The sequence below is a fragment of the Rhagoletis zephyria genome, unplaced genomic scaffold, assembly GCF_001687245.7.
Source record: "Rhagoletis zephyria isolate East Lansing unplaced genomic scaffold, Rhagoletis_zephyria_1.1 Rzeph_scaffold_00035, whole genome shotgun sequence".
NCBI lineage: Eukaryota > Metazoa > Arthropoda > Insecta > Diptera > Tephritidae > Rhagoletis > Rhagoletis zephyria.
In genome coordinates, this window is record NW_016157119.1 from 264,769 (window position 1) to 499,054 (window position 234,286).

At 34.8% G+C, this 234,286-nt stretch overlaps 10 protein-coding genes across 26 annotated transcripts; 4 read left to right on the plus strand and 6 right to left on the minus strand.

Annotated features, from left to right (window-relative positions):
• The first annotated feature begins 55,360 nt into the window (after nucleotides 1-55,360).
• Nucleotides 55,361-56,849, plus strand: LOC108365158 (carboxypeptidase B). The gene is made up of 3 exons (XM_017619123.1): nucleotides 55,361-55,495; nucleotides 55,575-56,462; nucleotides 56,534-56,849. The coding sequence occupies exons 1-3, from the start codon at nucleotides 55,419-55,421 to the stop codon at nucleotides 56,829-56,831; spliced, it is 1,263 nt and encodes a 420-aa protein (XP_017474612.1). The 5' UTR covers nucleotides 55,361-55,418; the 3' UTR covers nucleotides 56,832-56,849.
• A 4,368-nt stretch (nucleotides 56,850-61,217) lies between these two features.
• LOC108365149 (carboxypeptidase B-like) lies at nucleotides 61,218-62,737 on the minus strand. Its single transcript, XM_017619113.1, has 3 exons — nucleotides 62,642-62,737; nucleotides 61,664-62,575; nucleotides 61,218-61,593 (listed from the first exon to the last, which is right to left on the minus strand). The coding sequence occupies exons 1-3, from the start codon at nucleotides 62,716-62,718 to the stop codon at nucleotides 61,275-61,277; spliced, it is 1,308 nt and encodes a 435-aa protein (XP_017474602.1). The 5' UTR covers nucleotides 62,719-62,737; the 3' UTR covers nucleotides 61,218-61,274.
• Nucleotides 62,738-67,727: 4,990 nt separating this feature from the next.
• LOC108365167 (carboxypeptidase B) lies at nucleotides 67,728-81,575 on the minus strand. The gene is made up of 8 exons (XM_017619135.1): nucleotides 81,524-81,575; nucleotides 79,136-79,357; nucleotides 69,994-70,200; nucleotides 69,818-69,929; nucleotides 69,430-69,741; nucleotides 68,440-68,550; nucleotides 68,216-68,370; nucleotides 67,728-68,062 (listed from the first exon to the last, which is right to left on the minus strand). Exons 2-8 carry the CDS (start codon nucleotides 79,228-79,230, stop codon nucleotides 67,771-67,773), a joined length of 1,284 nt encoding a protein of 427 aa, XP_017474624.1. The 5' UTR covers nucleotides 79,231-79,357; nucleotides 81,524-81,575; the 3' UTR covers nucleotides 67,728-67,770.
• Nucleotides 81,576-99,751: 18,176 nt separating this feature from the next.
• On the plus strand, nucleotides 99,752-102,757 carry LOC108364941 (carboxypeptidase B). The gene is made up of 3 exons (XM_017618829.1): nucleotides 99,752-100,575; nucleotides 102,119-102,223; nucleotides 102,307-102,757. The coding sequence occupies exons 1-3, from the start codon at nucleotides 99,752-99,754 to the stop codon at nucleotides 102,701-102,703; spliced, it is 1,326 nt and encodes a 441-aa protein (XP_017474318.1). The 3' UTR covers nucleotides 102,704-102,757.
• A 243-nt stretch (nucleotides 102,758-103,000) lies between these two features.
• On the minus strand, nucleotides 103,001-109,330 carry smid (nuclear valosin-containing protein-like smid). Its single transcript, XM_017618812.1, has 11 exons — nucleotides 109,157-109,330; nucleotides 108,878-109,001; nucleotides 108,702-108,790; nucleotides 108,451-108,625; nucleotides 108,186-108,386; nucleotides 107,695-108,110; nucleotides 107,123-107,628; nucleotides 105,464-106,355; nucleotides 105,073-105,402; nucleotides 103,506-103,724; nucleotides 103,001-103,430 (listed from the first exon to the last, which is right to left on the minus strand). Exons 1-11 carry the CDS (start codon nucleotides 109,211-109,213, stop codon nucleotides 103,350-103,352), a joined length of 3,090 nt encoding a protein of 1,029 aa, XP_017474301.1. The 5' UTR covers nucleotides 109,214-109,330; the 3' UTR covers nucleotides 103,001-103,349.
• A 2,195-nt stretch (nucleotides 109,331-111,525) lies between these two features.
• On the plus strand, nucleotides 111,526-113,476 carry LOC108364933 (uncharacterized). Its single transcript, XM_017618819.1, has one exon. The coding sequence runs from the start codon at nucleotides 111,821-111,823 to the stop codon at nucleotides 113,414-113,416; it is 1,596 nt and encodes a 531-aa protein (XP_017474308.1). The 5' UTR covers nucleotides 111,526-111,820; the 3' UTR covers nucleotides 113,417-113,476.
• A 3,353-nt stretch (nucleotides 113,477-116,829) lies between these two features.
• Nucleotides 116,830-119,058, plus strand: LOC108364950 (uncharacterized). Its single transcript, XM_017618839.1, has 2 exons — nucleotides 116,830-117,159; nucleotides 117,212-119,058. Exon 2 carries the CDS (start codon nucleotides 117,406-117,408, stop codon nucleotides 118,996-118,998), a length of 1,593 nt encoding a protein of 530 aa, XP_017474328.1. The 5' UTR covers nucleotides 116,830-117,159; nucleotides 117,212-117,405; the 3' UTR covers nucleotides 118,999-119,058.
• Nucleotides 119,059-119,160: 102 nt separating this feature from the next.
• On the minus strand, nucleotides 119,161-120,208 carry LOC108364890 (uncharacterized; the record flags this gene model as incomplete). Its single annotated transcript, XM_017618763.1, has 2 exons — nucleotides 119,161-119,933; nucleotides 120,004-120,208. Coding segments are annotated over 2 exons (489 nt in total), but the record flags the coding sequence as incomplete, so codon positions are not given.
• Nucleotides 120,209-124,605: 4,397 nt separating this feature from the next.
• On the minus strand, nucleotides 124,606-129,365 carry LOC108364956 (uncharacterized). The gene is made up of 5 exons (XM_017618844.1): nucleotides 129,028-129,365; nucleotides 127,479-127,614; nucleotides 127,077-127,390; nucleotides 124,882-125,051; nucleotides 124,606-124,825 (listed from the first exon to the last, which is right to left on the minus strand). The coding sequence occupies exons 1-5, from the start codon at nucleotides 129,190-129,192 to the stop codon at nucleotides 124,705-124,707; spliced, it is 906 nt and encodes a 301-aa protein (XP_017474333.1). The 5' UTR covers nucleotides 129,193-129,365; the 3' UTR covers nucleotides 124,606-124,704.
• A 13,132-nt stretch (nucleotides 129,366-142,497) lies between these two features.
• On the minus strand, nucleotides 142,498-230,682 carry Mbs (Myosin binding subunit). Of its 17 annotated transcripts, XM_017618896.1 has the most exons (23): nucleotides 230,186-230,682; nucleotides 228,096-228,495; nucleotides 227,198-227,856; nucleotides 203,997-204,109; nucleotides 203,557-203,857; nucleotides 203,226-203,485; nucleotides 203,057-203,151; nucleotides 202,298-202,453; nucleotides 201,649-201,771; nucleotides 201,460-201,553; nucleotides 199,144-199,455; nucleotides 198,689-198,838; nucleotides 198,154-198,462; nucleotides 194,721-194,898; nucleotides 187,309-188,946; nucleotides 183,753-183,888; nucleotides 183,390-183,659; nucleotides 183,192-183,295; nucleotides 181,849-181,911; nucleotides 162,046-162,191; nucleotides 160,555-160,645; nucleotides 159,424-159,510; nucleotides 154,167-155,046 (listed from the first exon to the last, which is right to left on the minus strand). In XM_017618896.1, the coding sequence occupies exons 3-23, from the start codon at nucleotides 227,450-227,452 to the stop codon at nucleotides 154,927-154,929; spliced, it is 5,001 nt and encodes a 1,666-aa protein (XP_017474385.1). In that variant the 5' UTR covers nucleotides 227,453-227,856; nucleotides 228,096-228,495; nucleotides 230,186-230,682; the 3' UTR covers nucleotides 154,167-154,926. The 17 variants fall into 17 exon arrangements, with proteins under 17 accessions (XP_017474421.1, XP_017474428.1, XP_017474385.1 ...); XM_017618932.1 differs by lacking the exon at nucleotides 154,167-155,046 and adding an exon at nucleotides 142,498-143,246 and having other exon boundaries at nucleotides 227,198-228,495; XM_017618910.1 differs by lacking the exon at nucleotides 228,096-228,495 and having other exon boundaries at nucleotides 230,205-230,682.
• Between the last annotated feature and the right edge of the window lie 3,604 nt (nucleotides 230,683-234,286).

Consider the following 234,286-nt stretch of genomic DNA (forward strand, 5'->3'; position numbering starts at 1 on the left):
AGCAAAACTGAACTAATGCATTTATGGAAAATAAAATTTAATATGCCTACGATTTTATTATACGGCCTGATTATTTTATGTCAAGCATTTGAGAACTGAGGTGCAAAATGCTCGGGGTAATTTTATGACCAAATTTAAAAAATTTAGATTTTATTGTGAATTTCGGCAGAGTACCATTCGCTAACAATGTTAGTTCCGCAACTTTTTTTTTAAGAGGAGAAAGTTTCTTTTCTTTTTTGAAGTTATTGCAAATGCGTATTTTTCTATACAAGTTGCAGAAGGTGGGCAATCCGATCATGCACTTCAAATGGTCGCTTTCGCACTTCACTGCACAGTCACATTTAATTAACTTTTCTAAAATATCAATAATACTATTGTCTCAGGTTAAGTAATCTTGAAGTTATGAGACTATTTTCGAAAATTTACCATATACATTTTTGAGTAATGCCTGAAATTCTTCTTAGTGAGCTTTCATGGCCACGCGGTTTTTAACGTTCATTTTTTTGACTAATTTAATTTAAAAAATTTTTTAAATAAAAACAATTTTAGGGTTTGGCATTGTTTGTATCGTTGCTCAGACCAATATATTTTTCCTTTACCGCTAGGTAGCGCGGAAATCAGCTTTCCAAAAACTCTAGATGATAGCGCCATCTAGCGGAAATTCATTTATTTCTTCGTCAATTTCTTTTTTCATTATATGCACTTTGGCACACTCTAAAAATTGCATGTAAAACTACTACTGAATAGTGTTTTATTTTCAAGCGGAATCTGTGTAAAAATGCGAAGAAGATGTTCAAGATTTGGTTTTGAACATGAGATGTTTAAAATATTCACACAAATATAAACATCAAATTTTTAAAATTTCAAAAATTTGTAAAGTAAAAATACATTTTTACTAATAATAAACACTAAGGCTGCGTTTCACCAGATTCAATTAAATGAAAATTACTTTAATTTTCGAATTTTTGGTTTCACCAGACAAATTTTAATTTGTTTTTAATTTTGATTTAAGTGACCTAGCTCTTCACTTGAATAAAAATTAAATCAGAATAACCACACTCAGAGATGTTACACGTTTAATCAGCTGATCAATATACACCAGCGATGGGCAGAAAGAGCTTTTACTCTGCACGCGTTTATGCACATTGTCTAGAAAGCTTAAAAGAGCTTTGCACGCGGGTAAGACGGTGCTCATCGCCGATATACACACACCACAATTTTGTGTATCTGCAGCTTACTTGTATACCAGCCCTGCTCTTACAACACAGCGTGCCAAAGCTTTCAAAAGCACTCAGTACAAATGAAAGCTTTCGCTGGCCAAGTCTGTTTTTTTTTACCCACCTAAATATAGATCTTATTGAAACTGAAAATAATTTAAGTGAGAATTAAATAAAAAATTTAATTAAAGGTAATTTATTTACTCAATTGTGCCGCTGTTAGAAACTAGCGTTATGTGAACAAACTTAAGCAAAAATTTCCTCGAAAACAAAAATAAAAATTGTGTAAACAGTGAAAAAACTGCTCCTATAATAACCCCTGTAAATATTTATGTCTTTTAACCATAACGGGAAGATATTTAAATAATGACACAATTTTTGTATTTCTTTTGGTATCCATCAATAGAAAAACATGCATAATTCGATCAGGCGAGATTATTTTATGCTTATCTGAGCCATATCTTTAGTGAAAATTTAATAATAATTAAGAATATTACCACTCCTTTTAATGACATGACATGCAATTAACCATAAATGCCCAGAAAAAAAACAGTATTTATCTCTCCATAAAAAAACAAAAATTCGTAAAATTCGCGTGTCTGCAAGAAATTAAAAGACAAGTCACCCAAAGTGCGCTCGCTTAAGCAAATACATACATACGAAAATAACTCAAAGCAAAGGCTCAAAATAAAACCTTAAATTTAAGTTTCACTACGCAGATTTTAATTCGAGTAGATAATGCCGAAAACTAATTTGTAAAATACCTTAAAGCAGATATTGCTCTTGAGAACTATTTACCTTCATATCTAAGTAAGTATGTATACATACCCATTGAAAACATATCTACATTAATGCATACATAAATAGCCAGGTAACTCAGCTAAAATCGTTTAAAGAATAAACGAAAATAGTAGATGACTCGGTAAACGGAAATGGAACAGTCAGACTAGGGCGAGCCACAAAGTTACAAAGCTAAACAGCTGGGCAACACCCTCCATTGTGTTTTTGTTGTTCTTGTTGTGTTGTATTTTTTTCACCCTACCATTATTATGCACCTAATTTGTTGTTTTCATTTGTCTTACGTGATATGTACTATTGTATTTTGTTTCGTAAAGGAGGAACAACTGATAATCACCATCGCGTGCCAACAAAATTAAGGAGTGGATGTGATTTTTATCATTTTTGGTGCATATGTATGTATGAAAAAAGCGATAGAGAAAAATGACCGTTACACGCCAAAATGTACGCTATGAGTACTATGTATGTACGTTTGTATGTGTATTGGCATGGCAAAAGGTTCTTAGGTCAAGCCCTGTTTTGTTTTGTTTTGTTTAATGGATCCACGTTAATGTGCGGAAAGTTGTTGTTAAAGTGCTAAATGTGAAAAGCTAACGAAATTACGACCGCTCCCAGTTGGATGAGGGAATATTTTTGAAGAAGCGTTTTCTTGGAATGGTAGAATCGCATGTACATATGTGCATGTATGTATGTAAACAAATTGCCAAATAATCAAGTGTGCGCAGAAAGACGGAAGCATTCCCGAGTGGGCGATTGCCTCTAAAACAGTTAAGGTCGCACATTGATTTCAGATAGAAAACCTGCTTTTTTCTAATCTGCATAAATTAGCAACAAAAACAATTATTCATTCTCGAAAGAAGCGGCATTGGCTAAACGCCACTAAAATTATTAAAAATTAAAGTTGTGGATATGTAGAACAACAAAATAATAGAGAAAACTCATTTTCAACAATAATCACTTGGACCTTTGGAATTTGGCAATGGGATTTCGACAATGGGACTTAATTCCTATTTTTATTAATTTAGCAACATTTTTAAACAAAATTTAGTCAAAGAAAATTTATGGCATATAAGCATACACTAAAAACTATAAAATTTCACAGAGATCGCTATTTCAGCTCTTAATCTTGGTAGAGGTCTTGTCTGATCCACACCGCCACAGCTTTTGCATAGCTCAGCTCTAAACATCTGGGCACGCACTTCATGAAGAGCTTTGAGTAGCTCTCTGGGACTGACATCGGTCACCTGTGAAACTTCAACCTTAACGCAGAGCATTTTTTCACAGATTAAACAGCTTTCTGATTATACCTCTTGCCTAGGCCAACCTAATCTAACTTAATCTACGAACTGGGTACTTTACAGCTCACTTTTCAGATACACGTTTTTTTTTTGTTTCTGTGCGCTGAATGAATACATCCGGAACATATGTATGTGTGACGGCATGGGAAGTGAAGTGAAGACCGTAATTCATAGATCGTATCAGTGATGGGCATACCTAAATACTTTTGTACTTAAAGTACCATTTTGGGTACTAAATACACAAATACTTAGTGTTTTGAGATGACTAAATACCCAAGTACTATTTACTTAGGTATTTAGGTGGAGCTAAATACTCAAGTTCTATTTACTTAGGTATTTAGGTGGAGCTAAATACTCAAGTTCTATTTACTTAGGTATTTAGGTGGAGCTAAATACTCAAGTTCTATTTACTTAGGTATTTAGGTGGAGCTAAATACTCAAGTTCTATTTACTTAGGTATTTAGGTGGAGCTAAATACTCAAGTTCTATTTACTTAGGTATTTAGGTGGAGCTAAATACTCAAGTTCTATTTACTTAGGTATTTAGGTGGAGCTAAATACTCAAGTTCTATTTACTTAGGTATTTAGGTGGAGCTAAATACTCAAGTTCTATTTACTTAGGTATTTAGGTGGAGCTAAATACTCAAGTTCTATTTACTTAGGTATTTAGGTGGAGCTAAATACTCAAGTTCTATTTACTTAGGTATTTAGGTGGAGCTAAATACTCAAGTTCTATTTACTTAGGTATTTAGGTGGAGCTAAATACTCAAGTTCTATTTACTTAGGTATTTAGGTGGAGCTAAATACTCAAGTTCTATTTACTTAGGTATTTAGGTGGAGCTAAATACTCAAGTTCTATTTACTTAGGTATTTAGGTGGAGCTAAATACTCAAGTTCTATTTACTTAGGTATTTAGGTGGAGCTAAATACTCAAGTTCTATTTACTTAGGTATTTAGGTGGAGCTAAATACTCAAGTTCTATTTACTTAGGTATTTAGGTGGAGCTAAATACTCAAGTTCTATTTACTTAGGTATTTAGGTGGAGCTAAATACTCAAGTTCTATTTACTTAGGTATTTAGGTGGAGCTAAATACTCAAGTTCTATTTACTTAGGTATTTAGGTGGAGCTAAATACTCAAGTTTTTCTTACTTTAATATCTAATAGCTCCTAAATACCTAAATACTTTTGTACTTAGTACTTAATACTTAGTAAATACAATTTTGCCCATCACTGGATCGTATTAGCAAAATTTATTTATTTATTTAAATGTGCAGTACTGGGACCCGTGGGACCCACGGTACTTATTTAAAAATGGCCAGAAACGTACAACAAAACAAAACTGAATAGCCAGAAGCAGCCAAATCTTTTGAAATGGAGAAAGTAGAATATTCAACCAACGGACACTGTCGTTCACTGTAATGTAATTCACTGGAGCCATAATTTTTTACTCAATTTGATTACATTTTTTTACTGAAAGTTTATAACATTTGCAAGAGCCTAGTTGAGCCGGATTTTTGAGTTTTTATTAGATTATATTAATTGTTTTAGTGCAAATGCGGAAAAAGTGTATTTTGAAGAAAATCGATTCTCCTGTTCCAGTTAATAAATGTTGCATAATTAAAACTATTTGAAAACAATTGTTAGGTTCCCCAAAATTATTTCACAAAAAAAAATTGAAATTTATAAAAATATTTTCAACAAAATTAAAATTTGTTTTTTTGTTAAAAAAAAATTTGTTATGCAGTTTTATAGATCATTAAATTTAAGTACAATAAAGTGCAAGTTGCAAGTGGCTAAGGGTTCGCGTTGATTTTTAATAATATTACCAACGCCTTTATTTCCCATTTAGCATGCAGATTTGCTCGAAATTTACTTAAAATCAACGCGACCTCTTAGCCACTTCCAACTTGCACCTTTCTATACTAAAATTTAATGATCTATAAAACTGACTACCCAGCATTTTTCTAAAAACTCGAGGAAAAATGTAGTTTTGATGAAAATTTTTTTATAACATTTCAAATTTTTCTCATGAATTTTATTTTAGTTTTGGGGAATCCTACAATTGTTTTCAACTAGTGCGCATTGTGTAATATTTATTATCTGGAACAGGAGAATTGATTTTCTTCGAAGTTGTTATTTGTTTAATAAAAATTCAAAAATCAGACTCAACTGGTCTCTTGCTAGTTTTATAAGCTTTCATTATAAAAAAAAAATCATTAAATTTGTTGAAAAATTAAGGCTCTAGCGAATTATGAACACTAAATTCCAGTTTTGAACCACTGTGCGGCGTTCACTGGAGCTTCCAAAACTGTACTGGTCATATCTGTCATTAAAGCTGGAGTTCTAACTGATCGTTTTTGGAATTCATGCATTGGGGCTCGACATCAACTGAAGATGCTATTACAGCAGCTGTATGGGGGACGATTTGGGGGAATCATCTCAGTTTTCGTGAACTTAAGGTTTAAACGCCTTGGACCTCACTTCTACTTCACGACCGGGGAGGTTTCAGAATTGAGATTATTCGTTTGCCGCTTTCTGTCTATCAACAACCCTTAGACCAGCAGTCTGTCGAAACCTATTTACAAAAGCAACAGCGGTCGCTCGTCAGCAGGACATTTGCCGCTTAGGAGGCTGTCTCGGATAAGGCCAGTTCTACAAAGTTCTATAGACCACGGGCAATAGGCAAAATCACACAAAAAATGTGAAATTTAAATTTCCCTTCTAAACTGAAATGTTAAGAAATTCGCGTACAACAATTACAACAAATTTTAACAACTACTCAACCACTATTATTAAATTTAACCTTCCAGCGTGAAAAGCATTCCATGCCTACTATTTTGCAATTTTCGCCAAAATTACCACTTTCAAGCGCTTGACGTTTTCGCAAAATAAATTTGGCTATTTTTCTGCCGGCAAGCACTTATTTACTACCACAACATACAAACAACTAGTCTTAGCTGTAAAATTCACAATCTTCCGACAACTCCAATACCAAGGGCAACTAAAAAAAAAGAGGAAAATTATGCAAACATTTTTTTTGCAAATGGGCGATAAATGAAATTTTGTCTGCCTGTCTGCAGCACAGCGTCTAGAAAGTGCACGTTAACGACTTTGAGAATTGCAAGAAAATTACCCGCTAATGTTCATATATATGTATGTATCTATATATTTACATCAAATTTATAGTTTATACATAAAAACTCTTCTACACAACAAGAAAAAAATTTTGCAAAGTAACCCTATTTAGAAACATTTTTTTTTTTTTTGTTTTAAGTGAACTCTATGCAATCCACTTGGCAGCAATGTAAAGTCGCCACAAATTCGAAAACACGAGTAAGCGAAGAATAAGAAGAAGAAAAGAGCATTAAAATAAACCTTGAAATCATTTTTTTTTTCGAGAATGTAGTTGTTGCATATTTATACACGTTCAGCATTTTCATTTTGTCCGCAACAAATTTTCACTCTTCCACACGTACATACATACCTGCATACATACAGCAACAAACAATTTTATTAGCCATTTGAACGAATTTTGTAGTGTGGTGGCCTCCTAAAACGGTTTATGATGATCCTTTGCTTATTATTTTATGGCATGCAACCTCTTATTTCTCTTTTTTTTCAACCATTACCGTCTTATCCCATTTACTTACTATGTACTTATTTTACTTCCTATAGCTGTACGTTTTTCTTTCCTTTTTTTCTTCCATTTAGTACTTTCTTCATATTCACTTTGTAGTTGTTGTACTAGTGGTGTCTTTATTTTATTTTTTTATTTTTTTTTTAGGTTTTTGCTATGTCTGTTATAATATTATTATTATTGTTATGGCTGCTGTTAAATGGCAACATTAAGGAAATTCTTTTACAAATTTGTGATTCAGTGTCGCGGTTTTTTCATACTCGCTTAGATCCTTATGTTGTTGTATTTATATTTACATATATTTGTATCTGAACACAAAATTAGTTACCGTCAAGGCCACTGGCAGTATTTTTGAACAAACGAGACAAAGCTTTTCAGCCTTTGTGCATTTTTTGGAGACCCAATTCGAATACGAGCTTGTAGAAGTTTTATTTATTTACTAGCAAATGCCCGGCGTGCTTCGCTGCGCCTTAAACGTATTCCCGGGCTGTTTGATACCCGTTTTTTATTATTTCATTTCTTTTGTCAATTTAATTGCATAAAATATTTCAAACAAGTGGCAACCCTGATCAAAAATATTTTGGCCAGTAAACTTTTCTACGCATTTTCTCAAATGAAATTAAATTAAATTTTTCAAACAGGTGGCAACTTTCAACAAAATTATTTCGGGCTATTAGCCTACACTTTTTTTTTCTTTTGACAGCTATATTGCGATATTTCCTTTATCTTGTCAATTTACTTAAACTGCAATTTTCAAACAGGTGGCAACTCTGTAATATTTTTTTCTTTTTATATTTTAATCCAGACATTCCATGCATTAGTTTTCGAGTGATGCGCGTACAAACATACAGACAGACAGATAAACAAGAATTCTAAAAATTGTTTATTTGGCTTCTGTTGCTTTAATAAATGCCCCCATATTAATTTTTCTTGAATACCTAAAATGCACAGACATCGGCCTGTTACATTTTTATTATATTTATTTCTGCCTCGCCCCACGTTTTGCCAAAGACTTGTTTACATTGCTAAAATACTGCCAATGCTTTGGAGGTCTTGTGTTCCACTTCGGGAGAAGTCTGAATTGTAACTCCTTTAAATGTGAGGGCAATGAGACCAAGCAACCTTCACCTTCTAGTGAAGAGCTCAATCCTAGTTTTGGTTGGGTTAGCGGTAAGGCCCTTTTCATTACAGCACGTATAACCTAAACCGTTATTTTACTCTGGCATCATTGGACTAATTTTATCACCAGAAATTTCACTTGTTCCCTTTCAGATCAAAATTTAAACGAAACCTACATACTTAAATTCTTGAATGATTTCTTAGGAGCTACTTTTACCTTCCAAGGCTTTTTGGGCAGCCTGGTCGTTTTGTGGTGGAAATCTTTAAAGATCAGTATACGCCTCTACCTGTTAGTCAGTGAGCTTTGATCTGTGCGCGTCCATATAAAAGCCAAAGAGAATTCTGAGCATCTTTTCCCGCTGAATATATTTGGATCGTGACAACAGACAATCAAAAGATTCGCCACTCAGCTCTCCCTACGGCTCGCAGAGGACCGTTTTAAGTAGACTCTCATTCCGATCAATGGAGCCACATTCACATCATTCCCTATGGTCCGCACCGCTGAGGAAGTAAATGGATTTAAGCGGAAAGAAAAGGCGCTCCCTATAAGGTCACGCTGTTTATCCTAATCTTAATCATCATTTCAATAACTGCTTAAATACAACCCTAGATCCTTATACAAGCAAAGTAGCTTCTACGTACAGCTCACTTTAAAACACCTCAAATAAGCTTTAAGCAATTTATGTTTTCTCACCTATTTAAATACAGTTTGCAACCAGCGCGTTTCACATTTCGCTAAGCCACAAAGTGACCGCAGCTACGACAACCTGCAAAGGTTTTCATAGAGACTAAATCCAAGTGCTGAGCTAAACGAGCAATACCCCCATGGATATATGTTTGTATGTACATATGGTAAAAACTCAGACACAATAAAAAGCTTACTTTGTATGTTGGTCCATATGTGGAGGTACATACATATATACATACATACATACATACATACATAAGTAGTTGTTTTTGTCGCATAATTAACCCAATTAGAAGGTGAAATGTCATTCTTAACGTAAATTTATGCGAATTTTTTAATTACAGTGGCGACATAAAATTGCTTGAAAAAAAATCGCAAAATTAAAAGTGTAAAAAGCAGTAAACAAACCGCTAACAACACTTACTGTGACGGTAATAGAACAGCTGAGGCGACGATGTGGATTAGTCTGTGACTGTGTTGGTTACACGCTAAATTCTCGCTTAAAAACCATAACAAACAGCAACATAATAAAGTTACCTGGTTACCTTTACAAGTGTGCTAGAGATGAGCGGGAGACTACGGGATTTGAATAAATCATGGGCGGTGGACGGGATTTGAAAGCATTTTATGTAAAATTCGGTACTACGGGATAGCAAGTTACCGACTCGCAATACCGGTTGATAAAAAAGAAAACCATAGGTTGAGTCCACCAACGTTCCCACCATTTTAAACGAGCCCTATAAGTACCAAGAAAATGTCAGTGGAATTCAAACCTGCATTTGATTAGTTGAAGGTTTGCCATTTCACAATATTGGAACCATTTAGGACCAAACATCGCGTACAAACTTTGAAACTATTCTACTAAACTGTGAATCATCGATCGTGGCATTTTTGAGCATTTCAAAGGAAATCTTCTTCGGTGGTGACGTTCGACGAACTTGCCGAATCTGGGGTACTGAGCAATCGCAAGGCTCTATTTGGTGCCACTCATTTCCATCTATACCGATAGCTCAAAGATGTAAAAAGGAGTCGGCTCGGGTCTGTACTCCAGGTACAGATAAGGAAATCATAGTGTCTACCTGGTAACTGCAGCGTGTGTCAGGCGGAGATCTCTGCGATAGAGAAGGAGGCGGCTTGTATCATAGGGAATAGTAGGTCACTGTCAGGTGGCGTCACTATATTCGTTGACAGCCAAGCAACATAGAAAATATCAAGTTCCCAGGTAGTAAAGTCAAAAGTAGTTCGGAAATGTTGTGCATTTCTGGCTTCACTGAGTCACGTCAAAGCCTCTCTCTGCCGGGTTGCTGGTTACACCAATATCGAAGGAAGCGAAATAGCCGATGAGACACAAGAAGCGGATAACCTCCCTCCTAACACCGATTTACGTTTTACTAAAGGGAAGCCGTAACAAGTGACCTATGGATCAATCGCAACGACTTTGAGATCTCAAAGTCCTTATGGCCGAGACTCAACAAGAGTGGTACTGAAGAGTTATTGAAGCTAAATAAACCACTTTTAAAACGGCACATCCTTACCGCTAATTTGAGTCAAAGTCTGACCACATAACTAGCCATCCAATCAGATTTGTTCCAAATCAGAGATTACGACCATAAAGCGTGGACAGTCTCGAATATTCTATTTCGTACACATCTCTAACATAAAAGCATATGTCAAACGTAGAAGCCAGCTCCTCTGGGCATATGTGTCCACTTTAAAGCTTTGCCACATACACCTGTACACCTGTGCGACGTGTGCAACCTGTGTGACTCAAGTACTACACAGCTGGATGCCGCCACAGCAGTGGCTACTAACTGACATAGAGTATGCGGCATAAATCTTTTTCATGCTTAGTTGCAAACTTGCCTTTTTCCTATTGTTGTTGTTGTTTAAAGCATTTCTTGTTGCTGGTTTTTGGTTTCGTATTTTTCCTCGCTCGCACCTCACCTTTTGCACTTTTTGCACCTGTTTACCTTTTATTGTGCTTTTCTGACTTTTGTTGCACTGCACCGGTGACCACAAACAGCCAAACAACAGGCGTCAAACGGCGTCAACAACAATAACAACAACAGGAAATACTTTAGCTGCAGAAGCAGCAGCAGCAGGCAAGCAAGCAAGCAAACAAATCTCTACGCGCAGGGGCAGCTACATAGCTGCACTACCAGCACCGCTGTTTTGGCTTACCATTCGGAGTTTGGGATCGCATGGCATAATGTTAAACATTTTGTTTAGTGTCAGGAACTTCCGTTTCCGTTTGCCAGAGACGTTTTGTGCCTTGGCTCCTTTGCTACGCTTAAGCTCAGGGGACATTAATACCAATACACACTCATACATACATGCGTGTTTTTTTTTGGGGTTTCGCAGTCGGTTGTTGGTACACACATACATACATACCTATGTAGTTATATACATACATACATATTCGTGTTTCAAATGTGTTGAATGTAAATTAAACTATCTTCAAAGTGAATTGCCCCAGCCGACGAATGGCAGCCCATGCAAATTCTTGGTTAGACCAGCACGAACATTTCAATGTGACGTGTGCCAGGCACTGAGATTTTTAAAATGGCAAACGCCAACTGGGTATGGCTATCAGTGGACGGACACTCCAGGACAGGAGAAATATATATTTACATCTACAAGCATACATCCATGCATACATACATACACATACCAGACGACCCATTCCACAACTCGGCCAACGCCAACTATGCCAAAATACTACAGTACGCTCGTCCGTCGACCGCAAATGACGGCTGTTGCGTTGGGAAAACTTTGCAACTACTACTTGGCTACTATCATAAAATTGTGTAATAAGAAAAGGTAAGGAAGGTGCCGTTAGTTGACTAGCCATCTTCATCCACCTACATACATACATATTTATATATGTAGCTGACATTGAGGCACTCTTTCTGTCCCTTTAAACGTTTCTATCCTTCTACGCTTTGCAAATCTTATAAATAAGTATCTTTAGTTGTTTGTGCATGTGTGTCTGCATATGTGTGCGTGGCAATCCTAGCACTTTATTGCGGTTAAATTTATAATTTATTCATTATGGGTCAAGATTATTACCATTTTGTCTGTCATCCAAGTGATAAATGCCTACGGCTGCGTCTTTATTGCGTTGAGTGGTTGGCAAGATGCTCGCTTGATTGCATGAAATTTTTAGTAGTAATTAATTAAAGAAGTTTTGTGCATAAGTTTTGATGACATAGTTAATCAGCTTTTTAAGGAATTTGCGATTGCCTGCAAGTACCATTCGCACTTATCCCATTAAAATAACTTTTTTTAAGTTTTCTTGCGTGTGTGCACCTTAAAGTCTAAGCAAAATTCAAATTAGGCTCAGTATCTCAAATGCGTTTTAAAGAAAACAGACTGTAAGTAACATGGTTCATTTATAAGAGGCTAAATAATCAGCACTTTTCAGGAAAAAAAATTTCGTGTGTGGATCCCAGGCGCCTCTGTAACGAAATTTCTTCCTATTTCCCATATTACCATATTTGTATATTAGGGCGGGTCAATTTTTTTTTTACTATGCGCGTATAGGATAGGTGGATTCTACGTGTAATTCTAAGCAAATTTGCCGAAGAAACCATGGGTCTAAACTCAACTTGTAGTTTGCCAAATTGCAAACATAGGTTTCAAATAAAATGTAAAAATGTTCACTGTTGCGCCCTCTGGTGGAAGTTTTAAGAAAAAGATAAGTACAGGATTCCTCATACCAAGAATCCCTTATAGCACATTTGTATACAAAATTTAAACAATTCTGTACGACACTACAGCAAAATGCCAAGAAACCTACTTTCGCAATTTGGCAAACTCCAAATTAATTTTAGGCCCATATACAAATTCTTGCTTAAAAATATTTTCTCGAAAGTATCTTCTCAGGTGCCTTAAGAAACGAATTCTCTTAAAGCGATTGAATTCACGCTTCGAAATTATCAAATAAAAACTGTCAACATGAAAAATAATTGTACTTTGTGACACTTAACATAAAACATTAATGTTATACGACAAAAAATATTTATGTCAAGTCCGGTAATTTGACGATAACTGTAATTAATCATAGAGCACAAAACTCATTACAGCGGCTAACTTGTAATTGTAGGTACATATTTATGTACTTTTGTAAATATTTTCGAGCATTAAAGTTATTGCTGAAGAATGTAAGCAGATGTCATAGAAGAAAGCTGGGCGAAAAAATATTCCTGAACTAAAGTACAATTTTGAACAAATGTATGTATGAAAATGTGAGTAGATAAACATTGTAGCGGTAGTAAATTGAAATTTAATTATCAATAATACATATATGTGTATAATTTATTAGAGGTACATATAATTATATGTAATTATATCATTATAATGATTTCAACTTCAATTTATAAAAACTAAATATGGCACTTGTTAAACTTAAATTGAATTTATTTAATAGGGAAACTGACTGAAAAAAAATCATTTTTCACTTAAATTGCTTTCATAAAACGGGCAGTTAAACCCAGCTGAATGTATGGTCCCAATATCATCATCAATATTTTTATAGATATGCTAATTAACGTATTGGTCATGTGTCGGAACTCGATAAATCGAACTATTGCAAGCCCAAGCATACAACCGATTCTTCAGATACGATATTCGCTGAGCTTACTTACATATTTTAAATACTCTTAACATTTTTGCTATAACATTTTCTATATTCATATCAACGTAGTTCTTGCTCGCTCTCACTAACCCCAACAACTTAACATACAAATTACAACAACGTCTGACTTTGAATCATTATTTCTTCATTTCTTTGTCAAAAAGCAAATACGAGTACGAGTATAAAATTTTCTGAGTAAATATTTAATTACATTTCCCCGAGAAGTAATTAATTTTGTCTCGCTCACAGCGAGTGTTGGTGACATTTGCTATTAACAAAAAAACAAAAAATAAAAAAACAACAAAAATACATTTTTTGCCCTGAAAACACATAAGAAAAGGTAGGGGGGGGAATGTACGAATGCGGCACATAGATAAATATGTGTACAGATGTATATACACACATAAATATTAATCTATGTAATTATGTGGATTTAGACTTGACTTAAGATTTCCTTAGAAAGATTGATGTAGAAGCTGTCGCATTGTTGAAGAGAAGGTAACTACATATATTCCACCCCTTGGTCATTCCACGGCCCTTCCAGGAAAGGGATTAAGACGCTAGATAGGAAATTCTTTGAAAAAAGCGGGGCTTTGACTATTAAAAATCTCACAGACTTTATTCAGTGGCCTTGGGTGTAAGTGTGTTCTGCATGGGCGACCTAATCTAAGCTGCAACATAATGGTTTGGACCTTAAATCAATGAACGTGAACGAAAAATCACACTGAAGATAGCACAACGCCGAAACCGGTTTGTCTCCAAACCAAATTTTGACAAGGGATGACGCAAATTCGTTTCAAAATACATCGAAAACCTACCGTGTCTGAAATAACAACAACCATAAAGGACTTAAACTAAGTCTTAAAGAGAAATCGATATCATTATGCATACATTTTTCGATTTTACTATCGATTTACAAATGTGAGCATTTGGTCTTATAGAAGAAAAGGTGAAAGATGAAAATGAAAGCAATGAGAAATACTTAAGGTAATTGATTAAAATTGTTTTATAAGAATCGAAACAAACCTAGTTATCAAGTTACCGAAATTTATCGAATCATCGAAGTTTATAGTTATCGAAATTTATCGAATCATTCAAATTGATCAATAATTATTGAGTTGTCGAGATTTAAAGAGACACTGAAACTCAGTTGTCGAAATTTACCGAGAGTTAACGATTTATACAAATTTTTTGGATTATCGAAATTCTTAAGTTATTGGAATTTATTATTATAGTTAACAAATTTATCGAGTTATCGTAATGTATCAAATTCTTTCGACTTTTCGAGTTATCGATAATTATTGATTTACCGAAATTTTCCAGTTTATCGAATCGAAATTTTTGGAATTTTCAAAGTATATCGAGTCATCGAAATTTCTCGGGTTAATTTGTTGAATTCTATTGAGTTACCTGAGTGGAACGAGTTATCGAAATTTTTCGATAGTTATCGAAATTTATGGAGCTATAAAAATTTATCGAGTTAACGAATTTTGTAGAGTTATCCAAATTTTATTGATTTATCGATTTATATCGAGATATACCAATTTATGAGTTATCGAAATTCATCGAAACGCACAGTTATAAGCTGGTAGTCACGTTTTAGATTCAAAGCGGGAGATTTTTCGGTAAGTTATTTTCACCTTATACGTTAAAGAACGTGCTTAGTTTGAAAAGTCTCCAAGGCTCTTAAAAACTATAAAAACTAGAATTTTGACAGTAACTAGCACTCGTAGTATATATGTAACTGCCGACATATTTATCAACAAAACTGCATCATAGACTTGATTTATTAAGATATAGATTGACATATTCATTATCATAATTATCGATATCATTAGTTTAATTGTGCACTCTGCGGTCCAGGCAAAAGAATAACGATAAGTAGATAAAAAAAAAATTGTCCTTTGCAGTCCAGTTTTCCAGCGAATTTGTGCCTCCAACAAAAAGTTGCGAAAGCAAACAAAACTCTGCGTAATTTCAGTGATTTCTTATTTAAATGTGAAAATTGACATTTTGATTTGTGAGCGCTGACAGTTGGTAAATAACAATAGAGCTGCTGCCGAAAGTTAAGCGTGAAAAACAGTGTTGTCGACAGCTAAACGGCTGAACAACAGAACAATGTTACATAGAAAAATAACAACAACAACAACAGCAAACGTAAAAGTTTAATGTTGTTGACGTTAGGTGTGCATAATAGAGTATTTGACGAGCGACAGCTGGAAAACTTGTGTAAATTGTGAGTTATGTTTGGACGTTATAGTTGGACGTTTAGCAAGTGCACACACAAACATACTGTACATACATTAACCGAAAAATTTAACTTTCTTTCGCCGTAAATTGACCAATCAAAACCACACCCGCTATTTTGCAATGCAGGCGAGCTAAACTTAATTGCAAATTATGTTGTAAGGAAAAAAACTTGGCAAATTCTTAGAGCCACAAAGCAATTATAGTAGTACCAGCAGCAACAATAACAACAACAACTTGCATGCGTCAATTACTTCTATTATGCAAGTAAATGTCTTTCACACACACACACACAAAGGTGGCAAAGGAGGCCAAAGCGATTTCGGTATTTTCAGCATTTACGATCTGTTTATGTTGTCCGGCAGTTAAAGCATTGCCATTGTGGCAAGCAGAAATGTAGCATTAATGTCAGTTGAATGTGAGTGAGTGTCAGCGGCAAGTTACGAGTAAACATGCCAAACTACGTAGGTACGAGGCTTGAGAAAGAGTCCTTGCCAGTTGACTTCCTCCTTACTTGGTGATGGCATTAATACTTAAATAGTTGTCATACATAATTAAACAGCGAGTAATGTCATGAAATCAGCGGAAAATAAACATGCTGACACGAAATGTGCCCATGGACTAGGCAATGAGCGCAATTTCACTAAATGACGGCAGCAACTTTGCGCCGAATCAGAATGTCGTTAATTGTTGGTAAATAAAAAGCAACTAATAAATAAATAACGTTGGAAAATAGTTGCAGTCCATTTCTTCATAGTTTATTTATCTGTTTTTATTTTGTTAAAGAATTAATCGACAATATATTACTATGCTAGGATGGGCCCAGCCTTTTTGTTATCTAATGTAGTCGTAAATATCGTTATTTTTAATGCACAAAGGCCCTAACCAACAGTTTTTTTTTTAATTGCTTTTTTCACAGATTTTGGTAGGCTGTATTAAAATACACCTGCATTAAAAATTTTAAAGTTTTAGTACCAAAATCAACCGAGTTACATGACAGTTTCTAAAAAAGCCCTGCCCCTGCCTGTTTTGATACTCTTTTTATAATGTTTTTTGCTTCTCCTGTAAAATAATAAAATTGTTGTTCTATATCAATGAATACCCCTGTCCGTCATTATCGCCGACGATATTACAGTCTCTCTTACTGGCTAGAATGGTAACTAAATGTTCTCTGTGTTAAGCTAAGAGAAGCGCTTGGTGCCAGAAGATTCAGGTGCCAATAGAGACCCGCGTTACTCTGGCACATTTATGGTCTGGATACTATAGCAGGTGCCCCACACGACGCCAACACCTCAACACAAGCCCTAGGGATGTCGGAAAAACATCGATACATCGAAAATATCGATGTTTTGCTTCGATGCATCGAAAATTTTCCACTCGATGTATAAATAGTCGATGTATCGATGCATCGATGTATCGATGTTTTTTGAAAACTGACATCTACGGTACATTGAACCGTCATTCCAGTTTTTCAATTGTTAAAAAAAAGAAGTGACTTTGGCCAAAAAATTTAAATGGTTTGCAAGAATTCCCGTTAGAAACATAATTAGCTCAGTTGCAGTAATTTATTTCAAATTTTCTACAACTTTGCTAATAACATATTTTGTTGCGAAACATTATCTGAAAAATCCTATGCAAATCGATGCATCGATGTATGCCCTTCGTACATTTCGATGCATCGAATCAAAGAAAAACATCGAAGTATTTTTGCCACTGACATCCCTAATACGCCCTCTTAAACCAACTTAACTATATAACACCCATTTCTAGGCAGGGTTATGTAAAACGCTACAACAACAACAGCATTAATATTCTAAAAAAGCCATTCGATCTATGGGGCCACCTCATGGCTTGCCAGCCTAACCTAAACCAAGCAATATCTCCAAATAAATAATTACAATAAAAAATTGGAAGCATACTTTATGTCCAGAAACTATTTTATATAATGTTTATATTATAAACATATGTATAGAAAGAATTTGCCATTCCGAACGGTCAATATATATACTTCCCCAAGCTAACTCAATTCTAAATCGATCATTTCATTTAAATCTACTTGCTATTCACCTTAATTTTTTTGTGTGCTTTATTTGCTTCTAAATACCGAGGCTATGTATCTATTCTCAAAAACTCCCATGAATAAGTTTAAGCGGAAAATTTCCCTTCTCCTGCTGCGGCACATATTGCGCCTACTCATATAAATGAAATCAGTTTTATTGCCTGCGGCTTGGTCAAATCAACAAAGAATGATATAAATTTAATGCAATACGGGTGCGCTTATTCCTATGGGATTGACCGGAGTTCTAGAATTATGTTGCTAAGAATATGTATGTACATTAGGGTGGGCAAAAAAAGGATTTTAATGCTCTCACTCCCAAGAATTGCTCTACACCAAAAAAATATAGCCTTGCTTTTTTTATTTTAATATAAAAAAAAACATTTTTTTGTAGAAATGGTGTAGAAAATTCTTTAAAATCAATATTTTTCGTGCGAAAAATTCTTTCTTTTCAGGAGACTTCCAGAAATAGAAGCTAATTATTTACGACGATTTTTTATGGATCCCCCCATTGCATTTTTGTGGGATTTTTGGGACTAATAAATATAGTTAATATTCTTCTTCTTCTTATTTGGCGCTGTAACCGCCTAAGCGATTTTGGCCGAGTCCAAAACAGCACGCCAGTCATTTCTCTTCTGTGCTAACTGACGCCAATTGAAAATGCCAAGTGAAGCCAAGTCCTTCTCCACCTGGTCTTTCCAACGCAGAGGAGGCCTTCCTCTTCCTCTGTTACCAGCATCGCGGCCCGCGTTGAATATTTTCAGAGCAGGAGCGTTTCTGTCCATCCGAACGACATGGCCAAGCCAGCGGAGCCGCTGAATTTTAATTCGCTGCACTATGTCTATATCGTTGTAAAGCTCATACAGCTCATCGTTAAATCGTCTGCGATATTCGCCATCACCAACGCGTAAAGGTCCGTAAATCTTTCGCAGAATCTTTCTCTCGAAAACTCCAAGAGCCGCCTCATCAGATGCTTTCATTGTCCATGCTTCCGCGCCATACACCAGCACAGGCATGATGAGTGACTTATAGAGTGTGATCTTTGTACGACGAGAGAGGACTTTACTTCTCAATTGCCTACTCAGCCCAAAGTAGCACTTGTTGGCAAGAGTGATTCTCCGTTGGATTTCAAGGCTGACATTATTATTGGTGTTAATGCTGGTTCCCAAATAAACGAAGTCGTCTACTTTTTCAAACTTGTAACTGTCAACAGTGACGTGGGTGCCAAGACGCGTATGCTCTGACTGTTTGTGTGCTGACAGGAGATACTTCGTTTTGTCCTCGTTCACCACCAGACCCATTCGCTTTGCTTCTCTATCCAATCCCGAGAAGGCAGAACAGACGTAGCCCTTGTTTTTACCGATAATATCGATGTCGTCGGCATACGCCAGCAATTGTACGCTCTTATAAAGTATTGTGCCTGAGCGGTTCAGTTCTGCGGCTCTTATTATCTTCTCCAACATAAGATTAAAGAAATCACACGAAAGGGGGTCCCCTTGTCTGAAACCTCGTTTGGTATCAAACGGCTCGGAGAGGTCCTTCCCTATTCTGACGGAGCTGGTGGTATTGCTCAACGTCATTTTACACAGCCGTATTAGTTTCGCGGGGATACCAAATTCAGACATCGCGGCATAAAGGCAACTTCTCTTCGTGCTGTCGAAAGCGGCTTTGAAATCGACAAATAGATGGTGTGTGTCGATCCTATTCTCGCGGGTCTTTTCCAAGATTTGGCGTATTGTGAATACCTGATCTATGGTGGATTTTCCAGGCCTAAAGCCACACTGATAAGGTCCAATCAGCTCGTTGACGGTGGGCTTCAGTCTTTCGCACAATACGCTCGATAAGACCTTGTAACCTATGCTTAGAAGGCTAATTCCGCGGTAGTTGGCGCGTATGGCGGGGTCGCCTTTCTTGTGGATTGGGCAGAGCACACTTAAATTCCAGTCGTCGGGCATGCGTTCATCTGACCATATTCTGCATACGAGCTGATGCATGCACCTCATCAGCTCCTCGCCGCCGTACTTGAATAGCTCGGCTGGCAGGCCGTCAGCTCCAGCAGCTTTGTTGTTTTTCAGCCGCGTAATCGCTATTCGTACCTCGTCATAGTCAGGCGGTGGGACAGCTACTCCATCATCATCGACTGGGGACTCGGGTTCGTTAATATTAAAAAATTAATTAATTTCCAGAAAAATTGTTTTCTGCCGTACAAAATACATTACATACTTTCAGCGACTTCTAAATAAAATTTTTTTTATTTTAAAATAAAAAACACGCGTATATTTTGTCGGTAAAATTCTGACTTAATTTTTTTTGCACCACCCTAATGTACATTTACACCTTTATATTGAGTAACACTTGTGAATAAAACGCTTGTCGGTCGGTCATTGGAGCTTCGCATGTGCGCCAGCAATAAAAGTGCCCACATTTAATGGCAAGAAGTCAGCAAATAGATAGCTAGTAGGAATAACAACAACAAAGACAGGATAATAATGAAAACCAGATATGTATGAAGGAATGAATAAGTAAATGCATGCAAAGTAAATTGGTGGCATAGCTCATGAGCAGCAAAGGCGCAAGGATACTTAAGAAAATTAAGGAGCGCATACGCATATGCACAGATATACATACATACATATACATATTTGTACCTAGATATAGGTTGAAGTTGCATAGTTTAGTAGCGGAGAGCATTGAGTGAAGCAACTAAGTAATCAAATTAAAATGTAGCCAAGCAAATGGAGTCGTACTATACCTATACATACATACTATATAAGTGCATATATAATTTTGAATTAAAACCGCAAGTATGCAATATGTGTGTGTGCAAATAAAATGTGCAAACTATGTTGATTTGCTGTTTTCCCACCAGTCCATCGCTTACAACATTTTGTCCATTTCACCTGAAAATGCTCAAAAAGAGGTGTAGTCGCTGCATTTCGCTGCACTTCACCAATAGTTCGCAGATAACTAAAATACATATTGCTTTTCGCATAATTTAGCAATAAAAGGCTGACTAAGGTGAAACGCCTTGGCATATGCAATGAAAAAAGATATATATATCTAAAACAACAGAAAAATACATTCTCGTTACGCAGCTTGTATTTACTTTGCATGCCATTGGCGCATAAATACGTGAAAAGCTACAAATGTGCAAAAAACTACAAACAACACTAACAACCATATAAAGCACCGTCTAGCAGAAGCCACTACTTCCTTGGCAATATCCATTAATACATACGGGTACTTACTTTCTGTTACTCTGCTACTCCGCCTATCGAGTATGTAGCTAAACCAAATGTAATTACCAGCAATCGCCTTTTAAGCCGCTTTGTTGCCATTGATGCAGACAATGGCAACCGACAAATAGCAAAAACAACAACAAGACGCAATAAACAAACTCCAACACAATTGCATATATCCTGTGTCTGTGGTGAAACGGAAGTGAAAATGTTTTTACAGTCAGTGCTGTAGCACAGCTGATACGAATGCGGCGCCAATTCGCACACTGGCACACACAAACACACATGTGAGTATGTGTGAACCCAGTTAACCAAAACAAAAATATTATAAATTTTTAGTCAGTACAGCTAGTGGCTAATAGAGCGCCTAAAGGTAGGCGACCGGCAGTGCTCCAACACCACTGCTACATACAAAGATGTTATTTCATTCGCCTTAATAGGAATTGTGTGTAATTCACCACCGGTTTATAAAATTGTTGCTGCGATTTTTACAGATTATTTACTAATTTAATTTTTCCACTGAAACCAGTGTTGGTGACGCGGAGTCACAAAGTCTAGTATGCATTTCGCATACCATTTAAGTTAAAAGTTTTAACTACGTCTATCGTAATCCGAAGGGATGTATGCCTCTTATTTTAATCGATATAATGTGTGTTGGTACTAGGGTTCGAAATTTCAGACTTTGGTATCGATACTGAGTACTCATTCTGGCATCGAGCTCATGGTATCAGGGAAAAAGTATCGATACTACTCAGTATCGGACTCATTAAAATACGTATTTGGGATACTAAAATTATTTTATTCTTCAATCTTATATCTAGTTATTTCCTGAAATTAAAACAATAGAAATTTAAAATATTTGATTTTTATTTCACTGCAAAACTTACTTTCACGTTAGAACTAATTTTAACGTTAAATGTATATACATACATACACACATATATACTTGTATATATATATACTTTCAGGAATTTCAAATTTTATTAAAAAAAATTTGTAAATTTTTTGGGTTGCATTTTTGTATCCTATTCAATTTTAGTATAATAATGTGGAAGTTTGAATTTAAAGTCAACGGTAGAAGGCTACACGTAAACTTGAATAGGTTACAAAACTGCATACCCAAAAAGTTTCTAAAAATTCTGCATTTTCGTGAACTTTGCGTAAAGTTTTATGGCCTTATTCATAAAAAAATAAAAAAGGTATATAAACTGAAAAATGTATAAAAATGTCATTTTACTAAGCTCTTTAAACCTACTTTATTTTTTATGTATAAGGCCATTAAACTTTTACTTATTTGGTTTATGTTATGCAACAGACTACACGCAATTTCAGTTTATTTTAAGTGATTGACAAAATTGAATGCTAGTAATCCATATAAGCAAAGAAAATTGGGTTGCTAATGGAAGAAAAAATTTAAAAAGTGTGTTTTTAATAAGTATTCGATACTACGAGTACTTTGCAAAGTATCGAGTAAAATCACCAAATAAGGTATCGAGTATTAAAGTACTCATTTTTATACCCTCAGTATCGATACTTACTCAATATCCTAGTTAGTACACTGCTATCTATCTACGCAAGTCCTCTCGAACGGTGAAGCTCGCATTGAAAATTTCTGTTATAGTTTTTCTCCCACTCACTTCTTTTTATACTTTCTCGTACTCGCTTCAGGTTCTTTAATTATATTTAACAAAAATACAAAATGAAACAAGATGTCGACTCTGTTCTTTCCGCTTCTCAAGAACTACTATATATACATAACTATTACCTACACCAGTAGTTCCTGTGGTAAATTTATGCACATCTAAATCACTTATAACCCAACTGGGATCCTTTACGAATCAGGCCTCTTTGCAATAGATATTCCTGCGAACGCATTCCTTTAGACAACCACCGCAATAGTATACGGGTCAATCCATGTCAAATCGTCCAATGGTTTGAATCGACCATTTTTGATTTGGATGAATTTTTGGTGCGAACTTTTCTTTTATCAACGAAGTTCCGTCAAGCAAAAAAATAACAAAAAAACGTTTCCAAATTTCAAAATATAAAAATTTGCCGCATTTTGCAAGTTTGTTTTATCTCAAAAACTATCATAGTTACAAAAATCGTTTTGGCCTCGTTTTAAAGGTAATATCACCTAATTGTTTATAAAAAAATATATTAAAAAAATAATAAAAAATACGGAATTTTAAAGTCTAAAAAATCGTTAAAGCAAAAACTAATATAAATTTTGGGCTTAAATTTTCTTATACAATATCGCTAACTGATCTTAAAAGATCCTAAAATTTTCAAAAAGGATTTTTTTAAGATATAATTTTTCAAAAAGTGAAAAAAATGTATTGCTTGCTTTGCCTTAAAAATAAAATTAAATTAAATAAAAATCTTTTAGATAACTTTATTTAGATATTGCAAAAAAATCTAAATTTCTAAATTCAAAAATGCATGGTTCATAATATTTTTAGATCAGTTCCGGGTACTGTATAAAAAGTTAGTCAAAAATGTTTTTGCTTTTGCGATTTAGTTACTTTCCAAATTCTATAATTTTTGTAGTTTTCGAATTTTTTTATATAAGTTTTTCTATATAGCCACAACTATTTTTGTAACTATAATAATTTTTGAGGGATTCAAAATATCCCGGAAATTGTCAAATTTAGAATAACTTTCGAAAAAAGTACACTTTTTTTCAAAATTTAGTTTTTAATTCAAAATGACAGACAATGCCACACAACATCGATTTTTCGTCTCTCCTGAATGATTTCAAAAAATGAACTTGGCACCTTTTCACCTTTAGGTAACGATTTGCTTATTCAGCTACTTTTGTTCGCTTGGTAGCCACGAGCAACTGTTTGCCACTGCATGTTTTTTGACTTATGGCAACTTTCTTAACTGCGTATGCAAAAGCTGTAACCAAGCAAAAAAGCACGACGGGTTCAACAAAACGGCAAATTGTAACTTTTCCGCAGGCGAAGTTTAAGAAAAAGTTCGCGCTTAAATTGAGGTTAAATGAAAAAGTTTTCATGCAGAATTTTAATTACCCTTAATCAACAATTGACTTTAAAAAATGAAAATTTATTGCACTGAAAATGATGAGTAACTATCATTAAAGTAGGCAAAAAAATGGAATCAAAATTTTTAAGTCTCAAATTCTTTAGCAAAGGCTTACATAAGCCCTCACATGAGACGTCCTACTATTGAGAGTACCATTTCTGCACCAAACGCAAAAGTTCGCTTAATTTAAAATAATTTGTTCCCTGGTGTATGCATTTGATGCCTGTAACATTTCGTTTCTGCTTACTGCTGCTGCTGCTGCCTTTTGCACATTCATCTACTCTTAATCACATGCCAAGCATATTGAAAGCAAAATAATCACTTGATATACGGCACAGCCATATCATGGCGAGACATTTCCACAGCCCACTTGCTGCTTCACCCATCCCATCACATATGTATGTACATACGAATTGCACGCTTGTATATACGTAAGTGCAAATGGTTGTGTGAAAACCGCAAATTTTAATTCCCTTATCAGCAACGAAACTGACAAGTGTCGGTTTAATGCAATTTTACACCATATTTAACATCATTCAATGCCAGTCACTGCAAGGCGGCAACTTGAGGCGCCTGGACTCTTGAGGGAGCTACTACTTTGTGGGCATACGTTGGCATGCAGATTATTTGGTGGTAGTGATTTGGATGTATGTTTGCATGAGTAAACTATATTTTAATGAATGTAAGGAAGGAAGAAATTCATATAATACTTCTGAAAGCTTATCAGGAGTGTGGAAAAAGTGCGACCCAAAGCGCAAAGTGAAATTCCAATAGGTGGCAAAAATGCCAAAATTTGGGTATCTTAATGGGTTTCATTAAATTGATATCATTAAATTAGATATATAAATAAATGCTTGAGGAATATGGAAATATGATCGTTAAGTTGCAAAATGGTTATCGCTGCACATAAATCACTCTTGAAGACGGGGCCGCGAAAGTAATTTTGGTACATACCTTGTCAAATTCCAAAAAAAAAAACAATTTACATATATAAAATAAAATAAAAAACGAGTGATTTTTTAGGGACTTCAGCAATCTTTCTTAAAAATAATTATGTTCCAAAAAAAACTTTTCTTAACTTCTCTTGCTTCAAACCCATATTCAGGTACTACATTTAACTTGTTATTTTAATTAATTTTGAATTTCTAAACAGGTGGCAACCCTTTTCAAACATCTTTTAAAAAATAAGTTTTCTAAACCCTTTTGTTTGACACCCATATTGAAACATTTCATCAACTTGTTAATTATATTGATTTTGTTTATCTAAACAGCAACCCTCCTCACATGTTTTTAGAAATAAAGTTTTTTCAAACATCTCTCGTTGGACTCCAATATTCAAATATTTCGTTGGACTTGTTAATTAAATTGATCTTTAATTTTTAACAGGTGGCAACCCTCTTTAAAAAATACAATTTTAATTTCAGATTCTTAATCAGCACCATTCAAAACCACTATACATACATATAGATATTTTCATGTCCATTTAAGTTCAACATATTTTTGTGACATTTCAACCACCACGCCAGACTGTGCAGCGCCCGCTGAGCTGACTTAATGCCCATGCCTGTCCAGAAGTAGACCACGCTAGGTCAGGAAAGCACCAAGATTTTCTATATCCGCGAGCACTTCCTGAAGGGTTCCCTGTCTTTCCAGTTCATCAGCCATGCAGTTGCCAACGATTTTGTGATGCGGTCGATAAGGAGGTCAAATAGTCCTTCAACGTTCTCGAACGCGCCATCAGAGCTCTGTCGTAATAGATATTCATATCCTTAAAAGATGTCACACTGAAGAGCAACCAATCCGAAACCACCTTTGTGTCGGCTACCTCTGCTGGCCTTTATTCACAAAGGACACCTCCACCTATCTTCCCAAGATTGAGCACTGCATACAGACTGTTGGCATACATTTTCGCTAGGAGTATGCTTGGAAAGGTTCCAAGGCGCACCGAAAACTTCATTCGGAGGCCATTTACGCCTACTTCAAAACCCAAAGGTGTCTTTGTCACAGTTTTTATTGCGTTTATCGTGAAGCTCTCTTAACATTAGCCAATATGATTTTGGAATGTCCAATCGGACTTCGTGGGACGTCTTTGCCGATCGCAAATAATGCGTTCGCGAATTTTACGCGAGATGTCATGCAGGAGCCTTGTAGCCTTTGTCCTTCCACTAGGATACACATTATCCGCGAATAAAGCTGTCCACTTCCTTATGGCTAATTTAAGCGCGATGTTTGGTATTCCGTCCGGTGCTAATACTCTCGTCCTGTGACCTTAAAAATCTCTGAGCTTAAATTTAGCCATCAGGGTTTTGGGCGCGAAGCCCCATGGGTCCTCCACATTTGCATCCACCAGCTTTGTCTTAAATTACGATGGGTTGCTCTGCTTCATACTTTTCTACTGTGTTTATACTGTCTCGCGTAGAGAGCGAGCGAGCTCTCTGTGTCCTTCTTCTTGCTTGGTCACATTTCTTCCTATCTTGGCGACTTTTTCATCCCCCCAGTATACCCGAGCTCAAGAACGTTTCCGAAAAGTCTAAACTTAGTTCCATTACAGTTGGATCACAATTATTTTGTGACAGTTTTTGCTAAAAATTCGATGTGGCTTTCCAAAAAAAGTGCTGGTTTTCTAAATTTCAATAAAAACTTAAGCGTTTATTTTTCTCAACACCATTTGCGTTATGTAGATTACTAATTGGCCTTCCTGGCTGATAGAAAAGTAACGGAAAGTATTCAACTAGGTACCGCAAGTGGATGCGAGAAGGATTTGGCAAAAAGTGGCATTTTAAACACCGCAGTCCATTTCGGACCCATCGGTCTCGAGAGAGATTACCTTAAAATTTTTATTTTATACATTCCCTTCTGAATTGAACAACGCTGCGTACACAAGTCGAATTTCTGATTTCCTAAAAATCATTTTAGTGCCAATAAATGCGAACAAAGCAGACTTATGTAAGAAAAAAAGTATGATAAGAAGGTACTTTTTTAATACACATTAAACTATATAGAATGCGTAAAAAATTTAACGTACTAACTAACATAAAAACACACATCCATGCCTACAAGCTCATGAGTGAATTGAAGAATCATATTAAATAGAATTAAAGAGGAAAATCCAAAGGCAAATAAATAAATAAATGAAATTAAGCGAACACACACACACATATACAGTCGTCACACCCGCAACTATGAGGCAACTGGCAAAAGACGCAGCAAATTTAATTGGATTTGAGTGTTTACCTGCTGCCCGAGGGTTGGGGACGAAGGCAAGAAGGCCAAATGAAAAGGCGCATAAGTAGGACAAGGCAGGGCGACCGCACCTTAGAAAAGCGTCTGTACGTATGTATGTATGTAGATGTTTAACAATAAATGTGTTCATGCTGATAAACACAGACACAGGCATATACACAAACCTACGGTGTTGTATAGGAGAAGAGCTTGTACGAGAGAGTATGTATGTATGTGCAACGAACGATACAATGCGGCAGCAAAAATTCATAGCATGGCAAACTTAATCCGGATTTTATTTGTACATGATGAAAGCGGCAGCGAAAAGCGGAAAACATTTGCGGAAAATCAACAGCAACAACAACAACGACAACGACAACAACAACAACTACAACAACTAAACAATAGCATTAAGCATTGCTGGAGCGCGCAAATAAGTTGATATGCTTTTAGTTGTTAAGTTTATACATACCGGCATACATACATACATATGTATTGTGTTTTTGTTGTCGTCGTCGTCGTCAACACAGTTAATGCAACGGTGCTGCAGTGTCATTCGCGTGACTCCAGCGCAGCGAAGGCAACCAAATGCAATGCGGCTAAGTCGATCCCGAACGCGTTGACAAATCCAGCAAATGTTAAACTTCCGCCACCATCATCGCCAACTTGCGACCGCTGACTGGCAACTGACAAGCGCCTACTTTCAACCGCAACACACTAGATTACCTATCACCCTTGTCATTCGTAATTTCTGCTCATTTCGTTTGGTAAACCAACTAGTATTTTCCAGGTTTTAATTACAATTGAAATAAATAAATTTCGTATTAAAATCGTTTAATTTCAATTGCCCTTACGCTTTTGACGACACGCTTAAGGTTTTGCGCGTAGCGGGTAAAAGAAGAAAGGCAAAGGTTTTTCGTAAAACAATTGGCAATTCTGGCAACTATTTTGAAAACTCTTTGCTGTCTTTGGAAAGACTAATTAATATATTTGCAAACGAAAGGACTTAGCGTTATGCTGTTCGCCTCTTAGCAATGCATTTTTTTTTTATTAAATTCAATTAAAAATATACCTACATATATATGTATATCTTTCTTCTTAAAACTATAAAAACCAATAGATAAAAGCAAATTACTTTAAAAAAGAAAAAATAAAATAAAATAAATGTAAAGCAAAAATAAATAAACATTTTTTTAATGAAATGAGATTAAAAAAAATACTTTAAAAAACAATAAAATTCTAAAAATTAAATAAAAAACAGAAGAAAAAATTACTCGAAAATTTAATGTAAATTTAAAAATAAATTTTTATTTTTAAGCCAAATCTGGGTGTTAAATGAAGCAACAATATCTAAAAAAATCAAAAAAATATGTTAAACAATAAAAGGTAATAAATAAAATTAGATTAAATTAAAAATAGAAAAAATAAACTAAACTGAAAATATAGCAAAAATAAATAAAAATATTATAAAAATTAAAACGAAATTAAAAAAAATATCTTTCTAAAAAGAAAATATCTAAAAATTAAAGGAAAATTTAATTAGAAAAAAAATTAAATCAAAAAAGAAAAAAATAGTAGATACTTAAAAACTAAATGAAATTAAAAATATATATTTTTATTTTTAAAACAAAATCTAGAAATTTTAATTAAAAAAGACAAAAAAAAATAAATAAATAAATTGAGATCCTGAAAATTGTATGTAATAAAAAATTATATATTTTTATTTTTAAAGAAAATTAACGGAAAAATATATTAAAAAGTTTAAATCTGTCAGTAAAAAATGTTTCCTCTCCGATACAGAATTGCGCTATAAATGTAAACTTATACTAGAATAACAAAAGTCTTTCGAACTATCTTAGTCAGAATTGGCCTGTTAAGGCATTCCGAATAAAGTAGATTCTGATCTTTTGGACTCAACTCTGAAAGCAAAAAGTCTCCAAAAAGCCATAATCTGACCAATTTATTTAATAAAGCAAAATCTTTCACTCAATTGCTTGTTCGACATTTTCTTTTCCTAACAAAGTATCTATTGAGGTGAGATATAGTCGTTCTTCTGAGTATTCATTTACAGCTCCTCGCCTATACTTAATCCCTATCCTTGGCGTAAGCTGCTGTAGCGACTTTCAATACTGATTAAACAAGAAACTCTTCTTCGAGCAGTGGATATGTATCTTCTAATATCTCCTTGCCGCTGCGGAGAAGTGATTGCAGTGAGTAGCTACACGGCTGGCAATTGAGCGAGACAGGAGAAGAGGAGAGATGAGTGAAAAGTGCGGAGGGAGAAGGGACGTCTATTCAAAAGAAAGAAACGAGAAGCAAAACGGCGTGAGTTCGGAGAGCTTGAGATGTTGGCAGACAAGAATTCGGCTCGAAAATTTCATCTGAAAATATGGCAGCAATCAAATGGTTTCAAGAATGGGAGCGCACGGAATTTAAGTGTGCTCAGCCCATCCGAGAAGAATCTGCCTCGGGATCAGGGGAAGACATATCGAGCATATTGTGTGAAAGACTAAAGGTCGCCATCAACGAACCGATTTAGCCTTATCAAAGTGATCCTTTTACTCTGCTTGTTCTAATTCTTTGGCGTTGAAACGGCCTGAGCCATGAGCTCTGAGGATGAGCTGTTTGAGCTGAAAGTATTCAATGCGGTAACCGTTGGTGGTAGCAGAAGAAGGCTTCGTTCGCGATGGATAGACAAGATGAAGTATGGCTTGGGCTTCTGACAATTCTGTATATCTCGTTAAGAGAATATATAGAAATATTATAGTAAAAAGAAACTGATTCAAACCATCACACAGAAATTGATACAAACCAGCTACATTTCGCCCAATATCACTCGGTAAAAAGCATGCAACCCATTACACACAGCAGTCACACTTATAAGCATGTATGTGTGTATTTGTAATATCAATACGCAGGCATTTGTTTTGACCTCAGTGTAACTACACCACAACGCTTATTTTGATTGAATTTGTGTGTAAAATTGTTGTTATCTGGTGCAAGTAACCAGCCGCCAGCCATTGAACTATTTAACCAGTCACGCAGCCAAGTGAACAACCTTACAAATAGTCAATATGTAATCCGACCAACGAACCTATAAACCCATCAGCCGAAAACCCTTAACCACATAAATAATCAGTCGTACCAGTAGCAGCCAACCCAGCTGTTCGGCGGCCCATCCGTCAGTTAACATTAGCAAAAGCTGCTGGCTGGCTGACTTCGCTTCGTTATTCAATTAGGCACTTTGCCTACCACATATACGGGTACTACAACACAACAACAACAACAGCAACAGCAACGTTGACTGACACCAACCAGAACTGTAATACATAGCAATGGTAGCATTGGCAGTGGCAGCTTCACATAATTTTGATTGATGGTCCAATAATTGCGGTGATTTATCATATTTGCATGCAGTGTCAAATTTGCAGCAATATTTTAAGCTTTAAATCACTTGGAATTTTCCACTCGTACGACTACAAGCTGAATTGCTCACTTGCACGCTTCGCCATGAGTTGCTTGGAATTTTGTGTTTTCATTTTCAAGTGGTTGTCCGATCTATGACCGAAAGGGTTGATACTCGTACTTTAAGTTGACATTGGCATTAGGCGAAAGGGTTGTTTGGAAGGTCATCGTTTGTGTGTGTGTGTGGAGGGTGCTTGTCAAAGTGGAAAATCGATATTGATTGAAAACTTGGCTATAAGCAAATTTTTTTTATCAAAACTTTTAGTCTGCATCTTACTGTTCTTTTTTAATGGGCTTTCATCGGATGTTGTCTTTGCCCATGTTTCTGCGCCATGCACCAGCATGGGAATAGAGTGTAATTTTTGTACGATGAGATAGGATATAACTTACCAATCGAATATTCAGTCCAGTGTAGAAATTGTTGGAAAGAGTGAGTCCCCATCTTCAACCTTGTAATTGATAAGTTTTCGATTGGGGCTTCGGGTTCATCTTCTCCACAAATTTACGTGCTTTTACTACTCAGTAGGGTGGAAAAGTTTTCTCACCATAATGTAAGTACGTTCTGGACATCGCCCACCACGTCGCCATAGTTGTTCTTACCGGAGTTCGCCCTGATATTGAATCTTTCCGTAAGTCGGTTTGTTGCAGAGGCCAGGTATGAGATTCAAGTAGCGAATATACTGGCCGTCTGTTATAATTACAGCTTTTCGACACAGAGGTGTGTACGTATCTTGGCTTTAACCAGATAGTGGCCGGGTTGGTGTTTATCCCTCGATGCTTTTCATCTATCATAAAATGATAAATTTTGTTTTTCGTTTTTCAATCCGGAAACAGCGATTTAGCTTGAAGGATCTTCTTTTGCTGGAACCTTGTCCTACAGACTACCCAGTTTCAGACCCCGGACATTTAGTCGTGGAGCCTGGATGCTCTGACGGTGGTACCAAAGATGGCTTCCGCGCCAACCTTGACATTGAAGTCGACAAGAAGCCTTTGATTTGTTCCCCGGGTAAATGAAAGTATTCGAAGACAAAGTCTCTTCAACATCACAAATCCAACATCGAATTTGTGCTTAAGGAGGCGTCTGGGATAGCGGTGATGCGATTCTTTAACTTCCATTGGACATCAACTGACCGAGCAAAGGCAACTTCCTCTTTAGAGGTCCGGTTATTTTGGTTGAATGCCATCAAATTACAGTCCTTTGAATGTTCGCAGTTAAAGTTAAAAATTGCACGTCCGTACATACATACATGGCGCATGAGCAACATTCACATCTCGTCTAAATTCCTCATACGCCATGTAAAACGTATGATTTAAACTTTTCCTTGATAAATGGTAGATCCAATATGAATCTGACATTATGAATTCTTAAAATCTAAAAATAAAAATATAGAGTTGCCACCTGTTTGAAAATTGTAGTTTAGGTAATTTGATAAGATAAAGTAAATATTTCAATATGGCTGTGAAAAGAAAGAGGTTTAAGAGGGCTTACAGGTGAAAATATTTTTTGCGTAAGGTTGCCACCTGTATGAAAATTTTAATTTGATTTAATTGATACGATAAATTAAATATTGCGATATTTACTGCCAAAAATATTTTTGAGAAAGGTTGCCACCTATTTGAATTTTATTCCATTATTAAATTGATAAAATCAACGCAATATTACCATACGCGTATCAAACTAAAGCAGTTTAGGAAATTTCACTGCCGAAAATATTTTTTTTCCAGGTTGCCACCTAATTGCAAAAATTTTATTCCATTAAAGTAACAAGATAAGTTAAGCACTGAATTAGAAAGTGTACGATATGTAGAAACGAGTTATAAGAGTATAAATTTAATTTCCAGTATTAAATATCTTCCAAAATATATTAACTAAAAAAAAAATAAAAGTATGTTTCATAAATTAAAAATGTGTTTGAAAATCTCACTGCATATATACATACAAAAATTGTATGGGCTATAAAACTGCATACCCAAAAATATTCTAAAGATTCAGATTAAAAAATTTTAAAATTTTGTGAAAATTTTTCGAATTTTTCTTAAGTTTGTAAGAAGTGTAAAACTTTGATTTACATATATGGTTTTGGTTAAAGCACGAACAATTTTTTTATTATAATTTTTCAGTTTCAGTTCAAAATGTTGCAATTCATATTCAGAAATGCCATTTCAAATTAAGAATTTCCAGTTAAAATTCAGAAAGTTGCAATTTCAATACATAATTTCCATTTTAAATTCAGAAAGTCGCAATTAAATTTCAGAAAGTTAAAATTTATAGGAAATTTTTCTGAATTTGAATCAAAATTTTGTGAAAGTGAAGTAAAAGTTTCTAAATTTAAAATGGAAATTATGAATTGAAACTTTCAGAATTAAAAAAAATTTATTTATAATTTTCTGAATTCGAAATGGATATTCGGAACTTGTATTGTAACTTTCTGATTTGAATTGCAACTTTCTGAATTAAAAAATGGAAAAGGTGTTGATAAATATTGTGTACATAAAAAAAATCAACATGTGAACGCTTATTTGAGTCATTGCATATATATATATGTATAACTACTATGGCTTGTATTTTGCTCCAAACAGTGATGCAAATATTTAACCAAAATGTTTTCAAAGGAAATACATTATTCAAGCAAATAACTTAACTAGTTGTCTTCCGCTAGAAAATTGTTCTCCTTCTCAAGCTGCATTGTGTTTTATATACCTACTGAGCAGCAGTGTTTTCTCCTATGCATTCATACATATGTAGCTCTAATTGTGTCTGCATAGACGCTTTTTGTCTTTGCTAGATTTCTCTTAATGATTTCAAACGAAAAGCGGAGATATGCAAAGCTTTCAACTAGATTTATTTCAAATCTACTACCGATTCGGCCACACCAAACTTATATACAAAGGAAATGAACACATCGCAGCGCGTTTTTTCACACAAACAAATTTTCCTTTAGCTCGCCGTTTTTTTACATTTCCACTATGTGGATTTTTAGTAGGTAATATGTTAGGCTGCCCATCCGCTGGCTTGTCTTTCAGCCAGTTTGTTGGCGCTTAATAGACTACACAATATTTATTTGAATGTACGGCTATGCTGTTTTAAATATTTTCCTTTCTCTGCATATACTCGTGCTACATACATACACACATACATATTTAAATACATACAAAACTTTAGCGCATAGCCAGTATATGCAACACATAGTTCATGTTAGATGGCTGCTAGGTTGTAAATTCCTTGAAATATATATTTTTTCCATTTTGTTTGCTTTTTTGCACATTTTCAATTTTTTCACCACAAAATAACGCTTCCGCTTTAGTCTCCCATCTTTTCTAGTCCCGCTTACATACAAGTATATATTTCTCGTTTATTATGCTATTTCTTGTTGTTACCGTCGTTGTTTTTGTACAGCTTTTTAGCCATAATGAATGCAATTTTCAAGTTCTCTGCTCTCATTATCGCCACATCAGGAAGCGAAATACTCGCATGCAGGAGTACTTCAACGCGAAACGCTTCGCATATCAACCCTTTCGTAAATCTTTCCTTTTGAATATTTTTGTGTTCTTCCTCTTCCTACAGTGTGGAATAAGGAAATATGCAAATGCTGATTGTTGTAGTGTTGCTAAAATAGCATAAATCGCACAGTTGGAGGAAATGGAAAATATTCGGACATTTGTTAAAATTGGTATCTGGAGTCCAAGATTGTAGCAGGGGCTTACATTGCGGTGATAATCGCAAGTCTACGAAGTTGTAGTTTGGTGGGATGATCTTAAGAAACAGGTTAACACCTGGAAAACGCAGTTAGTTCACCAGCTGGCTTCTTTACAGAGAACGTGAGCAGCGAAGACTACAGCCAACAACACGCTGCTAAACTTTCCTCCAACGAAGCAGTGGTTAGTTATATACATATTACGCTTAAAGCTTAGAAGAAAGGTCTCACCCACATATCGGTATCTGCGTAACTTGGCCGACCCAAGAATTTCCTACAGCCGACAACATCTCATCAAATGGCACTACCAACAAAAATTTCGTGAGCCGACTCCTCCTAAAAGCCTAAAGGGAAGAATAAAGAAGTTTCTCACGGAACGGGAATAACCGTAAACCCCATGCGATATCTCTAGCTATTCTATAAGTGGAACCTAACTTGTATGTAGGTAGAATCTGTAACCAGTTAGCGACAAGAAAAAGACCAATGATGAAATTGCAATCTTCGGAGACTTTTTTGGAGTTTCTCAATCTCAGTTATTTATACCTCCCTTTTGAAACCCTTAAAGTATTCTTATCATTCGAATTCTTTAGGCTGTTTTTTTTCCTTTGATAACAACGTAGAAGGCAGATCATAGACCATAGTAAAGACTGCTAAAAGCAGATGGATAAATCTCTCTTGCCCAGAGTGTCGCCGTCTTCTGTCCACATCCGACAAATAAAGAAGAGATCATATGCCAACTTTCTCAAGGGTCCTTTAACATTAGGAAAAATAACACCGCTAGTTTCAGAGTTTTCCATTTCAATGCAAGCTTTTCAGTCATTCAGCGTTCTATTCAGTTATATTACGGCTTGAGCGCCAAAAATACAACGCCCTACATTGCTATGGTCTCGTTAGGTGCGGCTATTGAACCCACATTCAGATTTAAAATGTTAAGGTTGCAAGTGCAGAAACCCTTTTAAATTTAATTTGCAATCGTGTAGTATATTTTTAAGGGATTAGTAGACAATCTGTACCACTGTTGCTTTGCTCTGTGAGTGCGAAACGATTAGACACTAACGTGGGACAATATTTCAACATGAACTGTGCTCTTCCGACGGCTGAAGGCGCAACTAAACCGTGCAGATTTTGTTTGAAGTAGTGCGAGACACACACACACACACACATGTAGTATTTATACAAGCAGCAGGGAAAAGCGAAAAAAATCACGCGTTCAAAGCACTTCACATACTTTTGGGCGCGCAAGAACACTAAAGCAAATACAAATTTGTTGCTGCGGCTTACAAACCGATTGTTTTTACAAGCGCTGCCTATAGGTTCTTATAACAATGCTACAAATACTACAACTGCTATAGTTGTTGTTATTGATGTAGATTTTTGCTTTTGTTTTTGGTTTGCATTCTCTTCGCTTCGCGCTGATAAATGCAAGGCAAACTCGTCCCAAACTCGCACAAAAACAAAGTATGCAACACTTTAATTTAACTGTCGGAAGTGTGCGAAAAAGTAGAGACATTGCGAGTAACTAAACAGAAAAAAAAACAAAAATACAAATAAAAAACGAAAGACTCAAAGGCAACTAAGAACTTTACAACTGCAGCCTTAATCGCTTCGGAAGCCTTTAGCGCGCGGCAACGCACAGAACAAAGGCGAAAACACTGTTGCAATTTGTTGCTGATGAAAATAAATTTTGCGCCATCAACCGAATCGTAGACGGTAGCAAAAGTGAACTAAGGCAATAATAACAGCAGTCAGTAGAAGCAGCAGCGGCAGCAGCAGCAGCAACAACAATAATGAATGCGTTACAGAAACATACAAACGCAATGACAACAAAAAAAAATGGTAACCGCCAAGATCACACAGCCCCCCACCTTGCCGTTACTTTTATTATTTACACCTAGCGCAAGTATATCAATCGTCATCTGTACTTCCCACCGATTGCTCTACATTACACCAACAGGCGCATAGACACGCAGTCGAATATATGCACCAATGTATATACACGCATACGTATGTATGTATACGCTTACTTACCTCACTCATTCCGCTTGCATGACTTTTACTCCTTAATCCTTTGGCATGTTCATTATTTTTATCTATCACAATGAATGAATGACTGAATGAAAAATAATGAATGAATGTAACTGGCAAAATGTGTTGCAATACTTTGGAAGTACAACAAACTCAACAAAAAGAAATCACCGCAATGCAAATAAAGCAGGGCAAAAAAGGATTATGGATGATAAATATGGAATTTTTGTAGTGAGTTTTCAGCCGCATGGAAGTACACACACACATACATATGTAATTCGTCTGTGCAAGTGTGCGTTAAATAAAATTTCCATATTGATGTCCAAGATTTTGCTGATGTGTGCCTACTAATAATGGTGCGTTTGACGCCTGCAAATGGCAGATCAAATTATGGAAATTATGAATGATTTTCATTCACACATTTCTTGAACTTAAAATTTAATTTATTTTGCACTTTTTTTTAAACAAAATTTAAAGCAAAAGATGTGTGGACATAAGGGTGCATCGCCAAAAAAATTTTGCGTTTTTTCCAGCGGCATTATAAAAATTATTATCTTTTTAAAACTTCCGCGAAAATATTTTGTAAATAAATAAAGGATTTACATGAGCTAGGTCGAAATGAAAATACCTCAAAAATCTTATTATTTTGTTACAGTTGATAAAATGTAAATTTTAATATTTTTCCGAAATACAATAAAGTTTATATTTCCGATGGAAAAATAGCACGGTTTTTTTTTTTGGCATTGAGAGTGATGCATCCTAATATGAAATTTAAAAAAAATACTAATTCCCTCAAAAAATCATAGATATAAAAATATAATTTTTAGATACAGTGGCGAAAATATAAATTGGAAAAAGACATTTTAGCATTCTTTGGCGATTATTTAATGTTTGTTATTTTTTTTAGAAAGTATAGCTCGTTATATAACAAAGACCATGTATGTCACAGTTTCAAACTTTATACAAAAATTTGCGAAATTCGACAAAATTTTGTCAAAATTTTGAGCTCTTTGATTAAATTTCTCAGAAACATAATGAGTATGCAGTTTTGTAGCTCATTCAATTCAAAGTGAAAATTATAAGTAGCTCGGACTTACCATAGATTTTCAGTAAATTTTTTTTTTATTCTTGTGGAAGATGTTGCTCATTTTGAACATATTTTGATTGGAGGAATATGCGCGAACCAAAAATTTCCGCAAATCAACGGTAAGACTAAGCTACTTCGATTTCGCACAATCGATTTATACAGCAATTTAATGGGCTACATACTCAAAAAAAAAACTACAAAATGTGATTAAAATTTTCATAAACTTTTGTTAAAATTCATAGAATTTTTATAAATGTTCTACAAAGTTTGAAATTTTTATTTACATGATTTTTTTAGATAGTAAATTACATTTTCATAAAAAAATAATAAACATATTTTAAACAAAGAAAAGTAGCCAAAACTTGCTAAAATTTCCTTTCGCTATTTACTTTCTCATCATTTTTCAAGTTTTTTCTTTATTTTAAATAAAACTGTATTAAAAGCTGTTATGTCTTTTATTCTAAACACTATATTGTAAGTTCGGATTCGATGCTTTAGAAATGTCTCGTTTTTCGGCCACAGAAATCTGGTCACCTTACTTTTATGCCGATGATCTTAAAATTTATTCTGAAATAAGATGCTTACTGAGATTAAATAAATTATAGATTTAGGAGTGTATTTTGATAATAGATTGAACTACACTATGCATTTGAATTACGTTATTATATATTCATTATCCATGCTCAACTTTTCTGACCCGATTCCATTCTACGATTCACCTTGCAGATAGCAGAACTCTGTTGTCAGTTTCGTTTATTTTTTGGATCTTGTCTACGGCAAGATTAATTGTCCTTGTCTTCTTCAGCGAATCAATGTTTCATGTTGGTCTTAACAGGACAGTCTACGGTGCTAATGCTCCGATGAATAGAACTCTGTCTGAACTTAACTTCTTGTCAATTTTTTTGTATTAAGATGTATCTAATTTTAAATCTGTGCTACAATTAAAATTAAAAAAAATTTATTTTTTTACTGAGTAATACTTGATTTGATGTTTATTTAGTGCCTAAGTCTCAAGTGTATGTTGTTAAAATAAGGCATAAATAAACAAATAAATGAAGAAGATTAGGAATCAATTGATTACTTTCCGTGTCGTCGATTTTCAGGCCTACAAATCAAGCACCTAAATGAAACTGTTGGAGTTAGTTTCGCAGCGAAAGCGGCTTTGAAATTGGCGAATTGTTTGCGTCGACCCTTTTCCCGCGAGTGTAAGGATAAGACTAAATTCGCGGCAATTGCTTTTGTAATCAAATCGCTACGCAAATTACCACATAACCAAATATAACGAAAAAATACCAAAAATTAACAACTAATGCCGAAACGTAAGTACTTACTTTACTCTAAGATTCATATATATATATTACTGTAAATACAAATCGGTGTAATAACCTAAAACTGTAGTGTAACACAAACAAAAAGGAAAAGTACCGAATGGTCATTAAATAAATCGCACCAATTAATTTTTTTAACAAAAACAGAAACAAATTTATATTATAATTATATACAAACATACATAGTTGCAACAAAGGCTTCATAACAAAATTCTAAATAACACACAACTCAATCGCACTTAACTCAAACCGCCTAGGCTTTCCAATAGAGGCCGTTCAGCGTTACCATCTTCGGCACCACCAGCTTCTTCTTCTATTCGCTCAAAGCGTTGGTTATTTGTGAGATCACCGCCAATCCACATTAATGATGCCACTACCTCCTTTATGGGTATCACTTTTGTTGACATCACTGCCGGCAGCACTTTTACTCCCACTGGGCGCTTTCTCAGCAACATCTACTTCATCCGAGTCATTGTCATCGTCATGGGATTTTGGAGCAGCACGCGCCAGCGACAACACTTGCAGCAATACTGCCATCAGCAACAAAAATCTATAAACCCTATTCAATTTCATTTTGTTGTGCGTTTGGTTGCTTGCTTACTTAACTTCACTTAACCACAGCAAATCCTTTAAGCCACTGTGTCCGCTTGTGTTGTTTGTTGAACTTTGGAATTTGCATTTGGATCGTACGTGCCTTTTATAATACTTGTCCACTCGACTCGACTGTTTAACAGCTGGCCAGTTTGGAGTTTTTTATACTAAGGCAAGCATATATGTACATGTGTATGTATGTACATAAATATATGGGTATTTAACCTGTTTCTACTGGGATATCTGGCGCAATACGTACATACATAATAAGGTGATTTTAATGTGTCGATTTGAGAATACGTGTTTCTAATTTAGTATTTTGTATATTTACGAAGTTCTTCCGGAAATTTAAAGTTTATTAATACGTTTATTATACTCTTAGGACCGTTTAAATTTATCTGCCCTTAAAAAAAAAAAAATTGTACTAAAAAAATACGTTAGAAGGGCAGATAAATTTTAAACCCTACTTGAGAAAATGGCACTTAACCACATTTGGTAAGAACTTTTCTTGTATCATATAATAAAGTTCTGCCAAAAAATATAATTTTTTTTCCAAAGTTCATAATTTCACAATTTCTTGGATTTTGCATGTTTATTTTTTGAATAACTCCAAAATTATTAGAGTTATCAAAATGGTGCTGATCTCTTTAAAGGTGATATTTGGGGCTATATAAAAAATATTGTAAATGGGGCATTCCATACCAAAATGGACGGGGTTCACACTTCATTTGTTTGATTTGTTTCAAATTTTTAGGGTTGATGGATAAACATAAATAATAAATAAATGTGAAATTTGAGCTTGATTAATACATTTTTAAAAACTTTAAAACACAAAAACAAAAACAAATCGATTTTATAGTTTTCCAAATATCTCGAGAACGGGGCAAGGATTTTCTGGGAAAATTTTTCACATACAAATATTTTGATAAAAAAAAAATACTTTTTGAAAATATGCCATCTCAAAAAAAAAAATTTTAAAATCACAATAGTAGCACTGAGTATTGCGCAATATTTAAGTATAGTATTACGGGGTGCACTCTACAGTAATTTGAGTTATTAATTTTTTTAAATCGAAGTTGAATAAAATTAGTTCATTACAAATTTACAAATTTTTTAATTTTTTTCTATGCAATTTTGTAGCCAATTCAATTTTAGTAAACTAAAGTGCAAGTTTTAAGCTACTGCAAAATTGCGTTGGTTTTTATATATTTTTTTTATGCTGACGGCTTTTTATACTTTTTTCGTATGGAAGAAAATGCGCAAAAACGTTTCAAAAAAATTACGCCAGTTTTGCAATCGCCAAACCTTGCATTTTATTACACTAAAATTTAAGGGGCTACAAAACTGCATACTCAAAAAAATTCTAAAAAATTTTTAAAAAATTTGTAAATTTGTAATGTACTCATTTTACTTAACTTCGGTGTAAACAAATTCATAACTCAAATTATTGTAATACTATACTTAAATATTGCGCAATACTCAGATTGTGTTTTTTTTCATTTTTTTTTTTTTTGGGATGGCATATTTTCAAAAACCAGAAAAAAAATAAAAAAAAAATATCTCTTTTCATAGAGAGTTTTGATGTGTGTATGTGTGATTTGTTTCAAATTTTCTCTTCGCCCCGTTCCTGAGATATTTGGAAAGCTATTAAATCGATTTATTTTGGTTATTGTGCTATATCTATTCCGTTATGTGAACAAAGTTGTAATAGTTTTGTTTCCTTGGGTTATAGCGATCATTTCTCATGGAAACGATCTGGATCTTCTTATTGGGGTGCGCTGCATTAATTTTATACTACTAGCACGAGGAAGATGAAAATATAAAAATGAGCTCATTAAATGGAGAAAAGTTCATTTAAACGAAGTAATGAAGCAATATTCAATTAAATAAATATTTAACATTAAGGCGATTTATTTGAATCAAGTGAAGATAAACGAATGACAGAATATCTGTTTGTACAAATGTACATTCATTTGTCAGTACTACCAAACCGTGCTTCAGATTATCAGTAAAACAAAACAAACAGGATCATATCGTTGTTGTTGCATTTGCGTGCAAATTTTTTATCCGGACAATGGGCAATGATCGGGCCCAAAAAAAAAACAGCTAATACTTTTGTGCACAAGTGCGCTCCGCTATAATGCTGACTACACACGAGGCAACCGCTGAAGCAACCAGGGCATGTTGCATCGACCGTTGCTTCGTGTCTATTATTGTTGCTCATAGAAATTCATGTTGCCGCAACCGTCGCCCGAAAACCAAAATATTTTGATATTTTCTGTTGGTTGCCGTATCGGTTGCCTCGTGTTTATCGTTGTGTATTGAGTTTATTGGCTTAGTTCATTGAAAACAGTTGAGCTGAAAAAGTGTTTTAATAGAAAACAAAATTTTCTTCCGTATGTTCATTTCATAACTACTGAGGTTGCCGCCATGGTTGTCTCGTGTGTATTGAACTAGAAAACAGGTTGCCTCGATACGTTGCTTCAACGGTTGCCCCGTGCGTATGCAGCATAAAAAAATAATTCGAAAAAAAGTACTTTAAAACAAACAAGACAAGCTTTTATTAGCGGTTAATAAAAAAATAAAAATCGCCCCCTCACCTCCGAACGGCTGAATTTTTTGTAGGTTTATTTTTTACTCCCAACCAACCAACCACCGCTAAAATAGTTTCACTTCAAAAATCGGGACACTTATACATACGTCCCGACTTTTAAAAAATATTCATCGGGACAATTTTCTCAAAATCGGTACTGTCCCGCCAAAGTCGGTACGAATGGTCACCGTATTTATAAGTAAATCATTCATCCAGTTCTGTTAGATAAAATACATGCCCAGGAAGGGATAGAATACCGACACTTGAAATAAAACTATACATTTTGAACAAGAGGATTTTCAGTCTGCACTTATCTAGCTACTATTTATTCTTTTAGAAGACCCTCATTGGTTCTGATTCAATTTCTCAAGCTCTTACCGTAAATTTTTGTAAAGTTTGTGTAAAGTTTTCGTGGATTTTCACCTGAGAAATATGCATTTGGAATCGTCACAATATATTTATACTCTTAATCCAAACAACGTATAGAAAATCTGCATAGCTTTGTACTTCATTTGACTCTTCACAGCTAAATTCATACAGTTCTTCACCTTTTGTCACACATTTCTAAACGAAAGAGCCCTTCGACAATCCGCCATATCAATATGCAATTTTTCTAAGGCACTGGAATAACAAAAGAAATATGTTACAATTGCATACATGTGTTTTTGGTATTAGGGTGTATCACTCTCCATACCAAAAAAAAAATAGGTTTCCATCGGTATTACTTATAAAATTTATTATACTTTAAGACTTCCACCCAAACATATTTCGGAAAAATATGATAATTTACATGAGCTCGAGACATTTGAAAATACCATCCGAGTTCGAGTTTTTTATGAATAAAAGTTGTTTTAAAAAAAATTTTTTCTAAAAAAAATCTCATCAGATGATAGACAAGTTTAAGCTTAAAAGGTCATAAACGCGCATAAAAATTATTAAAAGTCTTATCAACGGATTCAAAATATTTTTACAATTCGGTCTAGCCCACGGAAATCTTAATATTTTTCCGAAATATTTGACGAGAGTCATAAAATATAAAACTACTCAAATTTACACACAAAAAATCAATATTTTCGTTTGTAGTTTTTCTCTCTGACGTCAGTGCCACATAGAACAACAATATGGGTATCAAATATAAGAAAAAATTCTGTAAAGTTAAAAAAATTTAAATTTTTTGGTGCACAAGGACGAATAGGTATTGAAAATGTAATTTCAAAATCATATCCATGAATATGCTTTAAAATTTGAAATATTTATTTTTGAAAAAATTTACCACAAGCCAGATTTTCGTCTTTCTAACTTTGTTAGCTTAAAAAATAAAAGAAATTTAAAGGATATTTTCAATACCTATTCGTCCTTGTGCACCAAAAAAACTATTTTTTTTTTAAATTTTATAAAATGTTCTTTCTCATTTGGTATATTGCTATTCTACATTGAACTGCATTTTAAAAAATTTTTTTTTAATTAATCAAAACTTTCAAATTTCAAGATCCTTTTTAAAAAAATTCTGATGTCAGAGAGAAGTACTTTTGCAATTTTTGAAATAATTTTTATAATAAATATAAAATTTATAATTTCGCTGGAAAACCCGCAACTTTTTTTTGTTGGTGATACACCCTAATGCGCATAGATATGAGTCGAAAAAATACTGTATATATGCATATGAGTCATTTCATGAGTTCGTTGCATTCACCTCGAAAGATGAATCGATACAAGCACCTGCTGCTGCTGCAGCGGCGCACTGCTTTCAATTCAAACTAACAAGCAAAACATGCAAATGCGTATTCAATCATTTATGAAAGCACATGGATTTTTTTCTAAAAAAAAACACGCCAGTACAAATGTGTAGAAAGGTTTAAAAATAGAAATAATTCTAAAAACTTTAATTAATAAAATACATTGCACAACAAAAAAACTCTATTTAATTAAAATTCAAATATAGAACTAACAAATCATTTATCCCAAGCCACGCATATAATCGCGATTCCTTATCTCTTTCGGCTGCTCTATCAGCCTTGGTATTCTTCTCGTCGAAGGTGATTCCGTAAACTCCATAATGCCGGCCAATGAACCAAAGATGAGCTGCAATAGTACAGCTAAAAGTAATAATGCATGCTTGAAATCCATTTTGATGGCTTGAATTGGACTAAGGCTTATTCGTATTTGGTTCCTTTACTTAAATATTAGCTGCATAAGATGCCCTCGTTGGCGTGGAATAAATGTGAAGACGCCAAACGGTTTAATCAAAATGAAGTCAGTTGAGTTTTACCAAGGTTTTATATACGAAAAGCTCCAAAATTACTTAATCTGGCTCCTTGTATTGTATTTGTAAATGTCATCAAGTGGTTGCAATAGGTGTTAAACCAATAAAAGTGGGGCTTGGCAAAATGTTCCTTTTTTTCGCATACAAATTTACTTGCATACATACGTAAGTTGTGGAAATGTTTCATAACTGGTATACATTCATGCAAACACAGAGTCGTACTGATTTATGAATTAGCATCTCAATTACATAATCTACTCCAAGAGCCAGCCCATCGGATGTTGTCATTGTCCATACTTCTGCGCCATATACCAGCACGGGCGTGATGAGTGACTTATAGAGCGTGGTTTTCGTACGTCGAGAGAGCACTTTGCTCCTGAATTGCCTACTCAGTCCAAAGTAGCACTTGTTGGCAAGATTTCTATGCTGGCATTGGGCCGAATGAACAGATTTCGCGGTTTTTGTTATCGATGTCATCGGCATAAGCCAGCAATTGCACGCTTCCTGAGCGGTTCAGTTCCGCATTTCGCGAGATCCTCTTATAAAAAAAAGGAGCTTTTCTTTATATAATTAGTATAGGTAACACAGAGCAACACCGAGATTTTGATGCGGCAAATGCTAACGCTATTTTTAACAGATTATTTTTATGCTGATTACGAATCCGTAAGCGTAAAGTTTCAATCAGCTCCAGATTTTGAGAAAAACGTGGTGAAAGTGTCAAAAAGTCGCGCTTTTTGCACTATTTAATCATTTAAATAATTTATTATTATTATTAAGATTTATTCAAACAAAATTTAACTAAAAAGTCTGAAATTTTAAGAAAAAGTACTCGCTTAGTTTAGTTTATTCATACGGCCCCATAATTTTTATGATTCTGGTGGAAAAACCGCAACTTTTTTTTTGATGCACCCTAATGTACTTATTTATGTACCCGTGTACGTATGTATGTATGCCCTTTGCTTGCGTATTTTAAGCACATTTAATTTATAATTGAATATGCAATTTTTATTGTAAAGCGTTCAATCGTAAATAATGAGGTATTTACAGTTATTTCTTGATTGTGACGTCGTTTCCATTGATGTACGTGATAAGAAAATACTCGCAATTTAAAGCGACTCGTAAATAATGACTTAAATTTGATACGAGTATTATTCATCAGATTAGGGTGTTAATTAAAACCAGTATGACTGACTTAAACAGCGAATATTTTCGAGCAAAACCACTGGCTGAAATTTAAAAGGGCGAAATGCATTTCGGTCTTGCGTAACTTGAGTTGCGAAGAGCATTTACTTTTAAGCTATTTTCAACTACCAGCTAGTCCATCAATTTTTTTTCTAGGTACACGAATGAACGATCTACATATGTATTATAAATTCCCTGAACTATTTGACACCATTGTCCCAACTCACGCCTCAGCTAACCTCAATAAAATACCATTTAAGCGCGTTGTCATTGCGGTAATCCGCAAAAAACAAAAAAGCAAACATTACACCAGCAAAATAATATCAACAACACTTGAGTGGCATCAATCGACCTGTGTGTGCTCGTAAATGCCAAACAAAGTAGGCAGTTCAGTTTACAAACTTGAACCCGAAATTGTAAACTCACACCACACTCACACACCCGTACAGCCGCCAGTCAGGTAGTCAGCCATCCGCTAAACCCAACACCGAATTTAAGCGAGCCCAACTCGTATTACAAACCGCCCGCCAAACCAAATCAACAACGTCATCACTCAATAATACACTCAACCCAACTGCGCCGCCCTCCCCTCTCCTCCTCTGGCTTTGATCTAATCAGCCAGCAACTACATACCAGCAACAAGAAGCAGAGAACATAGGTTGAAGCGGTTCTGCGGATGGCGAAAGAGTGAAATGTGTAGCGCAAGAATTTCAGTTATGCCAAGTGGCTGTTGGTTTTTGCCGCATTCATTGTTGTCAGCAGCCACCACTAGCGCCAGTATTATTGTTGCTTTTATTGCTTTTATTGCCTCTACTACAGCTGCTACTGCCAGTTCATATTTGCCTTCATCATATACAGCCACCTTCTTTTTCTCTCATCACCACCTTCCTTCACACCCTTCCCCTGGCTTGAATTAATAGCCCGATTTGATTTTACACTTAACGATTTTCGCACTTAATTAGAAGCGAAAAAGCCTGCAAACCATGATTTGATTAAATGTGAAGATGAATTTTAATTAAAATCCTTTTCAGTTTATGCCACCCCCCCTACGAATCGCTATAGTCCTTCTTTACCCGTGGCGGCGCATGTCGCTCACCTACCAACACTTCAAATTCGAATTTCTTACTTTTTGCTTAACTGGTAGCTGGCGTTGAGTCGCGTTTAGTTGACGGCAAGTATCTCTCAAAGATATGCCAACTCAATAACTTTATCAGGCATATAGCAACAACGACAACAACAAGCATGATTTTATTGTTTCTTTTAGTACCATTGAAATGTAGATGTATGTATGTATGTACATGCCCAGTGTTTTTTAGTCTCGGCTTCTTTTAATTGTCATGGCGCGAGAAGTGACTTAATAAAGTCTGCTTTCACTATGGCCTGCATTTCTAAGTAATAATAATGGGTAAGGAAGGAATAAAGCAGAGTGAGTATCTTTCCAAAGAAACTGGTGTTTGCTGTGCAACTGACATCGAATGTATTTTTTTTTTTTCTCTTTCAAAATTTTCGCTATTTCATTGCCTTAAATTATGTAAAATGGAAATTGAAAATTAAACTTCTTAAGTCAGAGATTCTAGAAGAGAATGAAAAGCTTTTAAGAGTGTAAAACTTTTTTAGTGTGCTCGGTGTTCGTGATAGTGCAAATACATAGCTTTGCCGATGACAGAAAGGGTTTAAATAATTAGGGAAATAAATAATTTTCGGATGGCAGAAATCAAAGATTTTTTTGGCAGAGCTTTCAGTGCGGAATATCTGCTACGTTTAACACATAAGTATCCGTCAACTATCCTTTACTGGGGTGATCCCTTGTGTTCAAATATTTTCATTCCTTTTTATAGGCTTCGTGTGTCAACTAATTAGAATCGAATTTGATCGAAATCAATCCGGCAAGCAGGACGCTATGGTGCGGGCGAAATTTGTCCGAAAATGTTTAACCGCTCTCTGCGTCGCCTTGAAATTCTGAGAAATTAAGCTGCTATGGGTCTCTGATAAATCGGCTAGAGTTTATTTTCCCTAAGAGAGAGGATATAGGAATACTTGCGACTTATTCCCGCTCCGATGACCTTTTGGCTGACTTAGCTAGAGCTGGGCGAGAACCCGTCTTGCAAAGTCCCTCTGCTCGTGGGTACATCGTAGCTTATTTGTCTGACCGTGGTTCAAACGCAGGAGTCCTGTCTGGGCACTGGCCAATAGTTACTCATATTTTACGACTTAAGATCGTCTTAGACCACTATTTTCGTAGCTGTTTGCTGGACGACGGTTAGACGATTCCAGTCTAAGTACTTTCTTCTCAGCTGTCTTGCTTTTGTATATGCTAAGGTTAAAATAACTCTCATCGTATTTCATTAAAACTCCCGAAATACTGAACATTACAAACCATTTGTGGTTCGCGTTCCAGACAAAAAATTGTCTAAATTTTCCCCATGGGCAGCTACCACCTAATCCAACTTAGATCCACTTACCAAGCAGTCTGGTGTAGATTATCTTCGAGATATTTTTAGTTCATTCTCTATGAATGCTAAAATGAGCCAAAAGAGAAAATATCAGCAACTTTTGCATTTTTTCTTTCAAAAATAAAAAGTGAAAATTATCGAGTTGCCTTTCTTTAAATATTAACAGACCTAATTCTAGAAAAAATATTTGCCTATTATAATAAGCTATATTAACTCCTGGATTCTTTAAAAAAACCAAAAAAATTTTAATATAAATTCAATAAAGACGTTCATAAAAAGGAGCAGACAAAGACTAACCGATTTCACCGTAGGATGAAGTAATAGGCACATCTGTGCGCCTCTTGCATTTTGTCAACGAATGGCGGTTCCCAAAAAGTCGGTTTTCATAAACGCACACACACACACACACACACAAACACACTAATATATCGCACAAACAATGCAAATAATTTCAGTGTATGAAAAGTTTGGCACAAAAAAAAATAAAATTAAAATAATAACATGCAATATGCGATAACAAAGCAAAAGTAAAACCAAAAAAACAAAACATTTCTCTTTTTTTGTTCATAAAAAAGTGGAGCAAAACTTCGAATTCTGTTTGCAGTCACGTGCAGTTGAAAACCATTTATAAAAAAACTTTTGGCCTTTATTACTCATTTTGGTCGGCTAGTTGGTTAGCAGTCTGGTCGATTTGTTGACTCTTTGTTTGACTATTTGACTACTTCGGTGCAGTGCAGTGCATCCAGCGATTTGTTTACATACATAGCCCGACTGTTACTGCCAGTTCGCCTGTAAAAACATTTTGCGTTTAACTGCTCATTGTCCTTTGTTGAAAGCTCTCTCTCTTTCTCTATCTATGCCATACGTAACGGTTGGCTTTGTCGCTTTTCACACACATATTTTCCATTTGTTTTATTCTTTTAGTAATTCACTATATTTTATGCTCATAAATAGTTTACAAAATAAAGTCCAAAATATTCAGTGATGTAGACAAAACAATATGCGCTTTATGGGGAATATGGTGTATGAATAAGTAGCACATTGAAGAGGATGAAAATAATGACTGGCTGCAATAACGGTTCTCTTTAGTCATGTTTGAAATGTACGGTTTAAAAAAAAACATTTTGGGCTCTGCACTCATTGCTGATAGAGTTGCAGTCAAATATAAAAACTTCAAATTGATTGATAAGAAGAAATTACAAAAAGAAGGAATTAAGAAAAATGCTTTGACGGATGAAGAAGCCTTTCAGGGGGAGATTCTGTAACCACTTAGCGACAAGTTTCAGATCGACATCGCACTTGTTGACATGAAAATATTTCATACCTTACGTCAACAAAACCGATACCGATACGAAAATTGTCGCTAACTGGTTACAGAATCTGCCCCCAGGCCTTCAAAAGTGATATCGTCCGATTCAGCTGGGACAAAAATGCTTCAAACAAGTAAGAGCGTCTCTGCATTATGGCCTCGAACCGACAAATATACATCTTTCATTTGAATCAGTATTAATAGCTCTATTGGCTCCTACATTCGGGTTTTGATAGGCGAGTCTCCCCTGAACCGTTTTTTCCATATTTTTGGCCTATGTGTGCTTTTATTCGAAACCTAAATGCTTCGGTACCGAGTGTCGAGAGTATTGGATTATTTTTTAAATCGGTACCGAATATCGATCAATACTTAAAAGTATTGACTCAGCACATCACTAGTGGAAATCCAGCGTAAGTACTTATTTCTTTTAAAATGGATTCATAGATACATAAATACTTTCTTACAATCGCTACCGTTGCTGTACTGAAATTTTGTTGGAAAAAAGATAGTAAATACAACTATGGGCAATGGGAGCTTTTACCTATACCAGCGATGAACAGGTAATGCAATAAAAAACTTGTTTCTTTTTTAAATAAATTTTTTTTTTTAATTTTAAATTGTATTGTTTTAAAAATGAAACATGTATAAATTTAATTTCATGACACTTATTTTATTATTTTTTCTTTTATTTTATTAATTATTTTTTTCTTACTTTAATTTAATTTTCTTTTGTATTAATATTTTTTTTATTTCATTTAATACTTATTTAATTTTTTTCAATTTCATTTGGTTTTAAGAAACTTATTTTATTTTTAATTTATCAATTTTTTTAATTCAATTTTCTTTTAATTTACAGATTTTAATGCTTTTATTTTCATTAATTTTTTTTTAAACTGTTAGGTCTTCTTGCTTAACTTTTTTTTTATTTGGTACCTTTTTTGTTTTTGTCTTTTCACTTTCATTTTCTTTTAATTTTAAATTTTATTGTTTTTTTTTGTTATTTTATGGCCTTATAACAATTATATTCAAAAAATTTTATTGGGCTTGAGGCCGTTTTTTAATGAAAACTTATTGTGGAAAAGCAACAACAATTTCAAAAAATGGTAAAAGTGATAGCTATTTCGGAAATCACCACATTTCCTCATCAGACTTCTTTCAGTAGGATTCGAACCGACAATCCCACTGACTCAGCCAGTTGTGGTGATTTCCGAAATAGCTATCTCTTCCAACATTTTTTTTCAAATTATTGTTGCTTTTCCACAATAAGATTTCATTATAAAACGGCCTCAAGCTAAATAAAAATTGTTGAATATAGTTTTTTTTTAAGAAAAATAAATTTTAATTTTTATTTTTTTTGGAGCTTATTTAATTTTTTTATTTACTTTATTGATTACATTTTCTTTTAATTTTTAGGTTGTATTGTTTTTTAATTTTACTATAAAAAAGGTTTTTCCTTAACAGCGGTCGCCCCTTGGCAGGCAGTGGCAAAACTCCGAGTGTATTTCTGCATTGAAAAACAGATTCTCATAAAAATACAATCGCCGTTCGTAGTCGGCGTAAACCTCTTTGTGTGACAACATCGAGGCGCCCGCCACAGATCGCAAGATAGGCTCGGCTAAATACTAACAAAAATATTATTATTCTATTACAGATTTTATTTTAAGGAGAATCTTTTTAATTTCATTCAATTTAAAGAAACTTTTTTTAATTTCATTTAATATTTAGGAACTTTTTTATTTGATTTCCTTAAATTTTTTATTTTATTATTAAAAAAAAATGTTATATTTTTTCCTCCTTTTCTAATTTGATTCGTTTTAGTTTTAAGCTTTTATTGTTTTTAAAAGAAAAATATAAATTCCTTAATTTAATATGATTTTTAGTAAACTTGAATAATGCTCAGCCTTAACACATCTTTTAACTAGTCTTTCGAAAGACAGAAAAGAACTTACTGGAAGTTGCCAGATTTGACAATTTCTGACGAAAGACTTTTGTCTTGAGTTGAAAAACAGTTGCCAGAATTGCCCCGGACCAAACGAGCCATAAGTTTTGCTAACTTTAATCATTATAATGAATTCAATTTATCTATTCGTTGTCAAATTATTTTAACTGCTACTTTTCCGGTACTATATTATCTAGGCTAATTATTTTGCTTTATTTACTTTTATTAAGCAGAATGATGAGAGTCTTTTTAATGAGCAGTGAACCGATAATAATAAATAATAACTGGGCAAGTCAACAATTTTTAACTCTTTTTTGTTTTCAAACATTAACACAGAATAGCTAAGAGCACAAATGAGCACCTACGCATATTACGTATAGAATATATCCTTGTAATTTTTGGGCCTCCTACTATACATGCATACGCCCTCGCACACATACATATGTACAATTCATTATCGTATCCTTAAACACTAAAAACACACAACGAACACAATGAATTAGTTGCCTAGCCTTATTTGCAAATTATTATTTTTTTTTTATTTATTTGTCTCTTTTTTGGCTTTCTGAAATGTTGGAAAAAAGTTCTACAACACTTTTGCCTGCCCATTGTTCCTTTGTCATTTGACTAACAGCTAAAGCATTCAGACAGGCACACCAGAAAATTTTAAATTTCCTCTGCTTATGCGTATGTGTGTGTGTGTGTACGTGCGTATACGAAAATACTGATATGTCAGAAGAGTAATTAGTACTTACAAAATTTAACCCATATTTTATGCAAATAATTTCACCAAACAATGACAATGCTCTAATGAGAGCTGCGTTTAATTAAAAATGTACGATTTTCTTTTGTTTGCTAAAAATAATTTGGAACTTTTAATATCTAACCAGCGCAATAAATTGATGAAGGGTTTTATAAATGGCGCATTCCATGGTTGGTACGGGACAAATCGTACGATTTTTTTCAGTTTACGCTGCTAATTGAAGGCAACGTAAAAGTTATAAAACAAAGTATCTAGTAAATTTTGTTTGTATAGTAAAGTACTAACCAAAAGCACAAATGTTTTCTGAAATATTCGCATATGCCTGAAAAATCCAAAATTAATTGTTCCTGTTTGTACGGGACAGCTCTAATCTACCATGAATCTAAGTTACTGGTGTTATGTAAAATTTCAGAAAAATATATGATAATTAAAATAAACAACAACAAATCATGGTACAAAGCTTAATAAACACTATTGAAAAAAACAATAAGGTTTAGTAGCACTAACTTCAATGTTAACTAAAATAGCAAAAGTTTTAAAAAAACATTTATTTTAAAATAGGTTAAAGAATTACAATGAAATTGTTTAAACGGGAAGCGCATTTCTATGCGTTAGATACGAATATCAGTTTTATTAATTTGCAAGACAATTCTGGCAACTGTCTTTTAACTCACCACAGCCTTTCAGTTGGTCTTTTAGCAATAATTTTCCCAAGAACTAAACGAAAAAAAATAGTTTTCTTTTTAAAACAATAAAAACTATAAGTTTAGGATTTTTTCTTACAGAAAAAAACAAATATCTAATAGAAAAAAAAAACAATAAAATAAGTGACCAACAATTTTTTTTTAATTAAAACCACAATATATTTTTCTTTTCAAAAAAAGACAACATTGTAAAACTAAAAGAAAATCAAATTCAAAAGGAAATAAAATTTAAAAAATTAACGCATAAAAAAGTTCTTCAAAGTTAAATTATATTAAAATAAACAATTTTTCTTTTCAAAATATTATACGTAATTCAAAAATTAAAAAAAAAATTTAATAAAAGAGAAAAAAATAAAAAAAGAAAATTAGCTCGCAAAATTGGAACGAAATTAAAAACATAACTATATATCTTTTTAAAACAATAAAACCTAAATTTAAAAAGAGAAAAATTCCAAAAACTTAATTTAGCAAATAAAATTATGTTGAAAGTAATAATAAAATTAAAATTAGAAGCAAATTACATTATAAAGAAAAACATTTATAAAACGAATTTCTTAAATTTTAATCAAACTAAAAAATAATAATTTTAAAACAATAGAATCCAACAATTCAAAGAAAATTTAATTTAAAAATTATAGTAAATGGAGAAAAATAAGATCCTAAAAATTAAATCAAATTAAAAATATAAAAGGTATTATCTCTGAACGTAACTACCACCCTCCCCCCCTCCCCTCTCTTACACCAGCACACTTTTTTTAACTTAAAACATTTTTCAAAATATGTAAAATTCATTAAAAAAAAACAAGCTTTCCAATGCCGAGTGGAAAATTTCCGTGAGGGTCATTTCAAGGTTTTTTATTTCTTAACCCCACTTTTTTAAGTCGAATTCAGAAAGAATGGAAAGTTCTACGTTCAGAAAACATATCATATGTGGTGTTCATTTAACCTTCAGGGTCATATGAAGCGACAATCTTCGTTTGCGACTCGGCATTGGGTAACGTTCAAAAAGAATACCCCACATATATTATTCTTTTAAAAATTACCTCATCTAAAAATTAGAAAAAATTATAATTATAAAAACTAAGAAAAAATATGTTTCTAAAAATTAAATTAAGTTTAAGAAAACATTTTTTTTTTTTTAATAAAATATAAAAATTAAGTAAATTTCTAAAAATTAAATTAAATTAAAAGATACATACATATGTATGTACATGTTTTTTTTACATTTTAAACAATAAAATCTAATAATTAAAAGTAAATTTATTGAAAAAAAAAGAACATACATACATATGGGATCCAAGTTAGAGGATCCCTCGAAGAGCCAGCAAATCTCCGGAACCGTGCGATTCAACGGTAAAAAACTTTAAAAAATAAGTTATATGTATTTAAAATTATTTGAAGTGCATTGAAGAAGAAATACATTTTCGTATGAATCACTTTCCTTAAATGCTAAAAGCGCTTTAAATAAAAAACGATAATTTTAAAAATTTTCAAGACTGTTCTTAAGAAGGTGAGGTGAAGTGGTTTCAGAGATACACACATTTGACATAAGAGGGAAAATCACGCATAATTTACAAAAAATTAAAAAAAAAACTAATTTTTGCTTAAGATACATTGCAAATATAATTATTTAGTAAATATTGAAAAATTCTTTAACCGCTGCATCCCTCTTTGTATGCGGTTAGGGCGGTTCATTTCGAGACTTTTAGTGATAGAAATTTAGCGTAGCGATTTGTAGAATCCCCCTACACGAACCTACCGCTCTAAGTCTTAAAGCCGCAATAACGTCTGAATCACTGTAAAATTCAAAAGTTATCAATACAAAAATATAAAATCTATAATAATTCAGTTTGAGTACATTTCTTTGCCTCCATAAATAAACCCTATCTTACACAAAATTATTTCGAGATACCAGGCATTTGTTTTCAAGTTATCAGGCAACTAAATTGCTTGGGGATAACACAATTTTTTTTTTTTTTTTGAGTTAAAAACTGTGCCTGCAAACACGGTCACCCAGACAGTCTGGCTGGTACCCTAATCAGCGCCACTGATTACACCAATAATGTCCAATAATATTGATGTGACATATGTATGTATGTACATATATTGGTAGTATTTCTGTCAATGCATCATTTTCAAACCCATGCATTGGGTATAAAAATTTCAAATATGCGCACTTAACCTACTGTCTAATCAAGTCATCCGGTTGGGACTAAATTTACTATAAAATTCTGCTGAACGCACATTCGCATATATGTACATACATACATATAGTATATTAATATAAATACATATGCACATACATACATACACACATACATATGTATGTAGGTCTGGGCCACTTTATCGATAATCAATTTTAAAGTTTTGATATATTCCATAAATCTATTTCATTTTTCTGATGTGCGATCACAAATTTCTCACCACTTCAGAGATGCTATCTATTCGCTGAGCATACGACACGAGTGACTGATAAAGACGTATAGTTGTATACATACATATAGATATGTATATGCCCGTACTTGTACACTACTCAAATCAATGAATAAAATATGCTGCATCAGCCAAATAGGTAATTGTATCAAAACATTGATAACCAGATAACAAGTCAGAGTGAGCGCATAGTAAATATGACTGTCGAAACTTTGACGCTTGTAAATTAGCTTGTACGAGCGTATATTTTCAAGTAGACTTCCAATATCAACAACTAAAATGCCAGAACACGCTATAAAAAGCCAACTACTGCGGTAGGCAAATTACAATAGGTTGCGTAGTTTCATTAACGACTGTACTCTTATTGAAAGCGAAAATTAAAAATGTTCTTTAAATTGTTTATAGCGGCAGCCGCTTTGTGCTGCACCGCTGTGCTGGCCGAGGTCACCAGCTATGAAGGGTGAGTAGTGGTGGAATAAGAAACAAGTGAAAAACAAAAAAAAACACAAAAAGGAAAATCATATTTTCGCTCCCAACAGCTACAAGATCTACGATATCAAGCCTCAAAATGCTGCGCAACAGGAAATTTTGCAGCAATTGGCCGAGAGTGAGACATACGACTTCTTTACCCAACCCCGCGTATTGGGTCTCGCCGCACGCGTTATGGTCGCACCCGAGGAACAGTCAGTTTTTGAGCAGACACTCCAGGCATCTGAAATCGAATACCAAATCATCAACGAAAACTTCGGTGAAACCGTTGCCACAGAACGCATGCAAAATAACTTCTTCCGCAATTTGCGCAGCTCCAACGAGCGTAGCATATCGTTCAGCGCCTATCAGCGTTATGAAGCCATCGATGCCTATCTGAAACAGCTGGCCGCAGACTATCCAAGCCGTGTCTTCTTGAAGACCATCGGTAAGTCGTACGAAGGACGCGCTTTGCGCACCATTACAATCACCAACGGCGATGGCGTCTCCAACAAGAAAGTAATTTTACTCGATGCTGGTATTCATGCACGTGAATGGATCGCACCGGCTGGCGCTTTGTACGTCATTCAACAGTTGGTGGAGAACTTTGCTGAAAATGCACACCTTTTGCAAACCTACGATTGGGTTATTTTACCTGTGGTCAATCCTGATGGTTATGAATACACACACACCACCACCCGTATGTGGCGTAAGACTCGCAAGCCAGTAAGTACTAATTGCTATGGTACAGATGGTAATCGCAACTTCGATTTTCACTGGGGTGAAGTGGGCGCTTCCAGCTATACATGCTCAGATACATTCAGGGGCAGGACTGCTTTCTCTGAGCCCGAGACCCAAGCTCTGCGTGATCTTATGCACACACTCACCGGACGTGCAACCTTCTATCTAACCCTACACTCGTACGGCAACTATCTGCTTTACCCATGGGGCTGGACTTCGTAAGCATTGATATAGCGATTTTTTTTTGTAGCCTGAGTTCGTCATTGTTCATATATTTAAATCTATTTAGTGATCTTCCTGACACCTGGCGCGCCCTTGATGAGGTAGCTCAGGCCGGTTATGATGCCATCAAAGCTGCTACCGGCACCGTTTACTCAGTGGGTAGCTCAACGAATGTTCTGTATGCCGCTGCTGGTGGTAGTGATGATTATGCTTTCGCCGCGGCTAAAATCCCGATTTCAATTACAATGGAATTACCTGCAGCCGGTAATGGTTTTAACCCAGCACCAACCAGGATCTTAGAGTTGGTTTCCGAAACTTGGATCGGTATTAAGGCTATGGCGGAAAAGGTAATAGAAAGCTATTAAGTTTTTAAACGATGTATTGAGAGGATAACAGAATACTTGAAAGTAAAATAAATAGCAGTTTTTCAAAAATAGTTAAATCGTTTATTAACAATTTTTTGTCTTAATTTTTTCAAATAAAATAACTTCTTGTAATGCTACCGAGGACAGTCATTTTATAATTTTTCAAAAATTAAAAGGAGAAACATTCTTGGATCTCCTTGTGCCGCTTAGAATCGCTTCTGATAAAATTGTTTTCATACGACTTTAGCTTTCAAGAGGTTATGCTGCGGCTGGCAGGATCCTGAACAGAAGGAGACCGTTAAAAAGTTTATCAGTGGGTGTCCAATAGAAATGGAAGCCGCGCGACTTACGTTACTAATTTTTAAATTGCCGGTATCGGGAAGGTCTTTCAAAAGTTGCGGTCGTACAGCAACGCAAAAGTAGAATTTTCGAGAAAAGGCTATTCAAGAACATTAGTTTCAATTAATTTTAAAGCCATGTGAATTTTATTTAGTGATAGATATTGGGATCCACGTAACCCGCTGTACAAATTTGAAAACCATCGAGATGGATGGGTTCGGTATCTAAAATTCAATCTGCCGCGCCTATCTGTAGTGTCCAACGATTCCTACAGAGTTTTCTAGATGCAACCGCCACTCTCTGTATGATATACAACAGTACTACTTAAGTGGTGAAAATTCCCAATTCGAAGACATTTTTGAATAGGGTTGCCACCTACTTAAGTGGTGGAAATTCCCAATTCGAAGATATTTTTGAATAGGGTTGCCACCTATTTTCCATCATATATTTATGTGATTTAATGCATACTAAAAGAAGGTAAGTATCATCGCTTACGATATAAGTGTCAGGTTGCCACTTGTTCTCGGTGCTACAAAATTTTACTAAACCAACTTAATATGGATATCAAATGAGAGATAGTTTTGAGAACATTAGTACAGAAATGGTTTCAATACGGTTTGGCAGATTTTTTAGGATACGTGGGTAAGATTGCCACCTATTTTCGCTTCTGTAAAGTTTAACTAAAACAACGCAATAAGTATGTACATACATATATCAAATGAAACATTTTTTCTACAACTTCAAATCAGAAATATTTTCAAGACCGTTGTCACTTATTTTCGATTCAACATAATTTAACTGAAAAAGCACAATATGGAAAGCTATTTTAAGAACTTTAATCCAGAGATGTTTTCGATAAGTGTTACCACGTTTTTTTTAATACAAACTTGTATCTTTATAATTCAGGCAGTCTCTTGCATGTGTTTCGTTTACTTAAAATATGTGCACTTCTTCAAGGCGTATTTGCTATTTTTAATGCATGATAATTATTTAATTTATTACATTAAAAATTTTATTTGTTCATGTATTTATTGTTGAATCAGCTTATATTGCAAGTATTACACCTAACAAAAATTTTAGGGTTGAGCCCTTGTGAATGTCCACGCCTGCATCCAAAAAAAAAAAACTGTGGTCATGACCTTGTTGGCTGAAAGGCCCGTGGTCCTTCTTTGGTTCACTTCTTGATTGTTCCTTGGTCTCTGGTGTATTGCGGTGGATCCATGTTTCATCAACGTCTACGAAACTGTGCAAAAACTGATTCGCATTGCGGCTGAACATTGCCAAACACTTATTTTAAGTGGTCATACGGTTGTATTTATGGCTCAGCCACCTCACACACTTTCATTCTCCGGTCGTTCAATATCATTCCATGGATTTTATAGACGATTTTTGGCGTGACGAACTCTTTGGCCCACCTCTGAGTCACTTAAGCTGGTACCACTTTTTTCCATTTTGAAAATATCATTGAAAAGCTCAGAAAGAACCGCTATTGCAATATTCTTGAACCTTTTTTAAATTTATTTTCAAAGTATTTTTTTCACAGAATTCTGTGATGCTGAGTAGTCTGATGTATCGATGAGGTTGAAATGTTTACTAAAGTCAAGGCATGAAGAACGAAAGACGTCACGCGATTTATAGTTGAAATTTTTTAAGATTCCGCATATATTTTTCATCGACATACCACGTTACTGCCATTCAGATAAACTACATACTACAGATTTATTAACGTTAAGCTAGCCTATGTATATATTCCTTCTAAACTCTTCATCAGAAAGTGAAGTTCGAACAAGCCTTCATAAAGATGGTGGATGATTTTCATTTTTAGGGAAGGCTTGCCTTAAAACCTGAAAAATTCTTCAATACCTTTCACACAATTTTCAGTTTTTTATGTTTTCAACATCTTTGCTTATAGTTTTCCATAATGGGCCGTATGCTGTAAAAAATGAATGTCAAAAAAGCTATTCAAAACTTTACAAAAGTAATTTAAACAAGTAAGAAAGTCTAAGTTCGGGCGGAGCCGAACATTAAATACCCGGCGCAAGTATTAAATATATGTTTTTTCACCCTTCCGAAACCTTCCGCTAGATGGTAAGCCGAGGTGTATCAATTTTGAGTAAATTAGCGTCCTTCAATTTCGAAATATTGAAGTTTCAAGCATTTCTTAAATTTACCGTTATATGAGAATCGGCCGTTATTTTAGTCCGATTTCAATAATTTTCAACGTTTTGCTTACACGTGGCAAGTACAATAACCATACCGAGTTTGGTACAAATTGGTAGAACGGTTACCGATATACTTATATGTGATCATAAGTGGGCGGTGCCACGCCCATTTTCCAAAATTTTACCATAAACGTATTTCTTGGTAAAGAATTGTTGCAAGCATCAATTTTGAATAAATTAGCTTCAATATTTACTGATTTATCGAAGATTTTGTATTTCTCTAAATTACCGTTATATGGGATGTGGGCGTGGTTATTGTCCGATTTTAAAAAGTTTCGGCGGTTTTTTATGCTGTACCAAGGCCAACAACTGTGCCAAGTTTGGAAGAAATTGGTGCAGCGGTTACCAAGATATACACATGTAACCATAAGTGGGCGTGGCTACGCCCATTTTCCAAAAATTTATAATATTCTTATTTTTCGTCTAAAAATTATTGTAAATATCAATTTTGAGTGAATTATCTTCAGTAGTTACTAAAATATCGCAGTTTTCGTATTTCTGGAAATTACCGTTATATGGGAAGTGGGCGTGGTTAAAGTCCGATTTCGCCCATTTTCAATACCAACCTACCTTGGATTAAGGGAAACCTACATACCAAATTTCGTTGAGATATCTCAATTTTTGCTCGAGTTATCGTGTACACGGACAGACGGACAGACGGACAGACGGACAGACGGACGGACAGACAGACATGGCTTAATCGATTTCTTTTTTCATCCTGATCATTTATGTATACATTTGTCTATATCTATCTCGATTCGTTTTGGCTGTTACAAACAACCGTTATGTGAACAAAATTAATATACCCTTGTGCACAAGTGCGCTCGGGTATAAAAACATTGAATAGTAAACTTCTGCGCCTTTTTAGTTTTCTATGTTCTCTGTATGCGGCATATATTGCTTTCTAGCGAAGAGCCTAAATGTATGTTATACCTTTTCACTACTTTTAATGAAAGGATTTAGGGAAATGTACAAAGAAATGAACGTAGTAAATACTGAAATTTTATACGGACACGACTAAAAAGTAGGAAAAAATCAAATAAAAAACGTTTTTCACATGAAATCTCATAAATTATTTATAATGACTTTTGCTAAAATTTTAACATCAAAACTTATTAAGACAAATTCTGTTGATGTAATAATATTTTCTAATTTTTAGTCCATTTATTGAAACTTGGTATATTAAAAAGTTTTCTATCGATATTTTCTACACCGTACTGAGCTTAAACAAAACAAGAAAGCAATACCTAAAGTTTCGAACTTAAATTCTAAAGTCCGTTTGTACAAATTTGTAAATTTCTTTATTGTGGCCTATTGGTACAAAATAGAAAAATTGGCACCACCATTTTTTAGCAGTTTTTGTGCCCAAAATTCGTTCTTCGTACTTCGTACTTTGATAAAGAAAATTTCTAATCAAATAATATATTTTGTTTTTGGAAATTTTTAAGTTAGCCACACACGTTTGGGCTACCAATTTACCAGTTCACCTCAACCTTTTTCCAAATCAACCTAAAAACGCAACTGCTGTCATTTCCGTATTTTTAATTAAATGCCTCGACTGCACTTGAAATAATTACTAAACATTTTAGTATTTTCATGGACTTAGTGCAGCGAAGGGCTTCCGGACATCGCCCTCATTTTCTGCAACACAAAAACGTTGCGTTACACAATTAATTCCATAGCCGTGCAATTTACCTTCACGACGCGCATTATCAATAGCTACTTTTAGCTGTGAAGTTTAAGGCCATAAGCTTCAAAACGACAATAGTAACTGTATGTTTTTTATTATTGCTAAATTCTTGGCACACTACAATAACACAAAAAATAACCGATAAGAGTTATATAGTTCAATTTCACCTTATCGCTTAGACTGCTGCATAAATTACAAATTCACTTTTCGTGCTGAGTATTTTTCCGTTACTTTCTTGGCTACAGCTCGAATGCCCACCCATGTTTCCTTAACCAAACGATCGATATCAGACGCTGGTGGATCGAAACCACTGCTGCCACCATCGGGTAATTCCATAGTATACGACAGTGTGAAGCCATCATTGAAGGCGTAGTCATCGCTGGCGCCAGCGGCTTCACCGTACAGCGCAGTCGATGAACCGACAACGTATTCAGTGCCGCTATATGCGCGTATAGCATCGGCGCCGGCTAAAGCCACTTCGTGCAAATCCTCCCATGTATCCGGTAATTCACTGCAACATACAGAAGTTTGAGGTATTGTTAATAGGTTAAGAAACAAAAACACGAATCTGCAACACTTACGGTCCCCAACCCCACGGGTAGAATAAGGCCTTGCCATACGAGTGCACCGTCAAATAGAGTATCCCACGATCACGCAGTGTATGCATAATATCACGCACTATCACCGTCTCGGGTTCCGAGAATGCACGCGGTCCCGCATAGATATTCGAGCAAGGATTCGACGAAGCACCCAATTCCATCCAGTGAAAGTCAAAGTTGCGATTCGGATCGGTGCCATAGCAAACTGTGCCATCTATCTCGACAGGTTGACGCGTCTTACGCCAAAGTCTGAACTCACTCGCCCATTGCGTGTACTCATAACCATCGGCATTTACGACCGGCAATATAACCCAATCATAGTCGGTTAAAAGCTCAGCATGCTCTCCGAAATCTTCAACAAGTTCACCAATTAAATAAACCACCGTTGCCGGCGAAATCCATTCGCGTGCATGGAAAGCGCCATCAATGAAAATCACATTCTTCCCATTGCGTCCGTCGCCATTCGTTATGGTTATACTCTTGAGTAGGCGGCCTTCATATGACTTACCAACAATTTTGACGAATGCACGTGATGGATAACGCGCTGCCAAATCGTCTAGATAGGCATTGATTTCGTCATGCGAATAATAACGTTCGGTGCTAAGACGTCCGGTGCCGGCATAGGGTTTCGACTGACGTAGCATGCGATTCTGCAACACCTCAGCTTGCAGTGTGCGTCCGAAATTCGAATTTCGTAACTCAAACGTTAGATGATGATCTTGCAGTAAAGCCTTTAAGCTCGCCTCGTATGCGCCGGAGACAAGTATTCTTGCGCTTTGATTGAAATTACGGCTTAGAGAAAGAAAGTCGTATTTGTCGCCAGCTTCCCTTGCAACTGCGAGCAAATTGTCTCTCTGCGCAGGCGTATCCGTTTTAACTTCATACACTTTGTAGCTGCAAATATAGAGAGATTTGCAAACTAAGCTTACGAACTTAAGTGTCTTTCCTAGTATGTATTACCCTTCATAGCTGCCAGCGCTGGTTAGCACCAGTGCTGCACAGAAAATAATTAGCAGCTGCAAAAATTTGTCTAACATCGCCACAGCCTAACTGTATGCAGTCCACTAGTCGACTAAAGACGAGAGAGAACTCATTTGTGTGTACATGGAAAATCTTTATCTGAATTTTTGTGTGGAATTGTTGATTTTCGCAAAGCTGATAGCTTATGGCTTATCAATTTAGCCAGTCTAAGTTGGTCACTTTAATAGTGTGTGTATTTGCCATTCTTCTTCTTTTTCCTTTGCGTTTGGTGTAATTAAATTCGATTTATCTTTAAAACCAATTTTAAGAAGTCACACATTTATATATTTGCTAGACATCTGCACAAGTACAATAAAAAACACATTCAAATTGGTGTATTAGAAGCATTTCTCTCCATACCTTAATAACACCGTTCACCAAATTCATACCACCGTAGCAAAACGCAGTTTTAATGTGCAGTACTTCGATATTGGCTCAATGACTGCTGCTTACGAGGATGAAAAATGGAAGCTTGCTACGACTGTTTAGATAGTCACTATAGTCTTATCCGCCCGAATGGTCTACATAGGGAAGCCGTCCTCTGGCTTCTATGCCAAAATGTCCGCAACGATGCTTTAACCCCGACTCTTTTCCATCAAACCTAATTCTTACCCAAGCCACAATCCTAATTGCAACAAGCTCGAAAGAATGATGAGAAGTGTGAGGAAGCTGCAGAGAAAAAGATGCCACCTACAGGGCCACGCTGTGATCGAGCGCAACGTGACCAACAAGGGACTGTTATAGCGAACTGAAGAGGGAAGCGAGACGTATTTCTCGCAATAGAACGAGAGAGGTCGAAATACGTGAGTGCGAAGAACCTGAAATGCTGGCCGACCGGAAAAAGACCCGAAAACTCTATCAGAGAGTTAAGCGACTTACGCAAGTTTTCAAGACCAGACGCGAAAAACAACCATGGCGAGGTAGAGACAGATATCCAGAACGTACTTAAATTATGGAGCGCAGATTTTTCCACCCTATTCAATTCCAGTAAGACAGCAAGTAGTGAAGAAGACAAACCCAAGCCCCAGTCGATGACGATGGAGTCGTTGTCCCACCGCCTAATTATGACGAGGTACGAATAGCAACTACATAGCTGCAAAACAACAAAAACTGCTGGACCTGGCAGCCTGCTAGCCGAGTTATTGAAGTACGGCGGCTAGGAGCTGTAAAGGCTCATCCATAAACTTTTATTCGGAATATGGCCAGATGAACGCATACCCGATGACTGGAATTTAAGTGTGCTCTGCCCAGTTCACAAGAAAGGCGACCCTGCCATACGCACCAACTAGTACGGATGAGCCTTCTAAGCCAAGGTATTATCTAGCGTATTGTGTGAAAGGCCGAAGCCCACCGTCAACGAACTGATTTCGTCTTATCAGTGTGGCTTCAGAACTGGCAAGTCCACTATAGACCAGGTATTCACAACATACTTAATCTTGGAAAAGACCCGCGAGAATAGGATCAACATACACCATCTGTTTGACGATTTCAAAGCCGCTTTCGATAGCACTAAAAGAAGTTGCCTATACGCAGCGATGTCTGAATTCGGTATCCCCGCGAAATTAAAACGCTACGTCAGAATTGGGAAAGACCTCTCCGAGCCGTTTGTTACCAAACGAGGTTTCAAATAAGGCGACTCCCTTTCGTGTGATTCCTTTAATCTGTTGTTGGAGAAGTTAATAAAAGCCGCAGAACTGAACCGCTCAGGCACAATACTTTACTAGAGCGTACAATTGCTGTCGTATGCCGATGATATCGACACCATCGGTAATAAAAACCGCAAAGTCTTTTATGCCTTTTCCAAGTGGGTTAAGGAAGCAAAGCGAATGTGTCTGGTGGGAAACGAGGACAAGACTTAGTATCTCCTGTCGTCAGACAAACAGTCAGATTTTGCGGAAGATTTACGGGGCTCTACGCATCGACGACGACGGGTACCGCAGACGATGGAATGATGAGCTGTATGAGCTTTACAACGACAGCGGTTCCGCAGGCTTGGCCATGTCATCCAATTGGACAGCTCTGAAAGAATGCAACTCGGTGGTAGCAGAGGAAGAGGCAGGCTCACACTGCGATGGAAAGACCACGCGGAGAAGGACTTGGCTTCACACAACAAATCGGAGGAGAAGCACGGCCAAATACCATATGCATAAGCGCCAATCTATTATTATATTAGTACACATATTTGCCAGCTGCTGTCAATCGTTAGTATAAATATCTTTAATCGTACCCAGATAGGCCACATGTTTTTCCATATAATGTATGAATTTAGTAGATCTACTTTTTCGCTTTGTAGCAATATAAACATTGGCGAACACTAACTAAGCCATACGCCATCTTATCTCATGCGCTAATTAGGCGATAAGCCATTTAAAATCAATTTATGTGATTGCCAATTTTATTACAGCGAAAACATTTAGCAATAATTACATATATAAAATGTGGGCAGTTTATGGTGGCATGCGTTATTTTGTAGATTTAATAAGAAAGGTATAATTCCTAATATTGTACTGTAGAATCTTGTATCGAAACCAAACAGGTGTTCGGGGCGAACCGAATTTGATGTGATAAGGAAAGTTGTTCCATTTTTACATTATTATAACGATTATAGGAAATTTTAATGAAGTAGAGCTAGTAGTGCTAATTTTAGCCGCTAATTTTTTATATCAAGATCAATTTTGCTATTTGAAGTGGCTGGCTAAGTACTGAGTGCTCGACCCACCAAGAGGATCAAGGAAACTCGGAAATAAAAATAATCGATAAGGAATAGTTTTAATTGCCTAATATGTATTAGTTTCATATTTCACTCGTTTGCTGGAAGAAAGTCATAACTCAATACTAAACAGGGTAGAGAGAAATGCTTTAAAAAAGTAAGTATTAACTGAAAAAATATACGTATCAAACCTTAACGGCCAAAAACGTAAGCGATATTTTTTTCAAAAATTTCTTTTTTATGCACAAATGCTCCCAGAGTATCTAGATGTATTTTTGCTTAAAGAAAATTTTAAAAATCGCTTATCTTTATCGGTAAGGGTTCGATATGTTGCATGTGACGTCGCTTATCAGGTTCCCGGTATCCATATGAACCCATTGAGCCTATATCAAGGTCAAAAGAAGTACAAAACCCCTTAATTCCAATTATATAATCTTTCACATCGGATTCATGGTTTAATATATAATTAAGTCCAAGTGACCTCTGGATATCGTTTCAGGGTCATAAAAAGGTCTAATCAACTTTTTAAGTTAAGACACCTTCCGTTAAAAATTAGCAAATTTTTTTCTTTACAAAAAGTATTTTTGCATACTGAATGCCATACACGAATAAATGAATTTTTTAAAATATTATTTTTAATGTAACATGTTTTATATGCGCATATAAAATGTAAATATGTGATTGAACTCAGTAAAATTGTTGGATTTTTTTCTTTTTGTAATAGATAAGTGAATAACAAATTAAGTTGCTTTTTTTCAATATGGCTATTTTTCCTTCAGATTTTGGTTGTTTATTTTTAAAACGAGTGACAACCGTGGCTATAACCCCAGCATGCCCAGCGCATGGCTGCTATAAACTATATAAATATAACCGCGCAAGTAATATGCTTTTAGTTAATGTTAGAAGCTTAAGGGCTTTTAAATCGCTGTTGATTGCCATTAGCAGTTAACATAAAAGCTTCGTATAAAAAAGCTTGCCACTATTTGCTTACAATAGGCTACTAGGCAACTATTAAACTGGTATGACGAATTCAAACCCAACTCTTTATAACGGCAACTAGGCCACAGTTTAATAACACTCATATACATTGGACTGCATCACCAAAGAAAAAAGTTGCGGTTTTTCCGCCGGGACTACAAAATTTATTATATTTGAAGACGTCCAACAAAATATTTCGGAAAAATATTAAGATTTACGTGAGCTGGACCGATTTGAAAACATCTCCAAAAATGGAGTTTTTTTTATGAATAAAAATACTTTCTTAAAGAACTTTTGAAAAAAAAACCCCTCAGATGACAAAAAAGATTAAGCTAAAAAAGTCTGCAAAAAAATATTTTAAAATAATTTCAACGGAATCGTAATAATGTGATTTTTGATGGTAATTTTTAACTATTTTCTTAAACCGATTAACGAAAACTTGAATAACTGGGCCAAAACTAAACCGATTTAGACTTATTGGGCATCAGTAGAAAGGTATTTTCCCACTCTTTTCATTTCTGTGTTCAGTTATTCAAGTTCTTCTTATACCAATCTTCGAAAAAAGTTAAAAAGCGGCATCAAAGATCTCATTATTACGGTTCCATTGAAAGTTTGTTTACATTTTTTTTAATATGTTTATGCAAATTTTCTAAGCTTAAACCGTTTTGTCATTCCAGGGGATTTTTTTATCTATTTTTTTTTTTAATCTTTAAGAAACTATCATTACTCATACAAAACTTCATTTTGGAGGTATTTTCAAACCGGTCCAGCTCACGTAAATCTTAATATTTTTCCGAAATATTTTGGTGGAAGCCTTAAATTATATTAGGTTTTATAATTCCAATGGAAACGCTGTACCAATTTTTTTTGTGTGTGGAGTGATGCAGTCTAATACACATATTTGTATATTTTTCTAGTAAGTGAATTCAGTCTCCAATAATTGGCATACAAATTACTTTAATCTCGAAGTCAAGTGAAAATTGTTTGAATATTTCTTTTGAAAATTTTACAAACATAAGAAAAAATTTTTATAATATTTTGTAAATGCAGTATCTCCTAGTGAGCTCTTTGAATCACATTTCACAGAGGTTATTTTCAAATTTTCCTCTTACTACATATATACATGTGTATATCACTAGCACATTCTTGGCATCGTATGCCATTGTAAGATATGTAGCATTGCACTACTCCATCTGCGGATTGAAGCACTTCCTCTTCTTCTTATAAAATCTTGTTTTATTTAAATTAAATTGTACACAGAATTGCTACTTAAATATAAAATTAACACATACAAAAATTACATTACTTAAGGTAATTAACATTCGACACAACAACACAGAAACTTAGTATGTATGTAGATACATAGATGAAGGCATTTGCACTAATACAAGCTAACGTGTCGAATAAATTCGACGAAACCAGCGAATGTCTCCTTGCAAATGTGAATGATATCAGAGGTGGCCACTTGGAAGTTCTCACCAGGCAACTCGACCGTGAAGGACATGGGTATGCCCAAATTGCCATAAGCATAATCATCCAGACCGCCAGAAGCCTCATAAAGAATGCCAGCTGAAGTGCCGACGCTGTATTGGGTACCGCGATATTTCGCAATTTGATTGGCGGCGCGTTGCGCAACCGAATGTAGCAAGTTGCGCGTGGGAGCGACAACATTTCTGAAAAAGTGTAAGACATTAGAAAGGAATTAGCAATTAACAAGATTAAATTTGTGTAGCGAGTAATTAAAATGGAGTGCGCTTTCTGTTTTTTTTTGTTATTTTATTTTTTTTTTTTTTGAAGAAAAATTAAAGAGATGGCGCTTTGTTTACTTCGAATAGCCGTAAGGATAGAACAAGAACTTTCCAAATGAATGCACATCCAAACTGAGTTTTATACGATTACGATTGTATTCTAAATAGCGTGCAATAGCAGCCGTTTCGGACTCGGAGGTGGGACCAGTGCCGGAGTAAACCTCGGAACAGAGCTGTGATGTGAAAGAGGAAGTATGAGACAATTGAGTAAAAAAGTTAAAGAATTTAAGAGATCTGCTTACATTTTGGCTGGCGCCATTATAGTTCCAATTGTTAGGGAAGTTGCGATTAATGTCTACGCCAGCACAGGAACGACCTGGGTAGCGATGGCGATTCTTGCGCCAAAAACGATCCTAGAAAGAAAGGGAAGCAAATATGAATGTTTATGCTATATAATATCGGAGAAGAAACGAAGACACACATTTAAAACAAAAAAAAAAATATTATAGATAATTATTGATACTGTTGTTTGAGCATTAATCGGGTTTAAAAAAATATCGATTTTTATCTTTCTGGATAATTATCTAAGTATATAGATATTTCTCGATATCGTAGTCTGTAGATATATGTACATAGTTACCAGCCGAAGATTATCATATAGTCCAAATATTTATCGATAAATAGAGGATGTTATATATTTATCGATATTATTCTTTGCATATGTATTTATGGATTTAGTATAGTTGTTGATGTCTATGTAAAAAATAAAATTTCGATTTATCGATATTATTGTTTGAACATTTATCGATTTAGTAAATTTATTGATGTTTATGTTATTAAAGAAACCTTTGTCGATTTTAATTATCCATGTATATAAATTTGTTTCGATATCGTAGTCGATATAGTTATCGACATACGTTGTTCAATGCCTTTATCCGTTTGTGCTCGATAAATTCATCGATATAATTTTCGCATTTGTATTATCATCTACATAGTTATCGATATATACATATGTATAGCGTAGTAGCTATTTATCGATATTATTTTTTGTTTATTTATAGATTTAGTATAATTACTTAACTTTTACTTAAGTGAAAAATAAATTTTCGATTCATCGAGAGCATTTTTTTTTTAATTTTTATTGATTTGGCAAAGTTACTAATATTTATGAGATTAACGAAATCTTTGTCCTTTAATTATATAAATATTTATCGATATTTCAGCCGATTTTGTTATCGCTACTGACATAGTTCAAAGCCGTTATTCATCGATAGTAAAATAGAGATACTCACCTTTGTGAACGAATACTCATAGCCATCAGGATTTACTAACGGCACCAGAAATACCTCCACATCCTGCAGTACACGTTGGAAGGCGCGCAAATTATTTAACAACTCATTGGCTAAATAGAGTACAGTTAATGGTGTAATCCACTCACGTCCATGGGTTGCCGCCTGAATATAGGCAACACGACGATCACGTACGCGACTGTTCAGCGAAATGGAGAGCGCCGCAATGTGTCGGCCTTCAAAAGAGCGACCCAGCGATTCGTAGCGGCAATATTGCGGATGACGGGCAGCCAAAGCGCTCATGAAATTTAAAATCTAAAACAAAAAAAAATTATAAAAAATATTTGGTGGTCAATGTAAAGAATTGTTTTCAGGCTTAGTCAATATGTACCTCTGAGTAGCGCGGAAAGTGCGAGAAAAAGCCGCGTGCTTGTCTTCGTGGCCGATTCAGTTCGCATTCGGAGCCCAAACAGTCTGTAGTAAATGTTTCATTGAACGCGGACCTATTAATTATAATTTTTTTATTTGCAAAAAAGTCACTAGCAATTTTTTTCTTTATGAACTCACATCTCCTCCATCAATGGCTTGGCTACATATTGCGCATTCAATGTGTTGAGTCTTGCTTCAAATATTGGCTGCTCTGTCGGTGAAACTGCCACGACGGACATATTGCGTGTGAGCAGCCAGAAATCCAGCTCTGCGGATTCTGTTTGTAAGTCAACCAGATAGTTGAAGGCATCCTCGTTGTCATGGAATACAGTGTATTTATTGTAGCTATAAAGATGTAGATAAAATAGGATTAGGTAAGCGATTTAAGGAGTTAAATTTAATTTCAGAAAATTATGTCTTTAGTAAATAAAAGGAAACGTATACGGGTATACAGAAAGTGTGAAAAATAATAGAAACACTTTGACCTGCTTTGCAGCCCATTATCGAAGAAAACCCATATAAGTCTAAGTTTCAAACTTTGTAGAATAATTAGAAAAATTCAACAATATTTTACAATAACAATAACAAACTTTATTTCGAATTTCAAGAAAAATTCCAAGTAAGCAGTTTTATAGCCCATTAAATTCTAGCTACCAAAGTGCAAGTTTCAAGTAGCTAAAAGTTTGCATTGATTTTTGCAATATATTTTTGCTGATGGTGTACCGCATTTTTTCCAGAAAAAGTATTTATATTCGATTTTGTTTTTTGTATGGAAGAAAACAGTTATTGTAAAATTTTTTTGACGGAGGAACTAACCGACGCTACCTTTCCTTATAGCAGAGACCATACTAAGTTTGCATTTATACATTTTAAATAATTGATTTTGCACAAAAAAGCAAAGTTAAGATTAAAATGTACTTTCCGACCGGAAAAGCTTCCGAGGGCTCGAATTAATTTGAAAAAATCACGGAAATATTCCGAAAAACTAAGACTCGAACAAAACCGAAAGCTCATAAAAATCCTCAAAGAATGTCGAGAGAGTTTTAAACAACCTAAATAAGTTACGAAAAGTCTGAAGCAATTTCACTGTTCCGAAAAAATCTTAAAGTGTCTCGAGAAATGTTAGGTATTCTCAACAAGACACGAAAAATAACGAATAATTTTATGTTATTTAAAGATCTAAAAAATTAAAGCTTAAATTGCTGGGATTATTTTGCTCAAAATTTTCAGATAAACTTTGCTTTTTAATTTACGAATAGGAAAAAAATACTCGATATTTCTTGTTAAAAAAAATAGTCATGAGCAAACTGTATTCTACAATGAAAGAAATATATGTATGTCATCTTCAAAAAATACGATCCGCTGGACCTGCATTGAACGAATCTAGTAGAGTAGATCCTCATGCCCTAGAGGCGAGTTGCATTTGCTATTGAAGCTGGTATTATGAAAAGCATCCTAAGTTGCTTTGGATATTTTGCCAAAAAAAAAAACTCAATGTGACGAAAGCGCACCAAGTAAATTAGTCTCCAATAGAAACTAATACGGTTGACAGACGAGCTCGCTTATTTGCATAAACAGCCTTTATTTGCTTTAACTCATGCATTTTGCTCTTTAAAATGCGAATAGGCAGCCGAACAAATGCACGTATGGTGAGAGTTGCGTGCTACAAGCCTGTAGCTGTCAGGTTCGATCCTCGGTTGAAGCGATTGCGAAAATATTCATTATTTATTTTATTTCTTTTCATTTTGTTTGATTTATATATTTAATTTCACTTTCACCCCTATTCTGCAATTCTTTCTTGTTCGGATTTTGCTGCGAATCGTAGAAATAGTATGCTGCAATCCGAATCGTATCTTCGAACTTTCGAAACTCGTAACAATGGCATGCCTAAAAATGAACGAGTAAGCTTTTTTGCGTAATTTTGTACGAAAACAATTCTGTGTCGGAGGCGAGATAAAAGAATAAAATCGATGTGTGTTTGCAGGAAATATTAGTGGTGTTCTTTGTTGTCCCTTATGTAGAAACTTGGGTCTGGTTTAGTTATTTGCACAATGATTTTCGGTTTTTGTGTCCAAACGCATAACCCGAATCCAAAAACTTTAACATACACGTGTAATCGAAGGATTCAAATTTTATTTAGGATAAATGTTTCAAATTTCCTACCACTAGCTTATTAATAAATTCGGTTTGCACTATGCACTTTTTTGCAAATTTCGACGTGGGTTCTGCGCAAAAATACTGTGGACACCTTTGAGATGCGGAAGCCCCTTTTCTCCGGCAAGGAGAACTCTACTTAGTAAGGGTTATAATCCCTAAGCGCGGCCGAAGGCAGAAGCAAGTGCAACAGGTGGTGGACCTAACAAAGTGCATGTTTTCAATGGCTTGGAAGAAGCTGTTATTGCATTAACTGGTTTCAGAACCAGTTCTTCAGGCATAGGAGGAGTTCTGACTTGTGGCTCAACAATTCAACCAGAAGCTGACATAGATGCGTCCATGTTTACTATGCCCGGCAGCTCCGCATATCTTTGTGATATCATTCCCATAGCGCGCTCTTACTCCGCTGCTATAATTGCAAATGTAATAGAATCCATCGTTTCCTTCAAAATATGTAAAATCAACAATTTTACTATAAATAAGCACTTCATGAGTGTTTTTTTTTTAAATTTATTTCCACTTCGTTTTCCTTCATTCAGCTATCTTCGAAAAACAACTGATATCTGGCAATGCTGCACATGTTTCCGCAAGGGTTGCAGCATATGGATTTTTCGTTTTTCGTAGCGTAGCTACAAATTACGTATTACGAAAATTCGTGTTCTAGAATAAGGAGGTTTATTTTATTCTCGTTTACTTTATTTTATTGCACATTTTTTATTTTACTATTGGTTAATTTAACTTTTTAGAGTTGAATTTTATTAAACAGTCAACAATAACTAACTGAAAGTAACGTTAAAAAAATATAGAACTTATAAAAACTTATTAAAACAATTAAAAAGTTATAAAAAAAAATTAATAGAACAAAATAAATGAAAATTCTACTGAGCTTGTATTTTTTGTAAAATTCATTTTGGGCTTAAGGTGCTTACAAAATTATCGATGTATTGTTGGATAATACGAATCCCTGTTACGAATTCAAGGTGTGGGAAAACGGCTTGATTGTTATGTTAGAGAATTAATCCGTTTAGCCCAAATCACATAAACGAACAACTATTCTGGCCTTTTTTCAACAAACATACATAAGCATGTTCGATCGACTATGAATTGTCAAAGATAAGGCGGGGAAATTTTTTCAATCATTTTTATTATCATTTGCGGCGAAATATTTTTTTAGTCCTAAAACAACATAATATTCTATTACGATACCATTGAATGGCCTTTATTTTCCCCATACAAAATCGACCCAGCCTAATGTACATACATACATTTCAATACGAAGCAGCCAAATATCGGCAACTGCCAACTAATGATCAATTAGTCAGGCGTCTGAAAATGTTACAAATTGATATTAACAAAAAGGAGTATAAGTTCATTTAATGAAATGCATAGCACTCTACTTTGCACAGTGGCTCCAACAAAAAAGGCAGGAATAAGTCAACTATAAACCAATTCTCACATAAGAAAGCGTAATGATTTCAAGCACAAAATGACAAATGGCAATGTCAACATCAGACAATACTGTGATCCAAAAAAACAAACAAAAAAAAAAACAAAGAATTGCTGCAATGGTAATAAATAAAACAAATTACGAAATATTAGCATTATTAGTAGAATTGTATAAATTTGCACGCACGCGTATAATTAAATACACGAGTGTAAACAAAAAATTAATAACAAATATATGTATGCCAGCAGCAACAGATGCAGAAATTGCTGCAACTCTGCCGGTAGTGTCAAGTGCAATGCGGACATGGCTGGTATAAAAAAAGCCTCAAATACATATGTATGTACATTTGTTTCATATTAGCAATTATATACGTATATTTTTATTGTAGGTACACATGCCTGCATGCTTATTTTTGAATTCTTAATTAGCATTAGATTTGACTGACTTTGAGTTTAATTTCGTGTTTTTTACTCAGATGTATATGTACTAGAGGGCTGCATGAATTCATTCAAATTTCTAGCCAAACAGAGTACAGTAGATTTGAATATTTTACTTCACATACAATACACTCAGCGTTTGGAATTTTGTAAGTTATGAATATACATTTTGTTTTATATTTTCTACCTTCAAATGGAAGAATGTGAATGAATGAATGGAAAACATTCAAATCATTCAAACTCAGTTCGGTAAAAGTGTTTTTTCTACAAACAAGTTTTTTCGTATGTAATAGAAGCGCAGCAATACATACATACATACATTGTATGTTTGTACATACATTGACGAACAAAAGTATTGGCACAGTGAATTTTTCGCCATATATGCAAAGGTTTTTATTCTAATTTATTCTCGATAATTTTTTATAAAAATATAGTTCATTCTACACCAGAAAACGTAATAATAAAAACTCTAAACTTTGTGCAAAACTCAGGAAAATTCATTAAATTTGCACACTAATTTGCAACGTTTTATTCAGATTTTTTAGAAAAATCCTAAGTATGCAGTTTTAGTGGAAGGTGTTGCTCATTTTCTCCATACAAAAAATAATTGTCGAATTACTTTGTATGGAAGAACTTGCGTGAAAAAAAATTACCAAAAATCAATGCGATTTTCTAGCAACTTTAAACTTGCACTTTGTTATACTAAATTTGAATGGGCTATAAGACTGCATACTTAGGATTTTTCTAAAAAATCTGAATAAAAAGTTGCAAATTAGTGTGCAAATTTAATGAATTTTCCTGAGTTTTGCACAAAGTTTAGATATTTTATTATTATGTTTTCTGGTGTAGAATGAACAATATTTTTATAAAAAATTATCGAAGATAAATTAGAATAAATAACTTTGCATATATTGCGAAAAATTCACTGTGCCAATACTTCTGTTCGGCACTGTATTTATGTGCATAGAAAAAATATTTTTGGATATTCATACACAAAATTGTCATTTATTTTCACTTTGTTTGAATATTGTGATGTCAACACAAATATCAGAACAGCTATTCACTCAAATTCAAAAAAATTTGAAGCCAAAATCATTCATTCGTTTTGTATATGAATAATTCAAAAGCAGTTTTGAATGCATTCATGCAGCCCTCTAATATGTACGTATAAAAAATAATTAAAAATAAAATAAAACAGCAAAGATATGGCGTTATAAATAACAGGTTTCTACAAATATACTGCTATATGCATACATATTTATGTATTTATGTGCATAACACATATAAATATTTTGTTTATCCAAATATTTGTTTGTCTTTAATTCAGACAACACTTGCGGTTCGTTATAATGCAATTAGCCAATGTCTGGTCTCTATAAAATTCGTTAGTAGCTTAAATTTGAAAATAAAAATAATATTAAAGCAAACAGCTGGGCCTTAAAAGCTACATATATGCACAAATAAACGATATTTTTAAATGCATTTAAATCAAAGGTCTTCGTCGCTCGCATTTGTATGCAGATTATTCATAGAGGTAGCCACGAGCAATTAAGTCATTTTAAAATTACTCGTACCATGATAACTCAATCTTTGGCAAAACAAGAATGGTTTACATGTATTTGGAAACTAGCATAAACACCGATAATAGCGCCCTAAGTTGGCGTTTGAGAAGTAAAGTCCTATCACGTCCTACAAAAACTATACATTTATTAAAAAGAGAGTACTCCCATTCCCTTTTTTACCCGATGAAATAAAAATATGAACACTTATTCTGCTCAGCTAATCCGCAACGCAATTCCGTGCAAAAAATCAGGGCAAACTATAGCTTTGAGCGCAACCTAAGCGAACCCATGCGACTGATTGGCACTTTCGATAGCGGAGTAGACTGCTTCTTTAAAGGCAGCTATTTTTGCCTGCTAAAAAATACAGTGATCTGGAAGCCTAAATTAGGGCTGAAGAAGAACGCCCTGCACCAAAGAGCGCTCCCATCCGTGTATTTAGAAATACACCAGTAGCGCCTTGAAAGTACTATTTTCTGTTAGACCCGACTATCTACGCGGTGATCGGATAAAGTCGTAGCTTCAGAAATCTGCATTTGCATTTACTGACGAGGGAAAATTGAAGTTAATACAAACAATTTTTATATACTGGACTCGAAAAATTCGCCTTATGAATTATTGTTGCTTTTTCAAAAAAATAAAAATTATTGTTGCTTGTCCGCAATAGTTTTTCATTTAAAAACAGCCTCGAGCACAATAAAAATTGTTGAATGTACTCCAAAAATTTAATATATTTTAACTTTGCAAATTTTGAAGAAATAAAATTTCGAGGAAAAAAAGCTTGGGAGTAATTTAGGCACTAAATACAATATGTAAATACAAACATGTGTATGTAGATACATTAGGGCGGGTAAATTTTTTTGACTATATGCGTATAGCATAGGAGCATTCTACGTGTAATTCTAAGCAAATTTGTGGAAGAAACCATGGATCTAAAATCAATGTGGAGTTTGCTAAATTGGGAAAATAGGTAAGCTTTCACTGTTCCGCTCTCTGGTGGAATTTAGGAAAAAGATAAGTACAGAAATTGATTCATCATACCAAAAAAGCCCGTTATAGCATGTTTTTTATAATGGAAGAAATCTCCCATACAAATTGACCCGCCCTAATGTAAATATATAAATTTTTAATTAAAATTTAATTAAATTAGCTACATATAAAAGACAAATTCTGTATCATAACTATTTCCGCTTGCTCAATGGCTTACTAGTGTCTTCAAGGCCAGGCCAGTCTCTGTTAATCTCTTTATGCATATCACAAATATTTTATTGCTCAATCTATAAATAAACCAATTTTTTCGGTGGTGCTATTAGATACACAGTCGGTGCCAAATGAAAGTGTCCACCTTTTCGTAATATAAAATTCACAATTATTTTCAGGCAATTTTTTTTTCGTTAATTAGATAGTTGTGGAAATATAATTTGTTCTATAACATAAACCATATAAATCAAAGTTTAACACTTCAAAATTTGTATCCAGAATTTCTAGAAAATTTTTGAGTTTCCACAAAAAACAAAAATTATAAAATATCAACGGTAATTTCTAGCGACTTGAAACTGGCACTTTGCTTTACTAAAATTGAACAGGCTGCAAAATTGCATACTCAAAAATTTTCTAGAAATTCTGGATAAAAATGGTGATGAAAATTGTTTGAATTTTTGTGAACTTTATTTAAAGTGCGAAACGTTTATTTTTCTGGTTTATGTTATAGAATAAACTATATTTCCACAAATAATTAATGAAAAAAAATTTCCATGAAGATAATTGTGAATTTTATATTACAACAAGGTATACACTTACATTTGACACCGACTATATATATATATATGTTCATGTGCACATTCCAAAATTCCAAATCTAATCTAAATTCAAACAATTTGTTATAATTTCCGTTGATTATGTCAAAAGCTAAATCAATGCAAGTATTTCAAGTTAACTATAAAAAAAAAACAAGCTTAAGTTTTTAAAAATGCGCATGTTACGCTTCACTTTATCATTGGTGGCGCCACGAAATTAATAGCGGATCAGCATAAAATTTACATAAATACATAGCGCTTTGATTACATTTTCATGGGTCATTTAATAAATTTTAACATGATCAAGTAATTTATACACGCTTGCTTAAATATATAGTGTCGTACAAAACTAGACAAATAGTGTTTATTTTTAATATTTACAACGTTTTACACGAGGACCGAAAATAACAGTTATTTGTTTCGATGCTATAAAAGTCCGCGCAAAATATTGTCGTAGAATAAAGTTATCCATTTTCCTTTAATCCTAAGGCCTCCTGGACAATTAAGACACTTGACTCAAGAGAAAATTTATTTTTATTTCCTTTGATCTTTCTCCTCACTCATTTAAAAAAAAAAAAGTTTCATGCTAAATGAATACTGCAATTCAAACACTTAAAAAATGCTTACAACTCAGAATTGATATTACATAATATTTCCATATAAAAGAATATTTACTACTAGCAACGTCAGTCACTAAAAACATAAAAATATTATCTGAATAATTTAAACAGTCAATGAAGTGCTGAGCGCTTAAGTGCATCTAATAGCAGCGCCGCATCAGTTGATGCTATAAATAAATTATAAAAACAACGAAGCAAGCAATTAACATGCTCATATGTATGTATGCGCACAAGTGCATGCATATTAATAGCAAATTCTGCCATCAAGATATATTATTCTCCTTAGGAAATCGTTAACCATTTAAGCAGCAATAAAAATTGCATAAAAAGCAAATCAATGGAAAAATTAATAACAAAAACATTGTTTAGAAAAATTTTTTTAACATAAAATTTTAGCTACTGAAATTAAATTTTTAATAATAAAGTTTATCAAAGCCAATTTATACTCCAGATACAATTTTTTGTTGCACATTAAGGTATCCATTATTTGTATGTATAATCGCGCGTAATCTAAAATTAAAAATGTGCATACATATGTATGTATGTATGTATGTATGTATTTACAAATGTACTTTTAAAATATTATTTTAGCAGCTTTCGTTGTTTGCCTGCAAACGCATGTGAAATGTGAGTTTGCAGTGGCGAGTTCGTGTCTTAAGTCTTTCGTGTTCCGCACTATCAGCAGGCGTTTGACACCGACCGCAGTGCAAGGTTAGCAATTTGTGTATGGTTAAAATAATGAGCTTGAATGTGTTGCGAAAAAAATGAATGGGAAAAATGTATTAGTCAAATTAATCAATTTCATAGTGAAACGATTAAACTCAATAAAAGCGAAAGAGAAACAATGTTGAAATTAGACCTCACAATCCATGCAAGTTTTTATTATTTTTAATCAAACTTTAAAGGAAAGCATCAAGCAGCAATAAGTACTACCTTCCATTTATATTTGTGAAACTTCAAGTAATGCTAAGACTTTCTGCTGGAATAAATGCAAACCCTTACGAATTATCGACTTTATAAGTAATAAAAACCGAAAACATTTAGTATTTTATTATTAAACTTTCTTTTATTTTTTTTGCTTTTCTTTTATTTTTTTCCATTTCATCTCATTTTGTTTTATTTAACTTTTCTTTATTTCTTTTAATTTATTTTTTCATCTTGTTTTTTTTTTATTTTATTTTATTTCATTTTATTTTTATTTATTCTTATTTAATTTTTTGTTCATATTAATATTAACATTTCCCTCCTCATTAGTATAAATGCTTACCCCTCATAGCGATCCAAGTTTGATGCGTTCACTCCTGTGCAGAGCGCCAGCAGCGTCATACTAAATACTTTCAGCCACATTTTCACGCGACACATTATTTTTGCTTCCTAGCAAATAAGGAAATTTTATGGCACTTGAAGCTAGCGATTTATTTTAATGAATACTTTTTTTTTGTAATAGTTTATCAGCACTTTCGAGTTCTCATAATCGTCGTTTTATATTCTAGTGAGCGAAAAAATAATAATTAATTCAATTATTTAAAATTAAAAAAATATTTGAAAGTAGTATCTTGCATGCATCCGTAAGTCAACACTATCCCAGTATCATCAACATTAAAGCGAAGCTGCTGCCATCACGTGTCATATTTGAGACAGTGCAACGCGATTAAGCGTCTCGTGTCGAAGGGGTGTGTGTGTGTGTGTGTATCTATTAGCTATCATTACTGCTGTCGCATTTATATGCAATAATTATCTATTCTTAACATAGAAAAAAATACAAAATTGCAGGTGGTAGTATTACCTCTAAGTTTCTCTTCTTTTTATAGTCTGATAGCGACTTCGTTTATTCCCTTTTTATCCAAGAACAGCTGCTTATCGATGTCATAATATTTGTTTACACTTTCGTTCGTAGAACAATTAGTCTAGAAAAAAATTGAGACTTTTCTACTAAACTGAGTAGACAGCATTGCTTGGAAATTGCCTTTTTAAGTTGTTTTCAGAACAAATAATCAACAGCTAGTTACCCCACACTCACTATTAATTCATGAATCATCCAACCAGTAAGGTGCTTTCTTAAGGCCCGTCTACAGCTCCCAAGAACAACTAAAAAATTCATATAAAGTGACGCGCAGGAAATGGAAAATAAATATTCTTCTGTCCAAATTTTTTAAATTAGTACGCCGCTCGAATACATATATATTTCTTCAGGAAAATTTACAGCAACCGCAAAGTACTCTTCGCAGCAACAGATATAATGAAAAAAAATTTGTTGTGATTTTTCTTGAGAACTGCATATGGGCATTTAAACGTTTAAAAAGTGTTTAGGGATAAATTCTAAGTTATCCAGCGATCCTATTGCGGCTTACATGGGGATTGGGGTGCCCATCGAAACTGCTGTTTTTGGAAATTTCAAGACCCTACTTCCTAATTTTATTTGTTTGTATGAGAAATATTTATTTTTCTATTTTTTATAGATTTTTTAAAGGTCATTTAGAGGTCGCCACATGTCAATTTAGATCAGAAAATAGAATTGTGTACATTTATGATTTTTGATTCTTTTGACTATTTTTGATTCAATTTCAAAAGTCAAAGATATGATCTGAGAATAGGATATATAGGCCTTTAAAATGGTATATAATAGTCGATTGTCGGACTAGGCTTGTTGGGATTTTTCATCGTGTAAATTAAAAAAAGACCCATAATTCTCTTATTTTTTTAAATTTTGACCATTGATAATTTCTACAATTTCAAAATTTGGAGTACTATCTAAAACTAAATCTATTTTCAAATAAACTAATGCCTCATTTATTGCAATCGCATAAAAATTGTCGAATTTATGTACCGGAATTTAAAATTTTTTGAGCAGAGTGGCTAAGAAGTTCATAGATATTTATTCAAAATAGATATATATAATCACTATTTAGTAAAAAAGTGGTTTTTCAAGAAATTTTAGGAAAATGGGGGTGGCACCGCCCACTTATACGATATATGCGTATCTGAAAAACTACTTGACCGATCTCGACCAAATTTACACACTGTGCTTAATACTTAAGAATATTTTTAAATCAAAAATAGCATTTTCGATGCCATTTGCATTAAGAAAAAAATTTAGGAATTATTAAAAACATATCATTAATTAATTTCGCTTATTATTTCTTACTGCGGTCAGCAAAATGGGTTAAGATTTTACGCACGCCATAAATATTATGTAGGGAAACCCTTTTGGAATTCCAAATGAATGATGGTAATATCCTTTTCTATGAGAAACTATGAAAAACTTCAAAATAAATCAATAAATAATTAAAAGACAACCTGACTACCGGCTTCATAATCACATGAAAAAATCAAAAAGCCAAACTCTTTAAAAATCTAAGTCACGTTGACTGCTTCCCCCTCATTCAATTCTAAAATACCGATTTTCATCAAAAATACCAGTTTTTCACAGGAGCGTTTTGTGCAAAACAAATTAAAAAGCTTTTTTTGATTTTTTTCGCTCATTTGGGACTTTTTTCAAGATTTTTAAGATTAATACATTTTTATTTCTTAAAACTGTTGCCAATAGTTGCACACACACACATAAACTCAAGCACTTTACGAATTTATTTTAATTTAGTCTTAACACTTTTTAGATAATTCTTTACAGAGCACAAAATCAGGAACAACAACCAACCGCACCGCCAACCGTAGCTGCTTAGAGCTCACCACGTCCGTACCGCTTTCGATTGTACCGCAGACTGATGTTCACCTTCCGCCTTGACTTAGAAAGAAGACGAGCGCATGATTAGAAGTAGAAAAATATGTTCACAAAAAAAATAAAAAATAAAAAAAATAAAAATGGATTTGAATAAGAAATTAAAATAATGAAGCTGAAGTTGAAACCGAAAAAACGCGTTAAAAGTAGCAGCAGCAGCAGCAGCAGCACTACCAGCAGCCGCACAATTAAATCTTGTCGAAAAAAAAGAAGGAGATCGGCCACTATTTGTTGTTGTTGCCTTTGTTGTGCATACGCAGCTGAGGTAGTGGCTAAGAAAAAGTGAGTGTCAAGGTTAATTGATCGGCAAGTCAGCGACTATATGGCTTGTTATTTAATTCATTTTATTTCATTTTATGTGTGTTTTTTTTGTTGTAGATGCTGCTAGCAAAATAAATTATTTATTTAGAATTGGTTTTTTTTTCTATGCGGACGCGATGGACCGTTGAACCGCCGATACAATAGATTGTATAATTTAACTGGACATTGATGCTGTACGCATGCGTAAGTGTTGCGCTAAGCAGCGACTGTCTGGTGGGCATCTCAAGCGCGGCGTGTTGACCAGCCAGCCACCTGCCGGAACACAAATCTCGCACTGAGCGGTGATTCCCAGCGGAAGGGCCTGCGGGTGATTGGCTACTTTGTAATATAACTTTCTGTATAATATTTTGATGGCGCCAATTAGTCAAATTATTCAAAATAGTTCTGCTTGATCTCAACTGTAATTTATGATTGCCTAAAATCTAACTGCTCATTGACGTCGAGATTGCGTCAAAGCGGTCACACGGTCACACTTGAGCTGTGGTGATTTAACAGACGCTTAGCGGCGCATTGTCAACCGTTTCAGTTACCATGACGATTACGCTTTGTTGCCAGAGCTATTCATAGCCGCGCGAGAGGGTTTGTCCAATGACGCAAACCAACCAAAATTCTTAATTATTTTCTTAATTTTTTATTGATTTCTTATTTATCCCCCCGCCACCCGAAGTGAGAAGTCTTGTATGCGGTATTCTAAAGATTTCATCGCCAACAGGGCGGGCACGTGCCAATCGATCAGCTTCATCATAAAGCGGTTTCAGTATTCTTCAGTATTCTATTCCTGCTGCTGTTAGGAAATTGTATTGCTTTTGTGTGAGTGTATATTTTAAAGTTGCCCAGTCGGCAAAATTAGAACATAACAAGCCTTCAAAGATTTCAGATTGTGCAACTTACGATCTGCAGGTTAAACTTTCATTTCCGGGACATAGGTTCTTTGGAGCAATAGAAATATTATCATGTACAAATTTTATATAACTTCAACAAATATCGAGCATTTAAAGGCAAAAAGTGTTTGAAAAAATTTGCAATTTTTTTTAATACCCAAATGCTCAAAAAGTGCTCGAATGATTTTGTCCTTGTTTTTTTAATCAAAAACTCAAGATTTTTCCTTTCATTTGGTATATGGGAAGTATTGGTTGATATCCTCTAAGTATGTTGATTTGATTCAAATATATGGGCATAAATAATTTTCCATACAAAATCACTTCGTCATCGTTTAGCAAACACGTGCATGCGTTGGAAGTTAGGGAAGGAGACACAAAATATACATATGTGTGTAGGTATTTCGGCTTTTGAGTAACAAATGGCGCAATATTTATGAAAGGCAAAGGTGAAGGGGAATATGTAGATGAAGAATGTGATAAACATAAAAGTAAAAGCAAAGATATATTTTCGGAACTTATCGATATAATAAACGATATTTTTTATCGATTTTGTTATCGATATTTAAATCGATTTTGTTATCGATTTTATAATCGATTTTTTTAGATGTAATCGATTTTGTTATCGAAATTTCTTATTGATTTTGTTACTGATATTATTATCGATTTTGTTATCCACACTTTTATCGATTTTTTTATCGATTTTGCTATCGATATTACTATCGCTTTTGTTATCGATATTTTTTTTGTCGTGTGTGCTTTCGTTTTTGACTTGTATGTGCTTTCAATAATACCACGTATTCTACGTTTAAATTTAGCGGCTGTGTCTTCGACACTATAATGACACATTTTAAATCTAGCTTTGCACCAGACATGCCCCGACACGTCACTACACCTTTTCTTCTGCCTTTGAATGGCAGAGCTATTGTAAGATCTCCCATACAGCTACCATAGAGGGTTGCTTATTGAAAAACGCCTTCCTGTAAGGGTTTATTTAGAAGCGCTTCTCATTTTGCCGACTGGGTACTTTCGCCAATATTATATAGAATATCATTTTAATCATACAATTTTACGGTCAGTTTTTTTTATTGGTGTGTGTTACACACTTACATATGGGTGTGTGTGATTTTACCAGTTCTTTATAGAAATTAGTTTGGTCTTATATTTTTATACAAAGCTACGCAAGTTCTATAAAGTCTTGTTGTTTTTTTACTTGATTAACCAGACCACCAACATTAAAATTTAAAATTCGAAATGACAAAAAATTGCAGAAACCTGTTCGCCTCTCAATGCCTCTCGCTGCAGAATAAAGTGAACGGAATGTTTAATAATTTTGAGCTTATTATGTTGAAATTGACACTTATGTAATTCCTACTATCTCTTTCAAACTTGTATAAATAAACAAATATTTGGCGCTTACACATTTATTGATGCTTGGCCGAGCTTCTCCTCCAAGTTGTGGTGTAACAGAAATTCATGTGAAGATTTGCCATTCTACAAAATCATGTGTCTATTAGACCAGTGTTTTATTAATATTAACACAAGAAGTTGAATTTTCCGATAGAAGAGTAAATCCAATTTTCTTCGCTCAGCGAGATTTGTTAGATCAGTAATGTCGGAGGAGTTTTAATGCTTGGATTCGGTGCCACAAATATTTTATGATACTCTTTTCTCTCGCACTTATTTGCTGCCTGATTTCCTGTAATACTGCCATGTGCCGGAACCAAAATGTAGTGGCGATGTCTATTCCAAGGGTAGCTTTCAGAGAGCAAGGTCCTTACTGGCTTTATATATATTTCAGCTTGGAAAATATTGCATGAATCTGGATATCCCGTCCTAGGTCCATTTCGGATCAGTCTGAGATTGCTATCTTGATTAGTGTTGCCAGATGTTTTTTTTAGTCATACGGGGCTAATGCATAATTTGTCTCAAAAATACGGGATTAACAAAAATGTAACGGGAAAAATGAGAAATAATTGATTTTCTTTAACTTCGAACCATATATTAACAAGGTGATCCATTTCAACGAAGTACTGTTCACATTAGTCATAAATTTATGATAAATTTCGTTTATTTCATGACAACACTTTTTAATTTTAACAAAAAATGTATGTACGTAGAGATACAATTGCGGTCAAAATAATAGCAGAAAATTTCAAAATGATGCTGTTGGAACTTTTCTTTATTTATTTAGTGTTAATAATTTTAATTTAAAATATAGGTCGATCTGCATCAGATATCACGTAAATAAAAGTTTCAAAGCTTGCACAAAGTTCACAAAAATTAATTAAATGGCGTTTTCGTTTCTACCGAAAAATTTTACCTTCTGTTTGCGCTCTACGTACAAATACTAAGAAGAAGGCAGCATTTTTTCTAGAAACGAATACGCCAAAAGTTAAAAAAAAAATTTCATAAAAATTTCGATTTCGAGTATGTAGCTCATTTTATTACCATTGATTTTTTAGATTTTTTGTTTGTGGAGGGTGTTGCGCATTTTCTTTCATATAAAAGTCAGTTTTGTTCATGCATTATATGGAAGAAAATTCGCAACACAATCAACAAAAAAAAATCTAAAAAATCAACAGTCATTTTTAGCTATATTTCTCTCACAGAGCTGCATGCAATAATGCTTGCTAATGACCTACCCACAATAGCCGCGTTAAAGCATAACCATGTTAAGTGGAAATTTACAGGTTGAAATTAATAATGAAACTGTCGAAAATTCGGGAAAAATTTTGTCCCATCGGAACATTTCAAATTTACGTAATGCAAAATACGGGACATCCCAGCAAATACGGGACATTTGGCAAAGCTAAACTTGACTTTGTTTAAAATTTGTGAGGGACTTCGATGTTGTAGTCAGTGATTTGTTAGTCAAAGTAGATTACGCATCCCCAATCGAATGTAGATACATTTCACATTTACTACTAGTGTGTCGGGACATACCGGAGAACTTCGAAGCAAGTGAATTGGTAAGGGTAGACAAATCTTGCCATAAATACATACAAAAAAAAGTTATTAATTTATTAGTTATACTAAATTTAAAATGAAATGGGCTATTAAAATGTAAACCAAAAAATGATTATTCAAATTTTGATTTAAAACTTTTAAATTTTGGTGATAATTTTTTGAAATTTTCTAATTTTCATACACATTATGAAATGTGCATTTATATGGTGCTTGTTATAGTATAATGAGCTGGGCTTTTATTAAAAATTGATAAGCGTTAAATAAACAAAAGAAATATGGCCAAACGAATCAAAATGTCGCACACCTATTTTTTTGTTTTTTTTTGTACATGAGTGTGCATAATAAATAATATTAACTTCTTATCTTGCTGACGTATTTTCTCGCACGTAATACACGCTTACTCGTATATCCGGCAACCAAAACCCCACACCAAAACAAAACAGTACCACCAAAATTCGATGTGCCCATTGATAGCACAACAATGGCCGGAGGCAGAGAATTAAAAAAAAACGACAAAAGAAAAACAAATTTAAGTTCAAAAAGGAACCATTTTATAATATAAACAAAGCAATGAACAACAACAACAACAAATTGTCCCAGTCATTGACACTCGTGCCGGCAATTGAGTGCACCGAAAGTAATTATTTGTTGGTTTTAGCAATAAATTTTTTTTTTTTCATAGTAGTAAATATTTATATTTATATACGCAGATATTGGTTTTAAGCAGAACAATCTCTTATGTTCTGCTTGAGTTCTTTTACAGCTGGACACCTTGCAAGTAGCAAAAAATTAATTGGAAATCACTCTACCGAATAATAGTTGCTATTTACGTCATATTTCGATAAGATTTTAACCAGGTTAAAAAAAAATGTTTTTCATGCTGTATATTTTTTTAAGTCGCTTGTTGCTAATTTCTCTTGTCAAAGTTTCCTGCAGTCAATTTAGAACTTTTTTTATTTTCATTCAATGGTGGCTGCTGTAGTCAGCTGGTTAGAGGTTCAAATAGCTGACAGCACTAAAAAAAAATATTCGTTCTTTAATTCTTAATGTAGATTCAAACTACCAACATTTGATACAATGGGCCATGTTTTTGGAACTCAAAAGACAAAAAGCATCCATTCCAAGCAATGCCACTTGAAAAACTTGATCAGCACTTGTATCAAATTTGAGTGTTTGTAGGTATTTTTAATTTTCATACGAGTACACAAAACAACGGAAGCAATTAGTGGCAACTGTAAGCAAAAAAAAAAAATATGAAAAATGTACTATTTGTGTACGAAACACCAACAACTGTAAAAATCAGCTGCTAGGCTGGAGTTGCTGAAGATCAATTATGAATGATGACAGATAAACAGAAGTAAGATAAGAGCCAATTCAAAAAAAAAAAAACACTTCAAAAAAACGATATCAACAGTTACATTAGACATTTATTTATTTAAGGCTTGCAGATACATAAATACATACCGTGAAGAACAAAAGTATTGGCACAGCGAATTTTTCTCAATATATGCAAGGTTTTTTAATCTAATTTGTTTTCGATAATTTTTAATAAAAGTATAGTTAAATTTTTTAGAAAAATTCTAAGTATGCAGTAAGTTCAAGCGGCCGCTGTGGCGTTGTGATAAGCAGTGTGCGCTTCCACTCCCCAGGGCTTGGGTTCAAGCCCTTGTCAAAGCAACATCGCAAATAAATGTAGAAAAAAGGTTTTTACTTAACACCGGTCGCCCCTTGGCATAAAAATACAGTCGCCGCCCGGAGTCGGCGTACAACTATAGGTCGCTCCCCTTTGTGTGACAACATCGCGCACGCCACCAAATCGGAGGAGAAGATCGGCCAAACACTAAAATATGTTATAAAAAAATATCGAAAATAAATTAGAATAGAAAACTTTCGTTCGTCACTGTATGTATTTCTGATGGCACTCAAACTAATTTATTTCCTGCATTGATACGAGAGGCATTTTAAAATCAATTTTGCAAGAGTATTTTACTTTCATTTCATGTTTCTAATCGAATTTTAATGCGAATGCTCGAATACAGTTTACGACGGAAATTTTCATTTTATTTTTTGTTCTCTTTTGCACAAATACCTGGCAATTTCCGGTTCTCAAAAATTATATCAAAATCAAATGATATGTGGTATAGAAGATGTTAACTTAAAGAAACAATAAATATTACTGATGCAATCAAAATCGATCGTAATTATTCAAATGAGGATATTCACCTCAGGGAAGACCTTGAAATAGCAACAGTACGCAGCTGCCCATACAAATATCTTCTTCGTTAATTGGTTTGCGTTTACTTCTTTGGATTTAACGGCGGTTAACTGGTGATGTTGTACAAATTTGGTAGTGAAGCATACAAGCGTTAATTATATGTAGATTCAATTAGGAATTTCCAAGAATATCTTATTTTTAGTGAAATGTGGTAAAAACACCAGTGTTGGGAAAGATGCTACGCTAACTTTCGATTTCTTATTATAACCTTTTAACATTTAGTTTTGTTTGCAATCCAATTTTTTCTACAAAAGTTTTTCAGTATTTTCCCGAGTATGCTTTATATTAGAGATGTGCGATTAATCAATTAATCGAACAAGCCTATTAATCGAAAGCCGATTAGTTAATTAATCTAAAAATAATTATTTTTGATTTATCAAAATGAATAATATTCCGATTAATAAGATATTGTTTAATCTAGATTCTGATTAATAATTTTATTAATCTTAACCTTAATCGTAACCTTACCTTTAACCTTAGAAAACATTTACTTTAACCTTAACCGTGACTTTAACTTTAAATATAGCAATAACCTTAACTTTAACCTCAATCTTAACCTTAACCTTAACCTTAACCTTAACCTTAACCTTAACCTTAACCTTAACCTTAACTTAACCTTAACTTTAACCTTAACCTTAACCTTATCCCTGACCTTAACCTTAACCTTAACCTTAACCTTAACCTTAACCTTAACCTTAACTTTAATTTTTACTTTTATAGTTTCTACATTTTTCTTAATTATTTCTTTGTGTTTATCTTTATCCTTATTTATCTTTGTCTTTGTCTATATCCTTGGCTATGCTTTTATCTTTCCCTCCCCCAGTGGCGTTCAACGCGGCCGTTCGTTGCCTGCCCACCTTCACCGTAACATTAAATATATAACGCAAACATCTCCGAACTCCATTAAAAAAGTTTCACCACAAACAGGTTAGTTTTGGTCGCTTCCAGCTTTTTCTTCTTCCTACGGCCTTTTATTTGTCTGATCAGAGAACAGAAAACTTCGTCTCATTTGCGAAGTTCAGTCAGTTTCCGTTCAGGGTCATCTTTGTGTTAAGGTTTGGTTTTAAAATATTCACAGAAAGGGCCAAAAATCATTCGAAGAAGACCTTTCACAAAGGCCCCAAAGGCGTTTAAATTTCGTTCGACATCTTTGACCATTCTGTACCGTATAAAAAGTCGAGCATGAGAAAAGATGTTTTATGTTTGAGTTTTATTCATCAAGAGAGAGCTCTGCGTTCCAATAGCCAGTAGCGCCTGTTGGCGACAGTTATTATTTGCTTGATATCCAAGCTGACATTATTTGTGATGTTAATGATGGATCTTAGATAGACAAAGTCCTTCACTACTTAAAAGTCATAACTGTCAACATTGACGTGCTGCTTGGAGGTACTTTGTTTTGTGCTCGTTTCTCGTCAGATACCTCCTTCTCTACATATGCTGCTGAAATTCTGCACCAACGGTGTTGAGTCCAATGATGTCAATAAGTCGCCACAGTTTTGGTTTAACGCGCGATCTACGCTTTCCAATATCGCCTTTTTAAAACTTCGTTTGGTCTCGAGAGACTTGGATGAAGCTGAGGGCTATGCTAAACGTTTCTTAGTCTTATTAGTTTTGCGAGGATCTCAGAGGTAGCTTGTCTTCGTGCTATCTAAAGGAGCTTGAAAATCTACGAAAAGGTGGTGTGACCTGCGTCCATTCTCGATGCATCTGAGCCAACAAAGTCGTCAGCTAAAGCCAAAAAATTACTCAGTCAAAGTGCAAAGTCCACTGAGATACCAATGTTCGGGCATGTAAATAAGAACTTACTGGCGTTGAATATCTCGTATTGCATCGGTCAAATGAGCTTTGTTGTTTTGAAGCCGTTTTATTGCTATAATCGCCATCGAGTTGGGTGGGCGAACTTCTTGTCTACCTCTCGAAAAGCTATCTCTTCTCCCACGGCTTTTCAAGGTATCGGTATAAACTGTTTAATTAATTGATCTGACATTATCTTTGTGTTCTCAATTTAAAAAGCATGTGATAGAGATATGCATCGTCAAAATCTGTTTGGCTTTTAATATTTCGTGCCGTCTTCCTTAAATCGCTGTAGCCAAATTAAATTAATTCATTGGCCTTCACCGTTTTGTAACCTTGGCCATGAATGCTTTGAATAATAAAATTTGAATATACATATGGGGTATTCCATCGTCACGGGTGGGACATTTGTACAGCAAAAATAGTTTTTCTTTTTTAATTTAAGTATAAAGTACTAAGCAATTCTACATTTTGATAAAGCTACACCTAGTTCACTAATATACGAGTTATTACCAAATACGAAAAATATTCCAACTTGATTTTATATTGGAAAATTCTGAGCTGTTTCTTCCGTCACGGGTAGGACAAAGAAAAGACACTGCTTTTTGGAGAACATATATTTTAAGGAAAGTCTGTGAATTTACTTAACATTTCTATCTGGATTAGATGTTTTACTATACAGAAAAGAACCAGCAATCCCAACAAAGCACAAACCATAATAAGAATTATTTGTTTATTATTAAAAAATTCAAAATTCTCCTGTCACGGGTGGGACAACTTTTGTCACGGGTGGGACACGTACGATTTTCTTCATGAAAGGAAGCTTCTAGTGAGATCCATATCAAAGAGATTAGGTATGATAAATGTTAGAGGTCAAATACAAGATCAATTGACCTACTTTTATGACAGTGGAGTCATTGTAAGACGCACGATATACTGCTGACCCCAGGATCTATTTTAGGGGCAATAGTTATACCAAACGAAAGCTAGAAGTCGCCAGATTGATGTATTAAAATGCATGGAAGAAAGGATTATTTGCAAACGCATGAAATTTTATATGCATTTTCCTAATGCACTTCTGCACGGTGCATTTGATTGCAACGAAATTTCGAATGTGCCTTAATGATTTTCAAGTTTGTTTAGAATAGCTATGTATGTCTGACTAATACTAACTACAGGCTAAACATGTATATCGACTACTGTTATCACGTCGATAGAGATGTCTAACCTGCTGTTAGTGTTGACCAGACATTGAGTAACCGGCTTAAGAGTGGCTCGAGTTGAGTTATTTTTGGAAACTGATTTCATGGACAAATCATGCTCAAATTTAGCTATTCCTTAAAATATGTTGTCGTATTCAACTACTTTTCTAATGTTGAAGTTTTGAGTGTATTTACAGTGTAATAAAATAATATAACTAAATTTTTTTTCGAAAAAACGTTAATTTCAGGTATTGAGCATTGATTCATCAAGCATTCCATGTTCAATAAGCTACTCTACAATTGGACACAAAGTTTCACTTACTCATGGAATACCCCATATGTTAAAATTATTTTGAAATTCAAATTCGCTGTGAATTAAGTAGTAGACGAAAGTCAGAGATATTTGCAAATAAATCATTGTGTTGAATATGTAGGTATGCGCGTATGAAACGTCACTTCATTTCGAAAAGTTAACGATCTTGATAATAACAGTACTCACATTTTTTTTTATAGTGGAAGCAAACATGCGCAATTATTTATTCATTATTATATGTAGTTCACAGGTAATTTCTTTCCACTAACAAAGTTTTGTGTTGTTGTAAGTACATAAAATAAGTCAAAGCTGCAATTTATTTAGATCTTAACGGCTTCTTATCCGACTTTTTCTTGTGTTCAGCGGAATTTGAACTGTGGTTCAGTAAGCTCAGTAGGCGGAGGCTGCTATTTTCGGTCTTAAATATAACTATAGATACTGACGGAATTGGAATCTAGCAGAATACGTTTTAGAAAGCTTTAAGACTATTATATGTATTTTTCCATGCGGAAGATTTAACTTCAATACATAAACTAACTGTCGACATTTAATTTGATATGGTAAAACTCAAAGGATTTAACCCTCTAATGCCCGGATAAAAAAACTTTCGGATTTATAAAAAAATTCTTTGAGCCAGTACAGTCATTGGTTTAGCTATAGCATGAGATCATTTAATTGAGGAACTTTTCAAGAAATCACCGCTCTAAAGCTCAACTAGCTTTTATTCAACCAAAACACATTTCAAAATAATAATAGATAAGCATAGCTGTTAGAAACAAAAGTTATTATCACGTTAGAGAAACTACAAATGTACATGGTTTTGTAAAGTGGAACGCAGGTAAAAAAAAGCTTTTGAAAGCTTACAAAGCTTCTACAAATATCTTGTCATAACCATTAGGATAGGTTGGGTTAATCTGGCCGGCATTGAGGCGCACATAGACCGGTATGTCTGTATAAACTAATTACTTAATTCATATTATAGTTATCTGTGTACCTGCCTATACGAATAAAACAAAAAGTTTTTAAATAGCAGGGCGTATGAGTAACTGTTGTGAAGACAGCAAGCCTGCGGGGCGAATGAGCAACTTCAGACTTGTGTATGTATTTTTATTTTCTAGAGATGAGAATATAGCCGTAGTAAGGCATGCTTGTCGTAAAAAGCGACTAAAATCCCTTGCAAAGGTTGAGGTGTCGGAAAGCAGCTCGCTAACAACGACCCACCGGTGACGGCGAGGGCTCGCTTCCATTGGCCCATAAGAGGAGGAGAAAACGGCGGTATCTGAAGGCGAAGCTCTGGCAAGAGAAATCACTATGTGTATCAACAAAACCCTCCTCTTAGTGCATCTAGCAAAGAGGCCCAGGCCGGCGGGGGATAGACCTTCGGAAACCTGTATCGCTTTGGTGGATGCAGGGGCAACCAAATCACCTGCAGAACGTTGTAAGGAAAGGAAAACTTTGGCCTGCCCCAATGCCCCCTCCGCGAAGAATCGTGGTGCTCGCAAGAGTAGTGCCGTTCGCATCGGGGGTCATAGCGTGGCGGTCGCTGGTGTGGCAATTCCCAACTCCGATTTAGCATAGATTTCTCAAAGACAGCGGCAGATGAAGGCGGTTCCAGCAAGACTAACCTCTAACGCCACGGCATCATCGGCCAAAACCAAGAGTACTAGTAATGTAAGCGTTGATTGCTGTATTCCAAGCCGACGAATTTGCAATCCTCAAGGCCACGGAGTATCTGTAGTGATAGCCAAGCTGTACTGAATACATTTTCCAACCCTCTAACTACTTTTCGACTGGTTCGGCAATGCAAGTTTCAACTGTAGTATTTCTTTGGAAAAGACCACGCACTTGTCTTACTCTAGGTGCCAAGTTACTCGGTAGTACCTGACAATAGAGCATCCGGCAATTTGGCCAGAGAGGGCTGAGGCCATGTCTTCCTCGGTCCGCAACCAGTTATATCGCTCCCATCTTCGGTCATCAAAGCTGGGTCCATTGACTGGGCGGTTTCGAGAGGATGGAGGTGGACGAAACTTTTTTGTTGCCCTCGATCTCGGAGGGTCTCGGTAGGTATTTGCTTTCATTGTACCGATTGGACTGCAGACAACTTGTGCGACTTGTGTTGGCATAGCTGACAATCCCATTTGCCCTTCCTACCTTGAAGAGGATGAGACGGCAGAATACTTTTTGTGTCTCTGTGCCGCGTTTGCAAGGATTAGGTATGCAGTTTTTGACACCGATGTGTTGGGAGACGAACAACTAAGCTCTTTGACACCCAATTCGATTTATTCGCAAATCAAGTAAGTAGATTTAAAGCAGATTAAAAGCAACATGAAAACAGTACATGCATGTAGGCATGTAGCCTTAGTGTTCTCTTCTGCACGCGTTCTTTTGTGTGTTTACTTCCGACAAAAAGTAAAAACCCTACAGGCCATAGTATCAGTTGAAAAAGGAAAATGTTGACTCTCCTAGATCCACGGGGTGGTAAATGGTTTTTTTATTTACATTCAACAATCAGCCGAAAAACCCCGACTGAATAGCAAAAATAGGATGCCAGCGAGATAAAAAAAACTGACGTTTTAACAATCACGCGCATAACTTGAATTTAAGCCGCCCAGGCTATCGCAGTTCTGCTCCAAAATTCTCTATATGGTAGCGATAGATCACCTATGTATGTACATTGGCAACCTGTTAATAAAGTTGCCGATCGTTCTCATTGTGAGCTGTAGGTGATTAGTCCCGGTACTTTTGCCTGCAGGGATGTATTTTATGCAACGATTCCCAACTTCTTCGCGTCGCTGATATCACTGGTCTACAAGGGTTTTGCGAATAAGACGGGACCTGGTGTTTCCGAACGGATTTTTCGTGCTGAACACGAATCTGGGGTCCAAAACTTCCCATCACGTCACGTTTTCGAGAAAAAAGGGGTTGAAACCCCTAAAAACAGCGTTTTTGGCCATTTTTGAAAAATTGTAGAGCTGAACCCTGACGTGCTACAAACTTTGTATATGTCAGAAATTAAAGGCTAAATCGTGCCCTTTCGAATGAGCCCTATGCCGAATTAATCGCATGCACCCTTAGATCAGGGGGTGTATTTGTGTCTAGGAGTCCAATTTTTATATCCACCATATTCGACCCGTCATCTTAAATTTTTAAAATCTAACTGCAGATTCGTAATCAGCGACTTTTAATATAGTTAAAACCTTGGCATTATTAATTTTCTATGATCGTTTAAGATTAAATTCTTTCTGTGATCAATTTTTCCTGCACCCCTAAACACAAATACACCCCCTGCTTTAAGGGTGCACGCGATCAATTCGGCATAGGGCTCATTCGAAAGGGCACGGTTTAGCCTTTAATTTCTGATATATGCAAAATTTGTACCACGTCAGGGTTCAGCTCTATAATTTTTCGAAAATGGCCAAAAACGCTGTTTTTAGGGGTTTCAACCCCTTTTTTCTCGAAAACGTGACGTGATGGGACATTTTTGACCCCGGATTCGTGTTTAGCACGAAAAATCCGTTCAGAAACACCAGGTCCCGTCTTATTCGCAGAAAAAAAGTTGAAATTTGTAGACCAGTGTATTTAATGACATAATATGCTCAAGTTATGGTGTAAATTCATGGTAAGCAGTCATCGACTACGCCTCCATCCTGTTAAGAACGATGTACAGCCTTTCATTGCGTGACATTTTTTCACCCTACATATACATGCATACATATGTAACTATGAACCATTAATAAAGCATACAAGTAAGTTAATGATTGCGAAATGCTTTTGTAAAAGCAGCATAAATGATCCAATAATGACATGGGGGAGGTTAAAACAAATTGCCAATGGCATGCCAATTTGGTAAAGCGCAAAAAAAAAACACCAAAAAGGAAAGACGTCAGGAAAATGCTAAATTGCAAATCAACTGGTTGGAAATTACGCTGGCTTTGCCAAAGTGACTGCGAATACTATGTACATACATATGCATATACTAGGGTGGTCCTTAAAATCAAATGACCGATTTTTTTCAGTCTCACCCCTTCAAACGCTACTACCACGGTCACTGATATCTCATACAAATTTCGGTCCCGATTGGAGACGGTTATGGCGTCTTCATAGGATAATCTGAACTTTGCCCCTTTGCGACCTGCCTTAACCGTCTCCAATCCGGATCAAAATTTATACGTGATATCTTCGACTACAGTAGCATCGACGTAGGAGTTGAGGCTTAGGAAATCTGATGTAAAAATTTGCTTCCTACATTTAAGGACCACTCTAGTATATACATGCATACATATAGTTATAATAAATATCGTTCGTGCGTCTACATACATACATAAGTATGTTTACATATGTAAATGTTGGATACAATTTTGTTTATTTTCTATAATAAGTAGTTGGAATAAGTTCCAAGGATTACTGAAAGCGACTCAGTAAACTTCAGTGTTTAGTTTTCCTTCATAAGGAATACCTTAGAGCAACAGTCAGCTGACTACCGCATTTACTATTTACTAATTTACATATTTACAATAAAATGTGCACGTGCAGAAAACTTTGTCGGCCAAAATGCACAGCATAACAGCTGGCAAGGAAAAGAAGCGAAGAATTACATTTGCATAATATATACATGTAATCGTAAATGTTTATATGCATACATAATGTACATTAGACCATACCCCCCTACCAGCAAAAAAAAAGTTCTCCATTCACCCCTCAGTTCAGAGTAATTTTGCAAGGCAATTTGGGAATAAATAAAAAATTGTGGCCAAATGTAGGGGCCGCGTTTTGACCAGGGACGGCAGTCAATAGTTATTATTGAGTTTTATTTTTTCGCTCAACGAAAATAATTATCAGTTGATTTTTATATTTTCGCTCAGATATAATAATTATTGTCGTGTTTCAATTTTCCACTAAAAAATTATTTCCTACAAAATGTAAAAGGCGCAGCCAACTGAAATTTTGACCTGATAATTTTGGGACTTATTCCTTTTATTATATCGCTACCTCTGAAAAGGTAACGTCGGAAATCATGGCGGTATAGCTTTTGAGTTTGTTGAATAATCATTATTCTTAAGTGAAAAAATAAAGCTCAATAATAATAATTATTTTTGAGCGAAAAAATAAAAATCAAAAAATTAGCATAAAGTGCCACCCTAATATGAGTAAATTAAAGCTCGCCAAAAACCATTCAACTTTTGTTAAGGAACAATTTCCATTCGGGGCCAATTTATTTTTTTTTTTTTTTGCTGAATGTAGGTGTCGCCATTTTGCATTCACGGTAAGGTACTACCCTAGTGTCAGTAAATCAAAGCTCACTAAAAGTCGTTAAACTTTTGTTAAGGAAGTATTTCGATTCATTAGAATCAATTAAAAAAATATTTATGGCCTAATGTAAATGTCACCAAACAAAAAAATTTTTCGAAATTGCGTTACAAAAATACTGTAGACTCAAGAGTGCCCGGCGAACTCTTTTTTTTATTTGTTTGTAAAGTGGTGCGGTCTAATGTACATACATAGATACAGTTTGTGTGAAAATATTACAATTGTACATATGTATGTAAAATACGTTGGAAATATGAAAAGGTAGTTGGCCGGTCTCGTGTTTAACGACCATACCCAACTAATAAGAAGTTGTACCAATTTAGGCCAATGAGAACTTCCGGCAGAGCTGCCGCTAAATCCTGCGAGTATTTAACACAGCCAAAAAAGAAACTTTAACGATATGTATTTAAGCTGATTTGCTGTAGGCGGGTGAAATTGCATGTCCCCGTAAGAAAAACTTAGGCCACTATGTTGGAATTTTTGATTTATTGCTAATATTTCAAGAAGAATTAATTTTGTACGGCATCCATGTAAATAAAAAAATTGCATTCGAGTGTTGAGCGACGATTCTACTCTACATGTCAAACAAAAGGGTTTCCTAAACGATTTATTTCGAAAATATTTTTAAGGGGGTTGCCACCTATGCAAAAAATTAAAATCGATTAATTAATAAGTTAAATAAAAAACCGTAACTTTGTAACTAAACAATTATTTCGAAAAAATTGTTTAGAGGGCTGCCACATGTTCAAAAAGTTAATGTCAATTTAATTAACATGTTAAAGGAAAAAGTTTAATATGGTTATCAAAAATTTCAAAAATATTTTTAAAGAGAGCTGCCACTAGAAACTCAAAATGAATTTAATTAACAAGTTAAATAAAGTATTTTAAATCTTTATCTTTTTGGAAAATGTTTTTACCAGGGTTGCCACCAGTTTAGTAATTTAGTTTACAAGTTATTATATAAGAAAATTTGTCTGTTTGTTGGTCTTTCTTTGTATAGATATGTAGATCATATCCGGATTAAAATGTGGAATATTTTTTGAAAAAGGATGACTCCTGCTTAAAAACTTAAATTCTACGTTAAACAATAGGTTCATCGAAATTTTACAATATAAGTGACAAACGAATAAGATTTAAAAAAGCTTTGTTACGAAAACATTTTTAACAGGATTGCCACCTATTGAAAATGTTAAATTAAATTTTACTAATATGTTTAATGAACTATAACAATATGGGTGGCAAACGCAAGAGAAAAAATCTTTATTTTAAAAATGTTTTGAAGGGGGTTGCCACCTTTTCAAAAGTCAAATTTAATTTTTTCATAAGTTAAGTAAAGTATTAGAATATTAGTGTCAATCGATAGAGATATTAGAAAGCTTTGTTTCGAAGATGTTTTTAAGAAGGGTTGCCGCCTGTTAAAAATTAAAATTAAATGTAATCAATAAATGAAATGAAACATTAAAAAATGATGTCAAGTGAAACAAAATTTCATTGAGAAGGCTTTATTTCGAAAATATTTTTAAAAGTGGTTGGCACCTATTTAAAAGTCTAAGGGCCATTTTCTCTAATAGGTTGGAAACAATTTTTAAGAGGGTGGAACTGCTTAAATAATCAAATTCAAGTGAAAATTGGCAAAAATAAATATCTTTCGTCTTTATAGAAAAAGATAAATGAAATATACTGGTATCATTATTATGAAGTAAAGCGTGTCGATTTTTATTCAGACACATAAATTTTGAATTTGCTTTTCTTAACATAGAATTTAAGAATTTAGTAATTTTTCTTTGAAAATCGGCCTTGTTCAAAACTGTTGAAATGGTCTTTAAGTTTTGCTAGATTTTGTGTGAACATTTTGTTAGAAAAAATTTATTTGATGCGGCAACACTGATACAAATTCCAATGCAAATACGAATAGGAATGCGAATACTTTTATCATTGCGAGTACTTGTGATCGATCTGTATATTAAAGCGTCATTCCTTCATTTCTCAGTTAACTCTATTATTGTTTTGCTTTAATCAAATTTCCAGCTGGGTAGTAAAATTACCGCTATCGCAAGTGAAATGAGGGCTCTTTGATGTCACATCCAGTCGCATACATACTTTCATGTATCAATGTACGTATACGTAATGATACTTACGTGCATGGATTTACATTAGGCCGTGACACCTCACAGGCAAACAAAAAAGTTGGCCAGAGACCACTGTGTCTAAAGTATTTTTTTTTTTCAAGGCAATTTGGAAAAAAAAAATTTTGGCCGAACCTAGGGGTCTGTTTAAATTTTTCATTGACACCTGCAATCCGGAAAAACATTTAGGTAGTTCGCCTGGAATAATCAAATGTTTAATGACTTTTAGAGAGTATGAACTTACTGGTATTAGGGTGGTAGGAACTGAGATCTGGTGGGTAAGTACTAGAACTTGAGGTCAATGAAGTTTCGAACAAAAAAAGAATTTTCCCAGGACAAGAACAGCGATTTATCAAACTTTAAAATTCGACTGTAAATAGCGGAGATATGATATGAAAAAGGTGAAAAGCCGACCACTACGTTCGGCCGGGAAAAACATTTAATCGAAATTGCTCTGCAAAAATAATTTAGAACTAGGGGTGTACCGAGAACGTTTTTTCTGGTACGGTCTAATGTACATAGATACCTACGTAAGAAGCATAAGTTTAACAGTTCGTTTCGCTATTTGCAAAATAGCTCCAAAGTATGCTACTCATACAAAGAATGCTCATTCCATTCACCATTCGGCGCACATCTAACAGGCGGTAGAGTTTAGCAAAACGCGGCATACGAAGGACTTGAAAATTCTCTACAAAATCCGTTTTCGAAAATCGGGCTGACATTAACAACAGAGAGTTTCGTTTTTACATTTGTAATTTCGTTCTTTCGAATTCTGGTGAAAGTTAAGAAAAAAAATAAATTTAAATCTCGTAATTTTAACTATTCGAATTAAACGAGTAATTTCATAAAATTAAATGTTAATAAATGTCATTATAAAATTAAAAAACTAAAAGTCTTTGCAACTTTTTAAGTGAAAATTCCACGGCGCTTTTTTGAATTTATATAATTAAGTCGCCGTGAAATGCCGCACAAATTGAAGAAGCACGCCACCAAAAAGCGCGCCAAAAAGACGGTATCTCTATCAAAATTCAGGAAACTTGTTGTGCCACGCCCCGACGTGCTACACGGTTACTTGCGTCACGATGAGATCAATCTCTACTTGGAATATCTGCAGAACCGCTACAACTTTGTCACGGTGCATACGCTTGGGCAGTCATACGAACGTCGCGCGCTGAAAGCTATCGAAATCGATTGGAATAGCGAAAAGAATATGGATCGCATCGAACGACACCGTGCACGACGCACTTATATGGATAAAACTGTGGCAACAGCCACCGCGCCGCCGCCTCCGCCGCCGCCTCCGCCGCTGTCAACTAACCGAGTGCAGAGTGCATTCCATAGTCGTAATATGATCTTCATCGAAGGTGGCACCCATGCACGCGAATGGATCACCATCGCTGTGGCGCTGAACTGCATCTATCAGCTAACCGAAAAGCATATACGCAACTACGAGTTGTTGCGTAAGTTGCGCTTCATCATTGTGCCCGTCACGAATCCCGATGGCTACGAGTACACTTTCACAAAGAATCGTCGTTGGCGCAAAAATCGTCGACCGATCAGTCATACTCGTCACATCGGTACCGATTGTAATCGTAATTATGATTTTCACTGGGAAGATGGTCCGTCGAAAGTTACACGCAATACCTATAAGGGTGTGAAACCTTTTTCTGAACCGGAAACGCGCGCCATTCGCAATATTTTGCAAAAGAATAAGCAACATTTATTATTCTTTCTGTCATTGCACTCGTATGCCGAGTGTATTATGTACCCGTGGGCATATTGCAAGTGAGTTCATGCGTTTAAAGTGCGGTGAGAGGGAGTCTAGTATTTAGTACTTAAAAGTGTTCTCCGAGTATGAGTAGTATGTAGCATTGTTTTACACGCTCAGCGCGTTAACTTTGATGATACAAGTTTCTTTCAGAATAGCATTGAAAGCACTTAGAACATAGTATATCGACCGCTGAGTGGAAGATCGACCTATCTCTCAGCTGGATATTCGAAAATGCCCTATCTCTGCTGCCGATATATTGAATTTATATTGAGATGGGGCGTTTTTCAAACGAATTCTAAGATAGGGCGTTCTTCAACCGTTTGCTGAGATAGCGCGTTTTCGAAGCGGCAGCTGAAATAAGGCGATCTTCCAATCAGCTAGCGGTATGAAGACGAGGCCACGACAAAGATGAATACGAAATCCAAAACGAAAAAAAGGGGATGAAGACTTAGGGTCAAAACATAGTGGAGCGGCGAGCAAAGCGAAGAGCTAGCATCGAGCAACGCTTCAATTACAAACGTGTATGTACGCTTTGCTCTTCACTATGCCGATCTACTATGTTCTTACCCATAGGCCAAAAACATAGTGGAGCGGCGAGCAAAGAGCATCGAGCAAAGCGTCGTTTTCAAACGCATATGTTTCAATGGGAAAGCGCATAGTGAAGAGCAAAGCGTTCATACACGTTTGTAATTGAAGCTTTGCTACATCAAGGCGCATGCCACAAATGTAAACGACATTTTCTTCAAAATTGTTTTTGTATGCAGAAATATTCCTATGGCAACTAGATGCATTTCTGCATCAAAAAATAAAATTTAAAAAACGTCGCTCACGTTATTTTCGCGGTTAGGGCTCGATATGTGTAAGCGCCAATCTATTATTATTAATATGTGATTATTTTAGGAATTTTGATTCATATACTTATTTTCTGGAAGTCATCAAATGATGTTTAATAGCTTTGATCCAATACTTTTCGTGAAAAATCCTGTAAAACTGTCAAACAGCAAAATTACTCTCTGAAGTGAGAGTAAAAAGTGAGTAACAACAAAAAGTACGGGAACAAAAAACCATTTTTCCTGTAAAAACGTCAACCAGTGATTGCTTGACACTTTTCATGATTTTACCAGAAGAAAAAGTTCGGGTAATTTCTTGCAACTTCATTCTGTACACAACTCTCCAAAAGTCGCTCTCAATTACAGGATTTTGGAGGATTTTGGAGTACGGTAACATTTTTCCTGCAACTTCCTGTAAGTTCGTGTAAAATCCTGTAAGTTCATGGAGTGCTGGATCAGAGCTAATATTTCCGTTCATGTAATTCAAAATCTACCTACGTTTTTTTTGGAAATTTCAACATACAATTAATAAGCTTGATAAAAAGAATATGCATATTTCTATCAGTCTTTTGGTATTCCAATTGTATGAACTGATCAAACTTTGACAAACTTTGATTGCGTTTTCCAACAAAATTTAAATTTTGAAATACTTCTGTATATTATCAAACGTGCGATACAATACCATATATGTAAATTAAATACTGTTCTCTTTTAAATACCATTCCAGAGAGCTTCCTGAGACATGGCAGAAATTGGAAAAGTTGGCATTAACCGGCCGCAATGCCATTAAAGCCTACAACGGACGCCACTATCGTGTCGGAAGCATAGCCATGTTCGTAGATGTGAAAGTTTGAAATTAAAATAAAAATGAATGCACATTTAATCTTTTGCAATATGTATTCTCATATTTCTTAGATTAAGCAAACGTCGTATATCGGGCTCAATTGTTGACTACGCTTTCGGAGTGATACAAGTACCATTAGCTTTAGTTATGGAACTGCCATCGCATGCTTTGGGCTTCCAGCCGCCAGCGGAGTCGATCAGTCCCATTGGGCATGAAAGTTGGCTCGGCATACGGGAGATGTGCAAAGTGGCTTATGATCTAGTGCCGCCATGTTTATATCCAGCAGAAACGCTGTTGTCCAATACAGCGACCAGTAAAGACCAAACGGCACAGCTGCAACGGGCAAACATGAAAATTACTAAGCAGCCTCCGACATCGACAATTGATAAGCAGCCATTCTACGATGCAGCTCTGCCCGTCATCAATAATGATGTCTTAAAAAATACACAAGTGCCTGTCAAGTGTTGAATAAATCGTTTATAAATTGTAAAATTTATTGCATATTTTGTATTTCAGTGAAATAAGCAATATTCTGATGTACCAAAGACAGTGTTTTTTTTTTTATTTACTAATATGTATGTATATGAATATGTGTGTTAAGAGTTAATTTCTTTTCGTTTAGTATTTTTACTTTTTTTTGTATAAATTAAGAGATGCATGAGCGTACATATGCGCATTCTAAAAGGTCATAAAATCCAAAATTTAAAAAGTGAGGTAAGCATTTGCAATATTTTCGAAGATTAAATAAATTCTTCTTGCGCACAATTCATCTGTTGCATACCTTTAGACATGCACATTTCGCTTTATTTATAATCCATAAGTAAATGTTTTTATGATTTACAAAATACATATAACGAAATTTAATTCACAACGTGAATTGTTAACGGAAAATTAAATTCAAGTCATACTCTAAACACTTGCTGAAAACTAAGCTAGAACTTGTACATGGATGAGATGCCGGAACAAGGATAGTAACGCCAATCGGATTGAGTAATGTATTTTTATGTATTAAAAACGCATATTTTATAGTTGCTGATGCGATGAGCTACAACAATTATCCTTTTTTAATCGTAATCTATCGCGAACTATTTTGTTATATTCATTTCTAAAATATTTATTCTGCATTATCTGTCGCAGTTGTGGGGATTCTCGGTGCAGCGTACTTTAAACGCAATTTTTCGTAATTTTTGCGATCCTGAAACAAATGAAGTTATTCATATATTTTTTTTTTTTAACTTACTGAAAGTAGGTACTATGTGTATTAACTAACCTGTGGAGTAACTGAAGGTCGCAATAGTTTCAGCGCTTGATCAAAATGTTCCTTTCGTACACGTAAATCTGTAGAATCCGGATTTTGTATAGACTCTTTCAGGGCCAACATTGCTGCTTGCCGCACTAGGCCAGCCAAATCAGCACCGGTATAACCATCAGAGTTTTCGGCTAGTTCAGCAAAGTCTACATCATCAGCTAATTCAGGTCGTGTACGATTCTATTCAAAATATGGAAGAATGAAATAATTGTGTCAATGAAAAAATCACTATCAAACTTAAGCAAACAGTCCTTATTGATTTTTAACCGACTTCAAAAAAAGGAGAAGGTTATCAATTCGTCGGAATATATATATATATATTTTTTATGTACATATGTTACAGCATAACTTTGGACCACGTTGACCGATTTCTATAATTCTTTTTTAAAGGAAAGGTGTTACCTCAGGCGTGGTTCCATACTAATTTGGTTTAGATCGAATCATTGGATCATAAAGACATTAACGATAATCTTCATTTTTTATATGAAAATTGTAGTCGGTTTTGATTTTTGCTTAAAAATTTCTTGTTTTATAGCTATTCTTGTTCCATTTTTCTAATTATTTTTTTGTTTGTTTTTTATTTATTTTTTTTTTAATTTCTTTTTTTATTTTTAATGGTTTACTTGTTTTTCTAGATTTGTAACTATTTTGTTTTATGTGTTTTTATTTAATTTTTTTTTTTTGTATTAATTTTAATATTTAAGTTTTATTTTTTATTTTTAAATTTTTATTATAATTTGTTTAATTCTTTTTATTTGTTGTTCCTTTATTTTTTCTTTATTACATTTTTTTCTTTATTATATTTTTTTCTTTATTATACTTTTTTCCTTATTATATTTTTTTCTTTATTATATTTTTTTCTTTATTATATTTTTTTCTTTATTATATTTTTTTCTTTATATATTTTGTATTTATTTTAAATTTTGTTATTCAGTGTTTTATTTTTGGTTTTATTTTAATTTTGTATTGTTTTTTTTGCGTTATTTTTATTTTTTTTTTTTATAAATACTGTTACATATATTTTGATACTTTTCTTATATTTTTATTTTACTGCGTATGTATGTAATTCATTTTTTCTACTTTTTATATTTTTTTTTTTTTGTTTATATTTTGTTTAATCCTGTTGTTTTAATTTTTGAATTCATGTTTTTATTATTACTTATGTACATATGTATGATGCACATATGTATATATTTTATTTATTGCTTGTTTTTTTATTTAATCTTATTATTACAAGTCTTTTTCAATGTCTTATTAAAGTTCTCTTATTTTATTTAATTTTGTAATTCACTTTTTTATTACATTACTATTATTATTATTTACTTTTGAACCGCATTTTAATTTTTGTGTTTTATTTAACTTTTATATTTTCTTTTTCTTTTTTTTTATTAATTTAAAATTTATTTATTTTTTTAGTTTATTTTTATTTTTTTTTGTATTTGTCTGTTGTCTGTCAATTGAAGATTATGTAATTTTTTTTAACTAAAAAAAAATATTTTATATAAATTTTTTTTTTTTAGTTTCTTACCTTTGTTGTAGCTTTTAGTATTTCCACGCGCTCTTCTTTCTGCGGCAGCCCTACATAGAGTATAGTATCCAAACGTCCGGGACGTAGTATAGCTGGATCTATTATGTCTGGCCGATTACTTGCTGCCAAAATGTAGACTCCTTTACGTTCTTCAACACCATCCATTTCTGTAAGTAATTGATTGACAACACGCGTTCCCGAACCACCTTCATTATTATCCGACCGCTTCGGACACAAAGAATCAAACTCATCAAAGAAAATTACACATGGCGCCGAGTTACGTGCCCGTTGGAAACACGCGCGCACTGCACGCTCGCTTTCACCCACATACTACCAAGAGGAATATATAGATTATGGTTTATTTGCCTCTCAGGGGGGGGAGTGTACTTACCATATTCATTAACTCCGGTCCCTTAACTGATATAAAATTGATGCCTGCCTCGTTGGCTATAGCTTTGGCAAGTAAAGTTTTACCACAACCTGGCGGGCCACACAGCAACACACCGGAAGGCGCCGTCAAACCTAAAGTAATTAACTTCTCGGGAAATTTCACTGGTGCCAGCACTGCCAATTGCAACTCTTCACGTATATCATGTAATGAACCGACATCGGCCCACGTTACATCAGGCACTGTTATAAAGCCTTCACGTTTCGATGACGGTTGTACAACTTTCACTGCTTCTAAGAAATCATCCACTGTTATGCAGAATTCGGTAGCGTATGACAAATCCGAAGGGGGATTATCCAGCCAATTTAAGAGTTCTAAAAGTGATGGTTCTGAAGAATTCTGTGTGTCGGCTATAGTTTCTAACTTCGATGTCGAATTTGTGGATTCATTTGATTTACTCTGCTCGTTGGTAGAAACCTCTTCAGTGGGTTTTTCGCTACTGTCAGCCACTTGTACTTTTGTGGTATTGTTTGTATTTTCTTCGCCTTTAGTGGACTCTTGGTCTTCATCATCAACATCCATTGCTTCTGTGTCTTTTTTACCTGGATTTGATGACGTTTCCTTTGCCGATCCATTGGTATTACTTTCCGTTTTTTTCTCAGCGTCAGCATCTGCCTCTTTTGCATCGCTGTTCTTGTCCTTTGATTGCTCTTCATTTACTGTTTCTTCTTTTGATTTGGAATTGGTTTCATTCGAGACTTCATCTTTGCCAGATTTGCTTTGATCTGCTTGTTTGCTGCTGACGTCTGCGCTTTCGTCGGCCTCATCGTCCAAATCGACGATGGTAATGTTGCGTTGCGATTCTAACTGGAATGCGCGAATACACTCAGCACATCTGTAAAAAAAATGCAATCAGTGTAAATTACAGTAATAATAACTTTTAATTAATTAATTTTACTTAAGTGCGAAAGTGGGAAGGATGAAAATATATGTTAATAGTTCTGTTCGCTATGCAAATGCCAGTAAGAATTAGCCAGTAACAAAATTCAGAGAATAAGGTATCTTACTCTCCCTAAGATAGAAACTTACTAAGTTTTGCGCGAACAGGAATTAGCAAACATTTGTAAGCTTCCCTGCCAGCTGGCGTCCACGGGTGCATCTCGAATACATTTTTTAAATTATTTCAGGTGGAAAACAAAACAGGACCTATAAGTCTTCAACATACGCTTCAATTTCTTTGAGGAAGTCACTGACGGATTTCCTATATCGTCAACTGCGTTCCGATTACGAATACAGCTTTTTCAGTCGACTGCCTCTCAAATGTTTAGAATTAATTGAAACGACAAATATTTACATAATACTTTCATTAGTAAATCGCAAGATTGTTCATTTTTAAATTTGACGAACTTGTTGATTCGAATTAAAGTTTAGAAAAATGCAACCGTGTGCCACAATCCTGCTTGCGAATTCTCGCTGGCAAAAATTTCCCCAGCACGAATTTGCAACTTCCCCTTCTAATTAAATGTCAAAACTGTGCTCTCTCCTTGCAAGTTTTACTGGGTTTTTACCCAAACGACAAATGGTACCAACTTGTACAAGTTTTTTGCATAGCGAACACTCTTAACTTTAATGTAAATTTAAACAATTCATTCGATTACGTACTTTTTCTTCACAGCTATAGTTGCAGCACGTGAAACAAGTGCCAAGAGATCAGCGCCAACATAACCTGGTGTTAGCTCTGCTATTTTATCAAAGTCACACTTTGGATCCACCGAGAGTCCATAACAAATTATTGTCAATATATCTTTGCGATCCTTACGCGATGGAATGCCTATAGCAACCTCATGATCGAACCGTCCAACTCGACGTAATGCTGGATCAAGCACATCAGGTCGTGTAGTCGCCCCTATTACCAATACACTTTGCCCGTCTTCTGTCATCTTCAAATTATCTAAGCTGCTAATCAATTGTGATACAATTCTTCTTTCCATATCTTTTTGTGCCATAGAGCGATTCGATGAAATAGCGTCAATTTCGTCGATAAACAAAACGCTAGGGGCATAAATAGTTGCTTGCTCAAAAACATCTCGTATACGTTCTTCCGACTCCCCCGATACGCCAGCAATCAGTTCTGTAGCTGCGACTTCTATAAGCGGCAAATTGAGTTGCTAAAAAGAAAAGTTTTTTTAATTCCAACTTACAACAATCAAAAAAAGTTAAGTTCCTATAGTTACCCCAGAAATTGCATGTGCAAGTAAAGTTTTACCACACCCTGGCGGCCCATGTAATAGCAAACCACGTGGCGGCATCAGGCCCAAAACGAAATAAATGTCCGGCGATTTAATATGCATTAATAATTCACAGAGCTCTTTCAAAGTTTTCTCCATGCCACCAATATCTTGAAAAGTTTCACGTGACTTTCGTAATACAACCTCTTTCTTGAATTTGCGTTGACGTAATTGATTCAACTGATTTGAACCCAAAGTTGGAAAGGGGCCTGAAGCAGGATCGCTGGCTTGCGCACAATTTGTCAAGCGACTGAAACGCTGGTTCTGTTGCTGCTGCTGCTGCTGTAAATGCTGACGCATGCCCTGCGGTTGATGATCATTTTGACTCCGTTCGTATGGCAGAGCAGTCCTATCGTTCTTTTCTAATGATATTAAGCGTATATTCAAATTGGCGTTTGAATATTGTGGAGATATTCCTCCATTCAACTCCAACTTACGCTTTTTGTTTGGTTGCTGTTGTGGATCAGTGGACTCGGTAAATTCATGACGCTTCTGAGCACCAGATGTTACAGACAACACACCGGTAGTTTCCGTAGTGGCTGATGTAGATGACCCCTTAGAAGATGATTCCACTGGCGCATTGCTTTTTGTAAGAATAACACCGGAGAATGATTTTGCTGTGCTTGACGCATTCACATCTGTTTCAAAAATTAAATTTGTATTAAAAATCCTACATGGTCATTTTTACTTTTCGCTACTTACTACCATCCGATGATTTACCATTGGTACAATTATCATCCGCACTGTCATCATCGCTACTAATGTCAATTGCTTCGCCGGCAGATTGCTTTGCTGCTGTAGGCTTTGAAGCGTTCCCCTTGGGTTTTTGATACAGATTGTTCATTAAATTGTTCATCAAATTGCCCGAAACAGAGTCCTAAATAGAAGTTAAATAAGTTAATCATTAATATATGTATTTGAATATAATATTGATAGAACTGTAAAACCCTTACATCCATTACTTCCAAATCAGAACCATCCGATTCATCTGCACTTGACGGCTGACTTTCCAAACCATAGCTTTGTGATACAACACGGTAAGCTAAAATTATCAGAAAATAAATGTATAAGCTAGTTTTTGTGTTTGATCGCATGTGCATATTTTTGGTAATGTGACAACGGCACTCACCCTGCTCAACTAGAGCCCGAAAAGGCGCTTGCTTGCGACGCGTATATTCTGGATAACGCTCCATCAATTGTCTTGTCATAACACTTACATCCAAAAATTTCTTATCAACATTTTCTTCTAGATACTGTAAAAACGAGAAAAATACGATTTATTATAATTTGACCACAAACATGCACTGGCTTCCATTGCCGGGATAAATCGCTTGAAGCCCCAGTAACATAACCTCAACTATTTGTTAAAATAGAGATAGGCAATTTGCGCATCATATAAAACATTTACCTGTTTTACACGATTGATTATCAAAGGGTCGTGAAGTATCGGTTTGGTTTTCTTCATTTTTACACTTTTTGCAAACGTTGTTCAGCGGCTGTAAAATTAATAAACTTTATTAAATCCCGACGCCCGCTACCTAAACGCCTTTTACACCAGCGTTGCCAAATTATTCGATGAGCTCGATCCTGTGAAAAATCTCAGTAGAAAAAATTCCATTTTTTATTTATACAGTTGTAACATGATATGAGCTGAGGAAAGTATTAAAATATTTTGCACGGATTTAAAATATTATAGAAACTTAAAATATCTAACGCGTATAGTTTCTTGACACCAACACTTTTGTGTCTTGAAGCGGAGTGGCAGCATTATCAATAATCGATTACAAGCTATCGAGAGTATTTCATGCACCGGGCAGAGTTGCCGTTTCTTGCTTTGCATCGTTCAATCTAACGCTACGGCCACACAAGTTACTTGCGCACTCCAAGTGACAACGCGTATTATCAACGGTCTGCAACTTGCTAGCTCCAATTACAAGTTGCATGTAACAATAACTTGGTTCCCGTACAATAAGTTATCAATGGCCGGTAGTCATAGTCAAAATAAAGTCGACTTTAAAGTTAGTTGCAGCTTTTTGACATAATTTTCAATGGGATATCTGTCAAAAAAGCTGCAACTAACTTTAAAGTCGACTTTATTTTGACTATGACTACGGGCCACTATGTTAAAAAGCGCTTGAAATCAGAAAGCAGAATAATTTGCTGTACAAGAAGAAACTGTATGTTGCCATTTCTACCATGAATTAAAAAACCAAGGAAACGCAAGAATGCGACGTTGTATTTGGAACTAGTTTTGTGAAAAAAGTTCGCCTTGGCACCACGTTGTTGTTGTAGCGGCACTACTAAGCCCCGCCTGTTTCGGGTCAACTTTTAATCATTATCGTCAAGCACAACTAACGGTAGGCCCAGGAAACGAGCTGTTTCGATGGGGTCGGACCAAAGGGAGAGAGGTGTTAGTTGAGTCGGATTGACCCTTGGCACCACGTCTCCGTTGACAGTTACAATTTCGAGAAATTAGAGAATTTCGTTTACTTAGGAACCACCGATAATAATGTCAGCATTGAAATCCAACGCAGAATCACTCTTGCCAACAAGTACTACTTTTGACTGAGTAGGGAATTCAGGAGTAAAGTCCTCTCTCGACGTACGAAAACCACGCTCTATAAGTCACTCATCATGCCCGTGCTGGTATATGGCGCAGAAGCATGGACAATGACAACATCCGATGAGGGGGCTCTTGGAGTGTTTGAGAGAAAGATTTTGCGGAAGATTTACGGGCCTTTACGCGTTGGCGATGGCGAGTACCGCAGACGATGGAACGATGAGCTGTATGAGCCTTACAACGATATGGACATAGTGCAGCGAATTAAAATACAGCGGCTCTGCTGGTTTGGTCACGTCGTTCGAATGGACACCGACGCTCCAGCTCTGAAAGTATTCAACTCGGAACCCGCTGGTGGTAGCGGAGGAAGAGGAAAGATCAGGCAGAGAAGGACTTGGCTTCACTTGGCGTTTCCAATTGGCGTCAGTTGGCACAGAGGAGAAGCGACTGGCGGGCTTTGCTGAACTAGGCCAAAATCGGTTAGGCGGTTACAGCGCCAAAAAAGAAGAAGAATGCGGAGTAGAAAGTGTAAGAATTTTTTGAGAAACTTTACCTCAACGCACTGCCTCTCTTGCCTACAAACAGAGTTGTTCTGGTGGCAGAAATTTTCCAGTGTGAAACCGACCAGTCGCAAAAAGCATAAAATTTGTGTATCGCTTAAAATCTACCACTCAGCGAGTTGTGTCGCGCCGATCTGCATCCACGCACAGACGGAACAATAAATACCTAATTAGATTTTCTATCGTTTGCTACTTACAGCTCGCCGGGGACTTGTTGCCTGTTCCACCGTCTCTAGCCCGTGGGCGCTACACTCCTATAGTACTTCCGTAGCCGGCCAAAAGTGCGCTGCTTCAATGCGGGTAGCCTTTCTTCCGTTTGAGAAGGGTCCTTGCTTCCGCAGATTTGCGTCCTCCTCTATTGGCGTATAGTTTTTTTTTTTTTACTTTTTGCCGACACACGCTTGGTTTCTTTTCCTCGACTAAGGATTTTTGGAAACTTCGACCAGCCGGACTCCGCTTGCATACTTTCCCGCACTGTGGATGTTGACTTTGTTTAACACGAGGCAGCTCTTACTTCTGGCTTACCGCAAACTTCTTTATGTAGGCTGTTTTCGTCAGAATTCAAAACACCGACCCCGGCAGACCCATTAAAACGACTTGGCGCTACAAACGCATGTGTAGTCTTCCCAATTCTTCCCAAAACGCTCTCTTTTATATATAAGCAGAATTGACTCAGTACTTGAACGGTGTAAAAGCCGTCTTACGAAACGAAATTAGATTTTGTAAAGTTTAATCGATATAAAGTCAACTTTTAATCGATATGCTTATATTTTTAGCGTTTCACATCAACTAGCACAGGCTAGAAGAAAAAAATAATAATAAATTAATAAAAAGGGCTGAGGAATCGTTGCTGCATAAGAAATTTTATACGCGTCTAAAGCTATACGACCCGTGTGCAGACTGCCTAATAGAAAATAAAGGAGTTCCTTATTCAAAAACAGATTCAACAATTATGGGAGGTTGTCGCTGTTCGTTTCGTGATTGCAGTGTTGGGACATCTCAACATCCCAGCATGCATTTTTTCCACTTCCCCGTAAATGACCGGGAACGCTACATTCGATGGTTGCGCTTAGCAAACTTAATCCATTTCCTCAATATGCCTCCGTCCTTCCAAAAGAATAGAGTAATTTGCGCCAGACATTTTCGACCTGAGTGTTTTAAAAATTACAGGAGGGATCGGATTCTTCCCAAAAATGTGGAGCCCACATTAATGCCCATTAACGAAGAAATTGCTTTGGATTACGCTGATGAAGAAGAGAACGGTGGACCTGTTTTGATTAAAATGCCGACCCCTACAATGAAGCATTTAATTCCACCGCCGGGATATACTTACCCTTTTTCCCTCCATGACAACTTAAAACCGGGTAGGTACATAAAGCAGAAACGGATAATATTGGGAAATGCAGCTAAGAAATCGAAAAACATAAAGAGGGGAAATGAGACACAGCTAGACACTGAAGTCCCAAGCAACTGCAAAAAAGTTAAAATTTTAAATTGTGAGACTATCAGTATATCTTCTAATAGCAGTGAATTGACACCTGCCGATACTATTGTTGAGATTAATTTCGATTTCGATTCAGACGAAATTAGTTTAAAAGAAGATGTAGATGTGGCATCAGAGGATTACGACTTCATAGATGAAGGTACAATTGAAATAACAAATAACAGTCTGTTACCTAATCAACAATGTGAAGATTCAACTGAAGAGGAGTTGCAAGAAAAAGATTCACAATTTGAAATTGATCCTGAAGAACTAACTGATTGCATTAACCATCTCAAAGAACAGCTCGAAAGATCAAACGAAGAATCAAAAAGTAAAACAAACGCACTACAAAAAACTGAAGCTGATTTGGATGAAGCAAACCTTAAATTGGAAACCGTTTTGCAAAAATACGAAAAATTGTCAGCACAATTTAAACAGGTCAATGAGCAGCTCGAGAAAACTAAAGTGCAAGTAAACAGTAAAACCATTACTTTCAATGGGACCGAAGAGGAGTTGAAAACCGCAAACCTTAAATTGAAAAACATTGAGCAAAAATACGAACAATTAGATGTAAACTATAAAAAAGTTCTAAAGCGCGAGCAGGACTTATCAGAGAAAAACCTTCGGCTGCAAGAGGAGAACTTCCAATTACGCGAAAAATGCAAACAGCATGAAAAAGAAAATAAGCAAAAACATATAGGAGAGGTCTCTACAAGTCAACCAGGATCATCGGCTACAATGGATTGCGGCAACGTCAACCGTCGACAAACCGCTGCCACAAGCGCTAGCATGCAGAACTCGCTAACAAAAGCTCAACTTTTTAATGGTGTTAAAAAATATATATCGTCTTCGATGGTAGCTTTGCTGCGTATGGAGATGTTTGGTAGCGGAGATCGAGATTGGAAGCCGGATGAAAGACGTGTAGCAATGGACCTTCTGCAACTCGGCGACCAAATTTATCGGTACATTAGCGATGAGTGGCGTTTCCGGTTACCAGCATTAGGAGAAGTACGAAACTGGTTCGCTGATACCACAAATTCTATTGATGATGAAGAAGATCTTTAATTATTGTTAAACATTAGGCTTTTATTCTATATTTAAATAAAAAATAATAATTTAAAGGAACACACGCAAGGCCGCTCTTGTTTGTAAAATTATTTTGACTATAAATATGCCCCATTATGTACATATCTATGTATGTAGATAAATACGCAAACTGGAAATTATACCGCTATATTTAAATAAATTTTAAAACTATTATTTACTATATTCACATATGTACATACCGGACATATGCTACTTGCGCGCTGCAAGTAAACAATAGGGCTGTTCAGGATGTTGTGGAAATGGTCTCTGATTTGTAGGTGGAATTGCATTTGCAAATTTTATGCTTACTGCCATGGCAACCGTATGCATTTTTCTGTTGTGAATCAAGGCGCACCAATTACAGGTGATAGCCACGGTGCAGCGAACAGAGGTGGCGCCGTCAGTGGTACCGCTACTTTGGTTTTGCCGATTTTGACAGTTGTGGTAACTTGTAAACACACCTTTGTTTACAAATCAGCGAAAGAGAAATTTAATTATATGTGAAAAATCAGTTTAAATTGTGTTAATTTGCAATTTGTGAGTGATTTTTGAGTTGAAGACTGCGTAAAAACTAATACAATGAAGTGCTGTGTGTTAAATTGCGACAACCGTCAAGATGCAAGAAGCGTAGATGCAAGAGTAGCGCGTGGACGAATCGCTGCATTTTGTGTACATAGGGCACGGCAAAGCCGTTCCCGAAATGTTTCTCTATTATTATATAAACAGCATTTCCTCACAATGATTTTGTTTCTGCTCCACGCAGCCTCCATTAGCTAGTTCACTTATCAGTCCCGCAGAGACGCTGCCGCAGTCTTAATTGCAAAGCAATGGAGTGCACTAAAACGTTTGCTGAAGCAGCCTCAATTGCAAGGCAATGGAGTGCACTAAAGTGTTACCTATTCTCTAATAGATCAGGTGAAAAATGCAAAATTTTCGCGTTTAGCAAAATTAAAACACGTTTTTCGCTGTAAAGTGAACTGTTTTGGAAGTTTTAACTCGTTCTTCTTTTCGCTCCATTCTTTGTTTACTTGTGGTACACAAATGTCAACGCCCAGGACGGCGCAATCTTGTATTCTATCATTCTTGGGTGATAGCGATTATCGTACAGTTTCATAAGTAAAAACAGCTGAGATCACCTGTTTTTTGGCATGTGCTCTTATCTTTTACAATTTCTTTCATTTCTATTACAATTTCATTTATTTCTATTACAATTTATTCAAAATACACTAACACACTGAACCAAAAACACCAATACAATAACCAAAAACACACCTACAGCCTGCCAAAAACACACCTACAGCCTGCCAGAAAAAACGGTAAGAAGAAGAGTTACTTTACTTATGGAACTGTACGATGATAGCGATAGAAGCTATGCTTCTTCTTATGAGCACGCTGGTGTCAAATTATCGTATGATTTGCTTTGTTTACATATCCGTTTATTCATACACATATACGTAAATATATACCCTGCAAACAAATGCTCCCGAAATATTTAAGAGTATCCGAAATTTGTTACGGTTCTTTTAGGAATCTGTAAAGAAAAACATATGAAGCGGTTGACAAGAACTAGTAAAGAAATTTCTGTACGATTTCTTAAAGGAAATTCTTAAAAAAAGAAGTGAAACCTTTCAGAATTCTAAGAAATTAATAAAATAAATAAATAAATATGAATAGATAAAGAACATATTGATAATACAAGGAGTTAATACCAACGGTAAATGTTGTTTTTGTACGATTTTTTCAGAGTATTCTGCATTGTAAAGAAATTGTAAAGAATTCGTTAAGATTTAATTCGATTTTTTGCCGAATTTTCTAAAATGAAATAAAATACGCACACTTCCATTCTTTTGCGAAATTTCGGGAGAAAATCTGTGAAGCAACGAAAATAATGCTGCTATGTGAAGAATATCTTTTAGAAGTTTTCCAGAATTTTCTTTATTTTTCGTACAGAAATTTATTTACGAGTTCGTGTCAACCACTTCATATAATTTTCTTTGAAAATTCGTAAAAAAAATCGTTACAGAAATGAGATACTCGTAACGATTTCCTTAATATTTCGGGAACTTTGGTCTGCAGGTCGTTACCGACGTCTAACAGTGGCCAATGTAGTCTTAAACCGTGTAAAACTTGTAAGTTTACGAAGCTTTTATGGGAACGCCCCCATTTGCGAAAAGGTGTAAATAGGTGCGTAAAGTGACTGTTTGACAGATCAACCAGGATTTTGTGAAGCAATTTTTTGTTTCGTAGCATTTTCCATAACATCCCGTCATCTTGTCTCTATCACTCTTCGCTTATAATACAATTAAAAATGCCGAAAATTAGCAAAAAACTTAAGTCAATACACTTAGTGGATGAAATTCATTAATTTTATTCGCGTATTATTTTTTTCATTTATTTTCATTATTTTATCATACATTTTACTGCTCTATTCGCGTGTTGTCACAGTCGTCAACTGTCATTATTGTGTCATCAACTGTTGTCATAGGTATGCACAGTCAATAATGACAAGCGAAAAGCTCGTTTTATTTGTCTATTGCGGTGAAAGTTTCTCTATAGTGAAACAGCTGTTCTTTGTTTACATTTTAATTATTCTTTTTGACTGCCACTGCAACAGACGGGATTTCTTTTAAATAAAATACACCGCAGCAATGGATTACGAACCGCCGAAAAAGTGAGTAATTTTATAATTGGAAATTTTTTTCATTTTATTATGAATTCGTGCAGGCGTGGAAAATATGAATGCACCGCACAAGAGCAGTAGCAGTTTTGTGAAGACCACCAAGAACTGTAAACGTGTAAAAACCATAAAAAAAACTGTTGTCTCGAAGTTCCCTCAGAATTCTTCTTGCCTGTATAATTTCTTCTTGCTCCACAATAATAGCTGCGTTCAAAATAATTATTTCCTCCATTAATATTCTGCAATGGATACTATTACGATATGCATACGCAAATAATAACTTTTTAACGCACTGATTTAGCCAAATAAAATGGTTTCACAGTTTTCGTTTAGTAAAATTTTGCAACTTCTTTCTGCAAAATTAATAAAATTGGTAATTGATGAAATTGATTAATAAAATTAACATATGTTTTAGGGTTGTCATCTACTCAATAGGTTACCACAAAAATAATAGCAATTGTCGGCGTTGGAGCTTTCAAATTGCCCTCTGCATACCTAAACGTGACAATTGATTATAAACAGGACAATAGTTATAGCGGTGAGATTTGTCGTTGCACGCGAATAGGGCTGTTAGTATAAAAATTTCGGCGCCTCGGCAATACTGAAGTTCACGGGGTCGTTTGCGCAACAAATTTGCCTCGTAAATTTACGCGTGGCTCGTAAATAGATACAAATTGTGACAGTTCTTTTCGAGGCTCGTAAAATTACGAGCTTTACGAAGCTTTTACGAGTTTAAGGGAAGACCCCTATTGTTGCCATGTTCTTTACGTCTTGTCAATCAAATGCATCCTCACCAATCAAAAAGTATGTTCTATCTGGCAGCCCTATTTAAACGACTTGGCGCTACAGACGCGTGTGTAGTCTTCTCATTTCTTCCCAATCCCTCTCTTTTATATGTAAGCAGAATTGGCTCAATACTTGAACGGTGTAAAAACCGTCTTACGAAATGAATATAGAATGTCTAAAGTTTAATCGATATAAAGTCACCTTTTAATCGATATGTTTATAAGTTTTAGCGTTTCACATCAACTAGCACAGGCCAAAAGTAAAAAAATATTAATAAATTAATAAAAATTTTAATCAACATTCAATTACAACTTGCCAATATCAACACACACATGCTACATAATCGAGTAGCAAAGAGGAACAAATATAGAAAGAGAGGAACACCCTTGCGATAGGGGAATTTAAGTTCCTTCCAACCTATCGAAAACCAAAAAAATAAAAATAATAAAAAGAACTGTCTGGTGGAAAATAAAGGAGTTCCTTGTTCCAAAACAGATTAAAAATTATGGGAGGTTGTCGCTGTTCGTTTCGTGATTGCACTGTTGCAACATCTCAACATCCCGGCATGCATTTTTTCCACTTCCCCGTAAATGACCGGGAACGCTACATTCGATGGTTGCGCTTAGCAAACGTAATCCATATGCTCGAAATGCCTCCGGGCTTCCAAAATAATAAAGTAATTTGCGCCAGACATTTTCGACCTGAGTGTTTTAAAAATTACAGAAGGAATGGGATACTTCCCAAAAATGTGGAGCCCACATTAATGCCCATTAACGAAGAAATGGTTTTAGATTACGCTAATGAACAAGAAAACGGCGGGCCTGAGTTGATTAAAATGCCGACCCCTACAATGAAGCATTTAATTCCACCGCCGGGATACACTCTCCCTTTTTCCCTTCATGACAACTTAAAACCGGGTAAGTACTTAAGGCAGAATAAGATAATTTTGGCGAATGCAGCTACGCAATCGAAAAACATAAAGAGGGTCAATGAAACGCAACTAGACACTGAAGACCCAAGCAACTCAAAAAAAGCAAAAATTTTAAATTGTGAGCCTATCGGTGTATCTTCTAATAGCAGTGAATCGATGCCTGCCGATACTATTGTTAAGCTTAGTTTCGATTTCGACTCAGGCGAAATTAGTTTAAAAGAAGATGTAGATGTGGCATCAGATGATTACGAGTTCATAGATGAACGTACAATTGAAATAACAAATAACAGTCTGTTACCTAATCAACAATGTGAAGATTCAACTGAGGAGTTGCAAGAAAAAGATTCACAATTTGAAATTAATCCTGGAGAACTAACTGATTGCATTAGCCATCTCAAAGAACAGCTCGAAAGATCAAACGAAGAATCAAAAAGTAAAACAAACGCACTACAAAAAACTGAAGCTGATTTGGATGAAGCAAACCTTAAATTGGAAACCGTTTTGCAAAAATACGAAAAATTGTCGGCACAATTTAAACAGCTCAATGAGCAGCTCGAGAAAACTAAAGTGCAAGTAAACAGTAAAACCATTACTTTCAATGGGACCGAAGAGGAGTTGAAAACCGCAAACTTTAAATTGAAAAACATTGAGCAAAAATACGAACAATTAGATGTTAACTATAAAAAAGTTCTAAAGCGCGAGCAGGACTTAACAGAGGAAAACCTTCGGCTTCAAGAGGAGAACTTCCAATTACGCGAAAAATGCAAACAATATGAAAAAGAAAATAAGCAAAAACATATAGGAGAGGTCTCTACCAGTCAAGCAGGATCATCGGCTGCAATGGATTGCGGCAACGTCAACCGTCGACAACCCGCTGCCACAAGCGCTAGCATGCAGAACTCACTAACAAAAGCTCAACTTTTTAATGGTGTTAAAAAATATATATCGTCTTCGATGGTTGCCTTGCTACGTATGGAGATGTTTGGTAGCGCAGATCGTGATTGGAAGCCGGATGAAAGACGTGTTGCAATGGACCTTCTGCAACTTGGCGACCAAATTTATGGGTATATTAGTGATGAGTGGCGTTTCCGGTTACCAGCATTAGAAGAAGTACGAAACTGGCTTGCTGATGCCACAAATTCTATTGACGACGAAGAAGATCTTTAATTATTGTTAAGCATAAGGCTTTTGTTCTATATTTAAATAAAAAATAATTATTTAAAAGAACACACACAAGGCCGATCTTGTTTGTAAAACTATTTAAGATGTTTCTAATTACTCTTCAGTAATTATTTCTACCGGCTGATCCAAGCTGCAAATAATGGATGAATTCTGAAAAATAGTAAATAAGATTGAACAGTTACCATGTCAAACGATGATATGTACATATCGCTACCTTAATATAGAAAGGCCCTAACACATTTTGTTTCAAAATTAAGCTCTGTACAGAGATCGGTAGATTTCTTACTAAAGACTTAAACAAATTTGAAATCAACTAATACATAAGAAAATTAGATTATGCTTTTTTTTTTATAACCAGTAGTGCAGAAAATCGCAACTGAAGAACCTTATCAAGTTTTGTAGCTCCTATATCTTTATATTAAGTATTTATACTATAGAGTCTATATATTAAGGTAACGATATGTAACCTTTAACTTAAGCACATTTATTAGAATTGAGATAAATTAATTTCTAATCGTAAAACTATAAATTTATCACATGATATCTGTATTAACTGTTAAATTGTAAGACAGTCTTAGTACCATGTATGTATATTTATGTGTTTTGAAATTCAAAATAAGTATTTGATAAGCTGTTTCATACCGTAGTTTCGGCAACGCATATGTTCTGTGTAGATGCGTCACACAGCCAACCCGTCGGGCATGTGCCATTTACATCAGTCGGTCGTGTGGCACCAAAACAAAATGCGAATGTGGTGCGACTGGTGCATGCGAATACTTGATTTGCATTGCATAATCCACAACTAGAAGTATCGCCACAACTAGCTGCTGCTCCATTACTCTGGAAGCAAATATTTGGTTGATCCGAGCAGACAAGACCGTCAGCACAGTTGTATATTTGATTAGTATAGGGTAATGTACCTAGGAATGTATTCAAGAAAATCTTTAATGCACACTTGGGGACATACGAATTTCGTTCACATTTATCTACCCCCATAACACAAATAAAATGATGTTTCATTAATGCATGCTGCACTATTACTCTGGCAAACGTTGCATCCTTGGCTGGTTACACGGAGAATGATAATGAAAATTGCGAAAATCGCTATCTGATGAAAAGATGTAGTTAATTTAAATATGTAACAAATTAAATCATATTCCTTACCAATATTTGGTAAATTTTTAACATCTTCTGTGAATTATATCTAACGGCGCAATACCTCGCACAAATAGTTCCTAGCACGACTAATACCAAACTTTTAATGTTACACAGCTTTTATGAAATTTTCGCGAATTTTATTTTTTTGTTGGCTTTTATTTGAAATTGGATATTCATTCGGCCTTGCTTGCGATTTACAAACCCCTTAGTAAATCGCAGGGTATACAGAATAACGCAAAACTAGTTTACTTGAAGTGTATTCCTGAAAGTAATTGCTGTTTTATGGCCTTAGCTCGCGCTTTATCGCCAGTAAACTAGCAATTTTGTAGGACGTAGAGCGAAATGTAGCATCCACTTTACTTCCACTAAACCTTTGTTAACCACTTCAGTGAGTCTCGGCAGTTACTGTCACTCTTTCCGTTTTTTGTCTTTAGCATTGCAATCCACTTGCACGCTATTTATGTTAAAAATTAAATATCGAGATACATATGTACATATGTCGTTAGTATGTATCGAAATTCTCCTCTAGTTTGCCATTCTTTTTACTATGGGGTATAATACAGTGCCGGTATCTGGTTTTATCTGCTAGTATTTTTGTCTATGCTTTAAATCTTATGCTATCTTAGCTAATGTTAACCAAATATAAAAAAAAATTCAACACTTTCCATAAGTGGTTTTTTGTTGTTTTCAACATTGTTGAAATACTTTCAGTCTTGTTGCGTATGTATGTACGTGGGGTGTTGTTAATATTTGAAATTCGAGCAAAAGTGATCTTATCTTTTAATGTATTCTTAATTTTTTCCTTTTCTTTTAAGGTAAGTAAACGAAATAGATTAACGTCATAAACCATCAGATAAAAACCCTGTGAGAGAACAGTCCTAGCAGCGTTTAATCTGTCAAAGGCGTTTCACACCGTTAGTCACTCCACGCTCCTAGAAGACATAGGGGCTTCCTCTCCTCCACAGAGACTTAAACGGTGGTCGGCGAATTATCTGAGTTGTCGAAACTCGTCAGTAATCTTTAAGAGACAAATCAAGCAAATTGAGTCCGAGGGAGTCAAACAGGGAGTCCCACAGGGTGGTATCCTTTCCCCGCTACTGTTTAACTTATACATTTCAAAGCTCCCTCAGCCACCAGAGGGAGGCTCGACTGTCTATTATGCTGACGACTGCTCGATAATGGCGTCTGGGAATGGAATTGATGACTTGTGCTCGAAAGTAAACGACTAACTCTCCGAACTGTCTGGCTTCTTCACTGCAAGGAGCCTAACCCTCGGCAAACTCAGCAACAACCACCTGGACGAAGGAGGTCAGACTGCAGCTGGGTATTCACGTCGAAATAGAGTACACAGTTCGCAACAAGGTCCTCAAGTCGCTATCAGGCGGCACCTGGAGCAAAGACAAAGAAACGTTGCTGGGAACATAAAAGGCTTGCCGTTTCTAAACTATGCAGCGCAGTGGTTGAAGCTACACGACGCTCCGAACCGCCACGTAATGCCTTCGGATGTCGCAAGAACACCATCTAAATGACGAGGCCTCCCCGTCAAGGAGCGCAATACTATGCTATGCAAGCAGTGCCTAGTTCGGTGCCACAAACGAGCACCCGAACAGACATTTGCTTGCTGCAGAGCCCTCGCCTAGATACGTCAGAAGGCATCTATACGAACTGACGGACGAGGTCCGGAAATTCATAAAACAACCACTGAACCTGACAGAGTACCGACAGGCCACAAGCGACATTCACAGAGTTTCGGTCTCGACTTACACCAACATCCGAGCTGTGAATGCCGTTTTAGGGACACAGCTACATGACGTGGACGAGATAGAACTTCGTCTGTCTCGCTAAACTCTTACCGGAATAGCATAAATCTAGATGTGGCCAACGAATGTCCGGCATGCAGAGAGTCAACCCATGACTCGATACCACCGACATGCCCCTAAACCCTACTCAACTAACTCCCCTCTCCTTCTTGTCCAACCCAGTCGGACTGGCATACTTGGGCCTCCCATTGGAGCTTGACGACAACGACTAAGTGACAGGCTGATCTTGGCAGTTGTAAGCCGCCACAACAAAAACAACAACTATACCAAATCTACCTGCAAGGGAGCATCATTCGCTGGGCAAACAATTTATGCTCGGTTTCTACCGGAAACAGCTAAACAGTCCGTTGATCCGGACTAACGCCGCAATTGATCTAATCAAAATTGTGCCTTGACAGACGGCAGTAATGCGCATTTACGAGCCGCGAGGTCGTGGGTTCGAATACCACGGCCAGGAGAATGTTCATTTTTTTTTTAATTATTCATTTTTAACTTCTATATTTTTTAAAGTTGTTTTACTATTTTTTTTATTTTATTATTTTTTTATTATTATTTTTTTTATCTAATGATTTAAATTAACTAATAAAAAAATAAAAAAGGTGAAATAAAGTAAAACAAACAAAATTAAAATGAAGTAAAATTACATAAATATATAAATCAAACAAAACTAACTAAAATTCCGACTTTATTATTTTGGACCACTCTAATGTCCATGCTAGATTTGCATATTCTCTGTATTCTACACTCTCTGAGCTTTGGTCAGTGTTGTCATAGAAAATTCCCTTGATCCGAGTTAAGTTTGGGAATTAACTCTAGGGGCTGGTTTCTCCAACTCAACTTAACTTAGTTAAGAAAATTTTTTGGACTTAGTAAAGAATAAGCTTTGTAAAAAGTGGGCTAATTTTTGACTTAAGTCCATAAAATGGCTAAACTAAGTTAAGTTGAGTTGGAGAAACCAGTCCTAGGACTTAATCCGGATCAACTGCAGTTAATTCCAGAGGTAATTACGAATTAACGAGTTGATCCGGATCAACGCTACCGTCTGTCTATGCTTTAACTCTGGAAGAATCTAGTTTAGGAAAAAACGAGTTTCTAGTGATTTTTCGTTTTTCTAACAACTTCTGGCTGACTTTGGCCACATCGCTCCAAGCAGCCAACAGTTTACCGATGAAAACAAAGAACATACGAGGAGTTCGTCGTTTAAACTTCTTTAAGTAGCAAAAATCTTTTTATTATTTTGTAGTATTTTGTATGCTAGTCCTAAAAACCAAAACGCACCCACGTATATACGTATATATGTACATATTCATTACATATGTATGCATGGATCGCACTGAAGTTGTCTTTATGGATACGAATAATTTAGAGACGTGCCAATCTGTGGTTTTGGTTAATTTTCTTTTAGCACTAATTTCATCGCATAGAATATCAGCGGGTTAAGTAATTTTTTATAATATTTATGTCATGCATTACAAACAAAAAGAAGCCATAAAGAGGAAGAGGAGAGTTTGCATCAACTTTCGAAAGTTTTTATTTTTTTTATTTTAAGTAACTCACTTTTGCAACTGTGTCTTTATTTAAAAGAAATTAGTAGGTATGCACATTAGGGTGTTTCTTAAATGTATGAAGCAAATTTTTACATCAGACATCCCAAGGGTTGATCCCTTACGTCGATGCTACTATAGTGGAAGATATCACATATAAATATTGGCTCCGATTGGAGTCGGTTAAGGCTTGTCGCCCAGGGGCAAAATTCAGATTACCCTACACTGAGGGAAATAATGCATAATAAAATTAAATTTAAAGCAAAATTTCATTTTAAAGCAAAATTGGTTCCTTTTAATCACGTATATCTAACGAAGCAATTAAAAAAATATAAAATACGGCAAATGAAAGCCAATGAAATTATCCATAAACCGTGTATACATCACTTTCCGATAGGGCTTATAGTTTCTGACAAATTAATTAATCATTCCAGCTTTTTTTTATTTTTTAATAAAAGAAATTAAAAAAAATAATTAAACTTTAACAGAAGAAAAATTTAAAAAATAACAGGTTCTGTGCCAAATTTTTGCATTTGTACTAAAGCCTGTTCTGTTACAAAAAAAAATAAAAATCAAGTTGCTGATGAAGAAAATCTGCGAAATAATGAGTGGTCAAATAAAAATACGCAAGATTATTTGTATGAAAATTGAGCACAAAGGAATGTTACTCATACACCTAACTAGCACGCTTTTCTGCTTGCAAATATCTCGAAAACGTATCCATAGAAAAAAAAAATTAGCTCGAATTTCGGAATCACCGAGCAATTCTAAATTAAAATTTGTGATCCAGTGTAATCAAATGTGGCACTAATATTATTTTGACCATAGGTATACTTGCATATAGTGTAAGCTCTAGCTTACCATATTTTACGAATGGATTCAACAACGTCGATAATGATGTTTAACTGGGGATTCATTTTACCCAGACATGGCGAAAACGGCCTTTTTCTCTCAAATGTTTGCTTTCCAGAGAGTGAAGAATCAAGCATGAAAGACCTATCGTTTTAAAATATTAAAAATATAGCATAGCTTATGGGTAAATAAAACAAAATTATAAAAATTTCAATAAAATAATATTTGCTAAATTTTTTTGTGTGCCAATTTCACGATTTCGGATCTATAAATATTCGCACATACATATGTATGTATATACTGATTACTAATAAATATTAATTCGGACACTCTGTCGCCTGAATACATTTCTTCTGAGCTGCGCTGTAATAGAGACCACTTCTGCAATTCATCTCTAATGCAAGGAAGCTTGAGCCGCTACGTTCACAGTAAATGTATCTATATAAATATTATAATTATAATTAAAAGTTACATAGAAATGGTTCATTACTTACGTATTACAATTCGCCGGATTTGCTACTTGAAAATAGTAACTAGTTTCAGTCGAATTATTGCATGCGCTTAATAGATACGCTTGTGATTGCGTTGTCGTTGTTGTTGGAGTTGTAGACTGGGTCGTTGGAGTTATCTCTTCGGTGGAAGGGCATGTTATTTGTGCTTCAAGCTAAAAAACACATACATACATACATACGAAATTAATTCACAAATAAAACCTCCATTATGGCATTACACAGGTCAACAATTTCAGAAAAAGTTTTTGGTGCCGAGATATCGTTAGTGGTTTGTTTTAAGATAAATTGCTGATAAAAATAATTTTTATATATTTTTTTCAACGTGTAGTCAAGATATCGAGAGAATAAGGTCGACCAGAAGAATATCTTATATCTGTTGAAAACATACATACATATCGTTATATTAATTCACAAAGGCCCTAACCAACACTTTTTTCAAAACTGCGTTTTTCAAATTCAAATTTTTAGGCTGGCCCTGTTATTGAGCAAAATTTTAAGATTTTCGATGGCTCGGAAAATTCGTATTGGGGCGTTTTCGGTGCGGATCCGAATTTGGCATTATTTTCGCGATCCGACAAATATTTAGTACAACTTTCATACAAAAAAAGGTGCAAAAATTACCGAAAACGGCCAAAAACTCTTATTGTTGTATGGAAATGGTAAATTTTTCTTTGTTGAAATTGAAGTAAATTTTTCAATCATCTTCATTATTGTCTTCTAAATTCCGATAAATAAATATCTCCTAATAGAGCAACAAGGTTCTTGAAACTATACCAATTTTCCAGGCTTGCAATTTTCTCATGAAATCTCTCACCCGGATAAAAATACCTTCCACTACTTTAGGTATAGGCGAATGGACTGACATTAGTGTTCTGGGGTTAAAAAGATTTTTTTGTTGTAAATGAGAAATTTCTCGATTTAACACGACTTTCGATTTATGCCCATTTCTTGAAGCTAATACCTTTTACAAAAAATATAAGACATAAATGAAAACAAGTAAGAAAGTCTAAGTTCGGGCGGAGCCGAACATTAAATACCCGGCGCAAGTATTAAATATATGTTTTTTCACCCTTCCGAAACCTTCCGCTAGATGGTAAGCCGAGGTGTATCAATTTTGAGTAAATTAGCGTCCTTCAATTTCGAAATATTGAAGTTTCAAGCATTTCTTAAATTTACCGTTATATGAGAATCGGCCGTTATTTTAGTCCGATTTCAATAATTTTCAACGTTTTGCTTACACGTGGCAAGTACAATAACCATACCGAGTTTGGTACAAATTGGTAGAACGGTTACCGATATACTTATATGTGATCATAAGTGGGCGGTGCCACGCCCATTTTCCAAAATTTTACCATAAACGTATTTCTTGGTAAAGAATTGTTGCAAGCATCAATTTTGAATAAATTAGCTTCAATATTTACTGATTTATCGAAGATTTTGTATTTCTCTAAATTACCGTTATATGGGATGTGGGCGTGGTTATTGTCCGATTTTAAAAAGTTTCGGCGGTTTTTTATGCTGTGCCAAGGCCAACAACTGTGCCAAGTTTGGAAGAAATTGGTGCAGCGGTTACCAAGATATACACATGTAACCATAAGTGGGCGTGGCTACGCCCATTTTCCAAAAATTTATAATATTCTTATTTTTCGTCTAAAAATTATTGTAAATATCAATTTTGAGTGAATTATCTTCAGTAGTTACTAAAATATCGCAGTTTTCGTATTTCTGGAAATTACCGTTATATGGGAAGTGGGCGTGGTTAAAGTCCGATTTCGCCCATTTTCAATACCAACCTACCTTGGATTAAGGGAAACCTACATACCAAATTTCGTTGAGATATCTCAATTTTTGCTCGAGTTATCGTGTACACGGACAGACGGACAGACGGACAGACGGACAGACGGACGGACAGACAGACATGGCTTAATCGATTTCTTTTTTCATCCTGATCATTTATGTATACATTTGTCTATATCTATCTCGATTCGTTTTGGCTGTTACAAACAACCGTTATGTGAACAAAATTAATATACCCTTGTGCACAAGTGCGCTCGGGTATAAAAATCCACACAAAAAAGTCATCATATGACTTCTATATCTATTTCTGCACAACTGCACCACTGCATCACTGTTGACCAGTGTTATGTATGTACATTTAATGAATGTTTAGTACTCACGAAATCCAATGTTTCCAGTGGCGCACAAACTTTCTTCAAATTAAAATTGTATAGATCCTCACTGCAATATTGATTTGTTGGGCATGATAATGGATCGGAGGCGACTTCATTTATACATAGGGCAAATTGTGTTGAACTTGAGCAAATCATCTTTCCACTTGCCTTACCCTGACAACTACTGCCACACGAAGGTGTTGATTCGTTACATACAATAATGTTATTGCTTGAAGATGGGTCCGACTCACAGACATTATCTGAACTAGTGCAGTATGTACCGTCCTGACATTCATAAATATCATCACCGATGGGACTTACTGTAAAAAAAACGAGATGCATGTGTGGACATTTCTCTAATAAATATTAAGGAATCTAATAGATAGCATTTAGTTTGTCATTACTCACAAGTTGTTGATCCATCTTCCTCTGTGCAAATTTTATAGGTTGTATTAGTTATGCATGCAACGTAGTTAGCGCCACACTCCCCACATGTACTAGTGGCTGATGCTGCCGCCACAAAAAGTAAACATAGTGCGATAATCTGTAAACAAAAATTGCAACATTTAGGTGATTTTTATCCGTTTGCTTCCTTCCTCGAAGTAGATTTCCTGGATGCCTATGCACAACCACCCATCGGCCAGTTGCAAAACACCTTAACTTTACGGGAGACTTCCTTTAACGGCACAATGCCGCCTAAGAGACAGTTTTTCAGTGCAAGGTTAAATTTGAATGTATTTTAAACTTAATTTAAACGCCCGAGCTAGCTGCCCTGCAGGAAATGGGACTAATTTGTAGCTAACTATTAACTTACTGGTAGTCGACTAGTGGTAACGATTTATTAGCTATTTCCTTTGGCCGTAACTAACTACTTTTGAAGGGCGATGGCCGCGAAATTGTGAGAACTGATTTCCTCTGCATTAGATTTCAACTAACTTGTAGCTAACTACTTTTGGACATAAATTATCAATAAAAAAAGGCTTTTTAGATTTTTTATATATTTACTTATTTTTTTTAACAAAACATCTATTTGCTTATTTGTTTACATGTTCTTTTGTAGATGGTCTCATATTTGAATTCGATCAGACATAACATTAAAATGATAATATAAAATTTCGTCAGAAAAAAAGGGTATTCTAAGTAATTTTTGTATGAGGATATTTAAATAGAAACTTGTAAAGAAAACAAACTCTCGATAACGTCTGCATTACTCCTGCAAAAAAGCTAACTAGAAGTTGGTTATTTTAATCAATTGATAATTTTTTTCTACAGGGTGGTTTAAGCTAAGATTAGCCAATCAAATGTCGGAAAGTTTTTAAACAAACTGGCCCTAAGTCGACAAAAATCGGGAAAATACGTTGTCCGCAATGAGTGAATGTGTTTGGTGTTTCCCTATAAAATAAATTATAAGCCGCCAGAAAGCCGCTAAGTCAAAAACTTTTATACGAAGAATTTTAATCAGCCATGGGAAGGCTCTTCGCGGAAACAAATATCAGAAAAACTTTATTTGAAATAAAATGTTGGTTTGACGTTTTTTTATTTCCATATATATGTATAGTAGAGAATTATGGTGTTGGGATGTACCTAATAATTAAAATAATTTTTCCTTTTTGGTTATTGTTGTTTCCGACAGGGTGGGTGTATGATGTATTTTGGAACGAATTTCCGCCATCCTTTGTCAAATTTGGTTTGGACACAAATCGGTTACGGCGTTGTGCCATCTTCAGCGTCATTTTTCGTCTCCAAACCAAATTTGACAAGGGATGACGGAAATTCGTTCCAAAATACAGAAAATAATTTTGTTGCATTTTTTCCTTCACGCTTGTAATTCACTGTCCTTTTAAACCAACTAAATTTGTCCACTTAGGTATCTTTACAGCGGTAGTTCAAAAACCACATTAAGCACTTTTTAATCTCCTATTAATAGTACATGTCCTATTGTATCACTTTCACTCACTTTGTCAGACATGTTTTCTTTTTTTACTCTTCTTTGGTTCTTGGTACGTTGGAAAATCTCTTGCTCTACCAAAAATCCTGCGCTTAGCTTAATTTGCTCGAAACTGTTGGCATTCAAAGCAACTTCAACATATTTATATCTTAGGTAATGGTCGTAAAACATCATTCGACATTTATCTTTATTATCTGGTATGTTTACTAAACAAATTTATTGAGGTTATAATCTGTATGTAAACACTGTGAATAAATAAAAAGAGATTTATTAGCATAATATTTGTAGATAATATTTGTATTGTAAGAATTTCTAATGGAAATGATAAACCAACATCTTTCTGCTTGTTATTTTCATAAAAAGCTATATATGTATAATAACAGATTTTTTTTTATTTTTTCATTTGTATTAAAGCCTGTTCGTTCTTCTGCAAGAGAAAATCAAGCTACTAATAATGTAAATCGATAGACGAATAAACAAGCTGTGAATGAAATCGGTAATAATTTTTTGTATGAAATAGGGGCAGAAAATAATGTTACTCATACGTACATAGCTCTGGTCGATCATACTCATACACGTACATGGCGTACGTCGTGCACAAGTAATTCGTCTTGTTAAAGTGCATATTTTGCATTATAACAGTCGTGAACGTACTTATATTTTTCATATCCATTTTTCGAGGAAATTAGCATTATTTTTTATAATTTCAATTCGGTTGATTAAAAGAAAACAAACTTATCAAATAATTATAAAAACCTTAAAAAAAAATTAAGCAACAATGATAGACTGCAGTATAGCGAGAGCACCAGTTTGACAGAATAAAACCAAAGATCTTTAAAAAAAGGGAGCTGGTTATGTTTGTAGCTCCCTTATATTCTATGTTCTTCGTGGTAACGAAAGTGCTGCCACGTTTGTCCGAAAAATGGTTTTGGGATACTCCCTTAAATTAATAAATAAAATACTGTAAATCGGAATTCAATCGGTACAAATATGAAAAATCGGGACACTTAAATATACGTACATACGTCCCGACTTTTGGAAAATATTCAGCGGTACAATTTTCTCAAAATCGGTACTGTCCCACCAAAATCGGTACGAGTGGTCACCGTACGTATGAGTAACATTTTCCATGTTAAAGTTTGAATTTTTTATCATTCGCAATGCCAATTAAAAATGAAAATATCTTGGGAATAATTACCACATCTAGAAAAATGGTGTACAGATTCGCAATCTACGACTAAGTTTACTTACGTATCTCGGCGTTTTTTTATGTAATTTTTGTATCAGTGTAAGAAATTCTTTCTAATTTTACTCTACCGAAACCAAAAATGATTCATATTAAATACATACAGTGCCGGACAAAAATATTGGCACAGAAAATTTTTCGCAATATTGGAAAGTTTTTATTCTAATTTATTTTCGATAATTTTTTATAAAAATATAAACTTTGTGCAAAACTCAGGTAAATTCAATAAATTTGCATACTACTTTTAGTATAACAAAGTGCAAGCTTGAAGTTGCTAAAAAACGCGTTGATTTTTGGCAATTTTTTTCACTCAGGTTCTTCCATACAAAGTATTTTCGACAATTATTTCCTTCCACTAAAAAAATTGCCAAAAATCAACGCGATTATTTAAATACTTCAAACTTGCACTTTGTTAAACTAAAATTTAATGGGTTATAAACTGCATTCTTAGAATTTTTCTAGAAATCTGTATAGAAAGCTGCAAATTAGTGTGCAAATTTATTGAATTTTCCTGTGTTTTGCACGAAGTTTAGAGATTTTGTTTTTATGTTTTTTTTGGTGTAGTACGAACTATACTTTTATTAAAAAATATTGAAAATAAATTAGAATAAAAAACTTTGCATATATTGCGAAAAATTTTCTATGCCAATACTTTTGTCCGGCACTGTATATGAATCTAGTTTGTTTTATAGCCTTCACCGGGGACTAATCGTACACTTTATCGTACAGAAGTATTTCCGGACCGCTAAGATAATGTACATACATATGTATATACTGCAAATTTTAACGCAATGATGATAGCTAGCCTATCACATTTTTATGATACTCAGACTCATTACCTTATGATGATATCTTGAGAGATAATACATTTTTTTTGGACTTTATTCTTATATCTAATCAACAAGTTCTAGGAAAAAATATACACAATCGTCAGGTCTACATATGTGCAAAATTTTGACAAAATCATTCGCATTTATAGCCGGTCATGGGCGGTCGCTGCCAAAGTTTTATGGCAAACGTGGATAGTCTACAATTCAGGGTTTTTCATGAGTTTTTTATATACATACAATATTTTCTGTACGCAAATAATTTGCAGCAAATCGAACTAGTTAGAAATTAAACCATTTTGAATCGGTATCAGTCCATATCCAATCACTTTCTTTATTTTTTGATGAGAAGAACCTTGCGTACCCACCCGCAGTCCTGCTGGATAAGGAGCACATCAATAGATTGGTGCGCGCTAAGTGTCTTTTGGCCGTTTCGGTCGGGTCTTTAGCACCTACGAATGTGTAGGGTAGCATCGAAGTCAGTATTTGCCAATTTGTTCGACGATTCATAACATTCTCGAGTCATTTGCGGGTCGCATAGAAGAGTGTTTGAGGACATTTGTCGCCCTTCTTGAAAAAGTGAAACTTACCTTCATAGCGTTTACAAATACTTAATAAGCAGCAAAAAATTATGCTATGTATTTATAAACGGTCGTTTACGCGCTTGCCGTAGAGTACTTTTTTTCTTCACCCAAATGTGTCATACACGGCTGGCAAGAGAGATTTTACCCACAATTAGCTGTGCGCTCAGAATACTTCGTTTCGAGTCGCTTATGATTGCTCTAGATGGCAGGTGTAGAACTAGTTCTTTTATGATACCCTAATAGAATTTTTACAACCACTTTTTACAATGCAACAACTAATTCTAACACTTGCGTAATAAGATTTGTTTACTCAAATCTGTTATAAGGAAGTAAGATTACGTTCAGTAAAATTCCGGGTAAGACTTCAAGGTTCAACGAAAGAGAAAAAAAAAATACGGACTTAGTTGAGAAACGGAAATCTTATCGCACGCATATTTTTCGGCAAATATAAGTTTTTTTTTCGTTGCGTTTTATTGTTTCTGCAGTAAATATATATATACAACTACTTAGAAGATGATGAGTTAGAGGCTAAAATATTTTTTTGCCATAAACCTCCACGGTGTATCTACATATCGATAGCTGAGTGGAAGATCGACCTATCTCGGCAGCCAGTTCGAAAACGCCCTATTTCAGAAAATTTTTGAGCAAAGCTCTATTTCAGAATTTAGTTGAAGAACGCCCTATCTCACAATTTTATTGAAGAACGCCCTATTTCAGAATTCGGTTCAAAAACGCCCTATCCCAGCTGCCTCTTCAAAAACGCCCTTTCTCAGAATTTGATTGAACAACACCCTATTTCAGAATTTAGTTGAACAAAGCCCTATCTCAGAATTTTATTCAAAAACGCCCTATCTCAGCTGCCGCTCCGAAAACGCCCTGTCTCAGAATTTGATTGAACAACGCCCTGTCTCAGCAAATGGCTCAAGATCGCCCTATCTGAGCTGCCGCTTTAAGAAAGCATTATCTTCAGTATGGTTTTTATTCTTGAAAAAATTGTGGTACAGTGAAAATAATTACTGTGAAAGCATTTTGTTTTCACATTAACTTTTTGGTAGGAGTCAATATAGACTTTGCTTTTGTGTCTTTCAAATTTTCATTCCAATCTGATTTTTACTAGATTCGTTGTCGAACGAGTTATTAATTGTCTCCGCTCAAAAATTTATATTCTAAAAAAATTGACTACATACAGTGCCGGACAAAAATATTGACACAGAGAATTTTTCGCAATATCTGAAAAGGTTTTTATTCTAATTTATTTTCGATAATTTTTTATATATATATAGTTCGTCCTACACCAAAAAACATAAAAACGAAATCTCTAAATTTTGTGCAAAACTCAGGAAAATTCAATAAATCTGCATACTTATTTTCAACTTTTTATTCAGATTTTTTAGAAAAATTCTAAGTATGCAGTTTTATAGCTCAACTAATTTTAGTATAACAAAGCGCAAGCTTCAAGGTGCTAAAAAATCGCATTGATTTTTGGCAATTTTTTTCAGTCAGGTTCTTCCGTACAAAGTATGTTCGACAATTATTTTTTGTATGGAGAAAATGAGCAACACCTTCTACTAAAAAAATGTCCAAAAATCAACGCAATTTTTTAGATACTTCAAACTTGCACTTTGTTATACTAAAATTAGTTGGACTATAAAACTACATACTTAGAATTTCTCTAGAAAATCTGAATAAGAAGTTGCAAATTAGTATGCAAATTTATTGAATTTTCCTGAGTTTTGCACAAAGTTTAGAGATTTTGTTTTTATGTTTTTTGGTGAAGTACGAACTATATTTTTATTAAAAAATATTGAAAATAAATTAGAATAAAAAACTTTGCATATATTGCGAAAAATTCTCTGTGCCAATACTTTTGTCCGGCACTGTATTAACACAGCATCAATTAAAAGAATCTACAATGGAAGGTAAAATAGCATTAATTAAAAAAATTTGAAGCGGCTAAATTATATTCTCATTTCAGATATTTTTTCATCTATCTTTAATAGCTTAAAATCAAAAAATTTAGAAGATTCTGCCCCCATTCCAAATAATAATGAAACTAAAGGGAAACCAAGCTATGAAGAAGGTAAAAATTGTTTTTAATATACCGAGTTTGTCGCTGGAATGAAATATATCATTCTTTCTCAAATTAGGTTACTTATTGCTCGATATATCTTGTTCAAGTGAAAGAAGTAGCTCGTCCGGCAAATTGCAGCAAATGAGTAAGCCAATATTTTTTATACAATATTTTGATGTACTTATCTAGGATACTTCGCATGCCATTACAATGCAGCGGGCTACTACCACGTGAAGANCTAGTTTTTAATGCGGTATATTTGGAATAGAATGGCATGCGAATGGGGTAACGCGAAAGCGGCAACGAACGCCAGCTGAGTGGAAGCACGAGAAAGCCAAAAAAGTAAAATGCTCAGGCAGCCCAGGGGTGAACAAAACAGACGCTCCAATTTTCGAGAGAAAAATGGGTTTTGGCTGCGGTGTATGTAGATTCTCTTGCTCAAAGAAAATTACCGAAGAGCAGCGACTCGCAATTTTTACCGAGTTTTGGAGCATCGGTGATCACAGTCGCCAATGGGACTACATTGCGCGATATATTGAAGCAACACCTCTAGAGATTAGCCTTCATAATAGAAAGATGGTTTCAAATAAGTACATGCTCACCGTATGTGGTAAAACAGTTACAGTTTGCAAAACAATGTTTTTGAATACTTTTGGTAGGTTTATTTGAAATTTTATTTAACCATTTTATATACATTTTTGCAATATGTATTTAAAAAAATCCACAAACTTTCGTAAAAATTTTGATGCTAGAAAGATTTTGAGTATGCAGTATTTTGTATCCCATTTAATTTTAGGTATTATTTTGAGTTGTGACTATTTGAAGACGATGTGCGATATATTAAAATTGAATATACTGCAAAACTGCGTACCCAAAATCTTTCTAATAACTGTCATTCAAAACATCAAAATTTTTGCAAAAGTAAAATACTGCACGAAGGTTGAAACTTGTCTTTATACGTGTTACCTACTAACATTTTTTTAAATATATTTTATAAGCATTAAGTATAATTATAAATGTTGTAGGAATAAGCAATTCGTGGATTAAAACTATCACAAGAAAAATTCAGGAATCTAATGAAGGAGCTATTGAGAGTGACCAGCGGGGCAAACACCTCAATCGACCAGCCCGAATACCGTCGACTGTTAGACGCATGGTCAACGAGCACATCGAATCTTATCCGACAATAGATTCGCATTATTGTAGGAAAATGACCAATAAGCGCTACTTAAGTGAAAGTTTATGTTTAAAAAAAATGTACGAAATGTACAAAGAATTGATGGCACAACAAAACACAGAGCAGGTGTCTGAACATCTATACAGAGAAATTTTCAACACACAGTATAATATAGAATTTCACAAACCAAAAAAGGATCTTTGCGATGAGTGCACAGCATATGACCAGATGTCAGAAATAGATAAAATGTCCTGTGCTAAAAAGCATGATGAGCATATTTCAAATAAAATAAAAGCTCGAGAGATGATGGCAAAAGATAAAGAGCAAGCAAAAGAAGATCCAACTATTTGCACAGCTTGCTTTGACATGGAACAAACCTTGACAACCCCTAGAACTAATGTATCTATGAGCTATTACAAGCGGAAGCTCAATATTTATAATTTCACTATATATGAAATGAATACCCACCAAGGTTCGTGCTATGTGTGGAATGAAACGGTGGGTGGCAAAGGAGCCAACGAAATTAGTAGCTGTTTATTTCATTTCTTAAAAAAAAGTCAGCTTCTGGAGTTAAAGATTTTAGGTTTTATAGTGATAACTGCGGAGCACAGAATCGGAACAAGATACTTTTCTCAATGTATAACAAGTTTTCTGCTATACTTAATATTAAAATAACACACAGGTAAACGCTAATATAATTAAAGTAGTTTTTACTTTATCAAGAGTAGATTCACTTACATTTATTGTAAATTAAATTTTTAAGCAATTCAATGCAAATTGCATTTTTAATAAGCTTCTACTGCAATAAAATGATATTTCACTGTGATTGATCAGTAATACAAGAACAATGCCAGGCAGCTCGTTGAAATTAAACGGTTTTTTACAAAAGTACCCGTTAATATGTATGTCAATGCATTTAACNAAAGTGTGTTGCATTTTTAATAAGCTTTTACTGCAATAAAATGATATTTCACTGTGATTGATCAGTAATACAAGAACAATGCCAGGCAGCTCGTTGAAATTAAACGGTTTTTTACAAAAGTACCCGTTAATATGTATGTCAATGCATTTAACCTAACCAACAAATTTTTTCTATACTTTTTAGGTACCTGGAGAAAGGTCATACTTACAACGAAGGTGATTCTATGCATGCCACAATTGAAAATTCGTGTAAAAATCAAAAAGTGTTTACACAAGAGGAATGGTGTAAAATTTGATTTTCGTGCTTTGGCAAATGACGAAAATTGGAAGGCCATTAAAGNAACCCCGCGCGACCGACGCGCACACCGCGTCACGCTACGCCGCGGGCCCCCCGGCCCCCCCTCCCCGTCTCCCGACGTGCTGTAGCGCAGGTAGATTAATTTTTTGTATACGTTGAAATAACATTTTTATATATTTTAAACATCGAGGGCTTATATTCAATAATACCCCCTATCTGCACACTTTTCACAAAGATGAGATTCTGATATAAAAATCCACCTAAGCTTTAACTGTCATCAGTGATATTAATGCTACCTTATATAACGACAGGTAATAAGTCCCAGATGGTTTCTAAAATCAGAAATTAGTTTTTGTGCAAATTGCAGATAGAGGGTATTAATGAATTCAAGCCCTCGATATTTCACATTTTTATATTTGTAAGTTATTGGAAGCAGGGATGCCAACTTGGCTCAAACCGTGCCATTTGTCCCTATTTTACTTCAAATGGCACTTAATTTTTCAATTTGGCACAAAGTGCCAAAATGGCACTTTTTTAAAAAAATAACATTTCAATACATTTTTGTGAAATCCTTTGCGTGCACTTCTTTTTCTCAACTAAAATTTTCTAATTTATAAAGGCTTTTCAACTGGTTTATCTTATTTTATCATTGCACTTTTGTTTTGAAAATGTGGCTTTATTTTATTGCTAAATGTGAATGATTAAAAGGAATTACACCTTTTTTGGCACTTTTATTTTTCTATTTGGCACATTTTGGCACTTTTTTATCCTCAATATGGCACCTCATAACATAAGTTGGCAGCCCTGATTGGAAGATTTCTGCTGTGTTTTGAGGCAACAACTTGTCTGCAGTAAAAAAGCATATAATTTGTGTTTCAAAAGTGTGTGAAAACCAATCCATTAACTTATATGATCTCGGTTCCGATATTAAATAATCAATAATTGTTTATACCCGCATTTTGGCACATTGGCTCGTTGAATGTGCCATCTAATAAATAGTGTCGTCGTTCTCCTTAGCTGCTTTTAAATGACTGCTGGCGGAGACATGAATACAGTGTAAGAAAATTCTTTTTCTAGAATTGTTTCCTTATAGAAAGGTTGGGTTCTTTTCCACCTTAGACATTCCGAATTCGTTCAAAATATGCTAATTTAAAACACAGAATTCTTTCAGTGCTCCTCCGGGGTTTTTGGACATGTACTGTTTCTTCAATTTAATAGTGTTCGCTTTATTTTTGTAGAAACGAAAAATGTTTTGCATGTTATGGATCATTTCTCCACTCTTTCTTCAAATATTTCTCGTATTCCAGCTGTACGCAGGCGTTTAGTTTTTCGCATCGTGTTTTTACATATTCGTAATTTATATTCTTTTTTTAATAGAATCAATTGGAGGTAGTTCATGATTGTGTGTGGATTAATATCACAACACTGAGGATTTGGCAAAAGCCTTTTTCATCTATTAAAAAACAACACTTACGGGGCAATGTTTATTGTAAGAACAACATTTTTTTCTATGAATCGACATACTTTAAGCATTGTTGACGCTATTTCCATTTGAATGAGGAAATAGCGTCAATGACTTTATTTCCAAATTTTTGTTGACTTTATTTCGCTTTTGAAAAGGTAATAATGTCAATTGACTTTATTTCGCACCAGGGTGGGAAATAAAGTCAATTGACCTTATTTCCATTGACCTTATTACCTGTCACCGAAAATTCGTGTAAAAATCAAAAAGTGTTTACACAAGAGGAATGGTGTAAAATTATGAAGAACGCCAAAAAAAACGGACCAAAATATATTGTCCAGGAGGTTTCGCAGGCAGAAATTTTTGATTTTCGTGCCTTGGCAAATGACGAAAATTGGAAGGCCATTAAAGTTATGAATTTGAGAGAAATATCAGTGCTGCCGAATGAATCCAATGCTTATGTGAAATACAATTATGATGAGGAGGCAAAACCTATATTGATTCCAACGAAAAAGTCACTTGGAAAGCAATATCTCTCACACAAGCCTATAACAATCGACTAGAATTGGATAAAGAGAAAAAAAAAGATTTGGAAGAGATGTGTACTAAACGAATAATTCCTGAAATGTATCATGAGTTTTATAATTCAATAATTAAATAAACTTTATTTCCACTGCACCAATTTTTTCAAGAATAAAAACCATACTGAAGATAATGCTTTCTTAAAGCGGCAGCTCAGATAGGGCGATCTTGAGCCATTTGCTGAGACAGGGCGTTGTTCAATCAAATTCTGAGACAGGGCGTTTTCGGAGCGGCAGCTGAGATAGGGCGTTTTTGAATAAAATTCTGAGATAGGGCTTTGTTCAACTAAATTCTGAAATAGGGTGTTGTTCAATCAAATTCTGAGAAAGGGCGTTTTTGAAGAGGCAGCTGGGATAGGGCGTTTTTGAACCGAATTCTGAAATAGGGCGTTCTTCAATAAAATTGTGAGATAGGGCGTTCTTCAACTAAATTCTGAAATAGAGCTTTGCTCAAAAATTTTCTGAAATAGGGCGTTTTCGAACTGGCTGCCGAGATAGGTCGATCTTCCACTCAGCCATCGATATGTAAAATAAGCAAATGTAAAGCAAAAAAATGTAGTGTTAAAAAAATGTTGATCTGTTGATTCACACACATGATTTTAATTAATTTCACAAAGAGTAGATCTTCTGCTGTATGCTTAATGAGCTTTACAGCGAATCAAAATATATAGCGACTCCGCTGGCTTGGCCATGTCGTTCGGATGGACGCCGACGCTCCAGCTCTAAAAGTAATCAACTCGGAACCCGCCCCCACTGCAATGGAAATGACGATTTTTTTGGGGTAAATTGACGATTTATCGGCAACGCTGCTTACCACAGCCAAAGATTTGTTACAAATGCAGCAGAGTTCATTTCAAAGTGGATTAAAACACATAAAGGATTAATTAATCGATCACATATATTTAAGTTTCGTACTTTAATTTTCACAAAATGTTAATATAACTATTTTACATATGTATGTATGTATGTTTGTTTGTATTACATTCGTCAATAAATCAAGCTAATGCGCCACGGAGCTTTAATGCGCTTCTCTTTAACTTTCTTTACTTATTTATTTAGACTGCATTTCTTTATGTATTTATGTAGGTATGTAGTATTCATTATATAGTATGTAATTATTATAATTTAAAATGTATATGTATATAAATAACAAAAATTAAAATAACGTAATTAAATCAAGTCATACCTATGTGTAAGTATAAAATAGGATTAAAAGTTAAAAAAGTGATACATAAGATGTTACTTAAAGCAATACGTATGTATACGAGTTATATTAATGTATGTGCAAATGTTCATATCCATACATATTCATATACTAACTAGTCAATTTTTTGGGTTTTCAGATGTGAGTATACCCTTTCATTGACGTTAACCAAATATGCGTGTGTGATTAGATGGGCATATTGGCGTTGCACAAAAGTGAGCTAATGCTATTTACTTTATTATACATCTGTATGTACATATGTATGTACATATGTATCTACTATTTAGTAGGCATATGATTACAGAACTTAGGAAAATTCCACAAATTCTTGTCTAAATTGTGAGCTTTTTAATCAGGATTTTTATATGCAATTTTGAGTATGCAATTACAAGGCTTATAAAATTATAGTAAAATAAGTGCAAGTTTTGAGCGACTAAAAAATCGCATTGATTTTTAATAATATTTTTTTCTTGACGGCTTTTTGCACTTTTTTCCATATAAACATGAATTTCTTGTGAAAGAATATGCGCAAGACCATTTGCGAAATAAATTTAAAAAAATCAACGCCAGGAAAAGCCACCAGCAAAAAAAAATAAAAAATCAGTACGAGTTTTTAGTCGCTCAAAACTTGCACTTAATTTACTAAAATTTTTTAATCCTTGTAATTGCATACCAAAATTTTGTATAGAAATTCTAATTAAAATGCTCAAATTTTATATAAAAATTTGTGGAATTTTCCTAAATTATGTATAAAGTTTGAGAGCTGGATTTATAAGGTTTTTGTTAAAGCATTAACTATATTTTCATAAAAGAAAGTAGCTTGAAAAACATTGTAAATATTAAAAAAAAAACACAATTCCTCCACTTTTGACCGCCATGAAATTATATATAATAAAATTATTTATAATTCGGGTTTTTGCAAAAAAATACATAGTACATTAGTTAAATGTTTAAAGCGAGTGACGAAAGACAAAATTCAAGTTAAAAAAAAAAAATATATGAATGTTGTCATGCAGGGTTCGGCAAGTTAAGTGCTTCAAACCTTACACTTGCTCCAAAGAGGCCAATTCACGGATATTGTGTTCTCTGACGAGAAAAATTTCCCAATTGATAAACTCACAAAATTTTAGCGTTTATTTGACCGCATGCACATATGAGCCTTCGAATGGCCACCCAAATTCCATGGAAATAAATCGTTCCTATAATTTAACAGGCAAAAAAAACAAAACAAATTGGGAAAAATTATTTTTGTTTTTCTATATAATTTTTGGGAATATTTTTTCAGGTGAAATTCGTGATACCGCCGATTGATTTTTAAGAATTTTATACCATTTCTATGAAAAGTTTTTTTTTTCATATAAAATACATGGAAAACTTTGAGCGCTTTGAGCGAACATTAAATATTTTTTGATTTCAAAATAAAAAATAGGGGTATATTTCTTTCAGTATAGAACAACCCTAGGGATTTACTTTTTCACTGTCTCAACCTTCTTATCATTGAGGCTGGCAAAAAAAAAACAGTAACTCGCTCCGCCCCTTTTTACAAAGCACTGTCAATAAAATGGTGGGTCTCTAAGTCATCACCAAAAGGCCTATTCTGCATTAATTATAAACATTTTGTAACCGGTAAATGAATTACAACTTTGCCAAAAAATATGCAACGTCTTCAAATAAATATTAATTACCATTTTTGCATTTGACTTTGAAATTCTTCGGCTTTAATGTTGCATAATTTTAGGAGCATTGTCTGTTCATTTAGAATCCCACTGTTGGCCTGGTATGCCACGACGTCAGCAGCGCAATGCCAACATTCGGTAGCTAATTTTGATCGCCAAAAATCTCCAAAATAATATCAGGCGCCCCTAAAAACATGCAACATTTAGTTACATGCACCTTCTACTGCCAGATTTGGCTTCTGACACATTCTATCAGTTACTTTTCCATGTAGTATACTGTTGTTGTTGTTGTTGTTGTATACTTTACGGCCCCACTGAGAGAATTTTGGCGACGAATTTTCAGCGTAGCGATTATCAGAATTCGACTGCAGGATTTGTTTTGAAAGGACTTTGAAATCGATATTCTGTAAATTTTTCATTAAAAGTACCATTTCACACTTTCAGTACCTATTCGTCCTTGCGTACCAAAAATTTAAATAGTTTTCAAGTCTACAAAATTTCATCTTTTATTTGATACCCATATTGTTACTTATTGGAAATTTCAAAGTCCCTTAAAAAAATCCTGATGTCGAGGGAGAAAAACTAAAAACGCAGTTACGATATATTTACCCCCTAGTTTCGCGTGTGTATTGATTTTTATGTGTGTATTTTTTTTATTATTGCTGAATAAAAATAACGAATTCATACATATACCTTGTTTCTACCGACACATAAAGCGCTTTGACTCAGTTCGCAGTGATTCAAAACGGATGCATAAACCAAATAACACTTTGAAATTCAAAAAAGTAGTAAGTGAAGAAGCGACCAAATTTGTCACCCGGTTCACGTTCCTGGTCGAAATTACAGAGAAAATAAATATTCTTGTTTTTGTAGGTATGCACTTTATGTATTTAAATAATCATTTATGCAATATGTTCTTTATGTACTTTTATGCGCGCAAATTTGCCGCAATGCCGATGCAATGAATATGTAGTAAAAATGTATGCATGTATGTTTGTAAGTATATAATTATAACATTTTATTCATTTACGAATTAACAACAAATCGATTTCGACATACATACATACTTGGAAATACATACACATTAAAATGCTTAGCGAATTGTTTTTCTCGTGTCTCTTTGTCTGTATACATAGTATGAGCTGGTATTATAATATATGTATGTATATTAGTGTTAAAGTTGAATTGATGTTTAGTTGATTTCATTAGTGGCTAAATTTGTTTACATTTTGTATAATTCTATTTTTTGTTTAACATATTGTAGTTTTTTTTTCGTTATTAAGTTACATACATTAGATTTGATACGATACAAACACATAGTATGTAGGTAAAAGTATATATGTATATGCACGTACGTCTATATAATTTTTTTTTTGCCTTAATGAATGTGTGTAAATTTACTTTAATAGAATCTAGATTTCTTAATTTTTTATTTCCTTTTGTCTAATATCATCGGTGTGATAATCGCAATAAATGTATGTATGTTTGTTTGTATGTATGTATGCATGTGGTATATGAGTCTGTGTGTGTGTGTGTGTGTTATTAAATGATCGCCTAAACGCGTTTAAAAACTTCAAACAATTAAATTTATGTATGCATGTATGTATGTATTTATATATATATATATATATTTATACGTATGTACGTTTTATATGTATGTATGTATGTATGTATATATGAAATATTGTAACGCAGTGCTTGACACTAGGCTAATAAAACTTAAAACAGTCATAAAGTGTAATAAAACATTTTAGTGTTTTTCTTTTTTCTTTTACATTATTGTACAATCCAAAATATCAAATCCTGCAGCCTAAAAACAAACGGCACAAACACAAGCACATATTTTCTTTTTCTACAGTGACGCTATATAAGAATATTTCTAATCTAAGTTTAGGCTTTTAGTTAAGACCTTTTCTTGCTATGCTGCAGTTTTATTTAAATTAAAAAATAATAATAATAATCATAATAATAATAACTTTCTGCTCGTATAATAACGAATTTGTTTAGGATTGCTTTTTGTTGTTATTTGTTCTTTTCTTTCAAATTAACATTAAATTTGCATTGTAACTCTGTAAATTTAATTTAAAATTAATTTCATTTACTTAATTTACTAATTACTCTAATTAGCGCTCCATTTTCCTCTTTAAGGCGTTGATTCTCCGTTTTGTAAACTTCCAATTGCTGTTAGACGAGAAAGAAAGAGAAAAAAAAATAGAAACAGTTATTAGAACAAGCTCGAATTATTTCTATAAAACACATTTATGTAATAACAGTTACAATATATTAAAGTACAGTAATGCCATATTTGGGGGAAAAAAAATTAACGAAACGTCCATAAACTTCAAAAATTTACTATGCAAATAACGAATATATAGTGAATAAGAAACGGCATTGCGAACGAACGAGCGGCGAGCGAGCATTGGGTTATTTAGCGATAATCGTGACTAAAAATTAGCAATAGTTGCAACAAACTTTGAACTTTATATTATGCAGTTAAATAGAAAAGTAGGATAAGAATAATAAAAAAGGTAGATACATCAAATTTTTTGGTCCTTTTCTTAAGATAAAAAAAAAACACAAAAAAAGTTCGAAAAATAGTGCCACCACCCAGACCAGTCTTACTGGCTCTTTTTTTTTCAAGATATATGTATGTATGTTATGATTTCATGAAAAAGGGTGAAATACGCAGCTCCACAAAAAAAAAATAAAAAAAAAATAAAAATTAACAAGTAAGAAAGTCTAAGTTCGGGCGGAGCCGAACATTAAATACCCGGCACAAGTATTAAATATATGATTTTCACCTTTCCGAAAGCTACCGCTACATGGTAAGCCGGGGTGTATCAATTTTAAGTAAATTGGCGTCCTTAAATTTCGAAATATTGAATTTTCAAGCACTTCCGTTATATGAAAAGCGGCCGTAATTTTAGTCCGATTTCAATAATTTTCGACGTTATGCTTTTGTGTGGATGGCACAATAACCACACCGAGTTTGGTACAAATTGGTAGAACGGTTACCGAGATACATATATGTGATCATAAGTGGGCGGTGCCACGCCCATTTTCCAAAATTNAAAATTTTATCATAAATGTATTTCTTGCTAAAGAATTGTTGCAAGCATCAATTTTGAATAAATTAGCTTTAATATTTACTGATTTATCGAAGATTTCGTATTTCTGAAAATTACCGTTATATGGGAGGTAGGAGTGGTTATTGTCCGATTTTGCCCATTTTCAATACCATCCGTCCTACGCCCGAAAGAAGTGCACGTACAAAGTTTCTCATTTCATTCTCATCATTTATGTATACATTTTTCTATATTTATCCCGATTCGTTTTGCCTGTTACAAACAACCGTTATGTGAACAAAGTTATAATACCCTTGTGAACAAGTGCGGTCAGGTATAAAAATACTACCAGAACCCAGACCAGTCTTACTAACCATACGTTTTTGGAGTCGCTGAATCCAAATCTAAGGTTAGAATTTGCGGGTTTGGGCTATCGTTTGTAGGTTTGGCCTTGATCGTGATCTGATTCAAATTCGCAAAAACCTATATGTATCTGGTATAGTCCATTAACGGCGGATACTATATGTTTGACTTTGAACTGAACTTGATCGTAACCTTATGGGGCCAAATAAACCCTGAATTCTGATTTAGCGATTATTTAAACCTATAGGCACCCTGACTTAGTTTGTTAGCGATTGATTTTGTAGGTATGACCTTGATGGGGTCAAACGAACACCTGCTTTGGATTCAGCGACGCCAAAAATCCTTCTGTGTTGAAGGCTTAGACGAGTTTGAAAAAATTCTTGTCAATTGTTGAGGTTAAAAGGAATACCCTAAATACGAGGATGATGGAAGACACTTTTTTTCCGCCAAATGCGGTCGGTTTTACTTCAAGCCAATATTGAATATGTTAAAAACCACCCGCTATGACCTCGCTGTTGGCAAAGAGATCACCCTTGTCTTTTTTTGGTGCACGTTCAAATGGACAATTCCATCACTTTCAATACCTGTTGGTCCCCGGTGTATTGTGATGGATCCAGGTTTACAAAACGGTGCAAAAACTCCTCCTCACCAAAATTTACAAAGTTTTCTTATTCGCTTTGGCTGACAAACACAAACAAAATGACATAAATATAGATTGCTCAAAGTCTATTAATAGCTGTCGATTGACAGCAGTAGTGTTGAATTTAAGGTTACTAGTTATTTAATAAACGTCCAACGAATGGGTTCGGTCGCACAACAGTTCCGTCCATAAGCTCGGATTCGGTTTCGGTCTCGATTTTGGTAAATATAACCGGGTATTAGCCGAACGTCCCAAGAGGAGTATTTAAAAATTAAATATTGATCCCAATTAAAATGTAAACTCTTCTAAATTAAATTTGATAACTTCGGTGATAACCAAAGATTTCGACAAAGTAATGAGTCAACAAAAAGCCGGAGAGCCGTTCTAAGTTTACTTTTATTTATTTAATAAGTCTACAGAAAATTGTATTTTTACTTTTCATCTACAATCACATAAGCGGTTCAAAATGGTTCGACTAACCCCCCTATTCTAACGAAGTCACAAAACTCAGCGCCTCACTAATGTGATTTCTACTGCGCTGAAAAATATACCACAAAAATTAGATTTTAAATGCTAAGGAAATGCACACAAATTTAAATTTTTTTTTCTCTTTGTAGCGGCATACTTTGAAGCGCAGTAGAAATCACAATAGTGATGCGCACATAAGCAAGAAGCACATAATTTATGACCAGGTTCGGGGAAGAAATAATACTTTTTTTTGTCAAGATTGAATAACATTTTATGTATATTTAGAGCTTAAACAGTTGGAATTCGCGAGATCATCCACTTACCAGATGGAAAGATCTTGAAATTTATATGTACGAACGTCACACTTGTATTTTATGTACATACATTAGACCGAACCACCTTACAAAGCCAAAAAAAAAAAAGTTCGCCGTATACCCCGAGTTTAAATTATTTTTTGCAAGGCAACTTCGATTTTTTTTTGCCGACCCTAAGGGTTTCCTTTTTACATTTTTCGGTGAAACTTTCACAGGGCAATAAATAATATTTTATTTTTTAAATTTCTACTGGAATAGTCATGATACTTTCCCAGCAAAAGTTTAATGCTTTTTCGTGAGCTTTAAGAACTGATATGAACTGAAATCCGGCGGGACTTTTATAACAAAACAACTGGCAAGACAAAAATATCGATCGAAAAATGTAAAAAGGCGAACCCTGAGTGCGGGCAAAAAAAAAATGTTTTCCGATACGGTCTACTGTATATACATATATAGATAGATGTCGGTAATCAAAATATGATTATATACAGTATACAGCATATACATACATATGTATACAGCAATTTATTAACTTCAAAACCATTTACTAATGTGCAATCACACAACGCTAATTAAATACATATAACCCAATTAAATTGATAAACAATAAACAAAAAAGCACATTAAGATGAACAGCATGCAAATGAACGTCGAACGAACGGAACGAACTGAAGACGTCATGCAAATAGAAATAATAAGTCAAGTGTTTGAATGTTTTGCAAAGTATACATATGTTTTTGGCACACATACTACACAAACATTGCAGTAATGATAGGCGCAGAATAATAAAGAGGCAAATGATGGCATGACGAGTGGGCAGGCAGCCGGGGCGTATGAGCAACGAGTGAAAAAGAAAACAATAGCCAAGGGCGTCGATTATGTGGATTAAACGAGCAGAAGAGAGGTAAGCGAAGTATAGGGAGAAGATAATCGATTTAGTAAAGGGCGCTTAGAGATGGTAACACCGTAAGACATTTTATCATTTTTTCTGGGGAATTTATCAAACCAAGTTTTTCTGAAAGACTGGATTGTATATGTACATATATGTCGTCCATGTTTTTGCAAAACCTCCCATAGACCAGTTACAAAACCGCCTAAATCGCCGTTGTGGCAAAAATGAGATTTGGTAACCCTGAACTCCAGGCATCCAGATTTATGCATAAAAATCTTAAAATCGTTACTAAAACAACAGATTTGTAAAATAATAACTAGAGAAAGTATCGCCTATCATCATAAATTTATTTTCTATATTGATGGCTGAGTGGAAGATCGACCTATCTCGGCAGCCAGTTCAAAAACGCCCTATCTCAGAAAACTTTTCAAGAACGCCCTACTTAAAAATTTGATTGAAAAACGCCCTATTTCGGAATTTTATTGAAAAACACCCTATCTAAGAATTTGTTTCAAAAACGCCCTATCTCAAACGAAAATACATTGAAAATAATCTGAAATAGGGCGATTTTGAATCGACAGCTGAGATAGGGCGTTCTTCAACTAAATTCCGAGATAGGGCGTTTTTCAATCAAATTCTGCAGTAGGGCGTACTTCAATTTTGAGATAGAGCATTGTTCAAAAATTTTCTGAGATAGGGGGTTTTCGAACTGGCTGCCGAGATAGGTCGATCTTCCACTCAGCCATCGATATACAATCCAGACATTCAGAAAAACTTGGTTTTACCAATTCCCCAGGCACTGCCGAATAGTGTAATGAGTTTAAGGATTTAATTCAATTCAGAGAATGAGTGAGGAGTTAAAATGTGCCAGAAGCAAATCGACGAAACTATTTCAGTTCAATTGAAAGCTTTTGCTGATTATCCGAGATAATAATGGCATTAGGGTGACCCTTAAAGTTATCAAAATTATGGGAAAGAATAAAAACTCTACCAGGGTTTTAAATAATTGATTTGACTTTGACCAGCTATAACTCAGCCAGCTTATGAATTTATACGAATAAGTTTAAATAAACTATATGTCAAATTGATCAGATTTCAACAAAAATTTTGTCGAATTTTCGCGATTTTTTTTAATCCTGGTAAAATGTATTTATATTTTTTAACTTCTCGTGGATGTATTTAATTTGTATGTAGAAAAAAAAGTGGTGCTCCCTAAAATTTAGATTTTGATATTTTAAGGACCGCCCTATTAAGTATCGTTGTGGACTAGTAACAAATTATTGAGAAATCAGCTTCAAGACATTAGATTAACTGATACTATCGGCGAATGCGAATCTGTACGAAAACATAAAATTCGGGTTTGGATTCCCAAAAATAGGGGAAAAATTAATTTAAGCTGCTTTTCGTAGCCAATCGGGGAGCTATACGAGCCGCAGGTACGCCACTGCCGGTTCTTGCATGTTGCTCGAACAAGGAATCAAACTTAGGTGCAAACAACTCTAATCTCTGATTTGTATCTACCTAGCCAAATACTGCCTGCCAGTCCGGTATTTTCCCTTAAATCTAATCTTATGCGGCCGCCAATCTCTCTCATTGAAGAAGTCAAAACTCGATAATCCGGACTAATAATTGCAAAGCCGATTCGAATATCCGAAACATTCGGATCATTAAGTAGCTTGGGAATATGAAAGTTTGAAACACAAATTTTTGTAAAAAAAAAATTGTATATTTAATTTATGAGAGGCTTACAGCCAATTTCACGAAAGCAATTTAAGTGAAAAATGATTTTAATTTTTTTAATATTATATGGAAATTGACAGAAAATAGAAAATCATTTTCCATTGAAACCGGCTGTTATAAAATGGCATATTAAAGTCAATACAACTAATTTTTAATAAAAAAAAATTATCACAAACTGATAAATATGCACACTTTCGCTGAGTTGCGATTCGAGTTTCGACTGTATTAAAAACTCGTTCGCAATGACAAAATTTCGCCAATCTTGGTGCTAGGTTCTTGACAGTAAAATACTTACTACTCCTTCAAGATAGTACAATAAAGCACTCGGCTTCATTTTGATTTTTCCCAGCGAAATTCGGTCATATTTTCAGAAAAAAAAAACACCTTCTACTTCTCTCGAAGTCCGCAAAACCGTTAGGCCCCGTCGTTTGTGCGAAAAAAATCAAAACACACACCACAAATTGTAGGTGAAGCTTGGCAAAATACAAAAAAAAGAACTCATGCGAAAGCCAAAGGGAGGTAGAAATGAAAGAATTCTGACTTTTCTGAGTGACAGCGAAAAGGCAATTCCACTTCTTTTGGATTACAAATTATAAAATGTGTTTGTGACTACCAGTTCGTGTCGGAAAATGAATGCGTTATCGAGAGTTTTAAGAGGCTGTCAGACGTGGCATTGCAATATATTTCAGAAAGGCTGTCAAAATGAGAAATTTCAGAAAGCAGTTGGATAAGCAGTCACACATTGCATGCAAATTGTCTTTCGAAAGAGTTTTTATTTTGTTTCCGAAAGGCGAAATTTCATTTTGGCTGTTCACGCAGCGAATGAACTTCTGGCAATTTCTCTCCATACTAAAATGCAACCCTGAGCCGCTTTGCCGGTTGTTATCATAGAAGATTAATTTATTATTCATAATTAAACAATTAAATTCCAAAAAATAATTAATTAAAATCATTTCTTATATTTTACTTAAAATTTTGCGTTATTATTTCTCACAAACTCGCGATCAGTATCACACGACAACACTCGATTAGCTTGACAGCACTTGCAGCAGAAATAAAAATTGCTAGTACAGCACGAGCAAGCGCTGAAATATATTTTCGAAATCGGTTTTCGCTCTTTCAATTGCAGTCACATCATGCAACTTTTATTTCTGAAAATGATTTTCGTAATGTGACAGAAAGGTCTTTCTGGATGTTCTTACATCGAACTAAAATTTCTCTTTCTCAATTTGACAGCGAATAGCGTGGAAAAGTTGGGAATATTGCCACGTCTGACACGCTCTTTACATACCCGGCTAATCGAATCTATATGGCAACATGAATTGCCTTGAAAATCATAATCGTACTTTGCTCTCGCCAGCAACCAGATTACAAAGAGGAGGAATGTGATGTGAAAGTAAAGGGACACTTTGTACCCTACCAAAAATGTGACTAATCGGGGATGACTCGGGGATCAATTGCAAAGGAACATGCGACTATGTAGTTCGAATTTTGATTCTTTATATGGAATGAACAGTTCCCTTATGTTCGAGCATGTCCTATGAAGACACTCATTGTTCCCGTTTATACCCGAACGGCTATGAAAATAGTGTAATCGCTTTAAAAAAAAAAATTACTCTCTTCATGGCAATGCCACATATATAAGGCAGTAGTTAATTTTACCCACTGTTTTTTGGCCCTCCCTCTAGCGGAATTCGTTTTCTGAAAAATTAACAAAAAAAAGGCCCGCCTTTTGAGAAGTTAGAGGGTTAAAATGTTACCAAAAAATGTGTTTCCATTAGATCAGACGTGCCATTCCTGACGGGTCGGGGGCTAACAGATCTCTTATAATACCCGTGTGAAATTAGTTGCGACTAATTAATGCCCAAATATACGCCATGCAGACTAATCCCGAAAGACTGTTATTATATTAGACCCCGATGACAATGATTTGAAAAAACTAATAGAAAATTTCTATTATCCTTTTTTTAATAGGTAAAAATTAACCCACCAAGTTGTTGTGTATGTGCCATTCTCACCCATTTTTTTTTTTTAAGATAAATGTTTATTTGTTTGTTGTATGGAATTTTTAAATAATCACAAAACGAACGTAAATAAATTGTATGTACGTATTTTCCAAACAAATAAAGAAACACAAATGTTATTGTAGAAGAAAATGTTTATAGAAAATTTTAGTTGATAGAGAAGAAAATTTCGCACAAATTCGAACAAATGCAAAAATGAAACAAACAAAAAGTGAACCATTTTCCAATACGCATACAAAAACAACGAAACAAAACAAGACAAGAATGTTTTTTGGAACAAAAATATTTATTTTTCATTTACGATATCAATATCAATTTATTTATTAATATAATATAGATTTGCACAAACTAAATTATGCTTATAATCAACGGTTTAACAAGGATTAAAGAACTGTCACTAAATTTACACTTTCGGTTTAAGTAAGTAGGCAAGTTAGGTGATAATATTTGTTTATTATGACAATATTCAAGTGTTATGTATGTTTGCAAAAAAGTATTGCCAGAAGTGTGACAACTCAGGTATTACAAACTTTTCTAAAAATGTAAATCTAACCTTGGTTAACAGCTTACCTTTAAGCAAAGTTTACGGCGCCGAAAAGTGAATCAAATGAGACCTTTAATTGGTGAGTGTCTCATCAAAAGATGACAGTTCTATTTTGATTAAGCAGGGTTCACACGATCTGTACATTTGTACAGATTTGTACATTTTGGCAGTCACAGAATGGTGTTGTTGAGAAATTTTAGTTCAGCCCAATAAAAGCATTTCCAGACAAAAACACTCTGTAACTGCCAAAATGTAAAAATGTACAAACCGTGTGATCCCTGCTTAAGACACTCCTCAATTACTCAACCAACCACAAACAGTTGACCAAACAATGAATGAGGAATTTCTATAATCGAATTCAACCTTTTTTTTGTTTCTTAAAACGAAGTTTTATTTGCGGGCTTAAAACAAAGTAAGTAATTGCATGCAAAATCAGGGCTGTATGGACGATGGCCCATCAACTCAATATTCTCGCTGGTCAAGTAGGCGGTTTCTTGAGCCGATTTGCCAGATTTGGCATTTTTGAGGTGAAGAGTGTTTTGCTTCAAAATTTGCAGAGTACTTAACGCCTATTGGCAAGAGTTATTCGTCGCTTGATCTTCAGGCTGGATCCAAGATATACAAGTTCATTACTTCAGAGCTACATATACATACATAACTACCAACAGTGACGTGTGTTCCAATACGTGAAGACTATTTGAGTGTTGCTAGGAGGTACTTTGTTTGTCTTGTCCTCGTTTACCACAGACCAAACTCCCCTGCCTGATTCCTGGAAGCTGGACAATGCTGCACGGACGGTCCGTGCGTTGAGGCTCATGATATCAATATCAACTGCATCCACCAAGCGCATCATAATTTTGTTTTATTCAGATAGGCAGCTCGTACTTACTACGCTTTCCAACATCGGATTGAAGAAGTTGCCAGATATTCCCCTTTGTATTAAACTTCGTTTGGTCTTCTGCCAATTTCGACGAAGCTGGAGGTTGCGCTCAACGTCACTCTACATAGCCGCAATAGTTTCGAGGGGATCCCAAATTTAGACATGCTTTAAACAGCTTTAAAGTCGTCAAAGTTGGTGTGTGTCAAATTAATTATCAAACGATTTTTCCCCAGTATTTGACGCACTGTAAAAATGTGGTCTATGGTGGATTTTCTAGATCTGGAGCCACGCTGATAAGGCCCAAACAGTTGTTTCATAAGGGGGTTTTCACACAGCACCGTCCATACAAATCAGTGACTTAAAATTTATTAAAGGTTGACATAATTTATAAAATCATAAATTTGTATGGGCACTTTTTGTGCGTATTTTTACTTAAGTGATCATAACTTCTAGAATTGTTATACAATTTACATAAGTACGGTCTTAATAATAATAATAGATTGGCGCTTACACATATGTTACGTGTTTGACCGAGCCTCTCCTCCGACTTGTAGCGTGCGCCTTGATGTTGTCACACAAATCGGAGGGACCTACAGTTTTACGCCGACTCCGAACGGCGATTGTATTTTTATGAGAAGCTGTTTTTTTTTTTGATGGCAGAAATACACTCGGAGGTGTGCCATTGTCTGCGAGGGACAACCGCTGTTAAGAAAAAACCTTTTTTCTATATTTTTTGCGATGTTGCTTTGACCAGGGTTTGAACCCAGGCGTTGCGGAGTGGAAGCGCGCACTGCTTGCCACTACACCACAGCGGCCGACGTTGTTTTTTGCATACAAGTGCTGAGCACATTATATATCTAAAATATTAGGTTAACATAGAATCCTATGCGGGTATGAGAAGATAGTTTTAGACACATTAGCAAAGTTATGCGAAGCATTGTCATTTTGGTGTGAGGATAGGGCTTTATGTGTAAAATTCAACTTAGACGATGTAGCGAACAGAAGACGGCGCATTCCGCAAACCGCTACTTTGGTTTTGCCGATTACAGTTATCGATGTTCATAAATAACGCCTCAAAAACTTTAAATGCACTGAAATTCACCATACTTTCACTAAAATCACAGTTTTTTCACATTTTCTTCATTAATTTTTATTAAAAATCATATATTTTCACAATTTAAAGCAATTAAAACACGTTTCTTATCGAAAAATGGAATATTAAGATAATCGACTAATCTTACATTCCCTTTTATCCTCCTATTTGGCTTCGCTACTTTTTACCCACAAATGTCATCGCGCAATCGGGAATGCGCAATCTTCCCAGAAGATACATACTTAAGGTAGGCCTTCTTAGGTAAAGTCATTCTAAGAGGCCTACCCAAGAAGGGCTGAAAAAAGTGCTTCCTTGCATACCTTCTAGAAGAGATTATCCATTTAAAATTTAATTTTTTTTAAATTTATTCATTATTTATTTAGCATTAGAAATGAATTTCAATAAATATTTTAAGTTGCAATAAGCCAAATTTGATATAAACCTTAAGCAAATACTTCAAAGATGTATGATTTTTATAAATTAAAGAAGCAACTTCAAAACAACTCCTCCAAAAGGCCATCTGAAGTACGTCCTATAAAAGCCCTACTGGAAGGCCTTCCATGGGTAGCGAAAGAAGAAGCCCTTCACTTTGTGCCACTCCATACAAAAAAGAAAAGAGAAAGGAATGTAAAGTGGAAGGCCTCTCGATTTTCAGGAAGGCTTTTGGGAAGCGATTTTTACTCTTGAAATTATCTACTGAGTTGTATTCTATCATTCTTGTTTAACTTCCTATCAGTCACACTCTGCAATGCTTAAATGCACCAAAAGCTCATCTTGAATATTGTCTCTTTGGTTTGTGTCTCAAATATTAATATCATTCAAATTAACAAGAAAACTATGTATACCGGCGTAAAATCGGAGCGAGCAGAACCATTAGCCAATTTTGTTGATCATCGAGGATTTCACACCGAAATTTCGAATACTTTTCCAGAGCGCTTATAGTGAACACTTAACTGTCAGTGGGATAATTATTTGGATATTTTTTTTTTAATATTCATTCTAATTGCATGATGAGATATATATTACTTTATTAATTTATTGTTATCTAACATTTCGCTCAATTAAACACTTTTTGCAAAGTTTTAGGATATTTTTTATTCGATTATTGTGCAGTTACGATATGCAAGCAATATTAAATGTACTTTTAAATACATAAATCTATGTGTATGTATGTATATTGGTAGAGCAATGAAAGCTGCGTAATCCTTCCGACGGTTTTCAAAGTCAGCGCGCGTACGCTGTAGCTTGGCAAGAGGCATACAAGCTTATTAACACCAAACTTTTTTTTTATGCTCCTAATCCATTTGATATCCATTGTGGAATTGTGCAATAACAGTTTATAAATTTCCAGTGTAATCATTGCTGATATGTTTGCTGCCTGTGCTGATAGAACCGATCGAACAATTGGAATATTTTACAAACATTTCAGAGCCAAGAAGTGGCAATTTTTCCAAAACTTCAGCATCTCAACACAAGTGTTCATTCATTTATTTGTATGTAGTATAGTTTATACTACACAGCTCCCACTAAAAGCTCTCTTAGGAAGCTTCTTTCTACCAGCGTCATTTTCTTTGCAGCACAAAAATTATCCAGTTCAATACGAGCTTAAATACTGTAAGCATTACTCGGCACCAGTTATACGCCGTCTCTCGAAACACTTGCTTTTATGTAGTCTCTTTTTTTTTTGTTCTTCTAAACACTTATCTTTAACAATAGTATGTATGTACGTGTGTATATGCGCATATGAATTATGTATATATATTAATAATTTTTCATTTACTAATTTCCTTAGTTTAAGTAAGTATTATTTTTGATTTGATTTCATTTTAATTTTAAAATTATTTTGATTTTTTAGCTAGTTGACTCTGAGCTGAGGAGGTCAACTTGGATACGACACGCGTGAGAGCACGATTCTCCGCACGCAAACGCTCATTCTCAGTCTTAAGCTTCTGCAATAGCTGCAAATAACACAAAAACAAAAAAAACAACAACAAAAAAAGTGATGGAGAAAAAAAGAGAGAAGAACAAGACGTATAAGAGAGCATGGTAATTAACAAATTTCGTTTTCGTTTGATAATGAAAACATGAAATGTGGCGATGATTTAGGGCCAACAACATACAATATTTGTAAACAAATTTTTTGGATTTTGGATTCTTGTAAATGTAGTGGGCAAGTATGCAGCGGGAACAACACAAAGTTCATTCTGAGGTGAGCATGAAAATTATGAAAATATAAAATGTGAACGAACAATGGGAACAATATGAATGCGAGTAGAGTTGACAGTGAATGAGGTTCGTGAGGATTATTAAGTTCACGAGTGAGTAACGAAAGTACTTGATGAAAAAGCATATTTACAAGTGACTTCATTGTGACATGTATATGTAAGTGCATATGTTTGACAACTCTAAAAAAAAAGTAGCTATGATGACTTCATGAGCAAATGAAGGATTTTGAATGATGAAATGTAGATATAAAAAAAAAACGTAATGCTGTGTTTATGGTGGTATTGTACACGCAAAACAGAGGAGTTTACAAAAGGCCTAAAATGTCAAAAATAATCAATGTATGTATGTATGTACAAATGTATATTTGCAAGTGAGGATCAGTTGAAGATCTCGTGGAAAAGATAAAATACATAATTAACAAAAATTACACTGCCAGTTAAAGATACAAAACAAGTAACTTTTAAACAATAAAAGGAAACAACACACTTTATAAAAATTTAAACCAAATTAGTATGGGCCCATCCCTAAGGTGCCGCCAGTCCGATAAAAAAAAATATCCGGCAACATACATAAAAAAAAATTCCGATGTATTGATAACCTCCTCCTTTTTTGAAGGGTTAATAACTACAATCTAATTCGGGTATAAAAAACCTCTGTGATTTTCAAGATATTCAAATTCAATAACTGTCGATTTATCCGATTCCGGTTAAGAGTTTAATTTTACATAATGCCATATTTCCACTAGGCTTATGCCGAATTTCCACTAGGCATTATAATGACAAAAAATTTATGCCATTTAAAAAATGCCATGTGGAAACAGACATAATGACAAATTGTATGAACTTAATGGAACGGGTATTTAAAATGCCCAACATTGTCATTAAAAATGTTGTCACTTAATGTCTAGTGGAAATTCGGCATTACTGTGACAACAAAAATTAGTAGGTACATTTAAAAAGGCCATATGGAAACGAATTTAATTACTATTTTTAATAACGTAAAGAGACGGGAATTTCTGAATGCCAAACTTTGTCATTTAACGCCCGGTAGAAATCCGGCATACAAATTTCTGAATGAAATTGAATTTGCACGCAAACTGTGTAATTAATGACGTTGTTTAATTTGAAATTCATATGTCTAATACATAGGCATAAAAAAAAATAATATCGTATTTCCACTACGTGTTAAAAAAAAAATCTGGTGTGATGCTTTTGAAAAAGTCATTAAACTTGTTTCCACATGTAATTTTTTACGGTAGACAACTTATTTGCCTTTTCTGTAACTTAGGACCGTTTTTACAGTAACGAGTTAACTCTCATTCGGCAGTTAACTATAGGTTTTCAGTACAAAATTTGAAAGTTAACTGCCGAATTTGAGTTAACCCCCCACTGTGAAAACGGCATTTAGTGCCTAATGGGAATTCGGCATTATATGATTATAATTTTTTTCAAAAACAAAAACTCAGCTTGAAAATAGTCTAGACCCACAAATGATTATTCTAATTTTATTAGAAAGAGTATAAACAGACTGCTTGCTCTTTAAGCACAGCTTAAATTAATTTAAATTAGTTTTCTGTTTGGTTCGTAGTTGTTTCCTGGTGCAATCAGCTGATTTAAAAAATTTTTGGATGAAAGCATGAAATTCCGTATATATTTAACAGTGAGTGCGCACTATCACAAAATCTACAATCAAACCAAAACTGAATTTGGGTCTTTTAACCAAGTGCATTGAATAATTGTGATTTTTCAACCCATATTTATAAACAAAACGAGATATTAAAAAAAACAAACAATTTTCAGCAAAAGCAAAACATGAATAAATAAGAAAACTCTTATGCGGGATCTCCACTGGGCATTAATGACAATGTTGGCCATTAAAAAATCCCCGCGCCATTATGTTCATAAAAATTGCCATTTATGTCATTACAATGTCTAGTAAAAATTCGAAATTATGAGGGCATTAAATAGCGAAAATTTTAATGACAAAATAAAATGTTAATATTATTCGTCATTAAGTTTGTTTCCACATGTGATTAAATGGCGCAAACTCTCTCTTTTATTTCAGTGTCTAGTGGAAATCCCGTTTAGGTTTGTTTCCACATGGCATTAAATGGCAAATATTTTCTCTTTTTTCATTTCAGTGCCCGGTGGAAATTCGGCATTAGGTAAAAAAAAAAATCAATGGAGATGGGAGCAGCAATTTAAAAGCAAAATAAATAAACATCAAAAGCAGGGCAGGAGCTTTAACAAGAAAAAAATTAAGCATACGACGATAGTCAACAAATAAGCAAAACGGTGGCTTGGACCCTAATTTCACGAAACTCTAACTTTCTCTGCAAATATTTATCAATATTAAGTCCTCTGGCGAATTGATGTGAATCAGAGATGCTAAACAGACGAAACAAATAAAAAGCGATGGATGTCCAAAAAACCAAAATTGCGTCTTCGTTTATTTCGCGTGCAACCGATAAAGCGGTCCTTGTTGGGTGCGGGAGGACTTAACCTCAAATAATGAGAGGATCTTGTTAAGTTAACCTTTTCTTTATGAAACAAATGCAATTAACTGAGTACAGTGTACCGTTTTCAGAAAAATGTCCATAGCTTTAGACTTTTACGGGATAGAAAACTTACACAGTCCTGAGAAGTACAGTTAATAAAACGAGTAATTCTTGAAGATAAACAATCAGAAAGTAACTTGGATGCGTTGAAGCGGATGAATTTGCCATTTTTTGACACTCTTAACCTAAAATTGCCCAAAATCTTGACATGCTGGAGCATTTGCAAAACCAGATTCGTTTTCCGAGTATTTACATCTTCAAGAATAACCACTAGCCGTTCTTGAAACTAGAAATGGTGAAATTTCGCAGTCCTGTATTACTTTCACGACCTCTCAACATCGATTACACCGCGCGACAGAGAATTTTGCACTCGAAAATATCAATATAATCGCGAAACTAGGGGCCAACTATAGTAAAACTGCATATAGTAAAATAGCATTTCTAGTTTTTCTTTTGACCTCAGGACTCTTCTAAAAAGGCTTCGAAATTTCAAAAAAAAAATTAAAAAAATTAAACAAAATATTTTTTTTTGTTTTTTATTGAAAAATGTCTTTTTAAAACTTCATTCTTGAAAATAGTAATTTTCAGGGACCGTAGCTGTTATCTGTATGATAAAAATTATAATTTAATCGTTAAAATTCGATTTCTATTTTTCTGATAAAATTTAATCGTTGTTTTACGATTTTTATTCTTTCCATCGGTCATAAAAACACAGTTTCCACGGTTAAAATCGTCGAAAAAAATCCAAAATAACAATTAAATTTTACCGAAAAAATAAAAGTCCAAATTTAAAGTACATTTATGTGCTTGACAATTTAGGCGGTCGGCACATGTGAGGCTAAGCAACTTAAAGAATTACTTTTTAAAAAATTGGTCGACCACATGCTTTGCGAAATTAAAAAAAAATAATAAAAAATAAAAAAAAAAATAAAAAAAATTTAAAAAAATAAATAAATTAAAATAAAAAAAAACTTAAAAGTAAAAACAAAAACAAACAATAAAATAAAAAAGGCATACATAGTAGAAATCAAATGTTCCAAACATTTTGATGTGATAACTGCTAAGAAATCCTTATGATTTACCAAAAAATTACATCAGCATAAATCCAACTGAAAAAAAGTGTAATTGTGTGAATGCACTTAAAGCTTTTTACTTGGCTTTGGCAATAAATAAACCAGCAGCCTAGTTAATGCACTTTGCTGGGTGCACATACATACTTAGATTGTACATTTGTATGCAATAAAAAAAAACATTTAAATCAAAATAAATATGTACATACTTATTTAAGGTTTTTAGTAAAAAAAATTAGTATTCATTTTTGGTGTCTTTCATTATTCGGTTTAAGTGCGTGTACATAAGTGTGTGTCGGGGGGCTGTTAAGTCACAAGAGCAGTTAGGTGTATTAAACAACAATCAACAAACAAAATTTGTTTTTTTTTTTTTACTTTCGTGAAAGTGTGTGTGTGTGTGCGTGTGTGTGAGGGCGGGTGGATGCACTTTGTATGCAAGTGTGCATGTTTGCGTGTATTTTGGTGCTTGCAATATTATTTACCTTTAACTCTTCTTCCATTTCGGAAAGTTTGCGTTCCATTGCTCTCCTTTCGCGTTTTTCGAGCTCTGAGAGTGAGTTTTTAGTTGTCTGCAAAAATTAAATTTGCGAAATTTTGTTTCGATATTTTCATATTTTGTAGTTTTTTATTTTTTTTTATTTTTTTCAAATTTAGGGATTAACATTTTTTATGTAACATGTACAAATACACAGACATAAGTTGGATTAAGAGGCAGCAAGGAGCGTTTAGCGAAATTTATTCGTTTTATGATTTTATGTATGTACCTACGAGTAGTAAGTAGATGAGCGTGTGTGCGATTTTATATGCTTTCTGGCAGTTTAGAAAAAAAAAATAATAATGTTAGCAAGAGTGTATTCGGGTGGATTAAGAGAGCTATTGGGCAGATAGTAAGTAAGTAAAGAGCATGGTGCAGAGTATGTTAGATGTGAAAGCATAGAATTGTGATTAAAAAGCAGCTGTAATTTATGCAAATAACATTTCTATGTACAAATGTTAACAGAATTAGTTTTGGTGTTGTCTGTCGCTTAAGCGTTGCGTAGTCTGCGATCACTACGATCTCACTCTCTTTTTTTTTCTTTTGTGTTATGTTCTGTATCATACAAATGTTGCGGTAGAAAAATAAAGAGTATCTATCTATCTTAACAGCGATTGAAAGAACTCGCGCAAAAAAATTTTTTTTTTTTATTCGTATTTTTTGTTTTATTTTCGCAATTTCTGAAATGTTTATTTTTCTCTCAACTGTTTATTTTTAATGCTTTACATTATTTCTGACCTATGTGTGTTTCTTAGCATGTTTTGTGTTATTATTTATTTTGCTTCGGTCTGAATTTGTCTTTCGACAAATTTTATTAATTGCTTTTATTTTTTTTTTTTGTTAAGCGGAAAGTTGTAGATACATATTTGTATGTTCTTAGTATGTAGCAGCAGTTTATATTTGTTGTTGGCAGCGAGCAATGCACGTTTGGTATAATTTTTGAATTTTGATTTTTTCGACTTTTGGAATTGTATTTTGTTTCTTTCTTTCTTTATGTTTTCAGTTTTATGGATTTGTATATTCCATACCAGTTTACGCTTTTTAGGTTAGATACAAATAAAATAGATTTTATACTTACTGCGTTTGTAATTCTTTCGAGTGTTGCTCTACTTTGTACGATTTCTTCATCCTTCTTCTTTAATTGCTGTTTTAGTTTGTCGTTCTCCAATCTGAAATGGGGAAGGCGATATTTGTTGAAATCGATTTTAAGGCTCACAAAAAGTTAAATATGTGATACCTTAGTTATTGAACAAAAAAAAATATGTATATATCTGCTTTTTGGAGGTTTGAAGACACTACATTTGATAGTCGCCTAATCGTGCCTTAAAATCATTTTAAACATAAGCCCTATGCACACTAGCATAGTCATAGGATAAATTGCCAGAAAAGTAAAAAGAGGAACACTTTTCTAAAGACTGCAAATATCTGGGAGGTGACCTTGATGGCAAGCTTTCATGGCCAGGGCGAAATTGGGGTATCACACCTAAATTGGTAAGGTACCAGGACACCATCGCCAAACTCATTCCAAGATATGTTGCGCCAGTCTGCTGGATGAAGACAGAAGTTAGTACCACGCAGGCCAAGCTGAGCAAAAACACATCTGCGAGAACAATATGAAGGATATGAAGCTTATACACCGTTAGATTTCCAGGGAAACACTGCCCATTAGCTTTGTAGACCTTCGCCCTCCCGAGGTTTAACTTCCCACATAACTTCAAGGTCTTTTTACCAAACAGCACCAACAACTATATATACATATGTGCATACAGTGACAAAACAAATGACCACGTGTTTTTTTTTTTAATATTCGTAATATTTTTAAAGCAAATTTTTTTTTTGCTATTTTTATATAAAAATATCGTCTAAGCTTTAACCAAAACCGTGCAAATCTCAGTCTCAGACTTTATACAAAATTTAGGAAAATTCTACCAAATTTTCATCAAAATTTCAGCTTTTTTTTTCTTAGTCCTGATCAAAATGGCGGCCCACGGTTATTAAAAAAAATGCTTCCTGCTTAACCATCTCGATTTGGCAACAAAAACTTTATGCGTTTAAACAAAGGTCCGAAAATCTGACGAAGCCTCATCCTGGCAGTGACATGAGCTACTCCGCTCCCAAAGTCAACAAGCTTCAGCTTTGGTGAACAATTTAGCGATCGTCTTGTGGTCTGCGGGCCTTGAGCTTTGCATGACGGAGCACGGTCTGAAAATCGAGCTTCGTATGACCTTTGTGAGGGATCGAGCATAGTCATAATCAGTCAAAGTATTCTTCCTGGCCGTTTTAGCTGCTGAAGCTTTTTGGCCGAGTTCAACAATAGGAATTTGATATTTTACTCGGAAGCTAGACCTACCGCTCCCAATCTATAGCAGTTACTTATCTACTGTTCCAAGTTTTACAATATAAAAATAGCAATGTGGGTAATTGTTTTCTGCATATAGGCTCACAGTCCTAAAAGGGTTAAATCATAAGATCAACTAGACACAATTCGACTTTCTGTAACATATATAAGTTAAAGAGAAATAGGCCCTTTGTGTTGATTTTCCTGCTTATCACTCCTAACAATACTTACTTTGCAGCCTCCCATAGAGCCTTGTAGTCGATGGCTTCGCCATTCTCTGACTTATCACGTGCTTTATTTTCATCTGTCGCGGAGTTCGAGCTGGAGGTGGTGGTACTGCCTAAACGTGAACGCGAAGCGGCACGTTCACCGCCACTCTGGAAGAATAAGAAGAAGAAAAGAAACAATTTTAAAATTAAAATTTAAGTCAAAAACCGCGCTAATAGAATTGCCTAACAATTGTGATAATTAATTTAAGAATGTAATAATAGCAACAACAACTCTTAAGTGATCTTTTCTAACATACACACGCACAACGTACTTCATAACCTTCACTCTTCTCTGATGATGCGCTCAACGAACGTTGCGCTGCACTGCGTGAACGTGAACGATTACGCGACTTGCGTTCCTGTTCCCGCAAGGAATTACTACGTCCAACTAATGCCGCCATCGCCGCTACACTGCTACTATTAACAGCTGCCGCCATTGAACCACCGGATGCTGATGCGGTGCTGCCGCCGTAGGAGTTCAAATTGCTATTCGAATTTGAGATCGATTTAGTCTTCAGCAGACTTGGCGCTGAGCGTGCGCTGCTTGGCGTGCTTCTATACGATGAACTGGAGCTACCTTTGAAGGAGTTGGACTTGCCAGCGCCGCTACCCATATTCAAGCTGAGCGAAGCCGTAGTCACGCCATTGTCGTAGCTAGTGTAGGGACTCATGTAGCGATCGCTACTGTAGGGATTCGAAAGGTAACGCGATTCATAACCACTGGCCCCACCGCCTGCGCCACCACCGTTGGCTGTGGATTTCGAGGAGTTGTACAAAGAGGTTTTATTATTATTGGTATATGCGGCAATTGTGCAAGCAGAGCAATGCATGCATGCTGCCAAAGATGAGGGAATACAATGAATGCATTTGCATTTTGAACGGCCAGCTGGCGATAGCGAAGTATGCCTAGAATTTTTTTGCTGCGTATGCTTAGATGCTAGATGATGGTGATGAGAGCTGGTGGATATGGAGCAGGATGAAGGAGTGCTTTTATGGGTTGTGGATTTTGCGTATTGCTGGTGATGTGGATGTGGTTGTGAATGTGAATGGTGATGATGATTTTCAACGCTAGAGCTAACTTTTCGTGGCGTATAATTAGTGGATTTTGATGCTGATGCGGAGGACATAGCGTGAGTGGATGAGCTGATGGCAGCAGCTTTGGATGAATAAGCGGGTGCAGTAGTACTAGATGCGCACGTATATTCATAGCGGCCAATTACAATGACACCACCACCACCACCACCACCACTTCCACTGCTTTTACCATTCGAATAGTAGGAACTGCCACCACCACTACCACCACCGGCTGCGCGACTTCCGGCCGTGCTGTAGAGATTGTCACGCGAACCATAAATGCTCGCATACGGGCTCTGATAGTAGGAGGAAGACGATGCCGCCGAAGACGACGATGTGCCAGCGCCAACGCCATTCTGATAGTAGCCGGTGCTCAACGGACGCGAACTGGAGCTATATCCATTTGTGTGATTGCTATTGTAATTGCTGCCATTGTAGTTGTAGGCACTGCCGCTGCCGCCCACACCCGAAGCAGAGGTGGCACGCGAACTGGAGAGCGAACGACGATGCGAAGAGCCAGCTAGCGGCTGGGAGGCGCGTGAACGGGAACGAAAAGACATTACAGCGACCCTGCGAAGGCTTTCGAATTTTGTGTGCGCGCAGAGTTAAAAAGGTCGTTCGTTGGCTGGCGCAATAAAAATACCACAAAATGATTTTCAGCTGTTACGAGTACCTATGTACTATTTTGGAAATATTCTATAAGAACGCCGAATTATTGCGGTCTACACAAATTGGCATGAATCCACGGAACAATTTTGTTTTTTCCACAGCGCAATTAACTAGGATGCGCTCAGTTGCGAAAGAATTACGTCAAATCTTAAGAAAAAAATTTTAAATTAAACATTTTATTTTGAAATTGCATATTGCACTTTGTACAATTTGCGCACACAACGCAACGCAGCTAAACCGTAATATTTAAATTGGGCGTTTAAGAATGTAAATCTGTTTATTTTTTGCATGTTTGTTTATGCAGATTTTTAATATTGTAGCTCAAAATTTCAATAACGGCAAATGACGGCACGCGGCAATAGATGGAAATAAATGAATACAAAGTACGAGTATATAATAGTTCTAGCTAGCTAGATTTCCCTAATCTCTATTTAACCTCAAATACTCTAAAATTTTAAGTTAAATTTTAGTTACTTTTACCGTGAAGTGTTTTCTCAAAAAAATGTTAAAATGTTAAGCTCTCGCCCCTAGGACTTTTCTAAAAGGAAAAAATGCCCTATTTTTTTTTTTTTAATTTATATTTAGAACTGCCTCAAAGCCCATGAAGTTTTCCATGTATTTTATATAAAAAAAAAAAAAACAATTTATCGAGCAAATGGTATAGAATTATTGAAAATCAATAGTTTTCGATCTGAAAGCTCTGTTTCTTATAAGGAGACTTCTAATAATTATACCCAATTGTTTATTTACCAGTTTTTTAATATTAACTATTTTTTATAGGTCCACAAATAACGCTTTTGATTTTAAAATAAAAAGCAGAGGTATATTTTTCCGATATAGAACAATCCCAAGGGATGAGAGCATTTTTCGTGTTTTGTTTTTACCACCCTAATGTACATAAATACATTTGGAAGATTGTCTGCCAAGAAGCGATCGCTATTAGAAATTATTTTTCTGGGTGTTGCACTGACTTGAGGAAGCTCCAGGGCTCAACCTTGTCATACTCCGGCCTTCTAGGCATATGGCTACACCTGTCATTGATCCCGGGCCAGGGTGATTGTACGTATTATAAAGTAGAGCTATTGATAACATTTTCCTCCAAACTAGTTTTTTTTCATATACTGAATTTGAGAGTTAAGACTCAAGAATTGAGGTCTTCTTTCATCTAAGTATTGTAAAGGAACGTCGCGAACTCGTTTGCCTGAATGCCATTAGATTTGGTGACCCTAGGAAGCGAAAGCCGGGCCTAGCAAGTGCTTCATAGTGATACATAATTCGCTATGCAATTTCTTGAATTAGTTCTCCTTGTTGATATTTTCAGGATAAAGGACTTAGCCTTTCTGTTAGGTTCTGTACTTGTCCAATTTGAGCTTTTCTTCTTCATCCAAATACAGTAATTTCACCTAACGTTCCATGGCAGACCAATAAAGGTTCATCGGCTTAGGAAACCCTGTGCAGGCTTTTCTATGGCGTGAATATTTGCCAATTCATTCCCAACTGTGTTCCGGTACCCAAATGAGGTAAACCCGATTCTGAAGGCCAGACCTAACAACAGCATGCCTGAAAGGCAGAGTGAACTCACCCCATGCTAGCGAAAAGGAGCCCTCTGAGTTGTATGCCATATACTTCCGCTCTTCTTTTTGAAGACGTCAGTACATCAAATGCGGGGGTTTTATTTGCTTATTGTCCCAGTTAGTCCTATTGGGGGAAAAAGACCTCGGAATTATGTGTAAAGTTAAACCTCATATATTTTTTTTAGCTTTTTTTTGGGATCTCTCGGCAGGTCGTCCAATTTAATATGAATTAGGAGGGGTTCCAGCTTTAAGCAGCCTAGACTGAGGTTTTTTTTGGGGATTTTTTTTTTTGCTCAGGCATCTACGGCCTGAAAGTAGGTTCAGTTACGTTTGAATACTTAGACGAAATAAAAAAATGGAATTACCCTCGGTAAGGTGCTAAGTTGGAATTAATTTGAGACAAAACTCTCAGTGAAACCATCCGGGTCATGTGTGACCTGTAAAAAACGTTTTTGGTCCGACAAGGGACGTGAACTCTTAATGTCCTTTCCTTTCTCTTCCACTGCAGAAGATAATCTTTTTCGGTAGAAAAGAAAACGCCATAGAATTGCAACCATATTACGTTTCAATAAACTTCAAAGGTTGCTTTTATTTCATATTTATCTTTTCAGTCATTCGATCTGGATTGGAAAACAAACACATTCACATTTAACCTGAGAGTCAAACTCTTAACACCGATGCTTCAAAGCATTTGTCATAACAAGCGAGTTCGAAGGATTTGATTCCGACGAATGGCATCTGTCAGGTACCGGAATGGCACGAATGTGTTGCCGAAGCACAGATCTAGCCAAGAATTGTGTGATAAGATCTAGTACAGACACAGTAATTATGCATCGAGGGAATTTATTTAGAGCCAATACACTAAATCAGAATTACTGATTAACCGAAAATTAAACCTTATACCAGAATCGACTTTTAACAAAGCGAAGTAAAATTTTTTACGATGTATGGAGCTCAATCATAAAAATACTATTCCACTATGTTGTTTTTTTTTCTGACAGCAAGAAGTCTAATGGCACAGAAAATCTCTTCCTTATCGCATGCGGTAACACTATTTCTGAGCCACCATAATTAATGTCATGAACTAACATATTACGAAAAATACAATTTTGTATACTCTATTAAAACATTTCACTATTTCTATTTTAGTTTAAAGAAGAAAAATGGATGAAATAAAACCGAACAAGTAACAAAAAATAAGATTAATGACAGATAATAAATGGACAACAACTAAGCTGGCAAACGAAACAAATTTCCAAACAACCGTGAAAAAGCGTCGAGGATCACCCGGTCACAACTGACGTCAGAAAAGAGATATCCATCACAATAAAGCAAATAAATAAAATAAAACAAAACTTAAATCGCACATTTGTTGAGAAAATTGCGTTGTTGCTTCCGATTTTGAAAGACCACACACACACACACACACCCCCACCCCCACATGCATACATGCAAGAGCACAAGAGCTCACTGTGACCAGGAAACAAAAAGAAGAAATAAGCAGATAGCGCAAGTCTTAAAGAGAAAATGTTTTCTTTGAAATAATAAAAGCAGATAAGAAAGTCATTTTGCTTTATTCCATTAGCCGCAGCGGCTGGCAGCTGAATCACCCACGCAGTGTTAAGTAAATTTTTTGAAAACTAAAAATACGCAACACAGATGAGGAAGAAAATGCGCGAGGAAAAAAGTGTGTGATTGTATGAGTATAATTATACGCATGCATGCTGCTCTAAAGTTCAAGTGTTGAGCCTTAAATTTAGCCGGAAGGGTGGCTGGTATAGTCACATAGGCACATACATATATACATACATACAATGTAGGTGCAACTTTTATTTTGAAAGAACGCTTGTAGATAGCATCAACAAAAAATGTTGGAGAGAAAAAAAAACGTATGACATTGAAATCAAATGGATTAGATTGATATTGATAACTGATTGTTGATACGATAGACGCGCAAGACCGTTTGCTTATGCCGATTTCGTTTCTACCGAAAAATGCAACCTTCTCTTTGCCCTCTACGCACAAACACTAAGCAGAAAGCGATGAGAAGGCAACATTTCTTGTAGAAACGAAATCGCCATAAGAAAATTAAAATAAACAAAAAATCAATGCCAGTTTTTATAAATTGCACTAGTTATACGAAAAAAACCCGCAAAAGCCGCCAGCAAAAAAAATATATATATATATTAAAAATCAACGCGTTTTTGCAGTCTCTTAAGACTTGCTTTTCATTATACTAAAACTATTAAATTTACAAAACTGGATACCCAATTCTAAAAAAAAATCCGACTAAAAAGCGCAAAATTTTAATGAAAATTTGGTAAATTTCTCTAAGCTCTGTATAAAGTTTGAAACTTTCATTTATGTATATAGTTTTGGTTAAAGCATGAACCATATTTTTTTTTTTGAAAAAATAACAAAAAAACTTTAACTTTAAAAACCTTGCAAGTATTTAACAAAAAATCACCAGTTTATTTTACAACTGACTATTGTGAATGACATTTTACGTTTTCTGAAGTACATTTGACGCTTTCTGAAGTACTATTGGAAAAAGTGTAGCGTAAGGTCGATTAAAGAGCAAGAGTTTACGAAGGTGTTATGAAACTTCTTTAGCGGCGGTCGGTTGGTTGGGAGTAAATTGGCAAATTCAACGGAAATTGCTCACGGAAATAGTGCAACGGAAATGGTTGGGGCTGAAACAAGTGCTTCTTGAGTGTATGCACTTGGTATTAATTTAACAAAAACTTGCTAATAAAAGGTTAGGCAAAAATGAAGACCAAGGTAAATTTAAACACTTTACTTATATAAGGGCAAAGGTGAAGGGGGATATGTAGATGAAGAAATTGATAAACATAAAAGTAAAAACAAAGATACCGATACCGATACAGATACCGATAAAAGTAAAGATGAAGATAGAGGAAGAAAGATTAAAATAATGGTAATTATAGAGAATGGTAATTATAGAGACACAGAGACTCAATCTGGGAACTATTTTGGGATTTTAGAGATTTCTCGGAACTTATCGATACAATAATTGATATTTTTATCGGTTTTGTTATCGATATTTTTATTCATCTTGTTATCGAAATTTTTATCGATATAATAATCGATACTTTTATCGACATTGTTATCGATTTTGTTATCGATTTTGTATTCGATATTTTTAACGATTTTGATATCGATATTGTTATTTAAAAACTAAAATCATATCATATCTATACTCTATTCCCGTTCATTTGACACCTTATATTTTAAAATCGACCGACGATACAGATTTTATGACTTGGTGTTAAATATTTAACGCAACCATCTCCAAACTCCTGTAAGAAGTTTCACTTCAATAATTTCAATAAAGCATGCTAATCGTTTTTCTTCTGTGCCAACTGGCGCCATTTGAGAATGTCAAATGAAGCCAATTGTTCTCACTCACAGAGGAGGCCTTCATCTTCCTCTGATACCAAGAGCGGCTACCACGTTGCATAGTACTTCAAAACTTTTGCCTTTCTTTATCAAAAGAGAGCCACATCTTTTACCGTTTCGTGTTTTATGTGGCAGTATTCAAACCCAGCGCACAACCAGATTCTGGGATATAAGTTTATGAGAGTCAAAATTGTATATAAGTACTTTGGTGTTAGTGAATTGGTATTCATTAATAGAAATGTAAACGCTTCTGGATGCATTGATATGATAAAGGACTATTTGGAGTCCACGTTAGGTGCTCTATTGCCTTGGGCTGTTAGTGCCCTTTTCTTCAAGATGACCGTAGGGCGAAGCTCGTTAAGAACACTTTTAGCGTTAAATAACAACACCACCAAGAAAATTGAAGTCCTTTTAGTTTAGTTTTCACAGTCTTGTTAAGGTATTTGCAATAAGGAAAAAAGGCTTCACTACTAAAGAAAAACAACTCGAAAGAAAATATCCATTTGCACTATCTAACTGAAGCGAAGATCTGAATCTGGTCGCATGGGTTCCCTAATGACTTTAAAAAAGGTCAGAAATAATTTATTGCACGTAAATTAAAATCGTTTCTATTGAAAATATTAAAACACTTTGTGCAGCGAACCCTCTAAAATGCGTGAATGAAAAAGTGTACAAAGCGATTTATAACAGTGAAGATGAAACAACGCCGAAACCCTAAATCTAAACCCCTAAACCAAATTTATCAAGGAATGACATCAATTCGTTCCAAATTTACAGAATTTAAAAACCCTGCAGCTTACAAGACTCATAATTGAATCGATAATTTCAGAAAACTAAAAAAACTGCTCTGTTAACAAAGCAATTTATTTATAATTTTGTAATTTCATGAAAACAAATAATTTTTTGTTGCACCAACGCAGTTTTTTTAATTGTTCACTGGTTTCTGCGTCAAACGACATAATGATTCGTTGCTTTTGGGGTTATTAGCAAATAAAATAACACACCCAAATTCCTAAAAATATATACCAAAAACTAAAAAAAAAATAATACAAACATTTGAAAAAAAACGAACCACTTCGTTTCAAGTAAATCACACTTTCTTCACAATTAAAAATGTCTACGCAATAAACCTACTTAATAAACGCGCGGAATATAAAAACCTATACAACTTTTATGTCTTTTTTTATGGAGCGCCAGCACACGACCGCAATTACGAAATTTTGTTAAAACAAAAAAAAAAAAAAAATGTTTTGAAAACAGCTGCGCGCACTAATTCTAAGATGATTTCTGCACCTTAATGCAACATTTTATTAGATGAACGTGAATTTTCTCAACACAAACGCAATGCCAGCTGCTAAGCTTTCCCGGTGTTTAAAAATAATTTATTTCGTCACACTTTCAAATCGTGTCAGCTGCGAAATAATGAAAAAAAAACCACAACAATTTAACCGAAAAAAGACGCAACACGCTACGACATTCGTCAACGCGCAAAGAAAAGCCGGTGAGTGCAACACTGAAAATTTGTGTTAAACAAATTTTAGACGTTCTGAATACTTTACTTATTTTTGTTTTTATAAAACACAGCACGAATTGTTGCCCCAACAAAAGCTAAATTCTAACTAAAACTTTTCAGAAGCAACGAAATGACATCATTTTGCGGCAAGTAAATTCAAATTGAAGATACAACAACAAAAACAAAAAAATTGAGTGCAAAAAAGAACGAGTAATAAAAAAAAATGGCAAATAATTTTTCAAGTCTTCATTTATGGCCTCAAACGTTTGTCCGTCAGTGCGAATGTCAGTCAGTTTGTTTATCTCCCCAGCGCCGTTTGAGCGACTTGCAATTAAGCTATTTGTAAAAAATCCAAAAATGTACAAAAATGGTAGCAAAATTATAGTAGTTAGCACATAGATGCGCTGCTATGCTGCCGCGGTCGTCTCGAGAGACCAACACCAAAAAAAGGCATTTACAAATACCTGTAAACAACAAACTGACATACACCGCAAGCAAGCAAGCAAAGTAATACACTTTGGGGGTTATAAATATTTCAACTGTCATCGACTGTGACATGCTTATGGCGTCAGTGGGGAGAGAGGGCAGAGAAGTGCACGCGTAAGAGCTGATGGATTTGAATAAAGAAAACACACAAAAGAAAAATAAAAAAAAAACGAAATAAATACAAAGTTCAAAAAATCGCGGTTAAAACAAAACACGCAACGAAATTCTATCCAGCAAAGTTGTACGAGTTACTTGCAGCAGCTGCGTTGCATTGTGCGCCTTGTCAGCCGATATTATTGTTGATATTTTTAATAACTTCTGCCCAAAACCACAAAAGAATTTTCATGTAAATTTATAATATGTAGATCATCCAACATCCAATACGATCACATGTTATCTCGAATTTCTGCGAGACCACAAAATCGTTTTTTATTACATTCGATTTATAAAAAAAATGCAATAGGCAATCGCAAAAACAAAAAAAAACGCTTAACAAACCAAAATTTATATTCTTGAGAATTGCAATATTTAGATTTTTTTTTTATTTAATTTTCTTCTACGAGCGAATAAATTTGATTCTTTGTACTAGTGATTGCTTCGACAAGCGAACTTCTAAACGTCTAAAATGAAACTAAATTCTTGAAATCATAACGTAGCACTTTATTTGAAATTAAATGTTAAAGCGATATTTTTCAAATCTTTTATTTTTAAGTTTTCAGATTCATTTGCCGAAATACTTGCTCAGAGCGCCCCACAAGCACCCACAATGCTAAGGAAAATGAGCGCAACAGCAGCGATACGGGAAAAGCGTTCGATAATGAAAGAGAGAGAGAAGAGAGAGCGAGAGAGCAGAGAGATGTAGCTTTCCCAAACAGCGAATGAAAGCTTGTGATCACGGGCGCATCCTACATTAGCATCAATGTAAGCGTCGCAATATATATTGCCACCGCTGCTTTTTGGACGGTTGGTGGTGTGTGTACAGCTGCATGGCCTGTATGTAAATTGAAAATGCCGCAAATGCGGAAAATTCATGTAGCATGTACAAATAGGAACGCGCGCGGCACATTGACCGTAAAAGAAAGTGTTTGAATATTTTTTTTTTTGTTGTTCTTCCTCAATTTACTTTAGCTTAAAATAAAAGACATAAACAGAAAAGTGAATTGGGGAAATCCATGTGAAATCGACCAATGGTTGGAATCAAACATTTTTCTTATGGACGAGTTTTGGTCAGAACTTTTCTTTTTTCATATAACAAAGTTCTGTGAAACGAAAAAAATGCAAAGTTTGAAAAATTCTAAATTTCATTATTATCGGGATTTTGCAAGTTTATTTTTTTAACACCTATCTAAAAAACTATTAAGTTCCAAAAATTGTTCTGGTCTCTTTGGTGATATTTAGAGCTTTAAAGAAAAATTTAAAACAAAATGATTCAAAAATAAAAAAAAATTTAAGAATTTTAACATTAAAAGCAAAAACTTATAAACATTTTTGACATTTTTTTTTTACAATACTTGCGACAGATCTTAAGAGATGCTGAAAGTGTTCTTAAAGATTGAATTTTTGAACAAAAAAAAAAAATTACAAACTCTAAGTAGAGTAGATATTTTAATAATTTTTTATTTAATTCAAATTTATTTTTAATTAAGAGTTTGCAGTATAATTTTTCTTTTTACAAATCAAAAAATTCATATTTGAAAAAAAACACTGAAAATTTTGTTAAGAGTAAAAGATTTATACGAATTTTTGTTTTTACGAAATTTTTATTTTTAGATTTTTTTAAATACATTTTTTTATATAGTCGCAAATATCACCTTTAAAGGGACCAGAACCACTTTTGTAACTATAATCGTTTTTGAGATATTAAAAAAATAAGCTTGCAAAATCCGGGAAATCGTGAAATTTTGAAACTCGAAAAAAAATGTCATTCCTTTGGCAGAACTTCGTTACACGATAAAAGAAGAGTTCTGATCAAAATTCATCCAAACCAAAAATGGTTGATTCCAACCATTGGTCGATTTGACATGGAATGCCCCATATATATATATATATATATATATATATATGCATATATGTGTATTTAGTAAATTGAAAGTAATTTTCTTGCACGAGGAAAAGAAATAAGAAAAAACGATAAAGAAAATTTAAATGGCTATGGATGATCGCAGTTTCGAATTTGTACACTCCTGCATGTCTGATTAATAAATAGTTCACGGAATTTCTCGGTTTTAGCTATCTAAATGAAGCAGTTTTAAAATAAAACCTTATATCTCAACAAGCTATAGGTTATAGTGACCCGATCTTTTTCATTTTCACTGTAAACTTAAACTTAATGAGGAAGATACCTCTGCTTGGCTGGTTGATGTCCTTGAGAAGACAAAGGCTGAAATCACCGCTATCCAAAAAATGCGATAGATGGGGCTTTGTGGTTGGGAGAGAGACACCGTCGCAGAGTACTGTCGTTCAAACCCAGTGGACAAGCGTATCGCCATAATCCGCATCAAAGCGAGATCTTTGAGAAACTAATCGATCCTCATGTTGTGATAGAAGGAAAGAACACTTCCAGTGTTTTGGATATGCGTACACTCCGCCGACCAAACACTGATTCAGATCAGCAGAAAAATTTCCGTCCAGCAACGGAAGGACTTATGCGAGGAGTGGAACCACAGAGAGCCCGAAAGAACAATCGGTACGATGAGAAAGCAATCACAAAGCTATAGAGAAAAAAGATGCGAACTGCGATTGGGCGCAACGAGAACTTTGTTGGATCGATATAATGAACTGAAAGGGAAGCGAGACGTATTTGCCGCAATAAAAAGAGAGAGACCGAAATGCGTGAGTGCGAAAAGCTTGAAATGTTGGCCGTTAGGAAAAACGGCCGACAATTTTATCAGAGAGTTAGGCGACTTACGGAAGCTTTCAACACCAAGAACAACCATAACTTAAATTATGGAGGAAAACTTTTCCAACCTCTTAAATGGTAGCACCACTCAAAACTTAGTAAAGAAGATGAATCCGATCTCCCAGTGGATGGGAAAGACCCGCGAGAACAGGATCGACATACGCTAGATATTTGTGGATTTCAAAGAGCCTTTCGACAGCGTGAAAGGAAGTTTCTTTATGACGCGAAGTCTTAATTCTCCACGAAACTAATACGGCTGTATAAAATTACGTTAAGCAATCTCCGTGAGTCAAGGAGATACCAAACGGTGTTTCAGACAGGGCGACTCTCTATTGTGAGACACCTTTAATAAAATGCTAAAAAGAGCCCATAAAAGTTGATTGCCGATGGTATCGACATCATCGGCGTCAACAGCACCTTTTGTACCGCCTTTTACAAATTGGATATGGAAGGAAAGGCGAAATATCTCCTGTCATCAAACAGTCAGCGCATTCGCAGCTCGGCACTCACGTCATAGTTGTCTGTCATAATTTCGAAAAAAAAAGACTTTGTTTATTTGGATACCAGCATTAACACCAATAAAATGTCAACCTCGAAATCCAACGAAGAATCCCTTTTGCCAAAAATTTCTACTTTGGACAGACGTACAAAAAAAAACACACACACTCTATATGTAGGTCACTCAACATGCTCGTGCTGGTATATGGCGAAAAAGCATGGACAATGCCAACAACCGAGGAGGCGGCTGAAAGTTTTCAACGTGGATCCCGCAGTAGCAGAGGAAGAGAAAACCCTTCTATGTGATGGAAAGACCTAATGGAGAAGAACTTGACTTCACTTGGCATTTTCAATTGGTTGCTTTTTTGGCCTACGCCGTTTCAGCGCCAAACGAGAAGAACAAATTCTATTAACTACATTTTTATGAGTTTGAATAATTGCATTTTTAAGCTTCTTTCTATTTGGGGCTTACATATATCTGATCGTAAATTTAGATGATGATGAAATTATATTCACCTAAAATAGAAACGAGTTGGCCATAAATTCAAAATGGGGAAAGTCTTCTAGACAAAATAGACAGAAGCAATTACCTTCAAATTAAAAAATATGCAAAAAAAAAATTGTGCCGACGTCAAAACAATGGACAAGCGTTTTTTACCTGACTTTTCCTGCCACGAAATTTATTTTTAATTATAATTTCGTTAGTAGTTCAAGATGTGAGCAAGCCAGTGAATTTAAAGCAACATTTTCGACGACAATACCTGTATATTTATGTATATATGTATATAAGTACATACATTAGGGTGCATCACCAAACAAAAAAAAAGTTGCGGTTTTCCTCCGGAATAAAAAATGCATCACACTCCTAACAAAAAAAACTCGGTACTATAAAATCGAAAATATAAATTTTATCTCAAAATATTTCGGAAAACTTAAGATTTACGTGAGCTAGACCGATTTTAAACTCTTCTATCATCTGAGGCGATTTTTTAGAAAAAAAATTTAATAACTAATTTTATTTATAAAAAAAATAGATTTTTAAAGCTTATCGATCCAGCTTACGTAAATCTTAATATTTGTCCGAAATAATTTGGCGCAGGTCTTAAAATATAATAAATTTTATATTTCCGATGGAAAAAATAACCGAATTTTTTTTATGAAGAGTGATTCACTCTAATGTACGTACACCTGCATATACGATTGTATGTTGGGTGTCAGTTGGTAATGAAATGGGAATTCAACTTAGCTCTATCGGCCCGTATTTCAAAGATGCTTTTATAAAAATTACTAACTGATCTTGAAATAAATTTAATTTTGCGCCAAACGGAATACTATCGATAACCAGGTGGCATATTTCATTGCGCTTCTAATTACTTTTTAAAAGTATATGCGTTTACCATAAATAATAAGCCTCTACAGCGTGGCATTTCATTTAAGGAACGCTTCAACTTTTAAAGGAATAAAAACAAAAAAAATAGTCAAAAAGAGTGTGCGTATTTCAGTTCTACTATTTATAGCCACACAGTGTTTCGAGACTGTTTCTTGGCCAGGCCAAATGTGCTACGACTAAAACAGCGTGACTTTTTTTTTTTGTTGTTATATGTACTAATAGCCTATTAGATATTGCGTGGCGGGCGTGTGTTTGCCGCCCTGCTTGTGTGTCAACATGCGGCATCACGAGACAGCAGTCCCCAGTACTCCACTGCAAAAGAGCAAACACACCCAACTTTATGGTGAGGAGTAGGCCGACCGTTTCGAGTGCTACAACAAACCACATATACATATATATGTATAAACATACATACATGAATTTTAAATACTTTCTATTTTTAATCGTACAAAATGTGTTTTAGGGGTCTAAACGATGTCTTTCGAAAATGGTCAAAAGTTCAATGAACGAATAGTTTATATGTCAACCAACAACATGTTATGTAGAAATGCAACAAAATATCGAGGAAATGAGGTTTTGATTTGGAAGAAAAAAGCTACAAGTTTGTTTTGAAAAACTCAAACAAATATTCTGGTCACTAGTTTTTTGCATTAGATCTGAATCTAATTTAAGAAAGTCGAACAAAAACAAGAAGAGAAGTTTACGTTCGGGCGAAACCCAACTTACTATAAGGTTTCTCAAAACTACGTGATAAGCAGCAGATGTCTTAGTTTCACTCTAAGGATACATTCACAGAGGAAAAGGGGTCGAGCAAAGCGAAGCGGGTCGAGCAAAACGAAGCGGTTCAGACCGAAGCGAAGCTTTGAAATTAATATAGCTACATGAAAGTGTGCATACAGCGAGCTTTTTCAGAACCTTTAGGCAGTTGAAAGCAAAGCATTTTTTTAATTTTAAAATTTCTTTTTGATTTTTCAGCCTCTTGACGCTGATGCGAACAAAACATCTGGATAAGTAAAAATGTATTTTTAGAGAAAGCAATTGCAGCAAATTGAAAAAATATTTTTGCCGCTTTTCATTGAAGGTAACTTTTGTGATATCTTTACGGTCGATTCCATACAAAAAGATCCGCTCCGCTTCGTTCAGTGTGAATACCAAAAGCTTTCCTTCGCTCGGCGACGCTCGGCTTACTGTGTGAACGTACCCTAAGCAATGTTTGGTGGGGCTTGGTGAAACGGCCACTGCAGTGCAGTGCACTGGGATACTGAAATTTTTCATAAGTGGGCCGTAGTTTCCGTAGTTTCGTAATTCTAGCATTTTTCGAAAACACCGTTATATGGGAAGTGCGCATGGTTGCCGTATAATAAAGGGTAACCTATACGCCAAATTTCGTTGAGATTTTTAATTTTTGTTCGAGTTATCGTTTACACGGACAGACCAGACGGACAGACAGATCTGTTATAATCGGCTTCTCTCTTTTCATTCTGGGCATTTTGATATCCAGGGTGGGCCGAATAAGACCTACCATCCATAGTTCATAGGTCCATAGGTTGCCTAGCAGTGTGCGCTAGTTGGAATCACAAATCAGAATGCTGCACTTAATTAATTCTCGCATAATTTCATCTAACAATACCTTTGCGGAGATAGCTAGGGTTACTGACGAGGTTTGATTAATTGACAAAAAGAAAAAGCAGACAAACAACGGAAAGTGTCGTTATTTTCTAGTGGTGTAATAGTGGAGTTTCGCGCTAAACCCGTTTTGGTGGTTGAAAAATTAAATCAAAATTTTTCGTTTTTAGCGAAAGCTGTTTAACAGTTTCCAGGGGCTGAATTCTGTAACTGTGAGTTTTCACGTGTACACTGCAAATTGTGTGCATTCTTCATTTTGCGATTCAGGAAGTGTTAGAATGAGTTTTAGCTGTCAAAATTATGAACACTTCTCTTCCGAAAAACTCAGTTTAATGTGTTTTTCCATTTCTCATAAGCTTTACGGATATAAACTATTCATAGCACACAATCTTTTAAGTTTAAAAAAAATATTTTTTCTCTATATTGGAACAAAACTTATGGCGCTATTAAATTTAAGCAACTAACCTTGCATTACTTAAAAATTAATAAAAGGCGCAAAAGAAAAATTCATTTTGGCTTTTACGTTGCAACATTTGTATAAACATACAGACTTTATACCTAGATTATTATTTATATGGGAGTGAAAGAAAATAATATAAACATTTATTTGCCCAACCATATGTACATACTACATTACGAGAATGTGCCAAATAAATGTACAGCAGATGCAAAAGATGTATGAAATTTTAAGTGAATTTCTTTAGCCATTTCCATTAATAGCTTTAGTTAGTTGTACTTGATGATTCAGTTGTGCTTAATGTGGCAAACACATAACTAACTACATTGACTAAATACATACAAAATGTACATACATATGTACAAAGATTCATACAATACATAATCGCACTTGACATCGTCAATCATACGGCATATAGACGCTTCGTTAAACAGTTGCTATTGTTTGATGAGGTGTGAAATATGTTAATGTTTAAATGTTGACTAATTTTAAGGCAAACATTCATACGAACGCAACAAAGAAATACATACATAATGCAACTTTAGCAACAATTATACAATATAATCGCTTTGTGGGGATTAAGAAACACTAAGAGTTTTAAATATATATTGAGTTTGACAAATTTGTATTCTATTATTTTTGGGGGAAATTTTAAGTAGTCGAGTATATTTATATGCATAATATTTACGAAAATCAGCAATTTCAATCGAAAAAAAGCTTGTGCAAAAAAAAAGATAGAGCTCTGACAGCAACAAGTGGAAACACAAATTGTTGCCTCGCTTAAAATTATTGCCGACAATTTGCGCTCTAATACCGCTGACCTCAACCATGAGGTGGATTTGAAATTAATTGGTTAATGTTTTAATGTTTAATAAGCAATCGGCTTAGAAATACATTCAATGTCAATAAAAAGAAAATATTTTACTTGAAATTGTGCACATAATTTGACAAGTGAATGTGTCATCGACTGTAGACAGAATGGCGCGTCGTAAGAAAGCACACCGAGAGATATGTATATGTAGAAACTATATAAGAAGCATATATATATATATATAGCGCCACTCAAATGCACACATATATTATGTTCATATGTACTTATGTAAATACAGAATTTCAAATGCTTGATTGCGATACAAAATATCGGCTAGACGCGACGGTAATCTTAGAAATTTGTACGTTTTGACACCTCACAGAGAAAACTTAAGTGAAAATAAATAATAATAAGTAGGCCATGCAGACTGCAAGCACACATACATACATATATAGATCTATACAAACATACATAAATACCAAATTATACGAGTATCAGCAGATTAACTAAGCCAAATCTGCGTATAAGCAAGTGGGTCATTGCAGCCGTTCAACAACAGGTAATTAAAGCTAAACAGTTGCGTGAGACAGTCGATTGATGGACAGACAAACAAAACAATGGTGGTGCTCGCGGAATGTGCGTCGCATCCCGCCTCGCCGACTGATCAACAAAAAATGCCATGCCATGAATTGGCTAAAGCGCAAATTTACCAATGGGATTTTTTTTTTGCATTGCACTTAATACATATTTACATACACTTATGTATATACACATATATGCATATAAGTAGATACATATCTAGTGCCAATGCTTATTGAGTTCCGCATCCTACGCAGCAGCCACAATTGCGAATGGCTGCAGTTGGGAAATTACGACGCCAGTGCAACGTAATTACCTAGGGAAATTACTTTTTCCTTTTAAACACATTTAACACAGTAAATTTACATTTGTGCATGTATGGCTGGGTATATGTACGCGTGTGCAAAGTGTTGAATTTTTCTTGTAATTACTGTGTGGGAACTAATTAAAATAAATTTCGCTCTTAATGATCAATTTCTTTTAGGATTTTTTTTTTATTACAATTGAAAGGTATATAAAATGAAGGAAGAAAATTATCATAAATCACTTTAAAATTGATCCCAGAAAGTGTTTCATTTCCTACACAAATATTTTGAAAACACCAAACCAGACAATTTTGCAAACTCATGGATTGCCGTCATCATAGACACATATGTACATCTTTTGAAATTTTTATTTTCTACAAAATAAGCCTTAACTCGAAAATGTCGAAGATAAGTGTCTTTCTAACCGGTTTTTTTTACTCGAACTCTTCATGTACGATACAAGTAGTTGCTTGGTCTTTGATGGCGGCTTTTAGAGGCGAGAGTTGACGAACGTATTAATCGATTTTCGATTGATCCTGTTTAAGGCCTGTTTATGGCTAGCTAGCATTGACAGAACCTAGTTTTTTTTTCTAATGCGCCATGGGTGGTTACTACGGTATCGCTTGCCCAGCATGATGTTATGCTTTTGGGCCTCGCGGTGTAAAAGATGCTCAGGCGACATCAGAAGGTAATGTGGCGTTCTGACAATGTGAAGTTTCGCCCATTGCGTCCTATTAAACCCTGATGGGCACACAGGCGTTGTATAGTTTAGAATTGGCCGCGCAAACGCCTTGTAAGTTTCTTTGCTTTACCCCCCCAAGTGCTGTCGGTGAACAGTTTTAGGACTTTATTTTGTTGCCGATTGACGTTGTGTGTACAGAGAGGAAGAGCAAGTTGTAAGTTTTCAGATTATTTACGGTCAGAATTATTATTTCATCGACCCGTTTGCCCAAACTCATTTCGACCTCCTTCGTGCAGGTGGTTAAAAAAGGTTTTTGTTGATTTCATAGAGAAAAGGGTCCGGTTCTGTGAAGTGAATAAAGTTTGAATAACCATTCACTTTAAAATACCGGGCAAACGCCCTGTTCAGTTCTTCTAAGTTTGGAGAATCGATCTCGAGCATTAAGCAACACAGAAATTTTGGTATTATATTGGCAATGATATTTATAAAGCATTTGGCGGTAACTAATCCACACTACTTTTACAAATTTGTCATATTGTTCAGATGTTATTTGCAATGGGAGAGCCACGAAATCGCCGAAAACAAAATCCCCAAACACAAAATCCCCAGTTTAAAAAAAAAATCCCCAAATACATTATCCCAAAAATAAAATCCCTAAACACGAAATCCCCAAATTTGTTTGGTGACAGTGTCACAAAATCCCCAAATTTTTGAATAAATGTTATTACCGATCGTATTGTTCTAATTCGTAGGTACATACACCCGATTTACACGATTCAAGTACTTGAAAACAATTCTTGTTCATTATCTTTTGTATTTTCTATTTGCTTTTACACGGTTAAATTCTTTTAAAAATTTGAAGATTTTGATTTTGGGGATATTGTGGTGGTACACCCCTTTTCAATAAATCATTCTATAGGGGAAAATAATAGCTTTGTTCCACAAGCTTTCCGCGCTGTTTCGGCAATTAGAGAGTAAAAATAAGTAAAAAATTTGTCAAAATGTGCTAAAAGTGCCCAGAGCGAGAGGAACGCAAAAAACCACATTTCGTGCCCGGAATCAACGAATCAGCTCTAAAAACGGATTTTATGCGTATTTATCTTAAATGGCGAATAAAATTAGCAAATACCAACATTTTTTTTTTAACTTTAGTGGTAATTTCCATTTTGTGTTTTATAAAATTTGCTTTCAGATGTAAACAAACAACAGCTGTTATGGCAATTTGAATTTGCACATTTCTGCTAGTAAAAAAAGTCCGGGCTGTTTCGGACTCGAAGAAGAAGAAGACATTTGCGATCCAAAAGTGGAACGTATTTGCTCTATATTACCCATTTTTCTAGCATGAGGAACGCTTTCTGGGCTGTTTTGGGCACTCGCGGGATCCCGTGGGCTCGTGTGGAACAAACCTAATATAAACTTAAAAAATTGCATCAAAATTCTAATGAAACAACTGCTGACACATACTAAAAAATTATATTTCTACTGTTGACATATTTTCAAACTTTAAATTTTTCGCCCCAAATTCAATAGATATAAATTTATTTATGTACGTAAATATAGACCTTTAAAATTTACACTTACTGCATCATTACTTTTTGTATAAGAATCGCAATTTTTTATCTAATTTTAGATTCATAAAAATTTGAGTTGATGATTATTTCTATAGTTGTTGTTGCTGTTATTACTAATATTTATATACTACCATCACGCAGTAGTATATCTCTATGTATCTTTTAATATACAATATATATAAGAATACATTTATTAAAGTGCAGCACTCACCTCTTTATCCTTATCTTTCTCTTCCGTATCGTTGGCCGAATCTTGTCGTTCTGGATCGAGATCCTGTAAAAGCAGAAAAGAAAGAAAATTTAAATTTATAGTTTGAAAAATATTTGCAACATGCCCATAAATTCATAAATTACAGCTAATTAATCAAAGTCAGGCGCGTGTCAATGTATGCATATAAGTATATACGTAAATAGTATAACTGACGCCCAATGAATTTTCGAAATTAAAATTTACAATAAATTATAATAGCTACAGACACTAGCACTTGCAAAATTTATTGCGCTTTCAAATATCTATTTTTGCAAATCGTGTATGCATTTTAAACGTTTGTATGCCACAAATGGTATTTTAGGAATTCACGTACTATCTTTCAATTTTGACATAATTTTACAACGTGTTTACATTAACTTGATTTAGCGCTGAAATTTGATGTAAGATATTTGCAGGCACGAATAACTTTTTAGGGTATTTTTAATACTGGTATTCATGCACTTTTTTTTCTAACTTGGTGTTGCTGAAAAACGGAAACTGCCTAAATCAACGATGATATGAATTAGCATTTAGAATTTAAGTAATTGAGTAAATAATGCACGAAATATCGCACACGTTCTTCACAAGTACAGTAACTTAATTGCACGTGGTCTTAAAAAGTGCTTCCAGGCTTTTTATGAATTTTTCAGAAGTGAAAGAAAAAGTAGTTTCCTTCGCAGAAACCCTATAACAGACAACTTTTTTATAACAGTAACTAAGCATTTCTCCTTGGCGAAATCCATGTTACTTATCCGTGTTTTTTTCTTTGAAATGTTGGCTATTCCTTGTAAATGGCTTATTAAAATCAACTAAGGAAAGAAGTTAAAATATGTGTAGGTCTACATTGTTTGCTTTTGGGTATCATTTCAAAGTGGAAATGGCGGAACGGATTAAGAGTTGACCTTTCCAAAATGGAATAGCTCTCGCTCTCCATTATTTTTGCAAAATTTGGAATAAAAAGCTCTCAATCTCATGTCGGAATGCCCGCTACAGTTGGGTCTACGTAACCGGAACGACCCCGATTTATATCTGGCTCAGGACTGTGACTCCAGCATTATCCCCAACAACTTTTGGGGAAATTTGTATGCTGTTACAACAACAACAACAATGTCAGAAGCCGAATGTTCGAGAATTATGTATTCTTACAGTTTTCAATCTGAAATTGCTAAAAAGCAAAATTCAGCTCAATACTTTTTAGGTTAGATTTTGATTTGGCCGACAAAAACCATTAAAAACTTGTTGCTAGTCTTCTTACTAACTATACAGCTTTTGTTAGCGTCAAAATCTCTAAATGATGTACTTACATCCATATCGATATGTACAACGCCGGTGGATCTTCGTTTTGGTTTTCTTCTTCGCTGTATAGCAGATGCAGCCAAATTGCGATTATCGTTTTCTTTGTCGTTATCTAAATGTGGGTAAAAATGGAAAGCATATTTAATAAATACAGACCAAACAAATATAAAATAACGAATTAAAATATTGATGATATATGTAAATACCTTTATCCTCATTGGCTTTAGACGCCACAGTAGCCGTAGAAGCCGTAACGTTGGCTGTGGTTGTGGATGTGGTCGCCGCCGCCGTTGCAGTAGCAGTGCTGCTGCCGCTGCTACTGTAAGTATTTGCATTTCCGGAAGTGAGTCTTCGACCGTAAATGCCAACACCTTCGCTCTGAGCATCGTTGCTGAGCAAAGTGGAGGATGTGCTGGCATTAACCGGTGCAGAAACGGGTCGTCCAATTGAATTCAGCGATTGATTCGAGGAATTCACTGTAATTAAAAATGTGTGAATTGTATGTTATTCAACGATATATATGTACATATTTATATCGAGGACACAAACGAATATGAGTAGCGACTTACATGAATTGCTATTGATACGACGTTGTGATATGGTTGACGATAGATTGGCGGCGGCAATAACAGCTGGCGCACTCGGTATAATGGTGCTGTTATTTGGCGGAAATGTATTCCCACTCGATGCATCTTCCAATTTGAACTAAATTTAGGATTATCAAAATATTTTTAATTAACAATAGGTTATGGGCGGGTGTTATTACTTTAAATTTAAAATCTATGCAATTATTAGGCTACTTAGGCAAAATGTATCTTGATTGTGTGAGAAGAGTTCGGAACCGCACGTTAATAGAGGTGTAGGTACATTAAGTAATCGAGTACTTCAAAAGGGTGGTAAACGTTCTACGTTGGTTGGTAAATGGGTGCACACAAAAACGCAAAACATTTTAAGAGAAATATGGCAATCTACATACAGGTTTGCGGGAGGTGTATTTTTCTACTTTATAAACTGAATTTGCCTTTCAGTTTGCAATTACAGTTTGTCGTGTTTTTTTTTTAACCATAACCTCTTTATTTGTTTATTTGAGTTAATGAGCATTAGTTTCCATACAAAAGAAATTTCGGACCAATAAGTAGTGTCACCATTTGCCAATAAGCAGCTCGTTCTATACGCAGAAATTTCAGACCTACATATGTACGTACTATAAAATATATACGCACGAGAGTCAAGCTAAATTGGACCACTGTTTGGCGGGACGAAACTTATTTAATGCACGGCCATAAAATAAATACATTATCCGGAAATGCCAAATAGTACTTTATGAGGCGTATTCAAATGTATGTAAAATGGTTAATTTTCAATATGTCTATAGCCGACTTGACCGATATATCTATAAAGTAAATTCAAGGAACTTGTATTTAAAAAACACGCGAGGATTTTAAACAAATTTGTTAACAAGTGAAAAAAAATAATTAAATTATTTTTGAGCTAAAATCTATTCAGTGAAATAAATTTAAAAAAATGTTTCGCGAAATAGTGGATAGCGCAGCTATGGATTTGCATATATGTATGCATCCGACTAAATTAAAGCCGGACAACGCTTAATGGGAAGACACGCAAGTAGAAAGGGCTTGCTGGCTAAGGAGTTCGGACGCGGTTGCCGTGATGAGAAAAAAGTGAAAGCATGGAGTGCTATTTCTATCATTGCTCTGCCGTAAAGAGGTACAATTTTACCTTATTTTTGTTTTTTTTTTTTTTTGTACATCAGGCCATCATGGAGACTAGTCCTACATTGAATGCTAACCGCCACTTAAATCTAACCCAATGTAGTAAGAAAACATTTTTTTTTATTTATCATTAGTGACACTTACTAATACTACCCTTACGAATGTCTTTAATTTTATAACAAAAAATTTTAATTTTCTGCCTAACTGAATTCCAAAATGGACACTTTCGGAACGTAAGTAAAGTAAGATAAAACCTATTATTGTTAAAGGAGAATAAAAATTGTCCTTTATTGTATTTTTGCCTGTTTCAACGCTTCGAAAAAAGCTTAGTAAAGCTTGCTAGTTCAAGCCCTGTTAAAATTAAGGCACTCCTGTTAGTATTTAAAGCAATTTCAAATGCGAGTTTTAGGCACAGATGGAAACGCATAGATGTACATGTGATAGCAGTGAGTGTCGGCAAAAGCTGCAGTTTTTAAATGGAAATTTAGAGATCGAAGATGAATACATACATATGAGTGTACATATGTACATATACATAAATATAGTGCACATCTAAGAATACAAAAAAAAAATTACATTTAATACATAACAGCATAATTTAGGGTGGGTATAGACGCTTAGTAGGAGACACAGGTTAAGGTTGATGTACGAGATGTGAATAATTTTAGGCATTGTTAATAAATAATTTAAAAAAAAAAAAAAAAACAATTATATACACTAATAATATATACATTTAGTATATAAATACAAATAAAGCAACAATTAGTAGTAGCAACAGCGATAGGAAGACAAAAAGAAAGTATGAGTAGAGTGGTGATAGACATTGCTGGGCGGCGACATAAGTTTACCATACAAACTACTACTTCCAATTACAGTAGAGGAGTAAATAAAAAGCAGGCATTTTCAATTTAGAAACTACTTGATAAAATTAAAATCCATTAATAAATAAGTATATAAAATTAATATTATATAAGTAAGTAAAATTAAATTACTGTTTCAAAATAAATTATAACATTTTAACGGTCTTATCAAGCACCGCGTAGTTGAGTCACAGCAGGGTTGATATATTTTTTTCAAGGTAATTGCGAGAGCATTTTCCATTCTTATTTGTGACTAAAACTATGCAATGATTTCCATATGACTTGGCTTCGAGACACATGTTAAGACGGTAAGCATACAAATATTTACATAAATTTAAGCTTCAATATAAATTTTTGATTTAATGTACGATAAGGTAGTGATTTTTTTTTTACCAAAAACAGTTTATTAATATATTGATTTATTTTAGTAAGGAGTGTACTTCTAGAGGTGTATGTATAGAGCTTTAAACTGAAATAATTACCTAATTCCAAACTCACTTGACTTTATTAGAAATATACACGCATGGAGAAAAGAATAGGTGCAAAATTCGAAAATTATTAATTTTAATTTAAAATATGTATAGTTCGACACATAACAAAAAACATATAAAAAATAAATAAAGTTTCAAAGCTTACACAAAGTTCACAAATGGGCATTCCCGAGCTGAACCATTATTTTCGAAATAAATTTGTACAATTTCCAAGCGTTATTATGGCCTATAAACAATATATTCTTACAGACTACTACAAAATTGATAAAATCGTGTCCAGATCTGACTAATTTGTGATTGTTTCAAATTCATCAGATAATCGAACCTCTATAAAAACACCCCTCACTTACATACATTTTTTTTTTGCAAGTTTAAATTTATGTAATATATTTCTCAATTCTTTAGTAGACCGTAAACCAATATTTGTGTTATTTCTTCAATTTAAAATTATTTTTTTTTATTTTTTTGTAATTTTAAATTGTTATTTACAGTAATAAAATATTTTCAAGAGTTTACATTTTTGTGTACATGACTGTATGTTTGTTTGTCTTTAAAACAGAAAGAAAACTTTTGCGTTTTCAATGCGTTTAAAGAAAGTTGTAAAAGCCTTGTGTTTTGTGTTGGCAACGCTAATGGATTTTTTGTTTTTTTTTTTGATGGTTGGTGAAGGCACTACTAACAACATAAAACTATGCAGGGCTTACAAGATAATAGCTAGTATGTATGCACCAACTTTACGCTTGCGCTTTCTAGTAAATGTTTGCTTGCAGGTGGCATATTTTTCTAACAAAACATTTGTACAAGTACTTGGTCTCAACTACGAGTATACGGACTTGAACTCAACGAACGAACGAACGAACAAACGAGTGAAGACACGCGTATTGTAAACCCCTCGAAATAGTTGAACGTTTTGTTTTTTGGATTGATCTATTATTTGGTGGGTGGTTTGTTTCGTAATATATTGAACTTATTATTCTCGTTTTGGTTTTTTGTTTTTTTGTTTTTGTACTAAAGTGTTGTACGCATGCGCGTACGAAGTATTACCTTACAGCCAGCATCGAATTTCAAACGCCAAGATGGACGCCGCTCAGCCATCGTATTCGAGGAGGAGGAGGAGGACAACGATGACGCCGCTGCCGTCGTACTACTAGCATGGCTGCCCGACGCCGCCGACGTTGCTGTCGCCGTACCGCTAATACTACTACAACTACTAATACTACCAAAAGCACTGATATTCGCTTGTTCCGTTGCCAGGCTGCCATGGCTTTGTAGTGGCAGTGAAGTCGAATCTAAGCTGCGCCGACTGCCACCAAATATTTTGCTGTAAGTTGTTGTTGGCGCCAGCGCTGGCTCATTATTGTCAATGCAAGCGTTAATGCCACCGCCAGCGCCATCTTCAGTCCCACCGCCGCCGCCGCCGACGCCACCGCCTTGTAACGTTGGTGGTAGCGAGCGTGTTTTGCTTACAGCCACTAGTTCATCACCACCAGCCCCACTATATTTACTCGCTTCGTAACGCAGCCGCTCGACAAGCGTTAAGGCATTGTTGCTGTCAGTTTCATAGGGGGGTATTCGTTTTTCACGCAAGCGCACAGGGCTTTCGAGTGTAGGTGGCGGTGGCGACGACGACGACGACGACGTTGGCGTAATCGGTGTAGTAACTGCACTAGTCGGATGCACTGAGGATTTGCTTGCGGAAGCGCCCACAGTAGTCACTGCTAGTGGCAATGGTGTTAGTGTGCTTAAGCGGGAACGTTCGTTGGAAGTTGTGCTGGTGGTTAAGACGGGGGATTTGGTAGTGGAATTCTCACTGGGCTCAATCTGTTTCGGCACAGGGCGTTCAGTCTTTTCATTTGCATTTTGTAAATTGTGGACTTCAATAGTTTCACTTTCATCTGAGTCATCCTCCGTGTCACCTTGCACCTCTTCATCTGCGTTTTCGTTCTGCTCTTCATCGGCATCTTCCGCCTCCACATCGGCAGCTGCAACTTGCAGCGTTTCTGCACTTTTTTCTGCAGCGCTCTGTTTTAACGATTCACGTTTGCTTGCAGCCTCGGCTTCATTCTCGTTCGCTTCTTCGTCGTCATCCCTGCTCTCATCTTCATCGTCGTCCTCGTCCTCTTCCGCATTCTCGTCATCGTTTTCGGTTTCTTTCGCAACTTGTTTTTTCCTGACCGTTACCTCCTCAGCGACCGCGCTTTCATTGATAGTCATCTCCGGTGGAGTGACCACTATCGTCGTTTCCACCGCTTCATTGGGCACTGCGCTGCCGATAAACGAATGTCGCGGGGTCAGTGTGTACGAGGCGCTAACTTCTTCGTCATTATCGTCGGTGTTTTCATCAGTCGTTGCATCTTCTGTTGGTGTGACGATCTTTCGGGTTGGTGCAACGATTGTGAATGAGGCAGAAACATCTTCGCCATCATTGTCCACAGCGCATTCATCCTTTTCGGCATCCTCTGGTGCCTCCTTATCATCATCCTCCTTGTCTCGGGCGCATTTTGCGGCATTGGTGGTGGGGCTGAGAACGATTGGTGCTTCATTTTCGTCTGTTCGAGGCGGCGATTGTGGACTAGCCTCTGTTTCTGTCGCTATTATTGGCGGTTGCGTCAGCGGCTCCACTTCTTGCTGCTGTGATGTTGATGGATTTTCTGCTGTTGCTGTAGCTACTTGCGTTTCGTTCTGTTAATAATTATTTTTTTAAATTTAACAAAAACAAATTTTTTCTCTTGTTTGGTGAGTTATATGTATGTACATCTGTATGTAGCAGAGTTTCTGAGTTATAAAATAAGTTTAAACATACTCTATTTACAAAATAAAATAACTTTTCTAAATATATGTATACTATAAATATTTTTTAACAAAATTTTCATACATATTCAAAAAGTGCATTTCATCAAACACTAAATCACTTTTCTCGCGCTTCGTTTCATCTTGTGAACGCATGCGCGCCAAAAAGTATCAAAATTCAAAAATTTCTTACGAATTTGTCTATGCGGTTATCTTCAAAATATCGGTATAAAAATAAAAATATCCATGCATATACAAAGTTGCATACCATGCAAACGTTCAAATATTGAATAAATGAAAAAAAAAAAAGATTTCGTTTTACCAACTCAAATTGCCGTTTGATTACCAGTTGTAGTATATTTAGGTGCGTAAAAGTTATCTTCGATACAGTTTAAAGCCATTACGGCTTGCGAAAATTTCCTTTCTTTTATGCCGTTAAGGAATTTCGATGAGAATATAAAGCACATTTCCGGATCTCTTGAAAATTACGAGTACTAATAACCTAGACTGATTTCAACCATTAAGCATTTTAAAAAGCACCGGACTATGGGTTCTTGGATTTAGAAAAATTTGGTATAGAATAGCTTCACTAGGATTGAACTGTTCCGTCACAAATTTTGCCCAATTTCCTCCGACATTCAATAACAAATTTCCTTCTAAATTTTCACCAAATTGAACTTCATTCTAAAATTAAGTAGGTCAAACATTAATCACCTAATTCTAAGCTATCTAATCTTGCCGAATACGTAAATACACAAATTTGTGTAGTGAAATGTCAGCTTTTAAGCTTTAGGCTGCAGGGAGTGAATGTGCTTCACATAGGGACTATATTTCTCTTGAGTCCCGGGATCTAGATATTCATTACGTTTCAACAACTTAAATGGAAAAAAACTGCTTCTATATTGTTTGAGAAGCTCCCCTACCCTAAAACAAATAATAAATAAATGGCTTTGAAACCTACTTTTTTTATTTAAAGTGGCGTTTTTACTTATTTTTTCTCTGGCGTCAGGATTTTTTTAAATGACTGTAATTTCAAAGATATGATTGACTCCAAAAATTAATTAAAAAAATTCAATGCAATGTAGAATAAAAATATAGGTACCAAACAAGGTACATTGAACAGGTAGTATCAGTAGAGCAGCTGATTTGATTTATTTTCAAATTATTTGGTCTCGAAAATGTCAAATATTTTTAATTTTTTTTCATAAAAATTCTGAATTGTTAAAATCCATTTGCATGTGAAACCTTTTTCCATACAAAACAAGCGATTGAATAGCAGCTTTTGGAACGTTCGCCCAACTCGGCAGCACGACCGCTGATTACTGGGCCTTGCAAAGGATGGATCAATGCTTCGAGAAGCAAACAAATTTACTAGGAAAGAAAGTTGCATCAATTTTTATTTTTTCCAATTTCCATTATTTATTATAATTTTTTGTATTTCACATGGCACGCTTTGATATAGAAGAAAAAATTCAGAACAGTTTTTGACACTTTCGATACCAGAAGCAACAACAAAATACACGCAAATGTTGTTTTTGCTCTGATGATACTACCTGTTTAATGTGCCTTGGTACCAAATGTAAGAGGAATTTTTTTTTTAGAATTTAAAAAATTAAAATTTTTTGGATTTACAAGGACGAATAGGATTTTTTTTAACCTGATTAAGTTAGAAGGACGAAATCGAGGATGTTATCGTGTTTACATAAGTCCTTAAAATATAATTTTTTCAAAAACAAATATTGCGAAATTTCAAGGATAAAATTTTAAAAGGGCATTTTCAATACTTACCAGCCCTTCTGCACCAGAAACTTGAATCTGTTTGAATTCTACAGGATTCTCATTAATTTGTTACCCATATTTCTCCTCTAAGCACATTTCTCTGAATGTTTTAAATCATTTTTGAATTACTGACGTCAGAGTGAAAACCAAAAACGTAATTTTACCAAATTTGGCCCATGGTTTCGCGAATATATTTGTGTTTAAAATTTACTATCGCGCGGTTTAAATTCATAAGGAGCTAGACATTTATAAAAAAAATATTAATTATTAAATAAAGGAAAAGAAATATAGCCAATACTGGTCAAGAAAAGGAGTTTCTATTATTGCCATCAGTGCAAATTACAAATCCCGAAATCCCGGGATTTTTGGGACCTTAAAAATGCCGGGATCCCGGGATTAACATTCCTAACTCTAACCCTATTGAATTCAGTCAAATTAACTAATCGAATAATTCCAAAACTGGATTATGCTCATAACTCACAAAATTCTGGTCCAAAAGGAAGAAATCAAGGAAAATGCGGAAAAGTACAGGTTCACAAATATGCTGTCCTTGCATTCATTGATGCAGTAAAAGAGGCGATTTAGTGGGTGTAAACAAAAACTCTTATCTCATTTTGGAAACACTCCCTGCCGAGTATGATGCTAGGCAAGTACATATAGGCTGGTCTTTAAAATAAAATGAACGATTTTTTTCAGTCTAAAAGTATAGCTCATTACCTACCAACAATCCCACAAATCCAAATTTCAAACTTGCGCAAACATTATAAAACTTAAAAAAAAAATTCACCAAAATTTCCAACTTTTTATTCCGAATTTTTCGAAAAAGTCCCGTCGATTTGTGGCAATTTTTTTTTGTTTTTTTTTTTTTTTGGAATATAATGCATGACAGCGTTAACAAAAAAACTGCCAAGAATTAACCTATTTTTCAGTAGGTTTCACCCTTTAAAATTTTTCTAAAATATTTGAAATCTTGGTGAACATTTGTTGAAAATTTATAATATTTGCACCAGGTTTGAAATTTGGATTTGTGATAAATGAACATTAAACAAATAAAAAAAAAACTGGTGAAAACATCGCACTCCAATTATTTGTGAATAACTGTACTTACATACATATATAGCACACTATTTAATACTTGCGACAATTTACGAGAAAACGAAATCTCAATTTCGAATATTTCTTAAAATAATAACGAATGCGCATTTAAACAACTATAATACAAGAGTCATACAACATATTTAAGTACTTACTACGTATAGATAATATAAAAATTAAAAACGTCATCATTAACAAAAAAGTAATATTTTCGAAATTTTTGAATGCCGTTTGCTCGCTCTTACATTGCCCATAAAATACTTTAGAACGATAATATTGGAAATTCGAAATTTTCGAGTATACATAAATCCAGAGACAGAAAATAAACCTTGTGGGTATATTTTCGAATAACAAAATTTTTAATTGGAAGCTTTAAATTTTAATTGTATTTTGATTGTTATTTTCTCGACCAGCTTTAATCTTTTTTTGTGATTTTTATTTTTTGAACACAGATAGATAAATTCGCATCAAAACAGATTAATTCGCGAAGATTTGATAATTTCGATAATTTTAGACCTTTGCGATTGGTTTCCAATTTTTTCAATCAGGTTTTTGTTCTTATGTATGTATGTCCGAAAAGCGCCAAAAACTTGTGTTTGAAACTAATGGCGAATTTCCACTAGGCATTAAAATGACAAAAAAAATGGGGGCATTTAAAAAATGCCATATGGAAATTAATTTAATGACTATTTTTTTCAACGTAATGACACGTATATTTTTTTATGCCCAACATTGTCATTACAATTTTTGCCATTTAATGCCAAATGGAAATAAAGCATAACTGTAGAAAAAATTTAAATCCAATAATTTAAATCGAAAAAATAAAAATTAAAAATCTACGTTCAAACATTATCTGAATATAAATATTCAAATTTAATGCTAAAATTATGAGTTTCATTATGAAAATCTGAAATATAACTTAATATATCATTTAAATCTTTTTATAAGAACTTCATGCATATTATGTATGTATGAATGTATGGCCTTTTGTTAATGATGACTACGCTATTTAATATTCAAATATTTTTAAAATTATATAACATATGCATATAAATACTATAAACACATCATTGTGCTACTTAACAACATTTTTTTTAGATAAAAGCATTCTAAATTAGTTAAAAAATACAAATATATATTTTGTTCACTATTTATTTCAAAATACTTATAAACTAACGGAACGACTATGCAATACAAAACGACGCAATCGTAACGAATACTAGTGCTGCCTAAGAAATTATTCAATCAAGTTAAAGAGTAAAGATATATAAGTAGAAGTAGAGTTTTGAAAGGCGCGTATCATCCTGTGCAGATGCTCCTAAATAAGTATATTCAGTTGCATTAAAGGAACTAATGGCGGTTGCTGTCAAATTTTGAGCATTATTTAAGCGTTTTCGCATTTGCTTTGCGCTACTTTTTTTTTTTTTTTTAATTAATCCCAACGGCTTTTTACCCTCCATTCCCGCCCAACCGACACGAGGGGCGCAGTCCGCATGACGTACGGAAACTTTTTTTNAAGCTTATTTTCATTTTTGATAAACATTTTTTGTTTTTTTTGCTTTTTAAACGCTGTTAAAAGATCAATTCGCTTCTTTTTGCAACACAGGCTATGAGGTTAATGGCATGTTTTAGCAAAAACTAAAACAAACAGCACCATATACATTACAGCATTAAAAGTACATACATATTTAAAGCTTCAAAATGCCACAATACAGGTCATGTATGTATGTATGTATGCACAATATTATTGATGGAAAAATGCATGTAGATTTAATGCAAGTCTAAGTCTAGATTTAATGCAAGTATAAAGTTTCCATTTTGTTTTTGTTCCTAATGTGCTGTAGTAAGTAGTAAACACTTCTTCCTTGCAAAGTACATAGTAGTATTTTATACATTGATACATAACCGACAAAAATCAACACCGCAATATATAAACAGTTATAGTAGTTCCAAAGCCCCTAGGTGGTTGGTCACAAATCCAAGTAGTGCGTAGTTTAGTGAGAATTGAAGTGTACATGTGGACTGTGGGTGATTGCATTGGCTGTTTGTTTGGTTGGTTGGTTGGTTGGTTGGTGGTGGTTGCTTGGATTGATTGGGTTGTGATGAAATTGGTACTACGATTAATCGATTATCCAAACCAACAAACAATATAATATATACGTAAGTATGTAAAATCCTAAATTCATTTTAAATATTATCAAATAACAGCACCGCTTCCAAAGCAATTACTTTCTTCTTTCAACTTAAATTTGTGTATTTACTTTTGATATTGACTGTAACCTGTGCAACATGTTTTTTTTTATGAGAGACAAATACAATACAAATATAGAAATTTTAAATGGGCTAGGTAATTGAAGGTGGCAGTGGTTGACTGTTCGTCTGTGGAAATGGTGAAAGTGGTGGTGGGGTTGGTGTTGGTATTGGTGATGGCGACACAAACTCCTGCAGGACATTGTTGTACGGTGGTACAAGATGAGAGTTTTCGCATTGGTTTTTAACTGTTGCAAGTTTTACACAAATACAGTTATTAAAACGCACATATATTTGGGAAAAAAAATTTATGTGAATATGTATAACAATAACTTTTATGCATGTTGACATTTTTCCATTTTGATGAAATAATGCTACGTTATGGCAAATGTATGTATGTAGTAAGTATGTATGCATATACAGCACAATAAATAGTAACAATATATAGTCTGTTTTTTTTTAATTGTTTTGCACTTAGATATTAACGAGTATGCGGCAAGTGCCAATTTTTAGTTCGGAATTTGTTTTAACTGTGTACTTACGCTGCTGCTGTTATTGTTGTTATTCATGGTTGAATTTTTCTTCTTAACCAACTCTTCGGCACTCTTAATTTCGTCCAACGTTACACCTTGTGTAGAGCGACGCGTCTCACGTACGCGCTTAGCGTGTGCCTTACGTTGTGTTTCGCTTTCCTCGTCACGCACCGGTGGCACAAAGGATCTGCAAGTGAGTAAGAGAGTGACATTAAATACATATAAACCATAGATAATGTATAATACAAATATACATATAATGTAGCTGGTGTAAGTAGTGAACTATTTTTAAAGAACAATAATCATAAGGCATGCAAGGGTACGCTTAGGCTGGCGCTGGAATCGAAGAATTTCCGCGAGTTCGAAAAGGCGCTCGAGTTGTTAAATGCGATAACTGCTGGATTTATGCGTAAGTTTAAAATGTGGTTAATTAAATACACTGACATTTTAGTCTACATACATACATATATACATAAATTAGACTGTCTCACTTCAAACAAACAAAAATCGGGCGCATAAATTCCTAGAAACGCAGCAAACTTAAGAGGTAAAATTTATGGTAAATAAAAAAATATTGCCAGTATACTCGCATCAGCATTGTTACGCCAGAGAAGACTGTTTAAAAATTCATAGGACTTCGAATATAAAAAATGTGTACGAATTTAGGGGAACCGACAACGAAATGTCGGCAAGTAAATCTTTCTTGTGTTTCTGCATTACCCCGAGCAGTGTACATTCACCTACATTATTTTCGCTTAATCCACCGCTATTACTGATTTAATATAGTTGCACTTATTCTAGGTCCGTGGTTAAATTACTGTTCCCGGCAACATCAAAGCACAAAGATTTTTTTTTATAAGCGGCCACCCCTCGGAAGGCAATTGCAAACTTCACTGAACCATTAACGAACTAAATTCTTCCACAAAAGTTTGATCCGAACCAAAAACCGAACTTACTTTTATAAAGGTTTAATGTTCGTTTCGACCAATTTTTAATGGACACATTTTCTCCACTAATCAGCAAATTTTTTTACTATGTAAAGCGTTTGACAATTAAATATGTTTTTATATTAGATTGTTCCGGAATAAAAATAACACAAATATATAGTTTTTTTAATCGACTTCAAAAAAAGGAGGAGGTTATAAATTCGTCGGAATATTTATTTTTTTGTGTATTTTACCGCATGGACCACGTTAACCGATTTCTATTAATTCTTTTTTTCTAAAGAAAGGTGGTACCTCAGAGATGGTCCCATATTAATTTGGTTTAGATCCGATCAATGGATCATGAAGAAATTAACGATACTGTTAAATTTGTATATGAAAATTGAAGTCGGTTTTGTTTTTTGCTTAAAAATAACTTGTTTAAATTCCCAAATCATTGAACCGAACTAAAACCCCAGTTCAAAGAAACAATAAACAAAGCATTTTGACGAACCAATACAAAGGTGCAAAAATCGTTCAAATCGCTGAACCGAACCGACCAAATTTTTCATCCAGTTTATCTGCTCATCTATATATATAAAACAAAGTCGTGTTAGTTACACCATTTATAACTCAAGAACGGCTGGACCGATTTTTATGATATTTGTTTCTTGAATTTGTCTACCTTTCGAATAGCAGAGTAACTATTAAACCAACCGCTATGTGGCACTGGAGTCGAGTTATTACTGAAACCCGTATTTAGGAAAAACAATACCACTGCAAAAAAAAATCCGACAGGTGGCGTAGGAGTCGAGTTATTACTAAAAATCGGGCTTATGGTCCGATTATCCTCAGATTTAAGATATGTATTGATAACAGGAAAAATAATATGTACTATATGTAACTAAAAATCGTATTTATGCTCGAATTTATTTCATTATCGAAATATATGAATTCACATGCCGATGGTCCTCTGCAATAACGACGCAACTCAAAATAAAAAAAAATATCAAACCCCTTATTACTTTTAAGAGGCTCATGTCTCTAATCCTTGGCTAACCTATGTCTAATCCTAACTAAAGTAAGTAGTGGAAGCGTTCCTGGTAAAATTTTTGAACTTGGTACGAAAATATATGAAATCCATCACATATTCATGGAGAAAAATTGGAGCTATTGGAAAATGGTTGTGGCACCTCATATACAACCGAATTTTTTCACACTGTATATCTCTGGAAGTGTTCATGGTACAGTACTGGAACTTCGTATGGAGATATATGAAATCAATCCCATACTCATGGAGAAAAGTAGTCTCTTTGAAAAGAGGGCATGGCAAAGTACAAGCGTACTGACTTTTCCTTATCTTTGAATGTGTATATAATTCTTCTGTAGGTATGTTTGAGTGAAATCTTAAATGGCTGGAGGGACTTCAAAAAGGTTGTGTGTGTGTGTTTGAGTGAGTCCCTGGATAGTTTAGTTTCACAATTTAACCCGCCAGTTGGCGCTGGAGTTGAGTTATTACTAAAAACCTTTTTTTTATGATCCGATTTGACGAATATTCAAAACATGTATTGGAAACGGTAAAGGAAGTCCAATTGCAAAAAAGAGATGTGAGGTGATGCTGAGGCCGAGTTATTACTAAAAATCGACAAGTGAGAAAAGTTGCCGTGAATGTCAGACTAAATCGACCTGTTGCATTATTCAGTATATCGAACTCTCGTGTATTACGATTGGCCTAATGGATGTGTTTTGCCAATATTATTATGCGTTAAAGCTTCATTCGGACATACCAGGGTTGATTTGTGCAGTGGTAAATCTCAAACCACTACCTGTCGAAATACCTTAAAAGCCAGTTTAATAAAAGCAATTTAATGAAGATTTATTTTTTTAATTGAATTTAATATAGAACCTGACAGAAAAAAAAAAATTTTTCACTTAAATTGCTTTCGTGAAACTGGCTTTTAAGGTATTTCATCTCATGTATGTATATTGTATTTCTGTTGGACAAGGATACGCATCCATTTTGAAATTGCCACCAACTATAAGATAAAGTTTTTAGGGCAAATTCACTATTCTTCATGGACATAACACTTTGGTTAGTTTATTTAAGGCGGCAAACGACCACCAAACGACCACCAAACCATAATCTTAGCCGATGAATTTGCCAATGGAAATCGTGGACTGTTGGAGAAAATGTTGGACCAAAACGATTAAATTAAAAATCTAATTACGGGCGGGACGAAGATCGCCGGGTCGGCTAGTATTTACATAAAAACAATAACTATTAATTAATTTAATAAATTTTAAATTTTCAATCGTCGAGTTAGTGCATTTAAAAGATGGCGCGCAATATGCAACAAATAAATACAACAGTATAAGCAACTGACGCAGCCTGAATCCAAGAATTCCAGTTAGAAACAAAAAATTTAGAGCAAACATTAGAAGCAAACACAAAAGTTAAACAAACAACAATAAAAGAAATTCAGCGCAATAAATTTCCACTTCGTAGAGTGAATATTTACTTGAAGAAATTTTTGAAAATTGTGCCTGCCGACATTTTCTGCTTTGTAGTAGTGGTTGGCGCAGCTGCATCGGGGGAAGTAGACGGACCGGACAAAGTTGATGATGACGATGACGATGACTGTTTAGGGTCATTATCAATCTTATTATTACCGTTATCATTGTTATTATTGGCAGTGTTTGAATTTGTGATCGTATTGCTGATTTTATTATTATTATTGTTTTGATTATTTTTATTATTGTTGGTAGTGCTGGTGCTGGCAGCACTTGTGGCACCTTTGTCAGCAGCATTTGCCGAACTAGTAGGTGTGCTATGAAGTGGGGGAAAATTATGAAGTTCAAAAGAAATTATAGAAGATGATGTGTAAAAAATAAATAAATGATTGCGGTTAAAAGAAACGTCTGGGAATATATGTAGGTATGTCACCACCAAGTGCGCAGTCGGAGTTTACGGTGACTAAGTTAACTTATTCAGTACCGAATTTATTTATTTATTTTTTTTTGTGTTCAGAGTAGATGTTCGTATTAAAGACTCACCTGCGAATCGGTGTCGTAGTTGCAGCTGTCGATGAAGTGGTGGTGGTGGTGCTTGTCGTTATGGACGCAGTCGAATCAGCTGTTGATGGCGTGCTGCTGGTGGTGTATGCCGCCGTTATTGATGTGGTCGACGTATTTGTCGAATTGCTTCTGTGGCAGAGTACAAAAAATAAAGTTGAAAATAAAAAACACGATGTTTAATGCTTTTAAGAAAGTTAAAAGTATATAAAATCTCAAAAGTGATTTACTGCAAGCATTAATTTATAAGATTTATAAGTAAGCAAATTTCGTCGCATACAAACTATTTAGCGATGAGCGATGAAAATGAATTAAGTATAGCAAAAAGATAAAACAACAAACAAAATAATTGATGACTCAGCGAAATGGTTTAAAAATTATGATTTTTTTTTTTTGAAATTTGATTTTAAAATTTAAATTAAAGAAAATTAACAAACCTGTAATTTCTATGATCTTTGAGTGAAGCCGATCTTTGTACCGAATAATTTGGAATGGGCGTGTAAACGTTGCCTAATGCGCTTGTGGGATTATTGATAATATTGGTGTTGTTACTTTTACTGTTATTTATATTGTTACTGTTATTGCTATTATTGTTGATGTTGTTATTGCTATTGCTATTGCTACTGTTGCTATTGTTATTGCGGCTATTACTGTTACTACTGTTGTTACTATTGAGTTGTGTGGCCGGCAGTATGGGACATGAATTGGCTTTTATGCGTGCGCGCAGCTCGTGATATTTTTGATAGAATCTGCATTGATTTAGTTTGAATGAAATTCCCCACAAAAGCATTTGCATGTGTTTGTAAGTCCAATTCATTTCATTTCCAATTCGTAAGCGTAAGAAATTTGGTTATTTTTTGATGTTTTTTGTATGCATTTAAAGCGCCAATGTTTTTTTTCAGTGATTTTATGTTTCCATTTTATTTAAATCATTCATCGATTTTCATTTTGTTATTGTTAGCAGGACGATTTGTGGTTGTTGAATGGTGATTGGTGATGGTGTTTGTTGGTTGTGGTTGTGAGAATAGTAGTAATGGTGGTTTGTGGTTGTGGTTTGATGGAATATTTAAAGTGAGTATGCAAAAAAAACAATAAACAAATAAAATTTGGTATTAGTAATTTTGGCAAAACAAATAAACATTGCGAAAAATATATATATATATTTTTTTTTAATTTTCACGAGTTCGAACATATTTTACCACGTTGTTTGTATATGTGTTGCAACGTAAATTAGTTTATTTCTAAAGACACAATTAAAATAGCGAGCCTATTTTGGCCAACGTACGAATGTTAAGAACCGCACAAATGCACATTTGCAACTAATACCTTGAATTATTTGTGACATGGCCAAATAAGCAGCAGCCGCTCTCATAGGTATTGCCGATAAGCAGCGAGCGATATCTAAGCAAATGTTTCAATTATTCGTTTCGATTGTTTGCAATCTTATCATCATTGATTGAGTACACATTTTTTTTAATAGAAATCATATATGTGTGTATGAGCACATTTTATTATTAATACAGTGATGAAATCATTTTTGCCACTCGCTATTTAGGTTGAAAAATATGCCAAGACGGTGTTGTCTTACATACCGTGCAGGAAAACTCTGAAGTGTTGATAAAAATTTGGCGGCTTAGCAAATACAAATGTGAGTCAAGCAGTGACTAGATTTTGCGCCAAAATTATTTCCTAAGGCCGTTTTCACAACAGCCTATTAAATGTATCTTGCCCTTCGGGATAGTATGCACCTTTACTAACGAAAACCTGTTCTGAGTATGTATGCTATTGCAATGACAACTACTAGGGTCCCCCCGAGTTGTGTTTCTTCAAATATCGAAGGTCTTCCAGTAAATGGACAATATCATTTTCAGAAATACATATGACTTGAATAATTGCGGCAAAATCAAAAGAAGATCGAGAGTTTTATGTCGGGAGGCTGGATTTAGTATAATTCAGCATTCCCTTTATTTTTTAAACGTCAAGGAATTTTTTTATGAGACAGTGAGTCATTCGCAATCGTATGCTGCGAATGCTGCCTTATACTAAAGCCAGCCCATCGACATAAGCTACTATTCCATACGAACACAGATACATACATATCGTCGCCTTAAGAGTGTAAACCTGCTAGCTACCTCCAAAGAAACTTTACAGCAAAAACTACTAATATACAGTCTTTATTTGCTGCTTAGAAATCAGACCGAATATATAAATAAAATAGATACAATCATTTATATTTTCTAACAGTATAACGAGGGAATTACTCTCTAAACAACAGACAAAGAATATTAGCAGCATTTTGTCTGCGCTGTAAAATTTCTTTGGAGTTAGTCATTAGCCGTCATCGATTCGCTAAGCAACGATATGTACATGTTAAATAATGAGACGTGTTCTGGTTTTCGTACGAATCAAAAATTTGAAATTTTTGTATACAAAATGATAGGAAATTTTCAAGATTTTCGATTCGTACGAAAAGTAGAATACGGCCCAATATGAAAATCAAATATGCCGCTCAGTGCAAATAGTGCTTATAAAAAAAATTATTGCAATATTTCTGCGGAAATCATCGTTGAAAAGCTTAATTATAACACGCATGAAAGGCGACATTGAACACATACACAAAAACAGAAATGGTAGCAAAATATGTTTCCATAAATTTGGCAAAAGAAATAAACTTGCAAATTATCATAAATTCAAATTTCACGTGGAAAAGTTTAAAATTTAGTGGCACATAGGTTTGTGCTCGTTTTACTCACTTCTCATCGTGTTCGAAGCTCTGTGTGCGCCTCAAAATAACATCTGATGGCTCTGTGGTGCTGTTAGTTTTACTAACTTCTTTTTCAGGAACTTCTAAAAGATGTAAGAGGAATAAATAGTTATTTAGTGAAGACGTTCGTTATTTTTCTTTAAAGTATGAAATTTCAATTTTATAACGCAACACTCACGATTTTTCGTTGGACTTTCATTTTGTGTGCGCACACGTGCCAAACTATTGCGTCGCCAAGGCGCCTCTTCTTCAACAGGTTGGTTGTCTGTGGATGAATCAGTCGGTTGTTTAGATTTTTCATCTGTAATTGATTAAAGATATGCGTTAACTGTTAGGCCAATACTTCAAATACACTCCAACTAATAATAAAAAAGTAAAATATAATTCAATTTTGTATAAACAAATTAGAGTGGAACGCAACAGTAAAATAATAATTCTTTCGAGTTCCGCATAAACAACCAAATTATACCAAACAAAACGTAGGTTAACTATCAGTAGGATATAGGTCAACGAAATGCTAAAATAAAACTGTACTGAACTTAGCATGACTTAGCTTTTCAAAAGTCTAAATCATATGAATCGCAACAGTCCAAAAGTGTATGTCTTAAAATTGTCGTAAATAAAAAAGCAATTTCAACCACCAAACGAACATTTTCCAACATGCTACACCATTTCTATATTGCAGAAGTGCTTACGGAGTCAGCTCTCGTACAAAACCTGTTCAAACATTTAATTCTTTAACCATTCACACTTCTAATTGTACATAGAAATGGTGCAGCTCCACATTATAAAACAAACACACAGACACACGCATTTACAAAAGATACCTTCAGGTTCGGATAGGCTGGTCGAATGTGAGCTCTCTGTTGAGTCGGTGAGTTCAGAATCGGTTTCATCATATTCAGCTATACGCGCTAGATTATGGGCTTGATCCAGTTGATCACTACTATCGATCATTGGCAGTTCAATATCAGATATGGAAGCTGTTAGGCAAACATATGTATTTACAAAAACGGAACCAACGATACGACACAATGGACACGATGAGCCAGGTTGAAGTTGATTGTTTCGGTAGTGGCACAAAAGGACAAATTGGGTGTTTGTTGCAACGAGAATTTACAGACATTCGGTTACAATTGGGAACAATGCAATACAAAATGTATAAAACTTTGGTATACTTATTTTATTTACAACAATCTCGTGTGGTAAACGCCACCGATAGTGTCGAAAGAAATGAGTAAAAAAAATAGATGCAAATGGCAGTGCTTTGTCGAACTTAATAGTGTGGAAAACATTGTCGAAATCGAAAATATGTATAATACAAAAATCTGAGAAATGGAAGCACGTGCATAATGGATTTAACGACCATGTGAACCTAATGGAAATTAACATAGAAAACAAAACAAAACGGCAACAAACATTGGGATTTGGCAATAAGAAACAAAATTTGTGAAAGATAATCAGTTTAAGGCAATTTAAGAAATATCATAAATTAATTAGATATCTATATACATACATACATATGTTGTTTTTCTTAAATCTAATGCGTAGCTTAAGTAACGCAGCTATTATGCGTTCATACGTACCATTTGCCTGATCCTTCGACTGATCCGACTTCACTTCCACTCGTATAATTTTAGTTGGTGTATTGTCAATGTGATTTTCAATTTTATCTGAGATTCTGTGGCAACAGAACAATGAGAAAAGAACAAAATTACAAAACATGCAGTGTTTACAAAAATTAAAATTTGCAACCTGATTTGACTAGAAGGACGACGTTTGACACGTTTGTTGCTGGTGCTACGCAGCTCCTCCAAGAATTTAGCCATTTTCCGATCGGCCACATCGATGCACGTCTGACCGGCATAATTGCGCACGTCCATATCGGCCATAGCATTGACGAGCATCTCGGCTGCCTCCTTTTGGCCCCAATGTGATGCAGCATGCAACGGCGTCCAGCCGTCATTGTCCTGTTTATCGACATTAGCACGTCCGGCGAGTAGTAAACTTATAACCTATCGGCAGCGATGAAATAGATGTTAGAATTAAAAATAAAATTGAAAAGAAATATGAAAATTATCAGTACCTTAGTATAACCCTTTGCGGCTGCAACATGCAACGCTGTGGCACCAGTTTTTGGATGCGGCCGATCCACTTCGGACGCATCACTGCGCAACCATTTTTTGGCATCACTCAACATTAGCTGCTCCTCCGCCTGTCGCGCCTTCTCACAGTCGATATTGTGTTCAGTCATCACCTTTTGCATGAAATCCATCATCGGCAAATGTTGTATATCGACAGCCAAGTCCACGGCCAAGTCACCGTCGCTATTTACAGCGGCCGGATCGGCGTCATGCTCCACCAAATAGCGGGCTATGCTCACAAAGCTGGCGCGAAATGAAAGGAAAAGCAAAAAAAAACAAAACGAAAAAAATTAAAATGAGACAAAAGAGTTTAAGTGAAGAAGAAAATAATCATTTAATTTTTTTTTTTAATTTCGCTTTCAAAAGCACTTTGCTTACTCACCCGCATGAGGCTGTGGCGTGTAGCGGCGTCCAACCTTCGTTATCTTGTCTGTTTATATCAGCGCCATGTTCGATTAGAAATTCAACAATTTCTAAATTATCATCAATGCAAGCCTTAAATGAAAAAGAAGTAATAGTGGTAAGATAAAATAACTTTGCTGTTGATACATTAAAAGGAAATAATTACAATAAAAAGATAAAGGGGGAGATTTTTTTATAAAAGGTGAAAAAATTTTAAATAGACAATATCGATCATTTTATCGCACTTATATAAATTATTTTATCTCACTTTCTTATTCTCAGATTCTCCACCACATTCTCGGCTTTTATAATTATCAATAACGTTATCGAAGCATTTATCGAAAATTTACAGCTCTCAAAGACCTCGTCTTCAATAAAACACAGACAGCATTGGTCTTATACACTAAAATGTACAAGATTCCCTTGATTGGAATTTTCGGCTTTACTACAGGGTCTAGTAATTGCCCCTGATCATAGACAGGAAGCTGTTTAGGGAACGTAAAATCTTAAAAAAGTATTCCTTAAGAATTACAAAATATGTCTAAATACGTTGAAGAATTTTATCAAGTTTAGAAATGGAAAAAAAACGGAAGAAGAGCTATTAAATAATTACATTTAAAAAAAGGAACCTACTAATTTTCACTCAACGTATAAGAAATTGGAATGAATTCAAACTAAATTTCACAAAAAAAAAAATAATTCACGGAAAAAGTATTTATTGATAGAAGAATAGTAACAAAACAAATAAAAATAAAACCAATGCGATAAATTTAAACAGAAAAATGAAATGGATTTTCAACAATATTGACGATGATATCATCGCTTCTTCCAGTCCGCGATAATTTGCTGACCTGATTGTTGGGCGCAAGGTGGTTCGCTATGATGGAAGAGTAAGTACATATGCTTCGACGCTTCTTTCGCTAACATACGTACATTTGAATAACATAAAATCAAAAGCAAAATATTAGCGAAGGTGCAAAAACACAGATTGCTTTACATACATATGTACTTATGAACATTAGACTGTACCAGAAAAAAAAAATCGCCGTAGACCTTCGAACCTAAAGTATTTTTGCAATGCAATTTCGAAAAACAAAACATTTTTTCCCCGAACGTAAGAGTCGCCTTTTTATATTTTTTTTGTCACATCTTTGGCAGTTTTTTTTCTTCAAAGTTCATTGACCTCCTGAAGTACTCCGTTCTAGTTCTTACCCACCAGATCTCAGTTCTAATCACCGTAACGTACCAGCCTAATGTCAATAAATTAAAGCTTACCAAAAACTTTACTAGAGAAGAATTTCGATTATTCCAGTACAACAATTTTTTCTTTATTGTCTAGCTATAAATTCAACCAGGTGTTAATCATTATTTTTTACGCAACATTTTTCATTAGAAACGGCCTCAAGCTCAATAAAATTGTTATAAGGCCAAAAAATATTTGGGCAAAAAAAAATTGTTTGCTTGTAAGGTGGTACGTTCTAATGTACATATTCATGTATGTTTATTTGCGAGTGTTGGCTTTGCTTTCGCTCGCATTGTTTAAATTTTATGCCTCAAATTTGATAACGGAAATTAGGAATAGAAGACAAAAGCAAAAAGCCATTAAAAATATTCTATTTTGGCAAACAATTCATTTTGATACGTCTTGAAAGAATTTTTAAATGTTAATTTATTAAAGCGACGCTGGCTGCTTATGCCGCAACTGAGTGCGGCTAGTGTTTGCCTTATCAATTTGCATACGTACATATGTATGTATGTAGAAGATTTGTGTTAACACAACTGGAAGGCTATGGAATTTGATAAATTTATGAGGAATGCGATTAGGTGTTTAAGAAACTGCGCTACATTTATGTATAAATATTACTACATATATTTTATTCGTAATTTTTAAATTCGAATAACCGAATTATACGAATAGTAAAACAAAATATGGATAGAACTCTCAGCCCTAAAATTGACAAATGACCGCCTTTTTAACGGCTAAAATCTGTAAAAAGTTCTTTTAGTTTATTGCCTTTGCTAAAAACAGAACGACATCATTGAATATACAAATATACATACATACATACTAACTACAATGAAGACTATGCTAACAGATGCCATAGATGAAGATTAAAACTTAAACAAAACAAAAAAACTACAAAAGAATTTTAGCAAATAGAATTAAGTTCAAATAAAAAAAATAAAACGACTGTGGCAAAGTATGCAAACAAAAAGGCCGATGAACGCTCCAAATTTGCGCTGATATGCTGATGTGTACAAAAAGAGAGGATACACACATTTAAACAGCTGAAATTCCATGCGGGTCCCTAATATTTACTAAGCTCTATGTAGAAAAGTTCAATGTATGTACATACAAACATCCAAACGGATGCCCATAGAAATGTGTGTTTATAGAACCAAAAGCGACACAAACGATTTGAAAGTTTGCACAATCTACACAAATGATGGCTGGATCATCTGGGAAAGCGATTAAGCTAACTATGTACATACTATATGTATGTATATAGTTTGTATAAATGATATTTGAAATGTAAGGGATTGCACAACATTGGGTGGATGCCGTCAATGCAATTCAAAATATGAATGCTCGCAAATTCAGCGCCTTTTAAGCTGTATAATTCCACGCAGCGAATATGTCAATGGGTCTGCAGGCGCATATTTGCATAAACTACACAGACATGTAAATAGTACATACTACATACATATGTGAATACAGTGCCGGATTTAGTATCTATGGGCCCCTAGGCTCTTTCTGTGGTGCGATTTGCCACTTCTCTACCTCGCTATGTTTGAGTTCCGATCGCTTAAGACCTGATCCCTATGGCTGTGGCGATGGCACGCGTGCTCTCTTTACCCGCTGCCGACTCGACAAATCGACGCATTTTCCTTTGCTTACTAACATATAATGTTAATTCTCTTCGATTAGGGTATAAAAGGACTCACCTTCAGTGCCAGCTACGGTTCTTAAAGATTGTAAATATATAAATTTTCACTTTTTATAATTTTTTTAATTCTTCATGTGGCACGGGCCTCCTAGCGCCTAGTTAGCCTGTGCTTGAATCCGGCCCTGCATACATACATACATACATTTGTTTTACGTTCTAATCGTAGTATTAACCTATATTTTTTGACGAATTCGGAGTTTTAACCGATGTAATATACAAATAAAGGGCTTTTCAATTGGGGCGGGTCGTTGTTGGCAACTTGTTAAGTAGATGTGTCTGTTTAACCTATTATTTGTTATTCAGTCACTGATGCCATATGAATTTAGCTGAGCTTCGAATGTAATTGAGATCCAAGAAACAACTTTCCTTGTTCCACAAAGGGCTCAAATCTACATATCTCACATTTGATGCAAGAGTGTCTTAATCCAAAAAATCAAAGGCTAGAAAAAAAGGCTTTAAAGTCTTGAATTTACATATACATATATGTGGCCGTTGAATGTAGTGCACGTTTCAACGGTTAAAAAATCGCGTTGGTTTTAAATACATTATTGAAAGGGTATGGTCTCCGGATGTGCAATAAGCCTCTATTTTATTTTTTTAGTGGGGTTGCCACATATTTAAAAATTACTACCTTAGATATAATACACGAAGGCATTTTTTGGGTGTTAAATTAAAGGACGTGGCCTTCAAAGGTACAATAACATTTTAGACTTGCCACTAATTAGGTATAGTATGTATACTAAACAGGCTCAAGGACTGATCATCCAAACGGATCATTGTTGCCGTCATATAAGCGTTAAAATTCAGGTCTGATGTCACTGTAGAGTAGCATTTATTTACTAGTGAACCCGTATGGCGTTAAAACGCCCAAAATCGAATTGCAAAAACTTAAAAAATATTCCAAATATTAGTCAGAGTTATAAGAGATCCGAGTGCCAGTCTGGCATAGTGCATATTTTCAATTTCGTCAGATTTCAAATCACCCTATACGGATTAAAAAAGTTTGACCTCCCATTTTTGAAACTCCTTTTTAAAAGTGTTCCCAAACTAAAATCTTCTTAAATCTCTTTTGTTTGACATTATGATACACATGTATCTCAATAAACTAATGAACTAATTTGAATTTGATTGTTCGAACAAATGGCAACCCTCATAAATAAAAAATCTGGAATAAAGCCTTTTCAAACCCATTTCGATTGATACCCATCTTTTAATAATTCATCCAACTTATTGAATAATTTGAATGTCACTTTTTAAACACGTGGCGACCTTCTTCAAACATTTCAAATATTCAAACCAAAGATTTCTTAACATTCTTTCGTTTGACTAAGGTATTTTTTTTTTATTTCATATACCTATTCTATTAGTTAATTAAGTTAGTCCTTTCAAACAGGTGGCAGCCCTCTTCAAAAGTAGTTTCTAGCTTAATCCTTGTTAACTCTCCTTCGCCGGACATTGCGATAGATATTTTAATTAACTGATGAATTAAGTGGAATTTGATTTTTCAAATAGGTGGCAACCCCGCTAAATACAGTTCAGAAATAAAATTTGTTCAAACTCCCTTTAATTGATATCCATATTTTAATAATTAATTTAATTTATCAAATAATTTGTATTTAACTTTTTAAACACTCTCCCAACACCTCAAAAATATTCTTAGCGTTCAAAATAAAGATTTTTTAACACTCCTCCTCCTCCAACCTCTTTCGTTTGCCACCCATATGGTGATACATAACTAATATGATTTTTTAAACAGGTGGCAACCCTCCTATCGTTCAGCTAAGAAATAAAGCTTTTCAAAACCATTTCGATTGATATTCACTTTGAAATAATTGATTAGTTTTTTTTTTAATAATTTGAATATAATTTTTTTTTAAAGTAAAGTAAACCCAATTTCCACATCTGCAGACCAAGCGCTTTAATTTGACATGTTATTTTTGAAAATCGGGCGTCGGTACAGATCTTTTGTCCTGGACAAAAAATACCTTCGCATATTATATATATAGATATTCTTCCCTGATACTGCAGCAAGTCAATGTGGTCCCAAAGAAAAGCAAAATTAAATATCTAACCAAAACTATACCCAAACGGCCGCGATGATCTTTTTTCAAAATTAATATTAAATTGAAAATTATTTTATTTTTCTTCCGATCATAGAGATTTCCCCGAATATACTAGAAAAACTCACAAGTAGCATAAAATTTCATGTAAACAGCGCTTTGACCACTCACGGGGCGGGGCGTATGAGTAACATAGCGTGTGTTTGGAAACGCTTTCAACGAAATCTCTTTTTTCTTTATCGAATCTTCTTTACGCTTCAGTAATATTTACATCGTGGATTGCGTGATTTTTGTTGATTCGCATGACGCTGTTAGCTACGAAATGCTTTTTGTTTACATTCGCTTTTCAAAAACCTACACACATACTATGTACACAAGAATGCACATACATACATATGTACATATTTACTAAACAATACTTAAGAGTACGTTTGTACATACTCATGGGCATGATTAAAAATATTCATAGGTATGTATGTATGTATGTAGGTATGCGAGTATAGTATGCTGCTTTTCTAGCACTTACACTTTTACTACTTAAAAATGCAGTTGCATTACTGGGCAGTGAGCGAGTATTGTACTTTTTAGTTGGTGTTGTTGTTGTTGTTATTGTTGTTGTTACTTCGTCGCAGACGCATTGGGTATGCATGCGCTTGAGTAACAAATGGGGTGAATAACACTTTATTTGATTAAACTTGCGCTAATAGTTTCTATTATTATGCTGAAAGCGACGCAGCAGCGCACAATTCTTAGCGCACTTGTTGTTGGTGCGCACAGAATGAACAAATCAACAAAAGCAAGTGAAAAAAAAAACGAAAAACAAAATAAAATAATCAGAACCAAAAAACAAAAAAAAACAACGCACAAAAACACAATACAAACCTAGAATAGAATAAAAGTAAAAGTACAATCGGCAGCGCTATTGCTGCTGCTGCTACTGCCAATGTGACAATAAACCACGAAAAAATTAAGACTTTTGCATTCTTCAATGCATTTCAGCGTGGTTGCTTTGGGCTATAGCGACGACAATAGCGATAGATGGACAACGACAAGACTCAGTCGTCGGAAGAAGCTTGAGAATTTTTCATTGAAAGCAAGAATTTCGCTATCACTAGCTGCTTTGTGCATATTTAAGTAAGTAAGTACGTACATAAGTATGTATTTACAAGTAATTAGTATGCCGAAAGGTAAATTCTACTTAATTACATCAATGAATTTGAATTTTATTTCGTTAGGCATCTGAAAGTCAACAAATAATTTTACTCTTATCATATGCATTTTCTTGGTGTCCTTATGCCAATTCATCAATAAAAAAAAAAAACTTAGACAAATATAACATCAGAAACTTTACAAAACGTTAGAATTAAAACAAAAAAATGTGTATAATTGGAAATTTTATTCTTTTCTGTACTACGCTTAGAAGATTTCTAATTTTCATTTTTTAAGTCAAAATTTGCGTGGTATTTTTTGAGCAAAGAAAAGGCGCGTATCGTTGCATATACATACATATAGTATATGATATACATATAGTATATGAAAAAAAAACCACTAAAAGTTATAACAAAAATTCTAAAAATCCCAAAATTTTGGGTTAAAAACTCTGAAAATTTTTTGAGTACTACGATTTTTTTTTGGCTCGGAAAAAAATTAATAGGAAAAAATGGAAACTACGAAAAAATTTAAATACATACTCAGAAAAAAATTAAAAAACGCCATAAAAAATTTAACAAACAAAGATTTTTAATTCCAAAAAAAAAGTCTAAAAGCTTCGAAAACTTTTGAACCTGTCTGCGGGCTTGTTAGTCGAGACGACTAATACAAACTTTGAATTTAAATAACAAAAAAAAAAAAAAGTTAAAAAAAAAGAAAATACATTTTATGATTTTTAGTTCTTTATAATTTTTAAAACACATTAACAAAATATTAAATACATATTATTTTCTGTTACATATAATAAACAAAAAGGTAAATAACTTCAGAGGTACGAAGCGAAACACGATTGTTGTTAGTCGAATCTAACAAAGGACTTCCAGGATTAAAAACTCAGAAAAAATTTAAAACAGCCGAGAAAATTTAAAAGCTCAGAAGAAATTCAAAAACCTCCGACAAAATTTGAAAGCATCAGAAAAAATTTGAAAACCTCCAAAAAATGTTGCAAACCTCCGAAAATAATTTGAAAAACCTCTGAAAAAATTGGAAAAACTCCGAAAACAATTTGGTACACATTAAAAAAAAAATTTTAAAAACTCCAAAAAAAAATTAAAACCTAAAAAAAAATACAAAAATTTCGAAAAAATTTCAAAACCTACGAAAAAATTTTAAAAAGTGTGAAAACCTTCGAAAATATTTTAAAAACTTCAAAACCTCGAAAATTTTTAAAAACCCATAACGAGCAACAAGTTCGTCAATATTTTGAACATTTTGAAAAATTAAAAAACCCCGAAAGAATTAAAGACCCCAAAACAAAATTCAAAAAAAAAAAAGAAAAAGTTTACAACTCCAAAAAAACTGTGTAAAGCTTAGAAAAAGTTTTGAAAAACTCCGAATTTCGAAAAACTCCGAAAAAAAATTTTAAAAGCTCAGGAAAATTTTGAAAAGCTAAAAGTTTAAAAACCAAAAAAATTGAGAAATTAAAAAAATACAAATCCGAAATTTTATTGAAAAACTCCAAAATTTTTAGAAAGCTCCGAAAAATTACCAACCATCATTTATTTATTGCCATTGCCTTCAAAATATAAGTTCCGCCTTAATGAACAGGAAAACATAATAGATCAAAGCAAATTACATGGCGATATACATACATATGTATGTATGTACACAATGTGCATATAAATACATGCATACATATGTAGTACTTAAGTACATATTTATGTTCAACCAAGACTGAGTGGGCGATCGCCATTTGACCGACTAGCCGTTTTGCGATTTCTTATTTCTTCAAAATAAATTGTTTGGCAAACATCCAGGTTTAAATCAAAAACATATTGCAATTTCAAAATTCACATTCTAGCAATTAATGCTTAAGTATTCCAAAAATATGCTCTTATCTTGATTCGCATTCGCTGTGTAGCCACATAATGATTTTAATGTAAAATCAAATGAAAATGAAAAATTTCCTAAAAAATGTTTTTTATTTCAAATGTACCCATGTGACTATGTATGTACATTAGAGTGGTCCAAACAAAATTTTTTCCAAGATAGGGTTTGGGGCACCTTCCAAAATTTTTCCTCTTGTCGAAAGAGGTGCTGATACCAAACTTTACGTTAGGTATATGTAAATTTAGAGGATGCTCATATTTTACTATAGAAATATTGTGTACATATATAAAAAAAAAATTGGTTAAGTAACCTAAAATATATTTCAAATTTAAATTATCTAAAAAAATACCACACGCTTCAGTTGTCATGGTAACAGTCGCTTTTTATAAAAATCACCAATATTTTTGCCAGTTTCATAGTAGTGCATTTCAAGGCCATTGAGCACCCTGTATTGGTTGCAGTAGAAAACTGAACGTTGGTATAGATGTTAAAAATGTCAAAAGGAAAAATGTAAGGTGGTGTCCCATTTTCTTGGATGAAATCTTTTTTCTCCATACAAAAATTGGACCACTCTAATGTATATCCATGCTGCGCAATTATTTCTATGAAAAATATAAATCGTTGATTTCAACTAAAAGGAAACAGTATACAACATTTTTCAAGTAGAATTTAAGCTTTTAAAATACAATTTTTTCTAATTCAGAGAACAAGGAAGACTTTCCCTTTTCCATTACTTAATATCTAGAAATGCCATTTGTGAATCGATTAATCGAAGGTCGAATGTGTATGTACATGAAAAACTTCACAAATTTTAGGTCCAAAAAATCGCCAAATTAATGTTTTCTGATTTGCCTGATCAAAATGGTAGTTAAATTGCTAAAAATATAATCTTACAAAAATGTAATTTTTATTACACGCACACATGTGACTTCTATACAGATTCGCAAAAATCTTACGTCATCAATGCAATTTCGAAAGAGACGAAATGTCAACGTCATGAAAAATATCAATCGTACGATGTCAGCAACAATAAAAGTAAAACAAAAAAAAAACAAAAAAAAAACGAAAAAAATGCAACCAAACAGTGGAATGTTGTTGAAAACTTCAGAAAAAATTGCACGAAAAAAGCAGTAAGAATGCAAGCAACACACCAGAGACAAAAACAAAAGTATAAATAATAAAAAATAAAAACAAAATTCAGCGACAACAACAAAAGGCAAATCATACAACAAAGTTGCATTTTATGTATTTTTTGTGGCAATAAACAATTTGACAGGCTACGCATGACGCTACTGCCAGAATTGTTGCAACAGCGCTGACACATGCAACTCACACACACACACACACACACACGCAATCACATGCATACCCGCAAGTAAAATAACAAATATGTATGTATGGGCAAGTAAGAAGCCAAGTGCAACCGATGGGCTGGAGAGGATGTGGGGACGCAGAGGAAGATAGCGCGCTATGAACTGCAATGAAACGCAATGCACGCACCGACGTACATACATACATATGTATGTATTTCGCAATTCCCTGTGCGGATGAAAATACAAACATACAAGCGTAACAGACATACACACACACACGGAGAGGGCGTGTGGGGAATATTTCTTGTTTTGTGCGTATTTTGGAATTGTGAATTATTGCTTGGTTATGCCAATGGAAAAGTAATTTTGAAAAGAGTTTGTATTGAATGTGATTCTTTTGCTGGTTTTCTAAATAAATATACTTGCACAATAGCGCTGCACTTGTATGGAAATCAAATGCACAATTGTTGTTACATACATAGATACATGAGTTCGTGGTTGTTGGAAATGTTCGAATTCCATAAAATGTTTTGCGGTTTGGGATGAAATTAAACATTTCAAATATTTTGTAATTTTACGATTTTCTCAAGGCATTTATTGTACGAATTCTGCAAATTAAAAATCTATTGAGTTAATAAATCTATAAATACGATTTTTAAACAAATCCTTACAAATGTAAATAAGTCACGAGGAATTTTTTTGGTAACAAAAGAAAAAGTAAATTCCTGCAATCAGTTGCGCAGTTGAGTAAATACAATGATCGAAATAATAATAGCCGCACTACATTTTGACAAGTTTTAACATATTATGTTTGTTGTTATTTAATGTTGGTTATTGTTTTATAAAAATATAGTTCGTTCTTTAACATAACACGTGTAAATCCAAGATTTAACTTTGTGCAATATTAAAAAAAAAAAATCAACAAACTTTTGTAAAAATGTCTAGCTTTTTTAATTAGATTTCCGGAGATTCTGAGTATGCAGTTTTGTAGCCCATTTTATTTATTTTAACGCTATTATCTACTGTCGATGGTATGGGTAATTTGAGCATGAGTGGTTTTTTTTATCGTTCCTTAGCGCTTGGAACAATCAAATTAAAATGTGTCATCTCGTTAGCCCTACTCTGAGTGGGAGTAAAGAAGGAAGTATAACAAAGTGGCAATATTTTATATAAAAGCCGATGCAATATGCAGAGAATTACTACATACATACTACACATACGTACAGTGACGAGCAAAACTGTAACATGATGTAACACTTTTTATTTCAGCCACCGCTATCTTTCATAGTTCTAAGGACTTTCATAGTTTTGTTGTATATTCTTATTGGTACACCCCTACTCCCGCTCTCATAACGATTGAGGTCAATCCAACAACAATAAAAAAACCTGGAGACAAAAATGTAAGTTAAGGCAAATGTTACAGTTTTGCACTCACTCTCAGTTTTGCATTTTACAGTTATCGTTTGCTTAGTTGGAAGTCAGATGACTTTTTTCTGTATTTTAATTTATTCAAGAAGTGATCACCAATAAATAATATGGTTAATCAGGAAGCATAAATGTAAATAATAGGTTTACTGCGGAAAGGCGGGACCGCAGTGAAAGTGGCAAAAAATTGTGGGGTTTGCCATATGAAAATGTTAAGACTGAGAAAAAATATAGCCTAAAGTGTTACTAAGGACAAAGGAAGTGTGTCAAAATATATTTCAGTCCGATATCTTGAGAACTTAGTAGCAAGTAGTAGCATTAAAATTGAATGCAAATCAGTAGATAGTGAGGCGAAAAATTGCCAAATTGAGCAAAATGTATCATAAACGAAGAAAAAAGCAAATTTGATCAAAATACATGTGCGAGTGTGGCAGCGTTTTGCTGCATCGCACAAAAACCGGACCGTTGCCTATTGGGATATGTTAGGCCTTACAGAATGCAATAAAAAACACATTTTTAAGATTTAATTGAGGGTTATTTGGTCTGACAAGACTAAATTAATCGCTTTCAATCAAATGGCCGGGCATGGTATTGGATCAAAGGCCCAAATTAAGCCTAAGCGCATCATGTAAGGCAAACTGTGAATCACGGTGGTCGGTCAATATTAGTTTGGGGTTGTATTTCAAAAATGTTGTTGATCCGTTTGTACGCATTATGCCTAAGGAACAGTATCTGTTCAAATTTCAACAAAATTTGCAAGATGTAGTCGAAAAAATTAGAGTTTCTGCTGAAAAAGCAACCAAAACACACTGCACATGTTCGCAAAGACTGGAACAAAAGCATAAATTTGCTAATTTGAAATGACCTCCACAATCCGAGGACCTGAATCTCATCGAGAATTTGCGAAATCAACTAAAAGCGCATCTTACTAAGTATCCAAGTCCGTCCAATGGAGTACATGAGCTGTGAAAGCACACCAAGGATATATGGGAGGCTATACCTCCAGAATTTTTACAGACATGCACATTAGGTATTCCAAATTGCAACCAGGAACTAAATAAAGCAAAAGCATACTGAACATTCTGTTAATAATTCTTTTTTTCTGTGAAAATTGTCAAAATGTTATTAAAAATATGTGAGTGCAAAACTGTAACATTTGCCTTAATTTACATTTTTGTCTGCTGGTTTTGTTAATGTTGTTAAATTGACTTCAAATCGTTATGACAGAGGAAGCAAAGATGTACCAATAAAAATATACAACAACAGTATGAATGTCGTTAGAACTTGGAAAGATAGCGACAGCTGAAATAAAAAGTGTTACTCCATGTTACAGTTTTGCTCGTCACTGTATGTATGTATATAATCATGTGTATATCCAGAACAATAGAGTACTGGCAGAGCATGCATTTAGCTCAAGGAAGTGATGAAAGCACGGCAACAGCTAATCGTATATCATTTAAGCCAGTGATTCCCAAAGTGGTCCAGGGGAGACTCAACAGAGGTCCACGGAAGACTTAACAGGGGTCTACGGAAGACTCAACAGGGGTCCACGGAAGACTCAACAGGGGTCCACGGAAGACTCAACAGGGGTCCACGGAAAACTCAACAGGGGTCCACGGAAAACTCAACAGGGGTCTACGTTGGCGTGAAAAAATATGGGGGTGCACGAGTTATAAGTGGGGGTCCGCGAAAATTTATCTGGTTTCGATAGTAAAGAACTAAAATGGTTGCTTGATAGACTATTTATTTAACTTTAATTTTTTTGAGTGGTGTATAGTGTTCTTGACGCACTGGTGACCTTAGTCATTTTGTGTCATCATACGTGGGAAAATCCTAAGGGACACCTGCAGGCTAAAAAGAAACCGATGTTGGTATAACACTGAGTGGAGCGATGCGAAAAACGCCGGCGGTAGATATTTGAACACTTGTGTCTTTTCAATGCTACAGGATAGTACGCCACCATAACCTTTCTTGAAGAGATTCTAGAGTGAGAGAGTTCCCGGAGGAGGAATGTTGGATCAATTCCACCGCGGTCGAATCTTCACTGATGGCTCCAAAACTGACTCAGGGTCAGGATCTGGAGTATTTTTCTCGCAGTTAATGGGGATAAGCTTCACTTTTTCTATTGGGGAATATGCTTCGGTCTTCCAGGCTGAGGTATTTACAATCCCCAAAGCCATAGACTACGTGGTGAAAAATAGGTGGAGGCGAAGGAGTTTACGTGTCAACAGGTACAACCAAGCTGCACTTAAGGCATCGGCTATCCCTCTATCTAATTACTTCCAAACTTTGTAGTTCGGCAATGCAAGTCTCGACTAAGTTATGTTGGTAAAGATAACGAGCTTGCTTTACTCTGGGTGCCGGGCAACTCGACAATGCCTGGAAATGAGACATCTGACCCTTTTGCCACTGTTGTCTTAGACCAGGCATTTTTCAATCAGCAACCAGTTATAGCACTCCCCACTTCGAACAACGAAGCCACCATTCGAAACTGGGTGGATACCTCGCTCAGCAATGACTGGGAGCCATCGAGTCGATGCAGGTGGGCAAAACTCATGTTGCCTTCAATCTCAGAAGGTCTATCTAGTTTTTTCCCCTCACTGAGAAGACGAGACTGCTGACTGGTCACTTCACGTGGCACAAACAGCTGACTGTGATAGGCGTAAATGACAACTCCATTTGCCCATCCTGCTTTGAAGAGGATGAAACGGTGGAACACTTCTTGAGCTTCACTTTGAAACTCGGAGCGATAAAATTAAAAATAATGCCATCAACAAAAATAAACTATTTGACAAATACATCACATGCAAATTCATGAGTGAGCCGATTATGTGAGGAGTTTATTTAGTGCTCTTAAAAAATATAACTCCTCAGAGCGAAATAGTTCTTTCATGGCTTTACGAGCTATCTTTTTTTTTTAACTTGCAAGTGTGTAATCACATTATTTTAATAAATAAACACAAGAAAATATTTTATTTTTATTTTTGCCACTCCGAATTTAGTTTTGGAACTCACACGCAATGCAAAATTTCATCGTTAGATTTAATCGCCACATTTTTTGATGAACCAGTAAAGTTTTGAAAGGGGTCTACGAGAAAAATAAGTTTGGGAACCTCTGATTTAAGCAAACCAAGCCACATTAAACTAAATAAGCTTCGGCGTGTGTGTGCGTGTAAGGCAACTGATCTATTCACATGCTGAAAAATCGCGCAAAAACGCACCGACAGCCAGCCATTAACATTAATTGCGGCGGCACAAGCATACTGGTGAGGCGTGGTCTTTTCGACGTACATATCTCGCTCCTCGTCCCAACAACACACGCTTCCGCGTAATATACATACATATCTACTATGTATTGGCGCTCATCTCACAGTTGCTAGAAGGAGTGCATGTATGCATGCATGTGTGTGCGGTCATAGTCACTCGCTTCCAGCGCGTTACAAATATTTTTTCCATGCTCCTAATGACTACACTTTTTGCAAGAGTTCGAATTTTTATTTTTGGATTAAGCAAATCATTCATCAGTTGTACATATGGCGGCGGGAGCATCCTTCCCAGTAGGTGGCAAAAGCGAATGAGTGGGTGCGTTTAGCGTATTTCCTCAGCTCAATGAGCCACCCACCCACTGTTTAGTGAAATGTAGCAAGTGTTGGAATGAAATATTTTAGAACAAAAAATAAATCAAATAAAAAAACAACAACTTCATATTTTACGCGTCAATGTGTGAAATTTCTTATGCTTCCCATCTCCATCGCCATCGCCATCAGCATGGATGGCTATCACTATCGCTGATTTGGCGAGACACAACTGTTGCCAACTACTGTTCTCTGTACTCTGTTGTTGTTCTTGCATTCGAATGTTTGTTATTTTTTGAAAACTTTGGATCTTTGAAACACTAAAATATTTTTAGTGCACGAAAATATTTCACAAACACATGTGCCGACCGCCCGCTGCTTGTCGTCATAATTTTCAGCGTCCATTTCTTTTTTTTTTTTAAGCGAAACACTAGTAAGCGCAACAACAATTAACATCAAGTAGCAGCATTGTCGGAACTTGTGGCATGTTTTAAAATGCTCGCTCACTTTGTACAAAAATAAAATTTGCGAAATTTTTGACAATGATACAATAGTACGAATTTATCAAAAAAAAATATTGGCAGTGACGTTGACATGAAAGAAATTCAGAAGGGTTAGTGGAAATAAGTATAAAACGAAAAAATACGACGGATTTGTAGTGTATCTATTAATCCAGTATCCGAGAGAAACTTTAGTACTGACCCTAAATCTCAGGATTTCAATACGCTCTTGCTTATTAAATAATCACCCAAGTGTCTTTTACGTTTATGCATCAGTGCAGGACACCTTCCAAGATGTGCCGAGCAGCTTCGGTATTCGTCCTGCAAAATCTGCATCGCTAGTGTCAGTAAGTTCCCAGTTCGGTCAGGCGATAGTTCAACTTGCAGTGTCTTGTCGAGATCCCTGAAATAATTCTTAAGTTATTCTTGGATAAGCTCATATACTCCTTAAATCGTTTTAGGTTATATGTTCCTAAAAGTGCTCTGGAATTCTCTAAACCTGGTAGATTGTCCCAGTATCGATTTCTTTGAGCCTTTTTCACCAATCGGGCTAGGGCAGAGCGTGTCCCCTTTTCTAAGCAACAGAAGGGCTCTGGAGCGATATTGTTGCAGCGGCTACTAAACCCCGCTCGAGTCGGCTCATCCAACTTCGACAGAGGCTGTCCATGGGGATATTGGGGACATGGGCGTTAGCTGGGTGGGGTTTTATTTAGGGGCATGCGAAGATGTGCCGTGAGTCATGTGACGAGGCTCCGCATGACGGGCACTCGTTTGGCACATCTTCGTTTATTCTAGTTTAGCCTGCTGCAATAGGCAGAGCAAAGTTGGGCTAATGTGGTGGACTAAGTTCCGTCCCGTCCACGTCAGGTGGTTGTGTGCTCAGAACGGCGTTCACAGGACGAGAGTCCCCCTGCGATCTAGGGCGATGAAAGTGGTTGATGCTCCTTTCTTGGCATGTTCATCTGCAATCTCGTTTCTTTCAATACCAATTTGTACCGGAATCCAAAGAACTAGATTGGTCAGACCAAGAGTATTTGCTTTCCAAGGCATCACCAGTTTAGATGTTACGTGATGAGATCTGAAGGCTTTAATAGCCGCTTGACTGTCCGTCAAGAATAAGATGCGCGGACTACATATTTCTGTAGTGTATGTTTCAGCCTGGAAAATGGACATATACTATTTTCCCCATCAGTGTCGAGTATCTCAACTTCGGTCCAACTACACCTATCCCGGTATCCTCTTTGCGTTAATAAGCTATAAGTGTATTAGGTTATCATGTTTTGGAGTGCCCGATGTCTAGGAATGGCTGTCCAGCTTTTCTTATTACTTAGGTCAGTTTTTTATCTCTTAGTAAGGCTAAACTTCGGATGCATGTTCCCATTCATCCTTAGCAGAGCCCTTTTTGCCTGAGTCTGTATATGAATATGAAGAGGGATAAGATCTAGAAGAACTTCCAAGGATGTGGTTGGACAAGTTCTCAAGGCTCCAGTTCTGCATACGCATGCCCGCTTTTGTATCTGTTGAACGTTTTGTTTGTCCCAAGTTGTGCAGTTCCTTCGACCCAGATGATAGGTCCATAAGCTTTCATGGATCGTTCTATCGCCGTATAGAAGCATCCTCAGCTCTTTCCTTCTATGGACTTACACGCCATAAATGATCTTACAACTTCCTTCGCAATTTCCTCCACGTGTTTTCTAGAGTATTTTTTGGTCTTGTATTACTCATCTAGCCTTATCGTTTTTAGACTACCAATTTTAGATTTCTTTGCGAATGGGCTATGGCGGTTTTTGCTGGACTTACATTCTGTCCCACTTTGGCATACCATTTTGTTTTGTTACAATGAGTCCGAGCTGGAGTCTTTCACACAGGGTGTTTTCCAACTTCCTCCGGTATATTATTTTTACGATGGCAACAGCGTAAGTACCCCTGCCAAGTTAACCTAGTTATTTCTTGGAACAGTTCGTCGGTCCTCAGGCTCGTTTAGTGTTATTTGCTTAATTCTACTAAATTGTTTCTCACAGTCCATTACTTCAACTGCTGATTTCAATGGCTGGACTGTTTCTAAATGCTAACCGCAGCAACTTCCTGTTTTATGATGAAAATCAGAGATCTTGTTTAGGAATAGGATGGAATACTTTCTAGTTTTTTTTTAACTGTAAACTAGTGAGCTCTTGTAATGACGAATACACTATTGCACTGGTGTAAAATTTAAGTGGTCTACGTACAAAATAAAGAAATCCACGACAATTAAAAAAAAAATATTAAAAAATTTTAATAGCGAAAATTTGACAAAAGTGTAATTTTGAACAGCTATGACGTATCGTCGCGAGTTAAAACTTTTATCTTAAAAGGCAAACACATCTGGGAGAGCTGTGGCCTGAAACTGCTAAAATTTATTCGGGCACATTCTTTATTAAATCTATACATATAACAAGTGCAATTTACAAAAACTGGCGTTGATCTTTTGAAATTTTAATGTGAATAATGTGAACGGTCTCTCGTATCATGATAAAAATATAGTAAGGTAGAACTGTTCTCTCAATTCGTCGGCCATGATATTTTTTTTAAGTTTGCCAGCATTTTAAAATCATATAAAATTGAAAATAAAAAAATTAAATTGTTCAGAATTGTTGTTGCTTGAGATTGAAAATAAAAATGAAAATGTGAAAATCTGTGAGTGTGACTTTGTGAGTAAATTTTAAAATTAAATTGCTCCATGTATCGGCCCTTTTAGAACCGTCAAGAATTTTAAAAGTGTCCTTCAGCGGATCTACCTTACTATATTTTTTTTATCACGTCCCGTATTTTATATGCTTATATGGAAAAATGCACGTGTGTCAAGTTAGCACTACACTTTTCGCAATTGGAAAAGTTAACTACGGCATTAATTGTAGTGTTTTTGTTGTAAATTTGTTGTGGAAAGAAAAAATTTGTAGCTCTCGTTTTTTAAGAAAAAATGGTATGTAGTGCTAACTTGACACACGTGAAAAATGCGCAAAAATTCGTCAGCAAAAAAAAAAAAAAAAATATTAAAAATCAACGCGATTTTTTAGCATACCGCATACTAAAAAATGTTGTAAAGATTCAGATAAAAAAGCTCGAAATTTTAATGAAAATTTTTTGAATGTACCTAAATTTTGAAACTCTGATTTATGTATGTATATAAAAATTTTCTTGTAAAACGTTGTGAATAATTGAAAAAAAATCAACACTTGAACACTTGTTTGAAGCTGTTCGCCAATACCGTCTGGCCGCTTCAGCTATCATTTATTTATTTATATTTATTTATTATTTATTTATCTCGAAGGAGGACTCCGTATAATAAATAAAGGAGGAGTAATTAATTCCAGAATAAAATCGAGAGGCTCTACAAAGTTACAATCGATATAAAAGCCGAAGTCTCCGCTGCAGCTCATCTGAAAGTTGTAGAAGCCCGAGATACTCGGTATTTAAACATAACCCATGGCAAAACTTTGAGTACCGGTCACAAATGTACACACATAAGTATATAAATCAGCGCAATTTAGTATTTTTCTCAGTTCTGTTTCATTTTTTTTTTTTTTTTGCAAAAACAAAGTGCAAAAAGCTTGGAGCAATTTGTAACACAATTACACTATAAATTATATAAACTAAAGTATTAACGAAAAAATACAGCAAAACAAGCAAACGCAAAAAAATTAAAATCAAATTAAGTTCAAATGAAACTACATTATTTTTTCGCGATATTTTTTCGTTGTTATTGCCGTTGCCAAGATCGTTGTTGTTGTTGCATTGCCGCTAGCCGCAGCATTTGCCTCCTGTGAAATGTTTGATTTGTGATAGAAAATCGCCTAGAACGAGGCCAAGGCTACTAAACACGTCAACAAACATTTATTGTTGTTGTTTTTTTATTTGCTTTTTTCAGCTGCATTTTTTTCGGTTTGTCAAAAAGCAAATAGACAAAATCATATAGAAAAAATTGTAAAGAGGCTTACGAGCGTTGTTTAAAAGCGGCTTAGTAAACTGTGTGTGTGCCACGATAAGGACTTTGTAGTATTGGAAAATGGAGGAAAAAGAATTTAGTTGTACTGGTAATTTTTAAATAAATTTAAATATTTCATTTATTGCCATATTTATAAGTTAGGTTTAACAAGGTCGAAATATTTCGCTTATTTAGTTAACATTAATCTTGTAATTAAAAAAAAAAAGGTGGAATGAAACTGAGTTGAAGGAATTGAGTGGAGAGATATGGAAAAAAGTCACAGATTCACATACAATTTAACCAGAAATATATTTTTCTATGGGTTCATTAGCATTCAAATTATTAATTATATAAAATGTTCAAAAAAACAAGCCATTTGCTCCATAATTTTCTAAATGTAGGACATATGTATGTATGTACATATCAATACTAAAATGAAATTTTTAGCCACTTTTCACACAAATTTTCCGAGCGACCATCAAACAGACACACAACCAACCGATTGGGTGATCACCCGCCCACTTGCGGCGGCAACGCCACTCAACGCCTTGTTTTTTTTATTATTATTTGTTTTAATTTCATCAATGCCAATGTCGTAACTGTGATTTACTCAGCTATCCTTGTAGTGGTGTGATGATATATTAATTTTATTATAATTTTGTTTTCTTATTAAAGTAAAAGCCAGCAGCCAGCAAACACTGACATTGTGGTCGTCATGTCATTGAAAAAGAGAGGTTAATGCCATTTCAATTTACCCCTGCAAATATTTTTAAATATGTATTTTTGTGCATATTATATTTTAAGTCTGTTGATAATCGTCAAGGTGGACAGAAAGCATGGTGATTTATACGCAAAAATTCCAAGTGGACATATCCATATACATACATACATATGTATCTACATTGAGGATGCCTCAATTATTTTGTATCAGCTGCTTAGATCACTAAGTCCATTAAGTGTTGCTGAGGAGCTCATCTAACTTTAGACCCAGGAAAGGAGTTTTTTTCTCAGCATGTAAAGGGATACATATGTATGTATTTAGTATGGTATCATGCGTTGGATATATTGGAGTCAAGTACAGATCAATGGGTGCTTTACCTACTGCAGTATCCAGGCCGTGAATACGTCAAAGCAGAAGGTCTCCGATGACAAAATTTTCAGGATTTGAGAGTAATTCCGTTAATTGCCTGAATGTAGCTCGCAGAACTGCCCTTTGACCTAGGAAGACGTTCTGCTACTTGCAACTTTTTGTTCAAGCATTAAAAGCTCCGCCTGGTGAGCTTTTCTTTAAACTGAAGAACATTTTCGTGGTTTTGATGTGTAACCTCTGAAATGTTTCGGACGATTGTCGAACATTTAGATAATAAGTAACGCGTGAGAGAAACTGGGAGGCTTGAAGGTCTTCTACTAGCATAGAGTGGCAAAAAGTGTCGAAGCCTTTCGAAAATTCGGCTAAGCCAAAAGTTAGTTATCTAAGTGCATATTGCGTTACCGAGGAAAAGCGGGAAAGAATATTGACCGAGTTTTAAGACTTATTTTTGTTGGTTGTTATTGTTGAAGCGGCCCACTTTTTGAGCATGTTGCTGAAATGATAGCCTTTGGGGAGATATAAATCTGAGTCGTGCTTGTTACGTTTACCCGGCTATCGTAAGAACGTTGTCCTCAAGCTTAACTAAGTAAGGGTGGGCTCAGAAAATGTGCAGTTTCGACGAGGTTGGATAAAGGGAGAGGCACCGCTCGACGTCGTATCTGGTTAAGTATGCGGACAGTTGACTGCAGTATTCAGACCTTAACTGTGCCAGAATTACGATGGTCGCACGCACCAGCTGAAGCTTTTCATCTGCTATTACAATTTTGTTGATGGTTTTTGCCGGTATTAGTAGTAGGAGCAGACTTTCTGCTATCAACATATCAGGATTGATGAGAGCGGTAATCTACAGATCTAAGACCATGGTAAGATAGTGCTCTTTAGAGGCTAATGAATTCCTTAGGCGATTTGACTTTCGCAGTTTGTACAGCGTTTTGGTCACTCGATCCTTGGATGTACCCACCGAAGAATGCTGAAGATATGCCGAAGCGTGCTTACCGATGAAAATTTCGGCCTGGCGATAATGATCACGCGAATATATGGATGACAATACAAGGACATTCAAGGATTGTACCCATTCGGTCAATGACTGTACTGTTTTTAAACCGTCTATTGAGATCCTAAAAAGCATTATTTTTGGGTTTTTTTTTTATATTTTAACGCTTTTGAAGACAAATTAAACATACGAGTCTTTGAAGTGAAACGACTTAGCTATACCGCTGATAAAACACCACAAAAACTTTGCAATCGTATGAAGTCAAGCAAACAAACCCCTTGTGTATCTCGACAAGCCAAAAATTTGTATATACTGCAGCAATCTGTCGACAGTGCCCTATTCGTCATTGCTTTTTAATCACTTACACATGATTTTAGGCTTTCGGCAGCGTCATATTCTCTATGCAAATGCAAGAGCACAGCAGCAGGGCAGCATTAAAAAGAAAACCGAAAACTAATAGATGGACAAAAAGGCCATACGCTATGTAAATTGAACAAAACATACGGCTAATGAACGAAATTAAAAATAATATACATATGTATGTATTTCACTATAGCAAAAGCAAATGATTTGCGAAAAACATACGTAGAAGCGCGCCTGCGAAATAATTTCATAGTTAAAAATAGCTCATATTTTTGGTGGGTTTGTAAATCGTCCGTTTGCTTTAGAAACGAATTTGTTAATTTGACGTTGTGCCTTGTGGCATCCAAACGCGCCAGAGCCTATGGTTGGACGGCGATGACAATGGGGTTGTAGGTATACACTGCCGAATCAAAAGAGTCGAACGAAAGGAACGTCTACAGTTTATTAGTGGATTTTATTATTTGGCAGTGTGAATTTCTTTTATATTTAAATAAACTTGAGTTGTATTGACGCAATAGGCACATTCACGTGTTTGCATATATGTACGTACATATGTATACATGTACTCGTTAGTTCGGAAATATTTTTGAGTAGTTGGTTCTCATCGAGAAATAGTTTGGCTAGGAAATGGCAATTTTATCAAAAGATAGATAATATTTTGGCGCTTACAAATTTGATGAGTGTTTGGCCGAACCCACCTCCTACTTGTGATCTGCGTCTTGATGTTGTCAACAATGTTGCCATTTTCACAGTTTAAAATGTATATCGCAGTTTTTTAGACAAGCTTACAGTTTTTTAAATTACCTCCTAGTACAAATTACAGTGTTGTCCACATTTCTCTTTTGATTTTTTTAAGTTAATTTTTAAGTGACACTAGAGCTAGTTTTTCCTCCTTTGAATAAAAAGGGTTCGGTTAAAAAACCTTAACATTCTGAAAATCCCTTCGTTTTTGAAAGTTACAGTTTTTGGTTTAAAATACCGTTTCTTCTTGGGAATTTTTTTTTTTTTCAAAATAAAATCTGGCAACACCGGTTGTAACACAAAGGGGAGGGACCTACAGTTTTACGCTGGAGGGGCGACCGCTGTTAGAAAAAGCTTTTTTAATTTAGATGTTGCCCGGACCAGGGGGGAAACCCAGGTCCTATGGAGTGGTAGTATGCACCTCTAACCATTCAGCCACAACGACCGTTAACGCTGCTCTGGGCAAATCCATTGGTCTAGGATGTAAATGTAGCGTTTCTGGTGGGAATGAGTATTTATTTTTTTTTCAAATTCTATAGATACAAAAAAAGAGTATTCCTAAAGTTACAAAGTTGCAGCTTTCTGACATAATTTTCAGTAGAATTTATGTATGCCAAAAAAGCTGCTTTCAACTTTAGAAGCTACTTTATTTCGACTATGAATATGCACCAAAGGGTTCTATATACATACATACAACATATGTACATATCGACGGCTCCAAACCTTACTATGCTAAGTCTGCCTAAATCTCTAATGACTTAGCATGGTATGGTTTGGAGGTGTCGATATGTCATAGATAAAATACATATCGTCGTTTAAAGTACAAAACCGCGTATCAAGATAATGCAAACCCGCTTATGTAAGGTTGCAAAAATCATTTTCTAGATAGTAAAAACACTCATATTTCAAAATGTTTCTCTTTTTATAAAGCAATAACATTTCTGGCTAGTATATTTCAGAACGAATACCTAGATAACGATTGAGCCAAGGGCTTGTGTGAGCAAATCCAATATTTGCCAGCAAATGTAAGTTACGCGGTTTTGCAGAATGACGATACGCGCTTTTGTACTTTAAACGACGATATGTATTAGCTATGCATCTGAATCTTAATTTCTGTAACAAAAAGCATATTCTTACAAAAGAAAGGAAACAATACTTAAGTTGTATCTCACCTGATGTAAGGCAGTTAATCCATCAACGTTAGCTGTATTAATATCGGCACCATTTTCAAGCAACTTTAGCACTTCCTCCTTATCACCGGACATGCATGCGGCTAAAAAGACACAGCCAGAGGAGAATTTGATTTTACGTCCGCGCTCGGGACGTGGCGTTGGAGGTTGGCGATTTGTGTCCGATTCCTCCCAGCGTTTTAGTTGTTCGGCTCGTTTCATTACCGCCGAATTGTTACGCACGTCCAGTGAAGTCATTTTGAATGTTTTTACGTTTTAGGTTTTTATATCTAAATTGTCTCGTCTGTGGTTATATGAACGTCGGTTTGGCTGGCAAATCGTATTGGTCACTGCCCAATTTTGTAATAAATTTGTTGGACCGTCTGCTTGCCAATCAGACTGTCTGCCAGTCAATCAAAGGCAGAACGAGTATGTCTGCCACGCCAAGAAGCTGATGATGTATGTATTATGCAGATTTTTTAATTGAATTGTACCGAGAACTGAATTATAATCCGACTTCCCAATGCAACGATCTTGTTTTACGATCCGCACACAACAGTTTTAAATTTTGTTAATGCAATATTACGCTTTCGTAAATTGTATATGTTTTTTTATATGCTCTTATAATGGGACATTAAACATGTGCAATGGTTTCGCAATAGCTGTAATAAAGTAAACACGAAAATTGATTTTCTGTAGCACGCTTGGTTTTCTTTTCAAACTGTGTTAAAGTATTGATTTTGTTGTGGACTTTTCCTCTTTTGCTATTATGTATTTTAGCTGTTTTAAAGTGCCATTAATTGTTGACTTTGTTCGATTTAATTAACATATCTGCTTTATCTGTTTTCTTTCTTTCACTGCAAGCACGCACAATGCAATGGGGAAAAAAACATTTCACTACCTTTCGCTTCGATTACTACGCCAGCACCTTTATTGCACATCACTGCTTTTCCTCACAATTTTACTTTATCGTATTTCTTCTATCATACTTCACTGCATTGTGCCACCTTTTTTGGTGCTTTTTGTTTGTTTCTTTTTAGTATTTTTCTGTTATTTCGTCTCCAAATGTCTTTGCTTCTGCTATAACGTTCGTTCCTTTCGTTTTATGCTCCGTAATTTTGATCGTATCCAACTTCTGCTAGATCTATTTTTTGTAGTGCGTTGTCCACTACTTTTTCTTTTTCCTTCACAAACAGAAAATCGAATACTTTATCAAATTTCATCGTAGCACAAATTACATTTTGTTTCTATTTCGTGTTCTTCATAAATAAATAAATAAATATTTTGTATGATTATTCCATCTACGGTTGGTAAAATATAGGCAATAAAATCAACAACGGAAAAACTTTGTATCAAATATAATAGCGTTAATGGAAATAAAACAGAACACTTGTCAATAGGAAAAAATAGCAACGTCGACAGAGCAACTGCGCAGCCCAAAAAGCGATCAGCCTCCATACCACCCGGAATCTATCTAAATTCTGCGAACTCTTTTAAAATTAATTTTTACAGATTTTAGAACGATTTGTATATTATGCATGAATTAATACTCGTTACAAATACATAGATCAACATTTCTTAACAACTTTTCAACCTTCTACGTCAAAGAATAATTACTAAAGCTGAAATTAGTCAAGAACGTAAACCTAGCGGTACGTAAACCCGAGTCAGCTGACACGATCTGTCTTACCAAAGCGCCATGTAAATGAAAACTCAACACCGCAGAATTTTTCTGTAGTTGTAGCCCGTAGCGCAGAAATCTGCGGAATTTAGATTTTTCCGTGTCAGCTGATTTCTCCTTCTTTAGATGGTTGCCACTTCGTCAGTTTTGCAGATGGTAAAAAAGTTATAAGTTCCTATTCGAAATATGTTTAAAATATTTGAAATTTACTATTAAATAAGGTTTTTGTTGAAAATTAAGTAGTCTATATTTAGTTACAATCTATTATAGCACGAAAAATTGTGGTTGAAAGGGTAAGTTTATGAAAAGGCATTGAAGAGTGGCAACACTGTAGTAAGCAACACTGAGGGCTCCAGTAATCGACAAAATTCTGCGTATACAGACTGCGTTTAAGTATACGTTCTGCGTTCTCGACTAATTTCAGCTTAAATATGAGTTCTTTTGAAAGCAATACAATGAATACCAAACGTATTCATAAACAAATCGTACTAAGATACTTGGCAGCCCTAATACCGAACAGAAGGCCGATTACAAAAGTGGGCCGAATGCTCCCGAAGATATCCCCCAATACATAGCAGAATTCGCTCGCAGCAAAATGGGCCGCAACAATAAAAATGTTGCTGCAAGAACGCGATCACAATACGCTGGCAGCGCTGTCAGCAGAGCACTGCCGGCGTCGCACAATGTAGCCCTTAAAATTATCAAACGTTCGTGGCCAACAACGTTATTATATAACAACTATGTATCTAATTAATAGTTTTTTCCGCACTGAGCTTACGTAGTACATATTCATGCTTAATTTATTGCGGACTAATAATATTTCAGAAGCAAGGTAATGAATGACAAAGTCGACGCTGACGTTGCTGTCTCTGCTACGCGTCTGCTAGCCGCATTGTTGCATCGCAGTTGTTTCCAATCTGACATAAATCCAACAGCCGCTTAAAAACCTCGTAGTAGAATACAAAAGGGAATGCATGATAAAGATTTGGAACAAAAGGAGAACCGAGTTGCATAAAAAAGATGTGATAGATTTATGTATGTACATATGTACGTGCTCCAATATGTTCGTTTGTTCGAAATATGATAGTTTAAAAATGGATAAAGTATTTAAAATATGCGTTGCTTTAAAATAAGTTATATTTTAAAGCTACTGAAAACTGGTAGTTTTTTTTTCTTGGCCCATTTTCACTAACTCTTTTTGGTATGCTTTTCTTCTGCGGCATACGTACACTTTCAACTAGCACAATTGTTTTAGTCACTACATATAACTTTCACATAGATATACATATATATAAGTATATTTTTTTTACTTGGAGAATTGTTACAGACATTCTGTCCTTCGGCTTTGTGCGTTTTGCGCGTAACTAGCTCATCTATTCGTAGCGGGCGCCGCCACTCCTCGCAATTATTCGACTTTTTCGCAACACATTAACCGACCGACCAAGTAATCTCTACTCGTATAATTTTGAGGTTGGGGTTTGGGGCTCCGCTGGCGTACGCTCTGCCTCTGCTGCACTTTGCATTCCAGCTTGTTCGCCCCTCTTTCTATTATAATTGCTTGTGACTATTTTCTCTATGTACTCCCAACATTCATAATTTTATTTTCACATTTTTTAAGCTTCAGCACACATTAATTCATTTCTTTCTTAATGTCCAGTATCTCAAACATTGTTCAATGAAGATTTCCACACAATTTTTAACTATTTTCACGCCACAAATTACCAAAAATATTTGCTCCTTTTGCGACTTCGTCAACCTCGGCGATAATTTTGATCTTTTCACGTACAAATTTTCACAATTTCTGCTAGAGCTGGGATACTATCGATAGTATCGATAGTTGACAACTGTCGCCACTATCGATAGGTTTTGAAAACTATCGATGTCGGTTTTAGCAAAACTTCACAATGTCTTCTGTATATCACATTACATTAATTCTTTTTAAGCAAGAAATTTTACAACACAGTCGGCAAAAAAAAATTTAAGTCATTTGGATTTTTAGCAACTATAAGCTTACACTGAGTTATAGTAAAATTTAATAAGCTATAAAACTGCTTACACAAAATTTTTATGGAAATTCGAATTAAAACGCCTGAATTTTTGATTGTTTTGTAGTTTTTTATGTTTTGTACAACTTTTATATAAAGTTAGTAGACACCAAATAAACAAAAAAAGAGTCAAAAGTGCTAAAAAATGTTGTTGTGCTTTTATTTTGAGCAGTACTATATTCGTTTTCTTATATATGGTAAAATGTTAATAATTTCCCTTGTCCGGATTTTGATATGCGCCTCCGTATTTGGTCTCAGTTGAACTTTTATAACAGTGAGTTTTCAATTTAAACGAATGTCTTTTACTTTTATTTTATTTTTTTTGTAGTATCATGAATGTATTTTTATAGCCAATTTCACTTCTTTGCACTTCAAAAGGGACAAACAAAATACGAATTTAATTTTGCCATATAAAAAATATATTCAGATTTTGCCTGTCGCTGTGTAAGGGGATGCAAGTGTATGTATATAAGTTATATAATTCAGACGCATAAATTAATAAGTTTGATTCATGCACTCAAATAAAAAAAAAAAATTATACAATCTCTTTAATTTACAAAATAATTTATAAATTTTATAAATTTATTAATAATTTAATTTTCAAGCAACTGAGCTTGTCAATTCAATACCTTTCACGACGATAGTACTATCGATGTTTTCAACTATCGAGGGGCGGTACTATCAATAGTATCCCAGTTCTAATTTCAGCCACTTCTTCCAAATTTTCGCCTACAGAGTTGCATCGATTATCGCCATTCTCTTTTGCAAATGCTCGAATAAATGGCTATGTTTAGTGTCGCTTTACAGGGCGGTCTTTAGAAAATCGGAATGCACAATTTTACTATTAATATTTTTGTTTCCAAGAAATATGAATTCAAATGTGTTATTTTTTCTAATATACAACTTAATTCTGGTAAATTTGTTATGTTTATATGGTAGAACTAAAACTAGTCGTATATCATTGATGCACACAAATTCTCAAATTCACATTCATTCATATGTACTATGAGGCACCCTATGCCAGCGTTCGGACTTCTGAAAATCGATCCAGTACTAAATTGATCGAAAAATCGGACTGAAAGCAAAACTACAGCAATGTTTTAAATTCTAAAAGTTTTTTTTACATATAAATTAGAGTTGGATTTTTGGGTCCACTTTAAAGATTAGCCCACTTCTAGTTCATTCAGCTCAATGAATTAGCTCTTCTGATTCTTTGTTCGTTCACCTTATTGAACTATAGTTCACCTAACTGTACTAGTTCGGTAGTAAGAGATGAGTTACATTGGAACAAAAATGTAAGTTTTATAACACACACATCCTCCCGTCCGGAAATTTTGAGCCGAGCACAGCCGAGCGATAAGATTACGCATGCGATAAAACTGATAGTTCGTATGCGAGCGCCAGAGCGCGGGTATAGACGTGCAGTTAAGAGCGAAATACACCACACAAGCGGTTTGACAAACCAAGCGAAATTTCCCTTTGCTTCAAGCCATTTGTGCTGTGTATGGGGGTGTTTGAAGGTTTGACAAACCGCCGTCAAACCTTCAAACACCCCCATACACAGCACAAATGGCTTGAAGCAAAGGGAAATTTCGCTTGGTTTGTCAAACCGCTTGTGTGGTGTATTTCGCTCTTTACGAATATCAGTGGCAAATATACGTCGATATTTTTCGATGCACCGAAGAGCATACATCGATGCATCGATTTGCACAGGGTTTTTCAGATAATGTTTCACACCAAAATATGTTACTTAGTAAAATTGTAGAACATTTGAAACAAATTACTGCAACTGAGTAATTATGTTTTTAGCGGAACTTCTTGCAGCCATTTAAATTTTTTGGTAAAGTCACTTCTCTTTTTTGAACAATTGAAAAACTGGAATAACGCTTCAATGAACCGAAGATGTCAGTCTTCAAAAAACATCGATAAATCGACTATTTATACATCGAGTGGAAAATTTTCGATGCATCTAAGCAAACCATCGATATTTTCGATGCATCCATATTTTCCGACATCCCTAGGATAAGTACGACACTGTCGTTTGCTAAGCGTTATGCATGAATTACTTGCTTACATTTTATGGTGAAAAATTAGTGAAAAGTTAATATTTGCGTTACTTTCTTGCATTAAATATGTGGAAATTATTAAAAAGTGGATAATTGCAATACAATTCAAAATAAATGTGGGAGTTTGAACAATAAAATATGACGAAACTGTTAAAAGTATTTTGCTTGCGTGGACAAAACACATCCAGGAAAAGAAAAGAAGAGAGGTAAATGAAAAGTTCATAATTATAAAGTTGCAGGATTTGTAACAGAAAATACCTGCTCTAAGCGAATTTGTAGACCCCAAATATATTGAAATACCACGACCTAGTGTGTGAAAGTGTAGTTGTCATGTAATCGTTGCATCATGATTGTGACAACAAAGCAACTATGATGGGACGACCAATGTGCAGAAAGCCTTAGTTTTGTAGCTTTTACAATGGGCATATACTAGATTTACATATAAGTCGATTATCCCCATTTGCGAGGCCAACTCCTGTGAACACAGTATAACATGGCAACCTCGATAAATCGATAAGTCTAAACCAACACTTTATGCCATACCTAAACAAAAGCGTCAGCGTTGTCAGGCTGTCAAAAATTTCTCTTGCCATACAATTTGTATGAAACATACCGAAATAACGCGGCGCCAATGCTCAGCGTTTGGAAAATCCGATTTTGACAGGGCATTAGGAAGTGAAGAAAACGCCGAAACTGTAATTTTCGTATATCACACAAAAAATCCCATGCCTTTTGTTGGTGTTATTTCTGCATTTTGCGCTTTTGTTTAGCTATGACAGTTTTACATACGAGAAGCCATTGTTTTTGTAACCGGCCGTTTTCTCGCTTGCGTGATGACGCATGCTACAACTTCCTTATCACAGGTTCCTTTTCTGGCCAGGAACTTTCGTTTAGCCCTTACGATGCCAGGTTAACAGTTCTTATGTATTTTCCTAGTTGCAACTATTCTCAGCTTTTTTCTTGCTTGGTCAAATCTCTTGACTAAAATCTTGAGTCGTTTGTTCATGATACACACCCTAATCTTAAATTGAACGAAAATAATCGATTAATTTAATCAAATGATTAATCGCTGCAATCTCTGTTTATGGCATTTGGTGTTATTTATTTCTGTTTGTAAAATATAAATTTTAGGAGAACTTTACTAAATGAATGCGTGGAATTATTAATTATAATGCTTGATGGTTATGAAGGGGAGAAAAGTGAATTAAGTGAAACAGCTGACATTTTAGAATTACCTGAATACTGCTTTTATAACAAGTTTCTTTTGGTGGAGGAACTGGCGCTGGAACGAAACTTTTCA

Excerpts from the sequence above, each read along its gene's own strand:
- LOC108365158 (XM_017619123.1), top strand. The coding sequence starts at position 55,419 with ATGTTCTTTAAATTGTTTATAGCGGCAGCCGCTTTGTGCTGCACCGCT. Across the intron at positions 55,496-55,574 it reads GAGGTCACCAGCTATGAAGG|CTACAAGATCTACGATATCA; the intron begins GTGAGTAGTGGT and ends CGCTCCCAACAG. Across the intron at positions 56,463-56,533 it reads TACCCATGGGGCTGGACTTC|TGATCTTCCTGACACCTGGC; the intron begins GTAAGCATTGAT and ends AAATCTATTTAG.
- LOC108365149 (XM_017619113.1), bottom strand. The coding sequence starts at position 62,718 with ATGTTAGACAAATTTTTGCAGCTGCTAATTATTTTCTGTGCAGCACTG. Across the intron at positions 62,576-62,641 it reads AGCGCTGGCAGCTATGAAGG|CTACAAAGTGTATGAAGTTA; the intron begins GTAATACATACT and ends CTATATTTGCAG. Across the intron at positions 61,594-61,663 it reads TACCCGTGGGGTTGGGGACC|TGAATTACCGGATACATGGG; the intron begins GTAAGTGTTGCA and ends TGTATGTTGCAG.
- LOC108365167 (XM_017619135.1), bottom strand. The coding sequence starts at position 79,230 with ATGTGTCGCGTGAAAATGTGGCTGAAAGTATTTAGTATGACGCTGCTG. Across the intron at positions 68,551-69,429 it reads ATGAGTATTCGTTCACAAAG|GATCGTTTTTGGCGCAAGAA; the intron begins GTGAGTATCTCT and ends CTTTCTTTCTAG. Across the intron at positions 68,371-68,439 it reads ATAATGGCGCCAGCCAAAAT|CTCTGTTCCGAGGTTTACTC; the intron begins GTAAGCAGATCT and ends TTCACATCACAG.
- LOC108364941 (XM_017618829.1), top strand. The coding sequence starts at position 99,752 with ATGCCGCACAAATTGAAGAAGCACGCCACCAAAAAGCGCGCCAAAAAG. Across the intron at positions 100,576-102,118 it reads TACCCGTGGGCATATTGCAA|AGAGCTTCCTGAGACATGGC; the intron begins GTGAGTTCATGC and ends ATACCATTCCAG. Across the intron at positions 102,224-102,306 it reads CGTGTCGGAAGCATAGCCAT|ATTAAGCAAACGTCGTATAT; the intron begins GTTCGTAGATGT and ends CATATTTCTTAG.
- smid (XM_017618812.1), bottom strand. The coding sequence starts at position 109,213 with ATGAAGAAAACCAAACCGATACTTCACGACCCTTTGATAATCAATCGT. Across the intron at positions 108,111-108,185 it reads ACAGCAACCAAACAAAAAGC|AAAAGAACGATAGGACTGCT; the intron begins GTAAGTTGGAGT and ends TAATATCATTAG. Across the intron at positions 107,629-107,694 it reads TTGCACATGCAATTTCTGGG|CAACTCAATTTGCCGCTTAT; the intron begins GTAACTATAGGA and ends TTTTCTTTTTAG.
- LOC108364933 (XM_017618819.1), top strand. The coding sequence starts at position 111,821 with ATGGGAGGTTGTCGCTGTTCGTTTCGTGATTGCAGTGTTGGGACATCT.
- LOC108364950 (XM_017618839.1), top strand. The coding sequence starts at position 117,406 with ATGGGAGGTTGTCGCTGTTCGTTTCGTGATTGCACTGTTGCAACATCT.
- LOC108364956 (XM_017618844.1), bottom strand. The coding sequence starts at position 129,192 with ATGATGTTTTACGACCATTACCTAAGATATAAATATGTTGAAGTTGCT. Across the intron at positions 125,052-127,076 it reads CACTGGAAACATTGGATTTC|CTTGAAGCACAAATAACATG; the intron begins GTGAGTACTAAA and ends TGTGTTTTTTAG. Across the intron at positions 124,826-124,881 it reads AATCCGGCGAATTGTAATAC|ATACATTTACTGTGAACGTA; the intron begins GTAAGTAATGAA and ends ATATTTATATAG.
- Mbs (XM_017618910.1), bottom strand. The coding sequence starts at position 227,452 with ATGACTTCACTGGACGTGCGTAACAATTCGGCGGTAATGAAACGAGCC. Across the intron at positions 201,554-201,648 it reads TGAAAGTCCAACGAAAAATC|AAGTTCCTGAAAAAGAAGTT; the intron begins GTGAGTGTTGCG and ends TACATCTTTTAG. Across the intron at positions 183,296-183,389 it reads TAAAGCCAATGAGGATAAAG|ATAACGACAAAGAAAACGAT; the intron begins GTATTTACATAT and ends ACCCACATTTAG.